General features: G+C 37.6%; 2 protein-coding genes and 1 non-coding gene across 11 annotated transcripts; 1 reads left to right on the top strand and 2 right to left on the bottom strand.

Annotated features, from left to right (window-relative positions):
* Window positions 1–19,966: 19,966 nt before the first annotated feature.
* Window positions 19,967–75,436, bottom strand: TTC8 (tetratricopeptide repeat domain 8). 3 transcript variants are annotated; one of them, XM_055361822.2, is made up of 15 exons: window positions 73,136–73,258; window positions 66,916–67,075; window positions 58,377–58,497; window positions 57,020–57,083; window positions 56,752–56,911; window positions 56,435–56,524; window positions 54,097–54,141; window positions 44,897–44,982; window positions 40,671–40,758; window positions 36,581–36,691; window positions 27,770–27,909; window positions 26,244–26,418; window positions 25,515–25,637; window positions 22,856–22,939; window positions 19,967–20,662 (listed from the first exon to the last, which is right to left on the bottom strand). In XM_055361822.2, the coding sequence occupies exons 3-15, from the start codon at window positions 58,459–58,461 to the stop codon at window positions 20,546–20,548; spliced, it is 1,368 nt and encodes a 455-aa protein (XP_055217797.1). In that variant the 5' UTR covers window positions 58,462–58,497; window positions 66,916–67,075; window positions 73,136–73,258; the 3' UTR covers window positions 19,967–20,545. The 3 variants fall into 3 exon arrangements, with proteins under 3 accessions (XP_055217797.1, XP_018865725.1, XP_004055604.3); XM_019010180.4 differs by lacking the exon at window positions 66,916–67,075 and having other exon boundaries at window positions 73,136–75,436; XM_004055556.5 differs by lacking the exons at window positions 66,916–67,075; window positions 73,136–73,258 and adding an exon at window positions 64,225–64,254.
* Window positions 75,437–77,523: 2,087 nt separating this feature from the next.
* LOC115930747 (U4 spliceosomal RNA) lies at window positions 77,524–77,659 on the bottom strand. Its single transcript, XR_004067347.1, has one exon. It is a non-coding gene; the product is annotated as a U4 spliceosomal RNA (small nuclear RNA).
* A 28,001-nt stretch (window positions 77,660–105,660) lies between these two features.
* On the top strand, window positions 105,661–286,543 carry EML5 (EMAP like 5). Of its 7 annotated transcripts, none has more exons than XM_031001613.3 (42): window positions 105,661–106,310; window positions 143,750–143,909; window positions 152,148–152,246; window positions 154,337–154,405; window positions 157,854–158,039; window positions 159,407–159,542; window positions 161,853–162,054; window positions 171,705–171,842; window positions 183,194–183,450; window positions 185,859–186,071; window positions 193,313–193,480; window positions 194,151–194,257; window positions 194,752–194,870; window positions 197,107–197,293; window positions 202,777–202,882; window positions 204,264–204,357; window positions 205,311–205,411; window positions 211,231–211,433; window positions 212,379–212,490; window positions 214,570–214,697; window positions 220,082–220,223; window positions 236,628–236,780; window positions 237,492–237,623; window positions 239,005–239,093; window positions 240,271–240,447; window positions 243,730–243,931; window positions 244,615–244,741; window positions 257,641–257,719; window positions 259,125–259,254; window positions 263,209–263,307; window positions 267,635–267,655; window positions 274,294–274,467; window positions 275,066–275,274; window positions 276,981–277,138; window positions 279,389–279,503; window positions 280,811–280,999; window positions 281,187–281,359; window positions 283,297–283,459; window positions 283,767–283,870; window positions 285,215–285,368; window positions 285,850–285,950; window positions 286,237–286,543. In XM_031001613.3, the coding sequence occupies exons 1-42, from the start codon at window positions 106,114–106,116 to the stop codon at window positions 286,271–286,273; spliced, it is 5,910 nt and encodes a 1,969-aa protein (XP_030857473.3). In that variant the 5' UTR covers window positions 105,661–106,113; the 3' UTR covers window positions 286,274–286,543. The 7 variants fall into 7 exon arrangements, with proteins under 7 accessions (XP_030857473.3, XP_055217791.2, XP_055217790.2 ...); XM_055361816.2 differs by having other exon boundaries at window positions 105,693–106,310; window positions 211,345–211,433; XM_055361815.2 differs by having other exon boundaries at window positions 105,693–106,310; window positions 281,190–281,359.
* Window positions 286,544–288,358: the final 1,815 nt, after the last annotated feature.

The raw sequence follows: 288,358 nt of genomic DNA, 5'->3' as shown, positions 1-288,358 counted from the left end.
CCCCGCTCTCTGTCTTGCTTCTGCTCCAGCCATGTAAGATGTGACTGCTTCCCCTTCTGCCATGATTGTAAGTTTCCTGAGGCCTCCCCAGGAGCCAAGCAGATGCCAGCGTCATGCTTCCGGTAAAGCCTGTGGAACCGTGAGCCAATTAAACCTCTTTTTTTAAATAAATTGCCCAGTCTCAGGTATTTCCTTATAGCCATGCTAGAACAAGCAAATACAGAAAATGGATTAGGTGGAGGGAGTTGTTTGAAATTATAGCAAAACAAACTGATAAGAGGACTTTAACCAAAAGGCATTTTTAAAGGAATAATCACAAGTGATTATTGCAGTCCACATTAAAACCAGTATTTCTATATTGACTGTTCTGTGTGGTTATTCTTTTCACTAGAATGACCACCCCAAGGTCCTAAAAGAGGCACATTTATCAAATAAGTATCTAACTACATATTCACTCTTCTACTCACTAATAGAATGAATTAATAATACATATTAGAAATGTCAGCTTTTAAAGGTGACATAATTTTCTTGTTCATTCTTCCTTAACTAGAAAATGCAATTCCCTTTCATTCTATTCTAAGAATTCTATTACTTGAAGTTTACCTTTGTTTTTTGTTTGTTTGTTTTTTGAGACAGGGTCTCACCCTGTTACCCAGGCTGGAGTGCAGTGGCATGACCATGTCTCACTGCAGCCTCAACCTCCCAGGATCAGGTGATCCTCCCACCCCAGTCTTCTGAATGGGAAGGGACTAAAGCCATGTGCCACCATGTCTGGCTAATCTTTGTATTTTTGGGGGTGGAGACAGAGTTTCGCCATGTTACCTAGGCTGGTCTCCAACTCCTGACCTCAGGTGATCCACCCGCCTCAGCCTCCCAAAGTGCTGAGATTACAGGAGTGAGCCACTGTGCCCAGCTTGAAGTTTTTCTTTTTTTTTTCTTTTTCTTTTTCTTTTTTTTTTTTTTTGAGACAGAGTCTCACTCTGTCACTCCAGACTGGAGTGCAATGGCACAATCTCGGCTCGCTGCAACCTCTTCCTCCTGGGTTCAAGCGAGTCTCATGCCTCACCCTCCCAAGTAGCTGTGATTACAGGTGCTTGCCACCATGCCTGGCTAAGTTTTGTATTTTTAGTAGAGACAGGGTTTTACCATGTTGGCCAGGCTGGTCTTGAACTCCTGACCTCAAGCAATCCACCCGCCTCAGCCTCCCAAAGTGCTGGGATTACGGGTGTCAGCCACCATGCCTGGCCTGAAATTTAACTTTTTGTTTATTTAGAAATGAACTCTTAGGATTCTTATTTTGGTTGTTTATACCACCTAGGGATTAGGACAAATGTCACCGCCTTGAAATTCTTTTAAATGCTCCTTTTACTTTACATGGCTCCTTCTCTTTTCATTGTCTTACTTGCTTCCCGATTCATTATCATGCTTCAGAACAATCCCAAACCAGGAGGTAAAAGGCCCTTCCAAAGGTACAAGGGGCTCAGGCCAGGCTGTAGCTGTTCCATCCCAGGATATGCCCAGTGGTGAGGGCACAGAAGTGGCAAAATGGCCTTGTAGAAAAGTATCAGACGTGGCTCAGAAAACCTGGTTCCCCTGGCCACCAGTGGTCTTGAGCCAGGCCTTTTGGTATTCTGGGCATTTTCCTCAGTTGAAAAATAAAGGGGAAAGATGAAACTTTCTGTGCAAGCTCTTCTGGTCCCAAAATATTATGACTTTCCAGTCAGCTGGTGCTTTGCTCATGTGGTCACCCCAAAAACATGGCCAAATGAATAGATTCTACCAGGTACCTAGGAAGAGAAAGAAACCCCCTGGCCTCTTTGAGCTTCCCTGGCCTTTTATCAAAGAAGACATTTTTGAGATGAGAGAAACATCCATGTTACCTAGCAACTTGTTCAGAAGCACAACTACTGAGATTAATGTGTAAAACTGTCTTAGTGGAAGATGTTTCAACTTTCGTCCTTTTATGAGTTGTTTTTTACATAAACCCAATAAGCAACACCTATTCCTGAATATCTGACAAAGCGTACTGTTTCTTTTCTCTTGATCTTTCCACAACACCTAATGTGACCCTGGCTGAGGAATCATCTTAGATTAGTAGATTTAACTACCATCTTTCCTAGACTTCATCCTGATCTTATCTGACTCTGAGCCTCACACAAACCCTGACATGTTCCATTTCACTCCAGGCACAATGCCTCGTTATTTCATATCAACTTCCCACGCTTTAGTTAACTCAGTGCTTAAAGCTTTGCTACGTTATCCTCACATGAGCTTACTCACATTTTTTGAGTAAATAACCATAAAATATTATGCCTATATATGATATATGAGTTATACTAAAGGAGAGATACACAGTCTAATACAGTGCCTGCCACACAGTGGGTAGGCCTTCAGTAAGTGTTTGTTGAATGAATAAATGTCACTTAAATATTCTTCCCAAGACAATCCCTTCTGCTGTGCCTGGTAACATCCCTTTGCTTGCCAGCCATCCCTGCCCCAGAACTTTGAGCCTGTATGTTCAACATAGACCAAGACAATAGGCCCCAACTCTACAATAATTCTGTCATATGTATAATAGCCCACAATTTAAAAACAACCCACAAAAGCCTCCCAGCAGGTTTTTGTTACTCCCATGTGGACTTCAGTGTAAACATAGTCCCTGGCTGGCAGCATATTCTTCCTTTGAGTCAGAGCTGTTTACCAAGAACATAAAAAAGAGGGTGAGGAGGAGGTTCATTTTTCCGGGCTCTGCAGGGTATACAGCCAGTACCTTTCCAATTTTCACAAACGAACTTCCGTCTCTTTTATTGAAATACTTTTTCCATCAAGGCTCACTATGCCCAAAGCCGCATTCTACACTACAACATCTGCTAAGATCTTTTGCTCCCAAAGTTTCCTTAAAACCCCCTTTCGGGAATTACTGACGTCATTAAAAGTGATGGGGAGTGACGGACTTCATTCAGACAATTAGACCACCACACCCCTGCACATATCACCCCCTGTGGTGGAATGAATAGTGTCCCCCAAATATTCATGTTTACCTGGAACCTCTGAATATAACTTTATGTGGAAATAGCACCTTTGCAGATATAATTACTTAAATCAAGATGAGACCATACTGCAGTAGAGTGGGCCCTAAATCCAATGACTGGTGTTCTTATGGTGGTGTGCACCTGTAGTCCCAGCTACTACAGGCAGGCTGAGGTGGGAGGATTGCTTGAGCCCAGGAGTTCAGGTTGCAGTGAGCTGTGATCACACCACTGCACTCCAGCCTGGGTGACAAAATGAGACCCTGTCTCTAAAAACAAAAACAAAAAAAAGAAGGAGGAGAAGAGAGGACACATACAGACACACAGGGGAGGGAGCCATCTGATGACAGAGGCAGAGACTGGAGTGATACAGCTATAAGCTAAGGAACACTAAGAATTGCCAGCAACCTGGGAAAAGGTGAAGAAAGATTCCCTTCTAGAGCCTTCAGAGGGAGGACAGCCTTGCTGATACCTTGATTTCAGACTGTGGGATCCCCCAAGTAAAACGGTATTAAGGTAAGAAAGTATTGCTCTGGATTTTGTACCATGACACTATAGAATGGGAGGTCATCAAAGGCTTGGGCCATTATGAGGGGAGAGAAGAGAGGATTAAGCACAAAAGCCCTGAGCTAAAGGTTTTACATGTACACACACATAATTTTATTTACTACTCAAATCAAAATGCTGTGAGATAGTGTATCAATAACGATGCTTTCGGAATCTGACAAATTTCATAGACAAAAAGGCAGTAAAGACACAAATACATTGAATAATAAAATAAATGAAATAGATAAAGCAACTTGTATGTTACAGAAAGAGAAAAGATTTGGTATCTGTCATATGGAAAACCTGCCTTTTTATTTGTCCATGGATCACATACCAAATGTAAGATAAATCTCCCTGAGAATTCATAATAAGATGTGATATAGTTTGGTTCTGTGTCCCCACTCAAATTTCACCTCTAACTGTAATAATCCACACATGTTGTGGGAGGGACCTGGTGGGAGGTAATTGAATCATGGGGGCGGGTTTTTGCCATGCTGATCTCATGATAGTGAATAAGTCTCACGAGATCTGATGGTTTTATAAAGGTGAGCTTCCCTGCACATGCCCTCTTGCTACCACCATGTAAGACATGACTTTGCTCCTCCTTTGTCTTCCACCATGATTGTGAGGCCTTCCCAGCCTGTGGATCTGTAAGTCAATTGAACCTGTTTCCTTTATAAATTACCCAGTCTCGGGTATGTCCTTATTAGCAGCCTGAGAACAGACTGATACAAGATGTGACTAGTCTCAAGAAGGAAGTGAACAAAGACATTGGTAATCATATAGGTAAATCTAAACAATCATTAGCAACAATAGTGACAAGTGACTGCTTTGAGGGATACAGAAACAAGGTGAAATTAAAGCCCTGGGCATGTAACAGTCAGCACCTACAATTGGAGGGTTTTGAATTATGCAGGAAGAAGATGGAAATATTAAATATAGATTTAAATTGAATATACCTCTTAAATATTAAGAAAAACTACTAAAAAGACACAGAAAGAGATTGTCAAACTTCCAAATCAGTAGAGAGATGCTAAAAGCAACGCTCTTCAACTCTTCTCCAGGCCGCCCTGACTCACCTCTGCCTTTCAGTTCTAGCACACACCATCATGCTGCAGAATCAGGTTAGTGCTGAGCGACGGTGAGACCCTGTCTTAAAAAAACTGAGAGAGAGAGAGAGAGAGGACACATACAGACACACAGGGGAGGAGGCCACCTGTGTGTCCGTGACAGATGCAGAGACTGGAGTGATGCAGCCGCAAGCTGAGGAATACCAAGGATTACCAGCAACCTGGGAAGAGGCAAGGAATGATTTGAATTTGCTACTCCTCGACAATGAATTTGCTACTCCTGGTCCCATTAGCTGTGGCTGGAGGGATAGCAGCAGGGACATGATGAAACAGTGTCTGTAGTTAGGAAACAGGTATTTCCAAGACAGTGCAGGGGCTCTGCTAGCACCACAAAAGTATGTCTATTCTATGTGGTAGATTGAGGCCTCATGATTATATTACTATATTAAAAGCAAATCAAAGATTTTTATTTCCCAAGTGTCATCTACATAGCAACTTTTCAGAATCTTTAGATTAACTTGCAAACAGACAAAAAAAAGAATATGATCTCCCTCTCCATACATACACCTACACGTGCTCGTGTGCACACACACGGATACACAAAGAAAGCACCCCACAGAACCCCAAAGGTATAATCTGTGTGGCACCATGTGGGCAGAAATGGATGCATGAGCAAAGCCAGAGCAGCAAGCGTCTCCAAACACTTACACATCCTCCCACTGTCTTCCAAGAACATTGTGTTGAGTTTACAGCTTTAAAAATGTAATTAACACTTTTACTCAAGGGAGAGTAGGTCCTGAGAGTTTTAACAGGACACAGTAGAAGCAGATTCAAACCTCAGTGAGCAATGGTTTTCTCAAAGGGTAAATCAAGTACTATAGCCATTCTTTTCTGGTCTCCTAGGAACCTGGAGACCAATATGAACTAGATCCACTTTTCTTAGAAGTCCACTATCATTGTTGTCATATCCCCCCCATCAGATTTGGAAATTAAACCCTATCCAGTACAGCTCTAAAAGCAGCCCTATGATGAAAGCCTGGAAAAGCAATTTGAATAAATAGGATCTAAAACTATGGCTTTCTGCCACGATAACGTCACCAAATGCTCCACTGACTTTGGAACTTGCAAGAGCAGTGTCCCTGCCGAGGCAGTTGGTGTCATGGGGTGAGTTGAGGGATGCCGCAAGGTTTGTCTTGCCTCAAAATATCTCACATATAATTCTGCCACATTGCCAGAAGCCCCATGTGAAAATACAAGTCTTTTACTTAGGAGGGAGAATTAGATGGTGATTTGGCATAATCATGAGGAGAGACAGAATTGACACATGTCGGTGAGAGGAGACGAGGCTCTGGAACAGGAGATGCTGCTCACAGGGTGGGGGAGCACCCTGAGCCCAGTGCAGGGAAAAGGAGGCTGGAGAAGTCACGGGGGCAGGTAAGGAGAGGAAGGCGCAAAACAAAGCAAGCTTCACCCACTTAATTCTTCCACCTAGAGCTGAGAAGAGACTAAGTGTGGGGACTATTGGAGAAACTACCAGCTAAAATACACACCTTTGTTCTGGAACAGCTGCTTTATGTGAAGATATCATGACCACATTATTTTTACATTAAAATAAATTCAGATTTGCTTTGCAAATTCACACGGCTGTTTTAAAGGGGGGATAAACAGAAGGCTATTACTTCAAATTTCATGCTAATAGTGGACCTCTTAAACAGTGTCCCAGACATCTCAGATTTTCTCAGCTCTGTCCCTTCACCTGCATCTGCTGGTGAATGTCACTGTGCACTGGGAAGAGCTGCTTGCATGAGCTTCAAGGATATAAAAGCAAGGAGCCTTGTTCTGGGGAATCAGTATCAAAAAGAGGACTGTAGTCCTAAGAACACGTGTTATTTTCAATCAAAGTCCTTGAGAAATTTTTTTGCAGTTGAAACCCTATTAGGGACTATAAAACCAAAATAAGCCTGCTGTAAGCTCAGACAGGTCAGAATACAGAGATATCAACGCAGCACATTTCCATCCTGCCAGTCAGGATCTTCTCCTGCTTCAACTGATGGACACCCTCAATGTGTCTAAGAGGTGTTCAGTGCTGTTGGAGGAGACTCTGTTTCCAATTAAAGGTCTCCCTTTACTGGCAAGTTTAATTAATTCAGCTTTGCCTTTCAGTTGGTCTCTATATTATTAACAGGCTGTGGTGTGGTTGGGAAAGTGGAAAGGTACTGGTATGGTTGGGAACAGAAGATCTGTATTTAAGTCCCCAGTCTGTCTCTTACCAGTTGTGTGACCGTGGGTGGATCATTTTATCTCTCTGATGTTTGTTTTTCTCATCTGTAAGATGGGGATTCAAATTGCTGGGCTGCTAGTCCCACAGGTTGCTGAAAGGATCAGAGAAGCTTGTGAAAGCACACTGTGGCCCATAGAACTTGGGGAGCTACCAGGACCCATTCTGATGGGAGACATTGGATCATTTGTGAACCATTTATTCCCTGTGACATCTCAATGTTTATCAGACATGTGGAGAGCTGCCACCTCATCTTCTGCTTTTACCATGGTTGATCTTTTCTCAATAGGCTGAAAGAAGACAGGACGCCAAGATGCTGAGATTCCCGCTATGCCTTTACCATCTCTGTAAATTAGGACAAGTTACATACCCTTTGTGAGGTTATCACCAGGAAAATTAGGATCATGATAGATAACTTGTGGAGTTGTGAAGATTACATGCAACAGGCATCTAATACATAATAATTTCTATTATGATGTTTTCTCTCTCTTCATCTGTTCACAAGTGTTTTATGGAAGTCCCAAAAGGTGGCCTGGATCATTTGGTTTAAAGCCCTCTTTAACGATCCTGGAGCACCTCCCATTGGAGCTGTATCAGATATCTCCCACTGGAGTATTAATAGGTAGATAATAGATATAGGGCTATTTAGGTTATCTGTTTCTTCTTGAGGAAGCTTCAATCATTTGCATCTTTTGAGGAATTTAGTGGGGAGAGTGCTCTTAGAAGCCATCTAGCAAAGTGGTTCTCAAACTGTAAGGTATGTCAGAATCACCGCAGCTCTAGACACTAATTCAAATGTTGTAACAAATATTACAATGGATAAAATTGTAACCTGAGGTAACTGTTACTTCCCCACAATTCCTGTTTGCTAAAATGTAAAACTGCCATATAACTAGTAGTCCTGCATTTATAAAAAGACAGCAACCTTGTTAAGAAAACTATTAGTTGCAAACTAATTAATGAAGCACCATCTGTGAGATTCAGTGTTCTTTGCATGAGCTGTGACTAGACATCTAGGCAAATTTTTATGCTTTTTAGCACAGATGGGAAAGAGAAAAGGGTGTAACCAAGCAAAGTGTGGTGTGAATTATCCTATTAGATGCATATGCTACACGGTTTAGAAAATTTTATTTATTATCTGGTATAAACATATTCATTTTCATACTCTTCCTGGAAAACCTGATTTAATCTATATCTAACTTTGTATTCTCCAACTGATCCCAAATATTGTCTCCAGATCAGTGTTTACAAAATACCTGCCTCCTTTTCAATCTTCAGTTAAAACTTAAACTCTTTAGCTTGGGATTCAAAACCTACACTCCAATCCTTCCCCGTCTCACCAAACTTAGCTCTCATGACCAACCTACTCTCACTGTTATTGCTTGACTCCCTTACAGCCAAATTCATATTCTAGTGGCTCCCAAATCTGTTCACCCATTAGCTTTGCGTGAAATGCCACTCTATGGCCTCTTCCTCCTCTCTGGTTGTCAAAATCCTACTTATTCTTCAAGGTAAGGCACTTCATCCAGTGATTTCTCCCATATGCTCTCAATGCTCATTCATTTAAAAAACACTTATGGCCGGTCATGGTAGCTCATGCCTATAATCCCAGCACTTTGGAAGGCCAAGGCGGGAGGATCACTTGAAGCCAGGAGTTCAAGACTAGCCCTGGCAACACAGTGAGACCCTGTCTCTATGAAAGATTTAAAAACATGTTTTCTTTAAATTAGCTGGGCATGATGGCATGCACGGGTAGTCCTAGCTACTCAGGAGGCTGAGGTTGGGGGATCACTTGAGCCCAGGAGTTTGAGGCTGCAGTGAGTTATGATTGTGCCACTGAACACCAGCCTGGGTGACAGACCCTGTCTCAAAAATTTTTTTAGTAACAGTTAACAATAATTTATTATATATTTCAAAATAGCTAGAAGAGAAGATTTGGAATGCTCCCAACACAAGGAAATGACAAATATTTGAGGCAATGAATATCCTAATAACCCAGATTTGATCATTATGCATTGCATGCTTGTATCAAAATATTACATGTGCCCCATAAATAGGTACAACTATTGTATATGCATAAAAATCAAAACATGTTTACAGAGCTCTTAAAATTTTATTGCAGTTACACAGTCTGTAAAAAATAACATGGCATTTTAGTTAACTGGAATGTTTCTATTTTAAAAATTAGTTCTATTGAGGTATAATCAACATAGAGTAAAACTCACTAAGGTGCAGAGTTCTATGAGTTATTTTTTTAAAAAACAGTTTTATTGAGGTGTAATGAATATACATGCATATATTTAAAGTGTAAAATGTGGTAAGATTGACATATGCATACATTGGTGAAGCCATTACCCTGTCCCCAGGCAACCGCTGATCTGCTTTCTGACAATATAGTTTACATTTTCTAAAATTTTCTATAAATGGAGTAATACAGTATGCATTTCTTTTTGCTTAGCTTCTTTTACTCACCATAATTATTTGGAGATTCATCTATATTGTTATGTATTATCAATAGTTCATTCCTTTTTATTCCCAAATAGTATTCCATTATGTGTACATACCACAGTTTATTTATCCATTTATCTGTGACAGACATGTGAATTGTTTCCAGTTAGGAACTTCACAAATAAAGTTGCTATGAACACTCATGTCCAAGTCTTTTCTTGATTATATGATTTCCAAGTTTCATTTGTTCCATGTGCTAACCAACTCGTGATATGGGCCATCTCTTTAATTGTAGACATCCTAATTTAATCTTAATTTACATTTTTAAATAACTAATGGTGTTAGATATCTTTTCATGTGCTAATTTGCCATTTATATAGCTTCTTTGAAATGTTCATTTAAATTATTTGCCCACTTTATAATTGCATTGTTTTCATATTGTTTTGAGAGTTGTTTACATATTCTGGATGCAAATCCTTTATCAGATATAATATTTGCAAATATTTTCTCACAGCTTGTGGCTTTTCTTTCCATTCTCTTAACAATGTCCATAGAAGCACAAAGTTTAATTTTCATGAAGTCAAATTTATCCATTTTTCTTTTATAAATTGTGCTTTTGGTGTAACTAGGAAATCTTTGTGTAACCCAAACTAACAAAGATTTTCTCTTATGTTTTATTCTTCTAAAAGTTTTATACTTATAGGTAAGTATAAAATTTAACTCATCCATTGTGAGTTAAATTTTTTATATGGTGCAGGCTACAAGCCAAAGTTGATTTTTTGCGTGTGATATCTAATTGTTTCATCACACTGAAAAAATTACCGTTTGTCTTTGCACCTTTGTCAAAAATCAGTTTTCCACACATGTGAGGCTCTATTTCTGACTCTTTAGATCTGTTCCATCAATCTATTTGTCTATGTTGAGAAGAAACCCACACTGTACTGATTATGGTAGCTTTAAAATAAGCCTTGAAATTAGATAGTGTTAGTCCCAAATTTGTTCTTTTTTAACAGTGTTTGGATTATTACTGGATCTTTGCATTTCTATATTAATTTTAGACCTAGCCTGTGAATTCCTACCAAAAACAAGCTAGGATTTGGATTGGGACTGTGTTGAATATGTAGATTAATCTGGGAGAAAATAACATCTTAACAGTATGGAGTCTTCCAACCCATTAACATAGTACAGCTCATCATTTATTTAAGACTTTAAAAATTTCTTTCAGTAATATTTTGTAGAAGTCTTGTATATATTTTGTCAAATTTATCCCCAAGTGTATATCATATTCTTCATATTGCTGTAAATGGTATTGATTTTATAATTTCAGTTTCCAACTCTTCACTGTGAATATGTGGAAATACAACTGACTTTTGTATATTGATACTCTATCCTGCAACCTTGCTAAACTCACTTTTTAGTCCTAGTATTTTTTGTAGACTACATGGGATTTTTCTACATAATCATGTCATCTATGAATAAAGGCCATTTTGTATCTTTCTTTCCAGCCTAAATGTATTTTTTTATTTATTGCTTTATCTCACTGGTTAGAACATCCAGTACAACATTAATTAATGTAGAGAAAGCCAGCAACCTTGCATTTTTCTTAATTATAGGGGAAAGTGTGTTCTTTTTCAGTCTCTCACCTTTGAGTACGACATTAGCTAGCTACAGGCTATTTGTAGGTGCCTTTACCAAATTGAGGAAGTTCTCTTCTATTCCTAGTTTGCTGAGTGTTATTTTTTTCAATCAAAAATGCGTGTGAAATTTTGTCAAATGCTTTTTCTCAGTTTATTGAGATGATCATATGACTTTTTCTTTCTTGTTAATATAGTGAATTATTTTAATTGACTACTGTATATTAAAATATTCTTGCATTCCTAGAATAAACTGTACTTGCTCAGGATGTATCACTGTTTTTTATACATTCTTAAATTTGATTTGCTGACCTTTTGTTAATAATTTTAAAAATGTGTGTTCTTAAGGGATATTGGTGTGTCTATAGTTGTATTTTTTGTATTATCTGTGTCTGGATTTTGGTACCAGGGTAATGCTGGCTTTATAGAATGAGTTGAAAAGTACTTGTCCTGTCCTTTTTCAATTTTTATGGAAGAGTTTGTGTAGAATTTATATTATTTATTTATTGAATGTTTAGTAGAATCAACCAGTAAAATTATCTGCGCCTGGGAAGGTTTTTGACTACAAATTCAATTTCTTTAATAGATATGGGACTATTTGGGTTATTCATTTCTTCTTGAAGAAGCTTTGACAGTTTGTGTCTTTCAAGGAATTTCTCCATTTTATCTAAATTGTTGAACATATTGCCATAAAGTTGTTTATAAATGTCTTTATTAGCCTTTTAATATTTGTAAAATTCTAGAGTAATATTTCTCTCATGCCTGATATTGGAAATTTGTGTGTTCTTTTTTCCTTATCATTCTGACTAGAGACTTATCAACTTTATTGATTTCTTCAAAGAATAAGCTTTTGATTTCACTAATGTTCTCTATTTCTTTTCTATTTCATAGATTTCCACTCTAATATTTGTTATTTCTTTTATTATGCTTATTTTGAGATTAATTTGGTCTTCTTTTTCTATGTTTTTATGGGCAACTTGTTGATTTGTGTATTTCTCTTTGCATTTCTACCCATTCTTGCTTCAGGTATTTTGAAGTTCTGCTATTAGGTACAGGAACATTTAGGATTCTTATGTCCTTTTGAGGAATTCACTCCCTTAATCATTGTTAAATGGCTTTTATTTATTTCTAGTAATATTGTTCGCTTTGAACTCTACTTGGCCATATATTAATATAGCATTCAGCTTTTCTTTTCTTTTAGTATAATATATCTTTTCCTATACTTTTACTTTAATCTAAATGACAGATAATAACAAATGCTCATGAGAATGTGGGGAAATTTAAACTCTCATACACTGATGGTGGGAATGAAAAATGATGCAGCCACTTTGGAACTCTGGCAGTTCCTCAAAAGGTTAAGTATATAGATACCATATGACCCAGTAATTCTACTTCTAGATATCTGTCCAAGAGAAAAACACATCCACAGAAAAACTTGTATGTAAATGTTTACAGGAGCAATACTAATAATAGCCATAAAGTAGAAACAATCTAAATATCCATCATCTAATGAGTGGATAGATAAAATGTGGTATATCCATATGATGTAATGTTATTTGTCAATAAAAAGGAAATAAATATTGGTACATGCTACAATGTGAATGAAATATGAAAACATTATGCTAAGGGAGAAAAGTCAGTCCCAAAAGACCTCATATTATATCATACAATTTATATGAAATATCCAGAATAGGTAGATGATATGGTTTGGCTCTGTGTCCCCACCCAAATCTCACCTTGAATTGTAATAACACCCACGTGTCAAGGGCAGCACCAGGTGGAGATAATTGAATCATGGGGGCAGTCTCCCCTATGCTGTTCTCCTGATAGTGAGTTCCCATGAGAGTTGATGGTTTTATAAGGGGCTTCCCCCTTCACTCAGCACTGATTCTCTCTGATGCCCTGTGATGAAGTTCCTCCTACCATGATTGTAAGTTTCCTGAGGCCTCCTCAGCCATGTGACACTGTGAGTCAATTAAACCTCATTTCTTTATAAATTACCCAGTCTCAGGTAGTTCTTCATGGCAGCGTGAGAATAGACTAATATAGTAAGTTGGTACCACAGACAGTGGAGTGCTCCTATAAAGATACCCAAAAATGTGGAAGAGACTTTGCAACTGGGTAACAGGCAGAGGTTGGAACAGTTTGGAGGGCTCAGAGGAAGATAGAAAAATGTGGGAATATTTGGAACTTCCTAGAGACTTGTTGAAAGGCTTTGACCTAAAAGCTGATAATGATATGGACAATGAAGTCCAGGCTAAGGTGGTCTTGGATGGAAATGAAGAACTTGTTGGGAACTGGAGCAAAGGTCACTCTTGCTATGCTTTAGCAAAGAGCCTGGCAGCATTCTACCCCTGCCCTAGAGACCTGTGGAACTTTGAACTTGAGAGAGGTGATTTAGGGTATCTGGTGGAAGAAATTTCTAAGCAGCAAAGCATTCAAGAGGAGGCAGAGCATAAAAGTTTAGAAAATTTGCAGCCTGACAATGTGATAGAAAACAAAAACCCATATTCTGAGGAGAAATTCAAGCCTGCTGCAGAAATTGGCATAAGTAACAAGGAACCAAATATTAATCACCAAGACAATGGGGAAAATGTCTCCAGGGCATGTCAGAGAACTTTGAGGCAGCCCCTCTCATCACAGACTTGGAGGCCCAGGAGGGAAAAATGGTTCCATGGGCTGGGTCCATGGTCCCTCTGCTGTGTGTAGCTCCAGACTTGGTGCCATGTGTCTCAGCCACTCCAGCCATGGCTAAAAGAGGCCAAGGTACAGCTTAGGCCATTGCTTCAGAGGGTGCAAGCCCCAATCCTTGGCAGCTTCCACATGGTGTTGGTTTGCAGGTGTGCAGAAGACAAAAATTGAGGTTTCGGAACCTCCACCTAGATTTCAGAGGATGTATGGAAAAGTGTGGCAGACTTGTAACAGTTACTACTTGAGAGCATCACTATGACCATTACTACTGTTACTACTTGAGACCGTCATTACAACCGTTATTACTGTTCCTACTTGAGACTGTCATTACAAGGCTGAATGAAGGGGGACAAACGCAGAAATGAAAATTTAAAACAAAAGAAACTGTTTTAAAGGAAGGGGCCAGGGGAAGAAGAAGAGAGCTCCCTGCTTCTAGTGAACAAAGGCAGCCGTCCTGAGCTTCTACAGCCCTTCATATTTATTGGGTAGAAAGAGCAGGGAGGAGGAAGTAATGATTGGTCAGCTGCTTGATTGATCACAGGTTCACATTATTGCTAACAGGCTTCAGATGTGCCTAATCACAAGAAACACTGTGCTTTGGGCGTGACTGCCCTCAGCATTCCTTCTGGGCAGCAGACGCAGTTTGTCAGTTTGCTAACAACCTGCTTTCATGAGAACAGTTTGCTATTTACTCATATAGCTGCCAGTGGTATACTGAGTTGATCAGGGGGCCCTCATAGAGAACCTCTGCTAGGGCAGCATGGAAGGGAAATGTGGGGTTGTAGCCCCCACACAGAGTCCCCACTGGGGCATTGCTTAGAAGAACTGTGAGAAGAGGGCCACCATGCTCCAGACCCCAGAATGGTAGATCCACCAGCTTGCATCGTGTGCCTGGAAAAGCCACAGACACTCAATGCCAGCCCATGAAAGCAGCTGGGAGGGGGGCTGTATCCTGCAAAGCCACAGGGGTGAAGCTGCTGCCCAAGGCCTTGGGAGCCCATCTCTTGTATCAGTGTGACCTGAATGTGAAACATGGAGTCAAAAAAGATTATTTAGGAGCTTTAAGCTTTAATTCCTGCCTTATTGGATTTTGGACTTACATGGGGACTGTGGCCCCTTTGTTTCGGCCAATTTCTCTCATCTGCAATGGGTGTATTTACCCAGTGCCTGTACCTCCATTGTATCTAGGAAGTAACTAACTTGGTTTTGATTTTACAGGCTCACAGGTGGAAGAGACTTGCTTTGTCTCAGGTAAGACTTTGGACTTGGATTTTTAGGTTCACGCTGGAATGAGGTAAGACTTTGGGGGACTGTTGGAAGATCATGATTATGTTTTGAAACATGAGGACATGAGATTTGGGAGGGGCCAGGGGCAGAATGATATGGCCTGGCTGTGTCTCCACTCAAATCTCACCTTGTGTCAAAGGCAGGACCAGGTGGAAATGATTGAATCCTGGGGGCAGTTTCCATCATGCTGTTCTCATGATAGTTCTCATGAGAGCTGATGGTTTTATAAGGGACTTTCCCCTTTGCTTGGCACTCATTCTCTCTCCTGACGCCCTGTGAAGAGGTGCCTTCCACTATAATTGTAAGTTTCCTGAGGCCTCCCCAGCCATGCTGAAGTCAATTAAACCTCTTTTCTTTATAAGTTACTAAGTCTTGGGTATTTCTTCATAGCAGTGTGAGAACGGACTAATACAGTATATTTATAGAGAAGCAAAGTAGATTAGTGGTTGCCCAGGGCTACAGTCAGGGATAGGGATGGGATTGTGGGGCTATGGAAAGTGACTATTAATGGGTATGAGATTCCTTTGGGGGATGATGAGAAAAAAATTTTTTGAGACGAGATCTTGCTCTGTAATCCATGCTGGAATGCAGTGGTGCGAACATTGCATTGTAGCCTTGACCTCCTGAGCTCAAGTGATCCTTCTACCTCAGACTCCTGAGTAGCTGGGACCACAGGCATGCACCACTGTGCCAGGCCAATTTTTTAATTTTTTGTATTAGCCTGTTCTCACACTACTAACAAAGACATACCTGAGACTGAATAATTTATAAAGTTAAGAGGCTTAATTCACTCACACTTCCATGTGGCCGGGGAGGCCTCACAATCACGGCAGAAGGTGAATGAGGAGCAAAGTCATGTCTTACATGGAAGCAGGCAAGAGAGAGCATGTGCAGAAACCATCAGATCTCATGAGACTTATTCACTACCATGAGAACAGCATGGGAAAGAACCACCCCCATGATTTGATTGCATCCCTCCCAAAACACAGGGGACTTATGGGAGCTACAATTTGAGATTTGGGTGGGGACACAGCTAAACCATATCAGATGGGGTCTCACTATGTTGCCCAGGCTGGTCTCAAACTCCTGGGCTCAAGTGATTCTCCTGCCTTGGCCTCCCAAAGTGTTGGGATTACAGGCATGAGACACTGTACCCAACCTGAAAGTGTCTTAAAATTGATTGTAGTGATGACTGCTTAACTGTGAATATATTAAAAACCATTGGGTATACTTTTTTAAAAAAGAGGAATCATATAGTACATGAACAATATCTCAAAAAAGTTACATTAAAAAAGCGACCTCTGGGTTGGGAGCTACTGGTGACCTCAGTGAAAGCAGTTTCTAGAGTGGTAGAAGTAGACTCCAGATTAAAGAGGTTGAGGAATGAATGAAAGATGAGGAAGTAGGTAACAAAAGTCATCTAGCCTTTCAAGACCTGTGACAAAGGAGATAGGGTGGTACTAGAAAAGGGGGCAGGTTTTATCAAGGATAGACTGGATAAAGAAAATGTGGTACGTATACACCATGGAATACTCCGCAGCCATAAAATGGAAAGAGATCATGTACTTTGCAGGGACATGGATGGAGCTGGAAGCCATTATCCTCAGTAAACTAATGCAGGAACAGAAAACCAAACATCACATGTTCTCACTTATAAGTGGGAGCTGAACAATGAGAACACATGGACACATGGTGGGGAACAACACACACTGGGGCCTGTTGTGGAGACAGTAGAGGTAGGGAGAACATCAGGAAGAATAGCTAATGGATGCTGGGCTTAATACCTAGGTGATGGGTTGATCTGTGCAGCAAACCACCATGGCACACATTTACCTATGTAACAAACCTGCACAGCCTGCACATACACCCTGGAACTTAAAAGTGGAAGAAAAAAAAACACACACAAGAGAAACGGAAGGAATTTAATAAAATTTGCCACACTACTCTCAAGATTGTAGTGATATATATGCCCATCAGTGAATTTTGACAGTACCTTCACCTCATATATAGTAAACATTTCAAATCTTTGTTCTCTGAAGAGGTTAAAAATGTATCTTTTTCTTGAATTAATTTCATTCTGTTATCAAATTTTTTTTGTTACATATGTTTATCAACCATTTTAATTTCTTTTATGAGTTTCCTTTTCAGGTTATTTTCTTTCTCTTCCTTTATTTTAATAAACAGTTATATTGTCTATTTTTAAAAAGGGAGGCAGGCTTAAAGGAAATGTGATTTTTAAAAAAGACATAATCCAGTAGAGAGAAATAAATTGAAGCTATTAGACCAGAAGAGGGGTGGGGTTTGGGGGCGGTGACAGTTGCAAGGTGCTGGAGTCCATAAAAACTCGAGTTTCAAATATTGGAAGAGGGTCTCTCTGATTTAAAAAGAAAACAAAATTCTTCCTAAAATCTGTTTAGGTCTAGCCTGTTCTCCAAGATAACATGGTTGCTTTCACCAAGAGTTCCTGTTGTTTTCACTTAACAATCCACTTTCCCTTATTAGTCAGAATTAGATTCAGGTAAAGAAAAGGATCACATTGCAAGAAACATAGTTCCCAAGGATTATAACAACATGTCTATTCTTTCATTTCAAGGACTGGCTTTGACATCAAAGAAGTGAAATAATAGTCTCTCTCAAAAATGTTGTTTTTATTTAGCTAAAAATAGGACGAATGCCATCTATATGGACAGATATGAAAGTGCAGTTATTTTCAAATTGCTAAATAAATGTTTCCCCCTCAAATCTGAGCCTAGATGACCATTTTGGAACTCTGCAAGGAACATAAACATGGAACATTCCAATTTCTCTATTTCCTAGAATACAAAATTATTTGGTGACGGCTTTTTTTCCTACACTTGATTTCTGGGTTATTTTCTAAGGTTTAGTCCTGCCGGCCTTTCTAAAATATTTGTTTTCTGAATGCTTAAATTCAATCCCAGCTGAAAGACCCTGACAGAAATCCCTCATTGTACTAAAGGGTTGGTGGTGGAAACTAAAAGTGTAGAGACGCTGGGTGCAGTGGCTCACACCTGTAATCTTAGCACTTTGGGAGGCCATGGCGGGTGGACCACTTGAGGCCAGGAGTTTGAGACCAGCCTGAGCAACATGGTGAAACCCCGTCTCTACTAAAAATACAAAAATTAGCTGGGTGTGGTGGCGCATGCCTGTAATCCCAGCTGCTTGGGAGGCTGAGGCACGAAAATTGCTTGAACCCGGGAGGCAGAGGTTGCAGTGAGCCAAGATCACGCCACTGCACTTCAGCCTGGGTGACCAAGCAAGACTCTGTCTTAATAATAATAATAATAATAATGATGATGATGATGTAGTGACACGTTACCTTTATTAATTTTCTTATCTGTAGGCCATAAATTGTATCCTGATAGATAATCTGAGCCTGGGAAAAAGCACTCAGAAATGCAATGGAAGAGTTATCACTATGGGGACCGGCTCAGCCATGACACATTTGTAAAAAAGGAAGAACTTCTAACCTCAGTAATGTTTCAGCGCAGGAAGCCTTCTTGCCAGATCTCATTTTCATCAGTTGGAAGTAAGCTCGATGATGTGAATTTTGGTTGAACAATTTGTATTTATGGATTGAGCACCTCTTTAGCCACAATGGAAAACTGGAAAACAATTATTAGTATTTTTTGTGTTCTTTCTACAGAAATGTTGGCACAGAAGCCAGAAGTTATGCAGTCCATACGAAATGTTGTTACAAAGACATCCTGAATGTCGCTTCTGATACAGTCATCCACGGTGCTATGTCATCATTCTGCCCTGAGCCACTGTGACTCATTCTTTGCCTTGGTGCTCACACTGAATTCACATAAATTCAAGACAAAATCCCTCCATATCACCTTAGGAAAATGGAATCATTTATTTTTTGCTGTGTTAATATTCCCTTATTATTCAATTTTCCTGATGCACACAATGTTCATTTTAAATGGTAGTAGATTTATTTACAGCAGAAACAGTGAGAGGTGATTTGACCTAGTGATTAAGAGCACACACTCAAGAGGCCACGCTGCCTAAACCTGAATCTTTGGCACTTACTACTAGTTCAATAAGCTTTTTACTATGCCTCAGTATTCTCATAAGTAAAATGGAATAACAGCCTGCATAGGACTACGGTGGGAATGAAATTAATTCATTCCCATAAAGAGCTCAGAACAGTGGGCATATTTAACATCCTCAGTAAATGTTCAGCCATTCTTATTAGCTCTTATTTTAAACTAAGAAAATGATTCACATTATACCATTTGAATCTAAATATTGACTACGATATTAGGAAATGTGATAGTACCTGAGGAAATTCTCAAGGGCTAAATAAACACTAACACATCACAGAGAACCAAGAAAGGTTCAAGTCTAAGGTGCAGGAACAAGACCTTGGGCTGCAGCTATGGATGTGACGCGGGGCCTTGCTTTCTTGTCTGTAGTGAATGCTAGCCTTGAGCAAGCTATCATTCCTTGAATTCAATTTTTTTGTTCTCTCAGCTGAGTATACAATTTATACAAATCTGAACAGAATAGAAGTATCTATCAAATAGTTTTCATGAAGTTAAAAAAAATGAAAAATAACATGGAGGTCCCAAAGTCCAAAGTATGAGTTTGAGTGGTCCTGTCCCATTAACACATTTCCTTGTGCGAACACTTTAATAAGAGTTCCACTAAATAAGGCAGAGAAAAGTTCAAGAGCCTTTCTAAGGCTGCTATGCCATGCATGGTACTGGAATATTGCTGACTTCCGTGCTGTGGCTGACCAGAAGTGGGACTCCTGGCCTGTGACTCTATTTCTAATCTGAATATTCTTATTATTAATAATGTGACATCCCATAAATCACTTTTTAGGAAAAAACAGAATTGGTGGTATATCATTTGAAATAAAATTAAAATAATGATGATTTCTAAGATTACTGGACTTCTGTAAAACCTGTTTCACCTGAGATGACTAAAATAAAAACTCATTAAAAAATAATGAAATGATGGTGTTTTACACAATGATTTATTTTAAAGCTTAATAGGAAATCACAAAGTATTTAATAAAAAATAGTTTAAAATACATTTTTAAAGTCTTAAGGAAAGTCTCTATTTATAATCCTCCCACCTCCACCTCCCAAGTAGCTGGGACTATAGGCACATGCTACCACACCTGGCTTAAAGGTGCAGTTTTAATGGCAGATTTCAGACTCCTTAAGCTACATGATGGCTAAGAGTCAGCTTAAGGACTTAAAAAATGTACATTTATAAAACATTGAGGAAATTCACCAAAATGTTTTGTAAACATTATAAACAAACATCTACTATATAATGTGAGAGAAAGTTTCAAGATCTATAGAAAGGTTTAAATCCTGTATTTTATAATATTATTTTATAAAGTTACTATTACTATGAAATTTGCATTACACATTTTCTGTCACCCTTATGTGTCACCTTAACTAATATCAAGGACAGGTTTGTTAAAATATACGTATTACACTATATACATACATACACAGACATAGTACTTTTTTCCCCTTGCATAATGCTGCTTCATAAGAACATATGTGGTCTAAGGAACAATCAGAGCATAGCAAAATGCTGCCTTAATTGTTTAATTAAATGTTGTGTGTCCACATGGTCTGGAAATGCTGCTTCAGACTTCTGCGCAGCAACATAGCTTCTCTGCAGATCTCCAATCTGCAAAAAATACAAGAATAAGACCGTAGAATGAGATCAGAAAAAAATGAGTAAGGAAGTAAAAAAGAAAATAAGACATAGTATCTGCATGCTGTAGAAATTCAAAGGGTTCTTTTCTTTTTTTTTTTTAGCAAACCCACAACTAACATCATAACTCAAAGGGTTCTTAAAGGCAAATTGCTTAATTATGCTACTTTGATTTTGGAATTTTAGATTATAATTCAATCTTGAAAAATATGTGAGAAAGATAAAATAACCAATTATATAAATAATTTCCAGCTGTCTGGTAATGAATTTAGAAACCTATGTTTTCTTTTCCTGTCACTGATGATAGTATTATAAACGTAAAATGATATTTACATGCTGAAACAGCCAGCTCTAGATAGCTCAGAAAACTTAGAGAAAACTATCTGTAAGGTACCACAAACAAAAATATATTTTGATTAGAGTTGTTACCTTTTAGAAAGAAAATTTAAGCAAAAACTGCTGTATTTAAGGCATAATAACATGTTTTGAGAGGTTTTAAGTGGTGCTGGCACAATAATGTTGGGAAAATATCTGGTTTTAAAAGTTTATAAAGGATGTCTCTGATTTTCAATGAACTTTATATTAATTCCCAAAGAAAAACACATACACTGTCTGAATGTATCCTTTTTATTGATACATAATAACATATTTATGAGGTACATGCAATATTTTGATACAAGCGTACAAGGTATAATGATCAAATCAGGGTAACTGGGGTATCCATCACCTCAAACATTTATAATTTCTTTGTGTTGGGAATATTTCAAATCTTCTAGCTATTTTGGGATATATAATAAATTATTAATTATAGTCTGAGTATATCTTGATTCATGGATACGTTCTAAAAAGGAAGAGGCTTTTTCATGTATACACTCAAAAAATCTAGATAAATTCTGGTAGATTTCTGGTAACAATACATACGTATTAAAACAGAAATTAAGTTTCCTTGTTTAAATCATAGCATTTCTTTTTAATATACTGCTTTCTGTTATGGAAGTGTGGCCTTTTGCTTAAAGAAGATATCTCATTTGAGTTATATATTATTAAAATGTGATGCTATTCCCGAAGGTAAGCCAGCCCTCTTGGGGGTTTAACTAACTAAGCAGTAGCACAGTACAGTGGGAAACACATGGACATCATTGCGATCTGGGTGTGAATCTGAAATCTGCCACTGCCAAGGGACACAGAAGTCTTTTAACCTCTTTAAGCCTTGGGTTCCATTAGAAATTAAGCTGCTTGAGGTACAGGTTTTTGTCTTTTACTCATCATTACATCCTCTGTGCCAAAAACAAGGCCTGGTATATAGCAAAGCCTCAATAAATAGAACATCAGTCATGAAAAAAATGAGTGAGGAAGGCGGGGTAGTTGGGAGAATTAGAGAAAGTATTTAAAGCACCTAGAACAGTGGCTGGTACTTACAGGTGCTCAATAATTACAACTCATGAATGACAGTTTATTTTATTTTCAATACAGAAATGACAGTGTAGATGACTTCATATTTATGCTATGAAGAATAACATCTTTATAAATATCTTATGGTCTATCAAGACCCTAATTTATATCACAAATATTTTTAGCCATTTCCTTATTCTCAAAACGACTCACCTTCCAAGTACAAGCTAGTTATTAGATGTCTTTTGCTTGTTTTTTTATTGTTAAAAATGGCACGTGGTTCCTTTTAGCTTTCGGATACTAACTGACTTGCAACACAGTATTAAGTTTTATTTCCCCCATATTCTTCATAGCTAAGATAGTTTTCACATTAGAATATCACTAATTTTACAGCAATTGTACCAGAAACTTGGTGGCAATATGATCTACAAATAATGCACAGGATTTTGTTGCTGTAAAAGCCAATAACTAAATACTTCCCAAACCAGGAGTTATTAAGTGAGTATTTCTTCAATGACTAAATGCCATATTTCAAAACATAAAATAATTCTATAATCTACAATGGAGTTTAGTTAATATTCAGCAATAAATTAAAAGTTTTAAAAGCTGTCCCTTGAAGTAAAGATGTATAAATAAATACAGTAATTAAGAGTTTTAAAAAGTCATTTCTTTCAGGAAGATGAGGTTAGAATTTCCTCATTTATTTGTACTTTTTTTAAAACAAAGAAAAAAAAAGAACAGATCAGATGACAAATTAATAAAGAAAGAGAATACCTTATCAGAGATTGTTGCAAAATTAAAATGCGGTTCATACATATGGGGTGCTAATGATGATGCAGTTTGTAATAGTGCCCTTGCCTGTGTATAAAAATAAAGAAAAGAAAAACCAAAGGCATATGAACATATATCAGCACTATATTTGTGATTTTTTTTTTTGGTAAAAGAATTCTTTACCTATGACAGGACTTTAATAACACCAGCCTGTGATAAATACAGACAACATTCCTCATGAAATACAATGACTTAATGAAATACAATTAACTACCGATACCTTGCCAAAATTATGTTAGTAATAAATGCTTCCTAAGACACAGAAAATAAGAGAACTGAAAATTCAGAGTACATTTAAAGTTATTTGGGAACCAATGTTCTCATAAAGGTTATATTTCAATATGACATACAATCTGAAATACAATCTTCTCAATACTACAACATTCTTCTTTATCTAGTTTTTACTGCTGTTGATTGACTAAGCAGGCTCTAATTACCTGTTCTTTAATGTAATAACAACCAAAAAAACCATTGTAAATTTCAAAGCCCAAAATTCTGTGCTGGATGACAGTGAGCAAGTATTTAATATAGTGCTGATCGGTTTTGTTAGTGACACAGCAATTGAATATGACAAGCTTTCTGTTCTCTAAGACACTCAAAATATAACATTCACATTTTTTTTGCGATCATAGGATCATACAATGCAGAGACCACTGAGCAGCATGAGATGCTTATACATTCATTAAGACCACAGATTCAACATTACAAACTGCTAACAACCCCTCAACTTGTAGCTACATCTAAAACTTCTATCCATGACCCTGAAGACAAATTTGTATACCTTTTTTAATGGAAAACAAAATGATATCAAGCTAATATAGAATGAAAGATATAATTTTTAATAAAATGAAGTTCATATTATGAAATCTTTCACCAAAACATTTCAAGTCAATTGCATGCTAGAGAAACTACAGTAAGTAAGAGGAAAAGAAAATCACCAATATGGGAACAGAGAAAAATCACAAAAATCACTTGTTTCATCATATGAATACAGGCAAAGTTCCTGACAAAACAAGTGTCCATTTTAGAACAGTCTGTAAACTACAAATCTATCTTCCTTACTTTGGGAGAATTTATGCAATAAAGGTAACATCCAATGACCTTTCTTTCCTTGTTGTTGTTAAAAGTTTATCACTGTGCTTAGAAGACCAGGCTAATGTACTGGCATGCTGTTCGCCATGTCTGTGACCTCGGGTAAAGTTACTCACCCTTCTCAAGCCTCTGTTTCTTTATCTCCAAAGTGGGGAATGTAATAATATTTGCCCTTGATGGCTGCTAACATTGTATGAACATATTTAGTATTTTAAACTTTTTCTTTTACATATATCATTATAATAACACAATTTATTAAGCATCTACCATGTGCTCCATACTATGCTTCTACTATGCCAAGTGCATTATCTAACACTCACAAACAATCCCTTCAAATCACTACTGTTACACTCTATTTTATGTATCATCCATTCGTTCCACAAATATTGACTGAGCATCTATCATACGGCAGGTACTGTTTCTGATGCTGGGAATATAACAGTTACATGACAGATATGGTCACTCTTTTCATACAGCTGACATTCTACATCCTACACATAAATATGAAAATATCTGATAAAGTGGTAAATACTGTGAAGAAAAAAAGTAAGAGATGTGATAACACCCAAGGGCTCTTTTAGACTGAGGGGGGAGATGACCTTTCTAAGGAGGTGGCATTTAATCTAAGACCTGAATGACAAGAAAGAAATTTGTCATTGCAAGATCTGAAGGAAGAACACTCCAAAGGCCCTAAAGGAAGACAGAGCACTGTCTGCCTGCAGAGCAGCAAGGCAGCGATGTGTCTGCAAGTCAGTGGGAAAGAAGGAGTGGCAAAAGATGTGGTCTGAGCAGGAGCCAGAGGCCAGGTCACGTGGGGCCTCAAAGGCCATAGTCACGGTTTCAAGTCCAGATTTTATTCCAAGTTGAAGGAGAAGGCACTAGAGGATTTTAAACAAAGTAGTATTAAACAGTCTTGGTTTTAAAAAAAATCTCTCAGGTTGTTCTGAGAAGAGTGTATCACAGAGTGCACTTACTTGCTGATGTAAGTGGAAACAAAAAGACCAGCTAGGAGGCTCTCATAGCAGTCCATGCAAGAGATGAGAGCAGTCTGAAGAAGGGTCGTGGGAATGGAGAAAGGTGGCCAGGCTCAGAATGTGATGGGACTCTGAGGTCAGAATGACAGGGCTTGCTGAATATGATGTCGGCGCAGGTGTGGCAGGGGGAAGCAATAAAAAAAGAGAGGTTTCAGGGGTGGCTCCAAGGATTTTGACTTAAGCAGTTATGTAGTAGACAGGGGATGGTGACTGGTAGAACACTTCACTAAGACAGGGTAGACTGGGGAGGCTCAGATTTGTCCTAATAAAATCAAACATTCTATTTTGGACTCAGAATGGTTAAGTAACTTGTCCCAAGGTCACACAGCTAATACACAACAGAGCTGGGATTCAAATCCACGCCTGTCAGATTCTAGAGCTCATTTTAAAATAACATACGCTGTAATGCTACCACACATGACAGCTTTTCCCTGAAGAAAGCAGACTGCCCAGCATGCCGCTGCCAGTTCACTGACCTGTTCAACGTGGCCCTTCCGCATCTCCAGCACAGCCAGGTTGTTGTAGGCCTCGGCGTGGTTGTTGTTGTTGACCAGAGCCAGCCTGAAGCACTGATGGGCCAAATTTGTATCTCCTATTCCCTACAAAAGAAAGCCTATGTTCACACCCATGGGTCCATTTACTTCCTCCTCCCTTCTTTCCTCATAGGTATCTCTTCTGCTACCAGACAAAAAGCATCAAGTACCATATAATTATAGAAGTCAGTGTGAACTCTACGTAAGTGGATTTAACCTAAGAATATAAAATGAGCCACGATGACTCCCAGAAACTTCTAAATTGCCCTGTAAGACTACTGCCAAACCTGGATTTAGGATAATTCCTGAAAATTTCTTCAAACTAACTTTTTTGTTTGTTTTGAGACAGGGTCTCACACTTTGTCACCCAGGCTGGAGTGCAGTGCTACGATCACAGCTCACTGCAGCCTTGACCTTCTAGGCCCAAGTGATCTTCCTGCCTCAGCCCTCAGAGTAGCTGGGACTACAGATGTGCACTACCACACCCAGCTAATTTTTAAATTTTTTGTAGAGACAGAGTCCCACTATGTTGCCCAGGGTGGTCTCAAACTCCTGGGCTCAAGCAATCCTCCTGCTTCAGCCTCCCAAAATGCTGGAATTATAGGCATGAGCCACTGTGTCTGGCTCAAACCAACTTTCTATAACAGAAATTATATCAGTAAGACAACATACCACAGCTACATGTCCCAAGTTGTACCAGACATCAGCTGCCTCTTCTTCATTTTCAGCCAAAGAAAGGGCACGTTCAAATGAGGTCAGAGTCATATCATACTGCTGGGCATAGAAGCAACACAGCCCCAGATTGTTAAAAAGCTGGCCGTTATAAATGCCCATCTGCAGCAGCCGCCTTTTCAAAAAAGAACACACAAATTTTGGCGTCAGACCAACTTTGTAAGTTTTAAGACATATATATATATATTTTACACAGTTAAAAATGAATTCATCTTGTGATTTTTGATACTCCTTAAGAATATAAATACGTGTTATAGTAAATGAAAAAATGTTTAAAGCAAATACAAACACCTCTCTTTCATAATGGTACTAGTCATGGGGAATGTGTCTAGAGACAAAGACAAACAACTGATCTAAGTTTTCTCCCCAAATGCTTTGTTAGAGAACCAAAATAAGAAATAGTCACAAAAAGTAAAGCCCACACACTTGAGCTTTATAAAGCTTTGCTGCCCATAGGGTAAATTCCTAAAACCTAATCTAATTTGAGGACTGCATTTAGCATTAACCTCTACGTTTTCAGCTGAGTTGGATCCCGTTTTTGGCTCGCTGTACTTTGTGCTTCAGCTGTGTCTACTGAACTCCAATGAGCTTCCACTGAGGAAGACAAGACCATCAGTGGATCCTTACATTATCCATTTAGCTTTCACACTGCAGCTCAAGAGCCCCATTTGCTTCTATGCGTGATTAATCCCATGGGACAAAGGACAAGCGAGTTCATATAAGCAAATGAAAATCCAGCCCAGCTGCCGTGAGAAACCCATGACCCACTTTGGGGGTTGGGGAGTAGAGTCAGCTGCAGGTGCACAGAATAGTGTTCTTATTATTACATTTTATGCCTCCAACACATATTTGGAAAGAACCCTTGTCAGCTGCCAGTCATCTCTTTCTATATTACCCAAGGGCTAAAGAGGAAATCATAATTTAAAAATTAATTTCAGAAGTCATATGTAGGATGAAATAAGTACTTAAAAGAGAATCAGTGAATATAATTTATTTAGACTGAAAAAATATTGGGACAAGAACCGACAATGCTGCACAAAACAGGTGATTCTGTTTCAGGTCCTCATCAAGGTTCAGAACATGAGGCCAAATGCTCTTTGCAAATCTTTTCACCTTTCAATTTCAGTGTCTTTATGTTTAATGGTATTAACGGAGGCAATGATGATGATAAGTTTTAAGTAACTATTCAACTTATTGGTTGATGACAAAATGGCTAACACATACAATGACAATGAGGTTTAAAACTCAGTCAGTTGTCCAGTGTGTTTCCGCAAGATGCCAGATACCTGCATGTTTCCAAATTATTGGATGTCACTTCAATGTTTATTATATATCTCAGTGTTGACATTTTAGTTTCATAAAGACATGGCCTATACCTTATTTCTCTATACTTTCATTCCATCTTTCTTATTATTTTATCAATATTTCACAGGAAAGTGGTTCTACGAATTGGATGTGAAGTGCACCTGTAAAACCGGAGAGCTATTTCTGGCTGATCAGAATAGAAGTGGTTGCTTCCAATGCATGCGATAGCTTCCACATGAGTATTGTCTTGTTTCAAAACTTCTTTGTAGTATTCGGCTGCTGATGACATATTGTTCATTTCCTATTCTCCATCAAGAGAGAAGAGCAATATTTTATTAATATTGGACAAGAAATTATTTTTTTCTGACTGATTTAAGTCCATTGATTCAATAAGTATTTATTGAGAGGCTACCATGTGCCAGACTCCATTCTAGACCCTGGGGATACAATATGAACAAAAAGAGAAAGTCACTGTCCTCAGGGAGGTGACATCTGGTATGAAAGGCAAACAAATATGTAATATAAGAGAAGGTTAAGTGCTGTGAAGAGAAACAGAGCAGGAGAGAGAGAGCAGGGAGAGTGTGCTTCAGAAGGGGTGGAGGAAGGGGCCACTTTGGAGGAGGTGCTATTTGAAAAGACCTGAGTGAAGTGAAGGATCAAGCCCTGAGCATATCTGGGGGAAGCTCACTCTGGGCAGAGGGAAGAGCAAATGTATGAGCCTGAGAGGGGAACGTGCTTGTCACATATGAAGAACCACACGAAGGTAAATGAGGCAGGGAAGAGGGAAAGTGGCACAAAAGGAGATGAGAGGCAGCCAGGGCCTTTGTAAGCCACGGTGAGAACTTCAGATTTTTTTTTTCTAGTTGAGAGAAATCCATTAGGAGAGGAATAACAATCATATTTGCATTTTGAAAGAATAACTTGACTGCTGCATGCTAGACATACCAAAATAGGAAAGAGTGGTAGCAGGAAGATCAAGAGTCCAGGAAAGAAAAGACAGCAACCAAGACCAAGCTTAGAAATACATACAAAGTGAAAAACTAAATAAACCTTCTACAGTTATTATATATTCTTTCTAAAATACTGATAATCATAAATGTATGCATCTAATGTTATCAATGAATGTTATATTTCCCAAGTCCACCTTCAAGGCCCTGTTCAGGCTCCACATCCTTCATGAAGATTTCCCTAATGCCTTCACTTCACATAGCTGTCTTCTACCTCTCAACTTACATGGTGTTTATTATGTGAACTTGTTCTCATTAGAGAAGGACTCATACTTTTCATTAAATTTTAATCATATCAAATATGAGACTCTACTGATTGTAAGAAGCACCATGCAGTGCTTTTTTTAAACAGAATTTTTATTTGATCCTCACTGATATTTAGACATACTCATACACAGATTGCATCACAGATCACTCTTTTGCATACTTTGTGGTGACAACATTTAAAATCCACTTTTAATATTTCTTAAAAGTGCTCCACTATTGTCTCCAAGATTTTCTTCCAACCTATGGACAGTCATTCTGCTATGCTGATACCTGTGTTTTCTTGATTTTCTTGATCTTACCAGCAGGTGTCAACAAAAGCTTTCAGGCAACAACCAGTAATAATTACCAGGTTCACCATGCTCCCAAGAGTAATTACCCAAGTTTCCATATAAACAGACTATGACAACTACATGGCAACTGCCACTTGGCCATAAAAAGATGCTATCCATTTTAAGATGTATCTCAGGTTCAGAGATGTTAAAATGTGAAAAAAATGTGTTTTTAGAGTCCATGAAATATGGTAAATTCCTTTAGAGCAAGATCGTATGTGCCATTTCTTAGCACAAAATTTAGTGTTCTAGAAACTGAAAAATTAATAAACAAGAATTAAACAACTTCAAAAAACGTTCTTAGCTTCCCATGTTTCCATTAGAACAGAGGTTCTCAAACGTTTTGGTCTAAGATTCCTTTTAAACTGTTAAAAATTGCTGAGAAGAAGTTTTGTTTATGTAAGTTATATAGATTAACATTAGAAATTGCAACTGAGCTATCTTTAAACATTTACTTATTAATTCATTCTAAATAACACACAATAAACCTATTACATGTTCACATACATAACATTTTTATGAAAAATAATAAGCTCTTCTGAGTGGAGAAAGTCTGTAGGTTGGTACAACTATGTTTGTGACAGGGTAGATTAGTCTGTTTAACCCAGAGCGAGAAGGTTGTTAAGTCCTTTTGAGCATAGGTCTAAAGCTAAAAGCTCCACTTCTGCTTTTATCTGTAATCAAGCTAATGGTTTGACCTCTATTTGTCGAAATCTTGTATCTCTCTCTCAGTTGGTTCTCAACATGGAGAACAGGGATGTAACTTATCAGTCCCGTAAAACCCTAACAAAACATTTACCAGTTGACCCAAATCTATGCTTTATATATATTTCTTCATGTGCTTTATGTTTGAAATTCTTTTTCAAAGCCAACAGCATCCCACAGTGCTAGGCTTCAGTGTTACAGCTTCCAAAGGTGGCAATGCCCAACGCAAAGAAGGCTCAAGCCTCAGTAAGCCAGTTGGTTCAAGACTTTGGGTTCTATAAAATTACTTTTGAATACTTGTATACTTAATTAATGGACACGGAAATTAATTTATGTAATCTCGAGGAATTTTAGACTGAAACACCTATTGTACTGACAACCTCGTATGTAGGTTTTCAATTAAGTTTTATAAACTTATAAAATACGTGCTTATACTAAATAAATGTAAACCTTACAAAACGGTACAAAATTAAAAGTAAATGCCCCATCCCCAAATTGCAGTAGGCAGAGGCTCTGTTAATAGCTTCTTGAGTATTGTTCAGGAAATTTTGTTCATACATAAGCATACATATGGGTGTGCATATTTTAACCATAAACAGAATCATTCTATACATTCTAATATACAGTTTATTTTTTCTCTCTCAGTGTCTTGACTCTTTCCATATCAAAACCAAAAGCTTTACTTCATATTTTTAAATAATACTTCTGCATAGTGTTCCATCAATACAGAGATGATAATTTATTAAACCAGTCCCTTTTTGTTCAAGCATATGTTTCCTTTTTTAACCAAAAAACATGCTATAAAAACATCTTTGTACAGATCTTTGTGCACTTGTATGAAAATATCCTTAAGGAAAATTCCTAGAAGTAATATGGCCAGGTCAAAGAGCATGCACATTTTAAAATATCATCAATAATTGCAAACAACTTCCAAATGTTCATACATGGAGCTTGTTTCTCTACACCCTTGGCAACCCTAGATAACATAGAACTTCTTCATCTTTGCTGATCTGATTGAGTGAAAAATGGCTTATCACTGTTGTTTTAGTTTTTTATATCTTTAATTATGACAGAGGTTAGGCATTTAACACATCAGATATTATTTATATTTCTCTTTCAGTGAACTGCCAATTCATATTTTTTGTCTGTTCTTCTATCCTATCCTATCTTTTGTCCCTCCACGATTGTGTGTATGGGAGTCTTGGGTGGAACACTGCCCTCCTGGACACAGGAGAGCTGGAGGCTGAGGTGTGGCTCAAGAATCCCTGGGCACTGACTGTGTTCTATTCCAGATGAAAAGAGCCCGTGTTGATGTTGACCATAGTTCAAAAACACAGGAAGGCTCGGTGTTTATAAACATTCTCTTCAGAGGAAAAGTATAGATGGCTTAATTAAGTTCTTCCAAATAGGTGTCACCAAGCCCTAAGTACAAAAGGGCGGCGGTATAGTCAATGCAGCTGGAACTTGGTTGTTGTCTCATCTCTGTGGTGATTTTACTTTCACGGAGAGGGTCAATGGCCACTGTGTAGGCTGAAAGGGAACAAGAGCCTCAGGAAAAGCCACACCATGACATGGAAATACCTCGTTTCCATGTTTACATTCTTGACTAAATAGATGAGAATTTGTGTGTGCGTGTGTGTGTGTGTGTGTGTTTAAATCTCCCATTTTCAGCAATTTTTAAGCAATGTGTAGTTTGAGGAAATCAAAAGCAGTCTTTTGTCTGTCCCAGGTATGCCAACTATTTTCCCTGTTTGATATTTTTATCTTTTGTTTTGTTGTATATGGGTTTGGTTTCTATTTTTTGTTTTTGCCATTTAGAAAATTTAACTTTTACATTCTCAAATTTATCAATCTTTGCTATTATGGCTTTCTGACTTTGTGTCATGATTAGAAAAATCTTCCTCATTCCAATTTATACAAATAATTCATCTGTGTTTTCTTCTGGAACTTTCAGGGTATCATTTTTTGAATTTTTAAATTTTTAAAGTTTTAAATCTGGCAGTAATTAATAGTATCAATCATTACTCATCCAGCTCTATTTTTAAACTATTTATTAAATAACCAAGTAATGCAATTGGCTTAATAGGCTATCTTTATCACATCTTAAATTTTCATATATATGAACACACATTGACTCTATTTTGTTTCTTTATTCCTTTATCAGATTTGTTTAAATTTTACTAGTTCTAGAATAGATGTTATTAATGTAGACTTAAAATTACATTTTCAAGTATATAAATGCCATTTCAAGTATATAATAAATTTGGTATCAAGTGATTTTTAGTGGTTATTTTTGATCCAATTCACAAAATGTAGACACAAAATCTATAATTAGATTTTTAAATTATTATTATTATTATTTTTATTTTTGAGATGGAGTTTCACTCTTGTTGCCCAGACTGGAGTGCAATGGCACGATCTTACCACAACCTCTGCCTCCTGGGTTCAAGCAATTCTCCTGCCTCAGCCTCCTGAGTAGCTAGGATTACAGGCATGTGCCACCAAGCCAGGCTAATTTTGTATTTTTAGTAGAGACAAGGTTTCTCCATATTGGTCAGGCTGGTCTCGAACTCCAGACCTCAGGTGATCTGCCCACCTCTGCATCCCAAAGTTCTGGGATTAAAATAAAATTAAATAACTGCAGAAAATGAATGCTGCAGTAGTTTTCAAATTTTGTTCTGCAACAGAATCAATCACCTAGTGGGCTTGCTAAAAATCCAGATGCCTGAGTCCCACCTTCCAGGACTTCTGATTCAGAGGAAGAGGATGGGTCATACTTCCCATCCACTCCCAAGGTAATTTCATACACAGTAAAGTTTGAAGACCCCTAGAATAACATTTCCAGGGTAAGGTTTTTAATTGCAAATGCCTTTCAACAAAGAATGGCTAAAATTAAGACCTGTCTTTGAAATGAATAAACAAAATACCTCAAGAAAAACTGAAACCACCAACAAAGAAATCTGGCAAGGATAAATCATTTTAAACAATGAACAATAAGCAGTTCAACATATTCATCCTAAAATAGACAATATTTAAAAGATATCTTCAATAATGAAAGATAAAAAAAAGAAGAGAACATAAAGGAATGGAATCCCTCCAGCCAGGGCCAAGCATGGTGTATGTAACAAAAACCCTAAAGGCACACACAGTGCAGGCTGCGGTGCTAAAACCAATTTACTGATTTACTGGACATCTATTGTCACATGAAGAGAAAAAGAATACACTGGAAATCTGACTTTGGTGTGGTAAACCATTACATAACGGAAATTAGCTATGCAAATTCAAGGCAAAAGACAGAAATACTGCCACCAACTATTTCAAGTCTGTGCTTAGTCCTTGATCACTCTATTTGTGCATGATTGTCCCTACAGCTAAGATGCTTTCCTCTCCACTCCTTTCTTCCTTCAAGTGTACAGTCAACTTAGAGCAGGGAAAGGTTGAGAAAAGGAATCCATTCCAGAGCTACTCCGTATCACAGCCACAGCAACAGTGACTGTAACAGAGGCTTGGAAGGAATTCTTCCCACCAGCAACCATGAAATAAAGATGTGATAGTTCTCTAGTTCTTTCTGCTAGCACTTCCTGTCTAAGAAGAGAAGGGCAAAAGGGCTGAAATGAGCAGAAGGCAAGGGCCTAAAGGTCAGAGCTCCAACTGCACTGGCATAGTTACCATCGGAACAAGCATGAATTCCACTGGTTAAGGTTGTTGGTCAAAGTTTTATTCATACTCAATTTAGAGTCCAGAATATTTTCATTGATTGATCAAAGGCTTCTATTTATACATTTATAAAAATTACATTTCAAAAGGAAATCACAGTTTTTCTAGACAATGTTAAAATACTTTTATTTTGAAAGTAATACATGTTTATTATAGAAAATCTAGAAAATATAGAAAGTATAAAAAAATTCATATACTATCACCTAGGTATAGAAGCTATTAATATATTCCATTCTTTTCTAACAAAATGATTTCAAAATATCATACCTAGCATTTTCAAGGAATTTCAAGAAAACAGAGATATGTGTCTGTTCAATATTATATTGGAAGCCCTAAGCAGTAAGACATATTTTCAAAAGTGGTAAAATAATTGAAAGGAAGAGATGAAACCATCTGTATTTGCAAATGATGATTGTTTTCTTTACTTAGAATACCCAAGAGGACCTATGAACAAGATCTTACAATTTAAAGAGTTGCTAGTATCAAAAAAAGTTTTAAAAAGTAATACATTCCTATCTGCCAGAAATAAATAGAAAATAGAAGAGAAAAAATTAAGGATTCCATTCATACTTATACGTAGGAATATACCTGCATAGAAAAAAGTTAACATAGCAGGCCTGAGACCACTATTCTTAGAAAGGCCTGTATCTGGGAATTTGGCTGGTTCTCTACATTGATATGAAATTTCCCCAAATGATAAGCGTAGCTTGCTACACCTAACCTGTTTGCGTAAACAGTGTGGTTTGTGCTGAATGCCTGTTTACTTCTGGGAGTCTTTGCTGTGTGATAAACAGTGTGTGATTATATGACCAGCACCCAATAGTAACCATGGATACAGAGTCTCTAATGAGTTTCCCTGGTAGACATCACTTCTCACGAGTTGTCACAACTTGCTGCTGGAAGAATTAAGTGTGTCCTGTGTGACTCCACTGGGAGGGAGCTCTTGGAAGCTTGTACCTGGTTTCCTCTGAACTTTGCCCCAAGAGCTGTTTCCTTTTACTAATTTTGCTTTGTATCCTTTTGCTGACATAAATCATAGCAGTGAGTACAACTGCCGGCTGAGTGCTATGAGTCCCAGTAAATCACTGAATCTCAGCGTGGTTTGGGGGACCCTCAACACACCATCTTTCTGGAGATAATTACAAAATATTTGCTGAAGAACAAAAAAAGACCTAGGTAAATGGAGAGTTATATCATGATGGAGAATGGGAAGAAAGGCGGCCCACCCACCCACTCCCCATCATTCACATACTCAATGTAATTCCAATCAATATGCTTCCAGGGATTTTTATGGCTCTTGATAGGCCAATCCTACAATCAATATGGAAGAGCAAAGGGCCAGGAAAACCAACTGTAAACAAGAAGAAAAAGGTGGTAGAATTTGCCCAACCTGATATCATGAATTATTGCAAAACTACAGTAATTAGACAATAGGGAAGATATTTCAATGGGACTTCTCATAGAATTTGACGACATGACTCTAAAATTTATAAGCATGATGCCAGAAGTTCCAGACCAGCCTGATCAACAAAGTAAGATCCCAATTCTGCAAAAAGCAAAAAAAGTTAGCTGGTCATGGGGGCACAAGCCTGTAGTCCCAGCTACCCAGGAGGCTGACGTAGGATCACTGGAGCCTAGGAATTTGGAGGCTGCAGTGAGTTATGATTACACCACTGCGATCCAGCCTGGGCAACAGAGTGAGAACCCATCTCTAAATATATATATATAGAGAGAGAGAGAGAGAGAGAGAGAGAGAGAATGTAATGTAATGTCAGTATCAATTTTTGTCCATTTGTGGAAGATACATTTTGGGGCTTTCTATTCTGTTCCACTGGATTGTTTGTCCATTCTTATACCAATGTTACAGCAATGCAAGAATCACCTAATACACCATCCAAGAAAGGATTAATTATCAGAATATAGAACTCAACTCAACAAGAAAACAAGCAATCCAATTTAAATATGGACAAAAGACTTGAATAGACATTTCTCAAAAGAAGACATACAAATGGCCAACAGGTATATGAACACATGCTCAACATTACTAATCATCAGGGAAATGTAAATCAAAACCACAGTGAAATATCATCTCACCCCAGTTAGAATGGCTATCATCAAAAAGACAAAAAAATAACAAATGCTGGCAAGGATGTGAAGGCAGGGTAATGAACGCTCATACACTGTTGATGGGAATGCAAAGTAGTATAGTTGTTATGGAAAACAGTATGGAGGTTCCACAGAAAAACTCAAAATAGACCTACCATATGATCCAGCAATCCCACTGCTGAATATATATCCAAAAGAAAGGAAATCTGTATATCAAAGAGATATCCCATGTTTATTGCGGCACTATTCACAATAGCCAAGATGTGGAATCAACCTGAGTGTCCATCAGTGGATGAATGGATAAAGAAAATGTGGTATATAGACACAATAAAGCAATATTGAGCCATAAAAAAGGATGAAATCCTGTCATTTGTAGGAACATGAATGGAATTGGAAGTCATTATGTTAAGTGAAATAAGCCAGGCACAGAAAGAAAAGTGCCGCATGTTCTCACTCATGCAGTAGCTAAAAAAGTGGATCTCACGGAGGTAAAAGGTAAAATTATGGTTACCAGAGGCTAGGAAGGGTGTGGGGAGACTGGAGGATGAAGAGAAGTTGGTTAAGGGGTACAAAAATATTTAGACAGAAAGAATAAGTTCTATTTGATAGTACAGTAGGGAAATTATGGTTAACAATAATTTATTGTATATTTCAAAATAGCTAGGAAAGAATTGTAATGTTCCCAAGAAAAAGAAAAGATAAATGTTTGAGGTGATAGATAACTCAATTACCCTGATTTGATCATTACACATTGTATACAGGAATTAAAATATCACATGTACCACAAAAATATGTACAACTATTGTGTATCAATAAAAAAAATAATAATAACATGAATTACCTCATAGATTCTTGCAATTCCACAGAGCAGGGTTACTTCTCCTGGAAACTTATCTAAGCCTTGTTTGAAAAGATTTAAAGCAGTCACAGGTTGATCCAATGAGACATAAACCTAAAAACAAGATACATTTCAATAAAAGTATAGGTTCTTAAAATAATAATATTTGTTATGACATTTATAATTATTGATTAGTAACAAATTATCTCCTAGATATTACAGTAAAGAATTTTCAGCCAGGTGTGGTGGCTCACACCTGTATTCCCAGCATTTTGGGAGGCTGAGGTGGGTGGACCGCTTGAGACCAGGAGTTTGAGACCAGCCTGGGCAACACGGTGAAACCCCATCTCTACAAAAAATACAAAAATTAGCTGGGCATGCTGGCATGTGCCTGTAGTCCCGGCTACTTGGGAGGCTGAGATGGGAGGATCACTAGAGCCTGGGAGGTCAAGGCCGCAGTGAGCTGTGATCGCACCGCACTCCAGCCTGGGCAACAGAGTGAAACCCTGTCTTCAAAAAAAAAAAAAAAAAGAAGAAGAAAGAATTTTCAAAAATGTGCAGGATTAATTTTCAATAATGACATTATAGTTTTATCTCCACGTTATACATAAAGCATTCATTCATTTATTCTCTAACAAATGCTTACTGTGAGCTTACTATTGCCAGAGACTGGCAATAGTAACTAGACAAGAAAGAATCAAGGGAAAATCTTTTTAGGATAGAACAGGTATGATTATGTCTACAGGCTGGCATTAAGAAACCTATTGGGAGACTGAGGTTAAAGATGCTGAATAAAGAGGAGATGACCCATGGAACAAGGCCTGAGAGAGATAGGCAGTGGACAGGCCTTTCCAAAACAAGAGAGGACACAGGTTTGTGAGGTCAGGGAGTAAAGCAAGTTAGCACTTAATTGCTTCCACTTCATTAACAATTAGAACATTAGCATGAGTAAACCATATACTTAATAGGAATTTCTAAAACAGTATTATTATTTTATGTATGGCAACATAAGATTATGACACTTTTTTTCCATGATTTTTGGATCCACTTTCTAAACAGTAAGGGTGTGCTTTGAGAAAAAACCCAAAGGGATACAATAGAAAACTAAAGTATTTATCATTAAAGTTTGAGATGAGAGAGAGAGGTATGGATAAAAACTTTGCAGTTTTTACCTTATACACTTTTGAACTGCACAAGTTCTATATTTTAAAAATATAACAAATAATATATAATTAGTATTTACATAATCTAAAAGGTTTAATTTTTAAACTAACAATTAAGAACTTTAAAAAGCAATGTTCCTAAAATCTGCTTGATCTCTTTCCTTTACACATATATAACATATGTAAATATATATTATATAAAAATATTTATATTATATTACTATATATAGTATACATTATAATAAACATGCTATATAGTTATTATATTTATATTATATTATATATTTATTATATAATATATATATTTATAATATAATATATATTTATATTATATGATTATATATTTATATTATTTATATATTTATAATTACATAATCTTATATATTTTTATATAAATTAAATATATATTGAATTTCATATATATATATTTTTTTAAGAGAGGAGTCTCACTATGTTGTCCAGGCTGGTCTCGAACTCCAGAACTCAAGCAATCCTCCAGCCTCAGCCTCCCAAAGTGCTGGGATTACAGGCATGAGCCACCAGGGTACAAATGCAGGTTTGTTATATAGGTAAACTCATATCATGGGGAGTTTGTTGTACAGATTATTTCATCACCCAGGAATTAAGCCTAATACCGATTAGTTATTTTTTCTGCTCCTCTCCCTCCTTACACCCTCTTGGAGGCCCCAGTGTCTGCTGCTCCCCTCTATGTGTCCATGTGTTCTCATCAGTTAGCTCCCACTTATAAGTGAGAACATGAGGTATTTGGTTTTCTGTTCCTGTGTTAGTTTGCTGAGGATAATGGCCTCCAGCTCCATCCATGTTCCTGCAAAGGACATGCTCTCATTCTTTTTTATGGCTGCATAGTATTCCATAGTGTATATGTACCACATTTTCGTTATCCGGTCTACCACTGATGGGCATTTAGGTTAATTCCATGTCATTGCTATTGTGAATAGTGCTGCAATGAACATATGCATGCATGTGTCATTGTGATAGAACAAAAATCTGTTTGATCTCTATTACATAATAACCATCCATTCATACATTAAAGAAAAACTGTATATTCTACCTCTATATAGTTGTGTAGGGAATAATAGATTTAAACAAATCAATTTATGGAAAAACAGGTGAAGCCATGTATTTAACAAGAGTTAAATAAAAAGCATATTTTTTCAACAACATAGTGATTATCAATTAAGATGATAGTCAAATAGTGTGACTTGAGCCTTAATTTCAAGCTCTTTCCAAAAAGTTTACTATGATGCACAGAAACTTCTTTAAGACTTTAAGTGTAAGCTGGGCATGATGGCTCACACCTGTAATCCTAGCACTTTGGTAGGCTGAGGCCAGAGGATCGCTTGAGGCCAGGAGTTTGAGACCAGCCTGTCAACACAGCAAGAATCCATCTCTACCAAAAAAAAAAAAAAAAAAAAAAAAAAATTATCCAGGCACGGTGGCCTGTGGTCCCAGCTACTCAGGAGGCTGAGAGGGGAGGATCGCCTGAGCCTGGGAAGTCAAGGCTGCAGTGAGCCGTGATAATGGCAGTGCACTCCAGCCTGGGTGACAGAGTGACACCCCTACTCAGAAAAAAAAAAATTGTTTAAGTTGAATATATCACATATAGAAGATACAGTTAGATACCAGATAGTTTCAAACATTTTTGAAAGTCATTAAAACATACTAAGACTAGCACAGTAAATTTATATAACTTTCATTTTGCTTCTTTTTCATATGTTAATTTTTATTCCCATATTTAGGAACTAGTAGCACTTCCTTTTATATCTCATCTTCTTTTGAATCTCCTTTACCACATTTTTTAATTTAAGAAACTCTAACAGATAAAGCAAAATCATGTCATCACCACCACTTGTGTTTTTCTTTCAAAGTAGCCTTGGTGAGGGTCAAGAAGTAACTTTACTCCAGTATTGAAAATTCTGGCCAGGCATGGTGGCTCCCACCTGTAACCCCAGCACTTTAAGGAGGCTGAGGCGGGCGGATCACTTGAGGCCGGCAGCTGAAGACTAGCCTGGCCAACATGGTGAAACCCCATCTCTACGAAAAATACAAAAATTAGCTAGGCATGGTGGTGTACATCTGTAATCCCAGCTACTTGGGAGGCTGAGACAGGAGAATCACTCGAATCTAGGAGGCAGAGGTTGTAGTGAGCTGAGATCATGCCACTGCACTCCAGCCTGGGCAACAGAGCAAGACTCCATCTCAAAAACAAAAAAAAAGTGAAAGAAAGAAAATTCTAGGTGGCCCCATCATTTCTGCTGTGGCTGCAGGTGGCACTGCAGCAGTGACTAGGTCTGGAGTCAGAAAGACCTGGATCTGAATGCTAACTCCTAACCACCAAGTGACCCTGAAAAACTTACCCCTCTTTAAATTTAATTTTCCTTAAGAGTATAAAGGAAATGATAAAACTCACCTTTGCAGGGTTATTGTGAGGGTTAAATTAAACTGTATATATAATGAACATGATAAAATGTTTTACACTGAGTAGGTGATCAATAAAGGCGAAGTATTATTTTTATTATTGTGCCTCAGCCGAGTAACTAGGAACCTAAGTAAACACAGTCCCTGTTCTCTACTACCTGCTCAAGTGGGATACAAATGTACTGTAGAAAATAAGGCCTCATTGGGGCCTGTTACCTATGTGAGTAGTGAGCCTATGGTATTTTCTCCTGTCCTAATGGGCAGTCTTTCAAATGGGTCTTCTTATTTTTCATGGCAATCAATTTCTTATGAGACAGTTACCCTCTATATGTTCTCATTTTTTCCCTTGCTGTAAAGAAAAACAAGTTAAATCTAAACATAGTAACTTGCCAAATATTCCTGAAGAAGCTGTTTACTCTCCCCATGCAATGGCCAGAATTTAAACATTTATTCTGAGAAGGCAGATTTCACTCAAATTAAGATTTACTTACTTTTGCCAAGTACAGAAATGTATCTACCATTTCCTGCTGCTTCAGGGCTGATTTAAACTGTTTTTCTGCTTCACGATACATTCCCAACCTACAAATAGCAATTTTAAGAATTAGACATTCAACTTAAAAATAAACACTACATCATACCCTGAGGATGAATAGAGACAAATTATAAGAGGAAGCACATACCAAGGAAGGTAATGTTGCACATACACATAAATTAACATTTTTATTTATACAGCTTAGCAATAAGTTGCCTATCTCCCATATTCACTGGCTTCTAACCCCCAAATGGTACGTAAAGAGTCTGTCTGAAGCCTAGTCACAGCAGGACTAAGATAATAGCTGCTAGTAGGCCAGGTCACATCAGTTCACCACCCAAAGAGCTTATGATCAGCTGGACATATGGCAAGTGACCTGAATAAATGCTTAGAGTCTCCATATTACTGGAAGAGCTGAAGGATGACATTTATTTGAAAACATCTTCTGCTCTGAGACAAAAGCACATTTTTAAAAGCTATCTTTAAAAGCTATTCTAATGTAAGTAATAATTAGCACTTGGGTAATATAGTTATACCATTTTATTATTCTAGAAATCTTGTTTTCCCTTATTAGATATCTGATACTGATTGTCCTAGTCTATGAATCTGAGATTTGCTCCTTGCCTAAATATGACTGTCCTGATGTAAGTAGTGCCTACCTCTTACACCCAGGAAAGAATCTGTTGCCACTAATTCAATCATTAAAACACACACAACTTTCAACAGGTCTATTCATTCATGTCCTTAATAGACCTGTTAGGCTTACTCATAACCACTCATTTTTTAGCTATCTGAGAGCTACTCAGATACGATAATGTTTTATTTTGTGAAGTCAAATCAAAATGATATACAGTATGCTCCATTGTGCTACTTTCACTTAAAGGCTTGAAAGAAGAGCTTTGATCATTTTTCATAACCTTAAACCTTAAGCATTGGTGTGGCTGATGCCCAAATAGCTATTGGAGGCCTTGGGATTAAAGTGGTTAAAGGCTAAAGTGAGAAGATGTGGGACATGGCAGAAGCCCCTACCTCTTCAAAGGTCCCACAGTTTCACAGGGAGTATTTATAAAATGTTATCAAAGAACTCTAAAGTTCTGAAAAACAACATATATATGTATATAACATCAACTGAACATGCAAATCTTTTTCTTTCTTTTGAGATAGAGTCTCTGTCGCCCAGGCTGGAGGGCAATGGTGGGATCACAGCTCACCGCAGCCTTGCCCTCTGGGGCTCAAGCAATCCTCTGTCTCAGCCTCCCAAGTAGCTGGGATTACTGACATGTACCACTATGCCCGGCTAACTTTTGTATTTTGTTTTGGTAAAGACAGGATCTCACCTTGTTGCCAAGGCTGGCTGCCAACTCCTGGGCTCAAGCTACCCTCCCACCTTGGCCTCCCAATGTGCTGAGATTACAGGCATGAGCCACCGCGCCTGGCCATGCATGCAAGTCTTAAACATGTGACTGAAATACAGTCACTAAATTCCATGAATTTAAATTATCCATGAGAGTCTGTGTATTTTTATCTAACTTGTTTCTTTCCAAAAATGATTTAAAAGGGATTACAATAAAAAGACACATATAAAACAAGAACATGAAAACAGAAATAGATTATTTTAAAAACAATGGAGATAGATAAATTTTAAAAATAAAAATATAATCAGAAATATTGCACTACATGAAAGCCAAAGAACCATGTTCTTTATTACTACAGCCTTAAGAGATAACTTAATCTAATACTATCAAAAACGAATCCACCACATGAATTCTTGTGCAAAGAAAATGGAGCATGCCATGTTCAAAGAAAGTCAAGGCATAAAACATCAGTCAAGTTTATAAACACCGGCCAATATCAAAGAGTCAGAGTCCAGCTGCCAACTTTTTCTCTCCAACTTAAATTTAACAAAACTGTAAAGTGTCAACTGCGTGCTTATTTCGTGATGGTAAGGAGATGAAAAATGAAGAAGGTAACCACCATGTCCTTAAAGCAATGATAATCAAAGAATGAAACAAAACATGTTCACAAATAAATTTAATCATATTATGGTCAATCAGGAAAAAAGTGCTTTGAGAGCACAGAGGAGGTTCAGGGAGATAGTAAACAGGCAAGATTTCAACAGCCAGATGTGGAGGGAAGAGCGACATTTCCAAAATAAAATTAAACCATGAACGTAAGTACATAGGCAGTAAAGTAAACAGCATGTTAGGGAATGCTGAATTTGGTTTCATTGAAAAGGACATAATAATGGGAGTATGGCAGGATTCAGTGGCTAATGCCTATAATCCCAGCACCTTAGGATGCCAAGGCGGGAGGATGGTGTGAGTCCAGGGGTTCAAGACCACCTTGGGCAACATAGCAAGAACCTGTCTCTATAAAAAAGAAAGCTTTAAAAAATTAGCCGGGCATGATGGCATGTGCCTGTAATCCCAGCTTGGGAGACTGAAGCAGGATGGCTTAAGCCCAGGAGATTGAGGCTGCAGTGAGCCACAATCACATAACTACACTCCAGCCTGGGTGAAAGAGCAAGATCCCATCTCTAAAAAATATAATAAAATAAAATATTATACAAAATTACCTTCAGGCTATGTGTATAAGGTTTATATGAAACATATATGAATTTCATCTGTAAACCTGGGTCCCATCCCCAAGATATCTCATTAAATATATTCAAATATTGCAAAATCTGAAACACTTCTGTTCCCAAGCATTTCAGATAAGAAATACTTAACCCGTAATTATTTACTGTCCTCTCTCCTCCATTCTATTGTAAACCATTTGAAAGAAGGGACAATCTAATCTTTTGTACTCCCAGTTCCTGGCAGAGTAGCTGCCCATTAAATATTTTACTGAGTGAATGAATGAATGTATAAATGAAAGAATACTGAATATGTCATAAAGATGGGCAGGTATTAAAGAACAGAAAAGAAGGATAATTTAATATGACAAGGTACACTCATTTAAATGCCATCATATATGGATGGCAAAAGGAATCAGAGTTTTGCTTTCCTTTAATTATCAAGCATTTCTGAAGGTTTTGCTTGGCAGCTCAAGATTTCAAGACTGTCTCCAGGAATTACATTCATAAGAGTTTAATGATATAATGGTCTAAAATTACCTTTTAGCAGAAAACACTTTCTCCATCTAGCAGCAGGAAAAAACACTTTAGAGTTTTATGTGAAATATCTAAATGGAAAGTAGTCTTAATTTCAACGGCAGAACAATAAACATGCTTTTTATCCCATTTATAGTCTTCTTTTTTCTCACAGTACTTGAATGACAACTGAAGCTTATAAATATTGAAGTGTGCTCATAGTAACTGAAGTCTACCCTATTTTAATAATAAAAGATATTTATACTTATAAAACAGAATTGTTCATTTGTTTCTATTTTTCCAAATGTTCTATATGCATTTCAATATCAGCAACAAGTTTCAGATCTTATTTACTAGTTGCTATATAAATATTCATAAAATTCATTACGACTCTTCTGATCTCTCAGTTAATTTGCTTTAAAATACATTGAAACATTAAGAGAATATAAAAATATTCAGGTCCTACAGAAACAATATGGAATTGTGGAAACAGCAAGAGAATTGGCGTCAGAAAGGGAGCTCAAATTCTTGTTCTGCCACTTACTGGTTACGTGAATTTGGACAAATCACTTTATCTTTGTGAGGCTCAATTTTTTTCATCTGGGAAAAGGACTAACAATAGCCACTACCTCCAAGGTTCTGAGACTTAAGTGAAATGGTATAATGTAGGAACAAAGTATCTCTTAACTATGAAGTGTTTTACAGATGTGAGGCATCAGTGTAAATGAAAAGATTTGATTACCAAGAGAACAGAACTAGAAATCAGCAGACTTGGTTCTAGTCCCTGGTCTGTTACTCACTAGCTCCTGATGCAAATTACAGCCACTGTCTTGGCCTCAGCTTCCTCATGTGAAAAGGGGAGTCGGGCCTGATGGTCTCAAAGCTTCCCTCTCCCAGCTCAAAAGTTTTATTATTCTAAAGGTATTAATTCTTATTGCTACCCTGTGATTGTTAAGTAAATGCTTTATCAAGTAAGTCAAAGACACAGTTCTCATTTCTTCATGGGAAAATCTGCCCCCCCACCAAAAAGTATCAGATTTGAGACCCTAAAATACGTGGCCACTTCTAAGCCCTTCACAAATAATGAAATTTACCTGTAGTAACATTTTCCAATCTGTACTTTCCACCACCAGTCCTTGTACTGAGAATGCTCTGTGGAGAGGGCAGCCAGATCCAAAGCCTTTGAAAACAATTCATTTTAGATTAGTATTTTCTTTTCTAACAATAAGCAGTCAGGAAAATAAATAATGAAATAGACCATATAATTAGCACCAATCAAAATGTGCATTAGAAATCAGACAGAAACTCAAGTTGCTCATGTTTCCAGATGGCCCCACCAATTTTCGCTAATCAGTTCCAGACCAGAGGGCTAATAGCAGATGAGATAAAAACACTCATCAAAGGGAAGCAGATGTATAATACATTTGAATATAATTTTAATATACAAGACACAAAATTGATATTAAAAAATGCCTAAGTTTTTACCCACTCCCCCTGATTTATCTACTGTATAATGATTCAAAATGCCTCCAAACTCCGTGGCAGTCAAGTCTTTGGTGTGTAAGCCAGATCCAGTGGCAGTGCCCACTTTCAAGACAGATGTAGAGAAATAAAGATTAAGTAAGCAGCTAGAGAAAAGGCTTGGAAAATGGGATCATGAAGAAGAGTGAAAGGAGCTGGAGTATTTGGATAACTGTTGTCTTCAACAACCATCATTTCACTTTTCTGACATCACCTTACGTCCCAGTAAATTCTAAGGAACAGACTGCCCTTTGCCGCAAACTGAAAAAGATCTTCTCTTCAATTGTTTTCATATTTTACATTCGTTTACCCCATATCTTTAATACCCTCGAGTTTGTTCCCTTTATTGTTTATTCAAGATTAGACAAGAGGTGACTAAAAAAGAATTAGAATTTTATATAGAAGAAGTGGAAACCATTTTTGACAAAGGGAAAGCAAATCAGTCTTTGTAGAAATTTGAAGCTCAGATAAAGATATGATTAACAGAAGCTGGGGCTACTAGTTAAGAGAGAATTCTGATTTTTTGTAATACGATTTTTCTCTCAAGGCTGAAAGTTTTTTATTCTTTAGCCAGTGTTAACATAATCATGATATCCAAGAGCTCAGTTAAAGTACCTCTTAGATTTTCAGTTCTATTATCTCAAAACACATCCCAGATTACTGTCCACTTCTTAATACCAACTCTTTTCTGAAATGAATGCGAGTTCCTTAATCTTACTGTATAATTAATTATTTTTCCTTGTGTTCCCCATCTTCTCTTGCTCCAGGGGAGATCTTTAAATATGCAAACTACTTATAAAGAAATGGTGACACCATGCTGAGCCTCTAATGGACTTGAAAAATCAGCATCACTACTTGAAAGCTATGAAAATTAAAAACAAGCCACACAGTACTTTCATATGCTTATTTTTCTCCCCCACCACCCTGCCCACAGCCAGAAATAAAAATGAAACCAAAAAAAATGAGGAGAAAAGTATAACTTCAATTAGCATTATTTTCAAATATACTAGAAAAATATATTTTCAGCCAGCTTAATTCAGGCATACATGGTAAATATCTAAACATTTTAAGTTGATCTTTATAAAGACCTTTTTCCAGCAGATGGACCATAGTCCTTCTCATGCTTTGTATAAACAGACCTTCTATTTTTTAGAAAAAGATGTCATGCAAAAATTTTTTATGTATTCTAACTTCCCAAGGTTAGATTTAGTGCTTCTTACAGGTTGCTGGTTTTGCTTGCATAGTTGGTCCTAAAACAACTCGTCCTATGGAGAACCCATATCTTTGTGCTAATCCAATTAAGGATATTAATATAAATTATTGATACAGAATAAAAATGGCAAAAAGAAATTATAATGATGAAGACTCAGGCTGCTAAGGACTGAACTCTGACCTTTTGTTCTCTTGCCCCAAATCCTTTCTAAGCAGACCCTACAAACCATAAAATCTCATTAAACAGTTTTCTAAACTAACCTGGTATAATGCAGCCTATTTTCCAATCTGACTCTAGTATAGCATCACATGAGAGATGGCAGACACCCCCTGATTTTAAACATCCTTATGTACTGACTTCAAGTCTTTAGACAAAGATTACCTTTCAACCAATTGCCAACTAAAGAATCCCTAAAACCCACCAATGACTTGTAAGCCATGGCTTCGAGATGTACAGAATTTTCAGGCCCAATCACTGTATACCTTCCATGTATTGATTTATGATTTTACCTGCAATTCCCATACTTTCCTGAAATGTACAAAGCCAAACTGTAACCCAGTTGCCTTGGGCACACTTTCTCAGGACCTTTTGAGACTGTGTATCCCCAGACTGAGGTCACGCATATTGACTCAGAATAAACCTCTTTAAATATTTTGACAGAATTTGGTTTTTCTGTCCTCACTGGCACTAAAGAAAAACATTTGTGACAATTTCTTTCCTTTCTTTTTTGATACAGTCTTGCTCTGTTGCCCAGGCTGGATGGAGTGCAGTGGCACAATCTCGACAACTCCACCTCCCAGGCTCAAGCAATCTTCATGCCTCAGCCTCCTGAGTAGCTGGGATTACAGGTATGTGCCACCCTGCCCAGCCAATTTTTTATGTTTTTAGTGGAGACACTGTTTCACCCCATGTTGGCCAGGCTAGTCTCGAACTCTTGACCTCAAGTTGATCCGCCTGCCTCAGCCTCCCAAAGTGCTGGGATGGCAGGTGTCAGCCACCATTCCTGGCACATCTGGGACAATTTTAAGTGGCTGGCAAGCTCCCTGAGGACAGATAATCCTCTTTTACATCTCTGCTGTTGTTCTGGAATATTGCTGTGCACAGAAGAGGTACTCAAGAACTATCTGTTGACTGAATTAATTATAATCTTTGTTTCTGACCTCTGTTGCCAACACCTTAAAAACCAAACAAAATTGTCATAGTAATAAGATTCATAATTAAAAGCTATTAACCTTAAAATTTTTAAGTAGTGACAGATCTATATTTCTTTAATCATTCCCCAATTTTTAAAATAAATAACTATAAGACTTTAATGATTTTTGGATGATTTAGTAAAACTAATATCTAGATGTTAATAAAAGCTCAGAATGCCATTTTTTTAAAGCAGTAAGTTTATAAAAGTCCAAAAGTAGGAGGAATTTTGACAGATCTAAGTTTAAAAAAAGTCATCCTTTCACTGTTGTTATAGTTGTAACAACTTCAGGCTGATGAAATTAAAGAGCATGTGGAAACAAAGATTGCAGAATCACCAACCCACATGCCACTTTAGTTTTGTGGATACCAACAATATTGTCCAAAAAGGGAAAGGTGGGGAAAGGGAGTTATTAAATACTCAAAGGCAGAAATAGTTTTCCATATATAACTTTACTTTTTCCTAACATTTAAATACCACTGCATGGCGTTCTCTGTCTCTACAGTATTCTTCCTATTTGTCTGTAGATAAACACAGAATCACCAGCCCACGTGTCACCTGAGTTTCGTTGATACTGCCCACCCCCACAACATGAGAAAAGCACTAAAAGCTCAAAGACAGAAAAACAGTTTTCCATGGACAATCAATTTTATACTTTCTTAATATTTAAACACCATTTCAAGGTATTTCTTATGTTTGTCTATAATATTCTCTGTATTTGTGTTAAATACTTTATTTAAAGAGAAATTTGGAGGCCACCCAAAGTATCTAAATATGAAAACACCTCTGATTTCTTAACATGTTAAAAAACAGAATTCCTGTTTTCTTTTTCCAGCTAAAGTTACAAAATATATGTAAGATATAAAAATACATGCTTTATACTCATTATCTAAATCCCTCTTCCATTCAGAAAATAACATTTCTGGTAAAAGCAAGAATGACATTTTAATGGAACAATCTGATCCACAACAGCACTATAATGTGGCAAGACCGTACCAGAGTGAGAAACAGAACAAGACATCTGTCCAACTCAGCACCCCTAGCACCCATCAAAGTACCAATATATACAACCCAATCATTATTATTTAAAGAATAAACTAATCAACGCATATATCAATATATGAATTAGTAAATAAAATGGAAAACAAAGGAACAATTTGTGTTTCTCACTAAATAAGAACAAAACAAATTGCTCCATTTTACGTTCTACAAAAAATGTATGTATATTGGGGGTAAGCAGATGAAAATAACAAGCAGAGTACAAATTGGCAGCATTTTAATATATTATTGCCCCTAATTTATAATTCATGTTACTATAACATTATTGTTGAAAAATTTTAAAACAAAGGTAAAGTTAGACTTAATCTCCGTTAGTACCATGAGGTACAACATAGGCATTCAACAAATATTTATGGAATGAATACATCTTAACCTCAAAATACTACCACTTTAATGTTTAAGTAATACCTTCTAGTATCTGTCATAAATGCATATTTTTAGAGTTATACTTCTATTTAACATACTAAATGGTATACTTTTGGCTTAACATTATAAAATAAACACTTTCCATGTTTCTGCCTAGTGTTTATAATTATGGTTTTTAATGGCTACATAAGATTCCATCATGCTATTTATTATAATTTACCAAACTCATGCCCTATTGTTAAACATTTAGGTTGTTTTCCCAGTAGTTTTGCCACTATACCTAAAGTTACAATGAACACCATTGCAAATACAGCACTTTAGTTTTTCCTGCAATCTCCTGAGAAGTGAAATTACAGAAACAAATTGAGGAACTATCTTTAAGGCTATCTGCTCTATATTATCATATTGTTTTCCAAATTGTGGTACCATGTGTAATATCACCTATAATGTATAACAACTAACTGTACTCTCCCTCAGGATTTTTTTTCTAATTTCATAAATATAAAACTCAAAGTCCAAAGCCTCTTTATTTTATATTTTTGTTGTTATTTAAAAAGTACACCTCTAATGTGCTTATTTACCGGCATTTTTTCTAATGTAAATTTTCTGTTTTGGGGTCATTTCTATTTTCATAAAAATTTTTCAAAAATAAAGATCAGCTTTTTTTTTTTTTTTTTTTTGAGAGTTTCGCTCTTGTCACCCAGGCTGAAATGCAGTGGCGCGATCTGGGCTCACGGCAACCTCTGCCTCCCGGGTTCAGGCGATTCTCCTGCCTCAGCCTCCTGAGTAGCTGGGATTACAGGCACCCGCCATTATGCCCGGCTAATTTTTGTATTTTTAGTAGAGACAGAGTTTCACCATGTTGTCCAGGCTTGTCTCAAACTCCTGACCTCAGGTGATCCACCCACCTTAGCCTCCCAAAGTGCTGGGATTACAGTTGTGAGCCACTGCACCCAGCCAAGATCAGCTTTTTTATACATGATAAATACCAATATTTCAAAATCATGCTTCATGTACATAATTCCCCCTTCTATTGCCCTTTTACTTCTGATTTTGTTTCTGTCCACTAGAGATTACACATACGCATCAGTAAGTCTTTTTCCTTTGTGATTGTTTCACAAATCCAACCAACTTTATGAAATACCCTAATGTTTGCTAGCTTCAATTTTTTTAATTCTTCATTGATTAAATATCTAAAATAAAGTCCCCAGACAAATTTTCTCAAGTGTCATTTAATGAATTTTAAAGATAAAAGAGTCAACAATTTTGTTCAATATTGCTTGTTTTTGGTGTTTTAAGAGAGTCACTGTTACCAAGAATAAAAATATATAATTTATAAATGGGGACTCCAGTTCTCAATAGTTTTTACTATCACCTCCATGTTAATGAGATATATTTGAGTCATGTTTGCTGTCTCTCTTCTCTTCATTTGCTGATTTCTTTCATTGAGACAGGTAACGCACCTCCTCTTGTTTTGTTTGCTATAGGGAGCTCTGGTTTTTGAGTTCTGCTAATATTCCCCAGGTCTATTTTACTACACAGGAACACCTGGCATTACACCCATCTATTAATCATTGGTTTTTAAACTACTATATTCTAAGGCAGTATTTTCCAATCCTGCCTGAAAATTAGCATTGCCTGCGGAGCTTTCATTAACAACAGATTCGCCACACCTACCCTTGAGGATTCTGACTCAAGAAGTCTAGCACAGATCCAGAAGTCCTTATTTAATAATTCCCCAGGTAATTTAGAAGCAGAGCCCAATATAGGAACTACCCAACAGCCCCAATATTTGAGGGGCAGAAGATCATGGGGTGGGACGAGCAAGGAGGAGGGCTGATGGATATGTTCTAAGTTTGCTAGCCCTGCTACAATTCAAGTAGCTCACCTTTTGTCTGTTTTACATATTAGGGTCTCAATAAGATTTCACTTGAAGAAAAGGATTTTGCTGCTTAAAATAAAAAGTTTAAATGTTACTACTCTATCTGTTTAAAATCAAAAATTTTTAAGTTCATATGCATGAAGAACTATGATACTAACATAATATGTAAAAATTACAGTCGGCTAACCCTTAGAATCTTTAGAATATTAAGTGCAGTAGTGCAGGGAATAAATCTTACATTTTTTTCAATGTGATTTTTATTCCTCAATAAGAATGGGTAAATTCCAAGATGTAGAACTACATCTTCAAGATGAATCTATTAATAAAAAACATTGTCACCATGACCTACAAATGGCTTATGATCTGTCTAGCTTCTAAACTCATCACCAACAACTCTTCCCCCTCACAGGCCTCACTCAGCCACACTGGCCTTCTTACTGTTCCTTAAACAACCCAAGGATGCTTCTACTCAGGACCTCTACAGTTAAAGCTCTTTGAAAATGCTCTTCCTACACATAATGATGTGGTTCCTGTCCCCCTTCATTGAGGTGTCTGTTAAAATGTTTTCTTTTCTTTTTTTTTTGAGACAGAGTCTCACCCTGTCACCCAAACTGGAGTGCAGTGGCATGATCATGGCTCACTGCAGCCTCGACCTCCCTGGGTTCAGGTGATCCTCCCAGAGTAGCTGGGACTACAGCTCTACCCCTCTAGAGTAGCTGGGACTACAAGCACGTGCCACCATGCCTGGCTAATTTTTGTATTTTTTGTAGAAACAGGGTTTCGCCACGTTGCCTAGGCTGGTCTCGAACCCCTGGGCTCCAGTGATACACCTGCCTCAGCCTCCCAAAGTGCTGGGATTCAGCCACTGAGCCACATATTTTCTGTTCAGAGAGAGACTTCAATGACCACTCCCCACTCCATCCAAAATAGCATCCTCCCCCACGTCATTATTTATTCCCTTATCTGCTTTCCTGCTTCTTTGTTGTTACAGTACTCATTAGCCCATAAGACTTCATACATTTTAAAGTTTGTTTCTATTCCTTGCCCAACCAGAATATTATCTCTAAAAGAGCAGAGACTTTGTCTCTCTGTTTCACTGTGTGATCTCAGGGCTGGAACTGTGGTTCAAACATACATTGGATGAAAGAATAGATGCCCCTGATATGCATTAATCTTCCAAATACAAGAGTATCACTTTATGATACTCTAGTAATTTGAGATTTACTAATTTATGAAATGGAATAGCATTCTAATGCTTTTTAATTACAGTTTGACCATATAATTTTATATATCATCATGCTGAAAGCCTCTCACCAGCTTTTTCTGAAGTTAAAATGGCTGACTTTTATTTACAGAAATGTGCATGGTTTCTCAGTTGTCCCAACCTTCATTTTTTCTTTTCCCTACATAACCACATCTATGAACACCACATTCTGTATATGTGGCCCAGGCTGTCCCCTACATTTCAACATCACATCTCCCAACACATGCAATGGTATCTCCACTTAGATAGCCTTTTGTCATTTCAAGCTCAAAACGCCTTCAAGTCACTTAGTCAGCTTCTTTACAAACTGACTTCCTTCCCTAATTATCCCATTTCTGCCAATAAAACTATCACTCTTCTCACAGCATCTCTAGGAGGCAAATTTGACCTGTCTGTCTTTCCTTTGTCCCTAGCATCAAATCTATCATCAAGTTCTGTCACTTCCTTCTTTAAAATGTCTCTGTGGAACTCCCATTTTCTAGGATACGGACGATTTAGTGATCATTCCATATCTCGTTCTTGTTTTTGCCCTTTCTTTACATTTCTTTTTCCTCCTTTCCATACATTCTACTTATTTCATGGATCTTTACTAATATCATCCCTTCTGAATTTTTCCCTTTCCTACTTGGTAACAACTTCACAGTTTGACAATTACCTCTTTAACTATTTCATTTATGTCCATTTTATTTCTTCAGCTAGATTACATGGCTTGTAGAGGCAGGAAAAAGTATCATATTTTTTATTAGTTCTCCTAGTGTATAGCTAGTGGTTGACACATAGAAAACACAATTAAGGGGATGGCTATGGTGGCTCACACCTGTAATCCCAGCACTTTGGGAGGCTGAGGCAGGAGGATCACTTAAGGCCAGGAATTCAAGACCAGCCTGGGAAACATAGGGAGAGCATGTCTGTACAGATAATTAAAAAAAAAAAAATCAGCTGGGCATGGTGGCACACGCCTATGGTCCCAGCTACTTGGGAGGCTGAGATGGGAGGATCGCCTGAGCCTGGGAAGTCAAGGCTGCAGTGAGCCGTGATAATGCCACTGCATTCCAGCCTGGGTGACAGAGTGAGACTCTGTCTCAAAAAAAAAAAGAAGAAAAAAAGAAAACACAATTAAGGAAAACATTTTTATTTTCCTAAATGCTTAATATATGGATATAAAGCCTTTTTCCTGGAACTAATAGGAAAATGAGAAAACATGCAATCAGACACTGTAGAATGAACTGCATTTGATTTGACCAAAGTTGTTCCATTATTGCTCATTTGCATATAAGTATGCAAAAATCAAAACAATTTGAGAAGTCATACACATATAACTTTAAAATTCTCTGTTAAGAGGCTATGAAGACGATTCCCTCTACTTTTGTATGTTTGAAATCTTTGATCATAAAACGTTAATGATGGGGAAAAGGACACACCACAAAAATAACAGAAATACACGTGTTAGTAAACCTATAATATACTATATGGACTAAGGAAATAAACAGATCAACAACACCATTAGCATAAAAACTATAACTTTAACACAAGCATGTTATGCAGTATTCTCAATTATCTGTATCTTCCCATTTATTGGAGATCTACATACTCTATGAACCACGCATAGTTGTTATCACTTGTATATTTATACACATTTTCCCACTGAAACTGAGGGTGGATTTTAAAGTATTAGTAATTCTCCAATCTTTAATAATTTCATCTGTTTATAAGGTCAGAAATAGAATATTTCAGAATCTAAACTTCCAAAGTCAGAAAAATTACAATAAAAGAAAATAGCATGAATTCAAAACTTACAGTCTTAACATCATTTTCATGATGAAAGATATACTCAAACAAAGCCTGTGAAGAAAAAAGTGTCAAAAATACATTAGATTTTTTTTTTTAATTTGCTGTTAACAAAAGTACTCTAAAGCCCTGGATTTATAGATAAAAGGGCCTATCCGTCTTTTGTTACAATCACTCATTTTAAAATATTACTATTTATAACTGATCCTGGTTTTAACAGAATACAAACTGGAATGCTCAAAGAATTAAACATTTTTTTCGTATTATATATTTTATTAGAAAGACAATTGAAAAATTTATTTCTTAAAGACCAACTTCAGAATTGTCGTAAAACAGATGCAGACAATTCTTTATATTCTCTACATATATTATACAGTGATTATGATATTAATAATGACAATTTAGACATAAAAAACTGGAAGTTTCTACTGAAACAAAGTAGAGTACAAGGGTAAAGCTGGGTGTTTTTTGCTTAATTTTTAAAGCTATTTCTCCTTATATGGTATTCATAGTAACTCTATGATTCAGAATATTCAGGTTTCTTTAGCAGGGTGCTACTCAGCCAAGCTGGACATTGGAATCACCTGGCGGTGGGGCACATATCAGACCACTTAAATTAAATCAGAGTTGGGGGGATGGCAAAGCCCTGACCTTATATTTTTTAAAGCCTTCAGATAACTCTCATGTACAGCCAGGGCTAAGAACAATTATTTCCAATATTTCACTCAACTCCTCTAAACAAATAAGCATTTACTCTTATTGGTACTACCTTTTTCCGTAATAACATCATGTTACACTTGCAAAGAGGCTAACAGCCCTGGAAAATATCAAGGTTACTAACAAAGAAGACTTGGAGGCAACCAATTTTTTAAAAAAATCAAGACAAGGCCTTTCTTTAAAAAAAAAAAAAACAAACCTATAACAATCCCTCTATTTGTTCTGTTATAAAGAAACAAAAGTTAAGAGTGCAATCGGCGCTACTACTGCCATGAAAATGACGTTACAGCATCAAAGACAGTGTCATAGAGTCACCCTAGACACCCCAAGCAATATGCCTTTATTAAAAATGACTCCTTTTGGGTCAAGGCAAGCTGGGGGCCAAAGACAGAAAAACCTGGCATTATTTCTACAACACACTAAAAAAGCACAAAATCTAGTTCAGGCTAAATCTAGTAACAGACCAGATCTGTCCTGGATGCATCTTAATTTAATTGAGAAAAATGCTTCCACTGACTGACTCTCTGGTCAAAAAATAGCAATGGTATCAACTAGCCAGACAGTCCCTTCAAGTAAGCGACCTTAAAGGGTAGGGAACCAGATATTCCATATGAGTTGCTTTCACTACTCCACTCTCATAAAAGAAAGGGAAGTAATGATAGCTTTACAATTTTACTAAATGAAGTCAACAGGATTGCTGCTGAACAAGAATTTCAGAAAAAAATCAGCAGCAATTATTACTGGCTAATTCCCTGTCTACCAAATGGCATCTTTTTTTTCAGACTTAAACTTAAGTCTGTACAGCTAGTGTCCATTTTAATTTTCTCTAGAGTGTTTGGTATTTAGTAAACACATACATTAAACACCATTAGAACTGAGATTAGGAATGAGCTCAGCACTTATGCTCAGAGATTTCAGCTAAAAACCTGAGCTAGGCTTAAATTAGTTTCTGGAAGATAAGTGCTCCTGTCTCTGAATTATTGCAAGCTCACCCTCAAGGTTTATATACTGAAAAGGTCATGGACACCTTCCTTTATTTTTCTTTTTCTCTTTTTCTCCCTCTGCCTCTCTTTCCCTTTCTCCCTCTCCTTCTGCCTCTCATTTTCTCTTTAATTTAAAGGAGCATTTAATCTTTGAGTAGTGATAATTACTAATGTGGTTGGCATGCCACTATGTGGTTTGAGTAATCCTTTTTGAGATGCCTGATAAATTACTAATTAGGAGTACATAATTTTTATCATCCTTTGACTGTCCTAAAAACCTACAAGGATAGAAAATTATTTGTCTGAGAATAGTCCAAGCTAAAAAGGAAAAAAAATGTACATATACAGATGACTTCTTAAGCTTCATTCTACAAAGATGATGCTGCATGCCTGCTTTCTTTGTTACAAATTACTACTCTTTATCAAGGGAAAAGAATTTCCTATAATAATGGTATATGTACTTTATTTCTGACTGACCTTCCTTAACTCAATTAACTCAAAGACTAAGAGTAATTTTACATATAAAACATTTCCACTTCAATAAAGACATGGCCTTTCCTTCACAAGTTTTTATTCATTTTCTAATGTGTCATTATCATCATACGTGTAATATTACTTCATAACTCAAAATCATTTTAAGTACATACCTTTGCCAACTTAGGTTTCTGGGAATACTTTGTTAAATTCAGCCTAGATAAATTTATAAATGGTCCCTCAGGACTTGTAAGCATGGAAGCCTACAGAGGAAAAACAATAGAACAAGAGATCTGAAACTTTCTCTTGAAACGTAAACAGTTTAATATGCATAAAAATATAAAGGCAACATAAATAAAAATAATCATCTTCAAAAATCTTCCATATAATTCTCCACTATAACAACAGGGGAAAATGATATACCATAATATAAAGCTACTTTGGTAATACCAAAGTAATACAAGGCTATGGGAAAGCTGATAGAATTTACCGTTCCCAGCCTGACAAATCTTCCGGAGGAGCTGGTGATAGGGCGGGCTGTGTAGGCGGTTCTGGGTGTTCTGATAGCCTGTTCCATAGTGCCTGGCCTTCCACTCTGTGTGCTGGGCCTGAGGAAACCTGTAATGGGTCTTCCAGCTTGTGTGATTGGCCTGTGAAGATTATAAATTGTTATAATACAAAGAAGATCATTTGAGGAAAGACTCTCATACAGTCCGATCAATATTTAGTGGCAGAGGATATGAAGCAGAAGTACATACCTAACGGCCTGACTAGGCCCTCCTGTCTGATTAGTTCCAGGGAGTTTCAAAGACGTTCCAGGGCCTAGGAGACAAGATGGCTAATTCAATTTATATATTATCTATTAATCTGTAAAAACTGTAAGCTAATACAATTTTCAGAATTGCGCTGGCCTGGTGAAAAAGACATTAATGGCAAGAAATGTATTTTAGGGAGATGTGTTTTAGACTAATATTTAATGAGTACCTATCATGTTACTTATGTCATCACATTTAATCATCACATTAAGTCTGTAAAGTAGGTAGTATTAACCCATTTAACAAAGGTTCACAGAATTAAGTAAACAGGTCAACCTATTAGTAGGGCTGGGATTTAAACTCAAGACTAACAGGCTCCAAAGTTCAAAATAATGGTTCTATCCTCATAGTTCAATTATTTCTCATACAAACTTTTCCCAATAAAAGATAATTTACCCACAATATCTAGAATTTAGATATTTTTAACTCTAAAAGAACAAAATAATGGTAAAGAAAGATATATTAACATAAAAATATGTATTTTTTTCTCAATTTCTATTTGAAGGTTTAAAATAGCTATTACCTTCCAAAAGATATAAATGACTGAGAACTATAATTACCAGGAAGACCACCATATGTCCTGGTTATAATTCAACACCATTTTTTTTTTTAAGGCTAGTCAAGTAAAGCAGTGGGAGTGGAGAAGGAACAAAGAAATCTGTAATGGGTTGTGATCAATTAGTTGTAAACACCACTCTCAGATCAGCCATTATCCAATACCATTTGTACCACCACATCTCCAAGCTGGGGACTGTGCCTCTGTGACAATCCCAACAGACACTCACAGCCCAGCATATCACCTCATTACCTCACATTATGACTTAGAGCAAATCATGTTCGATTATAAGAATAAAGTGATGTTTTCAAACGACCTTTTTTTAAAGTGCTCTTAGAACACCTCTGTTGTTTGGATACTTCCCAGATAAACAATATTCTGATATATTAGACAAGTAGTTCAAATAGAATGTACTTTTATAAATTTTTCCCATATCATCAGCAGTTGAACGTAGGTATAAATTATTTCTAAAATGCATAATATAGCTTGTATTAGAAAATTGTTATACATTGATCTCATACCTTAAGTTTAAGATAACTGAATTGTGGGGAAAAAGCCTTTGTACTGTAAGGCAGAACAGAAACCATTTACTTGAAGTAATGGTTTTTTCATCATTTTTGTTTCATGTCTATAATGTTTATATATATAAAGTGTAGAAATACATAGACATATATATTCCTCTTATACACAGTATTCTTCCTCTTAATGGTATTTCATTAACTTAACTGAAAACCCAATACTTACGTGGAACTTGAGCAATAGCATTTTCATCCAGCATCATTTCTGCAATTCCTTCCTGATCTACATCAGTTTCATCTATGTATACCATTTCTGTTAGTGCTCTTGCTTTTAAGATCCAAGCTGCCTAAAAACCATGGATAAATAAAACATATATTAAAATAGCATTAGAAATACTACACAGTTTATAGAAATAGCCATCCTTCATTGTTGTTATTTCATTTTATATTAAACATGTTTACTTCTTAACACATTATTTTAATTTAAAGGGCCATGTCAAAAACTAATACAAGAAGCCATCATTATTAATCAAGAAACAACCAATGTATCAATTACATAGTAAATAAAAGTGGGGTAATTACCTGGTAGTCTTCTAACACTCCTTTTTATAAATAAAAAGATAGATCTTTAGAGAAAATTTTACTAAAATAATAATTTGAAAACAAATGAATAAAGCTACAACCACATTGTTCTTTCTGCCTTCCTCCTTCAAGGTCAAGTCCTTTATTATAAAGCCTTCCCTGATTTTCCAGTTCTAAACCTATTACACACTCTTGTCTTTCTTACAGAGACTTCTCTTTATGCCTCTATTATTACACACTTAACCATATTTGAAAAACACTCTAGCCAGCTTTTATATCTTGTTCACTTTGGAATTTTCCATAATATCTATGGTTTTTGTAGATAGTAGGTATTCAAGAAATGTTGGTTGAACTGAACTAAGATCAATTTATCCGATTCCAATAACGAAACAACACTGGTTGCTTTGTGATCTAGTCAGTAGAAAACCTGCTAGATAATGAGAAAAAGGGAAAAGGTAATTAAGAAATCTAAACTGGAAAATATTTTATCAGCTTTGCTTTACCTTGAAAAATTCAATGTAAACATGTACACAATTAAATTTCTTATTAAACATATGAAATTGTTTTATCTGAAATTTCTACCTTTCCTTTACTACAGAATAGAGGCAGAAAACAATAAAGCTTGGTGTGCTGTGGAGGATTTGAAAAGAAGGCAACTCTTGAAGCTGCAGCATATTAGTGACTCTAGAGCCTAGAGGAAGTAGCGGCAAGGGAAATTTGGGGAGGGATTAGGCTCAGCATACTAGGAATATATGGCTGTGAAGCAGGCTCAATGAAGGCCAAGGGACTGCGAAAGGAACAGGTGAGAGCTACAGGAGGTCCAGAAAGTCCCCACATAAAGAACTCAAGATGCATTCAGTATACATATTCATTGAGCAACCCCTAATTAAATACCATCAGGCTAGGTTCTGATAAGGAAACATGAGAAGATTAAAACACGGATCCTAATTTCCCTGAACACATCACCTACTGGGTGAAATATGACAGGTGACAAGTGTGTGGTTTTATAGATGTTGGAAAGCAAAGATCCTTTTGTGAGCTCAAGTAATTGGAATGCATTCTATGAACATTTTTTTAAAAACAACAAAAAAAAGAATAACATCATGCGTTCATTTTAATGGGAATAAAGATGGCTGCCTCTACAATATATTTAGGTTCCCAAAGTGAAAATACATTTGGTTAGATGATTGGCTTTTGGCTTGCACTTTTCTGGTTGAGGTTTACTGGATTATTTAAAAATTTAGAACAAACTGTTTCGAATGTTATGTATGAATTTAACACAATTAGATGAGTAGAATATAGACTCAAAAAACTTATTTGTAAAAAAATTTAAAAAAAAACAATTCCTATTGGAACTCCAATTGGAACTGTGAGAGCCACCAAAGTATAGAAAAAAATCTCAGGTTTTCACTCATCAAAGATCAGGAACAATACCATATCTATACAACTGTTCCCAGGGATCGGGGAAGTCCTCAATGGCTTGAGCTAATGTTCTAATTTAACTTCAAAGATGGAAATAGGCAATACTGATTTATATTAAATCTCTACAGGTCATACTGCCCTGCAAGTATCTGACAGCTTTGATTTTTCAAAAGAGCATTCTTTGCTCAGCACTCTGGTGGACAGGAAGGACTACAGCATTTTCTGTTGGAACAGCAAAGCACAACATGGGCTCTGCTTGTTCATTCCCATATTACTAGGGGGCACCTACTGCATGCTACATCCTGAGTATACGAAGAGGAGTAAATCATAGTCCTAGTTCTAACTGGAAAGAATTTCCATGTAATGGGAAAAATGTAATAACAAAAATGAAAAACAAATAGAAGTGTGTGATAGAACAGAGGAAATGTGTCCAGCTACCTGGGAGTGGAAGGAAGGGTAGAAGTGAAGAATTGGGCCCAGTGGACAGGCAAAGTGGACAATAGGCAGGCTAGCTAGAGAGCCTATGGCATGTTTGGAAACTCTAGGAGAATTGAGTGTAGGTGAAGAATGAGGGAAGAGGTCGGAGAAAAAGTCAGGAGCCAGGTGATGGATCCTGTATGCCACAGTGAGGTATGTAAATTTTTATCCTGATGAGAAGCTAATGAGGCTTCAGAACTATGATTTGGAGTCCTACCTAAATCAAGTTTATGTATTTATTTATTCATTTACTTTTTGAGATGGAGTTTTGCTCTTGTTGCCCAAGCTGGAGTACAATGGTGTGATCTCAGCTCGCTGCAACCTCCGCTTCCTGGGTTCAAGCGATTCTCCTGCCTCAGCCTCCCAAGTAGCTGGGATTACAGGCACGTGCCACCACGCCCAGCTAATTTTCTGTATTTTTAGTAGAGACGGGGTTTCACCATGTTGGTTAGGCTTGTCTCGAACTCCTGACCTCAGGTGATCCACCCTCCTTGGCCTCCCAAAGTGCTGAGATTACAGGCGTGAGCCACCATGCCCGGCCTTAAGTTTTAAACATCAAGTTTTATCATTATAGTAGCATTTATATAGTTGGTTATTAATATATTTTACTTTTCACTATTTTCAAGTTCATACCGTTATTTCATAGTCCAATTCGTCATTATTCTTGACATCCAGCCCCCAACTGACCTCTTAAATATTAAAGAGTTACAAATTTTTTATATTAGGCTAAGCAAAATGTAGAAAAGAAAATCCATTCTTCCTTCCCTGCAATATGAATAAATACTTCCGAAGTCGAAGTCAAAAAGGAACTTTTTTTTTTTTTTTTTTTTTTAAGACAGGCTCTCACCCTCTCTCCCAGGCTGGAATGTAGTGGTGCAGCCTCAACCTCCAGAGTTCAGGTGATCCTTCCACCTCCCACCTCAGGTCTCAGGTTCCAGAGTAGCTAGGACTACAGGTGTGTACTACCACACCCAGCTTTGTTTGTTTGTTTGTTTGTTTGCAGAGATGGGATCTCGCTTTGTTGCCCTGGCTGGTCTTGAACTCCTGGCCTCAAGTGATCCTCCTGCTTTGGCCTCCTAAAGTGCTGAGTTTACAGGTGTGAGCCACTGCACCAAGGCTAGGAATATCTTTTTAAAATTTTTATTCCATAAGAATCCACTTTTTCAAAAAGATAGAAAAATATTAATTTCTAAAATATAATTCTTAAGAAACAATGGTATGAATTTTTGATATTTACAGCTCTAGAATAAAATCTACTCAGACTGTTATTCAATTTTAAATTTTATCAGTGTTTGAGAAAATTAATCTTCCTGAGTTCTCTTCTGTCCTAACAAAAATGACCTTGAAAATCACATATCACTGCTTGATTAAACATCAGACTGTTTTCAAAGAACTGCTCCTGGCAATGTGAACAATTCTTGAGATTTTAATGAAAACAGCAGAAGGAGCTTTGGCTTTAAAAAAATAATAATTTTTTTTTACTTTGGAAACAAGCCAAGTATGTTTTACAGCCCTAAAATCCTCTGCCTGTTTTAAAAAAACAAACCAAAAAAAAGTTTAAAACTGATCAGTGATTAAAATAAAATGAATAACAAAGCACACACAGTAATCCCAAACTACCCCTTAAAACTAAATAAAAATATAAATTTGCCTTATCAGATATGTTTACTTATTAACAAATGGGAGGGTCACACAGTTTAAAAATTAGTTTATGTAAATTTATTTAAATATTTATGTACTAGAAGTACCATAATATCAATAAAAATAAGAATTGATGCTTTTGGAACTTTGTTTTTTTAAGGGAAAAGCACAGATTCTCCCAAACCAAATGAATAATCGTATCAATTTTTCCCTTTTTATCTGTGAAACACAATCCCATCTCACTCACCAACTGAGTTAGTCTATAGGACATTACTCCTGAGGCAGATACTTGCCAGCAAACATCAGGAAAATATTGACTCACTCATTCCATCCACTGTGACACTAGTTCAGTTTAAGTTATAAAAATAAACATATGAAGGGGTTAAAACTCTGCTGACTGAGCAAAGCATGTTTAAATTATTCTGTTACTCTTAATACAGAATGCAAGGCCAGTAGTTTAAAGCATGTAAGAAACAATTTTAGGTTATTATTAGAATAAGGCTATGAAAGGAACAGTCTGTCTGACCTGATTTAGACATCATAAGACTCAGTAACTATGGACACTCTGCCTACTCTATGAAAATGAAAACTTAGGCACAAGATACTGAATTGTTATTGTATATAGCCTCATTCCTTTTGAAGTTGTAACAGTGTGCAAAAATAAGAAATTCCAAAAGTGGAAATAGCAAGGCCAAAAGAATCTAGTCAGCCTTGTTCCCTTTTGTATCATTATCCAGTGAATAATTAAGTCTATACAAACAGAACAGGAAAACAATGCCAAATACAGATTTTTCATGAGTCCTTGTGCTAGTTTAAAGCTCTTAAATGCCATTTATAGTTTTAAAAACATTTCTACAATGCAAATTATTGATGTTTTAAATTTTAATCAAAATCTTCCAAATTTCCTGAGAACAAAATCCACAGTATTTATAACTTTGATCCTTCTTGAATGACTTGTACCCATATTATGCAAAAATAAAGTTTTGCCCCATCTATCAGTTTGTAAATCAAGATTATGAACATTCAAAAGACAAATGTCAGTCTTTTAAAGAACACAGTGCCACATTTTAACCTATTTACAGTGTGTGTTTAATACTACACAAGCCTCCATAAGAGTACTTTGTAAATTGCTTTTTATTCTAAAAGGTTTGCTAATTACACATATGGACCCCTAATAAGGTTCAAGTCTTTTATTTACCTAAAAAAACCGCTGTTAACATTCCATCTCGCTTGGTAGGGCAAACACCTGGCAACATTTAAGCTCTCTGATTTGTAACTCTGCACAACTTCTCTCCTTAGTCCCAGACTCACTGGCAACTCTCCTGGACTAAAAGTATCACTGGCCAGGTGTCCCCCTCCTCTCTCCCAGGGTTTCCTCCCAATTCATTCTCTTGTGTTTTATGCAGTTAGCAAGGCTCTAGCTGCCTCCTATCCTTATCCAAATTGATTTGGTCGATGTGACTGTCTGGCCAGTGTTCCTTCCTTCCTCCCTCACTGTGGCAGCCTCCTCCCTCTTAGAGCCACCAGGTCAGTTAAAACCAAGACCTTCCCAAGCACAGTCCACTCTTGACTCAAGACATGCCATCCCATCCATCACGGTCTTTCAGACATTTGTCATTCCGCTGACTCTCCTGCTCCCTTTCTAAGCCCTTGGTTCCCCTCACCTCCTTCTTTATTTTTCATATCCTTCTAATCCATCTTGGTCATTTCCATTTAAGCTCCAAATCCCAATGAGTAGACTGCATTATTAGTTCTACAAGGCTATCAATATACACAAAAGTATTGAAATATAATCATTTATTTACATAAGAAGGCACAGAATGTCTGACAGATATGGCTAATTTTATAAACCCACAGGAGATATGCAGCAAATTTTCTAATCTATAGCAACAACTAAGCAATAGCATTAAAGAATTCTCTAAATTAAAGGTTGCAGCTAAACCTTTCTTTACCTGATGCACTGGCAATTCAGGATCTGGTTCCTGGAAAGCAGGAAGAAGGCAGTAAACAGTTTTAAGAAATACAGTTTCTAAAATAAAAAGTCTTAAGGACCAACCAAGTATTTGTAGGTTAACTCTAACTCATTCAATAAAAATCCAAAAAATTAACTTTAGTCTTCCTACAGAAGTGTTCTCAAGAGTTGTGTAAAATGAATATACATTGAAGAATGCTAAATTTTCAATAATCAGAAAATTCTAATTAATCTAACCTCATTCAAAGTGCAAAGAGAAGATAACTACTTGTTTAATGAACACACAATATATCAGAAATTGAGAATAATTCCATAACTATACCAAGGAAATATTTCCTTTTATTCAAAAATAAGTTCATGGTGGTTAAAACATTCAGACTTTAATCACTTAAGGAGAAGAAGGAAAATCCACATAATACAAACCCTTCAGATAAACTCAGCATCTGGGTTTTTCTGTACAAATTAAATAGAAACCCACTGGTTAAAAAAATCAGACTTAAATTTATTTATAAAACATCTACACTTACATGTCTGTCTAGTCAGCAATGTCTGTTGAGCACTCAATCTGTTTTACTGGGGAAAGTACTAAGAAACAGAAAAAGGGAAAAAGATCCTTGCTTTCTACAGCTCTAAATCCAAAAAGAACACCTCAAATATTTTTTAAGAATATATTCTTGGTACAAGCAATGTGCAAACCATATGGTCACCATGTAAGGACAGGCAATTTATTTAACATGACGCATGGTAGGAACATGAGAGGAAAAGGTTAAGTTAGGCTAGAAAATGAGGGCCCCAAAGGATGGAAGTTACAGAAGATGTGGCAATCAACTGAACCGAACACAAAACAGCAACTAGAGAACACATAGCAACTGGAGGTTTTCAACTCCAGTGCACCTACCAACGATGTGGAAAAAGTACAGATTTCCTAAATACAGTCCAAACTTAAGGAAACACACCAATCCAGGGAATGACATGCCAGATGAAAGAAGTAACACATTCTATTCTTTCTTTCTTCTGATTACTTGTATACATATCTCTATAGCCCATTATCTCATTTGAGTCTCATAACAACCATCTGAGGAAAGCAGGTAAGTATTATTATCTACTTTACAGATAAGGAAACAAATTCAGATATGTTAAGTAATTTGTTTAAGGTCACACAAACAGTTGAGGGAATCAAATGCTCCTTCTTGCCAGTGCCTCTTGGAGATTAAAAAAAAAAAGAGTTGGACATAGTAAGGCAGGAATGAAAGGTAAAGTTTAGGAGAGATACAAGATAAATCCAATATATTATAGAAAACTGGGGGACAAAGTTTACTAGAGGTGATTGTAGACAATGCTTGAAAAGGAAAAAACAGCTAAAGGAGACAGAAGCCGCTGATACTGGATGCTGTCTGTGATTTGCCAAGGGCAGGTAGATTCCTCCAGTGACACAAAATGAAACCACCAGTTCAGCCTCAGAGGATTTCTGCTCACTGAGGAAAGTCTCTGCGATCTCTCTGTCTTGTTCCTCTGCCCTTCAGGGATACATTTAGGGCTGATCATGTGGATGAAGAGTGTGTAGGGAAATTACGGGAAATCATCAATGTGCAGGTCAGAGGAGAAAATGAGAGGCCTAATGAGTAGGGAGGTGCAGAGACAGGTGAGGGATTGCATTGATGGAAAATGGAGACCACGCCTAAGTGGGTATGAGGCCAAGAACACATTAATTCCACAACATTCTAGAGGGGGAGGCACCTAAATTACAATACAATGTGTCAAATACTATACTCACATTGTGGTCAAATTATAGATGACTTAGGTGAACAAAAGAAAAGCAGAAGACATGGAAGATAAGAGAGTCAGAGAACAGGGAGATTATTCTGGAAATTATTGAGTGCCAATGATTTATGAACTATATTCAACATCCTTTCACCATCCATTTCACTGGACATCTTCCTCACAAATGCTTTCCAGATTCCCAGCAATCCTTTAAGAAAAATATAGATGATAGAATCCTGCATGCAAATATCTGTAGGTATACAGACAACAGCAGCTAACATTTTTTTATCACTTACCACATGTTCATGAGCCTTATAACAACCCTCTGAGTTATAGGTATACTATCATCACGATTTACAGATGAGAACACTCTGAGAGCAAGATGTTACAGGACCTGTGAGCCCCAAAATTGGGGCTTAGCCCAGGAGGGTTCTTGGCTCTGCCAAGGAAATAATTCCAGGGTGAGTCAGTGGTATTAGACAGCAATCCTTTATTGGCTGGTACTGCTCCTTGCAGAGGAGGGCTAACTCATAGGCAGTGTAGCCAGAATCAGCAACTATGGGCTCTTGGCAACTGTATTTATACTCATGAAAACCCACTTTCAATTACATGCAAATTAAGGGGTGGGCCAATGCAAATTAGGGAACAAGTTATTTAGAACTTTTTAGGAAAGGGGCAGTAACTTATAGGTTGTTGCCATGGAAAGAGGTGGTAACTTCTGGGTCATTGCCATGGCACTTTTAAACTGTCATGGCAGCTGGTGGGAGGGTGTTCTACTGATGAGCAGTGAGGGCAGCGAGGGGTCGCTTTCCTTGCCATCTGCTGGTTTCTTCACTTTATCCTGTCTAGACTAGATCCTGTTTTGGTCAGCCGTGTTGTGACCAGAAAACAAGTCCTGTTGGTCTCTTACCTCAAAGGTATAGAGGCAGTATTTGAACCTAGACACTCTGGGCCCAGAGCAGGACTCTGCTGAGTATGTGGGATGACAGCAAGGATGGAACACAGACTACTGTAGGATGTGGAGAGACCAAGGACAGGCACGGCTCTGTGGAGATCCATCAGGAGCAGGACTATGAAGGAAAAGAGTCGGAATGTTTTAATTAGGAGATAGGGGAAAACTCTTTTTTAAAAATCACTGAGCCTTTCCCCTTTGGGTTGCTCTCAGTTGTAGTTTTGTGATTTAAATTAATCCACCCATGCAGCTTCACTTAGTCTAGCAAACTATTTCTACAGGTATCAGCGCAGTTGAGCAGAAAGCTCCAGGCTTTGCCCTAGAGTCAGAAGACATGGGCTAGGCTTGATCCTCAGGGAGTCACTTAGCTGCATGACCTTGAACAAGTCATATAATCTACATTACCTTCTCAAATTAAAGCAATAGTACCTACCTCATAGGAGAATTGTAAGGACTAATAATAAAACCTTGCATTTTTAAGAAAACTTCACAACTTTTAGAGTTCTTTCACATATATTATCATACTTATTCAAGTATAAGCTTAACAGAAGCACCAAACCATCTATTACTCCCCCTTTCAGAACTCAGAACTGACTCCCAGTAATGGAAGATCAAATTAAAACTTCCTCTGAATCTCCCTCAAAGTGGGTAACAGGACATGGAAAGTAGAGTGCCACTTCCTAGAACCAGAAAATACCCATTAGCATCAACTTCAAGTCACATCTGTTTGCTTCCTTCCTTCCACCCTAGGGTTCAGCATTTTCTTAGCTTGTTTCTGTTACTTTAGGGAATTAAATCTCCAGATAATTCTGAATGCAACTTTCTAATTACCACACTACTTATGCTGGCTAATGAGTCTCCTCAGCTTAAACTGCCGAGTCATTATTCAAAATTTAGTAATAAAAGAAGGGGGAAAAAGTTTAAGAGAATAGAGGAATTGATGGATTTCAGAAGGTTAGAGAGTTCTAGTGACCACGCAGCCAAGTGGGAGTGTAATCTGTGTAATTCAGCAGGAATACAAATTCATAAAATGACCTGCCCCACAGCGTATAGAATCAAAGGATTAAGTCTGGCTAAGTCTCCATGGCCCCAAAGAGGAAACCAATTAGATAATTACACGATATGTTCTTTGGCTTGGATCACCAGATCACTGTCTCAACCAACTACTAACATACAGCTCACTGGGGAGCCCTGGTTTCATGTCTTTCATCTAAGCCAGTCATTTTCAGCCATTTCTCCTCCTTCAAACCATTTACAATAATAACTCCCTCCTCTCTGTAACATCTCTCATTATAAGCAGAGATTGGGGCAAAACGAGAATATAAGTTAGAAAAAAGTCTTTCTCCCATTCTGATACACAGCTAATGGGTCCCACCCTCAGAATCACCGATTTTAATAATCTGAAAATCTACCAGACACCTACCCCATTAATGAAAGCATATTGTCTTTTAAAAATCCCACTGCCTGAAAAACCTTCACGTTTTATTAACTGTTTAATTATAATGGAGCTAAAAATCAGGACTGGTTTTAAAGCCATGAATCTGACATATGGAACACAAAGAACAGTAAACAGATTAAGCAACTAATCAGGATGATCAACATGAGCTGCAGAAGCAAACATTCTCTCTAGGTCACAGTGCTGTACGGAGAGGACTGTTTTGCATTTCCTTTTTTTATATCTTACAACTTTTAACCACTTTTTCAGTCACGATTTAAAGAACACTTTGAAAAAGATAATGCTTCTCTATGAATTGGTTATTCCTATTATATTTAATCAAAAAAGGGAAATTATAATAAATTAATCAGTTATCCTTCTTTCTTTATTCTTAACAGATCTGAACTTTAATACTCTTCATGCTTACAGACCCCGGCTGGCCTCTGTCCCTCACCATTCTGTGTCTAGAAAAAGCAGTTGAGAACCCATATTCTTCAAGAACCCTTCCCCATTACCAAACACCATATTATTATATTTAATCTACCCTTCAGTTCTTTTGTAGCCAAATTAAAATGTATTACTCTAAAGAAACATGCTATTGCATCGTACATCATACCTCTCTGGCTAGCCTGACTATCAAAAATAAAATCCAGAAATCCTAATAGAAAATACAAGGCAATAATTAAAGACTTTTGGTGATTCTACACCAAAATAGTATCCCTTAAAGGCGAAATAAATGCATATAAATAGTCTTAGAGGTGGCCTTCATCTCAATAAGCTAATGTATCAGAACCAAAATGTTATCTTTTTGAAGCTCCCTGGACCAGCTTATAAAAAGATTAACAAATAACAAATCATTTTTGAGAGGTTTTTCTCATCTGGGAGAAAAATAAGCAAAACCAAAAGTGAAAAATGACATTATTAAAAACAAAAACTATCTTTTGTAATGGGGAGGGGAAAACGTAAGAGCAAAAATGAATCCATTTGGCACTCAGAAGAAATATTTTAATTTCTGGGCTCCTCTATGTGTCCAGGAGTTTCAAACTCACTCCATACTATAATCAGTTTGGTGGCACAGAACAGTAATTCAAATAGTTATAGAGGAAAAGTACTCTCAAATGTCAAAACCTCAGTAAATGCCCATGAGGCTAAAGGGGCATGAAGGTGAACCAGCTAACTGCAGAGCTCCTGCTCTGGTCACATTTCTGTTAGCTTTTCATAGATTGTGAATCTCTCCATCATTTAACTTCCTCCACCGAAACAATGAAAGCACTGTAAGAGACAGCAATGATGATCATTACTATTAGAAACACTCTCCTGGAGGAACCTAGGAAGAATTTTAAAGAATTTTAAAAATTGATTTTTAAAAACTGACCCTCAAAACAAGAATTAAGAATGCCCATAATGAAATTATATTTATTTGAAAAAGTAAGTGTACATTTAAGAACATATGGTGCTGAGAATTAAGGATGGGGCAGGGGAAGACAAAGATCATCAAGCAACTACGACGACCTTCATAGAGAGGAAGCTGACAAATATGAACAACTCCATCAAAACACACACATGAACATGATCGACCCACTCATTCAGCAAATACATATCAAAAGCCCCTGTGTGCCTGACTCTGCATCAGGTGCTTGGGATACCACACAGACCTGCCATCGTGGAGTCATGTTCTAAGGAAAGATAATTTTCAAGCTGTAATCAAAGGAACTTCCTTAAGCTTCCTTCCTAAAGCTCTTCTTTAATTGCATCAACACTCTAACATAAATATTAATTTTTTTAATGAAGAAAAAGGCAGGATTTCTTCAAGCTTGGGAAAAATCATTCTGGGAAATATTTCCAACATGAAATAACAACTGGGTGCAAAATACAGAAACTGGTGTTACGAAAAACATAGAGTAATAACAGCACAGTGTTCAAAGTTAGGTCAAAGAATGACTAACATGAGTAAGCCCTGTAAACTTTTCAATAGCCCTACCTAGTAACAAAACCTAACTCTGGTAAGATGACATCAAGTTAAACGTCTATTCCTGGTAAAATGCTACTCATTATTCTGGCAATATATACAGTTCAACCATAATAAACTACCTCGACAAAACAAAACAAATAAAACAAATAAAAATTATTAGAAAGGAAAAGAATATCAAATTTCCTCCAGATCTGGTACTGATTCTCTTAGACCTACCCTGATATATATTGGAGCTGAACATATCAACCCTTGCTCATAAAAATAAAACAATAACTTTTTTTGAAACTTCTATTCAGGTCTGGTCACAAGCTTTTCGGATAAGGGATACACAATCTGTAGTAAGCACTCAATGAAAGGTCACTGAGATGAATACATATCAAGTCCTGATATCTCAATTTATAGGTGCAATACTGAATGTCACTATGAACTCAAGATTAGAGGGTCTTAACTATTAATAAAAATACTGCTGCTTTGCCTACATTTCCCGATGTACCAACATCTTCCCAGGATAACAGTGAAGATATCTGACCCTTTCCCTGGGTCAAAAAAAAAAAAAAGGAATCCGGTGGTCAAATAAGTTTCAGAACTATTTAATTATTTGGATTAATCAAAAATAGGCAAAATTAGCTTCCTTTTCTTCAAAACTACTCAGAGCCTTTAGGGTGCATCCTGAATCTCCAAGAAGGAACATACATTTCCCAAATGTATTTAATGAGGAAACTTGTTCTCACTGAACAGCTCTTGGGACTACTGTTTCGTGGAACACAAAATGAAAACTACCGTAACTCAATGGAAAAATTAAAATGGCACATAAAGTTCCTGCAAACCATTGTGCCTAGAACAATGTCTGGCACATCAAAGGTTCTTTTTTTTTTTTTTTTTTTTTTGAGACAGAGTCTCTCTCTGTCGCCCAGGCTGGAGTGTGGAGTGCAGTGGTGCGATCTCCGCTCACTGCAAGCTCCGCCTTCCGGGTTCACGACATTCTCCTACCTCGGCCTCCCGAGTAACTGGGACTACAGGCGCCCGCCAACACGCCCGGCTAATTTTTTCTATTTTTAGTAGAGAGGGGGTTTCACCGCGTTAGCCAGGATGGTCTCAATCTCCTGACCTCGTGATCCGCCCGCCTCGGCCTCCCAAAGCGCTGGGTTTACAGGCGTAAGCCACCGTGCCCGGCCACATCAAAGGTTCTTAACAAGCTTCTGTTGTACCAACGTAAAGGGTCAATATTTTGTCACAATTCCCAAACATATTTGATTGTGTATTTTTTTAAGCAATATCTATGAGATTACTATGCCAAAAAACACATTTGGGGGCTGGGCGCGGTGGCTCATGCCTGTAATCCCAACACTTTGGGAGGCCGAGGCAGACAGATCACGAGGTCAGGAGTTCGAGACCACCCTGGCTAACACGGTGAAATCCCGTCTCTACTAAAAATACAAAAAAATTAGCCAGGCGTGGTGGCACGTAACTGTAGTCCCAGCTACTCGGGAGTCTGAGGCAGGAGAATCGCTTGAACCTGGGAGGCGGAGGTTGCAGAGAGCCGAGATCGCGCCGCGCCACTGCACTCCAGCCTGGGCGACAGAGCGAGACTCCGTCTCAAAAAAATTAAAAAAATAAAACAAATTTAAAAAAACCTTGGAAAAATGCTTGTCTACAGAAATATAGTCCTATTAATTAATGTGAACTAACAACAGAACCTAGCTTTGTATTACCACTAACGTAGGCTGTTCTAAGAGAGATGTACTATCTGAAAGACAAAATGTTCATCTCAGCAGGTTATCATCCATCATCCATTTGCTGGGAGCTAAGGCAGAGCCTAGTAACAGCATTCACACTCAGGCCTCCGCTTTTGTAACTCCCTTCAATTTTCCATTTTTTCTAACATCTCCAAGGCAACACCACTAGAGGAAAAGCTAGGGAACTAGAACTACGTAGGTATATTCCGCATTTACTAAAAGCACTGACAAACTGCCGCACCGCTACTTCTGTTCTCCCATTTTCTCCTTTTTTGCGTATTCCAGGAGCCACCTGCCCACCAGAATTGTACCGCTCACGTACATTGTATACCACCTTTTCCACTCGCTATATACATTACTCTAGTTTAAGTTCTCTTTTCATCAATGCCATCATTCCTTCTTGTAAGGAGCCTTTCTTTCCCATTTCTCCCTCCTAAAATTATAGCTTCCCTTGCCTAGGTAATTTTTAAAATAATGAATGTATCTTTCTCCCTCCTAGATTCTCATTCTTCTAATTTGCATATTTGCCTCAAGCTAAACTCATGGCCTCCTTCACTCTTGGACAACAGTCTAAAGATGAGGTGGGAGGATCACATGTTCGATCCAAAAGGAAGAAGGCAGCTATGTTAACAGGAGGTGGAGAGTCACAGATCTTTGTTTATGCATATTTTTTAGAAATTAACGCACACGCTGAGAGCTTAAAGCCCATCAATATGCAAGTATAAACGAATTATAAAAGTTCCTCCTCAAGTAAAGTTCAGGGCTCTCACTCTGGGACACGTATAGGGAAGGGGAGGCTGAAGATTGTGAGGAGGGGGCGGTCATGGCACAGAACTTGCTATCCCCGTAGACGTGGCGGACAGCGGACCCGCTAGCCACAGCTCCACAAGGTCTCGCTCCGGGCGCCTCCGAGGGCCGAACGGTCAGCCCCGCCTCGGGCCTTCATCCCCGGCCTCCCCACCCGGAGCTGGGATATGCCCCAGACCCCGCAGCCTCAGCGTCAGGATGCACAGGCTGACGGGAGCTGGCCGGTACCTGGTCATAAGGGGACTTCTCCAGCATCTGCGTGCATAGATCGGCGCAGAGCTGGAACTTCCTGCGCCTAAAATAGCTCCAGGCCAGGAGCAGCGGCTCCATCTCCGAGCTCATGGCTGCCGGTGAGGCCAGCGAAGGCCCAGCGCTCCAGGAGAGCGGTGGGCGTGGAGTGAAGAGCTGGCGGCGTCCGACTCTGCCCGGCAACCCGCGACGGCTGGGGCCTTGTCCGAGAGGTGCCCGCAGCGCGCCTGAGAACAGGAAAAAGAAAAACAACCGCAAGCAGAACTCGGCTATAGGGCTTGCCTAAACTTGGTTGCAAAAAGATGTCTACTTTTAAAGGCTACAGGTTTCATTGATTTTGAAAAGAAGGCACCGCGGCTAAACAAAAAGGTAGTGAGTTAGACACCTGCCCCTGGGGTCCCCCACCCTCCCAGGAGGCGCAGCTGCCTAGCAACCGAATGCTCTGCCTGCCCTGCAGGTCCGGAAGAGTCCCTGGAGTTGATCTCTGTCTGGTGTCTGTCCTACTTCTTCCTTTCGTTCGTTTCCATCCCTTTCGCTTTACCTTCCGATTCTAGAAACACAAACAAGTAAACAGCTTCCACAGTACCATCCACCCATCAAGACCTAAAGCCCTAAATCCTGAAATTGTCCGCTGTTTCTCGAGGTCCTTCCCACCGAATCTCAACATCTGAACTGCAAGTGGCTTGCTTTTACACATTTTACAGATGAGAAACTGAGATAGACTCAGAGAAGATAAATTGTTAAAATTGCATTGAGTTAGGGAGCTGGAACTGCAATCTGGTTGACTACAAGTTGCTAATACATTTGTTAATTCGACTCACATGGTGATTCCGGATTGTAAATTGGTGACAGTTTTACCAAACTAGATAATGTGTGCAAAAAAAAAAATAATAATAATAATAATTTTTAAAAGCTTTGTGAAACATCGTCTCCTGGCACTTGCTGTTTGGCAAGGGTTTACTTGTGCAGAGTGATTTCTTCAAACATAATTCTGACTTTTCTCTAGAAATTTGCACAGATGACAAATATGCTTAAAATGGCAATGGTTATGAAAAGAGAGGTGTGACCGGCTAAATCCAGGTAGGCTTTTCTCAAACCACTGGGGTCTGAGAAAACATTAGACATTCTATTTAATCCACATATTTATATTTTTCATAGGTATTAAAATGAAACTTATGCTTCTAAACTAAGAAATTTATTGTTACCTTTTATTCTCTACTAAGCAGTCTTTATCGAATTGTTGTATTTTGGAAGTCAGTAATTATCAGGATTGTCATTGTTACAGTTAAGTGTATTGTCATTAGTCTATTTGTGTTCTCCTGGAACTGCCGGTAGAAATGTAATCTCCCTAAAGGTCCTAATGAAGCAGCCCGTGGTTTCTGAGTGTCAAATTTTTAAGAACGCACATGCCCACAATTGACAGTTGGGCTCAATATTTCACAGCGTCTTTTTGTTTTCTGGTACACTGTAAGCAGATTACTATGTAAGTGATTTTCAACCCTACTAGAGAAAGTGAAGCACAGAGAAACCCTTTAAAAGGGTCAGTTTCACAAATGATGCTAGATCTCAGTTCATAGATCCTTATCTTTTACTCTCTAGCATATAGTCAGATGTTCTAAATAAACTTTTTTAAAGAATAGTTTTCGATTTACAGAAAAGTCACAAAAATAGTAGACAGTTCCCATATACCCAGTTTCTCTATTGTGTGAGATGTTGACATTTGTTTTAGTGTAAGATGATACATTTGTTACAACTAAGGAATCAACAATGGTACATTACTATTAAATAAACTCCACAGTTTATTTGGATTTCAGTAGTTTTCCCTTAATATTATTTCTCTATTCCAGGATCTCACTTAGGGTACCACATAACATTTAGTTATCATGTCTCCTTTACCTCCTCTGACACTGTGGCAGTTTTTTAGACATTCCTTGTTTATGATGACCTTGACAGCGTTGAAAAGTGCTGGTCAAGTATTTTGTAGAATATCTGAGAAGTTCTTAAAAATAGAGTTGTCCCAATTCCAGCCCTAGAAATATTGACTTAAATTGTTTGAGGTAGGACTGGGGCATCGGTTTTGTTTTTTTAAGTGTCTCAGGTGATTCTGATGGGTAGCCAGGATTAATAACCCACTACATTGAGTTCTAGTCATGTATCTATTGAGATTATTGCCAACTTCCTACAGAGAAACACTATTTACATAAGTGGGGAAATAAACATGCCAATAAACATATAAATAAATGTGGAACAAATGAGGCATTAAAATATTTTACTAGCGTATAATGTATGTTAACTTCTTTCAGAAGGCTATTTTTTTCCTCTCACAAAAGTCAAATGAATGAGGAAAATTGTAGGATATTTAGCAAATTACAGGATGTTAAACATGTCCAAATGTAGCATAAAATGTGTCTTTAAAGGGATATAAAAATATGTTATTTTTAATATCATGTAAATATGTTTATGGTTCATTGATTTTATGAATTTATAGACAGATTTACATTTTTTAATAATATCTAACTGATAAAGCAGAAACCATTTTTTTTAAAGATATGCTAGTAAGAGGAAGAATAGACAATGTAACAATTCCTGGTGAAGGGAATAGATAAGAGTTACTAGGACCATTTTCCTCCTAGAGAAAGTGAAGCACAGAGAAACAAGCCCTTTAAAAGCGTTAGTTTCACAATCGATGCTAGATCTCAGTTCATAGATCCTTATCTTTTACTCTGTAGCAACTAGATATTTCTTTAGGTTAATCAGTCTTAAATCAAATACCTAAGGTAATTTAACTTTAAATGCCAAAGTTTAAATTTTCTTAAATGTTAAATTGGAATTATTCTGCACATTTAACCCAAAAGAAAAACAAAAGGCATAAAATGAGATATTTTCTTGGTCAACAAGTATTTGCCCAGGCTCTGTGCTTGGTGGTAAGAATGCAGAGATCAACAAGACAGATCTCCTGGCCGGAGAGTACTTATACACAAAGAGTTAGCACGAAGAGCACTGGACTTAAGGTTAGATTTAGCAGCTGTGTTTTCTCAGGCAAATTAGGAATCAGTGTAGGATGGTGATTAAGAAGTGGGCTCTGAGGCCGGGCATGGTGGCTCAGGCCTATAATCTCAGCACTTTGGGAGGCCAAAGGCAAGGAGGATCACTTGAGCCTTGAGCCCAGGAAGTCAAAGCTGCAGTGAGCCATGAGCATGCCATTGCACTCCAGCCTGGCAGCAGAGCAAGACCCTGTCACTAAAAAAAAAAAAAAAAAAAAAAAAAAATTGGGCTCTGGGGCCAGATGTTTTGTATTTGAAACCTGACTTTTTCATGCCCTTGGCAAAGTTGTGGGGACTTTGTGGAAGGGACTTACTGGCCTGTGCCTCAGATTTTTTATCCATAATGTAACATGCATTTGCTGTATTATTTAAGAATTTTCAATTCTGCCCTAAAGAATAGGAAAAACAAATGGGATAGATGAAACTTATCTGTAAGTATATGTTACATCAATTCATATGTTAAGTACAGATAATAAGTAAATCATTAACCCATGAAACATGTTAAACATAGAATAGACATTTACTTCTTAGACATACGTTAAAAGGACAAAACAAACAAGAGTGTTACTTGTAAACAGAGATGGAAAGCAAAATAAACCTTAAATATTCATAAAGCATGGATCAGTCTTGTTGCCTCAAATTGACCACCCATTGGTATCATCCATTCTAACCCACTTGTTTTGTGCTTCAAATGTATACTGCTGCTCATCAGGTCATTGCTGAGCTATAGGTGTAGCTCATACTTACCTCTATCTTTTTGTTATTTTTATTGTTTGGGGACAGGATCTTGCTCTGTCGTCCAGGCTGGAGTGCAGTGGCACAATCATGACTCATTGCCTGCTCACTGCAACCTCTACCTCCAGGTCTCAGGTGATCCTCCCACCTCATCTTCCCGGGTAGTTGGGACTACAGGCACGCACCATCATGCCCAGCTAATTTTTTTTAAAATTTTTTGTAGAGACGTGGTCTCACCATGTTGCCCAGGCTGTTCTTGAACTCCTGGGCTCAAGTACTCTGCCTGCTTCAATCTTCCAAAGTGTTGGAATTACAGGTGTGAGCCACAGCACTCAGCAACCTCGGTCTTTTTGATAGAGCAAACATAGACTGGCACCATGAACTTTCCATCTTTGAACATTCTTACCTACACTCTGGTTCTTGTAACCATGCCATCTTTGGAGAAGGCAGATGAGGCAGAGAGAGAGGCAGAACATGTGAACATTGAGTGACCCACAGTAGTGTGGTCCTTTCACCTGCCTGATCTAAATGTGTTCACCTACTCAATCTCTTTCCCCTTGCTTCCCACTTTTTTCTAAAACAATTCAGTCTCCATAGTGACTGTCAAAAATTGCCAGTGCTGACTATCTTGCAAGTTGTCATGGCAGGGTATTGGAAAAAGTTTTCAATTAGCAATAACCTAGGATAAACCTCATTGGCTACCATATTTCCACTGTACAAAGCTAAGACTGTGTGTTTTAAATTGGTTTAACAAACTAATTTATTTGACCATCTTAATCTGGCCTTTGAGCCAGATTATAATGATAGTGATAATGATAGTGAATATTTTATGGGATGACTGTGGAGATCACATCAATTTAATTCAAGTAAGGCACAATTACATTGTCTTTCAAAGAACATAGAAACACGTTGGCGGGGAATCAGTAATGTATGCAACCAGGTAGCTCCTCTATTTTCAGTCAGACTGAAATAGGAATTAAAAGAAATTAAAGAATGTGTAAGCAAAAACTCAGTTGTATGTAAGAAAACCCAATTCCCCCTGAAGAAGAGAAAGAGCTGGAGTCCTTTAAAATTAACTGCCTGTTTTTCTGTGGCTAGTGGACCTTATCTCTCCCTTTCCCAGGCATTGTGAAGACTCTGTTTCTCTAGCTGTGCAGCTGCAAGGTCACTAGACAGATAATGTCAAGTCGTAAAACATGTTGTTCCTTGAAAAGTAAGAAATAATGTAATGCATGTCTTAATTGAATAACTGTCTTTGTTTCTCGCTTCTGTAACATGCTTCCCCCTGCATAGATCTCCCCCTGCCCCAAAAAATGCTTAAAAGGTAGCTTGACTCTCTGTTCGAGGCTCAGTCCTTTTGATGTTAATCCGACTGGGTTGGTGCACCTAAATAATTAAATAATTCCTCCTTAACCCCTCGATCTCTCTGATTCCTTAATTACCCCACAGCAAGACAATGTTTATTACATGCTAGAGATAGAACAGTTTGAGGAATTACCAAAGAGATAGGAAGTTGTTCTCATTTTCCCAGTTCCTTGAGGAAGTTCTTGGAGGAAGTTTCTTGAGGAATTCCTTAAGAAAGTGCTTGATGTATATCTATTGATACTGATATTTATGCCAAAAATTCTTTTAAATACTATGAGATGCCAGAGAAATAGGGTGAAATGTGCATATAAACAAATAAGTTAAATAAAGGGTGATAGGAGCCATGATGGAAACCTGTGAGAGAATGCGGTTATGGACGTAGGCACAGGACTGAGTGATTCTACCTGTGTGTGGGGTTCATAAACAGCTCTGCAGTCAGCCGCTGAGGAAAAGTTTCCCAACAGCATGCAATCCTGTGGACAGAAAAGGAGGGGTGGGAAAAAAAAGAAGACACAAAGATTCACTGAAGCCAGATCGTCAAGAATATGGAACACCATGCAGGGAAGTTTGGGTTTTAGCCCATAATCAGTGAAAAGCCACCAGAGAAGTTTTACCAGTGAAACGAAACAACTTGATTGACTAAAAGTGAAGGCAAGGAGACTGGCTAGGATACTATTGCAATAGTCATGATGTGAGTTGCTGGGAGTAATGGGGATGGACAGAAGAGGCCAAAACATGTTCAAGAAATAGAATCAACAGGACTTGGACACCGATTGAATATGGGGAGGGCATTTGGCTAAGGAAAGAAAAGAAGCCAGGATAACTCCCAGCTCTCTGGGTTGTGCATGTATGGATAGGGGAGCCAGTCACCAAGATGAGAGTGAAGGAGACAGAAAAGGTTGGAAAAAAACAGAGATTAAATTCATTTTGGGATATAATGATTTTAAGTGTCTCTGGGACAGCCAGATGGAGATATTCTGTTAGTAACTAGAGTTAGAAGCCAGTCAGAAACAATGGAGCAAGGTCAGGGATGGAGATTAAATTTGAGACTCATATTATTATACACCTGCTCATGGAAAGCAATAAAGAGGATGAAATCATCCCACAGAGAATTTGTAGAATGAGAAGAGAGCCAAAGACAGAAACCCTGCAGATTCCCAACACTGAGGGGCAGGTAATGAAAAGAGGAAAAATCAAATCTACTGAGAAAGAGTGGCCAGAGATGTAAGAGGAAAACCAAGTGGGTGTGGCATCATGAAGCCAAAGTACAGACAGAATTTCAAAAAGAAGAGGCAGTTCAACCATGTTCACTTCTGAGAATTAATGGAAAGGAAAAGCTTAAAAAAAGTCACTGATTTGGCCATTAGGTATCTATTTGCAATATTTGTCAGAGTCATTTCAGGGAGTCAAGAGTGAATAGGAACAGAAACCTGAGTGCAACTGAGACAGAAACAGACCTAAAGAAAGAGACATGCAAATGCAGCTTATTCTTTCAAGGGACAATTACTCATGCAAATGATTTTAAAATACTTGCAAAGCCACATGCATGTGCTTGAATTCATAGAAATTTTCTACTTTTTGGACATTTTACCATGTAATAGATGCTCTCTGTAAAGCTTTTTAAGATTATCAAGTTCTATAACAGGCAGTTACATAAACCACTGATTCTGGGGTAGAGATTATTCCCCAAAGTGAATGTAGTCTGAAGTAACTCGTTTACCGTATTTTTGGTCAGGAAGAAGTGACACTTTTATACTCTTGGGCTCCATATGAAAAAGTGAACTCATTATTACATGAAAGTCCTCAGAATCAAAATGTTGTCATTTGTGTTAAAAACGAACAAAATCGGCCAGGCGCGGTGGCTCACGCCTGTAATCCCAGCACTTTGGGAGGCCGAGGCGGGCGGATCACGAGGTCAGGAGATCGAGACCATCCTGGCTAACACGGTGAAACCCCGTCTCTACTAAAAATGCAAAAAAAATTAGCCAGGTGTGGTGGAGGGCGCCTGTAGTCCCAGCTACTCGGGAGGCTGAGGCAGGAGAATGGCTTGAACCCGGGAGGCAGAGCTTGCAGTGAGCCGAGATCGCACCACTGCACTCCAGCCTGGGTAACAGAGCGAGACTCCGTCTCAAAAAAAAAAAAAAAGAACAAAATCCTGACAAATAGAACTGAGGAAGGCTATGAAGAGAGGGTTCTCCTGCGTGAGTGTTTTGTAACAAAAACTATCACAAAAGACTACAAAAAGCACAACATTGCACAAAGATCATCACAACCTTACACAAAAAATACTTCTGTGAGGACATCTGCCAGCCAACCTTGACTGATGCCATGCTTGTTACAGATCCTTGTTATGATCCTTTGAAGGAGAATCACTTCAAAACAATTCTGTAATCCTCTTTATTTTTCCTTTTAAAACCTTTATCTTCCTTTACCTCCCTTAATATGCATATAGTTTACTATGGCACACATATTCCCATTGCAATGTCCTATTCCTGAATAAATATCATTTTCTTTTAGAGAACATCTAAAAGAGGTTGGCAACACTCACTTGTCATTTAAAAAGCCATAGAATGGCCAGGTGCGTGCCTGTAGTCCCAGATATTTGGGAGGCTGAGGTGGGAGGATTGCTTGAGCCCAGGAATTTGAGGCCAGTCTCAGCAACATAGTAAGACTCTGTCTCCAAAAAATAATAATAAATAATAAATTAAATTTAAAAACTAAAAGAATTTTAAGGCCATGGAATGAAAAATTCTCAGAAATATATAGCCAAATGTTTTTTGATATTACTTACATGAAGTAGTAATAAATAATATAAAAATGGCTACCATTTATTTATTTATTTATTTTAATTTTTATTTATTTATTTTGAGACAGTCTTGCTCTGTTGTCCAGTCTGGAGTGCAATGGCGTGATCTCAGCTCACTGCAACCTCTACCTCCGAGGTTCAAGCTATTCTTCTGTCTCAGCCTCCCAAGTAGCTGGGATTACAGGCACCTGCTACCACACCCGGTTAATTTTTGTATTTTTAGTAGAGACGAGGTTTCACCATGTTGGCCATGCTGGTTTCGAACTCCTGACCTCAGGTGATCCACCCGCCTCAGCCTCCCAAAGTGCTGGGATTACAGGAAGAAACCACCGTGTCTGGCCCATTTATTTAGCTCTTAGTCTGGGTAGGTTAGACACAATACTAGGTTCCACACGTGCTCTTAAATCTTCCTATTAACTCTGCAAGCTAGGTATTATTACTATCCCCATTTTACAGATGAAAGGACAGCAACTTAGGTTTAGTTACTTGCAAAAAGTCCTCCAGCTAGTGAGTAGCGCAACCAGAATTTGAACTCATGTTTAGTCAAAATCCTGCACCCTCAACCAGCTGTACACTTCTAACCACACTTGACTTCTCCCTACTCCATCTGAACTTCATATAGTGTCTTCCCATGTGCTGTCTAACATCTGCAGTGTCCTTATCTCCTCTCCACATGCTTTTTTTTCTTATTGGTGTAGATAGATTCAGGCCAAATTCCCACTCTACTGTGAACCTTAATGGATGCTCCAAGGGCCTGTCTGCAAGATATCATTAATACTCTTATTATAAAACTAGGCCAGGAGCGGTGGCTCACATCTTTGGGCGTAATCCCAGCACTTTGGGAGGCTGAGGCAGGCAGATCACTTGAGCTCAGGAGTTCGAGACCAGCCTGGCCAATATGGCAAAACCCTATCTCCACAAAAAGTATAAAAATTAGCCGGGTTTGGTGGCACACGCCTGTAGTCCTAGCTACTCAGGAGGCTGAGGCAGGAGCATCTCTTGAACCCTGGAGTTAGAGGTTGCAGTGAGCTGAGATCATGCCACTGCATTCCAGCCCAGGCAACAGAGCAAGACTCCATCTCAAATAAATAAATAAATAAATAAATAAATAAATAAATAAATAAAAATTAAAAAAAAACTTATTGTGCTACATTGTAATATCTGATTCTCCAAGTAGACTTTAATGTATTCATTCAGCAAATGGCATGTGACAATAATCATTTTATAGACGTTTGTTGAATGAATAGTTGAATGAAGTTCAATACATACTATACTTTTATACTAAGTGCAAAATTGACAGTTATATTTTAATAAATGTTGTAATGTTTGAATGTGTAATTTGGCATCTATTTAAATGCATACGGAACCAATTTTAACCATTTAAAAACATGGTGCTGTATAACATTTTTTATTAAAATGCCAAAGCCTTTGAAGATTAGTCCTTGTAAGTGTAGTTAACCTTAAAAATTATGAAAATTCCTTTTTTTTTTTTCAAACAGGGTCTCAGTCTGTTGCCCAGGCTGGAGTGCAATGGCACAATCTCTGCTCACTGCAATCTCTGCCTCCCAGGCTCAAGTGATCCTCCCACCTCAGCCTCCCAAATAGCTGGGACTACAGGCACCAGACCACCATGCCCGGCTAATTTTTGTAGAGATGAGGTTTTGCCATGTTGCCCAGGCTGGTCTCGAACTCCTGGGCTCAGGTGATCTACCCACCATGGCCTCCTAAACTGCTGGGATTACAAGCATGAGTCACTGCGCCCAGCCAGATAGTTTTCTTTCTAGAAAATTTTGTTATATAGGAAATCTCTTGTTTTTAAAAATATTTATTTTGTATTCTGTAATTTATTGGACACTTTGATTCAGTAACTTAGAATACTACCTTCATCCTCTACTAATTCTAGTATATACTGAATCCTATTTCTGCCTTGTCTCTTCAGTGCCATTGGTATAAAGGTTAATATTTATAACCATACAACACAATTTTAATTTCTGTAGCTTTGTTTTCAAATCTTCACTTTTTTTAAGGCTTAAGCCTATGTGAGCCTTTATTCATAGAAAAACTATTTTATGCCATAAAGTAGTCACAATCCAATATTACTGGCATTTCAAATACTTGAACAAAAACTTTTATTTATGTGGTGAGAAATACACACTTAATAATACTCTGCTGCTACTATAGTAACCTCCAAATCAAAAAAGCACTATAAAACTAGCAATCTCCCTGAAAATATATAAAATGCTTCTCAATTTTTGTTCATGATTTGCATTACATTAATCTCAAATTACTGACCAATTGCCAAGATCTATTTTCTGCTAGAGCTCTTCAGTGATGTCATTACCTGTTATTTTGGCAAAGGTCTTAAGAAAATGAAAATAAAATTATTAAACATCTCCTTTGATTCTAAATTTTCTTGTTTCACAGAAAACTTCACAGCCAGAATTTCACAGGCAATTACACATTCACTAAGGTAATCTATCCAGGTGTTTTTAGGAATATTTATCAATTCCCTCTGATTCATATCATATAAGACAGGCTAAAGAGTTTTAAACTAAGCATATAAAGAGAGCTGATTACACTGAATTGCTTTTTCTATCAAGCTTCTTGTACTCTGAAAATCAGGTTTAGAAGTCTGAAAATAAATTAATTTTCAACAATTGAAGTAGGCTGAGAACTCCGTTGGTATAAATTCTATTTATGTGACAGCCACCTCTGGCGCCGTTTTATCCTGATGTGATTGAACATGATATGAAAGAGTGCCTTATTCCTATTCGGTGGCAAAGAGCCGTGGCTGATTCTTTTAAAATACTTTTTAAAAAGAAAAGTAGACCTAGACTTTCTTTAGCTGAAACAATGACATTTTAATCAAAATAAAATCTACTTCCCATGTAGCATTTATATGTAAAACAGTTAAAGACCTTTAACTTTTATTTTTATTTTTGATTTCTTTTCGAGACAGGGTCTTACTCTGTCACCTAGGCTGGAGTACAGTGGTGAGATTATGGCTCACTGTGGCCTCTACCTCCCAGGCTCAATTAATCCACCTGCCTTAAGTAGCTGGGGATACAGGCATGTACTACCATGCCCAGCTAATTTTTCTATTTTTTTTTTTTAATAGATAGGGTCTTACTCTGGTGCCCAGGCTGGTCTTGTATTCCTGGGCTCAAGCAGTTCTACCACCTCGGCCTCCTAATGTGCTGGGATTGTAGGTGTCAGCCACCACGCCCAGCCAACCTTTAACTTTTATTGGGAATCCTGATATAAGTATTTTAAAATATAAAACTTCTTATTTGAAAAGATGTAATATAGAGGCCGGGTGCGGTGGCTCACATCTGTAATCCTAGCACTTTGGGAGGCTGAGTCAGGTGGATCACTTGAGGTCAGGAGTTTGAAACCAGCCTGGCCAATATGGTGAAACCCTGTCTCTACTAAAAATACAAAAATTAGCCAGGCTTGGTGGCGCGTGCCTGTAATCCCACCTACTTGGGAGGCTGAATCAGGAGAATCACTTGAACCTGGGAGGCAGAGTTTGCAATGAGCCGAGGTTGCACCACTGCACTCCAGCCTGGGCAACAGAGCGAGACACTGTCTCAAAAAGAGAAAAGAAAAGGAAAATGCAATATACAATATATTCTTACATCCCTGCCTTTTACTCTGATCTGCCACAAAGACATTTATTTACATATGTAAGAGGAGGACAATGAGTTAGAAAATTTCTTTGATTTGGCTACAGTACTGCTCTTTTTTAGAAAAATTAAGTTCCAAAATGCTTTACCAACACCATCCAAACTCCCTACCAAGCTATCTAAAGGTCCTACATTTGTAGCTACTGGCTACTTCACCAACCATATCTTACCTCCTCAGCCTTGCTCATTCCACTTAAGTGACACTGCCTTCTTGCTGGTCCTTGAGTGGGTTTAGCAGGGTATTCACATTTACTATTCGCTGACAGCTACACTCTTCCCCCAGGTATGCACCTGCCTCACTCTGCCAGTTCATAAAGGTCCCCACTGAAGTGTGTCACTTCATTAAAGAGGTCCTCCCTCCAAACCATCTCCATCTCATTTCCTTCCATATCTTTTCATCAAAGCACCTACTACCCCAGACAAAGATTGTGTCCTTGACCAAACTGTAATCAGGCTCCTTTGAGTCCTTTTCTAGATTTGGCCTCAAACTTGGGCTTCTGTGTCCAATTCTTGCAGAGCCCGGTTTTACTGAGAGTTATGCTATGTCAGTCAAGAGGAATCCTTCACCCTCAGTAGCTGATCACCCTTGATATCTGATCAAATTCCTCATCTCCCACTGTCCCCCAGGGGATGGCTGATCACCCTAGTCTGTTAAGTCAGTTCAGCAAGAGTTCCTCCTCCCTTGATGTCTCCTCTTAGTGATTCCTGTCCAGCGACCACTCACCTCCCAACCCCCTGCAACCTGTTTCCTTGGCTATAAATCTCCACTTGCTCTTGCTGTATTTGGAGTTGAGCCCAGTTTTATACTGTCTCTTTTCCCCGATTGTAATAGCTCCTGAATGAAAATGAATTTTGCTCTTTTAACTACTGTCAGGCTCTGGTTCTCTTTAATATCACCAGACATATTTTAGAAGTATGATTTTATAGTGGGCCTTCCATAACTGTGAGTTCCACATCTGTAGCTTCAAGCAACCATAGATTGAAAATATTTAAGGCCGTTCACAGTGGCTCATGCCTGTAATCCTAGCACTTTGGGAGGCTGAGGCAGGTGAATTGCTTGAGCCCAGGAGTTTGACACCACCCTAGACAACATAGAGAAACCCCATCTTCTACAAAAAAAATACAAAAAATTAGCTAGGCATGGTGGTGTGCACCTGTAGTCCCAAGCTAGGAGAGATACAGAGCAAGACCTTGTCAAGAAAGAGAGAGAGAGAGAAAGAGTGAAAGAGGGAAAGAGAGAGGGAGGGAGGGAGAGAGGAAGGAAGGAAGGGAGGAAGGAAGGAAGGAAGGGGAGAAAGAAAGAGAGAGAAAGAAAAAAAAAGAAAGAAGACAAGAGAAGAGAAAAGAAAAGAAAAGAAAGGAAAAGAAAAGAAAAGAAAGGTGCAGTGGCTCACGCCTGTAATCCCAGCACTTTGGGAGGCCAAGGCGGCCGGATCACGAGGTCAGGAGATCGAGACCATCCTGGCCAACACAGTGAAACCCCGTCTCTACTAAAAATACAAAAAATTAGTCAGGTGCAATGGCAGGCGCTTATAATCCCAGCTCTGCCTCAGGAGACTGAGGCAGGAGAATCACTTGAATCCTGGTGGCAGAGGTTGCAGTAAGCTGAGATCGCGCCATTGCACTCCAGCCTGGGTGACAGGATGAGACTCCATCTCAAAAAAAAAAAAAAAGAAAGAAAAAAGAAAAGAAAAGAGAAAGGAAGGAAGAGAGAGAGAGAGGAAGGAAGGAAGGATGGAAGGAAGGAAGGAAGGAAGGAAGGAAATAAATATTGGGGAAAAAAGGATTGTTACATCTGTACTGAACATGTACAGACTTTTTCCTCATCATTGTTCTTTAAATAATAGAGTATAAAAACTATTTACCTAACATTTACATTGTATTTGTTATTATAAGTAATCTAGAGGTGATTTAAATTATACGGGAGGATATATGTAGGTTATCTGCAAATAGTATGCTGTTTTATATAAGAAGCTTGAGCATCAATGGATTTAGGTATCTTTGTAGGGTCCTGGAACCAATTCTCCATGGAAACCAAGGGACAATTGTACATATTATTGTCGATTTCTGCCCTCAACTTCCTTTTTCCCACAACATAAGCACCAAGAGTAGGGTCTTTGCTGTATCTTTAGTGCCTACAATAGTACTTGGCACATAATGTGTGCACAAAAGATATTTGTTGAATAAATGGCTTTCTTTCCAATAATATTATACTCAATACAAGTTATGAATCACTTTCAGCTTAAAGATCCAAATACTATTAGCATTTTGATAAATATTAACACTTGATAGTAATAGATTATTTAATTGAACACAACATCTATACTTTCTCATAAAACCCTACAAAAAACTGTCATCTCAGGAACACACACTATATACATATACATGTACAAGTATGTACCAATACAAATATAGAAACAAGGAGCATTATGTCTACAACTTATAAATGAATGTGTGTGTGTGTGCATATGGAAGGGGAGGGAAGGAGAGGGAGAGGAAGAATGGTAAAGGAAATGCAATAAATGTTAATTTCAAGGAATCAAGAAATATGGATTAAAATTAAAGTATACAGGGATTCTCTTTATCATTTATCTCAGCCTGAAATTATTTCTAAGTTAAAAAGTTAGAAGAAAACAAAAAACTTTTTGTCAAAATAAACTAACCACTGTATCTATAATACGATCCAGCCCAAAACAATCTTTTAGCTTGTGCTGAAGAGCATACAATTGTCTTTCTACATGTGAAAAATTATTACTTTCACAGGCTTCTCATGATCTAAAGGACAGATTGAGAAATACTGCCCTAACTCACTTGTTATTATCAGCCAAATTAGAGTGACCAAAACTTTCACAGAGCCTTCAAAGGAATGATGCCTCTGTGGCGTTGACTATTTGCTTGCAAATTGCTCTTGATGCTGTTGCTAATCGAAGATGTTTAACAAACTGTTTTTGAATTACAACACCATTAATAAATTTCATTTACTTTTCATATACTGACTGTGGATATGTGACCTTTCTGAAATTACTCTTTAAGGATCTTTCAGATCTTGTTTCCTCTGCATGTAATCTTTTTCTTCAAAATTTTATCTTTAATCTTTGGTTTTGAGTTGTTTGACCATGATATGTCCAGGGTTGCTTGTGTGTATGTTTTATATATATCCTTCTTGAGATTTTCTAAACTTCTCAGATCTGTGGTTGTTACCTTTAATTAATTTTAGAAAATTATCAGCTATTATATCCTCAAAGATGTCTTTATGCCTGTTCACTCTCTTTTTTCCTTGTAGGACTCCAATTACATGTGTGTTAGATTATTTGATGTCTCAGCTCTTGAGTGCTGTTTTCTTTTTTCCACTTTATCTTTTGATTTGGACAATGCTCTAATTTAAAAATCACTAATTCTTTCCACAGCAGTGTCAGTCAGTATATTGATGAATCTGTTGAAGGAATTCTTTATCTCTGATATTATATCTTATATTTTTAGAGTTCCCATTTGACTATTTTTTATAGTTTCTGTCTCTGCTGAAATTCCCATTGCTCATGCATATTGTCCACCTTTTCCCCAAGATTCTGTAACATACTAGTCATAGTAATTTTAAAGTCTCTGTAATAGTCAGCACTCTTCAGAGACTCAGAACCAATAGGATGTATGTAGGTATATATTAAGAGATTTATTATGAGGGATTGACCAGTGTGATTATGGAGGCCGAGAATTCCCATGATCTGCCATCTGCAAGCTGGAGGCCCAGGAAAGCAGTGCAGCTCCAGCCCAAACCTAAACGCCTGAGATCCAGGGGAACTGATGATATAAGTCCCAGTCTGAGTCCAAACGCCCCAAACCAGTAGCATCCATGTCCAAGTGCAGAAGAAAATAGGTGTTCTGGCTCAAGTAGAAAGCAAATTTTCCCTTCCTTTGCCTTTTTGTTCTATTTAGTCCCTTAACAGATTGGATGATGCCCTTCTTTATTGGTGAAAGTGATAGAGACAGGAGACAGCCAAGGGTCCCTGGTGAAATCCCATCTTCAAGCCTAAAGCAGCCTGAAGGCTGAAAAATGGGACTGCTGGTGCCAGATGAAGCCCATCCCTTCCCAATTGATTCTCTCTGAATAATGCCCATCTGCACACTGGGAGGACAGGGTGGAGCCTCAGGAAGTTTGTGCCATTTGCAGGGGGTAGGAGCCTGGCCTCTTCAGTTCCTGGGTAATGACCTGGGATTCAATCTGTGAGGCAGGAGACCTGCTAGCAGAACTTTCTCTTGCTTTGCTGAGAGTTCCTCTTTCCTTTTTTATTTTAATCCAATAAACCCTGCCCTACTCACCCTACAGTGTGTCTGTGGGCCTAAATTTTCCTGGTTATGTGACAAGAATCTGGTTGTTTTCTACAACAAAAGCAATCTTCTTTATTTAGTGTACCGATTCAAATGCTTATCTCTTCTGGAAACACCCTTACAGACAGAAGTTGTTGGAATAATCAAATAGGGACTGTGATGATTAATTTTATATGTCAGCTTGACTGGACTATGGGATGCCCAGATAACTGTAGAGCAAAAATAGTGTTTTACACTAGTGTTTTACAAAATAGTGTTTTACAAAATCGTGTTTACCAAAACAAAAAATAGTGTTTTACAGTTATCTGGGCATCCCTTAGCCCAGTCAAGTTGACATATAAAATTAACCATCACAGTCCCTATTTGATTATTCCAACAACTAGCCATCTCTGAACCTGGTTCTATTGATTGCTTTATCTCTTCACAATATCCCTCCCACCACTGTCTTGCTTTCTTTGTGTCTTATAATTTTTTAGTATATACTAGAACACTGTAGGTAGAAGAATAGCAGAGGATGAGGAACATAGCGCTGTTTATACCTGGAAATGGGTATGCCTCTTCTCTTTCAAGCTGTTATTATGGGAGCTGCAGTTAATCTGGTCAGGAGTTGAACTAGCTTTGGGCTTTATTGTTGCTATTGTTACCTTCAGTGTACCACAAGCTTCATATTCCTCCAAAAGTGAGCTGTTGTTACTTTGTGCATGTATTATGTCTGGGGTGCAGCAGGATTATTCCCAGTGCTTCTGCTCCACCCTCCTCTTTCATTAGTCTCTGCAGGGACTGTGCCACAGTAGGGAGGGAGAGGTTTTCTCTATGTTCCTGCCCTTCCCCAAGAGCAGACTCTTGGTTCTTGTTACTCATGCTAAGATTGTGGTGGGAGCAGGAGGGTGTTTTTGGTTCTTTTGGTCCAGCCTGTCAGGCTTAGGCAGAACTTGAACCTGGGCCTGGGGACAGGGCTTTCTTGGTGTTCCTGCCATCTCCCCATGATAGTCAAATGCTACCTTGTATCTCTGTTCGATCTTGTTTGGGAGAGTGTTTCTGCTTCTGTCCTAGCAATAAACAGACCTCTTCTTTGTATTGGTGCAGATTCCTGGGTCCCAGAGGATATTTTCCCCTCTCTAGGGACTGATTGGTTTTTATTCTACCCCTTCCCTACAAGCAGGGGATATTTGCCTGGGGCAGGCTTTACCAGAAGAGTCCAGGAAAGTAGGTGGAGATTAGCATCTGTCCCCCAGTGGCAGTTGATCGCCAATCAGCATGTATGCTTGTTCCACTAAGGGGCGCTCTCTCCATTTTCCTGCTCTGTCCCTAATCTTTCTGATGAAAGCCCTCAAGGAACTTACAGCTGGTGGGCAACACTGACATTAATGAATTATACAAGCAAATATAAAGCTATAATTTTGATCAATATTCAGCAAGAGGAACCTGTTGTTATGAGATTGTGAGAGGGGAATGTGACCTTTTCAGGAAGGTCAGGGAAGACTTTGCTGTCCAGTGATAACTGACTCAGGTATGTAGGCTGGGTACAAGTCAACTAGTTGAAGTGTCCTGAATGAGGGGAGGATTTCCAGCTGCTGAGGATCAGCAGGTAAAAAGTCCCCGTCGGGCTGGGCACTGTGGCTCACGCCTGTAATCTCAACACTTTGTGAAGCCAAGGCAGGAGGATCGCTTGAGCCCAGGAGTTTCAGGCTGCAGTAAGTTACTATGGTGCCACTGTCTGGGTGACAGAGCAAGACCCTGTCAAAAAAAAAAAAAAAAAAAAAAGTCCCTATGACAGGGTAATATGGCAAGTACTAGGAAGTGAAAGAAAGTAAGAAGTCCTAGGATAAGAAGACCCAGTGAGTACGAAAAGGGTGTAAATTGAGGGTAAAGAGACATGAGCAAGACCATCGTGGACATTTTGGTCTTGTTAAGAATTTTGGTCTTTATCTTAAATAGTGGGAAGCCATTGGAGAATTTCAAATTGAGGTTGATGGGGAAAGGGATGTAATTGCAATTAGATTTGAAAAAATAATATTTAAGCAACATATAATTCAGATCTCCCAGTGTTTGTATTTTATACATGAATGCATTTGAATGATGTAAATGTTGTCATATTTTTAAAGAAAAATTTTTGAAGATAACCTAGGGTATACTAGAATGGATCACAAATAAGGGAGTAAGATTTGAACTGCTCGGTGATATTCCAATATTTTATATTGGCAGGTGACCGCCCCATACTTGTAATAATGTAAGTTATAATTTAGAAGAAATTTTAAATGAATTTATCTGGTCCCATCCAATTACACTGTATTATATTACAGATTAAATTATGAGCAAGTCTATATTCAGAAACATTTATTACAAGTATACTTACTTTTAAATGGTGGCAAAATATGTAAATCAAGTATTATTGAATGCTCATAGGGGTACGCAGAATAAAATAAAAATATTGCAAAATGTAAAGCTATCATTTAGAGATAATGTTTCAATTGTTGACTAATAAAAGGATGGTTTTATTTCCCAGTAAAGTCTGTGACTTTAAAATATATGTGACATTTCACTACCATCATTGTCTTTTTTTTTGAGACAGAGTCTCACTCTGTCACCAGGCTGGAGTGCAGTGGCGCAATATTGGCTCTCTGCAACCTCTGCCTCCTGGGTTCAAGCAATTCTCCTGCCTCAGCCTCCCGAGTAGCTGGGACTACAGGCATGTGCCACCATGCCCAGCTAATTTTTGTATTTTTAGTAGAGACAGGGTTTCACCATGTTGGCCAGGATGGTCTCGATCTCTTTCCCTTGCGATCTGCCCGCCTCAGCCTCCCAAAGTGCTGGGATTACAGGTGTGTGCCACCACACCCAGCCTACTATCCTTGTCTTTTATGCATCCTGACTTTATCTTCTTTTATCACCAATTATCACATCTCCTCTTTCTAGAAAGGTACTATCTAGAATTAAACTGTATTTGCCTCTCCAGGAAATATCCTCCTACATCAAAATTAGCTTTTTCTCTCTCCATACATATTTTGCAATTAAGTTTCTTTTTTTTCACAACCTATGGTAAATCTACTTTTATTTGCTATCTTTCCTAGATCCATTTTTTAAAAAAATACAGTAACTTTTAATGATGAGTAGAATTCAGAAATGTATCTTTTAATAAGAGCATATTTACTCTATAATTCTTTTGTAATTTTCAAATATGGTGTTTACTTGAATTAAAAAATATATATGTAGTTATATATATTTCATTTGTTTATATATTTTTTTCACTTGTTTTTAAAGATACTTATGTCTTTATCTCATTTTCATCTTTGGAACATAAATTTCTCAAAACACAGACTGTGCATTCATTTTTTTAGTTATTCCCCCATAATACCAAGCCCAATGATTCACATGTGGGCACTCAATTTATGTTTAAAAATGACTATGGTGGTGATTCCTTACCTTTTACTTTCTGTGACATGCTTTCAAATAGTAGAATTGTTGGCAATGTACTTGAAAGAATTAGAAACATGAAGGAACTTGAAACTAGTCAGCAGTAATTACAGAATAATCACCACTGCAATATATAATAATGTCTTTTAGTATCTTTGCAAGCGTCCACAGTTACTATATCCTCAAATATTGCATAACTGTTTGAGTAGAATCTTTTATGTCCCTGAAGGTGTTATGTTAATTTATTGAGCAAAGATTTCTCATGTTTTCCTTTATTAGATTGATGTCAAGATAAATTTCTTACTGGTAGTTCAGCTGTACTATGGCTATCTACTATGTTGCATTACCTGCCTAAGTCAATATTCTCAGTTGCCGCAAAAATAAATTTTACATATTGATCATAACTTAGTAGGATTTCCAGTCAGGAAATAAACACTTGGCTGCAGTGTGTTGGATCTGTGTTAGGACAGTGTTCTGTAGGTCTCTCACCTTTCTCATATCTTGCAAGCACAGGCACTGGCTGCCTTGGTTCCAGACTGTCTTTCAAGGATATTTGTGCAGTGAACAATGATGGAAGATAGAGATAGTGTGATCCTCCTCTTGAACAGGGACAGATTTGTTTATTGTCCCTATAATAAAGATGACATCTCCTTCAGGGCAAAGGTCAGACAGGTTTACTGCCCGTTATAAAAGACTTAGGTTCCCTAAGCTTCGTTGGAATTCCTGCCCTGTAATGCTACTCACTGTGTGTGTAGGTATCACCTGGCCCTCTGCATGTTGCCCTGTAAGAATTGGGGTTCAGGGGTCCAGTGGCCCAGAAACCACAGAAGAAGCTGAACAATGAAACCTGGAAGTGTGGCTATTAATTCTAACTCCTAGAGAGATGAACTTTAACCAATGGGAAAGAGGAAACAAGAGGAAGCTGGATGGATAAATTCCCATCCTCCTTCCCAAGGATTACTCCATGGCATGATTTGTCCTTGCAGCACATTGAGGGACATCCTGTGTGCCAAGTGGATGTGCCTGCCTGGTGACCTGCTCTGTCTCTTCTGGCTTCTGATAAGATGGTAGCCAGGGAGTAACATCACTTTATGTCACTTCGCATTGCTTCACAGTTTTCCTTGACTCATTTCCTTTTCCTTAACCTCACTGCCCTAGGCTTGCCCTTCCCAATTAAAACATCAGTGCCTTAATCATTGCCTCAGGCTCTGTTTTCTTGAGACTCCAGGCTAAGGTAGTAGCTAAGTAGAGAAGGAGAACTACAGATTCTAAAAGAGTAAGTGGCAAACACATGCTCTTGAGAACACATATCCTGGAAGCATAATTTCCTAAAATCCTATAAGCGCTGCTATAAAGGTATGTATGATTGTATAAAATGTATTAGGGACTGGCTGGGTGCAGTGGCTCATGCCTGTAATCCCAGCACTTTGGGAGGCCGAGGTGGGTAGATCACCTGAGGTCAGGGGTTCAAGACCAGCCTGGCCAACATGGTGAAACCCCTTCTCTACTAAAAAATACAAAAAATTAGCCAGCCGTGGTGGGTCCCTGTAATCCCAGCTATTCGGGAGGCTGAGGGAGGAGAATCACTTGAATCCAGAAGGTGGAGGTTGCAGTGAGCCGGGATAGCATTACTGCACTCCAGCCTGGGCAACAGACTGAGACTCCATCTCAAAAAAATGAAATGTACTAGGGACTTAAATGAACACTGGTTAATTCTGTAGGTTGTGTATGGGGATGTCACAGCAAACTATAGAAGAGAGGTGTGTATTTGATTTCTAGGGCTACTGTAATTAAGTACCACAAACTGACTGGCTTCAACAATAGAGATTTCTCGTCTCACATTTCTGGAGGCCGGAAGTCCAAGATCAAAGTGTTGGCAGCGTTAGTTCCTTCCGAGGGTTGTAGGGGAGAATCAGTTTTATTCCCTTCTCCTAGCTTCTGGTGGTTGTGCCAGTCCTTGGCAGTCCTTGACTTGCAAATCTCTGCCTTCATCTTTACATAGAGTTTGTCTTGTGTGGGTGTCTGTATCCCAATTACCCATTTGTCACATTGAATTGGGGCCCACCTTACTCCAGTATGAATTTCATCTTAATTTAAGGAATTATAATCTGCAATGAAATATTTTCCAAATCAGGTCACATTCTAAGGCAGCAGTCCCCAACCTTTTTGGCAACAGGGACTGGTTTTGTGGAAGACAATTTTTCCACGGATGGGGTGGGTCAGGATAATTCAAGTGCATTACACTTGTGGTGCACTTTATTTCTTTTATTATTACATTGTAATATTTAATGAAATAATTATACAACTCACCATAATGTAGAATCAGTGGGAGCCCTGAGCTTGTTTTCCTGCAACTAGACAGTCCCATCTGGGGTTGATGGGAGACAGCGACAGGTCATCAGGCTTTAGATTCTCATAAGGACCGTGCAACCTAGATCCCTCTTGCGTGTGCAATCTATTCACAATAGGGGTTGTGCTCCCATGAGAATCTAATGCCCCTGTTGATCTGAGAGGAGACAGAGCTCAGGCGGTAATGAAAGCAATGGGGAGTGGCTGTAAATACAGATGAAGCTTCGCTCGCTTGCCTGCTGCTCACCTCCTGCTGTGCAGCCTAGTTCCTAACAGGCCACAGATGGGTAGCAGTCCGTGGCCGGCAGATTGAAGAACCCTGTTCTAAGGTACTAGGGGTTAGGATTTCAACCTATGAATTTGGGAGGAACACAATCCAACTCATAATAAGGCAATTCATTTGGGCTGGACATCAAAGATTCTGTAGGAGTTTAACAGGCTGACAGTGGATGGTTGAGGGTAAGGCACAACATGGAGGCTGCAAATGTATACGCAGTTCTTAAAAGGTTAGGAATTACCAGCAATCTAGAATGTCTACACAGAAGAGCTAGTTCAGAGCAGGGAGGAACTGGCTGGAGGTGAGTCTGTTAAAAGAGATGGGAGGCATTGTGTGTCACATGAGGAGTTTGTACTTTATACGGCAATTAGATTCTACCCAATGTTGTTTAAAATTACTTTTGTTACTTTTCCCTAATAATAAAAGCAATGGGTGTGTGTAACTGAGATGTCAGTTTCGACTTCACTACCGCTTGGAGAGTTTAACGTGGCTTGAACTCCAAGTTTACCAGTTAGAATCCAGGACTTCCCTGCCTGCTCCCCACCGACTTTATTCTTCTCTTCTTGTGGCATTGCTTCCTGCTACATCAACTCACATGAGAAGCCCATTTCTCCAGTTTCCATTTTAAGAAAGAACCCACCTAACATTTCATGAGTTTAGAAATGTTATGTAAGATTTGAAAGGTTTTGGAGAGAGCGACATGGCAGGACTTGCAATTTTGCCATCTCTCTTACTTTCATTCCTCTTTCATCTTCCTGGAGCAACAAATTCTTCCTCATTCTCCCTGCAGAACAGTATTGTCCACATTCAGTTCCTTTAAGATCTAATTTTCTATGCCAAGCACACATATGGTAATTAGAATTACCATATAAATGACCCAGTCATTCCACTTCTGGGTATTTATTGAAAAAAACTGAAATCAGGATCTTAAAGAGATATTTTCACTCCCTCGTTCGTTGTAGCATTACTCATAATAGCCAAGGTGTGGAAATAATCTAAACATCTGTCAGTGGAGGTATTTTGTTTTTTCTATACAAACATAATTCTTTTCCCATGCAGAATGCTGAAAAACAAAATTATCTCATCTTAGTGTGTGTGTGTGTGTGTGTGTGTGTATTTTGAGATAGCGTCTGTGTGTGTCTGTCTGTCTGTCTGTTTGTGCGTATTTTGAGATAGAGTCTCACTCTGTCGCCCAGGCTGGAGTGCAGTGGCACAACTGGCTCACTGCAGCCTTGAACTCCTAGGCTCAAAGGATCATTCTTGCCTCAACCTCTCTAGTAGCTGGGATTATAGGCGTGTGCCACTACACCCAGCTGCTTTTTAAATTTTTTTGTAGAGACAGGGTCTCACTATGTTGCCCAGGCTGGTCTTGAACTCTTGGGATCAAGTGACCCATCTGCCACAGCCTCCTAAATCATTGGGATTATAGGCATGAGCCACTGTACCCAGCCACAAACACACACACACACACACACACACGAACACATATATAATTTTTTTTGAGACGGAGTCTCGCTTTGTTACCCAGGCTGGAGTGCAGTGGTACAATCTCGGCTCCCTGCAACCTCTGCCTCCCAGGTTCAAGCAATTCTCCTGCCTTGGCTTCCAGCGTAGCTGGGATTACAGGCATGCACCACTACTCCTGGCTAATTTTGTATTTTTCGTAGAGATGGGGTTTCTCCATGTTGTTCAGGCTGGTCTTGAACTCCCAACCTCAGGTGATCCACCTGCCTTGGCCTCCCAAAGTACTTGGATTACAGGCATGAGCCACCACACACAGCCAACAAGTATATTTAAAAAGAACTTAGAAAACATAGCAAAAATAGTTGAAAAATTACCCATAATGATTATAAAGATTTAAACATTAGACCTAAAACCATAAAACCCCTACAAGAAAACCTAGGCAATACCATTCAGGAGATAGGCAAGGGCAAAACCTTCGTGACTTAAACACCAAAAAAAATGACAACAAAAGCCAAAATAGACAAATGGGTCTAATTAAACTAAAGAGCTTCTGCGCAGCAAAAGAAACTATCATCAGAGTGAACAGGCAAGCTACAGAATGGGAGAAAATTTTTGCAATCTATCCATCTGACAAAGGGCTAATATCCAGAATCTACAAAGAACTTAAACAAATTTATAAGAGAAAAACAACTCCATCAAAAAGTGAAATGTTTCTTAAAAGAAAACATTTATGCAGCCAATAAACATGAAAAAAAGCTCATCATCACTGGTCATTAGAGAAATGCAAATCAAAACCACAATGAGATACCATCTCATGCCAGTTAGAATGGTGATCATTAAAAAGTCAGGAAACAACAGATGCTGGAGAAGATGTGGAGAAACAGCAATGCTTTTATGCTGTTGATGGGAGTGTAAATTAGTTCAACCATTGTGGAAGACAGTGTGGCGATTCCTCAAGGATCTAGAACTAGAAATACCATTTGACCCAGCAATCCCATTACTCGGTATATACCCAAAGGATTATAAATCATTCTACTATAAAGACACACGCACATGTATGTTTATTACAGCACTGTTCACAATAGCAAAGACTTGGAACCAACCCAAAGGCCCATCAATAATGATAGACTGGATAAAGAAAATGTGGCACATAAACACCATGGAATACTATGCAGCTATAAAAAAAGGATGAGTTCATGTCCTTTGCAGGGACATGGATGAAGCTGGAAACCATCATTCTCAGCAAACTAACACAAGAACAGAAAACCAAACATCGCATGTTCTCACTCATAAGCGGGAGTTGAACAATGAGAACACATGAACACAGGGAGGGGAACATCACACACCAGGGTCTGTCAGGGGTGGGGTGCTAGGGGAGGGATAGCATTAGGAGAAATACCTAATGTAGATGATGGGTTGATGGGTGCAGCAAACCACCATGACACATGTATACCTATGTAACAAACCTGCACATGTGCACCTGCACATGTACCCCAGAACTTAAGGTATAATAAAAAAATTGCCCATCATATTATAAAACTGTTCACATTTTGGTATCTTTTGATCTAGTCCTCATTATATTATATAAATGGGCTCATTCTATATATATGTTTTTGTATCCTGCTATAAAACATTTATATTCTATTATGGGAAATTTGCAACGTTGCCAAAATTTACCTGCAAAAAACCGCCTAATTTTTGATGGTTTATAATATTTTGTCATACTGGCTGAATCAATTTGCTTAAGGTTTTCTCTGTGGTTGGGCATTTAGGCTTCCATATTTTTTATTGTCCTAAGTTATGCTGTCATAATTTTTTTTTTTAAAGACAGGGTCTCACTCTGTCACTCAGGCTGGAGTGCAGTGACATGATCATGGTTCACTGCAACCTTGAACTCCTGGGCTCAAGCGATCTTCCTCCCTCAGCCACCTGAGTAGCTAGGACTGCAAGCATATGCCACAATGCCTGGTTAATTGTTTTTTTTCTTTTTGTAGCAATGGGGTCTCACTATGTTCCTGAACTGGAGCAATTCTCCCCCTTTGGCCTCCCACAGTACAGGGATTACTAGTGTGAGCTACTGTGCCCAGCCTTTTGATAAATATTTGAACATGAATTTCAACATGAATCCTGATTTACATTTTTTTGTTATTACCTTGTGGCAGGTATCCAGATGAGAAATCTGTGGGTCAAAGCATAAGAATATTTCAAGGCACAAGATACCTATTCCTAAGTTGCTTATAGCAAATGTTGTTAAAAGAGGGGAATTGGCATGATCAGATAAATGATTTTTTTACAGCTAACTCAGGTGGCAGAATCTAGGGAAAAGATAATTACAGCTTGAACTGAACTGTGGCAGTGGGGATTGGGAAAGCATTGATGTAGAGATGGGGATGCGTTTTAGTAATATTTCTAAAACAGAGCCAAAAGGACTTGGTAACTAAATATTGGAGGTGAGAAACAGTAAGGAACCAAAGGCAACTGCCTATCTTTCCAACCTGCCTCACTGGGGTAATACTGATATTAAAACAGAAAGAGAAGATGGCAAGGTGTGCAGATGTGTAGGACAAGATAATTTGATTAGAGATTTCTTTTATTTGAATTATATATGGTACCAGTTTTTAAAGGCTTTAGGTGGAATCTAATAGGTATTTGAAAATATAGTTAATAGTAGGGAACATCTGCTGGTTGTGCCTGCCTGGCATCTGGTACTAGCTTCAAGATTTTTTTTTTTTTTTTTTTCCTGAGGAGGATCTTTCGGTGGCAATCTTGTTAGAAAGAGTTCTGTGTTATAGTTGCATTTATTTACCAAACATCTGTTTTATGATTTAGATTGCAGGTGTATTTGGTTTGGTAAATGAAGACTGGGGAATGTTACAGCTCCCAAGTCAGCCCTGTGCAGCCCTGCTGGCCCCCATTCTTTCTTATTCCGGTAACACTATTTTGATTTTCTTTGAGAGGATCCCTCCACCCCTACTCCCCCTTCCTGTGGTTTTGGCGCACCTGGCACTACTCTGTGGATCCAAGGGCGGCATATAAGTCAGCCAATCAGAGTTAACCAGGCTAGTCTAACAGTTTCCAGGGGAACTGCTGAGAAAAGCTCTTTCCACAATGATTGCTAAGCAGGTGGGATATAGAATTGGAGTGGCTGGCAGCTATTTTGCTTGTCTGGCAATGGAGTCTACTCAAAGTAGAACTGAGTTAATTCTGATGACCTGTTTTTTTGTTTTCTTGTTGTTGTTTTGTTTGTTTTGTATTTTTTTTTGAGACAGAGTCTTGCTCTGTTGCCCAGGCTGGAGTGCAGTGGTGCAATCTCGGCTTACTGCAACCCCTGCCTCCCGGGGTCAAGCGATTCTCCTGCCTCAGCCTCTGGAGTAGCTGGGACTACAGGCATGCACCACCATGCCCGGCTAATTTTTTTGTATTTTTAGTAGAGGTGGGGTTTTACCATGTTGGTCAGGCTGGTCTCGAGCTCCTGACCTCAAATGATCCACCCGCCTCAGCCTCCCAAGATGTTGGGATTACAGGTGTGAGCCACTGTGCCCAGCCTGATGACCTGTTTCTGATGACATCACTTGATCCCTAGGATTCAAGTGCATTGATGCCAGTTCTAGAGCTTTTCAGTCTTATGAGGCACTAAAATTCCCTTTTTATCTTAAGCCATTTGAGTGGGTTTCTGTCACGTACAACCAAAGAAGTCCTGACTAACACAGTATTGGATATCAAATAAGGTTCAAGGCTGGACATAGTGGCTAACGCTGGCTCACACCTGTAATCCTAGCACTTTGGGAGGTTGAGGCAGGAGGATTGCTCAAGTCCAGGAGTTTGAGGCCAGACTGGGCAACATAGTGAGACCTCACCTCTACTAAAAAATAAAAAATTAGCTGAGTGCGGTGACACGTGCCTGCAGCCTCAGGTACTTGGGAGACTGAGGTAGGAGGATCAATTGAGCCTGAGAGGTCGAGGCTGCAGTGAAGTGTGATCACACCACTGTACTCCAGCCTGGGTGACAGAGCAAGACTCTGTCTCAAAAAAAAAAAAAAAAAAAAAGAAGGAAAGAAAGAAAACTTTCAAGTTTTCAAAGATTTCAAGTATTCAAGATAAAACTAAGAGGAATCCTATTGTGCACAACACAATATGATTGTGCACAACATTTTCTTTTCTAATTCATGGTTGATAAATATGTAGGGAACAGCTATTGTAGTACCAGGCACTGTGGTAGGCTCTGCATGTACAATAGGCTGATCAAAGGTAAGACTACACATATATATATTATATATATTATATACATATAATATATAATATATAATATATAATATATATTATATACATATAATATATATTATATGTATATAATATATATAATATATATTATTATATATATTATATATATTATATACATATAATATATTATATATATATAATATATTATATATTATATATTATATATATTATTTATATATATTATATATTATATAATATATATTATATACTATATATAATTATATTATGTTATATATATTATATATATTATATATATAATATATAATATATATTATGTATATGTATATATAATATATATACATATATTATGTATTATATATAATACATTATATAATATATATTATATTATGTATCATATATATGATATATATTATATTATGTATCATATATATGATATATATTATGTATCATATATATCATATATATATTATGTATCATATATATCATATATATGATACATAATATATATCATATATATGATACATAATATATATCATATATATGATACATAATATATATCATATATATGATACATAATATATATCATATATATGATACATAATATATATCATATATATGATACATAATATATATCATATATATGATACATAATATATATCATATATATGATACATAATATATATCATATATATGATACATAATATATATCATATATATGATACATAATATATATGATATATATGATACAATATATATATGATATATATGATACATATTACATATGATATATATGATACATATTACATATGATATATATGATACATATTATATATGATATATATGATACATATTATATATGATATATATGATACATAATATATGATATATATGATACATTATATATATGATATATATGATACATAATATATATGATATATATGATACATAATATATATATGATATATATGATACATAATATATATATGATATATATGATACATAATATATATGATATATATGATACATAATATATATGATATATATGATACATAATATATATGATATATATGATACATAATATATATATGATATATATGATACATAATATATATATGTCATATATGATACATAATATATATATGTCATATATGATACATAATATATATATGTCATATATGATACATAATATATATATGTCATATATGATACATAATATATATATGTCATATATGATACATAATATATATATGTCATATATGATACATAATATATATATGTCATATATGATACATAATATATATATGTCATATATGATACATAATATATATATGTCATATATGATACATAATATATATATGTCATATAATATATGATACATAATATATGTCATATAATATATGATACATAATATATGTCATATAATATATTATACATAATATATGTCATATAATATATTATACATAATATATGTCATATAATATATTATACATAATATATTATACATAATATATGTCATATAATATATATTATATATCATATATAATATATATACTTCTTTTATATATATATAAAAGAAAGTAATATATATACTTTCTTTTTTTTGAGACAGAGTTTCACTCTTTTTTGCCCAGGCTGGAGTGTGGTGGTGCGATCTCAGCTCACTGCAACCTCCACTTCCCGGATTCAAGCGATTCTCCTGTCTCAGCCTCCCGAGTAGCTGGGATTACAGGCGCCCGCCACCATGCCCGGCAAATTTTTGTGTTTTTACTAGACATGGAGTTTCACCATGTTGGCCAGGCTGGTCTCGAACTCCTGACCACCCACCTTGGCCTCCCAAAGTGCCGGGATTAGAGGTGTGAGCCACCATGCTAGCTAGAAGTAATTGCATGAATTTTTTTTTTTTTTCTGAGATGGTGGCCTGCACCACCACACCCGGCTACTTTTTTTGTATTTTTAGTAGAGATGGGGTTTTGCCATATTGGCCAGGCTGGGGAATTTTGGTTTTTATGTTTTCTACATTTTGCCTTAGATTTCTTTATAAACCTAAGGGTACCTAATCAGTAGCCAGCACATGATTTATTTGCCTGAATTTTAGAAATATTTCAAATATCTCAAATTCCATACTAGGAACTCAAGTTTCAGGAACTAGATTACCAAAGGGGGTGATATGGTTTGGCTGTATCTCACCCAAATATCACCTTGAATTGTAATAATCCCCACATGTCAAGGGTGGTGCCAGGTGGAGATAATTGAATCGTGGGGGTGGTTTCCCCCATACTGTTCTAGTGGTAGTGAATAAGTCTCATGAGATCTGATGGTTTTATAAATGGAGCTCCCCTGCGAAAATTCTTCTTGTCTGCTGCCATGTGCGACTTTGCTCCTCTTTGCCTTCCACCATGATTGTGAGGCCTCCTTAGCAACGCGGAACTGTGAGTCATTAAACCTCTTTTCTTTATAAATTACCCAGTCTCAGGTATGTCTTTATTAGCAGCATGAGCACGGACGAATACAGGGGGTATTGTAGCCTTCGTTTGGAATGCTTAACAAATGTCCATTTGTTGATGTGTATAATTTTTTGTTTCTTTCTCCCCCATCCTTATTTGCATTACTTTCACAGGATACAGATGATGGAATATCACCTAGCAATAAAAGCTTCATTAAGCTTTCTGATGTGACATTGGTAATACTGGATTATATAAAGTTGTGAGGGTAAGAACTGATCAGGTTTGTTTTTTTCTTCCTCTAGTATTCATGAATGGTTCATTTTCTAGCCACCTTTGTGCCTCGGCTGTCTGTTTTGGTCTTGAGTAGCCAGTTGAGGATGGTTTAATTAAGAATGTTTTTGCTTCGCACTCTATACTTGGGTCATTAAAATCGTAATGGAAAATATGATAATGGGAAAATAAATTACTTAAATCTCTTATTAATCTGAGTACTTAAGTGTGTATCATGGGATCCATAAGATATTGTGTTGAAAAATCCGAAACATAGAAAAAACTATATTCTTCCATCTCCTTGTCTCATAAAATTTACATGTAACCAGTAATTAATATATCACAAATGTATAGCAACAAATATTTAATGTTTTCTAAGTTCACTGGTTGAATTTAAATAATCAACAATTTTTCTTTTTCTCACCAGGGGATTTCAAGGAACTCACTAGTGAATTAGAACATATTCTTATTAAAAAACAGAAAACGCCCTCCTGGTGACAAAGAGAAACTGTGTGTGCTTTTGCCCAGGGTACCCTACATGGGCCTCAGAGCCACTTCTCAGGCCTGATTTCTTTGTTTCTTTGCAGCAGCTGCCAGAAAGCTATTCCTCTTTTTCAGATTCTGCCCAGAATGGAAACTCTTTCAGAGTTTACTTTTCATGACATCTATGTAAATTCCTTTCAGATGGCCTTTATTTCCTGCATGTAAACTGCTTGCAGATTAGAAGTCATAATCAAAGACGAAACGGTAATCCTGTCTCAAGTTAGTAACTGGCATCTTTGAGGAAGTAGACATTGGATAACATCTATTCCAATATATCTGTACCACACAGGAGTCAACCCCTTTTGGAGTCATATTTCTTGAAACGATGGTAGTTTATTTTAGCTTTTGTCAGATTTCTGTCTTGGTATTTCCTATGGAAATCAAACAGTAATTTTTAGACAATAAGGGTTCATATTGGTATATCCTGAATTAGTTATTTTTTTGTTGTAAATCTTGTGGCCATCCTGAACTTAACACTTTTTAAATTGTGGATTTCCAATTATTTTTAGAGGTATTGATAAATCTTGTTCATATTCCTGTGAGAAGAGGACACAACTGAGTAGGAGGGGAAATGACATAGTCAGGAATTGATTGCTCCCAATACTTTTATTACAGGAGTTTTCAACAGGATCACAATTGAATTTATTTAATTAAGAGTAACTGTTGGTGATGTCCCAGTCATTTAAAAAAAAATTGAAGTACAATTTTTTTTTTTTTTGCTATTCGGAAATCAGATCTCACATGTCAATTTACCATCTAAAGTCTACCTTCAGCTTTGCGGTCACTTAAGAAAACATACACTTAGGACCAAGCGCAGTGGCTCGGGCCTGTAATCCCAGCGCTCTGGGAGGCCTGAGGCAGAAGAACTGCTGAAAGTCAGGAGGTGGAGACCAGCCTGGGCAACACAGCAAGACCCCCGCCTCTACAAAATAAACTTAAAAACAAAACAAAACATTTGCCGGGCATAGTGGTACGCAACTGTACTCCTTACTACTCCGGAGACTGAGGCGGGAGGATCGCTGGAGCCCAGGAGTTGGAGGCTGCAGTGAGCTGAGACTGCGCCACTCCACTCCAGCCTGGGCGACAGAGCGAGGCTCTGTTTCTAAAAATAATAATTTGAAAGCACATTTAGGAAGCTCGGCATCATTCCAATGTCTGGGTCCGAGAGCACTATGAGGCAGCAAGACACACAAGGTATCAAGCGTAAAAAAGAGAATTTAGCATCCCGGTGTGGATTTTCCCAGGCAAAAACGTGGCCTTACGCTGGGTGCAGGGACCGTGCGGAACCGGCAGGTGCTTCCCGGTTGAGGACGCAAAGCAGCGGGAGCCCGGGGTCGCCGAGGGTCCGCCTGGGCTTGAGCAGCTCAACGAGGGAGGGCTCACCGGCCCGCGCGCGTGCAGAGACGCGGTCCCAGCGACTCCGCAACTGGACCGTGGCCCCGCGAGTTCCAGCCTCTTCTGGGCTCCGGGAGGGGCGGAGTGAGCGCGGGAGGGGGCGGGGCCACGCAAGGCCGCGCGCCCGCCGCTCGGCTCGGCTCGGCTCGGCTCGCTTGGTTCCGGGGTGCGCGGCGCGGGTCCGCCAGGCTGTGGCTAGAAAGCCGCGGCGGGGCGCGAGCGCCGCAGGTGACCGGGGCTGGGAGCTGCGTGCGCGGGCGGCGGCTGAGGAGCTGGAGGCGGGCCCTCGCTCTCGGCCCAGGCGCTACGGGCTGAGGAGACTAGGCGAGCCGAGGCGGGCGAAGGGCTCTGGGCATCCACTTGACAGCCGGCGGCGCTCGCGGCCCTCAGCATGTTCCGCGAGGCGAGGGTTTTCCTCCCGCCTGTGGGCTGAGGCGGCGGCGGCGGCCCCCGAAACGAGATGCACCTGACGGGCGCGGCTTAGAGGACGCGGCTGGCGGGAAGTCCCGGCAGCCAGCGGGAGGGCTTTCGTTGCCGGGCCGCCGCCGCCTCCCGTCGCCGCCGCGGGCCCGAGCGGGAGCGGCGGGTGGGCGCCCCGACATGGCGGCCCGGAGCGCCCCGAGCTGCCACCTGCGGCTCGAGTGGGTGTACGGCTACCGGGGCCACCAGTGCCGCAACAACCTCTACTACACTGCGGCCAAAGAGATCGTATACTTCGTGGCGGGGGTCGGCGTGGTGTACAGCCCGCGGGAGCACAGGCAGAAGTTCTACCGGGGCCACAGCGACGACATCATCAGGTACCGGGGAGCGGGGGCCGCCGCCGTCACCCTGCCAGCCGCTCCCGGAGTTTGCACCCGCGGGTCCCTCTGGACGCCGTGACCGCTCCTGCACGGAGCATCACCCCGAGGGGAATCCGCAGCTGTCTCTCTGGTCCCGAGTCCACCAGTTAACACCCTGCAAATGCCTTTCCCCTCTTCCTCGTCTAGGGACTGTCTCTCGGGTCCGTGCAGGAAGATCAGGTCCGCGGATCCACCGGGCACCCGGTTTGACGGCTTTGTCCCCTTTCCCACTCCATCAAAATTACGAAAACTGCGAAAAGGTTATTTTGGTGGCACTTTATTCCGTTGGATCCTGTGAGAAATTTCTTATTAAGCGCATTCTTAAAGCACCCGGGGTGGGGGGAAACCCTTTACCTAATAAAGGACTGATGGAAGCACAGCAAGCCGTGGGCTGCTCCCGGGGAGCGCGCCCACTGTGGCGTCCTGAAGGGCTCTCACCTCCTGGCCGTAATTATTAGTTCAGGTTTCACCGCCTGCTATTATCAGCAGAAACCCCGGGCAACCTCCAGGCAATTCACTGGATGTTAAAATGTGCACACCTGAAGGCAATTTAAGGTAGGTCTTATCTGAAGAGGCTGCTGAAAATAACTTCACTGATTTCCAGTTCTCTTCATCTTCATTAAAATACTCCTAAATAAGCTACTTTTATATTTTCTTAAAATTAAATCGCTATTGGGGGGCTATTTTTAGTCTTCCTTGGACAATAACTCAAAGTTGGTCCCAGTGCTTGTTGACATTTCTTTAGTGAGCGGTATATTTGAAATGTAATTTTCAATCAGTGTCTTAGTACAACTTTTATGGTAAAGTCAAGAGCTTCAGAAATCATTCTAGGCCACTGATTATTGCCTCAAGCACAGCATTTTTTGTCCTTTACAGAGGAAAATATATTAAAAGCAATTGAGAATGTGTTTGTGTGGTGCTCTCGGGGTTTTATCAAAGATTCTACGATTTGGGTTTGGTTACAAAATGTTATTCCCTCATGTGTGTTGCACAGGATTTAAATTGGGCATTTCAAATACGGTACCTTGGTTTGAAGTCTTGTAGGCAAGAAGCCCTGGTACGTAAATTCCACAAATAAAGTTGTTCTTCTGTTTTGCGTCTCTGTATATCTATAATATGTAAGAGGGAAAGGATGCCTAGGACAAACAGAGGTAGGGCAAGATGGAGTAAAGATAAGACAAGACAAAATTGAGATTGCAGAATAAGGAATGAGGTGGTGCTATGTATTCAGTTGTTTTTTGGACACCAGAGTGCTTTTTCAGATTGTATTTAATGTATTACTTTGAAAAGGTAACTGGTAAGTCATTTCATTTTTCTCAAGCTGGGACTCTATCGTGGTGATTAGGGTTACAGACCTATTATAATAGCCCAAATTGCTGATGGAAAAACAAAACTAAACTAAACCCGTAGTAATTATTTATCTTCTTATTTATCCCAAGAGTAGAGTTTACCCCAGTGTCTTGTCTTTTTCCCCAATCCTCTCAAGTCTCCCTTCTTTTCCGTATGTTAGGTCTCCCAAAGTACCGGGCATAGTAGCTTTACCTAGTTGGAGCAGCCTTAACTGAAGCCCTGCTCCAGATAATTTAGTCTGTTAGGTTGAATTCAGCTGGTGGAGTAAATGTGAAGGATTTTGAGGTCTTCTCGTGGTACACTTGTATTGTTTTTACCCCTTGGGGGTTATGAGAGCAGTATAGCACTAAGGTCTTCTGAAACTAGATATGATTTATTTGGTGAGGTAAATTACATCTTGTTCTTCTAGCAGTAATTAGAACCTGTGTTATATGTCACACCGCTTAAATTTCATAATTGTGTTTCAGTAAACTGTAAGGAAGGTAATGCTTTGACTTTCTTTTGGTATAGTTGCACAACTTATACAAAACAACAAACATACTCGAATTTCTCATAGTTGAATACATGCTTGTGATTTTATCCAAATGACACATCTTTAATGTATAACAATGAAAATAAGTTTCCTGAAAAGTTTCAATGAGGGAGTAAAATCTGAATCATACAGCATCTTGAAATAGAAATTGGTGGCACAAATTTAATATGATACTGAGAATATAATTTAGGAATCAGTGAAAGGGCTCTGGACATTTTATTTCAAATAGTAATGACAGATCATTCATGTTTGTGAAATATATTGAGCAAATATTAAAACCTCAGTATTTTTTCAATTCAGTGTTTGACTTGTGATATAGAAACAACTCTAGTAATTTTTAAATTATGCCACAGCAGAAGATGTGATATTCACAAATGTGATGCATAGTGAAAACCAATGTTGCTGTAACCTTAGCTTTAGTAATAAAAAGTCAGTGCTGTTTTCGTCATCTGTTTTGTTTCCACCTTTGTCTGAAACTTATGTAAAACTTATTGGTCAAATATTACTTAGTCTGAGGATAGAACTGTTCCAGAATGAGCAGATCATTGTCCTCAGGTTTTGAAAATGTGAGTGCAATGTTGGTGGTAAAGGCTGAATCGTGATTAGTCTATCATTTGCTTACTGGTTCTTTGACCATTTTATTATCACCTGGGATTGCCAGTGGTGGTGCCACATGACATTTCATCATTTTCTCAGTGTTGCTTGTAGTTCTCCATCTTCTTTTTGCTATCTACTTGTGTATACTTCTCTAGTCATTTATCTTTTAGTTATATTTATCTCAGTAACTGATTTATATAGCAATTAGTTTCAATGTTAGAAATAATATAGGGCTTTTGGGGTCACTTTTTTGTTCTTTTTCTCAAGTTATATTGATAAAATTCTCTAGTTATTCTATCAATATAAAATCTACAAATCTATAAAATCTGTATCTATAAAAATCTCTAGGTTTAAGACTAAGTTATAAAATAAGCTACTACCAGTTTTAGCATAAGATGCACAGCTATACCTTGGTCTATATTTTGAGACTTTTGCCAGTTGTTAAAAGAATGCGATAGCTTTTTTTTTTTTTTTTAACTGAGACAGGCCCTTGCTCTGCGTCACACAGGCTATAGTGCAATGGTGCAATCACTGCTCACTGTAGCTTTGAAATCTTGGGCTCAAGTGATCATCCCACCTCAGCCTCCCAAGTGGCCGAGACCACAGATGTGCGCCATGATGCTGGGCTATTTTTTTTTTTTTCGGTAAAGATGGGGTCTCTGTATGTTGCCCAGGCTGGTGCTGGACTCCTGGGCTCAAGTGATCCTCCCACTTCCACCTCCCAGAGTGTTGGGATTACATATGTGAGCCACCGTGTGCAGCCAGAGTGCAATATCTTTTCAAATTTATTATTCTAGGTACTTCCCCTAAGCAAAGTTTTGCAAGATTGTTCTTAAGGATATTATTGACAGTTTACAAATAATCTATACCAGTGAAGGCCATTGATGGAATATAATTAACTTGGGGCATTTTGTTGTTTGACTCTGCTTTCCTTATGGGAGTCAGAGCCCATTGTTTATGTATTATGTAGGTATAGAATTTAGAGTACTTTTTTTTTTTTTTAACATAGTGAAAGGGTCTCACCAGTAGGTGATGAGCTCAAATGACGATGCATCTGAAATATTTTGAAAAGTATACCACACTATATGGTTGCAGGTTAAAATAATAACTGTTCATTGCTTCTATGTATGGCTCTTTTGAAAGACAAAATGAAGGGTGTAGAAGCTATTTTCTTTATTTGTGGTAAATCGTGTTCTTAAGAAAAAATACTGACAAGCCTTATTGTAATTTAGTAAAAGTGGTTTTTGACAGCTCAGTATTTATGGTATAGAAACTTAATTTATTCAACGCAAGTCAAAATTGTAATTGGAAAAGCGATTCAGAATGACATTTGCATGGTAGATAGATTTTTTTGTGTGTTTTTTGGGTTCAGAGTAGCAACTTTTTAAGCTCTGGTAGGAATTACTGGAAACCTACTTGTAGTCTACTTAATGCTTCTAGATGCATGCTCATGATTTCCCAAACCTGGCTTATCTTCAAAATAGTTTGAAGAGCTTTTCACCAGTTTCTAGCCTTTTGCTCAAATGCACAAAGTCAGAATCTTCTAGGGTTGGAGCCCAGGAATCTATTTTTTAAAAAGTGCCTCAGATTATTCTGTTTGGGAAACACATTGCCCCCACCATGCCTAGAATTCTTAACACAAGCCGTTTCAGAAATGGGCACAAACCCTCTCCTCAAACCTGATACCAGAGTTTTCTTAAGCACTGTGCAATATGTAGACGTAGTGCTTCAAAAAGTATTAGAAAACATATTTAATAAAATGTCCCTGTGCTTAAGTAACTAGAATTAGATGGACTTAACATTTATTTATAGACCATGTAACAATTATATTTGGTAAGATTTCATTTTATGTGTTGCAATATCAAAATATTTATGGTTTTTTAAATATTGCATAATTTAAGGGATAAAATTAAGAGATGTTTTCCAGGAAAAGTAGGAATTAACTAGAATAATAGTTGAAATTGTAATAGATGTGTATTAAGTATATATTCTTTAGGGATAAGCCACATTATTAGATTTACATTTAATTATTTTCCTTTATTATTTTATAATGTCTTATGTGCAAATATGCAGGCAATTAATAAAACATGTTTTGGATATACATTAAGGAAAATGTGGAATAATGAATTATTAGAAGCTATTAAGAACTTTTATTTCAAAGTTTTCTCATCCAAGAAATATTTGTTGAGCTTCTGTTTTGTGCAAGAATCCCTGCCTTAAGATACTCAGAGTTTAGACACAATCAGATGCTCAATGAGCATATGTATACTAGGAATAGCACTAATGTACCTGTGATATGGTATGTACATGGGGATATAAAAAGTTCACAGTGTTTCTTATAGAATATAATACCTAAGCTAAGTCTTTGAGGACAATAGGGAGAAGGGTCATCAGAAGAAATGAAAGAAGGTATAGCATTCTGGGAAGAGGTAACATTGTGTGCAGTGGTTTTGTGTTATGAGAGAATATTTGAAAAATTTGCTTATACTATCTTCAGTTCCTTTTCTCCCATTTACTCTTGGCTTTGTTCTGTTTCACCATAGCAGTTCTTGTTGAGGTTACCAGTGACCTCTGCATTGCCAAATCCAGTGGTTATCAGTTCTATCTTATTTGATTTTTCATCATGATTTGACATAGTTGGTTCATTAGTCCGTTTTCACGCTGCTGATAAAGAGATACCTGAGACTGGGAAGAAAAAGAGGTTTAATTGGATTGACAGTTCCACATGGCTGGGGAGGCCTCAGAATCATGGTGGGAAGTGAAAGGCAGTTCTTACATGGCGGCAGCAAGAGAAAATGAGGAAGATGCAAAAGCCGAAACCCCTGATGAAACCATCAGATCTCGTGAGACTTACTACCATGAGAACAGTGTGGGGGAAACTGCCCCCATGATTCAAATTATCTCCCACTGGGTCCCTCCCACAACACATGGGAATTATGGGAGTACCATTCGAGATGAGATTTGGGTGGAGACACAGAGCCAAACCTTATCAGTTGGTTACTCACACCTTCTTAAGACCCTTTCTTAAGTGGCAGTTAGGACATATCTATTTCTTGGTTTACTTGTTCTTTCAGCAAATATTTACTGAACACCTATTATTTGCCAAAGACTATTCTTATCACTAGAGATATGGCAGTGAACCAAACAGATAAAATTGCCCACCCTTATGGAGCTTTTATCTACTGGGTGGGGAGACACAGAATAAAGAAGGTAAATTTTATATATGTGTGTAAATTTTTATATATGCATGTATGTATGTATAGTTTGTAAGAGCTAAGGAAAACAAGGTGAGAAAATGCGATAGAAACTATTGGGAAGAGTTTAGATAGGTATTTAGATAGGGTGGCCAGGAAGACCTCACTGTAAAGGTGACACTTAAGTAGAGACTAGGAGATGAGGTAATGTGTTGTGGATATCTGAGGAAAGGGACTATCAAATGCAAATGCCCTGAAGCAGAATGCCAGTATTTTTGAGGAATAGTAAGAATGTTAGTGTGGCTGGAGCAGAGTGAACTTCAAGGAAAGTAGTAAGAAATGAGGTCTGATGAGCTATGGTGGTGGGGGCAGATTTTATAGGCTATTGAGAGGATTTTCACTTTCCCATCTGAGAATGGAAGTTATTGGAACTATCTAATCAAAATAGTGACATAATTTGACTTACGGTTTAACAAAGTCACTCTGGCTCCTATGTTGAGAACAGACTGAAGAGAGGGAGGGGCAGGATGGAAGCAGGGAGACCACTTAGGAGACTGTTGCAGTAATCCAGTCAGGAAGTATTGGTGGCTTGGACTGGGGTGGTAACAGTGAAAGTAGTGACAAAAGAGCAAATTTTTATGTATTTTGAAGATAGAGGTAGCATGATTTACTAATGGATCACATATAAATTGTGAGAGAAAAGGTCAGTGATGATCACAGAATTTTTGGTCAGAACAATTGGAAGAATGGAGTTGCTGGCTACTGAATTGGGAAACAGTGTTGGAAGAGCAAGTTTTATATTTTGGACAGAAGGAAAGATCAACAGCTCTGTTTTATTTTACTAAATTTATTTTAAATTTTTGTGGGTACAGAGTGAGTATCTATTTATGGGGTACATGAGATGTTTTGATACAGGCAAGCAGTGTGAAATAATCACATCAAGAATTGGGTATCCTTCCCCTCAAGGCTTTATCCTTTGTATTACAAAGAATCCAGTTGCAACCTTTTAGTTATTCTAAAATGTACAATTAAATTATTACTGACTATAGTCACCCTGTTGTGCCATCAAATGGTCTTATTCATTCTAACTCTTTTTTTTGTACCCATTAACCATCCCCACTTCCCCCTGAGTCCTCCACTACCCTTTCCAGCTTCTGGTAACCATCCTTCTACTCTTTGTCCATTAGTTCAGTTGTTTTGATTTTTAGATCCCACAAATAAGTGGGAACATGCGATGTTTGTCTTTCTTTGCCTGGATTATTTCACTTAACAATCTCCAGTCCCATCCATGATGTTGCAAATGACAGGATCTCATTTTTTTATGGCTGACTAGTACTCCATTGTGTATATATATCACGTTTTCTTTATCCATTCATCTGTTGATAGACTCTTAGGTTGCTTCCGAATCTTAGCTATTGTGAACAGTGCTGCAGCAAACATTGGAGTATAGATATCTCCTTGATATCCTGATTTCCTTTCTTTTGGGTATATGCCCTGCAGTGGGATTGCTGGATCATATGGTAGCACTATTTTTAGTTTTTTGAGGAACCTCCAAACTGTTCTTCATACTGGTTGTACGAATTTACATTCTCCACATCCTTTCCAGCATTTGTTACTGCCTGTCTTTTGGATATAAGTCATTTTAACTGGGGTGAGATGGTATCTCATTGTAGTTTTGATTTGGAATTTTTATTATGGCTTTGATCTTGTTATTTGTTATTGGTCTGTTCAGGTTTTGGATTTCTTCCTGGTTCAATCTTGGTAGGTTGTATATGTCTAGGAATTTGTTCATTTCTTTTAGATTTTCAAATTTAGTGGCATAGAGTTGGTCATAGTAGCCACTAATGATCCTTTGAATTTCTGCAGTATCAGTTGTAATGTCTCCTTTTTCATTTCCAATTTTATTTGTATCTTCTTTTTTTTTTTCTTAATGTGGCTAAAGGTTTGTCAATCTTGTTTAACTTTTTAAAAAAAACCAACTTTTTGTTTCCTTGAAATTTTGTATTGGTTTTTTAAAATGTCAATGTCATTTATTTCTGCCCTGATCTTATTTCTTTCTACTAATTTTGGGTTTGGTTTGCTCTTGCTTTTCTGGTTCTTTAAGATGTATCATTAGATTGTTTATTTGAAGTTTTTCCTTTTTTTTTTTTTTGATGTAGGCACTTACAACTTTAAACTTCCCTTTGTACTGCTTTTGCAGTATCCCATAGGTTTTGTTATGTTGTGTTTCCACTTACGTTTGTTTCAAGAAATTTTTCAGTTTCCTTTTTAATTTCTTCATGGACCTACTGGTCATTCATGAGCATATTGTTTAATTTCCACGTATTTGTATTCCTCTTGTTATTAATTTCTAGTTTTATTCCATTGTGGTCAGAGAAGATGCTTGATATTATTTCAGTGTTTTTCAGCATTTTAAGACTTGTCTTATGACCCAACATACAGTCTATCCTTGAGAATAATCCATGTGCTGAGGGAAAAAATGTGCATTCTGTAGCCATTGGATGAAATATTCTGCAAATATCTATTAGATCCATTTGGTCTATAGTGTACATTAAGTCAGATGTTTCTTTGTTGATTTTTCTGTCTGGAATATCTGTCCAGTGTTGCAAATGGGTTGTTGAAATCTCCAGCTATTATATTGGGGCCTGTCTCTCTCTCTAGCTCTAATAATACTTGCTTTATATATCTAAGTGCTCTAGTGTTGGGTGCGTATATATTCAAAATTGTTATATCTTCTTGCTGAATTGACCCCTTTGTCATTATATGGTGACTTTGTCACTTGTAGTTTTTTTACTTCAAATCTATTTTTTCTGGTATAAATATAGCTACTCCTGCTCTTTTTTGGTTTCTATTGGCATGGAATATCTTTTTCCATCCTTTTATTTTCAGTCCATGTGTGTATTTATAGGTGAAGTGTGTTTCTTGGATCAGTGGAAGCTCCATTGATCTGTTCCATTGATCTGTTCCAGTGGATCTTCCATTGATCTGTTCATCCATTCACCTACTCTATTTCTTTTCATTGGAGATTTTAGTCCTTTACATTTACACCATCCTCCAGACTGTGGCTGTCTTTTCACAGCTCTACTAGGCAGTGCCCTAGTGAAGCTGTGTAGGGGATCCAACCCCACATTTCCTTTACGCACTTCCCTAGCAGAGGTTCTCCATGAGGGCTCCGCCCCTGCAACATACCTCTACCTGGACGTCCAGGCGTTTTCTTTTCTTTCTTTCTTCCTCTTTTTTTTCTTTTTTTTTGACATGGAGTCTCACTCTGTCTTGCCCAGGCAGGAGTGCAGTGGCGCAGTCTTGGCTCACTGCAACCTCCAGCTCTTGGGTTCAAGCGATTCTTCTGTTTCAGCCTCCTGAGTAGCTGGGACTACAGATATGTGCCACCACACCTGACTAATTCTGTATTTTTTGTAGAGACAGAATTTCACCATGTTGGCCCAGCTGATCTTGAACTCCTGACCTTAGGTGATCCACCCACCTCAGCCTCCCAAAGTGCTGGGATTACAGGTGTGAGCCACTGTGCCCCATCCAGGCATTTTCATACATTTTCTGATATCTAGGCAGAGGTTCTCAAACCTCAGTTCTTGTCTTCTGCACATTTGCAGGACCAACACCATGTGGAAGCTGCCAAGGCTTGGGGCTTGCACCCTCCAAAGCCATGGCCTGAGCTGTACCTTGGCCTCTTTTAGCCACAGCTGGAGTGGCGGGGACACAGGGCACCAAGTCTCTAGGCTGTATGTAGCAGAGGTGTCTTGGACCTGGCACAGGAAACCAGTTTTTCCTCTGAGGCCTCCGAGCCTGTGATGGGAGGGGCTGCCGCAAAAGTCTCTGACATGCCCTGGAGACGTTTTCCTCTTTGTCTAGGTGATTAGCCTTTGGCTCCTCTTTCTTATATAGATTTCTGTAGCGGGCTTGAATTTCTCCCCAGAAAATGGGTTTTCCTTTTCTACTGCATCATCAGGCTGAAAATTTTCCAAACTTTCATGCTCTGCTTCCTCTTGAATGCTTTGTCGCTTAGAAATTTCTTCCACCAGATACCCTGAATCATCTCTCTTAAGTTCAAAGTTCCACAGATCTCTAGGGCAGGGGCAAAATACTGCCAGTCTCTTTGCGTAGTAAGATTGATCTTTACTCCAGTCCCCAACAAGTTCCTCTTCTCCATCTGAGACCACCTCAGTGTGGACCTTATTGTCCATATCACTATCATCATTTTAGACAAAGCCATTCAACAAGTCTCTAGGAACTTACAGACTTTCCCATATCTTCCTGTCTTCTGAGCCCTCCAAGTCTTTAGGAAGTTCCAAACTTTCCCACATTTTTCTATCTTCTTCTGAGCCCTCCAAACTGTTCTAGCCTCTGCCTGTTACCCAGTTACAAAGTCACTTCCACATTTTTGGGTATCTTTACCAACTTACTGAATTAGTTCGTTCTGACACTGCTAATAAAAACATAATCAAGACTGGGTAATTTATAAAGGAAGGAGGTTTAATTGACTCACAGTTCTGCAGGGCTGGAGAAGCCTCAGGAAACTTACAATTATGGCAGAAGGGAAAGCAAACATGTCCTTCTTCACATGGTGGCAGCAAGGACAAGTGCAGAGTGAAGAGGGGGAAAAGCCCTTTATAAAATCATCAGCTCTCATGGGAACTCACTATCATGAGAACAGCATGAGAGTAATTGTCACCATGATTCAGTTACCTTGACCAGGTCCCTCCCATGTCTGGGGATTATGAGAACTACAAATCAAGGTGAGATTTGGGTGGGGACACAGCCAAACCATATCAATAAGAAATGCAAAGAGGGGATAAGGATATACAAAAGAAGTGACTATTTTTAGTAATTATAATTAGTGGTAGTATCATTGGTATTGTTATTCTGAGTCTGTGGTGTGTGCAAGGTGGGATAAAACAAATCAGTAATTTGGGGACATTCTGATTTATAAATCTATTACATTTGAGAACCAAAATTCTCAGGATGGAAGAAAAAAACTCAGATGTAACTGTGAAGAACTGTGAAAGTTCTGCAGTTTTACCCTACTGGAAAGTTACTAGGAGCCTATCACAATTTATTAGATGCTGACAGAACACACCAGCTTCTGGGTCAGAGACAAAAGGTTTTATCACTTTGTATATGCACAGAAAACAGCATGAGCATTGTATTTGTATCAGTCATCTTTGCCCGCCTAAACCCACAGGGTGATATAGAGGAGCCTAAATTGTGAGTTTACATCACAGCTAAGTAACCTGGAGTTTAGGGAGACTGAATCTTTTATAATAGACTGCAAACAAACCTGCTTGTGATGGTTAGTTTTCTGTGTCATCTTGGCTAGGTTATATAGTACCAGATGATTTAATCAAACATTAAGTGAGCTGTGAAGGTATTTTATAGATATGATTAACATCTTATCAGTTGGCTTTCAGGAAAGGAGATTATTCTTTATAAGGGGGCCCCACTCAGCCAGGTGCAGTGGCTCACACTTGTAATCCCAGCACTTTGGGAGGACAAGGCAGATGGATCACGAGGTCAAGAGATCGAGACCATCCTGGCCAAGATGATGAAACCCCGTCTCTACCAAAAATACAAAATTAGCTGGGCATGGTGGCGCGTGCCTGTAATCCCAGCTACTTGGGAGTCTGAGGCACAAGAATTGCCTGAATCTGGGAGGCGGAGGTTGCAGTGAGCCAAGATCGCGCCTGTGCACTCCAGCCTGGATGACAGAGTGAGACTCCATCTTAAAAGAAAAAAAAAAAAGATTTTTTTATAAACATCAACTGCTGGCCTGACCTGTGGATTTTAGACCTGTTGGTCCCCACAATCATGTGAGCCCTGTGGATTTTAGACCTGTTGGTCCCCACAATCATGTGAGCCAATTCCTTGAAATAAATCCATTTGTATGTATTCTATTCTGTTTCTCTGCACAACCCTGACTGATAAAGTGTCCTTTGTGCTGGAGAGAGATACATTTATTATACTGAACAGTAAACAAATCTACCCTTTGTGCAGAGGGAGATATTATCTTTATTTTTCTAGTCTGTTTGCTATACAAATATCCTCCAAAAAATAGCCTAGAACAAAGACAGTCAATACCTCTGCATTCAAAATTTTCAGAAACATGGGCTGGGTGTGGTGACTTATGCCTATAATCTCAGCACTTTGGGAGGCTGAGGCAGGTGGATCACTTAGAGGTCAGGAGTTCAAGACCAGCCTGGCCAACATGGTGAAACCCCATCTGTACTAAAAATACAAAAATTAGCTGGATGTGGTGGTGTGCTTCTGTAATCCCAGCTACTTGAGATGCTGAGGCAGGAGAATCTCTTGAACCTGGGAGGTGGAGGTTGCAGAGTGAGCCGAGATCGCACCACTGTACTCCATCCTGGGCAACAGAGCAAGACTCCGTTTCAAAAAAAAATTTTTTTTTTCAGAAACATGAGAGACCCATAGAGAATTATTTCCTCACAGTAACATAGAAGTAAAAATTTTGTAGTTCTGGATTTGAATTGGAAATGTCCATATGAACTCACAATGTATCATATATGCATTTTTTTTTTTTTACCTAGTTCTATCCACTGAAAGTTTACAAAACTGTGACAAAGCCAGTATAGATAGCAAGTCCCAGACTCTGGTCTTAAAATTCATTCCTCAAGATAAAAACTAAGGATTCGTGGAGAAACAGCTGATCCTGGTTTGCTCCTAGAATATCTTGACATCAGAGAGCAGAGGACGTATAAAAGACTAGTAGGGTGACAAACAAAGTTCCAAGGAGCCAATATGAAGTGACTTCTACATGGGACAATTTGAGCTTTTTAATTAGGGTAAGAATTGCAGTAAATTCAAGTTCAAGGTAATTGGTCACCTTCTAAAGATGACAGAGAACCAACTCATTTTCTTGGGAATGATGTAAATAAAAGGAAAGACGTGCCATTATCCCTTGTTAGCCTTTATTATATAAACTGTTGATACTATTGGACATTAAGTAATTAGCCATAGGTCTCATAACTTATCAGTGGCAGAAGGCAGGATCTGGTTCAGTTCCCTTTCTGTTGAGTAAATCTATATTTCTGTGCTATATTTAAACTTATGATACTCATAGTTTTGCTTTTTCTTTATGGCTTCAGGAAAAAAGATATTAGAAGAAGGCTTTAATCAGTCAAGATAGACTAAATTTTGGTATGGTAACAAATATCCCCAAAACCTGGATTGCTTAATAACGAAGGTATATTTTTCATACCCATCATTAATTAGTTTCCCTAAGGGTTCTGTTCTTTGTGGTTACTCTTGAACACAGACTAATGGAGCAGTGATTACCTTGAACATTGATGGTTGCTTGCGCCAGAAGAGAAGAGAGCTCCAAAAATTCTCACATATACAATCTACAATCTAAATGCTTTAGCATGGAAGTTTCATCACATAGGCTCCTAACTCATTTGAAAGAAACCCCAAAAACTAATAACATTGTTCCAACCAACCACAAAGAAGCCCAAAAATGAAATCCTGTTATATGCTTAAAAGGGAGAAAACCAAAATATCTTTGATAAACTGCATTATTGATCCCTGAAATATTTAACTTACCACTTTTTTTGTTTTGTTTTGTTTTTGAGATGGAGTCTTGCTGTGTTGCCAGGCTGGAGTGCAGTGGCGCATTCGGCTCACTGCAACCTCCGCTTCCCTGGTTTAAGTGATTCCTCTGCCTCAGCCTCCTGAGTAGCTGGGACTACAGGCGTGTGCCACATTGCCCAGCTAATTTTTTGTATTTTAGTAGAGACAGGGTTTCACCATGTTTGCCAGGATGGCCTGGATCTCCTGACCTCCTGATCCACCCGCCTCGGCCTCCCAAAGTGCTAGGATTACCGGCGTGAGCCACCACACCCAGCCACTTACCACTTCTTAACCTTCCACAGTTCTATGTCCAGAAACAGAAAATAACAGAATTGTCAATATAATATATACTTAACAGGGGAGACCACAGTGGCTTCTGAGAAAAGTCATACACTCAAAATTGAAGTTTTTAACTCTTGTGTACCTGAAGAGAGCCCCAAACTTGCAGGAATCCATACAATATTAAACAAATCTTTATTGTTATTGATAAGTAAGAACTTACTCTTGCTGTTTTGTTATTTGCTTTCTTGTTGTTTCATTGTCTTTTTTTCCTTCTTTCGTTCAGGTCTTATTTTAGTTAAGGTGATGTTCTCTGGTGATATGATTTAGTTTTCTGCTTTTTATTTTTTGTGTATCCATTTTATGTCTTTTGGTTTGAGGTTACCATGAGACTTGCAAATACTATCTTATCCATTATTTTAAGCTGATAACAACTTAACACTGTTTGTATAAACAAAGAGAAAACAAAAACTCTATGCCCTAACTTGGTCCCCTCATTTTTAAAAATTTGCTGTATTTTTTGAGACAGGATGTCACTCTTTTGCCCAGGCAGGAGTAGAGTGGCACAGTCTTGACTCACTGCAGCCTTGACTTCCCAGGCTTAGGTGACCCTCTCACCTCAGCCTCCTGAGTAGCTGGGACTACAGGTGTGTGCCACCATGTCCAGCTAATTTTTGTAGTTTTTGTAGAGATGGATTTTGCCATGCTGCCCAGGCTGGTCTTGAGCTCCTGGGCTCAAGCAATCTGCCTGCCTCAGCTCCCAAAGTGGTGGGATTACAGGCATGAGCCACTGTGCCTGGCCCATCCTCCTGCTTTTTAACTTTTTGTTATTTCTATCTTATTGTACTGCGTATGTCTTAAAAAGTTGTTGTAGTTATTATTTTTATTGGTTCATTTAGTCTTTCTACTTAGTATAAGAGTAGTTTACGTACCACAGTTGCAGTGTTATAATATTCTGTGTTTTTCTGTGTACTTACTATTACCAGTGAGTTTTGTACCTTCAAAACTCACTTGGGATTAGTTATTGCTCATTAATGTCCGATTGAAGTACTTCCTTTAGCATTTCTTGTAGGACAGGTCTGGTGTTGAAATCCCTCAGCTTTTTTTGGGAAAGTCTTTGTTTCTCCTTCATGTTGAGGGATAATTTCACTGGATATACTATTCCAGGGTAAATTTTTTTTTACTTCAGAACTTTAAATATGTTATGCCACTGTCTCCAGGCTTGTAAGGTTTCCACTGTAAAGTCTTCTGCCAGATGTATTGGAGCTCTGTTGTGTGTTGTTTCTTTTCTCTTGCTTCCTTTAGGACCCTTTCTTTATCCTTGATCTTTGGGAGTTCGACTATTAAATGCCTTGAAGTAGTCTTTTTTGGGTTAAATCTGCTTGGTGTTCTATATCCTTCTTGTACTTGGATACTGATATCTTTCTCTAGGTTTGGGGATATCTTTTTCTGTTGTTATCACTTTGAATAAACTTTCTACTCTTGTCTCTTTATCTAACTCCTCTTTAAGGCCAGTAACTCCTTTATTTGACGTTTTGAGACTATTTTCTAGATCTTGTAGGGGTGCTTCATTGTTTTGGTTGTTGTTTCTGTTTTTTCATTTTTGAGACAGGGTCTTGCTCTGTCACCCATGCTGGAGTGCAGCAGTATAATCTCAGCTCACTGCAACCTCTGCCTCCCAGACTTAAGTGAGCCTCTCACCTTAGCCTTCTGAGTAGCTGGGACTACAGTCATGTGCCACTATGCCCAGCCAATTTTTTTTTTTTTGGTAGAGACAGGGTTTTGCCATGTTACGCACGTTGGTCTTGAACTACTGGGCTCAAGCAATTCACCTGCTTCGACCTCCCAAAGTGCTGGGATTACAGGTGTGAGCCACCATGGCCGACCCACTTCATTGTTTTTTATTTTTTCTTTTGTCTTCTCTGATTAAAATAACCTGTCTTCAGACTCACTAATTCTTTCTTCTGCTTGATCAATTCTGCTATTAAAGGACTCGGATGCATTCTTCAGTATGTCAATTGTATTTTTTCAGCTCCAGGATTTCTGTTTGGTTCTTGTAAATTATTTCAGTCTCTGTTAAATTTATCTGACAGAATTGTGATTTCCTTCTCTGTGTTATCTTCAATTTCTTTGAGTTTCTTCAACACAGCTATATTTTGAAGTCTCTTTCTGAAAGGCCACATCTCTCTGTTTCTCCAGGATTGGTCCCTGGTAGCTTATCTAGTTCGTTGGTTAGGTCATGTTTTCTTGGATGGTGTTGATGCTAGTAGATATTCTTTGGTGTCTGGGCATTGAAGAGTTAGGTATTGTTGTCTTCACTGTCTGAGCTTGTTTGTACCTGTCCTAGGGAAAGCCTTTCCAATATCTGAAAGAACTTGGGTGTTGTGATCTAAGCTGTATCTGCTTTAGGGGGCACCCCAAGCCCAGTAATGCTATAGTTCTTGCAGACTCATAGAGGTGCCACCTTGATGATCTTGGACAAGATCCAGGAGAATTCTCTGGATTACCAGGCAGGCACACTATTACTCATTTCTCTTGCTTTCTCCCAAACAAATGGAGTCTCTCTCTCTCTCTCTCTCTCTCTCTCTCTCTCTCTCTCTCTCCTCTCTCTCTATCTCTCTCTCTCTCTCTCTCTGTCTCTGTCTCTCTCTCTCTCTTCTGAGCCACCTAAAGCTGGGGGTGGAATGACATAATCACCCTTGGGCCACCACCACTATGATGGTGCTGTGTCAGACCTGAAGACAGCACAGCACTTTGTCTTGCCCAAGGCTTGCTGTAATTAGTCCCTGGTTACTGCCTATGTTTGCTCAAGGCCCTGGGGTTCTACACTCAGGTGGTAAAGCCAGCCACGCCAGTGTGCTTCCCTTCAGCGCTGTGAGTTCCCCCAGGCTTGGGTGGGTCCAGAGGTACCATCCATGAGTCAGGGACTAGAGTCAAAAACCTTAGAAGTCTACCTGGTGTTCTGTTGTACTGTGGATGCGCTGGCACTCAAACCACAAGGCTCAGTCCTTCCCACTCTTCTCTCTAAAGACGGAGGAACCTCTCCCTATAGCCACTGCCTGCCACCACAGGCCATGGAGAGCACTACCAGACTACTGCCAATGTTCCCTTAAGGCCCAAGGGCTCATAAGTCAGCTTGTGGTGAATGCTGCCTGGTCTGGGACTCACTTTTCAGAGCAATGGGCTCCCTTCTGCCCCAGGGCAGGTCCAGAAATGCCATCCAAGAGTCAGGTTCTGGAATTGGGGACCCAAAGATCCCACTTGGTGATCTACCAACCCCTACGGCCATGCTGGTACCTAAGGTACAAGACAAAGTATTTACTTTTCACTCCGCTTTTCTCAAGCAAAAGGAGTTTCGCCCCATGGCCACCACAGCTGATAATGTGCTGTATCCTACCTGAAGCCAGCAAGCCTCAGAGGCTCACTTAAGGCCCCTTGACATAGTACCCAGGTATTGCTACTGGTTATTCAGGGCCCAAGGGCTATTCAGTTAGCAGGTGGTGAATGCTGCCAGGAGTAGGTCCTTCCCTTCAAGGCAGCAGTTTCCCTTCTGTCCCAGGGAATAAAAATGTCGTCTGGTAGCTAGGGCCTGAAACAGGGGCCTCATGACTTTGACCAAGCAACTCTGTTTTAGAAGTGTTCTGTTTGAGATTATCTGATAGACAACCAAGTGGGGTTTTAAATTAGGCTGTTGAACATACATGTCTATAATTCAGGGAAGCAATCTGAGCTGGTATAGATTTGAATGTTATCAGCATATAGACAGTATTTAAAGCCATGAACCTAGATGAGACCGCTGAAGGAGTGAGTTTAGATAAAGGAGCTAATAAATGGATTCCTGTGGCACTCCAACATTTTAATGTAGGAGAGATGAAGAACTGACAAAAATGTGGCCAGAGAAACACGAGAAAAACCAAGAGTATAAGATCATGGAAGTCAAGTGAAGAGAGTATTTCAGGGAGAAAGGAATAATCAGCTGTGTCAAATAAGATGAGGACTGCTTCACCTTAGCGAAGTTTTGCCATAATTATATTGTAATCATAAGACTCCCCAAATGACTGTGTATGCCCAGGGGAAAAGGAAGAGCAGGAAGAAGATGAGAAAATGAGTCACGTCATTATTGGTACACAAAACTAGCCTCTTTCAAGATTCGTTCCAATGTATAACTATTATGTATTCATAACATTTCTTAAAAACAGATTTGTTCCAGCAGTTTCTACTTTACTTGGTTATTAGAAAAATGACACATAGCTGGCAGCCCTGGATCGTTGCTTCTGAAAAGTGTGGTCTTCAGACTAGCAACGGCATCACCTGGAAAGTTATTAAAAAATACGAATTATCTGGGCTCACTCCAGATCTACCAAATTAGAAACTCTAGTTGTGGAGCCCAGTAATCAGTTGTGTGGTTTTGTTTTTTGTTTTCTGTTTTTTGCTTTTTTGAGACAGAGTCTCGCTCTCGTCACCCAGGCTGGAGTGCAGTGGCATGAACTCGGCTCTCTGCAACCTTCGCCTCCTGGGTTTGAGCGATTATCTTGCCTCAGCCTCTCAAGTAGCTGGGACTACAGGCACCTGCCACCACGCCAAGCTAATTTTTGTATTTTTAGTAGAGATGGGGTTTTACCATGTTGGCCAGGCTGGTCTTGAACTCCTGACCTCTGGTGATCTGCCTGCCTTGGCTTCCCAAAATGCCAGGATTACGGGGATGAGCCACTATGCCCGGCCCCAGTAATAAGTTTTTATCGCCTCCAGGTGATGTTAATATAATCTAAAGTTTGAGAACACTGCTCCAGATTCCTGATTCTCAACCCTGGCTGCTTAATAGAAAGTTAAAAGAAAACAAACAAAATAAAACCACCAATGGCCAAGCCTTACCCAAAGAAATTGTGATTTAATTTGTTTAGGTTGGGGTCCAGGTATTGTTTGTTGTTTGCTTCTGTTTTTAATTTTTAAGCTTCCCAAATGATTGTAATATGCAGGCAGGGTTGAAAACCACAGCTCTGGATTTAATAGTAATCCATGTTCAGGTGCTGGGCTAGGAGTCAACCTGAAAAAACCTCAGGACCTAGCCAAATCCATTCATTTACTATTATGCGTTATATGACAATGTGGGTAAGTACTGGGACATCCTTAAATACTTTGGGCTTCTTGCCTAAGGCCCTCCCACGCTGGATATTCCCTGTTTGGAGATTTATTACCAAGCAAAGTTTTTGTTTTCTATTGGTGGATCTGTTCAGTGTCATCATGAGCTGAAAACACTGAAAGACAGATATCCTGCATTATCAGTCCAGAAAAATGCTCACTCGCAGGGAACCTGGAAGGTCATAATTATGTGCATCCTGTATGATATCAAGTGAGGTGTACTGTGACCCAGTGCCTCAGGTGATGATTTCAGCAGACTTGTGGAGTAGCTGCAGTGGGTTTGGCTGAATTTAAAGGTAAACTGGATTGTTAAAAGATCAAGTAAAACATAGTGCCCACCTTGTAACACTGGCATGCAGATACCTCCGAAGGAGTAAGCATGAAGGGAAACATGAAATAATTAGAGTAATGGACAGAATATGTTGGGATGACTAGGAGTAGTTAGGGAAAGCTTCTCTGAGCAAGTTATATTTGCCCCAAAGCATGAATAATATGAATGCGGCAAAGATTTGGGAGGTCATTCCAGACAAAGACTTTGATAGCATGATGAGCTTGGCCATTTTAAGGGTCAAAAAGGCCAGTGTAGCTGGAGTGTAGTGAACAAAAGGAAAAATGGTAGGAGTTAAGGTTTGAGAAGTAGGTGAGGGTATACCTTTTTTCTGAGATGGAGTCTTGCCCTGTCGCCCAGGCTGGAGTGCAGTGGCACGATCTCAGCTCATTGCAACCTCCGCCTCCCAGGTTCAAGTGATTCTTCTGCCTCAGCCTCCCCAGTAGCTGGGATTACAGGCACACACCACCACGCCTGGCTAATTTTTTGTGTCTGTAGTAGAGACGGGTTTCACCACGTTGGCCAGTCTGGTCTTGAACTCCTGACCTCGTGATCTGCCTGCCTCAACCTCCCAAAGTGCTGTTACAGGCATGAGCCACCATGTCCGGCCAAAGGTATATCTTACAAAGGCTTGAAAGTGCCATCTTAGATAGTTCAGGTTTCATTCTAATTCAGTAGGAAGCTATTGGGTTTTTACCGAGGTAAATGATGAGATCAGATTTATGTTGTTTTTAAAGATCACCTGGCTATGTTGAGAAAGCTCTAAAGGGAAGCAATAGAGGAATAATGGTAGGTAGACAGAAGGCTACCGAAGTAGTTGTGATGTAAGATGAATGCTGGTTCAGATTAAGATTGTAGCAGAAATGACAGTGATGATAGAGCCAGTAGGACAGGCTAATAGAATGCATGAGATGAATGAGGAAAAGATAAGTAGTGAGGATGAAATTTAGCTTCTTGGTCTGAGCAATTGAATGGATGGTGATATCATTTACTAAGGCAAGGAGTAGCAGATTGGAAAGGTAAGGAGGAAATCAGATTCTCTTTAGGATGAGTTAAATTTGAGGAATGTATCCATTGTGCTGACCTAGAGATACAGGGTTGGGAGTTATCGCAGTCTATATGCATTTAAAGCTGTGGGATTGGATGAAATCACCTGGGAAAGGAAGGGAAAACAGCCAAGACAAAGCCCTCATACACTTGAACATTCAGAGGTGGGGTGCAGGAGATAGTGCCTACCAATGGAGACAGAGAAGGAAGGGCTGATAAACTGTGAAGTCAGGAAGCCTCGAGAGGAAAGTCCTTCAAAAACGTGGGTGGTCAGTTATGTCAAACACTACTGAAAAATGGAGGGGAATAAGGACATACAGTTTATCATTAGGTTTGGCAATGTCATACATGACCTGGAAAAAACTGTTTCAGTGAAGGAGAAGAGATGAATGCCTACCTGAAGTATGTTGACACAATAAAGGGAGTGAAAAAGATGAGACACCTCTTTTGAGAAGTTTTGCTTTGAATGAGAAGCAGAGAAATGGGATGATGGGTAATTGGTCAAGGGAATTGTTTTTTAATGGGTATATTTGAATGGTAATAGGAATGACTCAGTAGTGAGGAAGCAATAATTCCAGAAAGCATAGTTCTAGGAGTAAAGTACTTGAAACTAAGGAGAATGGGACCTAGCACACAAATGGAGAGTTCAAGGAGTATAGACATAAAGAGAAGTCAGAGTCTGCCAGTACAGTTAGATTAGTGAATTTCATGGGAATGAAGTATCTCCTTTAATTCCATCTGTGTTAATCGTTAAGTATAAGACAGGCTTATCTGCTGCAAGGCAGAGGTTGATGGGGGGAACTGTGCTCATGCGAGAGTTTGGAGGTTGAGAGAGGGATGCACATTTACCAGCTAAGTGTTTAATAGAGTTGTCTACTAGTGTACAGTGCTCATTTGAGATGTGTGAGATAAATGTAAAGGAACATTGATATATTTGCATGTAAGGATGGAGATTTATGAGGAAGATGATAGCTCACTTTATGTTTGTTTAACATGTTATTTCCTGATAGTTATGATAAATTTAGAGATTAAATACTTAAAGCAACTTAATATGTAATTGTGGGATTTGATGACAGTGCTTATATCTAATTAATTTCCATTACTCAGCAATATTAATAGGAAGAAGAACTTTAAAAAATCTGTTCTTTCCATATATTTCAGATGATAATGTCACAATATGGATGGGTAATAATCTTGTTAAATGTTTTAGAATGGGAATATACCTTCAGATGATTACATCTGTCATTTGTCTCCCAAATTAATCCATAAATGTTGAGTTTTTACTATATGTTCAGCAATATACTAGGCATTATGTGGATAAAACTTAACTGTAAGATATTAAGTTAACCTGAAGGATACCTGAACAACACTCATGCTTTCCTTCTCATCAAGAAAATTGGACCAATCGGAAGAGAATCTTCAGATTCCAACTGTCCAAAAGCAATACATTCAGCTCCTATCCAATATTAATCCTGCTGCTTGTGTACTAGATCCCACTCTTTTTTCCCTGTTTCAGAAACGTTCTTATCTTAACCTACATCAGCATTTTTTCTCTGTACTGAATGGTCTCTTGTCAACAAATAATGTGAAAAACAACTGAATATCTATTATGAGGAAAAAATGAACCCCAGCATATACCTCACCATATATAAAATTTAAAAGGTGAGAGGTAAAACTATAAAATTTCTAGAAAAAGCATAGGAAATAGAACACAAAAAGCATGAATTATAAAAAGTAAAATTATAAATTGAACCTCATTAAAATAACTTATCAGACCTCCAGGTAACTGAAGACAATGGCAGGTATGTAGTAAGTAACATCCCAAAATCTCTTCTCCAGACTTTCTGTGCAAACCATAGCCCCAGCATTACTTAAACAGAGAATACCAAAACTGCAAAATGACTGTAAGTAAAAAGAGAAAAAGAAACAAATTTCAGCGGCCGTTTCACAAGCGCTCTTTCCTCTCCTCTGCTGCTGAGCTTTGTTGCGAACAGTGAACCTAAATGACTGAAAAACAGTGTCTTAACAGTATCTTAACTGTAAGGATAAAGACCAAAAAAAAAAAAAAAACTGCACATAATGCTATCATCTAGTTAGTAAAATTGTCCTCCACAGGGCTACCAATTCTGAACTGTCTTTGTGTCTACTGAAGTAAATAGACCATAGATTATGAGAGCCTAGTTTCTCACTCTTGGAGTAAGAAGTTATAAATAAAGGGAGAAGTCTTAAATAAGCCCTGTGGTTTCGGATTAGAATCTGAAGTGTTGATACAAATTCATGATTTTCAAATATTTAGATACAGAATGTATCTATGTATCCAGACTATAGAATGTATGCATGGGTTAGTATACATAACTATATTTCCTAGTTGCGACAATCTGGCCTGTCACCTATTTTTTATAAATAAGGTTTTAATTGAATTCAGATATGACTATTTGTTACCTCAGTATTTTACAACTGCATTTCTATTACTGCCCCCTAAGGAGCCCTTTTAGATATTGTCTTTTCTCTAAACACCTGTATTAGTCCATTTTCACACTGCTATAAAGAAACACCTGAGACTGGATAATTTATAAAGAAAAGAGGTTTAGCTGGCTCACAGTTCTGTAGGTTGTATAGGAAGCATAGCAGTTTCTGCTTCTGGGGAGGCTCAGGAAGCTTCCAGTCGTGGCAGAAGGCAAAGGGGAGGCAAGGCACTTCACATGGCTAGAGTAGAAGGAAGCGAGGTGGGGAGATCTCGTGAGAACTCACTGTCATGAGAACAGCACCCAGAGGAAGGTGTAAACCATTCATGAGAAGCTACCCCATGATCCAGTTACCTCCTATCAGGCTCCACCTCCAGCACTGGGGATTACATTTCAACATGAGATTTGGTTGGGGACACAGATCCAACTATATCAACGCCCTCACCCACTACAAAATTTTAATAGCACAGATATGCTGTATATCAGTTCCTGTATTGAATGTATTTCTGTGCTTTATGCAATCAGACCTCTATGCATTTAAGAACTAATTTTTGCCCCTTCGGAGATGATATTGCTCCCAATGGGAATGCGTGGTTTACGTATTATCTGTGGCTGATTTAGTGTTATAATAGCCCAGTTGAGTAGTTGTGACAGAAACTGTATGGCCCACAGAGCGTAAAACATTTACTCTCTAGCCCTTTCCAGAAAAAGTTTGCTAACTTTTGAAAGAAAATATTCATGAGTTCAAGCTGATATAAATAGATGGGTTAAATAAATAAATAGAAAAGATAACTTCCTTGTAGTAGAATTCTAATTAATAAATGTTGAAGAAAAGAGGGAAAAAAGAGAATCACATTATAGGCCAGGTGCGATGTCTCACGCCTGTAATCCCAGCACTTTGGGAGGCCCAGGCGGGTGGGTCACCTGGGGTCAGGAGTTCGAGACCAGCCTGACCAACATGGTGGAACCCCGTCTCTACTAAAAATACAAAAAATGAGCCAGGTGTGGAGGCGGGCACCTGTAATTCCAGCTACTCAGGAGGCTGAGGCAGGAGAATCACTTGAACCCTGGAAGCAGAAGTTGCAGTGAACCAAGATTGCGCCGTTGCACTCCAGCCTGGGTGACAGAGCGAAACTCTGTCTCAAAAAAAAAAAGACACTCACATTACGGAAATATTTTAGTAGTAAATGTTACTGATAGAATCTGCCAATAGTTGCTAAAATTAGTGGGTGAAAGTTTGAGGAGAGAAATAGGATTTACATAGTCTCACAGTATCTCCCCTAGCATACTTAGTGACTGCAAAGAAAAACTTTGTAGTTTCTTTACAGTGGCATGTACTGTTTAACCAAGGGATCGAGGTAAACATCATCAGTAATACTGACACCCTAAACCTTCTGATACTATGTGCAAAGAAGGACAAATGTAATTTTTGTGGTATTTTTGCCCAAAATGCATAACCCCGCTTTAATCATGAGAAACCATGACAAATCCAAATTTGGAGATATTTTCTAAAATAACTGGTTAGTACTCTTCAAAAGTTTCCAGGTTATGAAAGGAAAGGAAAGTCTAAGAAAGTTTTATAGAGACTGGAAGTTGCTAAGGAGGAATAACAGTTAAAATGCAGCATGGGATCCTGGATAGGATCTTGGAACAGAAAAGAGACATTAGTGGAAAAAATGGTGAATTTTGAATAAGGTTTTTAGTTTAGCTAATTATATTGTACTAATGTTAATTTCCTTCTTCTTCCCGATTACTATATGGTTATGTAAAATGTTTATATTGTAATGAAGTGTGATGAGGGATACAAGAAAACTGTACTATTTTGTAACATTTTTATAAGTCTCAAATTAGTCCAAAATAAAACACTTCTTAAAAAAATTAAAATCTTTTGCTCTTTTAAATATACCATTAAGAAAATTAAAAGGCAGGCCACAAGCAGACACACATATGCAAAAAAATACAGTTGAGAAAAGAATTGTACCAAGAATATGTTAAGAACTCTTACAGTGTAACAATATTATGACAAATAACCAATTTAAAAATAGGAAAAATGCTTTTTGTCCAGAGGCAGGCCCAGCTGTGGGAAGTACATGATAGTATGCAGAGGCTAATATCCTAGACTCTTACCTCCAGTATAATGAAAAGGGACCTCTGGGAGCTGGAAATTATGGGGGAAATTGTAGGGGGTACGGAGCTCAAGAAGGGCATCTTCATAAGGGTATAGTTGACTCACTTCTGTGCTGCATGTGCAGGAACTGCCTGCATATCAGGCGCTTTGAGAGCTGACCTACAATCATCCAGGTTTCAGATTTGCCCCTTTGGTGTGTGTACATGTGGTAGCACTGCAAAGACTTTAAAACTGAACTAACATTGGGACCCCAGAAGGAGGGCTGGGATATGTACCTTGAACCTAATTGGATTGCTTGCCTGCTGAAATAAATAAAAATATCAGCATTCTCTGGAAAATGTTAAGAGGATTCAGAGTTTATAACTTAATATTAGAAGTGCTCAGGATATAACTGAAAATTAGCATATAAAAATTACTAAAATCTCAACAATTTATACAAGAAAAGACAACAGTTGTCAGCCCCAGGATGACCTACGTGTTGAATTTATGAAAGAATGTAAAACATTTGTTATAACTGTATGCTATCGGGGGAAACCAGCCCCTGATACTCAACGTGGGTCTTTTTCTATTTTCCGTAAGTGTCGGCCAGTCTGAGAAATAAAGGGAAAGAGTACAAAAGAGAGAAATTTTAAAGCTGGGTGTCTGGGGGAGACATCACATGTTGGCAGGTTCCATGATGCCCCTCAAGCTGCAAAACCAGCAAGTTTTTATTAGTGATTTTCAAAAGGGGAGGGAGTGTACGAATAGGGTGTGGGTCACAGAGATCACATACTTCACAAGGTAATAAAATATCAAGACAAATGGAGGCAGGGCGAGATCACAGGTCTGGGGCGAAATTAAAATTGCTAATGAAGTTTTGGGCATGCATTGTCATTGGTGACATCAGGAGACAGGGTTTGAGAGCAGACGACTGGTCTGACCAAAATTTATTAGGCGGGAATTTCCTCGTCCCAATAAGCCTGGGAGCGCTATGGGAGACTGGGGCTTATTTCATCCCTTATCTACAACTGTAAAAGACATTCCCAAAGCGGCCATTTTAGAGACCTCCCCTTGGGAACACATTCTCTTTCTCAGGGATGTTCTTTGCTGAGAAAAAGAATTCAGCAATATTTCTCCTATTTGCTTTTGAAAGAAGAGAAATATGGCTCTGTTCTGCCCAGCTCTCAGGCAGCCAGACCTAATGGTTATCTCCCTTGTTCCCTGAACATCGCTGTTATCCTGTTCTTTTTTCAAGGTGCCCAGATTTCATATTGTTTAAACAATTTGTGCAGTTAATGCAATAATCACAGGGTCCTGAGGCAACATACATCCTCAGCTTATGAAGATGACGAGATTAAGAGATTAAAGTAAAGACAGGCATAGGAAATCGCAAGAGTATTGATTGGGGAAGTGATAAATGTCCATTAAATCTTCACAATTTATGTTCAGAGATTGCAGTAAAGACAGGCATAAGAAATTATAAAAGTATTAATTTGGGGAACTAATAAATGTCCATGAAATCTTCACAATTTATGTTCTTCTGCCATGGCTTCAGCCGGTCCCTCCGTTTGGGGTCCCTGACTTCCCACAACAGTATGCCATGAAGTAACTGTTCTTAAAACAAATAGAATGTTGGAAGTTCTCAGCAAAGAAATAGAAGTTGTAGAAAAATGGAATACTTAGAACTGAAAATATAAAAATATAAATAATTCTCCAGTGGACTCAATTTCTGAGTCTGCATGGTAGCCAGACTGGCCCCAAAGATATCCATACTCTAATTCCTGGAACCTGTGAATTTTTTATGTTAAACATAGCACACATGACTTTGCAGATATAATTAAGGTAGGGATGTACCTTAAGATATTGAGAGTATCTTGAATTATCTAGATGGGCCCAGTCTAATTATGTGAGCCCTTGAAAGCAAATAATTTTCTTTAGCTGGAATGAGAAAACATGCAGCAGAAGTCAGAAAGATTCAAAGCTTGAGAAGAACTCAATGTGCCATTGCTGATTGGAAGATGGAGGTGGTAATATCATGAGGCATGCAGTTGGCCTTGAGGAGGTGAGCAGTTCCCCCTTGACAGCCAGCAGGGGAGTGAAAGCCTCAGTCCCTTTACCACAAGGAATTGAATTCAGCTAATGTTCTGAATGAACTTGGAAGCTGACTCATCCCCAGAGACTCTAGAAAGTAATTTAGTTGTGTTAACACCTTGACTTTTGGCCTTGTGAGACTATGCACAGGACTCAGCTGAGCCACACTGTAACCAGATTTCTGCCCTGCAGAACTGGGAGATAATAAGCTTGTATTGCTTTAAGATGCTAAATTTATGGTAATTTGTTACACCAGCATAGAAAACAAATATAATACCCTTGTTACAAACTAATATGTTACTTTTTTCTTTGGATGCTGGCAAAGATGTGAAATTCCTAGGTTAGAGACAAAGGACTTTATTATTCATGGCATAGAAAACAGCATGAGCTAGTCATGGCAGAATGCACATCCTTTTCAAGTGCCAAAACGTTTACCAAAATAGGCTATATATTATAAAACAAACCTTAACAAATTTAAAAGAATTGAAATCATATAGAGTATGTTCTCTGACCATAATGGAATCAAAATAAAAATCAGTAACACAGAACGGAAGGGAAAGTAGGAAATATTATGAAAATGAAAAGAAGAAGAAAATGAAAATACAACATATCAAAATTTGTGAAATTCAGCCAAAGCAGTGTTTCAAGGGAAATTTGGAGCATTAAATGCATATTTTTTAAAAGAAAAATAATCTCAGGTCAGTAATCTAGGAGTCTGACTTAAAATAGAAATGGAAGAGCAAACACAAAAACAAACAAAGTAGGAAATAATGAAGACAGTTAGTGCAAACAGTGAAACAATAGAGAAAAACCTAAAGTTGGTTCTTTGAAAAGGATCAGATTGATAAATTTCTAGCTAGGCTGACCAAGAATAAAAAAGAGAAGACAAAAATTACCAGTATTCATCAGGATATCACTACTGACCTAAAGATGTTAAAAGGAGAATAAGGGATTACTATAAACAACTTATACATTTGACAACTGAGATGAAATGAACTATTCCCTCGAAAGATATAAACTACCAAACTCACAAGAATAAATGATTCCAATTCCACACAATTGCTTATAGAAAATAGAAGAGGAAGTACTACTTCTCAACTGTGTTTATGAGGCTGGCATCACTCTAATACAAAATCCAGACAAACATTTGAAGAAAAGGAAACTACAGACAACTGTCCCTCATTAATATAGATGTAAAAATTCTCAACAAAATAAGCTAATAAGCAAATAAAATCCGTCAGTAGGATAATATATCATAACCAGGTAGGATTCATTCCAGGAATACAAGGCTGGTTCAACATTTGAAAATTAATCAGTGTAATTCGCTATATAATCGCTAAAGAAGAAAAGCCAGGTGACTATCTCAGTAGATACAGGAAAAGCATTTGACAGAATTTAATACTTATTCATATTTTTAAAATGCCTAGCAAACTAGAACTAGAAATCCACTTCTTTAACCCGGCTATAAAAGCATCTGTAAAAACCTACAGCTAAGTTTATTCCTGATGGTGAGAGACTGAATGTTTTCCTTGTAAAAGCAGGAAAAAGACCAGAGTGTCTATTCTTGTCACTTCTAATTAAACATCCTGCTATTTTATTGAGTATTTTTGCATCGATGTTCATCAGGGATACTGGCCTGAAATTTCCTTTTTTTGTTTTGTCTCTGCCATGTTTTGGTATCAGGATGATGCCGGCCTCATAAAATGAGTTAGGGAGAATTCCCTCTTTTTCTGTTGTTTGGAAGTGTTTTAGAAGGAATGGTACCAGCTCCTCTTTGTATCTTTGATAGAATTCGGCTGTGAATCTGTCTGGTCCTGGGCTTTTTTTTGGTTGGTAGGCTATTAATTACTGCCTCAATTTCAGAACTTGTTATTGGTCTATTCAGGGATTCGACTTCTTCCTGGTTTAGTCTTGGGAGGGTGTGTGTGTCTAGAAATTTATCCAGTTCTTCTAGATTTTCTAGTTTATTTGCATAGAGTTGTTTATGGTATTCTCTGATGGTAGTTTGTATTTCTGTGGGATCAGTGGTGATATCCTCTTTATCATTTTTTATTGTGTCTATTTGATTCTTCTCTCTTCTTTATTAGTCTGGCTAGCGGTCTATCTATTTTGTTATCTTTTCAGAAAAACAGGTCCTGATTCATTGATTTTTTGAAAGGGTTTTCTTCTCTGTCTCCTTCAATTCTGCTCTGATCTTAGTTATTTCTTGTCTTCTGCTAGCTTTTGAATTTGTTTGCTTTTGTTTCTCTAAGTCTTTTAATTCTGATGTTAGGGTGTCGATTTTAGATCTTTCCCACTTTCACCTGTGGGCATTTAGTGCTATAAATTTCTCTCTAAACACTTCTTTAGCTGTGTCCCAGAGAGTCTGGTGTGTTGTGTCTTTGTTCTCATTGGTTTCAAAGAACGTATTTCTGCCTTAATTTTGTTATTTACCCAGTAGTCACTCAGGAGCAGGTTGTTCAGTTTCCGTGTAGTTGTATGGTTTTTGAGTGAATTTCTTAATCCTGAGTTCTAACTTGATTGCACTGTGGTCTGAGAGACTGTTTGTTATGATTTGCATTCTTTTACATTTGCTGAGGAGTGTTTTACTTCCAATTATGTGGTTGATTATAGAATAAGTGCTATATGGTGCTAAGAAGAGTGTATATTCTGTTGATTTGGGGTGGAGAGTTCTGTCGATGTCTATTAGGTCTGCTTGGTCCAGAGCCGAGTTCAAGTCCTGAATATCCTTGTTAATTTTCTGTCTCATTGATCTAGTATTGACAGCGGGGTATTAAAGTCTCCCACTATTACTGTGTGGGAGTCTAAATCTCTTTGTAAGTTTCTTTTTTTTTTTTCCCCGAGATGGAGTTTCACTCTTGTTGCTTAGGCTGGAGTGCAATGGCATGATATCGGCTCACTGCAACCTCTGCCTCCCGGGTTCAAGTGATTCTCCTGCCTCAGCCTCCCGAGTAGCTGGGATTACAGGCATGTGCCACCACAACTGGCTAATTTTTTATTTTTATTAGAGACGGGGTTTCTCCGTGTTGGTCAGGCTGGTCTTGAACTCCAGACCTCAGGTGATCCACCTGCCTTGGCCTCCCAAAGTGCTGGGATTACAGGTGTGAGCCACTACGCACGGCCCGTCTCTTTGTAAGTTTCTTAGAACTTGCTTTATGAATTTGGGTGCTCCTGTATTGGGTGCATATACATTTATAAACTATCATCAGAGCGAACAGGCAAGCTACAGAATGGGAGAAAATTTTTGCAATCTATCCATCTGACAAAGGGCTAATATCCAGAATCTACAAGGAACTTAAACAAATTTACAAGAAAAAAACAACCCTATCAAAAAGGGGGCTAAGGATATGAACTGACACTTCTCAAAAGAAGACATTTACGCAGACAACAGGCATATGAAAAAAAGCTCATCACTGGTCATTAGAGAAACACAAGTCAAAACCACAGTATGATATCATCTCACACCAGTTAGAATGGCGATCATTAAAAAGCCAGGAAACAACAGATGCTGGAGAGGATGTGGAGAAATAGGGACACTTTTACACTGGTGGGAGTGTAAATTCGTTCAACCATTGTGGAAGACAGTGTGGTGATTCCTCAAGGATCTAGGAACAGAAATACCGTTTGACCCAAGAATCCTATTACTGGGTATACACCCAAAGGATTATAAATCATTCTACTATAAAGACACATGCACATGTATGTTTATTACAGCACTGTTCACAATAGTAAAGACTTGGAACCAACCCAAATGCCCATCAATGATAGACTGGATAAAGAAAATGTGGTACATACACACCATGGAATGCTATGCAGCCATAAAAAAGGATGAGTTCATGTCCTTTGCAGGGACATGGATAAAGCTGGAAACCATCATTCTCAGCAAACTAACATAGGAACAGAAAACCAAACACCGCATGTTCTCACTCGTAAGTGGGAGTTGAACAATGAGAACATATGGGCACAGGGAGAAGAATGTCACATACCAGGGCCTGTTGGGGCTGGGGGGCAAGGGGAGGGATAGCATTAGGAGAAATACGTAATGTAGATGACAGGTTGATGAGTGCAGCAAACCACCATGACACATGTATACCTATGCAACAAACCTGCACATTCTGCACATGTATCTCAGAACTTAAAGAATAATAATAATTTAAAAAAAATCCTGCTAGAAGTTCAAGCCAGTGTAATCAGACAAGAAATAAAAAGGCTTATAGAAAGAAAAGGAAGAAATAAATTGTCCCTCTTCTTAGACAACATGATTGCCTACATAGAAAATTCCAAATAATTTATTTTTTTAAAACTCACACAAAAAACACTACTCCTAAAACTCAGTGAATTTATCAGGGTCACAGGATACCAGGTCAACATACATAAATCAGTTATATTTCTACCTACTAGCAGTGAACAATTGGAAACTGAAATTTTACAGCAATACTGTCTACAAAAGCTCAAAAATATCTATATAAATTTTACAAAATCTATGCAAGGGCTATGTTATATACTGAAAACTATAAAATGAGACAGAAAACAAAGAATACCTGAAAAATGGAGGGCGGGCATACTATGTTTATGGATTGGAAGACTCAATATCATTAAGATGTCACTTCTCTTCAAAGTTCTTTATAGATATAATACAATTCTAATCATAATCCCAACAAGATATATAGGATATACAGCTGATTCTAAACTTTATAGGAAAGGTGAAGTAATTAGAATAGCCAAAGCAATTTGGAAAAAGAACAAAGGTAGAGGACTCACAGTATTCAATTTTAAGGCTTATAATAAAGCTATACTCATGAAGGCAGTGTGGTATTGGTGAAAGGATAGATACATAGGTTAATGGTGTAAAATACAGGGTGCAATTTGTGGAAAAGTAATATAGATATGGTCAATTGATTTTTGACAAAAGTGCTTGGGGAACTCAATGGAGAAAAGATAGTCTTTTCAATACATGGTGCTGGAAAGTTAGGAATCTTACATAAAGACAGAAAAAAACAAAAAACAAACAACTATAACCTACATTACACTTTATACAAAAATTAACTCAAAATAGATTGTAGCTTTAAATGTAAGACAAACTATAAAAGTTTTAGAAAATATCAGAGGAAATCTTTATTACCTTTGGTTAAGCAAAAGCATGGTCCATAAAACAAAAGTCAATGAAGTAGACTTCATAAAAATTAAAAAATGTTTGCTCTGTGAGAGAAACAGAGAATGCAAAGAAAAGCTACAGTCTGGGAGAAAATATTTGCAAGTCCCACGTTGGACAAAGGGACTTGTATTGAGAATATATGAAATACTTTGAAAACTCCAAAATATAAAGGCAACATAATGAAAATGGCTAGAAGACTTGAACAGATCATTATAAGACCAATTAGTCCATGTGAATAGTCATCAGGGAAATTCAAATTAAAAACACTGACAACACCAAATATTAGTAGGAATGTAGAGCAACTGGAACTTTCTTACATTGCTGGTGAGAGTGTAACATGGTACAACTACTGTGGAAAACTGACAGTTTCTTATAAATCTAAACATGGACCCACCCTATCCTTTTTCTCTAACTTGACTTTGAATACCTCTGTTCTATTGTATGCAGATTTTGTAGTTAAACTATGAGGACCTGCATAGTTTTTCTCCCCAGTTTTTTTTTTTTTAAGAGATGGTGACTTGCCCTGTCACTCAGACTGGAGTACAGTGGCATGATCACAGCTCACTGCAGCCTTGAACTCCTGGCCTCAGGTGATCTTCATGCCTCAGCCTTCTGAATAACTGGGACTATGGGCATGTACCATCACACCTGGCTAGTTGTTTTATTTTTTGTAGAGGTGGGGTCTTGCTGTGTTGCCCAGGCTGGTGTTGAACTCCTAGCCTGAAGTGATCCTCCTGCCTCAGCCTCCCAAAGCACTGGGTTTACAGGCACAAGCCACCACACAGCCTTCCTCCCCAGTTTTCAAGCTTGGGGAAATTTCCCTCATATTACTTGTAGTAAATATATGCCCTTTTTGAAGGTGAGAAAACAAGATGAAGATAAAGAATTTGCTAAGAAGCCTGTGAAGAGCAGAGCCAGAATTTTGAACCCATGTCTGTCTAACTTCAAAGGTTTTCTTTGCATAAATCCTTATACTAAAAATATGTATACAGACGGTAATGTCGGTATTTTTTTTTCACTTTTTAAAAACTGAGATATGATTCACATAACATAAAATTTACACTTTAAGTGCACAATTCAGTGATTTTTAGTATAGTCAAAGTTTTTCAACCATCACTTCTATCTAATTTCAGAATATTTATCACCCCTAAAAAATTCCCAAGCTCATTAGCAGTCCTTATCCATTCTCCTCTCCTTCCAGCACCTGGCAATCACTAATCTACTTTCTTTATGGATTTGCATATTCTGGACATTTCATAATGTATTAATATGATATGTGGCCCTTATATATCTGTTTTCCTTCACTTAGCGTAATGTTTTCAAGGTTCATCCATGTTGTAGCATGTATTAATGCTTTATTCCTTTTGTCATTTTTGTTGTATGGATACCACATTTTATTCGTGATTCAGTCAAACATTTGGATTGTTTCTACTTTTTGGCCATTTGTGAATAATGCTGCTGTGAACATTTGTGTACAAGTTTTGTGTGGACATATGTTTTCATTCCTTTTGGAATACATCTAGGAATAGAATTGCTGGATCATACAGTAACTTTGTTTAGCCTTTTGAATAGCTACCAAGCGGTTTTCCAAAGAGGCTACATCATTTTACAATCCCATAATCAATGTTTAAGGGTTACGCTTTTTCCACATCCTTGCCAATACTTCATATTTTCTGTCTTTTAAAATATAGAAGTGGGCCAGGTGCGGTGGCTCATGCCTGTAATCCCAGCATTTTGGGAGGCCAAGGCAGGTGGATCACCTGAGGTCAGGAGTTCGAGACCATCCTGGTCAACATGGTGAAACCTCGTCTTTACTAAAAATACAAAAAAATTAGCTGGGCGTGGTGGTGCATGCCTGTAATCCCAGCTACTTGGGAGACTGAGGCAGGAGAATTGCTTGAACCTGGGAGGCGGAAGTTGCAGTAAGCCAAGATTGCATCATTGCACTTCAGCCTGGGCAATGAGAGCGAAACTCTGTGTCAAAAAAAAATAAATACACATATATATGTATATATATGTATATTTATAGAAGTGGACTGGGAGCAGTGGCTCATGCCTGTAATCCTAGCATTTTGAGAGCCTGAGGTGGGAGGATCTCTTAAGCCCAAAAGTTTGAGACCAGTCTGGGCAACATAGGGAGACCCCATCTTACCAAAAAAAAAAAAAAATTAGACAGGTGTGGTGGCACCCACCTGTAGTCTCAGCTACTTGAGAGGCCAAAGCAGGAGGATGAGTCTTAAGTATGGGAGGTCGAGGCTGCAGTGAGTGGTGATTGTGTCACTGTACTCCAGCCTGGGTGACAGAGTGAGACCCTGTCTGAAATAAATAAATAGAAAGAAAGGAGAGAGAGAAAGGAAAAAAGCAAGAAAAGGAAGGAAGGAAAGAGGGAAAGAAAGAGAAAGAAAAAAAGAAATGGTATATTATTGTGATTTTTGATTTGTATTTCCCTACTGACTATTGATGTTGAGCATCTTTTTATGCACCTTTTGTATATCTTCCTTGGGGGAATGTCTGTTAAAATCCTTTATTTGTTTGAAAAATTGGATTATTTATAGTTTTATTGTTGATTTGTAGGAATTCTTTATATATTCTTAATACAAGTCCCTTATCAGATATATGCTCTGCAAATATTTTCTCCCATTCTCTGGGTTGCATTACTATGTTCTTGATGGTTGTCCTTAGAGGCATAAAAGTTTTTAATTTTGATTAAGTCCATTTTATTTGCTTTTTTTGTCACTAATGCTTTGTGTTATATCTGAGAAACCACTGCTTCATTCAAGATCAGTAAGATTTATGCCTATATTTTCTTCCAAGAGTTTTAACAATTATTTTAGCTTCTGATCCATTTTGAGTTGACATTTGTATATGGTTTGAGGTATGTGTCCAAATTTATTTTTTTGTATGTGGATATATATTCAGGTGTCCCAGTACTATTTGTTGAAATGACCATTTTATCCCCCATTGAATTGTCTTGGCACCACCCTTGTTGAAATCAATTGACCACAAATGTATGGGTTTACTTTTGGACTCTCGATTCTGTTTGATTGATCTGCATATCCTTATGCCAGTACCACACTGTCTTGATTACTGTAGTTTTGTAGTAAGTTTGTAAGTTTAGAAATTGGAAAGTGTGATTTTTCCAACTTTGTTCTTGTTTTTCAGGATAGTTTTGGTTATTTTGAGTCTTTCTGAATTTTAGAATCAGCTTGTCAGTTTCTTCAAGAAAGACAACTAGTATTTTGACAAGGATTATGTTGACTCTGTAGATCAATTTGAGAAGTATTGCCATCTTACAAATATTACATTCCTCTAAGCCCAGAAATGAGATGTCTTTCCATTTATTTAGATCTTTTAAAATGTCCTTCAGTGGGTTTTTGTAGTTTTCAGTGTACAAATCTTGTACTTTGTTTAATTTATTCCTGAATGTTTTATTCCTCTTGATGCTACTGTAAGTGGGATTATTTTCTTTAATTTTTTTATTGTTCATTGCTAGTGTATAGAAATACAATAGATTTTTTATGTTGATCGTATATCCTGCAACCTTGCTGAATTCATAATAGCTCTTCATTTTTTGGTTGTTTCTTTGTGGATTCCTTAGGGTTTTCTATATATATGATCATATCATCTGCCAATAGAGATCTTTACTTCTACTTTTTGTTCCTTTTCCTGGCCTATTTTTCTTGACTAGAATATCTAATACCAAGTTAAATGAGTGTCAAGAACTGACATCCTTGTTTTTTCCCTTTACTTAGTGGGATTGCTTTCAGGCTTTCATCATTAAATATGTTATTAGCTTTGGGTTTATGTAGATGTCCTTTGTCAGTTTGAGGAAGTTTCTTTCAGTTTCTAGTTTATGTGTTTTTATCATGAAGGGATTGGGTTTTGTCAAATAATTTTTCTGTGTCTATTGAGATAAACATATATGGGAGTTTTTTTGACCTTTCTTCTGTTAATATGCCATATTTGTTGATTTCATATGTTGAACCAGCCTGGTATTCCCACTCATCTTCTCTCCCATTGATTACCCCTTTAGTATTCCCTGACTTGATGAATACCACCCCAAACCATTCAAATACCCAAGCCAGAAACCCGAGAGTCATCTTAGACCCCTCTCTTCCCCTTGTCCCCTGCATCCAATCTGTTAATTTTATCTTCTTTATTTACTTTAGAGACAGGATCTGGCCCAGAAGCCCAGGCGGAATGCAGTGGTGCAGTCATAGCTCATTGCAGCCTTGAACTCCTGGGTTCCTTGAACTCCTGGGTTCAAGCGATCTTCTCACCTCAGCCCCCCAAGTAGCTGGGAATAGAGGTGTATGCTGCTATGTCTGGCTCATTTAAATTTTTTTTTTTTTTGTAGAGACAATGGTTTGCTGTGTTTCCCAGGGTGATCTTGAACTCCTGACCTCAGGTGATCCTCCAGCCTTGGCCTCTCAAAGCACTGATATTATAGGCATGAGCCACTACACCCAGCCTTGATTCTGTTTTAATATCCTCCTAATTTTCCCCTTTTAGTGATTCTCCACCCTGATGCCAGGTGTGATTTTCTTGTTCATCTCAAGGGCAAATCTGATATTCTAAATTGACATGTATAAAAAATTATCAAATAGACATTTATATTTTCCCCACCTTCTGCTGATGTACATAAACTATTACCAACTGCTAGGTCTTTGTCTTGTTTTTAGAGACTCACAGATTCTTTTTTGCTAATTATGGGTGACCTTTCTGTTTCTTAAAATGGAATTTATAATTTAAGAATTAGTGTTATAGTAGGAGTGCTACTAAATGCTGTATTCAGACATTAAGATTTGGTCTAACTTTATCCAATGAAAGGAATAGTGAAATGGGAAAGAAGGCTTGGAAACAGGTGAATACTAAATGAGGAAAAGGCTACCAATTTGTTGCTGTGATCCAGTTGCTCTCTTGTGAGAGTTCTTTTCTTGAGAAGTTTACACACAATATATTGCAGGGATTATGAAGGGTATAATTAGCTTATCATTAACTGTTTATCACATATTCTATGAAGTAGTAACTGTTAGCATGGATTTTTGTAGAAGCTATTTATTTTAAATCCAAATTACCTGCTGGGCTTGGTGGCTCACACCATAATCCCAGCACTTTGGGAAGCTGAGGCGGGCGGATCACTTGAGGTCAGGAGTTCAAGACTAACCTGGCCAATGTGGCGAAACCCCGTCTCTACTAAAAATACAAAAATTAGCTGGGCGTGGTGGCGGGTGCCTGTAATCCCAGCTACTCAGGAGGCTGAGACACAAGAATTGCTTGAACTTGGCGGGATGGAGGTTGCAGTGAGCTGAGATCACACCACTGCACTCCAGCCTAGCTGACAGAACGAGACTCTGTCTCAACAAAAATAATTTTTAAAAAATCCAAATTGTCTAAAGTGGATAAAGTCTAATGTTCACACTGGTATATGTGTTTTACATCTACCAAATACTATAAAATCTGTATAAGCAATTTTTAATAATACTACTTATTTATTTCCTTATTTTACAGCCTTGCATTGCACCCTGAACGAGTGTTGGTAGCAACAGGACAAGTTGGGAAAGAGCCTTATATTTGTATTTGGGATTCATACACTGTGCAGACCATATCAGTTTTAAAGGATGTTCATACACATGGTATAGCTTGCTTGGCGTTTGACTTAGATGGACAGGTATGTGACAGTTTTTCATTTTTTTCTAAATTGTATGTTAAGGTATATTATAGAAAATGATTATAAATCTATAAATATTAAATTGTACACTTGATGAAAATTATTTGTCCAAAGGTGGAGGTGGGTAGGTGGGGTGGGTGGTTGATATATAACAATGGGGTTTTTATTTCATCATGTCAAGAACTTTCTCAATTGAGTTAATTATTACCTTGAAAGCCAAAGTGATTTTGATTCAGTGGAATATTACATGGTTATTATACAGATTTTTCTATATAACTCTTTTCCAGATAGGGTATTTTGATAGGACAGTTGGATGATATCTTAGGAAAATTGTTTCTCAGAAAGCTGTATATGTTTTATTTTAATTTTATTTTTTTATTTTTAGAGACAGGGTCACACTCTGCTGCCCAGGCTGGAGTGCAGTGACATGATCATAACTCATACTCTTGGGCTCAAGCAATGCTCTTGCCTCACCTTCCTGAACAACTAGGACTACAGGCATATACCATCATGCCTGGCTAATTTTTTTTTTTTTTTTTTGGTAGAGATGGGATCTCATTGTGGTGCCCAAGCTGGTCTCAAACTTCTGGCCTTAAGCTATCCTCCAGTGTTGTTGACCTCCCAGAGTGCTGGAATTACAGGCTTGAGCCACTGCACCCAGCCTGTATTTCAATTTTCAGTTACCTTAAAGGTTGTCTATTAAAATTATATTTTTATTGAATATAATGGAGCAATTCCTATGAGTTATTTTTTATACAAAATCAAAGTTCACAACAAAGGATATAATTATCATTCAACTGACTAATCAGTTTCTAAATTATCATCTACTTCTAGTCAATGATTTTAAAAAGTTAAACAAGCCAAGGGCTTTTTTTGTGTTGCTTTTATGGAAATTGTTATACCTAAAAATCCTTTAAAGTTACCAGTGAAAAGTTGGATCTTGCAGGTTGTTCATTTATAATCTTTAAAAGTTTTATGTTTTAATTAGACTTTAGAATCATTTTAAATTTTAGAACAATTTTAGTTATCTGCTTTTTAATTCATAAAATTAGTTTTATAGACTTCAATTTTACAGAAACAAATTACAGTGTGTTCTATCCCCTTGAACATGATAGCCAGTAGATGTTTTTATATATTACTCTGAGGAATAGCTTCTTTGAGTAGCATAGGTTAATGTGATTTTCTGGTAATGAGATGAGAGAGTTCCCTTGACCCCTTTGCAGGACTTGTAACAAGGGTGTAGCTCGTTTAGTTGGCTGCCCAGCTCAAACCGCTTGTGGGAGTGGGGCATGCGGGTGAGAGGTTGCAGGAGAGCTGGGGTGAGTGCCTTTGGGTGCTGGCTTGCCTGTGGCAGCATCTAAGGGTTACCCACAACCTCTGGAGCCCCAGAGGGTGTGTGTTACAAACAATACTCTTTAACACCAGCAGCTTAAGTGTCGAACAACTCAGTGAAGAGTCAGTGTGACAGCGTTTTTGGGTTCCTGCACCCAGTGCATCCTGGATTGTCCAGCATCCAGGAAGAACCAGGTTACATGAACAGATTGAAGGGTGGTATATATGGAGGATTTTATTGAGCAATGGAAGTGGCTCTAAGTGGTATGGGGAACTGGAGAGGGGATGGAGTGGGAAGATAATCTTCTCCTGACCATCCCCGGCCAAACTCCTCTTGATATGCAGACACTTCTCTTCTCTCCTTCTCTGCAGTGCTGTTTTGCTCCTCTGCCAGTGGAGTTTGGGGATTTTATGGGTACAGGGTTGGGGTTGTGGGCCAGAGTGATTTTGGCAAAGGCAACATTTGGGCAGGAAAACAGGAGTGCCTGTTCTCATTGAGGGCCAGGGGTCCAGGCTTGAGGGTGGAACCCTTGCCAGGGACCCCACCTTCTTCTACCCAGTATTTCCCTGCATCCTGTTCATATTAGTAAGAGATGACTTTCTGGTAATGGATCTATAAATACTTAATTGGAATCTCTTATTTGGAAAAAAAATGTGCTTCTAGGTTTATATCACCCTATAGCAGTGTTTGGCAATTACACAAACTTAATTCATGTCCCATTTTTGCTATTATTTTTCAAGTCTTAATGTTCTGTCAGAATTTCATTTTCTTTTTTAAAGGTAATAATACCTATTTCATAGCATAAAATGTTATAAAACAAACCTACAAAGTTATTTTTAAAAACCACTTATTTAAGGTGTTATGAAATTCAAGCCATTTTAATTATAAGCATCTATAACATTAAATATAGATATTTTCTTCTTAGCTTTAAATTTGCCCTTTCTAAATGTAATATATTGCATTGCTGAGGAATTTCTTTTATATATCCAAGGAGAAATCATGCCCATAGCTTTTACTAGTTGAAAGTGTTTAATTTCACTTACTTTGAGCAACTTATAAGAAAAGTCTTGGGTACATGTATTTCATTATCAGAGATCTTCATGAGAACATATTACTTAAAATTTTAAGTTCATAAAAACATAATAGCTAAAGGTGTTGAGCATATACCAAGTGCCAGGCATTATGCTAAGCCTGCATTATCTCATTTAATCCTCCCAACAACCCTTTGGAATAGATGCTATTATTATCTCTTTCTTATTCAAATATTTGGTGTGCTAAAATTTTTTATGGATACTTCCAATTCAGTTAATGGACACAAATAAGATTTTGTCTGGGAATAGGATCAGGTAGGAATTTGGGAAGATGGATAGAGGCTTCTTTATCTGGTTTTCTTTCTCCCTCTCTGATTATTTTTATCTTTAAAGGAGTCTTTCCTTGTCTGCTTCTTAAATATCAGTGTTCTTCAGGAGTCTGTAGCCTTTTCTTTTCACTTTACTTACATTCTCTGGGTGAGTATATAGGCCCATGACTTTAACTTCCATATCAGCTAACAGTGGCTCTGGCTTCTCAACTCTAAATATCACACTTGAATGTTCTGTAGATATTCCATTTTCTACATTTAAAACTGAATTCTCTCTTTATTCGAACTCTATCAAAAAAAAACCAACAAACAAACAAAAAAAACTCTTCTTCTTGACTTCTGCCCTACCTCTCCAGCCTTGTCTCTTGCCGCTTTCCAGTTAGCACTCCTTCCCTCCCCTGGATTGAATTACTGGCACTCTCTTGAAAGCACCATGATCTCTCTAATCTTGAGGTCCTTTGTTCTGAAATGTACTATTACTTTTCTACAAACTGTCTCTGACTCTCTTCCAATTAATGGATTAAGCATTACTTTTGCTTGAAAACTTTCTTTATTCTCTTTCTCACCTACCAAGTCTGGGTTAAAAGAAATGATAAAGTAAAAAATGATAAAAAGCTAGAAGAGGAGGTAGTATTTGCTGTGTCATTTCTACCTTGTCCTGTCTGTTGTTGCGTAACCTATGCATAGGGATGTTGGTTTGGGTCATGATATGTTTATCAAGCCTACAGAGAAAGTACTCTCAAGTCTAGTTTGTTATTGCCTGTAGATGTAGAACTAGATGTATTGAGGCTCTATTTGGATACATGGAATTTTAAAGTTTTTGGCCAATTGTGTTTTGCTGTGTGTATTTGATGAGCTGTACCAGACAGAGGAGACATTAGTAGAGAGAACAGCAGTGCCCCTCTGGCTATTCCTCACTTAATATACTTGTCTTGTGAAATTTTAACCTCTACATAGTATTCTGATAGCAAGAGGTAGATACCTTTGTTCTAGGTAGATTTTTGCTGATGCCCTTTGGTTCCCAAATAGTAAATACTCTCGGGAGGTACAAATCATCTCCTCTTGTTCTCTGGGCTTTCTGCTAGCTTGATTTGATGGAGAGTCATAACAAACTATATTCTGTATCTTTTTATATAAATTATTCATTCTACCAATTTTGGAGTTTAAATAGTAAAACTTTCTTTTCAGAATTGTAACTGGGTACTAGATGGCATTTCTCATTTGGACAGTTAGAGGGCGTAGGTTCTTAAAGCTAATTAAGGTTATGGTAAACTAATAGTAATAATAATAATATGATGCAAACATTTATGTAACATCAGTCATATACCAGGCACTCTAACTCCATTAAGTAGTACATATGTCAATTTTCACAGTAACCCCTGTGAGGTATTTTTATTTGTCCCCATTTAACTATGGTTATGGTAAACTAATAGCAATAATAATAATGATATGAAGCAAACATTAAATAACATTAACCATATATCAGGCACTCTAACTCCTTTAAATAGTATATATGTTGATTCTCATAGTGACCCCTGTGAAGTACTTTTATATCCCCATTTAATAGGTGAAGAAAGTAAGGTACAGGGAAGCTAAATAATTGTCCAAGGTCACCCTGCTAGTAAGAGATGATGTTCAAACCTAGGCAATCTGCTACCAGAATCTGTGCTCCAAACCACCATTTGATAAGCTGTCTATAATAAGTGAAATAGTAAATATTTTAAACTTTGTGGGCCATTTGGTCTTTGCTATAACTACTCAGCTCTGCATTGCAGTGCAGTGTGAAAGCAGTCATGGACAATGCATGAAGGAATGAGTGTGGCTATATTCCAGTAAAACTTTATTTATAAAAACATAGGTACAGACAGGATTTGGCTTGAGAGTTGTACTTTGCTGACCCCTGCTCTAAACCAGTACTTTTCACAGTATGTGTTGTGGGTTTTTCCTCACATTTTTCTTGTTATTTCTTCTTTGACCTTTCAGTTACTTAGAAGTATGTTGTTAATTTCCAAATATTTGGGAGATTTTATGGATAACATTCTGTTACTCTAATTCTGTTTTTGTCAGAGAACATACTCTGTATTTTAATTTTTAAAAATTTATTGACACTTTGTAATCCAAATTTTTGTGATCTTCATGATATTTCATGTATATTTGGAAAGAATATGAAAAAGTATATTCTGCTGTTTCTTCTGTTTATGGTGCTATTGTCATTTATTTATTAATACTTCTACATATTTTGAAAACCCCATAATAACTGTTATTTTGCCTTAAATAGTTGTTAAAATTTTTTTAATGAGAAAAATCTTAATTTAACCACTTGGACACTCTCATATGTGTAAATTGTTTCTATTTGGTATCATTTTACTTCTGCATGAGAAAACTTTCATGATCATATCTTGTAGTGCAGGTTTACTGATGATTCATTTTCTCAGCTTTTGTTTGCTTGAAAAAGACTTTGTTTTGACTCAATTTTCAAAGGATATTTTTGCTTAGTATACAATTCTGTGCTGACTTTTTTCTGCCTCAGCACTTTAAACTGTTTGTCCATTGTCTTCTAACTTACATCACTTTGGATGAGCAGTCTAGGATAATTTTTAAATCTTTGTTCCTCCATACAGCAGTTGTCCTTTTTTGTCTGGCTGCTGTTTAGAATTTGCCCTTTAGTAATGGCTTCAGCAATTTGTTTGCCATGTGTCTTGTGTGTTTTTTCTGTGTGAATGATTATCCTGCTTGGGATTTGTTGAACGTCTTAAATTTGTGGATTTATGGTTTCATCAATTTAGGAAACTTTTTACTATTATTTCTTCAGTTTTTTTTTTCTTTTCCTCTGTCTTTTCTCTCCTTCTAGAGCCATGATTACCTGTATGTTAGACCACTTGATATTTTCCTACAGGTCATTGAAGCTCTGTCAATTCTTTTTTTCTTTTTCTTTCTGTACTTTATTTTGGATGGGTTCTATTGCTGTGTCTTCAAGTTTATTTATCTTTTCATCATTGTCTGAGCTGCTGTTAATCCTTTGTAGTAAATTTTCGTTTTAGATAATGCAACAGTTTTCTGTGTTGTTCTTTTATATCTTTTTTTATTCTTGGTATGTTTGAGATAATTCTTGAGTGTCTTGAAAATGTTAATTTTAACAGCAAATGTCTCCTAATTTTAATTATCTCTGGGTTTCCTGAGTCTATTTCTATTGAGTGATTTTCCCCAGGTTATTAGTCACATTTTCCTGTTTCTTCACATACCTGTAATTTTATTATATCCTTTTAAAGTATATGGACACTGTTCTGGCAAATAGTCAAGTTCGTCATGAATCAGTTTCATCTTTGTGAAAAGCTTGCTTTCAGACTTTTATGAGGCAGCACTAGAGTAGCTTTTGCTCTAGAATTACTGGTATAATTCCACTATTAAGGTATGACACTCTCCTCCTGACCTCAGGATTCCTAATGACTGCCCAGCGAGTTCAAAGAGGTATCTTCATTCTGGTTATTGAGAATTTGAGTGATTCTGGACCCTTTGTGATCTCTGAGAATTTTTTGCTTTTAGCTCTCTAGTAATTGTTCTTTTTCTAGAATTTCTTCTTTGCATGACCTCATAGAGTTCATCCTATGCATGCAGAGATTAATATTCTCAAATCTTACTATAGATAGTTTTACTGGAGCTCTTTTCTTGCTCTGCAAATTCTAGGCATCTTGTCCTCTCTGAACTCCAGGCTCTGTTTGTCCAAATTAGTAAGTCTACCAGGATCTATTTGGATTCCACCTTTCTGTGCCATAGTCTAGAAATTGCCTCCTAGATGGAAGCTGGGGTGATTATAGGACTTAATTTATTTGTTTTCCCCTCTTTCAGGGTTCACAGTGCTTTACTTCCAGTTGCAAATGTCTGAAAACATTTGTTTCATGTATTCTGTACAGTTTCTAGCTGTTTATGGCAGGGGCGGGTGGGGGAGGGTAAGTTTAGACCTTGATACTCCTTCATGGCTAGAAGTCCATCTTTTATGTTTTTAAACCTCTCTCATACTTTCGATCTCACTGTCCACTTCTGTTTTCAACTTTGTCTTTTCATCTCCTGCTAATCTTGTATTTAACTCTTCCATTGAATTTTTAACTTATTTTATTTTTTGTTTCTGGAAGTTCCATTTGCTTCTTCAAGTCTCCTTGGATACTTTTTATAGTCTCATATTCTTTGCTCCTATACAGATATTTTGAATCCTTAATTTTATTTCTCACATTAAGCTTATTTCTCACGTTAAGCTTATGTTATTTAACTAATAATGCCATATCTGATGTTTTTTGCAAGGCCGACTTTGCTGTTTGTTGTGACTTGCCCATTCTCACTCATGGTTTCTTATTTTGTGGTGTTTGTGTGTGTGGGTGGGGTGATTTGTTTATTTTTTCAGCTTATTATTATTATTTTTTGAGACAGTGTCTCGCTCTGTCTCCCAGGCTAGAGTGCAGTGGAGCGACCTCAGCTCTCTGCAACCTCTACGTCCTGGGTTCAAGTGATTCCCCTGCCTCAGCCTCCCGAGTAGATGGAATTACAGGCGTGAGTCACCACGCCTGGCTAATTTTTGTAATTTTAGTAGAGACGGGGTTTCAACGTGTTGCCCAGGCTGGTCTCAATCTCCTGGCCTCAAGCAATCCACCTGCCTTGGCCTTCCAAAGTGCTGGGATTACATTGTGAGCCACTGCACCTGGCCTTTTTTTTTTTTTTTTTTTTTTTTAGCTGATTTTGATTGAATTGCTACCTGTAGGAATTCTTTGAGGGATGGATCAAAGTTGCGGTACTTCATTTAGGATTTATATTTGCTTGGGCCACATTATTGAAGTTGCTTGAAGACACAGCCAACCCTGAAGACTACTTTGAATTAAATTTCCTAGTTGAAGGATTCATGTTTAATGAGAATTTAGGCCAGCAACCATGTGAAGGATGCTTGTGGTTACAAATGTTCAGGGAGGTGTTTCTCCCTCTTCATGAGTTGCCTCCGCTTCTTTAGGAAGGGGTTATTCGTTGTTTCCAAGAGGTTTACTGCTTTAATCAGAGGCGGTCTGCAATTCAAATCCCCACCTTAGGTAGGCCCTAGACTTTGTCTCCTATTCTTCCTCAGCCCACAGCACAGAAATCAGGGGTACAAGTATTCACCCGATGCCTTTAGAGTCCAGTAGGTGTAGGTGTTTTCTCACCCTCCAGGTTTCCCACTGGAAAATTTCTTAATTTTTTGACAGCTCAGCAGTCCATTTAAAAACATGATTTTATATTTTATCTAGTATTTTTAGTTTTTGGTAGGAGGTATATTTAGGATATTTTGTCAATCCTACTGTTAGAAATGGAAGTCTCTCTTCTGTTTCATAATGGGAAGATCTATACATATGTGGAAATACTAACAAGGTGAAATACATTCAGCCTTTTTGAGGTCTATAAAATATAGGCATATATGTTTTATGTTTATAAAAACCCATGAGTATAATTTATTTGCTATTTATAATTCAGTTTCTCTTTGATTTGTTCGCCTTTTTATTCCTTCCTGGACTTCTTGGACATAAATCAGCGCTTGGTTTCAGTTGGACTTGATTCAAAGAATGCAGTTTGTGTTTGGGACTGGAAAAGGGGAAAAATGTTGTCTATGGCTCCTGGTCATACAGATAGAGTAAGTATTCTCTTTTGAGATTTCTAATGAGTACTGGAAGGGAAAGACCAGAAGAGAGTTCAGGGGATTTTATTCTTCTGTATTTTGTTATTGCCAGATAGGTCGTAAGTAATTAAAATTTTACAATTGGTAAATAATTGTACAGATGTAAAAAGTCTTAAAGTGTTAGAGTACATATGTATTGTAGGACTTGGAAACATGATTTGATACGTATAGCATTGGGATAAGACTTTTTTTCTTTTTTTTAATTATACTTTTAAGTTCTGGGGTACATGTGCAGAACATGCAGGTTTGTTACATGGGTATACACGTGCCATGGAGGTTTGCTGCACCCATCAACCCATCATCTACATTAGGTATAAGACTTTTAACCTGATGTTTGCTTCAGTAAAAACAATGTATTTTCTTTACATTTTTAAAAACAGTTTTATTGAAATATAATTGATATACATAGGGATGCACATATTCAAGGTGTGAAGTTTGATGGGTTTGACATATGCAGACACCCATTATTCAAATCTCAATTTAAAAATTGAATGGTTTGAGCCTAGGGTCTGTTTAGTTTGGTTTACCACTAATTTGTTACATATGTATTATGGTTAAGGTGAAAAATGATGTTGCTTGTGTGGATTTAAAATTACGTATTACTATTACATTTTTTAGAGACCTAACGTTTTTAACTGACAACTTTTTAGAATATGTTCCTCATTCCAAATTGTATATAAACAATACATCATAGCCAGCTTTTAATAAAATATTATACTATTTTTATGGATGTAGATCGAAAAAGTTGTAAACTCCTAAAAGTGTCTAATTTGTGTGTATGTATATGTAGTAAAATCCTAACCTGAACCAGCACAGAGGCATGGCCAGTGACTGTATTTGGTGGGAATTTATCACTCTAAAAGTTGGGTAGAAAATTTTGTGTATATTCGCATTTTGGAGAATACATTTGGTTTTTAGTAGCTGCACAGAGAGGCCTATTACACACACACACACACACACACACAAACACACAATTTAGACCATTATTAAAATGTTGGATATATTTTATTAGACAGCTGGCATGTTCTTACCTGCTTAGATCAAAGCATTTTGCACATGACTACTTGGAATTTAATAAATAGATCCGTTACAAAATATGACACTGTCAATGGAGTTTTTGAAAGTATTATTGTGGTTGAATATTTCAAAGTTGCATTGATATGTTTTTCATATAATCTGTATTATGGTGAGTTGTTAAATATTAACTGTAATATGTATTCTTTCTTCATTATCACTAAAGAGCATCACTTTGTAAATTTTTGGAGTATACCAAAATGTGAAGTGTACATTTTAGTATACCAAAAATGTAAACCTTTTAGAGGTAGGTTAATAAGGTGTCGAAGAAACATGACGACTACCAGAAAGCAGAATAAATGAATTATTTTTTAAATGTTAGTTTTTCTTTCATCATTTTTTTAATTATGTTTCTTATTCATATTTTATTTCACCTGGGTTTTTGCTTGTTTGCTTTTGTAACAAAATGTTTTGCATGTATTTAGAATTTATGGAATTTTAGAAAATAATGAAGCCTGGAGAATCCCCAAAATTTAAGTATAAGTTAACTTTGACCTTTAAACAGTGAAAAAAATTATGTGAAATCAGTGTTTGGATTCTTTATGTAAACAGTTCCGAGTGAGAGAAAGCTATAAAGGTGTTTCTTATTTCTAGGCTGTATAAGTGTCATGTTCCATTCTGAATCTCTTTTCTGTAGAAATTATGCAAGCACCTCCCTTCGTGTCCTAATTGTGTTCAACCATTCTTGTTATTTATGGACCAAATTTTTTTAAAAATTAAAAATAAACAGAGGTGTTACATTTTACTCCAGTAGTGTTTGAAGTTCATAGAAACAAAGAAATGCTTTTTATTTCTTACCATTTTCAAATTTACTTTATTTCTCATAAGATTTTGAAGTGTGGGATTCTGATTATTATTTATTGAGGAATATTATTTTATGATTAGGAGTTTGGGCCATTTGGTGTTTTGGACAGGATTTTTAAATGATTCTGGAAATAAGTATTTTAATCATGAATCTGATTTGTTTACAGATATTTGATATTTCTTGGGATTTGTACCAGCCAAATAAACTTGTCAGCTGTGGTGTAAAACATATCAAGGTACTAGAAGGGTCTTGTTTTATAATAGTCACGTTTAGTTCTCTGCTGCTAAGTATATATTGCACTGTTAACAATTTAGCCTTTCAGAATTTTGATAGTACTTATTTTTAAAATGGCAATGTTTTTATTGTTCTTATGTTCAGTCAAACAAATATATATATTATTTGCTTTGAACTATTGTAAGGGATATAGGTATGAATAGGAAATTAATAAGCCACATTCCATAAAGAAATCTGTAGTCTAGTGAGGTACGATTTACTGTGTCCATCCTGTTTCTTCATGTTTCACTTACAAAGTAAAATCTTGAGAATAGGAAACAAATGAAGAGTTTTTCATTTACATAGATAGAATGGTGTGGGAGAAGCAACATGAGTAGACCTGGCTTTGCCATTTATTAGCTGTTTAACCTGGTATGAGTTATTTAACCTCTTTGAGCTTTTTTTTTCACATTTTAAAACTGTGACTGCTGTTACCATCCTCAAAGAATTGATGATTAAATAAGGCGGCAGTATATATTCAAGTGCTTGTCATAGTGCCTAACACATGGTCTGCTTTCTGAAAGTGTTGCTTTTCCTTTTTCTATATTTGCTCCCTGATTTGACCTCAGCCTTTAAATTTTTTTTTATTTGACAAATAATAATAGTACATATTCATGGGTACATAGTGATGTTTTGATACATAAAAATGTATGGTGATCAGATTAGGGTAATTAGCTATCATCCCAAACATTTGCTATTTCTTTGTTTTAGGACCATTCAATATCCTCCTTCTAGCTATTTGAAACTGTGTATTCGTATTACCTATACTCATTCTACAGTGGTATAGAGTGGTAGAACTTATTCCTCCTATCTAGTTATAATTTTGTATCCTTTAACAAATCTCTCCGTGTCCCTCTCTCAGCCTTGATAGCCACTATTTACTTTGCTTATGAAAGCTCCGGGTTTTGTTTTATAATTACAGCTCAGATTTTGAAGCCTGTGAAGTCAGTGGTGATATTCATTATTATGTTTATAGTTACTTTTAAATCATTGGAACAAATTGGAATTAACTTGCTTTACTTCCACTGTCTGATGTAACAGTTCCTGGTAACAGTTAATTCCTAGTGAATTAATTAAGGTTCTGTGTTCACATTCTTTATTTCAATATGCCTAACTCCATCCACATTTTCTCCAGTGCATCTTTCACTGCTGCTGCAATTCTTGATTTGTTATTCTGGTATTGATTTGATTGATGGATAGTAGTAAATATTTATTTTTTGACAAATATTTAATACCAAAAAGGCTGTATGCTGGGCTTTAAGGCACATGATATAAGCACTGTGAAGGTAGAGATTTTTGTCTTGTTCATCTTTGATGGACAGTGTGTTTGATATGGTACTTGATATATATTAAGTGCTTAATAAGTGATTGGCAAATTAATTATGAATAAGGAGATCTTACTATTTTATATTATAAGTAAAGCTAAAGGCTCCATTTTCAGGTTTTTATAAAAAGCTCATCTCAAACTAAATAAACTATATTTTTATAATGAGTTACATTTCTTTCCCTTTGCTAGAAGAAATGAATAGTAACATAGTTCTCTTTGCAGGCAATACGTGTGAGGAAATTAATTCCCAGAGATGATCTAGAACTGCACTGTCCAACCATACATAGCTATTTAAACACAAATTAGTTAAATGAAATTTAAAATTCATTTCCTCAGTCACACTAGCAGTACATTTCATATGCTTATGTATCTAGTAGTGGTTACTGTATTGGAAAGCGTGTGTGTGTGTGTAATATTTTCATCATCACTGAAATTTCTATTAGTCAATATTGATTTGGATTCTAGAACAATAGTTCTTAACCCTTGCTGAGCATCAAAATAATTTGGATACCTGGGCTTCATGCTTCAGAGATTCTGTCTCAGTTCATCTCAATTGGGAGTCCAGGCATCCCATTTTATAATTTCCCAGGTGATTCTAATGTGAAGCTAACATTGGGAATCACTGATCTAGAAGAAAATAATGGATTCAAATTAGGACATGCTGAAAGAAAGAAAACAAGCCACTTATGTACACAGAAATTATGGAGATTTTAAGTTTAAAAATTACAAAGTTTAATTAAAGTACTCATTAGATCTTTGAATAGATAATGATCATAATTTTTAGTTCTTTGAGGCTTCAAATTTTAAAATAAGAATATATGATGATAAATTATTTTAAATGTTAATTACTTATTACAAAGTTGAATTTTTTCTTTGGGCCTAATTTCTTTATGCAGAACTATTTAATGTATATATCTCTGCCCTGTCCCATTTTTTTGGTTTATTTTTTAGAGATGGGATCCTACCATGTGGCCCATGCTGGAGTGCAGTAGCTATTCACAGGTGTGATTTATAGCTCACAGTAGCCTCAAACTCGTGGCCTCAAACCATCCTCCCACCTCAGCCTCCCAAGTTGCTGAGACTACAGGCATTTGCCACTGTGTCCACTTCCCCCCAACTCCTTTTTCTTTAAATTTCTCTCCGTGAACTATAAAAATTTACCTAATTCCACCTAATAGAACAAAAGCCCTGGTAATGAAGATTCATGTTTAACTTATTTTCTCCCAAGAATGAACAAATCATTCCACATGGACATCTATCTTATTTTTTTAAGCTTTACAAGCAAAGCAATTGCTCAGCTTTGAAAATATCAAATATTATAGTTACAGTGAGCTGTAGTTACCGTGAGCTGTAGCATACTCCTTTTTTCCTATCTTTAATGTTTCTATCAGAGAGAGTATGTTAGATTTGGTCCTTTTTCTTCTTCTTAGTCTATGATGACTTACCTTTATTTTCATTGCTAACCGATTCCCAACTTTTTAACCTAAAATTTTTTTTTTTTCTTGAGACGGAGTCTCACTCTGTGCCCAGGCTGGAGTGCAGTGGTGCACTCTTGGCTCGCTGCAACCTCTGCCTCCTGATATCAAGCGATTCTCGTGCCTCAGCCTCCCGAGTAGCTGGGATTACAGGCATGTGCCACCATACCTGGCTAATTTTTGTATTTTTAGTAGAGATGGGACTTCGCCATATTGGCCAGGCTGGTCTTGAACTCCTGACCTCAGGTGATATGCCTACCTTGCCCTCCCAAAGTGCTGGGATTACAGGCATGAGCCACTGTGCCTGGCTTAATCTAAGTTTTATGTAGATTTCTTTTCAGAAACCTAAGGAAAGCATAGCATATTTTAAAAATAATCTGATTCAAACCCCTTATTCTTACAGATAAGAATTGAAACCAGTGACTATATAGCTATGCTATAACGTAGCACTAGGATGAGAATCTGAACATTGAATGCTATTTTATCATAAGGCAATTTATTAGTTAATTTTTAGCTCACTGCTCTAATATAGCATCAAAGTATTGGGAATGTTTTACTTTATTTTATAAGAATTCTTTGGTAATTTGATTATACTATATACCTTTTAGTTCTGGAGTTTATGTGGAAATGCTCTGACCCCAAAACGAGGTGTCTTTGGTAAGACGGGTGACCTTCAGACAATACTGTGCCTAGCCTGTGCAAGGGATGAATTAACATATTCTGGTGCACTCAATGGGGATATATATGTTTGGAAAGGAATCAATCTTATACGAACAATACAAGGAGCCCATGCTGTAAGTACATTTAAGTATTTTAAACACTTTCATGTGTATTACTTAACCTTGTCTTAGAATGACAGACTGCGTAATATAGTATATTGTTTCTAGTCAGTTTGGTTGCTTGAAAATGCTTTTCTAACTGAATTATCTATTTGTTTTCAAGATTTCAATGAAGAAATCAATTAGACTCATTGATATTTATTACATTAGTATAATTAGTATCTTGTTAAAGCTATTGCTTTAGTATGGTGTCTTTCTGAAGAGTAGTGTTGAAAAAAAGCTTGTTGACTTCAATCTAAAAGTATTCTAGATTAACCACACCAGAATAAAGCTAGTGCTCTTGAGGCTAATTTACCAGAGGCAATTAAATTTTCGTGTAAATAACTTACTAAACTTAAAAAGAAATCTGCTGTTTAAATTCTTAGCGTTTTTTGGTTTGAGCTTTTTAGCAGTTGGGTCCCCCTTACAAAGTAAAGGGAGCTAGATAGCACAAAGCTGCCACGTTGTTAACAGCAAGATCTTCGTGTAGAAAAGTCCTCAGAGCATTACATTTCCATTAATTGGGTTTTCCTACCCTTTCCTTTTTTACTTTTTAAATGGTTTGTGGTTGTTGAATTGGTTTTCTTTCCTTTATTCATTTGAATATTAGGGTTATTAATCTTTTGACACTCATACATGTTGCAAATATTTCTCCAATCTGTTTGTCTTTGCTTATTACATCTTTTCTCATATGAACAAATTTAAAACTTGTGGGTCATCTGCCATGCCTAGAAAAGTCTCTCACAGCCCAAAGTTACCTAAATGTTATTCTGAATTTTTCTAATATTCTTGTTTTATTTTTTATATTTAGTTATAAATAGTTATTAAGTTCGTCTATAATTCACTTTTACATGTGGTATAGGGTTTAAATTTATTTTCTTTTATGTTCTATCCATATAATTAAATACCACCTTGGTTATATATAGTCATGCCTTGATATTTTGGGGGGATTGGCTCCAGGACCACGGATACCAAAATCTGCACATACTCAAGTGCAGTATGGGAAACCTGCATATGTAAAGCGCTCCCTATCTATGGGTTTTGCATCCCACAAAGATTGTATTTTGATCTGGGTTTCATTGCTGATGTGGAACTGTGGATACACAGCTGACTGTATTTATTGAAAAAATCCATATAAGTGAGCCAGTGAAGTTCAAATCCTCAAGGGGCAACTGTATTAAGTTCTTATGGACTTACTTCTAGATTTTCTTTTGTGTTTTCTGATGTATTTGTTTATTCTTATATCCTACCAAAATATTGTTAAATTGGTTTAAAAGGGTTTCTACCTTCATATAGTAGATGTTCTTAAAAAATATTTGTTGTTATTTTATTTCCTCTTCTAGGCAGGAATTTTTAGCATGAATGCTTGTGAAGAAGGCTTTGCTACTGGTGGCAGAGATGGTTGTATTCGTCTTTGGGATTTAACTTTTAAACCAATTACTGTGATTGATCTCAGGGAAACAGACCAGGGATACAAAGGTAATAACAAAACAAATGGCTTAGTACTAGGCAAACTCTAAACTTCCCAAAGATTATCTCTTTCTTTCAGTGAGTATAAATGTAAGTTTTGTAAATATAAATAAGACTTATATTTGCCTCTTCACCCTGTATGCATTTGATTGAAATTCTTCTATTAAGGAGAAATTTTGCCTGTAAAGAGTTTAGGTTCATTGTTAGGAGAAAGATTCTTTCATAAGTCTAATGTCTATTATAATGGGACCTATAGAGAGATGTGAGAGGTACTCACTTAGGTATCTTTGGATTTTGAAAGTATTTTACTATTAGAATGCTAAATATAACTATTTAACAAACTATTCTAAATAAACAGTTGGGGGTAAATATTGAGGGTTGGGAAACTTTTGTTCAGGATAATTTAAATGTGGATAGGTGTATTTTTCCTTCACCCAAATTTGTCAGCAGTTGGGGGATTTTTTTTCTCTTGGGGATTAAAAAAAATTGATGTAATAAAACAGGACCTTTTACTATAAAAGCTACCCACAGGTTTGTGTTTAAACCATATTGCAGTCACCTACAAGTTGTGTGACCTTGGGCTGGTAATTTACCCTCATTGTAAATAAGGAGAATAAGAATAAATATATTATTTAGGATATAGGATCCTATATATGAATTGATATTTCTCAAATGTTTATAAGGATAGCACATAATAAGCGTGTAAATGTTGTTATTCTATTTTCATTAGTTTTGCTAAACATTATTGTGCTTTAAAGCTTACAAAATAATTTGAGACTTTTTCTTATCTGATCCTCACAAGAACGTTGTGAGGTACACGGTGTCTTTATATTGGCCACGTAACACACATGAGAAAACTGAAAAACCCGGTAGCTTTCCTAAGATTACAAAAGACATTCAGGAGTAGGAAGAAAAAGTAAAATTCTCTCTTTTTAATGGAATTATAAGTATATTGAAGAAATATAGACAAGTAAAAAGATTATTAAAAGGAAAAGAATACAATTCTATAAAGGTAATTTACTAATTGAGTACTTATTGAACAATGCAGACTGAAGTGTTATAAGACTGGCTGAGCAAGTAGACATGGCTAGAGTTGTCTACAAGGGAGAAGGAAGAAGAGTACATGTCTTGAAGGATGGGTAGGAACTAGGTACATAAAAAGACAAATATTTCATGCAGAAAACAACATGGACAATTGAAGAAAATGTGAGTATAGATCAAGGACTTACATATTTCTTCTGTCTCACATCTAAGATATAAAAGGTACAAAATTAACTTCACTTTAGGAAGATTGGAATTATTGACACAGGATATTTTGGATGCTACCTTGCCAGCTGGAGACCTCCATGGCGGGCAATGCCCCTGTCCAGGGCTTCACTGGGCTCCAGGCTCGCCAGGAGGTACCCTGCCCACTTGGTCTGGCAGGCTGCGCTTGGCTTACACTCTGGCTGGATCCCACACTTGCTGCAGGATCCATGCTCAGCCTGTGGCTGGGCCGGGTGTGCTGTGACCTGCTTCTGCCTTGGGCGTTGGTGTCTGGTTGAAGGGAATGTGGTGGCACCTAAAAAACTTGGGGACTCCAGCGACCCTGAAGCCCCAAAGGGGGTGTTACAGCATGTTAATAGCTCTTTCAGTCCTGCCCAATAAATGGGGGCATGTGGTGCCCAGCGGCTCCCTCTCCTGTTGCTTGGTGAGTAGGAGGGGAGTGCTACAGGGTTACAGCTCTGTCTGTACTCACTGTTTGGTGAGTTCCAAGTTTTTGTCCCACATCCAAGAAGAAAGAAGTTATACTGACAGCTGGCAGGTGAGCAAGGCAAAGAGTTTTACTGAGTGACATAACAGCTCTCAGTGGAGAGGGTACCCGAGATGGGCTGAAGTCAGGTAGTCTCCCCCACCCCCAAACCCCCACCCAAAGGTGGGCAGTCCCCAAATATGGCTGAGTCTTGAGCTTTTATGGGCTCAGAATGGGGGATTGCATGCTGATGGGTTTGTGAGTATGCAAAAAAGGCTTCTTAAAAAAGGCACCACTCAAAGATGGGCACAAAACTATAAAAAAAAAATTAGGGAAGGGTAAATATGTGTAAAGTAAGTGAAAGGTGGGGATCAATCAGAGGAAAGTGCACCAAATGGGAAGAGATGTTCTCAGTTGGTCCGTGGATTTATCTGAGACTTGTAGCTTGGCTTTCAGGCTTTAAGTTGTCTTAGGTTTGAAGGTTGGCTTTCACCAGGACTTGCCCCTATCTGCTTAGGGATTTGTCTGCCTCCTGCTGCTATCATTATTACAGCATTATATATTAAATACAATTTACTTTTTACTAGGTTTGTCTGTAAGGAGTGTGTGTTGGCGAGGTGACCACATTCTAGTTGGAACACAGGACAGTGAAATTTTTGAAATTGTGGTGCAAGAAAGAAATAAACCTTTTCTAATTATGCAAGGGCATTGTGAAGGTGAACTTTGGGCACTTGCTGTCCATCCTACTAAACCTTTGGCTGTGACTGGAAGTGATGATCGTTCGGTCAGGTAAGCAAATTATAAACTAATTCCATAGGCTGGAATGTATCCTTAGATAAACATAAAGAAAACATGGCCAGGCACTGTGGCTCACGCCCGTAATCCCAGCACTTTGGGAGGCCAAGGTGGGCGGATCACAAGGTCAAGAGATTGAGACCATCCTGGCCAACACAGTGAAACCCCGTCTCTACTAAAAATACAAAAATTAGCTGGGCATGGTGGTGGGCACCTGTAATCCCAGCTACTTGGGAGGCTGAGGCAGGAGAATCGCTTGAACCCAGGAGGCGAAGGTTGCAGTGCGCCAAGATCATGGCACTGCATTCCAGCCTGGCAACAGAGTGAGACTCCATCTCAAAAAAAAAAAAAAAGAAAAAAAGAAAAAATACTCCGATTAAAACTTTATTAGCTCATGGTATAACAAATGAACGTAAGTAATAAATACTGAAAATTAATAGAATTATTAGTAATATTTTTTCTCTTACAAATATATGATATGGAGTTTGTTCCATATCAGAATGTACAGAACTACCTCCTCCTTTTTAACAGGAATATAATATTTCACTGCATGGATATACTGTAATTTATTCAACTAATCCATTACTGATGGAAGATTAGTTTCCTCCAGTTTTGTGTATTTTAGAAATACAGGGCTTGCAGTGAATATTGTTATACATTTGTCATTTTGTACATGTATGAATATCTCTGATAAATGTTTAGCAGTAGTCAAAGGATGTGTGCATTTTAAATTTTGATAGATAAGGCCTTACATAGAGGCAGCAACAATTTATACACCTATTGTGAATATATTACCAGTGCCTGTTTTCTCACACCCTTAACAGAACTAATTATAATCCCAAAAGGTGAAAAATGATACCTTGTTATATTTTGAAAATATGTATTTCTCTTATATTGAGGGTTGTTATGTTTTTATATGTTTAGAGGACATTTTTTTCTTTGACCTGTTCAAGCTCTTTGCCTATGTTCTGTTAGTTCATAGGTCTTTTTCTCTAGTTGATTTTAAATAAGATCTAATGATACCTGTTTATATATTAAAGAAATTAGAAACCTTGTCTGTGATAGTGGTTCTCAAAGTGTGGTTCCTAGACGAGCAACATCAGCATTACCTAAGAATGTGTAAGAAATGCAAATTCTCAGGCCTTTTACAGGACCTAATACCAGAAATTGAGCAATTTGTGATTTCGGAAGCCTTCCAAGTGACTACGATATACTCAAAAGTTTGAGAACCACTGATCAATTTTAGGAATTGAGATTTGTTTCCCCCAGTTTGTCTTTTTTTCCCCTGATTTCATCTGTAAATATTTCTGTTTGTATCTTTAAAAGATATGTCAAACATCACCACAATACTGTTATCACACAGTGTTCTGTATCTAGCTAGTATAGAAATTCCTGATTGTCTCATAAAATATTTTTATGATTTCTTAAAATCAGGACCCAAATGAGCTTCATATATTGCGTTTGCTGATATGTCTTTTCAGTCTCTTTTATTCTACAGCTTTCTTCCTTCCCTTTTTGTTCTTCTTACAGTTTATTCAGCGTTTCCCACATTCTGGATTTGGCTAATTGCATACCCATAGTGTATTTTAACATAGTCTGTGTTCCCTGTATCCTGTAAATTGGTAGTTAGATTTAGAGGTTTGATGAGATACAGTTATGAATTTTGAGGATATTTCCTAGGTGGTGATGTACTCTTGCTTGATGATATGTAATGTGTAGTCTCCGTTTTTTCTAGTAGCAGCCATTGATGATTATTGTCTAGATTAGTATTTCCCAACCTTTTTTCATTGTCACTTTCTTACATTTTTTTTCTTGATCACACCCTCTCTTTGAAATTTTAAGACCACAGACAACTGTGTATCTCTTTTTGTATTGTGGCCCCTTAAGAGAACGCAAACCATTGTAATATTTAAGATATTTTACCCCTAAGAATTCATTTTTACCCCCTTTCAGGAAATATTGCCCCCGTTGAGAATGCATGGCCTAAATCTATCATTTTAATAAGAGTTTCAAATGGTGGCATTCTAATACTTATATTTACCACTCATTATTCATTTGTTAGCTGTAATATTTCTATAAAGAGAATTTCTTCTCATCAATTATTTGTTTATCCTGGTTATAATAAAGGCAGAAAGGTGCTTAATTCTTTCCCTATATTTACCAATTTTAAAAGTTAGGTGGTTCCCTAGAATCCTTTCTGTAAACTTTCCACATTTCTTGCCATTTTTTCTGTAGGGTTGTTGATCTTTTTCTCCTTTACTTTTAGCAGCTCTTTATATATTATGGATGTTAACTCTTTGCCTATAATGTAAATTGCAAGTAATTTCAATAGTTTGTTACTTGCTTTTTTTTTACTTCGTGTAGGTTGTTTTAGGTAAGCAAAAATTCTTGTTGTTGTTGTTGTTATTTTTCATATAGCTGAATTTATCAGTATTTTCTTTCATGACTTCTAGGATTGTATCATAGAGAAATCTTCCCCAAAATTATTTTTAAAAAATTTTCAGTATATTCTTCCAGTACATTAGTGGTTATATTTTTATGTTTAACTCCCAATCTATGTAAAGCTTCCTTTAGTGTAAGGAGTAAGATGGGGACTCAACCTAATTGTTTCCAGATAATTATTGATGTTTTTTATGGTATGCTAATCAGTCATGCCATTTACTGTCATTGTGCCAGTCTATTTTTGGGGGATGGGAGATGGCATAGGTCATATGTCTGTAAACTTACTGTGGGGGCTACACCTCACTCTGTGCTCTGCTAGGAGCTATTCATAATCCTTTCATTGTAGAACTGCTATTACCAAGTGCCACCTAGCAGCTGCCAATAGGACAATTGTTTCTTTAAAAAGTAATTGTTCAGACTACTGTTTCTGTTATTGGTGGGCAATTTATTTGGAATAAAACAACTTCCAATGAAAACAACTAAAGATATTAGTTAAAATGTCAATCACCTTAAAAGCTTCAAAGAACTGACAAGATAGTGAGGAGCTATCCAGCCAATTTGTGAAAGAAAATGGGCATTTAGGGGCATTGTGCCAAAGCCGCTTTTTGCCCTGAAGGCATTTTTCCTTTGGGTAAACTTGACCTTTGTTTATGGCTTTGTCTTGGAGCACAAGGGACAGACAAGACCCAGCATTTGCCAAAGGAGGATAGTCCAACGTATGGTGCTAAAGCTATAAATTAAGCTCCAAAAAATATCTGCTGCAGATTTGTGTGGGAATGGAGACCTCACTTCTTGTTTTAAGTTTTGATAGCACAGAAGTGTATAAAGCAGCTTGATATTGTTATTCAAATAGCATTAATTGTTCAAATGACTTTACCACAATGTAAGTTTCACATTACATTGTGCTGCTTTTGCCTTATAATTTTAGATTGAATTCATTAGGTGACAGTATTGAGTCTTCAGTAGAAGCTAATTTCCAAATCCATTCAGTGTTTAATAATATCGCTAGAACCTGGGAGGCAGAAGTTGCAATAAGCTGAGATCGCGCCACTGCACTCCAGCCTGGGAAACAGCCAGACTCCGTCCGTCTCAAAAGAAAGAGAGAGATCAATTCTTCATAATTCAGAAAAATTTCAATCTTGGTTCTGAGATCAGAAAATCACAACAAAACCACTGCTAAGCCATTTAACTGCTGTGTTAGCGCAAGTCAGGATTTTCTGCTTCTGTATCTGGCAAAAATTCACAGAACTGAAAATGGCCATACTGCCCAAGGTAATTTATAGATTCAATGCCATCCCCATCAAGCTACCAATGACTTTCTTCACAGAAGTGGAAAAAACTAAAGTTCATATGGAAACAAAAAAGGGCCCATGTTGCCAAGACAATCCTAAGCCAAAAGAACAACACTGAAGGCATCACGCTACGTGACTTCAAACTATACTACAAGGCTATAGTAACCAAAACAGCATGGTACTGGTACCAAAACAGAGATATAGATCAATGGAACAGAACAGAGCCCTCAGAAATAATACACATCTACAACCATCTGATCTTTGACAAACCTGACAAAAACAAGAAATGGGGAAACGGTTCCCTATTTAATAAATGGTGCTGGGAAAACTGGCTAGCCATATGTAGAAAGCTGAAACTGGATCCCTTCCTTACACTTTATACAAAAATTAATTCAAGATGGATTAAAGACTTACATGTTAGACCTAAAACCATAAAAACCCTAGAATAAAACCTAGGCAATACCATTCAGGACATAGGCATGGGCAAGGACTTCACGTCTAAAACACCAAAAGCAATGGCAACAAAAGCCAAAATTGACAAATGGGATCTAATTAAACTAAAGAGCTTCTGCACAGCAAAAGAAACTACCATCAGAGTGAACAGGCAACATACAGAATGGGAGAAAAATTTTGCACTCTACTCATCTGACAAAGGGCTGATATCCAGAATTTACAAAGAACTCAAACAAATTTACGAGAAAAAAACAACCCCATCAAGAAGTGGGCAAAGGATATGAACAGACACTTCTCAAAAGAAGACATTTATGCAGCCAACAGACACATGAAAAAATGCTCATCATCACTGGCCATCAGAGAAATGCAAATCAAAACCACAGTGAGGTACCATCTCACACCAGTTAGAATGGTGATCATTAAAAAGTCAGGAAACAACAGGTGCTGGAGAGGATGTGGAGAAATAGGAACACTTTTACACTGTTGGTGGAACTGTAAACTGGTTCAACCATTGTGGAAGACGGTGTGGCAGTTCCTCAAGGATCTAGAACTAGAAATACCATTCTACCCAGCCATCCCATTACTGGATATATACCCAAAGGGTTATAAGTCATGCTGCTATAAAGACACATACACACGTATGTTTATTGTGGCACTATTCACAATAGCAAAGACTTGGAACCAACCCAAATGTCCATCAATGATAGACTGGATTAAGCAAATGTGGCACATATACACCATGGAATACTATGCAGCCATAAAAAAGGATGAGTTCATGTCCTTTGTAGGGACATGGATGAGGCTGGAAACCATCATTCTCAGCAAACTATCGCAAGGACAAAAAACCAAACACTGCATGTTCTCACTCATAGGTGGGAATTGAACAATGAGAACACTTGGACACAGGAAGGGGAACATCACACACCGGGGCCTGTCATGGGGTGTGGGAGGGGGGAGGGATAACATTAGGAGATATACCTAATGTAAATGACGAGTTAATGGGTGCAGCACACCAACATGGCGCATGTATACATATGTGACAAACCTGCACATTGTACACATGTACCCTAGAACTTCAAAGCATAATAATATAAAAAAGACATTAAAGCAGCTGTTATAACTACAAAAAATAAATTCACAGAACTGAAAAGTGGTTAGTTAAATCCACAGGAGCAAATGAAGTTCACCATTAATGCTATTGGTTAAAAAAAAACGAGAGAGTCTTTTTTTTTTCTTCGCTAAGTACGTGCTAAAGAATAATACAATGAATAAGCACGGGCTTTAAACCCCTTACGTTTTCATAATCTGTGTAAATTTCTTTAAGCCATTTTTTCTATACATACTTTTTTCCCACAGTCAGTTAGTTATAATTCATCTTAGCAGATTCCAATTTAGGTTGCATTGAATTAGTGTTTTCTCAATGATTTTGAATATATTCTTGTCTGTAGTTGTTTCATGCAGACTATTCATAAAAGCAAATTCTTGTCACTTCACACTTTGCATTGACTCCCCAAATAAACAATTGAGTAGTATCTGTAACATCTGTTAACCCAAGAAGAATCAAGGAAAACCACTCAAAATTATTTGTCGTGTTTTTAAATTAATTATTGGTAGTGTTCCCAATATTCTCAACTTTTGGAGCAACTGTTCTCACAGAAAGGCTAACAGTCTTAAACAAGTCTGTTTTCTCTGGACATATTTCTTAAGCTGCTGCAATTCAAAATGATTTAAGTAATTCATTACCAATAAGTAGCTTTCCTTGCTTGGCTAACAAATCAACCACTCAGAAACTTACTTCTCTTGCAACCTCATTGTATTTTTAAATTTGTGAATAACTTCTGTGATGAGATATTCTGTTTTAAATTTTCTAATTTTTCTGAGCTTTCCTGTGAGTTGGAAAAGTTGTGATGAGTGCTTAGTCTGGTAATGTATATTTGTATCCTTTTAGCACAGCTACAGTGTCATTGCATAATAAACCTAATGCTTTGCCATCTAATTCAATAACAGTATAGTCCATGCTCCATTGTGCCTTAAAAATGTAACATTCTAAGTCCAGTATGAATATATACATTGGTAAACAAAAATAACAAAATGTCACTATATGGTAATACAGATAGCCCTCAAAATTCTGTCAAGTTGTAACTGTGTCACTGAAAATTGTAATGTACTAAGGAACAGTCCAAAGTGATGAGAGTGTATCATCTCTTTCCCAGTATCTCAACTCTGCCTCTGTAGTGTGATACAAAGACAGTATGTAAGCCATAGACAATACATTAAAAAAAAAAAAAACCAAGACCGAGTGTGGTGGCTTATGCCTGTAATCCCAGTACTTTGGGAGACTGAGGCAGGTGGATCACATGAGGCCAAGAGTTCAAGACCAGCCTGGCCAACATGGCAAAACCCTGTCTCTACTAAAAATACAAAAATAAGCCGGGCATGGTGGCAAATGCTTGTAATCCCAGCTACTCAGGAGGGTGAGGCACAAGCATCGCTTGAACCTGGGAGGCGGAGGTTGCAGTGAACTAAGATTGCGCCAGCACTGCAGCCTGGGTGACAAAGTGAGACTCTGTCTCAAAAAAAAAAAAAAAAAACACCAAATAAGTATATGCCTATACTTCCATAAAACTTTATTTACAGATACAGAAAGTAGAATTTCAAATAATTTTCTTGTGTTTCAAAATTTTATTAAAACATTTTTTTCAACCATTTAAAAATGTAAAAATTATTCCTGGCTTTCAGACTGTACAAAAATAGGCAGCAGGCCTGGTTTGGCCCACAGGACATGGTTTGCTGTCCCTTGTGGTAAGAGCATAGAATGTCACCAGCAAATATCATATTTAATGTTGAAGTATTGAAGATTTTCCTTTGAAATCAGAAAAAAGACAGTTATGCTATTTTCACCATTCTGTTCAGCTATAGACTAGAAGTCTTGGTCAATATAGTAAGGCCAAATGTATATGTGTATAGCATATATATGTATGTGTATATATATGTACACGTACACACACACAGATTGGAAAGGAAAAAATAACTGCCATTCTCAGTTGGTTATATATATATATATATATATATGATGTGTTTATATATATAGAAAAATCCAAAGATGAATTACTGGAATTGAAAAGAGAATTTAGCAAATTTTCTGGATATGAAAACAATATACAAAAATCATTTTTCCTATAAACTAGTAACAATTTTAAAAATACTATAAAAGCATTTAGAAAATCTTAGTTTTGCTGATCTTTTTCTAATGTCTTGGGGGTAGATGCGTATTTATTAAATTGTAGCCTTTGTTTATTTATAATGTAGTTATTCCTTGCTATTTTTGGGGGAGATTACTTCCAAGACCCCCTGCAGATACCATAATCTGTGGATGTTCAAGTTCATTATATAAAATGATATATAATTTGAACATCCTCCAAAATACAGTTACTCTTTGAGCAACACAGGTTTGAACTGCATGGGTCCACTTATAGGTGGATTTTCTTCCACCTCTGCCACCCCTGAGATCGTAAGACAAGCCTCTCCTCTTCCTCCTCCTCAGCCTACACAAAGTGAAGATGATGAGGATGTAGACTTTTATGATGATCCACTTCTACTTAATGAATAACAATTATATTTTCTCTTCCTTATGATTTTCTTAATTATGTTTTCTCTAGCTTACTTTATTGTAGGTATACAGTATTAGTACATATAATGCACAAAGTGTATGTTAAACAACTGTTTGTGTTATTGATAAGACTTCCAGTCAACAGTAGGCTACTAGTAGTTAAGTTTTTGGAGAGTTAAACATTAGACGTGGCTTTATGATGGCATGGGAATTGGTGCTTCTAACCGGTGCATTATTCAAAGGTCAACTGTACTTTAAATCTCTAGATTACTTATAATACCTAATACAGTGTAAGTGCCATGTAAATAGTTGTTATACTATATTGTTTAGGGAATAATGACAAAAAAGTCTGTACATGTTCAGTACAGATGCAACCATCATAGGCCTAACTACATTTTCCTTCTATGGTTGGTTGAATCTGTAGCTGCAGAACCCGTGGATACAGAGGGCCAACTGTATATGCATTTAAAGCTCCCAAAAGTTCCTCCTAAGTACTGTTTCAGCTATATTTCACAAGTTTTGATTTTAAGCAGTTTTATAACTTACTTAAAAATAGTAACAAATCATTAAGAGTTCATCTTTGTCTTTGTCTTTTAGATTATGTGGAAGTATAATTCTTAATTTTCAAACAATGGATATCTTCTAGTTATCTTTTTTGTTGATTTCTAGCATTGTGGTCTGGAACAGATTCTGAATTTGGATAGTTTTAAACACTAGACTGTATGTACGTAAGGATATATACATATGTGTGTCTACACACACACTCTCTCCCTTTGGTCAGGGTAGAAATAACCTATCTAAAAGTGAAAGAATCAATGTACTGCATTGTTTAAAAATGCATTGTATTGGCTGGGTGCAGTGGCTCACACCTGTAATCCCAGCACTTTGGGAGGCCAAGGCGGGTGGATCACCAGAGGTTGGGAGTTTGAGACCAGCCTGACCAACATGGAGAAACCCCATCTCTACTAAAAATACAAAATTAGCCAGGCGTGGTGGTGCATGCCTGTAATCCCAACTACTTGGGAGGCTGAGGCAGGAGAATTGCTTGAACCCGGGAGGCGGAGGTTGCAGTGAGCCAAGATCACACCATTGCACTCCGGCCTGGACGACAGGAATGAAACTCCGTCTCAAAAAAAAAAAAAAAATGCAGTGTATCACACTACAGATACAGAGTTGAGATGTTGGGAAAGAGATGGTATACTCACATCCCTTTGCACTGCTCCTCAGCTCATTACAAATTTCGGTGACACAGTTACAACTTGACAGAATTTTGACCGCTATATGGTGACATTATTATTTATCACCAGTGCATACTCATCATGTTGACATAAGAGGAAAAAGATAAAATTGGACTTAGAGTGTTACATTTTTAAGGCACAGTGGAGCATGGACTTTACTGTTATTCAATTAGATGGCAAAACATTGTGTTTATTATGCAGTGACACTATAACTGTGCTAAAAGGATACCAAAACAACAACAACAACAAAACATAGCCAGGTTGGGTGGCACATTCCTGTAGTCCCAGCTTCTCATGAGGCTGAGGCTAGAGGATTGCTTGAGCCCACAGGGTCAAGGTTATAGTAAGCTATGATCACGCCACTGCACTCCAACCTGAGTGACAGAGTGACGTGATTTTGCCAAAAAAATTAAAAGCAAAAGATTCTATCAACTTCTGTCATTTAAGCATGAACAATTCCCATTTTCATAGAGAAGAATTTCTTGCCACACAACAGATAGTTAAGATATCTAGATTTATCTTAATTAAGATGAGATTATTTTAACCAAAATATTTTTATTAAAGTATGCATTAGCTAACCTTTTTTATTTTTTAAATTAAATTTTACAGGATATGGAGCCTAGTAGATCATGCATTAATAGCAAGGTGTAATATGGAAGAACCAATTCGTTGTGCAGCTGTCAATGCAGATGGAATCCATCTTGCCCTTGGAATGAAGGATGGCTCATTCACTGTACTTAGAGTAAGGTATGGTATTAGGGTAGAAACACATAATAATTTTATCTTCAGTGATACAGAATATAAGTAATTTTCTCTTCAGCGATACAGGATATATAATACTTGTTGTTTTTACTTATTTATCCTTTTCTCTTCCCCTTCTTATTAATATATTTATTTCAGATGTTAATTTCATCAAGTATAAAAATATATTTATAAAAATAGCTTTGTCCGAAAAATAAATTCAGAAGCCTTGGTTTGGGGGGTTAAGAATGCTTAATAGATTAATGGCTAAAATTTTGAGCTATAAAGTTTGGGTCCCAACTACCTTTTCCTGTTAGTATAGATTTTCAGTAATGATCCCTCTCCGTTTAACAAGCTGAGGCTGTTAAAATGGGGTTGTTGTTGTTGTTGTTGTTGTTATTTACAGCTTTATGCTTTAAAAAATGCTTCCATCTCTTCTTTTGTTTGAGTAATTAGAAAAATTTAAAGAATTTGGTAAAGCGGTTAATATTTTGTGTTGAATTATAGATAGATAAATTCAATTGAATTCTATGCAGCCAGTAAGAAATTTGCTGTAGATCCACAGGATAAGTACTTACGAAGTCTTTCTTCTCTACCTCAGTGAACGGTAAGATCCTTCGCTCAGTTGCTCAATTCAGAAACTATTAACACAGTTCTCTCTTTTGCCTCCCCTATGTAGTTAATTAAAGAGTTCTGGAGAGTCTACTTCTGAGATAGCTCTCATATTAATCTCCTTCCTTGTATTCTCACCATTGTACTGTTGTGTAGGCTTCTGTCATCTACTAACTGGATTGGTGGAATAGCCTCTTAGCTGATCTTCTTACCTCCTGTTTTGTTTCCCTCAAGACCTTTCTTCACTCCACAGTGATGGTGATTCCTTTCAAAACACATTGTGTGCTTTCTTCTTATTTCTAAAGTATGATAAAGGCTTTGTACTGTCCTTAGGATGAAGCTCATAATCCTTCACGTGGTATGTAGTGCCCATCTTTCCAGCCTATTTCTCAGTACCCCAGTTTCTTTCATCTATAGGAAACTCCTTTCCTGTATCACCATGCCATACAGTATATGTTCAGAACTTATTCACTCATTCTAACTGAAACTTTGTACTCTTTAACTAACATCTCACCATTATGAACAGATACATTATGTTTTCTTGTACTTCTGAGCCTCTACACGTGCTGACTCCCCTTTCCGAGACCGGTTTTTAAGTTAACATTTTTTATTGTGGTAAAATATATAATATATAAACTTCACATTTCAACCATTTTTAAATGTAAAATTCAGTGCCATTAAGTACATTCACATTGTTGTGCAACCATCACCACCCTCTAGCTTCAGAACTTTTTCATCTTCCCAAATGGAAACTCTATACCCTGTAAAAAATAATCCCATTCTTCCATCTCCTAAGTCCATGATAACCATCATTCTACTTTCTGGGTCTCTATGAAAGACGTAATTTGACTACTCTAGGTACCTCATATTTTAAAAAAATGAATATAACATTTGAATATAAATTAAAGCTTTTTCCACAGAGCTCTATAAATATGTCATATTACTTTATTTTGTCATGCTGAAACAGCTTCTTAAAGAGAGATGAAAGACTACGAAACCTCCCTGTTGGGCTATCCATACTGTTATAATTTGGGCACTGATTTGATCTATTGATTCTAGAATCTCTGTAACTATCATCATCTAAGATTAAACATCCGTTCTTTTTCTCATTGGTTGTTTAATTTCTTTGGAGGCTGCTCTTCAGTTTTGCAGGTTAGAAATAATAAATAGAAACACCTGGTCATTACTTATGAATAATAATTAATATTCATGATCAGCTTCATTTTTTCTTGTCTGTAAGAAAAAGTATTGGAAGTACTGGAATTGGAGTGCTCACTTATAGAGGTTTTACAAGAATTTAAGATGCATGTAAAATACCTAAGAATTCCTATCATATCCGATACGCATTCAAAAGTAGTAATTTTTTTTAGTTATACATTTACTTGCCCTTTCAGTTACTGAATGCAGTAGATCGGATGAAAAAGTTTTTATTCCTAATAAGACTGTATTTTAGCACCTGAATCTAACATTGCTAATAGTATTGAAAGGGTTATTCTGATTATTAAATGCCTTTAAAAGTGAACCACAAAATTCTAACTCACAAAATGGTCTTCTTAATCCATCTGAATTTAACTGGTTACTATTTCTTCTTGATTTGCTTTGTATTCTCCATATGGTAAAGCAGGATTCATTACTGAACATAACTTTTTTTTTTTTTTTTTTTTTTTTTTTTTGGGATGGAGTCTTGCTCTGTCGCAAGGCTGGAGTACAGTGACGCAATCTCGGCTCACTGCAGCCTCCGCCTCCCAGGTTCAAGCGATTCTCCTGCCTCAGCCTCCCGAGTAGCTGGGACTATAGGTGTGTGCCACCACGCCAAGCTGGTTTTTTTTTTTTTTTTTGTATTTTTAGTAGAGATGGGGTTTCACCATGTTGTCCAGGATGGTCTTGATCTCCTGACCCCGTGATCTGCCCGCCTCGGCCTCCCAGAGTGCTGGGATTACAGGCGTGAGCTACTGTGCCCGGCTCATAACATATTAAAGTACCTGCACCAGGAGTGGAGGTTATGTTAGAGCTGGAAGAAAATAGAATGAATTAGAATCTCACATCATGATTCTTAAATTAGTATATAAGGTGGTATGCCAGGGTAAAGCCACAATATCTTCTTAAAACTTATCTTTTCTTCGTAATAAAAACTGTTAACAATTTTAAAATTATTTTGTAACCAGTCTGCCTTTTTAAAAATTTATTTTTATGTCCCCCCAGCTTCATTAAGGCATGATTGACACATAAAAACTGTATATATTAACGACGTACAACATGAGATTTTGGTTATACATATACTTTGTGAAATGATTACATCAAGCTAGTTAACGTATCCATCACCTCACATACTTAACCACTTTAGGGGGTGAGAACATTTAAGATGTGTCTTAGCAATTTTCAAATATATTCTACATTATTATTAACTCTAATCACTGTGCCATACAGTATATCTTCAGAACTTACTCACTCGTTCTAACTGAAACTTTGTACTCTTTAACCAACATCTCCCCATTTCCCACCTGTACTCTTAATCCCTGTTAACCACCAATCTACTCTCTGCTATGTTTGACTTTTTTAGATTCCACATATAAGCAAGATCATGCAGTATCTGTCTTTCTCTGCCTGGCTTATTTCACTAAGCATAATGTGCACCAGGTTCATCCATGTTGTAGCAAATGACAGGATTTTCTTCCTTTTCTAAAATTAGTTTTTAAAATTTTTGTAGAGCCTGGGCCTCACTATGTTGCCCAGGCTTGTCTCAAACTCCTGGCCTCAAGCAATCCTCCTGCCTCAGCTGCTGAAAGTGCTGGGATTACAGGCATGAGCCCCTGTGCCCAGCTGATTTTCTTCCTTTTTAAGAATGAATAGTATATCTCTTTTTTATTCATGTGTACATTGATGGACACTTAGGTTGGCTTGAGGGAAGGGGTGACATGAGTAATGTAAAACTGTCCTTCCCTCCTCCTTCAAATATGTCTTTCCTTATTGTTGTGTTACATACAGATTCTGTAATCTCTCACCATGTTTTCTTAGCTCTTACGAACATATTTTTTTTTAATTTTTATTTTAAGTTACAAGGTACATGTGCAGGATGTGCAGGTTTGTTATGTAGGTAAACATGTGCCACGGTGGTTTGCTGCACCTATCAACCCATCACCTAGGTATTAACCCATTTATGCCGGGGGTTGCAAATTTTTTTTTGTGAAAAATCAGACCTTGGCAATGACCTTGAGCAGTAAGATATAAATAATTCCCACAAGCTTAGCGTTCCAGTAATGGAGCACTAGGCATAAATGGTTTGAGCTCAGTATGCATTAGCTATTTTTCCTAATGCTCCCCCTCCCCTCACCCCACCCCCAAAAGGCCTCAGTGTGTGTTTTTCCTCTCCCTGTGTCCATAGTTCTCATTGTTCAGCTCCCACTTATAAACGAGAATATGTGGTGTTTGCTTTTCTGTTCCTGCATTAGTTTGCTGAGGATAATGGCTTCTTGCTCCATCCATGTCCCTGCAAAGGACATGATCTCCTTCCTTTTTATGGCTGCATAGTATTCCAAGGTATACATGTACCACATTTTCTTTATCCAGTCTATCATTGATGGGCATTTGGGTGGATTCCATGTCTTTGTTATTGTGAATAGTGCTGCAGTGAACATACACATGCATGCATCTTTGTAATAGAATGATTTATATTTCTTTGTGTGTATACCCAGTAATGGGATTGCTGGGACAAATGGTATTTCTGGTTCTAGATCTTTGAGGAATCGCCACACCATCTTCCACAATGGTTGAACTAATTCACATTCCCACCAACAGTGTAAAAGCATTCCTATTTCTCTTCAACCTCACCAGCATCTGTTGTTTATTGACTTTTTAATAATTGTCATTCTGACTGACGTGAGATGGTACCTCAATGTGGTTTTGATTTGCATTTTTCTAATGATCAGTGATGTTGAGCTTTTTTTCATATGTTTGTTGGCCACATAAATGTTGTCTTTCAAAAAGTGTCCGCTCATGTCCTTTGCCCACTTTTTAATGGGGTTGTTTTTTTCTTGTAAATTTGTTTAAGTTCCTTGTTGACTCTGGATATCAGACCTTTGTCAGATGGATAGATTGCAAAAATTTTTTCCCACTCTGTAGGTTGCCTCTTTGCCCTGATGATAGTTTCTTTTATTGTGCCAAAGCTCTTTAGTTTAATTAGATCCCATTTGTCAATTTTTGCTTTTGTTGCAGCTGCTTTTAGCAATTTCTTCATGAAATCTTTGCCCATGCCCATGACCTGAATGGCATTGCCTAGATTTTCTTCTAGGGTTTTTTATAATTTTGTGTTTTACATTTAAGTCTTTAATCCCTCTTGAGTTAATTTTTGTATAAGGTGTAAGGAAGGGGTCCAGTTTCAGTTTTCTGCATATAGCTGGCCAGTTTTCCCAGCACCATTTATTGAATAGGAGATCCTTTCCCCCTTGCTTGTTTTTGTCAGGTTTGTTGAAGATCAGATGGTTGTAGATGTGTGGTCTTATTTCTGAATTCTCTGTTCTGTTCCATTGGTCTACCCATCTGTTTTTATACCAGCATCATGCTGTTTTGGTTACTGTAGCCTTGTAATATAGTTTGAGGTTCAGTAGCGTGATGCTTCCTGCCTTGTTCTTTTTGCTTAGGATTGACTTGGCTGTACGGGCTCTATTTTGGTTCCATATGATTTCTTAAGTAGTTTTTTTCTAATTCTTTGGAGAATATCAGTGGTAGTTTAATGGGAATAGCATTGAATCTATAAATTACTTTGGGCAGGATGGCAATTTTCATGATACTCATTCTTCCTATCCAGGAGCATGGAATATTTTCATTTGTGTTCTCTTTTATTTCCTTGTGCAGTGGTTTGTAGTTCTCCTTGAAGAGGTCTTTCACTTCTCTTATTAGCTGTATTCCTAGGTATTTTATTTGTAGCAATTGTGAATGGGAGTTCATTCATAATTTGGCTCTCTGCTTGCCTGTTGTTGGTGTATAGGAATTCTTGTGACTTTTACACATTGATTTTATATCCCGAGACTTTGCTGGAGTTGCTTATCAGCTTAAGAAGCTTTTGGGCTGAGACAATGGAGTTTTCTAGATATAGGATCATGTCATCTGCAAATAAAGACAATCTGAATTCCTCTCTTCCTATTTGAATATGCTTTATTTCTTTTTCTTGTCTCATTTCCCTGGCCAGAACTTCAATACTGTGTTAAATAGGAGTGGTGAAGAGAGGACATCCTTGTCTTGTGCCAGTTTTCAAGGGCAATGTTTCCAGCTTTTGCACATTCAGTATGATATTGGCTGTGGGTTTGTCATAAACAGCTTATTATTTTGGGGGATGTTCCTTCAATATCTAGTTTATTGAGAGGTTTCAACATGAAAGGATGCTGAATTTTATCAAAGGCGTTTTCTGCACCTATTAAGATAATCATATGGTCTTTGTTTTTAGATCTTATGTGATGAATTACGTTTATTGATTTGCATTGGTTGAACCAGCCTTGCATCTCGGGGATGAAGCCTCCTTGATTGTGGTGGATAAGCTTTTTGATGTGCTGCTGGATTCAGTTTGCCAGTATTTTACTGAGGATTTTTGCATTGATATTCATCAGGGATACTGGCCTGAAGTTTTTTGTTGGTTCTCTGCCAGGTTTTGGTATCAAGATGTTGCTGGCCTCATAAAATGAGTTAGGGAGGAGTCCCTCCTTATCAATTGTTGGGCTATTTCAGAAGAAAGCGTATCTGCTCCTCTTTGTATTTCTGGTAGAATTCAGCTATAAATTCATCTGGTCAAGAGCCTTTTTTGGTTGGTAGGCTATTTATTACTGCCTCAATTTTAGAACTTGTTATTGGTCTATTTAGGGATTTAGCTTCTTCCTGGTTCAGTCTTTGGAGGGTGTATGTGTCTAGGAATTTATCCATTTCTTTTAGATTTCCTGGTTTATATGCATAAAAGTGTTTATGGTATTCTCTGATGGTGGTTTGTATTTCTGTGGGGTCAATGGTGATATCCCCTTTATCATTTGTTATTATGTCTATTTGATTCTTCCCTCTTTTCTCCTTCATTAGTCTAGCTAGCAGTCTATTTATTTTATTAATTTTTTCAAAAAACCAGCTCCTGGATTAATTAATTTTTTGGAGGGATTTTCATGTGTCTATCTCCTTTGTGAAGGTATTTTTATGCATGGATGATTCAAATTGGTATTTCTGCAAGGGGACTAGCATTGGAAAGTCCTTTTCTACCATTTTGCTGTCCTCACTTCCCACCATTTTCTGTTTAAAAAAAAAAAGCTCATATCATAGAGTCATATGAAAACTTGCAAATATTTTAAAGTAGAAAATTATACATACACATATGGAACTTTGACTTACAGTAAGCTACACTGTGTTATCAACAGCAAACTCCTCAGAGGCACCCATTCCTTCTCATGAATAGTGAGAGAGACTTCATAATAGTGGAAGAGCTTGATAAGCAAGGCTAATGAATTATGCTGAAGATGGAGTAAGGTTTCCCACAGGGTATGGGATAGACTATTAATAGTTGTAAATATATAAAATTGTCATTTTATTTATTGATTGAGACAAGGTCTCGCTCTGTTGCCCAGGCTGGAGTACAGTAGCACAATCACAGCTCACTGCAGCCTCCAACTCCTGGGCTCAAGCGATCCTCCCATCTCAGTCTTCCAAGTAGCTGTGACTATCTGGAAGTAGCCACCATGCCTAGCTAATGTTTTAATTTTTTGGAGAAATGTGGTCTTGTCATTTTGCCCAGTTGATCTCGAACTCCTGAACTCAAGCAGTCTTCCTGCCTTGGCCTCTGAAAGTGCTGGGATTACAGGCACGAGCCACCATGCCTAGTCAAATTGTCATTTTAGATTCTACCAATGGCTAGCCACTTGTCTCTCTCTGACAGTGTTACTACCACATTTTATCAACTTTAAAAGGGATCGTGACAGTTTTTGCTAAAGAAATCATACATTCATTTAAAATTTTTCTTCAAATTATTTATATTTTTTCTGCTCTGTGTCTTGGGAGTAGTAAGTTCCAAAAGTTGTCTCCTGGCTTTAAAAAAGTAACTCTTTGTGTACGTCCATTATTTTTTCACATGAAATGGTTGGTTGCACCCCCACCAAAGAGCCCTATTAGAACATGCTCAATGTGTCCCATCTTAAGTTTCATGCCTCAAACCAAAGTCTCTCTCTGTTACATCACATTTCTACTTTCCTCCCTTTCACAGGAGTATTTCTCATAAAACTGTCTAACTTTATTTTCTCTTTTCTTCTAATTATCAACCTCTATCATCATTCCTATATGCCTTCTGCTTTCAGCTTTATGTTGAAAAACACTAATTGTACCCTATGTCCCTAAAACTAGGAGACATTTTTCACTTCTCATTTAGCTTGAATTTCCAGCAGTATTTGATTCTCTTAACCACTTGCTGCTTCTCAAAATGCTTTCTCCCTTGGCTTTTAGGTGTTTCTTCTCTTTCTGTTTTCAGCTTACCTCTCTAGCCCCATTTTCTTCATAGGCTAATTATCTTTTGCCCAGCAAGTAAATATTAGAGTTCCTCAAAACTCAGGCCTAGACTTTCTCTTCTTTTTACTCTATGTTTTCTCCCTAGATAGTCTCATTTTGCCTCTGCTGTCAGTTACCACGCATAGCCTAATGACCCTGGATGCACAGCTCCAGCTGTTATCTCAAAACTCGAGCTATGCATATCCAGTTACTTATTTAACATCACTTGGATGTCTCAAAGGCGCCTGCAACTGAGCATTTCCAAAACTGAACTCATGATATCCCTCCCAAACTGATCATCTGTCTATGGGCCGTATCCTAGTTAATGGCACCATTATCCATGTTCCTAAGCAAAAACCTAGGTGTTTTCCTTGATACCTCTTTCTCCTGAACCCACCATCTGTAATCCATCAGCACCACATCCTGTTGATTTTGCTTTCCTAATTAATTTTCTAGGAACATTTTAATTAAGGTTTGTGAATAAGATTAGAATTATATCTTTAACCTATAGTACGTATTACGTCCTATAATAGTATGGAGTATAATACTACATTGTATTTTAAAGAAGCTCACTTTTTTCTGAAGTCTGAGAAAACATCATCTGCAGTAACCTTTTAATTGGTTTTGGTCCTATTACTATGCTCCTTTAATTTGTTTTGTTGTTGTTGTTTTGAGACGGAGTCTCGCCCTGTCGCCCAGGCTGGAGTGCAGTGGCAGGATCTCAGCTCACTGCAACCTCTGCCTCCCGAGTTCAAGTGATTTTCCTGCCTCAGCCTCCTGAGTAGCTGGGATTACAGGAGGATGCCACCACACCTGGCTAATTTTTTGTATTTTTAGTAGAGATGGAGTTTCACCGTGTTAGCCAGGATGGTCTCTCTCTGATCTTGTGATCTGCCCGCCTCAGCCTCCCAAACTGCTGGGATTACAGGCGTGAGCCACCACACCCAGCCTTATTTGTTTTTTACGTTGGAACCAAATCAGTGATTTGACTGGTACATCTTATCCTAGCTTAACCTCACAAATTTAGGCCAAAAATCTTAATAAGATATATGAGGCCCCCACTTCATGATTCTCCCTCAGCAGACTGAGTTCACACCAAAGTCCCCTTGTTTGTGTCCATTCAACTACAGTGGCTGTCACAAGCTGAACTTGAATACTTTCTCTTGCCATCAGCTCTTTCACATACTGTTGTCTCTGCTGAAACAGGTCCTTTACCTCCATTTCCTATCTTCTGCTGAGCTAAATCTCATTCATTCCTCAGAACAAAATGGAGACATCATAGCTATCTACTCCACTTCCTTTGATATGTCTCCCCAGAATCACTCAGCTAGAAATGATTCTTCTGTTGTATGCTCTGATCAACTCTGTACTTTTACTTTGTGATGTATTATGAACTGTTCATGTATGAGTATTCCCAGGCTTTTGCCTCCTTCTGCTTCTTAAAAGAAACCATAGTGATCATATATTAGTCTCCCAGAGACTTAATTCAGAATGTTTTAAAAAATTAACAAATTTTCATCTAATAGTTGTCGTCTTTGCTTTAAATTTGTCAGAGAAACTCTTCATGTGAGAGAGTGGTCATATAATTCATAATATTGACAGAGCAATATTATACTAAAAAACCAATCAGTCAACCACAATCTCTCTCTGTTACCTTCTACCGTGTGTGTGTGTGTGTGTGTGTGTGTGTGTGTGTGTGTGTGTGTGTGTTGGTGAGCAGGGGACATGTTAACAGAAAACCTTGGACATAAGACGTTCTTCTTTTCTTAATTGGAAGCAATTAAGTCTCTAAACAAAAATGCTATAAAAAATACCAAAATACTTCTGAGGAATTTTCCAGAAGCATTTTAATGAAGGTCATGAAGATTATAATTATAAAATTTTAAATAAAGGAGGCATAAAAAGTAAAAGCTGCCAAATAGTGCCTTAGACTTTTCTTAAAAATCTTACTCTATATAGGGAGGGAGGAATGGATGGATGGATGATGGATATGGAGCAAAGGGCAATACGGTATATGGATTTAATGTTAACTTGAAGGAGTCCCTGGGAAATGCAGAGGCAGCTGTATGAGTCTATGCATAGGAAGAGGACCTTGCAAGTTGCAGAGGCAAAAGTGATGTTGACCAGGGAAACTTTAAAGTACAGAAGCTTCAAATAATACAATCTTGGATTTATCTTGGGGCTCATTTTTCTATTTCTGTTTCTAATACTACGTTGGTTAGCGTAATCAGTAAGTACTGTAATTAGCAGGCCCACAGCTGTATAGTGACTCAAATACAACTGAAGATTAATTCTTGCACATGTAACAGAAGTCAATGAAGGCAAAATTTTTCTGGAGAAAAGTCTCTGACACTGATTGAAAATAAGAATTTTTACTTCCTCCTGCCTTTTCTCCCTCCCTCTGCTTCTCCTCCTCCTGCCCACAAACTCCACAACTTTGGAAACTCCGTGGTGTTTTACTACATATTTATCCATCTTTTGGTTGTTACTAATATCTGCATTATTTTGGATACTCAATAAGAAGTCATCATTGAAAAAAAGTTCCACTTCACTGGTCAACATGGTTCCTAAGGGAGGAATGTGTGTTCTATTTAAAAACGTCAAAAAAATTAGCCGGGTATGGTGGTGTGCACCTGTAATCCCAGCTACTCGGGAGGCTGAGGTATGAGGTGAGAATCGCTTGAACCCCAGAGGTGGAGGTTGCAGTGAGCCGAGATCATGCCACTGGACTCCAGCCTAAGCAACAGAGCGAGACTCTGTCTCAAAAAAAAAAAAAAAAGTATTAGTGAAGTAATATAGATGAATTCATCCTTTATTATTTCCTAAATGTAATTTTGCACATTTAGCTCCTTACAAAAAAAATTGTTTGAAAATTATAGTGTTTAAATTAAACATTTTTCATAAACTCCATATTTACAAAGAACTTCTTTTACCATAAAAATCTATTAGTTTATTTCCTTTATTCTTTATTAACTCCAGAAATTTAGTATGGATCTCTGAAGTACTTAAAGTAATTTAGAAACTGAAATTCAGCATTTTCCTGTACGTCTGGCATATATTGTTTCCATGTATTTCTGTTCAGCAACGTATTGTTGCTGAATTAATACTACTTGTGTTATTTATGTTTACTTTATAGTTTATAAACACTTGATACAGCTTCACGGTCATTTTAGACATGTTTGAAACGGCATTAATTCTGTTGTGACTTCTGTTCATGTAGTCTCATTTTTTCTTTTTAACAGAGATATGACGGAAGTTGTACATATTAAAGATAGGAAGGAGGCAATTCATGAGTTAAAATATTCACCAGATGGAACTTACCTTGCTGTTGGATGCAATGACAGCTCGGTTGATATTTATGGAGTTGCTCAGCGTTATAAAAAAGTTGGCGAGTGTTTGGGATCCCTTAGTTTCATCACTCATCTGGACTGGTCTTCAGACAGTAGATATTTGCAGACAAATGATGGAAATGGGAAAAGACTTTTTTATAGAATGCCAGGTAACAATTTCTAGCAAATTATAGATTCGTAGTGCCTATACAATATTTTAGAGTTTTACTGGAAGCAGAGCGTAAGTTACATTTGATCATAGGAAATCAAAGAAGATCTGAGCTAATATTTCACGCATTGTAGACTTTTCTGTAAGGCTGCCTTATTATATTGAAATCCTTTTGGGTTTTTTCTCAACTCTATTGAGGTATAATTGACATTAAAAATTGTATATATTGAAAATTTACAATGTAATGTTTTGATAGATACATTGTGAAACCATTTCCACAATCAAGCTAAATGATGTATCTGTCACTTCACAGTTACCATTTTTGTGTGTGTGTGGTGAGAACATTTAAGTTCCACTCTCTTAGCAAATTTCGGGTATATCATACAGTAACAGCATTATTAACTGTACTCAAACTGTACTCAACAAGCTGTATATTAGATCTTCTGAATTTATTCATCCTGTATAACTGAAACTTATATCTCCTTATATCCACCCCGGCCCCCACCAACCTCTACCTCTTCCAGTCCCTGGCAACTACTACTATAAATCCTTTGGTTCTTAATTAAAACTGCTTTGGCTGGAGGATCTAAAACAGATTCTCTTTTTGTTGAATACCATACCATGAGCATAGTGTATGGTAAAGTACCACTGTATCTTAGTCAAAAATGCCATTTTTATGGGTGGAACTAATTAAGTGAATATAATTACTAGAAATGTGTGACCAATACATTTTTTTGTGTTTATCTCAAATAAACTTTGCAGGCTGGGCATAGTGGCTCACGCCTGTAATCCCAGCACTTTGGGAGGCCACAGTGGACCGATAGCTTGAGCCCAGGAGTTTGAGACCAGCCTGGGCAACATGGCGAAACCCTGCCTTTACTAAAAATACAAAAACTAGCCAGGCGTGGTGGTATGCACCTGTGGTCCCAGCTATTCGGGAGGTTGGGATGGGAGGGTCATTTGAGCTTGGGAGGATAAGGCTGCAGTGAGCCATTATGTTGCCACTGTATTCCAACTAGGCCACAGATTAAGAGGCTGTCTCAGAAACACAAACAAGTAAACTTTGCAAGTATTAATAATATAACTAACTAACTTTGAAAAACAGAATTGCAACCAAAGATTTTAAAAGAGAGGAATAGGCTATGTGCAGTGCCTCACACCTGTAATCCCAGCACTTTGGGAGGCTGAAGTGGAAGGATCTCTTGAGCCCAGGAGTTTGAGAACAGCCAGGGAACATGGTGAAACCACATGTCTACCAAAGAAAAAAAAAAAGAGCAGGGTGTGGTGGCATGCACCTGCAGTGGGAGGATCATTTGAGCTGGGAGTTCAAGGCTGCTGGGAGCCAAGATCGTGCCAGTGAACTCCAGCCTGGGTGAAAGAGCAAGACCGTGGCTCTAACTAAACAAATAAGTAAATAAATTAGCAAGTGAGTGAGTGCATGAATGGATGGAATAAAAGCAGAATCATCAAAATATTACCTATTAGTATTTTTTTTTTTTTTGAGATGGAGTTTCGCTCTGTTGCCCAGGTTGGAGTGTAGTGGCATGTTCTTAGCTCACTACAGCCTCTGCCTCCCGGGTTCAGGTGATTCTCCTACCTCAGCCTCCCGAGTAGCTGAGATTACAGGTGCCCACCACCATGCCCAGCTAATTTTTGTATTTTTAGTAGAGATGGAGTTTTACCATATTGGCCAGGCTGGTCTTGAACTCCTGACCTTCAGTGATCTGCCTGTCTTGGCCTCCCAAAGTGCTGGGATTACAGGTGTGAGCCACTGCACCCAGCCACTGCATAGTACTGTATTTGTTGTGACGCTTAGGGAATTAGTCACTATCTTCCAATAACCTATTATATAAAATTAACTGCATAATTCAATTAATGCATCTCCCCAAAAGTTTTTCATTAACAGTCTATATGTAATGAAGACTGACTGGGTCCTAAAGTCCTCTTACCTAATGTAAATATATTATCCTACACTCATCCTTTCTTCTTGGTCTTTTCCAGTTCTCTCTTTTTCCTCAACTATGTATCTTAGGCTTCTTTTTTAATACCTGGTTTGCCACTTTCTCATAGCTTTTACCTTTTTTATAACTTACCCTGTTATGACTAATCTGTATCATTTTTTAAATAAGATTCAGTTTTATTCTCCACATAATTGAACCTGCTAAGCTAATCATTCAAGGCAATGTGTGTCTCTGAATCAGTATAATTTCTGTAGTAGCTTTTTATAAATTTCTTGCATTTTGTTTTCTTTTCTCTTAACCCAAACTTACCTACCTGTTTATGTATTTTCCTCTAAGTGGGGTGGGAAGATACATTAAATTTTGGAATTTACTATGTTCTCAGTACAGTTTAGGCTTGAGAAAATCAAATGAAATAACTTCTTAAATTAAGACTCTGATTTATTTTTAGGAGGAAAGGAAGTGACAAGTACAGAAGAAATAAAAGGTGTTCATTGGGCTTCATGGACATGTGTTTCAGGCCTTGAAGTAAATGGAATTTGGCCCAAGTATTCAGATATCAACGATATAAATTCAGTAGATGGAAATTACATTGGCCAAGTTTTAGTTACAGCTGATGACTATGGAATTATAAAATTATTCCGATATCCATGTTTAAGAAAAGGTACCTTTTCTTTCAAAATATTAAGTAACCTCTCTCTCACAGAAGACTTTTGTGTTCTTGCAGAAAATTAGTCTTGAGATAAATTAAAGGATTTCATATTTTTTAAAATTACACTGATTGGTGAAGGGTTTCATTTTGCTAATTCAAAAATTATTGTCATATGCTGCATTTATTTTGGTCATGAAGTTTTATTAGAAAATTCTTTTTGAATTCATATGTTGTTATGAATGCACTATATCTCTTTTCAAAGAAACATTTTTCTTTTCACTTCGTGAATTCTTTCATAGAGTCAGACTGTACAATGATGGTTGTATTTTTTTTTTTTTTTTGAGACAGGGTCTCACTCTGTTGCCCAGGCTGGAGTGCAGTGGTGATCTCTGCTCACTGCAGCCTCCACCTCTTGGGTTCCATCAACCCTCCTGCCTCAGCTTCCCAGGTAACTGGGATTACAGGCATGCGCCACCATTCCCAGCTAATTTTTGTATTTTTAGTAGAGACAGGGTTTCACCATGTTGGCCAGGCTGTGTCTTAAAGTCCTCACCTCAGGTGATCTCCCCACGTCAGCCTCCCGAAGTACTAGGATTACAGGCATGAGCAGGGTCTGATATGGTTTAGCTTTGTGTCCCCAGCCAAATCTCATTTTGAATTGTAATCTCCAGGTGTTAAGGGAGGAACCTGGTGAGAAGTGATTGGATTATGGGGGCAGTTTCCTCTGTGCTGCTGTTGTGATAGTGAGTGAATTCTCACGAGATCCAATGGTTTTATAAATGGTAGTTTTTCCTGTGATCTCATGCACTTCTCCTTCATGCCACCCTGTGAAGAGGGTGCCTTGCTTCCCCTTCACCTTCTGCCATGATTGTAAGTTTCCTGAGGCCTCCCCAGCTGTGCTGAACTGTGAGTCAGTTAAATCTCTTTCCTTTATAAATTACTCAGCCTTGGGCAGTTCTTTATAGCAGTTTGAAAATGGACTAATACATAGTCTTATCATTTGGTTATTTTCTATGTATTTTATATATCGCCTCTTTTTCTTGGATATCTTCTAAAATGATATGAATCATTCTGTTCATAGACCTGGGATAATTAAGTAAAATGTTAGGTATCATTTATTTATTCCATGCCTATTTCATAAAGTATTTGAGTCAGCTCATAACAAGTCCATAAGTACTAAAGTAACTATACAAATAGAGAATCAGTATCAGGGGAAATATAAATAGAAATACCATATTCAAACTAGGTAAAGAAAATGACAGTAGTCCAACATCAAATTTGATTCTGAGCTTCGTGGAAACCAAAAATAAAGCAGTGCACAAAATAGTTTTCATTGTACATTTAAAAAAAAAGCAACTTACTCCTCTAGCAAATCAAAGTTTCTTTGGAAAATTTTCGAGGAACTTTCCTGAGGTATGGGACTTTATGTTAGATGTAGTGAATGTGTATTCCTAGAGCATCAACACCTATAACAGATGCAGTGGTGATTTTCACCTGGCTTGTTGATACAAGGTGTTGGGCAAACATTAAAAATGTAGCTTAGTAAAGGTGATTTTTGGAAACAGCTAAAATAGTTTGATTCAAATATATAATCTGCTGATGTCAAACTTAAGGGCTCAATTTTTCCAGAAGCCCAGGCTGGTATTTCTGTTGTGCCTCTAAGGTAAAGTGATGAGTTTAAGATCTTGCCAGCTTGGCCAGGCGCGGTGGCTCACACCTATAATCCCAGCACTTTAGGAGGCTGAGGCAGGCGGATCACAAGGTCAGAAGATTGAGACCATCCTGGCTAACACTGAAACCCTGTCTCTACTAAAAAATAGAAAAAATTTAGCTGGGCGTGGTGGCGGGCGCCTGTAGTCCCAGCTACTCAGGAGGCTGAGGCAGGAGAATGGCGTGAACCTGGGAGGCAGAGAGCTTGCAGTGAGCCGAGATCGCACTGCTGCACTCCAGCCTGGGGGACAGAGCGAGACTACGTCTCAAAAAAAAAAAAAAAAAAAAAAAAAGATCTTGCTGGCTTGCCATGTTATTGATTCCTGCCTGTGAGATGTCAGCTTCCTAGGTACATGTGAAGATATTTCACTAGGTATGTTAATAAAGGTGTGTTAGTCTGTTTTCACACTGCTATAAAGAACTTCCTGACACTGGGTAATTTATTTTTTAAAAATGAGGTTTAATTGACTCACAGTTCCTCATGGCTGGGGAGGCCTCAGGTAACTTACAGTCTTGGCAGAAGGTGAAGGGGAAGCAAGGCACAACTTAAACGGCAGCAGGAGAGAGAGTGGGAACGATGGAGGGAACTGCTGAACACTTTTAAACCATCAGATCTCGTGAGAACTCACTCACTGTCACGAAAACAGCATGGGGGAAACTGCCCCCATGATTCGATCACCTCCCACCCGGTCTCTCCTTCAACACATAAGGATTACAATTCGAGATGAAATTTAGGTGGGGACACAGAGCCAAACCATATCAAAAGACTGGCTAAATATCTAACAATTAAAGTACCCTATTTCTGAGTCCCACCACATAGCCAGGACATGAGAGTCACCATGCACAACAAACTTTAAGATGATACTTGCCTGGTTATGAAGTGTGAGATTCAGTAGTAGTCATGATGATCTTCCTCTTAGACGTTGCTCCTACTTATTGTTTCACATACTGACCTCTATGCAAAAACAAAAATGCTTTAATCTTCTTAGTTTTCTTAGTCAAATGAATAGGATTTATTGATTATTTTTATCATTTGCAAGAGAGAAGTCGATATTATTGCACAATAATTTTATTTCATTTATAAAATGTGTCGTAGTTCTTTGAACTGCTGTGTGAATATTTTACCAAAGCCTAAGAAAATTAGTCTTGTCTAAGATTATTCACTCCTTCAAAGACATAAGTATAAATTGCTTCTCTTTTTTGTTTCCCTTTTGTTAGATTTTTTGTTAGTAATTTATTTTCTAGTAAGGATGATTTCTATTTCTAGGCACTTGTGAGTCAGCTTGAGATTGTAGCTAGGTAAGTGGGAAAGACAGAATACGACTACTGCATTTTTAATGGATTAATATAAGTATTTTAAGATTTTATGTTTTGCAGACCACTTGGGCCAAAAAAGATTATGTATTAATTGAATTCACATAATTACATACCTTGAAGTTGACAGTATTACTAGAAATATACTCTTTCTTTTAGATTAATTATTAAGTTGCATTGCTAGTCCAACTTAGAAAAATGTAGCTGGTGTATTAATATATTTTAGATATCCACTCAGGTAATATTCATTAGGTGACTTCTTAGAAGTGCAGCATTTACAAAATGTGGACTTTAAATAATAGAAGTAGTTTATGTTATAGAATCATTGTAATTGAAATAAAAAATATACGAAGTTAGTTCAAAGAGAGAATGATCGTATGAACCACATATACCCTACATACTGCACTTTAATTTCAGCCCAAAGCATTCCACCCCTCTTCATATTTTTTTCTTCATTATCATCCTCTTTTTCTCTAGTTTCACCTGCTCTTGACCATAATCTCTCTGAAAGAATCCAGGACTCTTCCTAGGCAGCAGCATAGGGGCTGTGGTGGACAGTGAGCAGGTCAGGGTCAGGGAGAATGGAGAGGTGAGGGCAGAGTTACGTTAGCCTATCACCTCCATCACTGTTAATAATGGCCAAGACCCCCTCTGTACTTCTTGTTGACAAATGAAAATTTATATTTGGAGAAAATATCATTTAGATTCCAGGAAATTCATAGGAAAAACCAAATATCTAACAAAGAAAAATTTATAACGGGGACTGATTCAGTGCTGTTTTCCATATTGTTGCATGTAGCTTTAATGCCTTTTTTTTCACTGCTGCAAAATATTGTGTTGTAAGTATATGCTGCAATTTATGCATTTATTCTCCTGTCATTGGACATTTGGGTCATTTCCCATCTTTTGATATTAAATGCAGGTTTCTCAAAGGAGTGAAATAACTAGGAGTGAAATTTCTGGGTCATGGAGAATGTGAACGTTATAAGAAAATACCTAAATATTTTCCAAAGTGGTTATCCAGTTTTACAAAGCCTGTTGATTCAGCACTTCATATTGCTATACTTTCTAACTTTTGCAAACCCAGTTGATGTAAATGATGTCACATTGAGGTCTTAATTTCCATTTGTCTGACTACAAATGAGGTTAACCATCTTTTAAAGTATGTTTTAGTCTTCTGTGTTTTCTCCTCTGTCAAACATGGGTTCATATCTCTTTCCTATTTTCTGTTGGATTATTTCTTTTATTGATCTTTAAGAATTACTTTATATACTCTAATAATACAAATGCTTTGTAATTTTTATAGTTTGCAAATATCTTTTCCCAGTTTTTGGCTTGCCTTTTTATTTTCTTAATGATGTGTTTTCTTGGCCAGTTCTTAATTTCAGTGTAGTCAAGTCTATTTCTCTTTCTTTTCTTATAGGTAGTGTAGTTTTGTATATTAAGAAATTCTTACTTTTACTAGGGTCAGAAAGATATTTTCATATATTTATATATTCCCATATCTAGAAGTTTAATATCATTAAAACATAGTTAAATGGAAAAAAATCTTTTGTCATATTGATACAATATATTGAAAATATTTAGTTCATATTACCCTTGTGTGAAAATACACATTAAAACACATTAGAAAAGAAATGGAGTCATTGAAACACAAATATTTTAGTATATTTCTTTATCCTTACCAAGAATTTTCATCCTCTTTTAAATTAGGAAGCTTCTATGATCATTATAGTTTGTCTTGATAAATTTTTTCTCTGAGATATTTGTACTAATTGATGATACACTGTTTAGGCCTTAACTATTCTTATTACTGAATCATTTTTTATCATAGTTTTCATAATCAAAAGGTACCTTGTGAGCATATAATCCAATTTACATTTAAAAATGAGAAAATGGAGTCCAAAAGAGGTTTGGTGGAATGCTCAGACTTCTGTGCTATTAAATGATGCTCAAGCACTAGTCTTTTGATTTCAATTCTAATATTCTTTAAGGCACATCAAACTTTTGCCCTCTTCTGTGCATTATAGGGGTTGGAATCATGTTCATGCCCTCTCAGTTTCCTTTACTACTCTTTCCTACATTACAGTCTAGTATTCCAACTCAAAAGACCAAGCAGAGCAAAAGGAAATATAATCTTTGCTTTTCCTTTCTTTTTCTCTTCAAATATCTAATGAGTGTTTGCTATATACCAGGCACCAGAGATATATATTAAACAAGACACCACTGCTGTCTTTAAAGAGCTTATAGTTTTATTGGAGGAGTTAACAAGTAAATAGACTATTACATTTCAGTGTTATATAAATATAATCACAAGGGGTAATCACAGAGAATTCTGGAAGCATGTAACTTGGTCTTGAGTCAAGGTCACTTCATGAAAGATATGATATCTAGGTTCACTTTTAAGATACCCATTTATCAGAACAAGTTATTAAAAATTAAACTGGTTATTAAAAAATTAATACAGTCCCATTGACTAAAAATACTGGTTTCTCTTAGACTTATTTTACAACTTTCTTGTTTAGCTGCCTTGGTTTATCCAAGAGGGTCTTTGAAAAGTCTCAAAGAAAAGTTTGGAAGGGACTTACAGGATTATTTGTGCCTCTCTCTATCACTCAGTATAGGCAGATCAGATGCTGAGATAACTCTTTAATTGTCCTAACATAACAAATTAGTAGATCTTAGAACTTGGAATTTTATTTGTTAGAATTTCTGGCTTTAACTTTTCGGACTCTCTGATGTCTAAGAGTGCTTAAGGGTTGCATCAAAGGTAGTAGTACTAGCCAAAGCCCTCTTGACAGGCAAGTAATGCATTCCTATATAAGAGCCCTTACCTCATAGGACTTTGCTGGGCTGAACTATGCGAAGTTAAATTAGTGACTTATATTAAGCTACATAAAAAATTTATTCCTAAAATAACAGTATTACTATTAAGCAGCAGTAAATTATAACTTTAGATGAGTTTTAATTCTATCTTATGCATTAATTATGATAGTTATCTTAAATTAATGACTAAAATGAAAGTTTTTCTCCAGAATTTCATTGATGGGGCTTTGACATCCTGATATACAAGTCTTCTATAACTTAATATAAAGTGTTTAAAACAATATCAAAATGAAGCTAAGCATCATTGTATCCTGTGTATTTTAATAAGAATATCTGTATAATGTGACATACCAGGAGGAGGAGATAGAGAATATATTCTAAAAATATATTCCTGTCAGATGTAGTGGCTCATGCCTGTAATCCTGACACTTTGGGAGGCCAAGGCAGGAGGATTGCTTGAGCCCAGGAGTTCGAGACCAGCCTGGGCAACATAGCAAGACCCTGTCTCTGCCATAAATAAATAAATAAATAAATAAATAAATAAATAAATAAATAAAATATATTCCCTATTATCACATGGATTTTTAAGAAAATTAACCACAAAGTTAAATGATTCCTTTATTATTGGAGAAATTGGGTGTATACCACCATAGCCAAATGATGCAGCTTAACATCTCTAATGATAGAACTGACCATATCCCCTGAAATGACATATCCAAAAGGATACAACATTGCGCTTACCCAAAACACATCACCTGAATCTAATCATGAGGAGGCATTAGACAAAACCCAAATTGAAAGATATTTTTTAAAATATCTGGATTTTTAAAATGATTATAAAGGACATTGTTGGAACAACTGGGCATATTTGACTTTGATTAATATGATGCATTACATTGATTGACTTTTTAATGTCGAACCAAACTTGCATTCCTGGCATAAATCTCATTTGATTATGTTGTGTAATCCTTTTTATATGTTGCTGAATTCATTTTGCTAATATTTTCTTGATGACTTAAGTCTTAAAAGGATCCTCTCGCTGCTTGGGTTGAGAATAATGGGGGTAAGGTCTAGTTGATTAGTCCTTTGAATTTCACTTAAGCCCAAAGGCCTCAGGCCAAAACATTCAAATGTTTTAATATAAAAACAGTTGATCCCCAGGTTTTTCTCAAAGTGGTAAGATAATGCCTCACAGCCTTTGTGGTTCCTTGTGAATCAGCAGAGGAGATATTTGCATTCCTTGATACAGATTCATTCATTTGTTCAATTTTTGAGTCAGCATTTTTCCCATTTGTTTATAATTCAGATAGAAGGATGATACAGTGGTTCATATATAAAAATTGTTTGAAATGGTATTTTGTTTAGCATTTGTTTATCAATTTAAAGATATATTTTTATTATAGGGGCCAAGTTTAGAAAATATATTGGCCATTCAGCTCACGTAACTAATGTCAGATGGTCACATGATTATCAGTGGGTTATTTCTATTGGTGGAGCAGATCACTCTGTCTTTCAGTGGAAATTTATTCCTGAAAGAAAACTGAAAGATGCTGTTCACATAGCACCCCAAGGTGAGTAGTATGCATTACCTAAACAGTTTCCCTGTCAAATAATTCTTTAGTAACCCCCAAATAACAATTTTATATTAAAGTGTAATCTGGCCTCATAAGTTAACAGTGTAGTTTGTTATTAGTATAAATTTCAAGTTAAAATATTAGTTCTGTATGTTTAAAGTTAGATGTCACAGAGTGTGAAATACAAAGTAATTTTGATTGCGTTTTAATCTATCAAATAATGAGTGAAGATACAGTTATATTAATAGCAAAACAAACATTTAATATATCCTCTGAGAGATGGGTATCTAGATTTTGTAAATGCTTTTATTGACAAAAGTTATCTAATGTCAATTCATCTGTTGCATATAGTATTTTTAGCTATTTTTCATGTTAATTATAGGTTATATTCACTTATATTTGCACAGACATTTAAATTTGATGTAGCGGTCATTGGGGAGCCAGTGAAGGGATTTAAAGGAGCTATTGAGTTTGCAGTGAGTGGAGAGGAAGATAATCTGTAGTACAGTTTACTGACATCTGTGTCACTTGAATAGGTAATTTCATTTGATTGTTTTATGGCTTGTCTCCATGTCAACTGACATAGCTCTTAATCATTAATTTTCCAGTGCTGTTTTGAAAATGAATCTTCTTTAAACAAGTAACATTTCATTTTTAAAAATTACAGAAAGTCTGGCTGACTCTCATAGTGATGAATCAGATTCAGATCTGTCTGATGTTCCAGAACTGGATTCTGAAATTGAACAAGAGACACAGCTCACCTACCGTCGACAGGTAATTTTCCATATCACATGGTTTTTCTCTAAAAAGTCTAATTTCTTGCTCCCCGTTAGTCATCTGTTGTTATCTTTTGTGGCTTTAATTTCCCAAGCAATGTATGACTATATTAGTTTTCCCACTGTCAGTGTTAGAGTACACTTGTGTAAAATTTTTTTTATATTAAATGCTTGGTATATTAAGTATGCTTGCCTTCTATTTGCCTATAGGATTTTGTCATAGTATACTCACATTTATTCCTTTAACAATATTCTTTTATGAAGTATAAAAATTTCCTGGAACACTATGTATCTATTTGTCAGTGCGATATGTAGAAAATGTGAATTTGTTTGTTCTTTCCGAGGGAGTAAATTTTGTGAATTACCTTTTCATTTAAGACTATTATTAAAGCTGTTGTTTTCAGACAATGTCTGAAAGTTATATTGGGAGTATATGAACACCTTTATTAGTATATATTCTAAGAATATTTCTACTTGTATACATTTTTAAAGGTTTACAAAGAAGATCTACCTCAGCTTAAAGAACAATGCAAAGAGAAACAAAAAAGTGCTACTTCTAAAAGAAGAGAGCGGGCTCCAGGAAATAGTATTCGATTACACTTTGTTCACGGGTATAAAACAACTATCTTTCATTTATTTGTTTGAATTTTGGTTCACACTTACTAGCTTAACATCTCTAATGATAGAACTGACTGTATCCCCTGAAATGACATATCCGAAAGGATACAACATTGCCCATGGGGAAAACATATCACCTGAATCTAATCATGAGGAGACATTAGACAAAACCAAATTGAAAGATATTTTTTAAAATATCTGGATTTTTAAGATGATTATAAAGGACATTGTTGGGACAACTGGGCATATTTGACTTAGATTAATATATTACATTGTGTGTAATATATCATATTAATGATGTGTGTGCTTTGTGACTTTAAACAAGTCACTTAACCTCTCTGTGTCTCTTTTTTTCTGTCTGTAAAATGGAGATAATAGTACTGTGTTAGTCCATTTCACATTGCTATAAAGGAATACCTGAAGCTGGATAATTTATAAGGAAAAGAGGTTTATTTGGCTCAGTGTTCTGCAGGCTGTACAAGCAGGGCACCAGCATCTGCTCAGCTTCTGGTGAAGCCTCAAGAAGCTTTTACTCATGGCAGAACGCAAAGGGGGAGTAGGTGTGTTACATAGCAAGAGAGAGAGCAAGAAAAAAGGGATCGAAAGGGAAGGGAGTTTCTGGACTCTTTAAGCAATCAGATCTTGTATGAACTAATCAAGAGAGAACTCACTCATCACCAAGGGGATGGCACCAAGCCATTCATGAGGGATCAGCCCCCATGACCCAAACACTTCCCACCAGGCCTAATATCCCACACAGGGGATCACATTTCAGCATGGGATTTGGACAGCACAAATATCCGAATCATATCAAGTACCTACCTTACAAGGTTCTGATGAGGAGTGAATAAGGCAATGCTAGTGGTGACTTACAACATTATGTGGCACATAATAAGCACTATGTAAGTGTTTATTAAATAAAAAATAAATTTGTCTTATGAAAGTTTCATATGTATGGAAATGGGCCTCTTTAAACAATTAAGTAAAATGTAAGAGATAATCATCTCCCCTCAATATCTCTAATTTGGAATGATATTGTGACTTCTTCTTGCATGAGCATTTTTGCCTAAATGTTTTAATTTCACCAAAATACAGGTTCTGGATTCTCTTAGAACATCTGGCAATACGGGTCTCACATTTCAGCTTGGCAGAAACAGATTTTCCAATCTGACTCTTTTCTACCATTCACCCAGCATTCATTTTTTTACCTGACTGATAATACTTATCAAGAATTTGAAAAAGGATTTATTTAGTACAAGTATTTTTTCTCTAGTGTTAAAATGGCAGTAGTTTCTATGCAGTTGTATTTTATGAATTGGGTTTCTTTGAAGTGCAAACCAAGGTTGCTATAAATAGACTTATATTGACCATTTTAAGATTTGACTACTTTGTCTTGGATGAGGATAATATTTTAAAATTGTAGTTTAAACTTATTTTTGGACTATATGTTGAATTCTCATGGTCCAACAATGTGTATAAAAGGGTACAGTTTGAAAATCTTTCTCCCACCTCTGCCCTCCCAGCCATCATTTCCCCTCTCTGCAGATAGTTATTGTTACTTAGTTTCAGAAATACTTATACAACAAATACAAATATATATTCTTTTCTATACCTTTTACTTATAAAAAGCAATTGTTTTTGTTTTATAGTATACAATTTTAATATTATACTTATGTAAATGGTAGTATACTATACATACTATTTTCTACCTTGTTTTTTTCACTCAGTATTATAGCTTAGATTTAGCTATTTGCAGTCCAATCAGTTCATAAAAGTTTATTGGATCTGAGATGGTGGTATTTTTTTAATTGTTCAGGCTGGGCATGGTGGCTTACACCTGTAATCCCAGCACTTTGGGAGGCCAAGGTGGGTAGAGCTCAGGAATTTGAGACCAGCCTGGGCAACATGGCAAAACCCCATCTCTACGAAAAATACAAAAATTAGCCAGGCATGGTGGCGCACAGCAGTAGTCCCAGCTACTTGGAGGGCTGAGGTGGGAGGATCGTTTGAGCCTAGGTGGTCAAAATTGCAGGGAACTGCAGTCACACCACTGCACTTCAGCCTGAGTGACAGAGCGAGACCCCATCTCTTGAAAAAAAATTGTTTAGTATCCTGTAAAACTGGAAATTGAATGATTCACCCAAAGGGTACCTACTTCTCCCCTGTATATTCTGTATTGATCAGATAAAAGGCCAAAATTAATTACATATGATTTGTTTTCTATATTAGTTACAGAGGTTATGACTGTCGAAGTAATCTGTTTTATACTCAAATTGGTGAAATTGTGTACCATGTGGCAGCAGTGGGTGTCATTTATAATCGACAGCAAAACACACAGCGTTTTTATCTGGGTCATGATGATGATATTCTCTGCCTAACTATTCATCCTTTGAAAGACTACGTGGCAACAGGCCAGGTAGGTTTGAAAGACTGACAATAAGCCAGATAAGCTACACCTTTGTTTGAGTTTAAATAAATTAATCACATATCTCTTTTATGTTCTAGGATATGAAGAGTAAAGAATTCTTTAGAATGAGTTTTATTTTCAGATTATAAATAAAATTTACCCCAAACTTTTTTCCTACAGTTTTAGAGTTTTTATTATTTTAATTCATATTATTTTAATTTAAATTTGGAACTCATAGCTCTGGCTTGTTTTATTTCTGTCATATTAATTTTTTAAATTAGTAAAATTAGAGAAAACATAAAGACTAGAAATCTGGTGTCTTTAGGTTGAGTTACCTAAAACAAATGTAAATTATTTAACAAATGTCCTGTGACAAACCAAAGGACTATGTCTCTTTATTTTACAACCATGATAGTAATCTATTCAGGTTTACCAAAGTAGAAAGCACAGTTATTGAAATTAAAAACCCTGAGAAAATCTTAACTGATACCTCTCTATATGGATATTCTTAGAGAAGGAAGGGAAGGAATGATGTTTATAGATTCTTCCTTTGTGTAAGTACTTTACTAGTTTATTAATATATATTTATTTTATTCTCACCTCAACCATGTGAGAGTAAAATTATTTCCTTCAGTCTACAAATGACGAGGTTTAGGTTTGGAGAAATTAAATAATTTGCTTAAGATCAATCAGTTAATAGGTAGTAAAGCCTAAAGCCTTCAGTCTGTCTGGCTTTAAACACTGTGTAAATATACCTTCTAGCTAGGATATGTGGAAAAGGGATCAACTTGCATCCTCCTATATAGCTTTCCTGAAAGGAGAGAAAACTCCTCCCTTTTTTCTTTCTCCCATTCTTCTTCCTTTTTCTTCCTTTCTTTGTGCCTCTCCTTACTTGCTCTTTCTCTCCTTCCTTTCCCTCTCCTTCCTTTCTTTCATTCACTCAAAAACATTCATCAAGCACCTTCTATGTACCAAGAAATGTGCTAGGAATGTAAAGATAAATAAGACAACTTCTTGCCATGGTGAAAACTCATATTCTGAGTTGTGATACAGTGTCCTAAGTATAGAGCAGAGAAGCTTCTCTGATCTATATTTATGACAATACCTTAGCACTATTGATGTTTTGGGGCAGGTAATTATTTGTTGTGGGAGGCTGACCTATGCATTGTAGGATATTTAGCAGCATCCCTGGTCTCAACCCATTAGATGCCAGTAACACCCACTTCCCTGAGTTGTGGCAACCTAAAATGTCTCCAGACAGTGCCCAGATGTCCCTTGGAAGGCAAAATCACCCTGTTTTTAAATGTAGAAATATGTACAAAGCCTGGTAGCAATGTAATGAAGAACTAATGATTAATTTTGCCCAGTAGAATCGAAGAAACCCTCATAGAGACGATGACATTTGAGCTGAGTTGTTTATCTGGCAGAGGGGAAGTTGGGGGAAAGCATTCTAAGTGTATTACAGCATCTGTAAAAGTAGGGCAAAAAAAAAAAAAACCCAGCTTATTTAAAGAACTGTGAGTAACTCACAGTGTTCAAATCTTAGAATGCATTATGGACATTAGTTGAGGAACTAATCAGGAGGGTAGGTAGAGGTTAAAACTACCTGATTATCCTGTATATTAACACAAACTGGGTCTTGGATGCACAGTTGTATTTAATGGTTTACGATCTAACCTTTCCGGTACAGGCACTTTCTGAGAAACGTTTGTCCTCATTTGGGACATTTTGTTGTCAGGTTTTTGTGTTTGTTTTTGTGGGTATTTGCCTCATTCCACCTCTGAGTTTTCAGGTAGACAGATGTGATTAAAAACTCTGTTCTAAGGTGCTTGTTGTAGTGGAGTAATGGGTTTGCAGTAATAAGTCATGCTTTTCCACTGAAGGGGAGGGCTTGGGAATCCCTGAGACTAGATAAAGTTAAGTCGTTGGAAGAATTCCTTGATTGGAAATTTTTCCTTTGTGTTTTGGTGCTTTGTTTCCTGAAAATAACTCAGGGATGCTCCTGGTTTGTCCATCTACTGTTTTGATTCCTTGGATCCCACCCATTCTTTCACTTTAAGAAAAAAAAACAATTGTTGCAGAGGTCTCTGTATTTTGCAGCTTCCCTTTTGTAAGAAGCACTTTTCCCAAATAAAACAATTAAAAAAAATAAATTTAGATGAAAAATCTAGAGAGTTTTGTCTTTTGGAGAATTAAATACAAAGAATAACCCCTTGTCAGGAACTGTGATCTTAAGTGGAAATGAAAGAATGTGAAAGAAACTTACCTGGAAAGTCGAATAACATGATTAATTGTACTATAATTTGGAAATTTTGTTTAATTCAGCAAATACTTGTTGAGTGCTTCCTATTCAAAAGCATTAAATGTTGTGGGGAAACACAGAGATAACTCAGACTGGCTGCCACTATTGGGAGCTCACAATGTAGTACAAGAATTGGACAAATTATTCTGTGTGTATATGTATATGTGTGTATATATATGTGTGTGTGTATATATAGATATAATTCACTAAAAATACACTGATTTAGATGTCTTGTGGGCAACTCAGATTCAACATATCTAAAATGGAGATAAATAGGATTAATCTTCCCTTCCAAACCTGTTCATCGTTTCGTGTTTCCTTCTTAGAACATAGCACTGTATTAACTTGGTTGCCTAAGCCTGGAAGTTAATCTTGTTCTTCACCCCTAAAGCTAGTCAGTCCTCAAGTAGCACCCATTCTTTCACCTGAATATATATTTATTCTTTATCTTCAATATTCTTTTCATCTTTAATTTTTCCATATCTCTACTGACAATCAATGCTTCACAATTTCTGAAACATTACTATAGCCATGGGTCTCCTGCTTAAGTTTTTTCCTCTATCCATTTTCCCCATTCACTAGTAATCTTTCTAAAAGTCTTAAAATTCTTTCATATTTATTAGTGTTAATAGCCTGTAGGCTGTCTAAACAGCTGTCTAAATAGCCACAAGCTGTAAATGATAAGAGATAAAAAGGGGAGGTTGGAGAGTCAGACTTGGTTAAATGCAATTCAAGGCATAACATTAATGCAGAGTTGGAAGTTGACTCCCAATGCAATTCAAGGCATTTAACCAAGTCTGACTCTCCAACTCCCCTTTTTATGTCTTACTATTTGCCTCTTTGTAAACTATTTTTTTGCCTTCTGAGATATATAGAATTTGTCCAACACGTATAATGCTATTTCACATCTTTTACTTAGTTCCTTCGTCTTGGAAAACTCTTCCCCTCCACTTGTAGTCAACCTTCCAGCTTTATCTAATTTCTGCTCCTTTTAAGACAGGCTAAGCCTATCTGAGAACTCTCCCAACCTCTCCCTTCTCCCCTTCATCCCTGAGTGAGATGCCCTAAGTGTACTTTAATAGTACTCAATATTATACTAAATACTGTCTATACCTCATGGAATGTGATATTGAAATCCAAGCTTTTCCACTTATTCGCTACTGGCAAATTACCTAACCTCTCTTTACCTTTGTTTCTTCATCCTTTAAAATAAGGATGTTATCTGTTCCCATCTCGTAGAGTTGTTGTGATTGGTACATGAGTCAATGTTCATAAGGTGCTTAGAACAGTTTCTGGCACATAAATTACTTCTCAGTGAGTGTTAGTCATCATCATAATTTCCAGGTGAGTTGTCCAGTAGACAATTGAAAATGTAAGTCTTGGATTCAGAGGAAAAGTAACTGCTCCAGAGAAGGACTTGGGAGGTATTTATTGATTTAACCACTGAAACTATAGAAGTGAGATACCTCAGGGCAAAAATGAAGAATGAGAAGACTGGAGAATTAAAGACCACCTTGGGAGAGGTTTGTATTTAAGTAACAGGTGAGGAAATTGAGAAGGAAACTCAGTAGTAGGAGTCAAGGAAGCCGGGCGCCGTGGCTCATGCCTGTAATCCTAGCACTTTTGAAAACTGAGGCGGCAGATCACTTGAGCCCAGGAGTTCAAGACCAGCCTGGACACGTAGTGAAACCCCATCTTTACAAAAAATACAAAAATTAGCCGGGCATGGTGGTGCATGCCTCTAGTCCCAGCTACTTGGGAAGTTGAGACAGGAGGATCACTTCAGCCTGGGAGGCGGAGGTCGCAGTGAGCCAACATCATGCCGTTTCACTTCAGCAGGGCAACAGGAGTGAAACCTTGTCTCAAAAAAAAAAAAAAAAAGGAAACTGGAGAACCAGAAGAGAGTAGTACAGTAAAATTATCAAAAGCATCAAATTCTGTAGAAGTTTTTATATAAAAAGAAAACTTAAAAGTTACTGGTACTACTGTGTACCCACAAAAAATGTTTAAAATTTTCTAAGAAGTTACTGGTAATGTTTGGCTGAATAACTTAGTGAAATATTGGCTGATTGCAGTGTTATTTGTTATATCTTTTTATAAAATCAATCTCGGCCGGGTGCGGTAGCTCACACCTGTAATCCCAGCACTTTGGGAGGCCGAGGCAGGCAGATCACCTTAGGTCGGGAGTTCGAGACCAGCCTGACCAACATGGAGAAACCCTGTGTCTACTAAAAATACAAAAAATTAGCCGGGTGTGGTGGCACATGCCTGTAATCCCAGCTACTTGGGAGGCTGAGGTAAGAATCGCCTGAACCCAGGAGGTGGAGGTTGCGGTGAGCCGAGATAGCGCCATTGCACTCCAGCCTGGGCAACAAGAGTGAAACTCCATCTCAAAAAAAATAAAAAATAAATAAATCCGTCTCAAAATTAACTATAATTGACAGCTCTATTAATTATTTCAGGAGTTGTCTCTATATACAAAGATATTATATCTCTTTATGCTTATGGTTAAATAAAGTGATTACTTGAGTCTAGAGGAATAATTAAGAATTGATAGTTTACCTGTGCATTAGTGAACATCATAAACCAAGTTAAAAAATAAGTGACAGAGTGCTGCAGTAGATTTGCCTTTTCAGGTCTATAGACATGCTTGGTACTTTAGCCCCCTCTGAATATTTGTTTACCCCATTATTTTAGTCTAGAATTCTTTATATTCAAGTTCTGTGCTTTCTGAAGGCCCACCTCCAGTACCTTCTCTTCTATGGACTCATTCTGCACAGCCTTTCATGTTCATTAAGCATCTATTAAGAGGTGTTTGTCTTTCATTGATAATGTCCTGTTTTTCCAGTGAGTTTGCAAAAGTTACCTGAATGTCTTATTGCTCGTTGTATCTAGCATACAAACAATAGATATTCAGTAAGCATTTATCATCTTTATTGATGAAATATGTGATAAAAGTCACATAGTTTTAGTTACATCATTCCTGGAAACACTGAGCCTAGCCTCATTAGCTTTTGAACAAGCATAAGAAAAAAAATCAGTCACTTATATAGTTTGCTTTAAATTTTTATTTCATAAATTTCTGTGGTAAATAAGTCAAGCTGTAAAAATCTCTTGTTTTATTTCCTTTTAGTAGATATGGAAATAAATAATTTAATTGTATTTAATAGCTTCTATAATTCTATTTTAGGTTGGTAGAGATCCCTCAATTCATATATGGGATACAGAGACCATTAAACCATTGTCCATATTAAAGGGCCACCACCAATATGGTGTTAGTGCCGTTGATTTCTCAGGTAAGGCTGTTTGCTGTCTCAGTAAGAATGAACAAAATGCAGAGGCAACACATAGCATTTTAATCTAAGTCAGTGTTACCTAAGCTTGTCATTTAGCTGTGACATTCACAGTTTTTATCAAATGTGTATACTGTTATCCTTATCAAATACTATGAAAGTGTGGATTTGCTAGCTAGTTTATAATTATAACTTAATGAGTGTAGTTTTAATACCTGTTAAAATTTACATGTTTCTGTTAACATAAAAATGTTTATCTACGTAACAACCTAAATTCATCTCAGTTACCACAGGTGGTTTGCATCTCCCACGCTGGGAGGGCACTGATCTCACCGTTTTATAGCCAGAGTAAACTTTGAAAATGTTTAGGGTAAAAGGCTAGCAAAGAAAGAGTTGAGAATTGAAATGCTTATTTTAGACATATTTATACAGTGACAATTTTAAACTGTCTTGTAAAAATAATTTCAGATCATATTAGCGCTTTTCTGTTTGTTTAAAAGTTTGACCACTACAGATAGATCTACGGTGAAAGCTAGGGTGTGAATTGGGAAGAGGGAGGAAATACATTAATAGAGAATTCTATATTAAGAAACAGTGAATTAATGCTTTTGCTGCTCTGACTGAAGTGATAAATTATCCATAGTAGAGTTCAGAGGGAAATATATATATATATATTCAAAGAGTTGCTAACAGTTAAGAAACTAGAAAATGAATTGCAAACTAAGTGAGTCACCACGAAAAATACCACTGGAGCAGTGAGGAACTAATTGAACCTTGCAAAGTGTGGTAAAATGGAAAATATTTTCTTGTGGTCTGAGCCTTTACAGCCTGTAAACATGCACACCCATAGGATATTCACTGATCATTTGTCGCAGTGATTTGTCTAATATATTCATTATGTATTGCTTGAATGATTGACCTTTACTAAAAGTAGTCATATTAGTGGCAGCATGTTGTTGTAACTTACGTGTTTTTCATTTGATTAACTTTTCATAATTACTCAAAGTTCTTATATTACAGTAAATTTCTTATGATGAATTTAATTAAATATTTTCTTCATCCCTTTGTTAGTTTTCCCTTTCCTTCTATTTTTTAAATCTCTTTTTTCCATTTTTCTTATCTCCCTCCTCCCATCCCAGCCTGATGGATAGATAAGGAAAAGGAGATCAGGTGCGATGAGAGCAGATACATTTAGAGGATTTGAGAAACTTTTATTCTCCCTCCCTTATAAATTCTGGTTCTTTTTATAGGTGTATGCATGCCTAACATTTAACATTATTTTATCAAATTTTAAATATAGGATGTGGGTTTAGAATATATACTGAATGTTTTCTCTCTTCTGAATGTTAATAGTCAGTTTATCTCTCTCATTAATCTTCCACAGCGGATGGGAAACGTTTGGCATCAGTTGGCATAGATGATAGCCATACTGTTGTGCTGTGGGACTGGAAGAAAGGAGAGAAACTTTCAATAGCAAGGTAGGAAAAAAACTTGATATCACATTTGCAAAATACTAGAATTACTTTGGACTGAAAAAAATTTTTAATTAAAACAATTTTGAAATCAAGCAAATATGTAAATTTTTATTGCTTCCATGTTTATTACCATTGAATAAATAATATAATCATAGTAAGTGATTTCAGAATTTCTTTGTAGATTTATCCCTTGTGAACCCACTTTTAAATATAACTATAATATGGCATTGGATATAACTATCTAAAATCTCCATGTACAGTTAGAATGTGTTCTACTGTATGATAGGCTATTATATAGCTGTTGGAGACCATGATCAAATGCTTATATTATATATTAAAGTGAAAAAAGATATATATGCATATATGTCACAAAGAAGTTATAGGTTTTTATTTTCTTACATTTTTCTTCATTTTCTAAGTTTTCTACAGTGAGCATGTATTTTTTATAGTAATATTAACAATGCTTTAAAGGAGGAACTAGTCAACAGTGTCAGAGATTTTAACCTGCTATTTATTAAAGCGATGTTAAAGCACTTTAAATATATAGATAAATGCTTTTTATGGAGCATATAGATAATGCCCAAATTAACAATAGTTTAAGAGGAATTTTGTAGTTGGAAAGGCTATCTTAAGCTATAACAAAGTATTGTTTTAAAATTGACTTTAACCCATTCATGCCACAAATAGCATTCCCTATGGCACAGTACTATAGTAGGTATTATAGATGCTGTCCAAAAGGAGTTCAGTTTTGACCATTTCTGTCTCTTGAGATTCTCTTGAGCAGAGTTACCATATTAAAATGATGACAAAAGAACAAATACACCGCCCAAACCTGAGAGATAAGTGGGAGTAAAATATTCGTAAATAGAGTAATCAAGATAGGATATGGATTAGGCAAGAGATTAATACAGGAATGATGAATCTTCAGAGCTAAAACATTTCGGTGTTTATTTCAGAGGAAGTAAAGATAAGATTTTTGTTGTAAAGATGAACCCCTATGTGCCTGATAAACTAATTACAGCTGGAATTAAACACATGAAATTTTGGCGTAAAGCAGGTAAGAAAGTGCTTCTTTTTTACTCCATAGAATTTTAAGAAATTATTGCTTTTGAAAGTAATTTAGCTAAGTGCAGTGTGTACCCTAGACTGCATCCTGGAATAGAGCAGGAACACTAGGAGAAAAACTGATGAAATCTGAATGAAGTCTTGAGTTCATTTAATAATAATATATCAAATATGTTGGTTTCTTAGTTTCAACAAATGGTCTATGGTAATATAAGATGTTAACATTGGCTGGGCACAGTGACTCATGCCTATAATCCCAGCACTTTGGGAGGCCAAGGTGGGAGGATCACTTGAGCCTAGGTGTTCAAGAGCAGCCTGGGCAGCATAGTGAGACCCTGTCTCTACAAAAAAAAAAAAAAAATTAGCTGGGCATGGTGGTGTGTACCTGTGGTCCCAGCTTCTTGGGATGATAAGGTGGGAGGATCACTTGAGCCCAGGAGGTTAAGGCTGCAGTGAGCTGTGATCTCCCACTGCACTCCAGCCTGGGCAACAGAGCAAGAACTTGTCTCCAAAAAAAAAAAAAAAAAAAAAAAGATGTCAACATTAGTAGAAACTGACGTGTATAAGAGAATACTCTGTAATACTTTTGCATCTTTTCTGGAAATCTAAAATTATCTAAAATTATTTTATTTTTTAAAAGTAATTTACTGTTGTATTGATGCATTTTAAACAAATACAAGATTTATTGCCATTTATTGGCTGCATTTATGTAGTTGATATGGTTTGGCTGTGTCCCCACCCAAATCTCACCTTCACTTGTAATAATCCCTACGTGTCAAGGGCAGGGCCAGGTAGAGATAATTGAATCACATGGGGGTGGTTCGCCATACTGTTCTTGTGGAAGTGAATACGTCTCATGAGATCTGAGGGTTTTATAAGTGGGAGTTCCCCTGCATAAGCAATTTTGCCTGTCACCATGTAAGACGTGACTTTGCTCCTCATTCACCTTCAGCCATGATTGTGAGGCTCCCCAGCCATGTGGAACTGTGAGTCAATTAAACCTCGTTCCTTATAGATTACCCAGTCTTGGGTATGTCTTTATGAACAGTGTGAGAACAGACTAATACAGTAGTATTCATACTTGCAAAAGAATTCAATATATGAGATTAATCAAATTATGTCCAGACTTTTTCTTCTGTTAAAGACATGTTCTATAGTCTAAACTGAAAATGAAAATTAAAAAAAAATTACTCATATGCTATTAAATGATACAAAAGTGGAATGTTATATTACTTTAGTCATTTGTAACTATAAAATAAAAAATGTCTGTTTTCTAAATAGTATACTTATAAATTCCAGCAATGTGACATCAAAATCTCAATAAATTGAAACTGTTCAGAGAAAATATGTAAATATAGGAAGAAGTAAAACATTATTAGAAAAGAATAAACTTAGTGAAGACATTTCCCAAGTTCAAGTAACTTTCAAGTTGTAAATTACATGGGACATGAATTAATTTTCAGTCTTGGATTTAACACTTTATCAAAAACTCATCAGATAACAGCATATGCATTTACAAAGTAAAAAGAGGTATTTTTACATTTGTAATTTTGTTTCCACATGCTTAAACAAACTTCATTTGGGCACCTTAGTCACTTGTAATTGCAAATTTGCAGCAAATAATACAGTTGTACCTCATGGCATCAGAAAATATCAGGGATTGGTTCCAGGATTCCCCAAGGATACCCAAATCCATGCTGCACAAGTCCCTTCTATAAAATGGTATAGTATTTGCATATAATTTATGCACATCCTCCTGTATATTTTCAGTCATTTCTAGACTACCGATAATACCTAATATAATGTAAATGCTATGTAAATAGTTTGTTGTGCTGTTGTTTAGGGAATAATAACAAGGAAAAAAAGTCTGTATGTATTCAGTACAGAGCAACCATCCTTTTTTTCTTTTTGAAACAGAGTCTCGCTCTGTTGCCCAGGCTGGAGTGCAATGGTGTGATCTCGGCTCACTACAACCTCTGCCTCCCGGGTTCAAGTGATTCTCCTGCCTCAGCCTCCTAACTGGGATTACAGGTGCCTGCCACCACACCCAGCTGATTTTTGTATTTTTTAGTAGAGATGGGGTTTCACCATGTTGGCCAGGCTGGTCTCGAACTCCTGACTCCAGGTGATCAACCCGCCTTGGCCTCCCAAAGTGCTGGGATTACAGACATGAGCCACCGTGCCTAGCCCATCCTTTTTAAAAGGAATATTTTCAATCCACATTTTATTAAATCCACAGATGCAAAACCTGAGAACATGGAAGGCCGATTGTACTCAGTATTTCTGTCTTGGAAAAGAACTGTGAATTTGTTTGAAATAAGATTTCAAGAAAGCAAATATTCTTGCAATGAAAATACTTCCAAATGAATAACTTTCTTTCTTAAGTTTGATTAGACGTATAGTAGACCTGAAAGTGAAGCATAAAAGGATGAATGTTAAGGCTTTGGTGAGCATTTCAACCTTCCTTACTTTTGGGGTTCTGATCCACAGAGTTCATTAACCACTTGGGAAATAAGTATCCACTTACTTAACCTAACTATTGTTTAACCCTCTAAATGCATAGTTTTAGGTAAACTAGGTTGAAGGAGATGACTTAGGCTTGAGGTTAACATGGGGCTTCTTGCCTCCCATTCCAGATCTAGGCTTTGAGAATTTCAAGTTATGATTTCTTAGTCTCTCCCCTAAGGAATTTGAACTCTATTCATTGTAGGGACAGAGGGATGGGGAGCCTCTGAAAGTTTTTGATGCAATAATAATGTGAGCTGATTATATGACCTCATGTAACAGGAACGTGTTATGCTGTGTGTATCATCAAGAAAACCCAGCTGTCAATGCTCTAAACCAAAGGTGGCAAACTTTTTCCATAAATGGCCAGATAGTAAATATTTTAGGCTTTCTAGGCCAAAGGACAAAATCAAGGGTATTATGTAGGTAATTATAGAACAAGAGAGAAAACTGTCCTGCCCTGCTTACCCTGTTTGCACCCAGTTGCCATTAGACATTCTGTCTGCCAGGGAATGGGTCTGGCAGGTTTTGGTTGGGAGTGAAACTGTAGTGAGCTTCACTACCCCAGTGACACATAGATCCTAGTGTGTCCTTCTGTTCCTGGAGAGCCCAACCTTCTGGATCTGGGCAGCTGACCAGAAATGGGGCAACTACTAGACTGAGATTCCACTGCCAGATACCCAGCAGTTGCCATTAGCAGAGTCTCTAGCTTGTAGGTGGGGACCAGCCCAGACTCTGGGCAGATGCTAGTTACAGCCACAAACCAGGGAGGCAGACCCTGGGTGCAGAGAAGTAAACAGACTTGGTCTCTGCAGCTCAGAGTGCTAACCTGCTCTAGTGGACATTGTACAAAAACAGGTAGTGGCAGGATTTGGCATTCAGCCTGTTGTTTCCCCACCCTGCTCTAGAAGATAGTTTGCCCTCTAATAAAGGCCAGTTCTTCCATTTGTGCACTAGATTCTTTCTCTCATCTACTCAAGGACATCACTCTAACTCTTTTACCCTTTCTCTACTGTATCATCAATTTTCCTCTCTACTGACTTTCCCTTCAGCATAAAAGTGTGATGTGATTTTGCCATCTTAAATAAGTGACACAAAATCCTCTTTCAACTTTATTCTCCAGTTGCTGATCAATTTGTCATCTTCTATGCTAAACCACCTCTAAACAGTTGTTCCTACTTTCAGTTTGCAATTTATGTTCTCTTTCTCTTTAGAAAAGTCTAATCTAGTTTTTTTCACCTCACCACTCCACCCAGCTGCTCTTACAAGGTCACTAATGACTCTGTCTTCTATGTTGAGAAAAGACAGTCTTCTGAATACATTTGAAATCTAACCACTTTTCGTCATCTTCTATGATATCACTTTGGTCTGCCACATTTACCATTTGCCCAGATGATTGAAATAGCCTTCTAACTCCTTTCGTCCTTGACCTCCCTTGTATCTATTCTCAATCCAGAAGTCAGAATGAACCTCTTAATAAATCAATTGCCAGATCTTGTCATTTCACTATTCAAATGTTTTGCATCTCATGTAAAGCAAAAGTAGGCCGTCCTTACAATGGCCTGCAGTACTGCCTTAGACCTCTCCAACCCCATTTCCCATTACTGTCTCCCCTTCTTTGCTGCTCCATACTGGTCTCCCTGGATGTTACTTAGTGATTTCAGTCATGTTGTTGTATCGGGATCTTTGCACTTGCTGCTCCCTCTGCCTGGAACACTCTTCTAGCATGGCTTGCTCTTACTACCTCCTTCAAGTCTTCATTTAGATACACCTTCTTGATGAGGCTTACCTTAACCACCCTACTTAAAATGGACTCCTCCCACTTCCTGTCTCCTTTTTATGCTTCTGTTTTCTCCAAAGCACCCATCATCATCTAGCACAGTATATTTTACTTGTTACATTTATTGACTGTCTCTCACCATGAAGCTCTAGGGAATTTTGTTGTCTTGCGTGTTCTGTTCATAAGTCTATGCCTGGTACATTGAATAGTGCCTGGCATGTATATTTCTTTTTTCTTTCTTTCTTTCTCTCTCTCTCTTTTTGTTTGGAGACAGGGTTTTGCTCTGTCATGCAGGCTGGAGCATAGTGGCACAATCATGGCTCACTGCAACATCTGCCTCTCAGGCTCAAGCTAGCCTCCTGCCTCAGCCTCTCAAGTGGCTGGGACCACAGGCGTACATCACCATACCCAGCTAATATATTTCTTGAATGAATGAAGGAAGGAAGGAAGGAATTTGTGAGTCCAATTGGGAAAAATGGGCAAGAGATATCAATAGGTAATGATGGCCAGTAAAAATATGAAAATATGATCTAGCATAATATTCACAGAAATGCAAATTTAAACTGCAATAAAATTCAGTTGGTATTTCGTATTCCCCAGTGTGACAACACAAACTGTTCCCAAAGGTGAGAAACAAGGAATTCTTTTCACTGTTCGTAGGAGTGTACATTGGTATATAAACTTCGGAAAGCAGTTTGGCAAGAGCTGATACCTCTCTGATCTATATGATATGCCTTTTGCACATTACCCTATTACTACTCCCAGGCATTCCTAGAGAAACTCTTGCACTTGTATAGAAGAGGCCTTTACAAGAATGTTTAAAGCAGCATTGCTTTTAATAGCAAAAACTTGGAAGTAACTTAAATCTCCATTAATAGGAAAATGGATAAGCCGTGGTATAGTTATATAATGGAATGCTATGTGGTTATGAAAGTGAGTTTTCTAACATGTAAAAAACTCTATAACAAATCATTGGTGAATAAAGCAAGTTGCAAAGAATACATACAGGATGATATTTATAGAAAAATTTAAAACATGAAAAATGAGATTGCTTAAAAATTCACAATATTTATATGTAAAGGAATGCATGAGAATAATCAGTATCACATTCACAATAGTAAAGCGTGAAGAAGGGAGATGAGGTTGGCATGACATTTCAGTTACGTTGGGATCTTTTTGTAGGTCAGCGGATATATAGGCATTCATTGTATTGGGGTTTTTAAATGCCTTTTTGTATTCTTAAATATGTCATAATAAAGACTTTAAAAAACATCATCAAAAGTGCTAAGGGCTGATTAAAACAGACTTAGTCCAGGTCTTTGTTTATCTAAAAAGTTATGGTCTAAATGCAGCTATGCAAGGTGTTACCCACATCACTGATTGAGACACCTGTAGTTTTCAATTCTCCTTACTGTTGCATGCCTTACTATTCAAACAACAACAACAACAGTAGAAAAGAAACTTTGCTTCTTTATAATTGAGTACATTTTGAAAGTGGTACTTTCATAATATTTTTTGTGAACTAGGGGGAGGATTGATTGGAAGAAAAGGCTACATAGGCACAATGGGGAAAAATGACACAATGATGTGTGCAGTGTATGGATGGACTGAAGAGATGGCTTTTTCTGGAACATCCACAGGAGATGTGTGTATCTGGAGAGACATCTTTCTTGTAAAAACAGTGAAAGCGCATGATGGGCCAGTGTTCAGTATGCATGCATTGGAAAAAGTAAGTAACCTAAAGAGATTTTAAATTAAACAAAATTTGTCCTAGAGTGTAGAGCATTTTAAGAAGTAAAGGAACACTGCCTTTCTACTTGCCTGGACTATCCAGCAGTAGTCTGTGGGCTAGGGTCATCTTGACCTTTCTTTGTTTCTCTTTTCAAACTCCCGAACACAGAATGAAATAGGTCTGCAGTGTTTTGTTTTGAGATAGTGTCTCACTCTGTCACCCAAGCTGGAGCGCAGTGGTGTGGTCATAGCTCACTGCAGCCTCCAGCTCCTGGGCTCAAGAAATCCTCCTGCCTTAGCCTCTTGAGTAGCTGTGACTACAGGCAAGTGCCACCCACACCCATCTAATTTTTAAAAATTTTTTGGTAGAGATTATGTTGCCCAGGGTAGTCTCCAACTCCTGGGCTTAAGCTATTCTCCCACCTCAGCCATCAAAGTATTGTGTTACAGGCATGAGCCATGGTGCCAGCCAGGTCTGCTGCTGTTGTTGTGTTTTTTGTTTTTGTTTTTTTTTAAAGTTTAACTTCATGTTCTTAAGCTCATACTATGTGTCAAAAATCGGCTGTTTATATATAATCACCATATCCTATCAGGTAGTTACCATTTTTGTTTTCTCTTTTTAAGGATGAGGTTATTATGTAGACTCCAGGAGGATATATGTAACTTTCTGAGAGTGGTGATCTAACTTATAGTTACAGATTTTAGAAACTATGTTTCTAAAGCCCTATCTAAAAGTAAAATGTTTAGGGTCACTGTAAATATTGTTGCAGATTCCATGTAGACGGTTTAAAAACACAGTGGATTCTTAAGCTAATTCCTATTCTTTACAAGCTGTAACTTTTGACTATGTTCTTTTTTCTAGAAGTTTTCAATATAATGAAAAAGGTTACTATTTTAAAAAATATTTAGATCTTTATTAACTTGAACCTTTTTTTTTCCATAGGGGTTTGTAACTGGAGGAAAAGATGGTATAGTAGCTCTTTGGGATGACTCTTTTGAAAGATGTCTCAAGACCTATGCTATAAAAAGAGCTGCATTGGCCCCGGGATCTAAAGGTGATTTGAGACTTAGTGGGGTTTTTTAATACGAAAAAGAGATTAATTGCTCATTAATGGGCGTGATCACTGAGGTGCAACACATGGCATGTATTTTTCCGTCTTGTTGGGCATCAGCATTAAGTGGAAGAAATCACTTAACTGGATACCAGAATCATTGCCATCTTTTCAAAAGTCTATTTTCTATGATACACATGGTAAAATATTAGTGAAATACAAGATTATGAATCCTAATTTTAACATTAATTTTCCAAAGAAAATTTCCATGTGAACATCACATTTATCACCAGTCAGGAACTTGTGTGCAACTTTGATATTTTGTTTCACCTTGGCATTTTGTTGACCCTGCTTCTGTAGCCTCACAGGCCTTTTTTCCCTTTGCCATTTGTTTGTTGATTGGTTGATTTATTTAAGAGACAGGGTCCTGCTGTGCTTCCCAGGCTGGAGTGCAGTGGTGCGATCATAACTCACTGAAACCTTGAACCCCTAGACTCAAGCGGTCCTCCTGCCTCAGCCTCCTGAGTAGTTGGGACTAAAGGCGCCTGCCACCATACTCAGCAAATTTTCAAATTTTTGTACAGCCAGGGTCCCTCTATGTTGTCCAGGCTGGTCTCAAACTCAAATGATCCTCTAAACTTGGCCTCCCGAAGCACTGAAATTACAGGCATGAGCCACTGTGCTTGGCCTACCTTTTTTTTTGAAGAGGAGGAAGGGTGCAAGGGCAGCATCAGGCCCAACTCCCTGTCCGCCGACCATCCTCCGGGCTGTGGGCCCAGAGGGTGCATTTTCTTTATTATTATTATTATTGTTATTATTATTATTATACCTTGAGTTCTAGGGTACATGTGCACAATGTGCAGGTTTGTTACATATGTATACATGTGCCATGTTGGTGTGCTGCACCCGTTAACTCGTCTTTGAGTGCATTTCTTCCTTTAAGGCATAGCACCACACTCTCTCTGACTTCTGGGCCTTTCTACCTGTTTTTACTTTTTCCTAAAACATGTCCTTCCTCTTCCTTCCTGCCCCCTCCAGTTACTTGACAACATACTCATTTTTCAAATATCAAACCTGATTTTTTCTAGGATGATTTCCCCCACCCTCATCTCCTCTCAAAAAAGTTAGATTCCACTGCTATGTGCTCCTATTTCAATATGCCCCTAACACAGGGTCTGTTTTCCTCACTGTATGCTCTGTAAGGGTATGAGTTCAGTCTATCATCTTTACTAATATGTTGCTGAAGCCTCCCTAGGACAAGTAGACATAAATAAATATAGTTGGCCCTCTGTATCTGTGGGTTCCATATCCTCAGATTCAACCAACTGCAAATAGAAAATATGCTAGAGAAAAATAAAAAGTAACAATAGAACAATAAAAATAATATAAATTAAAACTACAGTATAACAGCTATTTACATAGCATTTACATTCTACTAGATATAAGCAATCTAAAAGTTATTTAAAGCATATGGGGGTCGGGTGTGGTGGCCCACATCTGTAATTCCAACACTTTGGGAGGCCCAGGTGGGTGGAACTCCTGAGCCCAGGAGTTTGAGATCAGTCTGGGCAAAATGGCACAACCCCACCCTATTGGAAAAAAAAAAATATGGAATGATGTATGTGGGTTATATGCAAATACTACACCATTTTATATGAGGGACTTGAGCATCCATGGACTTTGGTATCTGTGGTTGTCCTGGAATCAATCCCCCAAGGATACTGAGGGCTGACTGTATATCTTGAATTGAATTAAAATTACTAATAAGAATATTGTAAATAAGAGGGGCAGGAGACGGATAAGGAAGGGCTAATATAAGAAGAGGTAAACAAATAGCTGTTGGAATGGTAGGAGGGAATCTGAGAATAGAATCATAGACTTATAAGACATAGGTGGTACTTATTTAGAGATTACTAAATTGAATGATTGAGGTTAATATAGTACATTTATTAGAATACTTAAAATACAGGAGAAAACCTTGTAATGTGATTTTCACTGTCAAAATAGCTTAATTGGCAATATATACACCATTGTATTATAGTAACTGTATGTCTAAAAGAACATCTTCATTTAACATTTCAGGTCTTCTCTTGGAAGATAATCCATCTATACGTGCCATATCATTAGGACATGGTCATATTTTAGTTGGCACAAAGAATGGTGAAATACTAGAAGTGGATAAAAGTGGCCCAATAACACTTCTGGTTCAGGTAATTTTAAATGCTAATTTGTTTTTTTTCTTTACATACATTTGATTATTTCAACATATAAGAGCCAAAAGTTGACAGTGATGAAAAATAATGTTAAATTAGGGAAATATTTGTTAATGTATACAGAAAAAAAATTTAATGTATACAGAAAAAAATTTTAATGTATACCGAAAAAATTAATGTATACAGAAAAAATTTGTTTTTTTCTGTTAATGTATACAGAAAAAATTTTAATTTGGTTATAATGAAATGATTGGGTATCAGTAAATATACATATTCTTCTATGGAATAATTGCCAATATTTTGAGTAATTTCTTATCAGAAAATAAGGGACCAATGAAAAGAAAAACCAGCTGTAATTAATTTAACCCAGTCTGTTTTTAATTTTATTTATATAAGGTATATTTGTTGAGCCTAAGGCAATTATTTTTCTCTGAAACTCTTCATTAGGCCATTCTTAAGTTTCTAAGAAAAAATAAAAATGAATGTATGCTAAAATTTTATTACTGAAAATTAAATATCAGTGAAAAGATGTAAATAATAAAACAAAAATCCAGAAATATAAAAATTATGTGATAGAGATGTAAAATTAAATAGCAGGATTAGGTGCTGGTTATATGATCCTTAACATTTCCATCAGGAATGGTGGATTCGATTTTTAGATTTATATTTCTTCTGTGTATTATATTTTTCTGGAAAATAGGGAAATAACACCATAAAACAGTAAATGAAACAGGATATATCCTGACCAAAAAATGTCCTTGTGCAACTCTATATAGTAACACCAAACTTTGGCTTGCCTTTTTACCCGGAAAAAGAATTTTCTTAATACAGACTTATTTCTCCTGCAACCCCCACTTCACTGTTATGACACCAGTGAGCACACATAGAGGAGAGTGTGCTTTAATGTTAAAATAACATTTTGATGGATCAAGGAAAATTTGTAAATGGATGACAAAATGTTATATACTAAATTAACTGGTGTCTTACTGTTTAATTTCACTTACATAATATGTCTTTGAAGTAAAAAGATGATGGGGTCATGGTGTTTAACATGTTTGTGATGTCTTGGAAAATATTAACACAAGTATGCTTTTACAGATGAATCCAAATATGAAATTATTAAAAACACAGTTTCTTAACTGTGAAAAAATATTTAGAAGTCACAAATAATGTCTGTTAAGAGAAAAACTGTAGAGAAAATAAATTTAACAGAGTTTACCTGCACATTAAAAGAGGGCCGGCATGGTGGCTCATGCCTGTAATCCCAGCACTTTGGGAGACTGAGGCAGGCAGATCACGTGAGCCCAGGAGTTTGGGAAGCTGAGGTGGGCAGATTGCTTGAGCCCAGTATGAGCAACATAGCAAAACCCTGTCTCAGAAAAAAAACAAAAACAAAAAACAAAAAACATGAATTAGGCAGCACTCAGCACTGGAAAAGGCTCAGAGAGATCTGCTGTAGCAGTGTGGGCAGTGAGATTTTATAGGCTGAGTGCGGAAGTAAGACAAAGAAACTATATTTAATTGGTTAGAGTGGAAAGACCTTACTTAGAGATTAGTTGCAGATTCTGATTGGCATAGTCTCTAGTTTCATTTCACTGTTTACATTGGGCTTTGGTTTGCTTACATAGGAACTTAAAGTGCCGAAGCTTTGGCCTCCCAGTTAAAAATTTTTAAAATGTCCCATTGTTTTTAGTATTTATTGTAGAGTTCAAGATTTCAAATGTCTTATTATCTTCTTGAGATCGCAAGCAAGACAAGGATACCAGATCACACCATTACTGTCCAACATTTTGTGTGAGGTCTTAGCCAATCTAGTAAAACAAAACAATAATTAAGATGTATGTGTTGGAAAGGAATGGACAACAGTGTTGGTATTTCTGGATATTATAGCCCTATACCTTGAATATCAAGGGAATAAACTGAAAAATTATTAGAACTAATTAAAGAGTTCTGTAAAGTGATTAGATGCAAAATCCACTTACAAAAATCAAGTGTTTCTATATACTAGCAATAGCTAGTTAGAAAATATGATATTAAAAATGCTACTTGCCGGACGGGTGCAGTGGCTCACACCTCTAATCCCAGCACTTTGGTAGGCTGGGGCAGGTGGATCATGAGGTCAGGAGTTTGAGACCGGCCTGGCCAATGTGGTGAAACTCCATCTCTACTAAAAATACAAAAATTAGTGGGACATGGTGGCAGGCACCTGTAATCCCAGCTACTCAGGGGACAGAGGCAGGAGAATTGGTTGAACCTGGGAGGCAGAGGTTGCAGTGAGCCAAGATTGCACCACTGTACTGCAGCCTGGGCAACAGAGCAAGATTCCCTCTCAAGAAATAAATAAATAAATAAAATGCTACTTGCACCAGGTGCAGTTGCTCATGCCTATAACCCCAGCTACTCAAGAGGCCGAGGTGGGACAATCACTTGAAGCTGAGGGTTCAAGATCAGCCTGGGCAACATAGTGAGCCCCCCGCCCCCACACCTCTAAATAAAATTAGCTGGGTTTTCTTGCACACATGTGTAGTCCCAGCTACTCAGGAGGCTAATGTAGGAGGATCACTTGAGCCCAGGAGTTCAAGGGTGCAGTAAACTATGATTGCACCACTGCATGGCAACCTGGGTGACAGAGGGAGATCTCATTTCTTTAAAAAAAAAAAAATACACAAAAAATATAATAACTGGGAATAAATATAGCTAAAAATATGCATGACCTGTGTTAAGAAAACTGTAAGATTTTACTAAAGAATAAAAGAAATAAGTTGTATAAATTTAATCACAATCAACATTTTAATTAGATTTTTCACAAATTCTGGAAAGATATTAAAAACCATATAGAAGAAAAAATATTCAAGAATAGTCAAGAAAGCTTTGAGAAACTCTCCATGCTAGAAATAAAAATATTATAAAATGATAGTAATTACAAGTATAGGAATGTGTATACCCTGCAGAAATGTTTACATATATTAACAACAACAACAACAACAAAAACTGTACAATGTTTGTAGCAGCACTATTCCATGATCAGTTTGGGGAGTAGTGCCATCCTACACATTAAGTCTTTCAGTCCATGAACATGGGATAGCTCCCTATTTAATTAGATCTTCTTTTAACTTTTTCTGAGTGTTCTGTAGTTTTCAGTGTACAGATCTTGCACTCATTTTGTTAAATTTATTTTTAACTCCCATTATTTTTGATGCTGTTATAAATACAACTGTTTTCTTAATTTTGATTGCATATTGTTCATTTCTAGTGTATCAAAATGCAGTAGATTTTGTACATTAACCTTATAACCTGTAAACTTGCTGTCCTCATTTATTAGTTCTGATAGTTTTATAATGGATTATTTAGGGTTTTCTGTGTATAACATTATGTCATCTGTAAATACACATAGTTTTACTTCTTCTTGTCCAATCTGGATGCCTGCTATTTCTTTTTCTTGTCCAGTAGTCTTGACTAGAACCACCAGTACATTGTTAAATGTAAGTGGTGAGAACAGAACATCCTTGTCTTGTTCCTGATCTTAGAGTGAAAGCATCTAGTCTTCCACCATCGAGTATAAGGTTAACTGTGGGTTTTTCGTAGATGCTCCTTACTAAGTTTAAGTTGAGGAGTTACTACCCTTTTATTCCAAATTTGTGGAGCATTTTCATCAAATGCTTTTTCTGTGTCTATTAAGCTGATCATGTGTTTTTCATTTTTAATTCTGTTGATATAGTGTATTACATTAGTTGATTTTTGATGTTATGTCAATCTTGCATTCCTGGGATAAATCCCACTTGGTTGTGATATCTAATGTTTTATGTGTATTGGATTTGGTTTGCCAGTATTTTGTTGAGGATTTTAGCATCAGTATTTATAAGAGATATTGGTCTTTAGTTTTCTTGTGATATCTTTGTCTGGCTTTGATATCAGGGTAATAATGGCTGTATAACATAATTCAGGAAGGGTTCCCTCATCTTTGTCTCTTTCCCTGACCACACCCAACTGTTAAACTCCTTTAATTGGTAGCATATTGCTCTATTGTTTTCAACATTTTCCTTGGGTATAAATTGTGCCACAGGCTAAACCAATCAAATTCAGGCTCCTTTAAAGGGATACTTCCCTAGATTAGTGTTTGAGGTTTGTTTCTGACTCCAGGCAGGCTCCTCCCAGCTATCTCTGAGAGTTTACTGGTTCTCTTGGACAAAGTAGCTGGCCTACGGTTTAGCCTATATTTCCAGTTAGCCTACCAGTCTCCTCCCAATTACTTTTTATTAGATTTTTTACAAATTCTGGAAAGATATTAAAAACCATATAGAAGAAAAAATATTCAAGAATAGTTAAGAAATTTTCAAAACAATTTTCACTGTTTTTGAGACGTACTTATGCATGAGCTTTTTCACACTCTGCTGTAAATGAAGTCAGTTCCTTTGAGAAGAGATTAGGAGCTATCTGGTTTTCTGAATTGCCTCTCCCTCCAGGCAGAATCTCTGAACCAGGGCTCCGGAGTTGAGAGTGAGGTCAATGGAATCCTTATCTTTGAGTATCTCAGGCTTTAGGCCCTGAGTACTTGGTAAGGGGAGAGGGGACAGTAGTCTCAGTTGTTCCTGGGTTACCCCAGGACCCCTTTATTCTCAGAGGCACCACATCCAAAGTAGAGCCTCCATCTGGAGGAGGGGCTGGGCAGAAGTTATCTCCCACCTGTCAGCTGAGCTCAACAAGAATTTAGCCTCAGCAATAGGAGGCTGAGGGCAGGGTGAGAAATGCTGACATCCTGCCCTACCTGGAAAGATAGTGCTGTGACCGCGAGCTAGGGGGAGAGAGAGCCTAGTGTTCTTGGTTGCATTAGTCTCGGAGTTTCCAACCAGATGAGGAGGGAGGAAGGGAGTGGATCTCAGTTTAAATACCATAGACTTTCACTGTTCTTAACAAATTTTAACAGATTTTCTTGAGTAAATGTTCCTTCCTTTGTTGCATCTCCTTGGAACTGTTTTCAGAGACTTTAAATGGTTGCGTTTTTTTTTAATTGATTGTTATTAGTTTCACTGGTGAGCAGGTCTGTGGAGCTCCTCACTCTCTCATGCAGGAAAGTACCTCCTGTGTGGCAATTATTAACATTGCAGAGCAGCCAATTCCTATTCTCTCCACCCAGAGAAAGTTTTAGGATTATAAGCTAACTTTAATTGTAGCTTGATTATATGGTAATTGTGGAGCTAAAGTTGTTACAGAGGTATTTTATTGTGTTTCCCAAAGATAAACAAAAGTTTTGATAGATTTACTCACTATTCGGTATCCTATTATCATATATTATTGAATGGTATCTTTAGCTTTATTCTAAATAAAACTGTGTATAAATACACACACACATACACTAAATTGATCCTATGTTTTCTTTATAGGGACACATGGAAGGAGAGGTGTGGGGTTTAGCTACACACCCTTATCTGCCCATCTGTGCTACTGTAAGCGATGATAAAACCTTAAGAATATGGGATCTCTCACCTAGTCATTGTATGTTGGCTGTCCGGAAGCTGAAAAAGGGTAAGAGGCTCTCAGACTTGAACGTAGATTAAGCTCTCACAGTTTTCTAACCTTTACAAATATAAGAAAGCAAAACTAGGCACATTTTTAAAAGGCTTTAAATATGTTGAAATATTTATTCAATGTCTACTTGCTCATGGTGCCACATAGAGAAACGTAATTGTACTCAGTCTTGGTTTTATGGGACCTCCTATCATCATGCCTAAAGTGAGCAAATTTCCAATAACTTGTTGAATAAAGAATATAGAAGGTAAACAGAAGCTAAGTTTTTCTCTCCTTTGTGACTATGGATTATACATAATTTAGAACCGGAAACTTTTCTAAGGCATAGTGGGGACTAAAAAAAATTGAAAAAAGAACTAAAAACTAAGGGTAGACAGTTGAGGAAGGATATTGTAAATAGAACCGAGCCCATTTGTAGGAGGCGGATGAAGCTGTCAGGGTAGAGAGACAGGGTTTCACCATCTTGGCCAGGCTGGTCTCAATCTCCTGACCTCATGATCTGCCCACCTCGGCCTGCCAAAGTGCTGGGATTACAGGCGTGAGCCACCGCCCCCGGCCAATTCCAAGTTTAAAATGAACTTTCTGTTTTTTAATTCTACACTATTAGTCCTTGTCTTGTTCATTTCATGTTTTCTGTCTGTCTCTATGTGGCGTCTGTGTGATTTTTTCAGATCTTTATTCTAGTTTTTAATTCTCTTTATAGCAGTTCATTCCCATCTGTTTTTTAAGCTACCCATTAGTTAATTTTGATAATTGTCATTTTTATAACTTCTATTTGTTTTCAAGTTTGCCTGAGATATTTTAACATCATACTTCTTGTTTATATTTTAGATTTACTCTTTTCTATCTTTAATCTTAACTACCCATTTCAGATAAAGAATATAAAATCTAATTGTCTCCAAGGATCTCATTATGCTGTGTTTTTCTTACCATTCTTTTGGATGTTTTCTTGTTTTTTGTTTTGGTTTTTGTTTTTTTCCTGCTGACTCTCTCCTAGTGGTCCATCTTCTTGTGCATTTTAAATTTGTGTTGTAAGTTCATGTTTGATTGGACTTTACCTGTGGGAATCCCATGATGTCTGGATCGAGGGTGTGGGAATCCCATGATGTCTGGATCGAGGACATTTTTTTGAAAAACAATATAACCCGTGTTTACTCTGGATGCTAATGATTCAGAGATCAGATTTTTTTAAAATTTGGAAATAATGGTATTAGATTATCACTATGAGTATTTTGGAACCTAAAATTAACATAAAAATTTGAAAGCTAGTACTATAATGAGTACAATTAATGTATGTCCCTTCATGAATTCCAGAGATTTTGTGTTTCTCTCTTCAGGTGTCTGGGGTGCTACCATCGAGAACCACTGAAAATTTATTTAACTGGGATTACATAAATCATGTAATTAGAATAAATTTGAATCTAAGGTTTATGAAAGCCACCCTGTGTTTGTGAATTCTCAAGTATGATTTTTCCTTCTCTGTGGAGAACCCAGGCCAGGATAGATAAGCTTGTTTCATAAAGTCTTTATTGCCAGACACATTTAAAAAAAAAGGTTTCTCTGTTTTTTCTCCTGAGATATGGTTGTAATACTAGAAGAAAATGACAATATGCTGTTTGGAGAGTTTTTGCCAAAAAAATTTGCATGTAATTAAATAACTATTTTATTTCTTAAGATATTCATGAGTCAAAAAAATTTAAAGTAAAAATTAGTGAAACTAAATATATAATTTAATGTTTAGTATATTGAAATACAAAAATACAAAATCATAATATAAGTATAGCTGTGCAGTATTTTAATTATTGGTAAATTATTAAAAGTAAATACTTCATAAAATGAAGAAAGTTTCAGCATAAAACCCTGAAATAAAATAATTGATGTTTCTTTTAAAGCAACCTTAAGGAGCAAAGTTTATTAATGATAGTATTATTGAGTTGAAAAGTAATTAATTTTGAGCAAATTTTTCCAATGGCCTAAAAGGCCCTTACTATACGCTACACTATACTATACACTATTCTATACACTAGTCTGAGTAATGATGAAAAGGTAAGTATAATCCAGTTCTAAATTTCCTGTGACTCTTGTATCATCAGACAATACTATCTCTTGTTTGGTGGCTTCAAGGACATTTTTTGGAAAAAGTTTTTTTTTTGTAGGGACTATAGCACCTTTATTTTTTTATTTTTTATTTTTATTTTTTGAGACAGTGTTGCTCTATCACCCAGGCTGGAGTGCAGTGTCATGATCTTGGCTCAATGCATCCTCCGCCTCCCGGGTTCAAGTGATTCTCCTGCCTCAGTCTCCCGAGTAACAGGGACTACAGGCGTGCGCCACCACGGCTGGCTTATTTTTGTATTTTTAGTAGAGATGGAGTTTCACCATGTTGGCCAGGCTGGTCTTGAACTCCTGACCTCAAGTGATCCGCCCACCTTGGCCTCCCAAAGTGCTAAGATTACAAGCATGAGCCACCATGCCTGGCTATAGCCCCTTTATTGATAGCAAGCTATAATATTTATTTTAAAGAAAGCATTTCCAGGTTACATTGTCTTTAAATTTATGATTTGTAGAAGGAAATTATAATTCATTACTATTGTATTTGTTGTGAGTTGAGTTGTGTCCCCCTGAAAAGATATGTTGAAGTTCTAACCCCCAAGTACTTGTGAATGTGTCCTCATTTAGAAATAGAGTATTAGCAGATATAATCAGTTTAAGACAAAGGCATACTAGATTTGGTTGGGCTCTAAATCCAGTGACTGATGTCCTTATAAGAAGGCCATGTGAAGATATAGGAACACAGACACACTGGGAGAATGCAGCGTGATGATGGAACCAGAGGATTGGAGTGATGTACCTATAAACCAAGGAGCACCAAGGATTGCTACAACCACCAGAAGCTAGAGAGAAACAAGGAAGGATTATTCCCAAGAACTTTCACAACGGAGCATAGCTCTGCCAACATCTTGATTTCAGATTTCTAGTCTCCAGAACTGTGAGAGAATGGATTTCTGTTGTTTTAGGACACACGTTTGTGGTCATTTGTTACAGCCTCTAGGAAACCAATACTGTGTTCATATTCCAGTGTTCAAAAAGTCTTCAAGCTAGAGTAAGAATTATTCTCACAGTATTAGTTTTGCTTAGTTGACCTTTATTATCTCTGTGAAACTTGAGGGAAGAAAATTTTTTTAAAAACAATATAACCCGTGTTTACTCTGGATGCTAATGATTCAGAGATCAGATTTTTTTAAAATTTTGAAATAATGGTATTAATCACTATGAGTATTTTGGAACCTAAAATTAACAAAAATTTGAAAGCTAGTACTATAATGAGTACAATTAATATATGTCCCTTCATGAATTCCAGTTTTGTCTAGGAGGTTCAGGTGCAAGACTAGTCTCCTATGCCGTTAGGGCAGATGTGGCTTTAAAATTTTTTTTTATTTTGTGTTATTTTAAGTTCCGGGATACATGTGCAGGATGTGCAGGTTTGTCACATAGGGAAACGTGTGCCATGATGGCTTGTTGCACCTGTCAACCCATCACCTAGATATTAAGCTCCATGTGAATTAGCTATTTATCCCAATGCTCTCCCTCCTCCCTGTCCCCCAACAGGCCCCAGTGCGTGTTCCTCTCCCTGTATCCTTAGTTCTCATTGTTCAGCTCCCACTTATAAGGGAGAACATGCAGTATTTGGTTTTCTGTTCCTGTGTTAGTTTGCTGAGGATAATAGCTTCCAGCTCCATCATGTCCCCACAAAGGACATGATCTTGTTACTTTTTATGGCTGCATAGTATCCCATGGTGTATATATACCACATTTTCTTTATCCAGTCTAACATCGATGGGCATTTGAGTTGATTCCATGTCTTTGTTATTGTGAATGCTGCTGCAGAGAACATATGTGTGCATGTATCTTTGTAACAGAATGATTTCTATTCCTTTGTGTATATACTCAGTAATTACATTGCTGGGTCAAATGGTGTTTCTGGTTCTAGGTCTTTGAAGAATTGCCACACCATCTTCCACAATGGTTGAGCTAATTTACATTCACACCAACAGAGTAAAAGTGTTCCTATTTCTCCACAGCCTTAGCACCATCTGTTGTTTCTTGACTGTTTAATAATCGCCATTCTGACAGGTGTGAGATGGTATCTCAATGTGGTTTTGATTTGCATTTCTCTAGTGATCAGTGATGTTGAGCTTTTTAAAATATGTTTCTCAGCTGCATAAATGTCTTCTTTTGAGAATTGTCTGCTTATGTCCTTTGCCCACCTTTTAATGGGGTTATTTCTTGTGAATTTGTTTAAGTTCCTTGTAGATTCTGGATATTAGACCTTTGTCAGATGGACAGATTGCAAAAAATTTTCTCCCATTCTGTAGGTTGCCTGATCATTCTGATGACAGTTTCTTTTGCTGTGAGGAAGCTCTTTAGTTTAATTAGATCCCATTTGTCAATTTTTGCCTTTTTGCAATTGCTTTTGACATTTTCATCATTAAATCTTTGCCTGTACCTGTGTCCTGAATGGTATTGCCTAGATTTTCTTCTAGGGTTTTTATAGTTTTGGGTTTTACATTTAAGTCTTTAATCCATCTTGAGTTAATTTTTGTATAAGGTGTAAGGAAGGGGTCCAGCTTCAATTTTCTGCATGTGGCTAGCCAGTTTTCCCAGCATCATTTATTAAATAGGGAATCTGGCCAGGTGTGGTGGCTCATTCCTGTAATCCTAGCACTTTGGGAGGCCAAGGTGGGCAGATTGTGTGAGCTCAGGAGTCCGAGACCAGTCTGGCCGATATGGTGAGACCCTGTATCTACTAAAAATACAAAAATTAACCAGGTGTGGTGGTGTGTGCCTGTAGTCCTAGCTACTTGGGAGGCTTAGGCAAGAGAATTGCTTGAACCCAGGAGGTGAAGGTTGCAGTGAGCCAAGATTGTGCCACTGCCCATCAGCCTGGGAGACAGAGCAACACTCTGTCTCAGAAAAAATACAAACAAACAAATAAATAAATAGGAAATCCTCTCCCCATTGCTTGTTTTTGTCAGGTTTGTCAAAGATCAAATGGACATAGATATGTGGTCTTATTTCTGAGATCTCTATTCTATGCCCTTGGTCTATGTGTCTGTTTTTGTACTAGTGGCCATGATGTTTTGGTTACTGTAGCCTTGTAGTATAGCTTGAAGTGGGATTAGCATGATGCCTCCAGCTTTGTTTTTATGGCTTAGCATTGTCTTGGCTATATGGGCTCTTTTTTGGTTCCATATGAATTCTAAAGTAGTTTTTTTCTAATTCTGTGAAGAATGTCAATGGTAGTTTATTGGGAATAGCATTGAATCTATAAATTACCTTGAGCAGTGATATAATTTGGCTGTGTCCCCACTCAGATCTCATCTTGAATTCCCACATGTTGTGGGAGGGACCTGGTGGGAGGTAATTGAATCATGGGGGCAGGTCTTTCCCGTGCTGTTCTCGTGATAGTGAGTCTAACGACTTCTGATGGTTTCGTGTGTCTGGCATTTCACCTACTTCCACTCACTCTATCCTGCCACCCTGTGAAGAAGGTGCCTGCTTCTCCTTTGGCTTCTGCCATGATTGTAAGTTTCCTGGGACTTCCTCAGCAATGTGGAACTGTGAGTCAGTTAAATCTCTTTCCTTTATAAATTGCCTAGTCTCAGGTATTTCTTCATAGCAGTGTGAGAACGGACTAATACAGTAAATTGGTACCAGTAGAGTGGGATGCTGTTGAAAAGATACCTGAAAATGTGGAAGCAACTTTGAAACTGGGTAACAGGCAGAGGTTGGAACAGTTTGGAGGGCTCAGAAGCAGACAGGAAAATGTAAGAAAGTTTGGAACTTCTTAGAGACTTGTAGAATGGCTTTGACCAAAATGCTGATGATGACACAGGCAATGAAATCCAGGCTGAGGTGGTCTCAGATGGAGATGAGGAACTTGTTGGGAACTGGAGCATAGGTGACTCTTCTTATGTTTTAGCAAAGAGACTGGTGGCATTTTCCCTCTGCCCTGGAGATTTGTGGAACTTTGAACTTGAGGGAGATGATTTAGGGTATCTGGTAGAAGAAATTTCTAAGCAATAAATTATTCACGAGGTGACTTTGGTGTTGTTTAAAGTATTCAGTTTTTAAAGGGAACCAGAGCATAAAAGTTCAGGAAATTTGCAGCCTGACTGTGACAGAAAAGAATATCTCATTTTCTGAGGCAAAATTCAAGCCAGCTGCAGAAGTTTGCATAAATAATGAGGAGCTGAATGTTAATTCCCAAAACAATGGGGAAGGTGTCTCCAGGGCGTGTCAGAAGTCTTCACGGCAGCCCCTCCCATCACAGGCCTGGAGGCCTAGGAGGAAAAGATGGTTTTGTGGGCCAGGCCATGGGCCCCTCTACTCTGTGCAGCCTAGGGACTTGGTACCCTGCATTCCAGCAGCTCCATCCGTAGCTAAAAGGGGCCAAAGTACAGCTTGGACTGTTGCTTCAGATCAGAAGCCTCAAGCCTTGGCAGCTTCCATGTGGTGTTGAGCCTGCAGGTGCACAGAAGTCAAGAATTGAGGTTTGGGAACCTCCACCTAGATTTCAGAGGATGTATGGAAATGCCTGGATGCCCAGGCAGAAGTTTGCTGCACAGGCAGGGACCTCATGAAGAACCTCTGCTAGGGCAGTGCGAAAGGGAAATGTGGGGTTGGAGCCCCCATACAGAGTCCCTACTGGGGCACCGCCTAGTGGAGGTATGAGAAGAGGGCAACCATCCTTCAGACCCCAGAATGGTAGAACAACTGACAGCTTGCACCATGTGCCTGGAAAAGCCACAGGCACAGAATGCCAGCCTGTGAAAGCAGCCAGGAAGGGGGCTATACTCTGCAAAGCCACAGGGGCAGAGCTGCCCAAGACCATGGGAACCCACCTCTTGCATCAGTGTGGTCTGGATGTGAGACATGGAGTCAAAGGAGATCACTGGAACTTTAAGATCTGACTGCCCTGCTGGATTTTGGACTTGAATGGGGCCTGTAACCCCTTGGTTTTGGCCAGTTTCCCCTATCTGGGACGGCTGTATTACCCAATGCCTGTACCCCCATTGTATCTAGGAAGTAAGTAACTTGCTTTTGATTTTACAAGCTCATAGGTGGAAGGGACTTGCCTTGTCCCAGATGAGATGTTAGACTGTGGACTTTTGAGTTAATGCTGAAATGAGTTAAGACTTTGGTGGACTGTTGGGAAGGCACAATTGGGTTTGAAATGTGAGGACATGAAATTTGGGAAGTGCCAGGGTCAGAATGATGTGGTTTAACTGTGTCTCCACCCAAATCACATCTTGAATTCACACGTGTTGTGGGAGGGACTTGGTGGGAGGTAATTGAATCATGGGGGTGGGTCTTTCCTGTGCTGTTCTCATGATAGTGAGTCTCACGACATCTGATGGTTTTATGTGTCTGGGATTTCACCTGTTTGTACTCACTCCATCCTGCTGCCCTGTGAAGAAGGTGCCTGCTTCTCCTTTGCCTTCTGCTGTGATTGTAAGTTTCATGAGGCCTCCTCAGAAATACAGAACTGTGAGTCAATTAAATCTCTTTCCTTTATAAATTACCAAGTCTCAGGGTTTTTATTGTTGTTGTTGTTGTTGTTGTTGTTGTTGTTGTTTTTGAGATGAAGTCTCACCCTTTTAGCCCAGCCTGAAGTGCAGTGGCACAATCTGAACTCACTGCAACCTCCACCTCCTGGGTTCAAGTGATTCTCCTGCCTTAGCCTCCTGAGTAGCTGAGATTACAGACATGCGCTACCATGCCTGGCTAATTTTTGTACTTTTAGTAGAGACAAGGTTTCACTGTGTTGGCCAGGCTGGTCTTGAACTCCTGATATCAAGTGATCCGCCCACCTCAGCCTTCCAAAATGCTGGGATTACAAGTGTCAGCCACCACACCCAGCCAGGTATTTCTTCATAGCAGTGTGAGAACAGATTAATACAGGCAGTATGGCCATTTCACAATATTTATTCTTCCTATGTATGAGCATGGAATTATTTCATTTGTTTCTGTCCTCTTTTATTTCCTTGAGCAGTGGTTTGTAGTTTTTGAAGAGGTCCTTCACTTCCCTTGTTAGCTATATTCCTAGGTATTTTATTCTCTTCATAGCAATTGTGAACAGGAATGTATTCATGATTTGGCTCTCTGTTTTCTGTTGTTGGTATATAGGAATGCTTGTAATTTTTGCACATTGATTTTGTATCCTTTGACTTTGCTGAAGTTGCGTATCAGCTTAAGAAGCTTTTGGGCTGAGATAATGGGGTTTTCTAGACATACTATCATATCATCTGCAAACAGAAAACAGTTTTACTTCCTCTCTTCCTATTGGAATACACTTAATTTCTTTCTCTTGTCTGATGGCCCTGGCCAGAACTTCCAATACTATGTTGAATAGGAGTGGTGAGAGAAGGCATCCTTGTCTTGTGCTGGTTTTCAAGGGGAATGCTTCCAGCTTTTGCCCATTCAGTATGATACTCACTGTGGGTTTATCATTATTATTTTGAGGTATTTTCCATCAATACCTAGTTTATTGAGAATTTTTAACATGATGGGATGTTGAATTTTATCAAAGGCCTTTTCTGCATATACTGAGATAATCATATGGTCTTTGTCTTTAGATCTGTTTATGTGATGAATTATGTTTATTGATTCATGTGTGTTGAACAAGCCTAGCATCCTGGGGATGAAGACAGCTTGATCGTGGTGGATAATCTTTGATGTGCTGCTGGATTCAGTTTGCCAGTATTTTATTGAGGACTTTTGCATCAATATTCTTCAGTCATATTGGCCTGGAGTTTTCTTTTTTTTGTTGCATCTCTGCCAGGTTTTGGTATCAAGATGATGCTGGCCTCAAAAAATGAGTTAGGGAGGAGTCCCTTTTTTTCAGCTGTTTGGAATAGTTTCAGAAGAAATGGTACCAGCTCCTCTTTGTACCTCTGGTAGAATTCAGCTGTAAATCTGTCTGGTCCTGGGCTCTTTTTGGTTGGTAGACTATTTATTACTGCCTAAATTTCAGAACTGTTATTGGTCTATTCAGGGATTCAACTTCTTTCTGGTTCCATCTTTGGAGAGTGTATGTGTCCAGGAATTTATCCATTTCTTCCAGATTTTCTATTTTATTTGCATAGAGGTGTTTATAGTATTCTCTGATGGTTGTTTGTATTTCTGTGGGATCAGTGGTGATGTCCCCTTTATCATTTTTTATTGTGTCGATTTGATTCTTCTTTCTTCTTGTCTAGCTAATGATCTGTTTTATTAATTTTTTTCAAAAACCGGCCCCTGGATTCATTAATATTTTTTGAAGCGCTTTTCGTGTCTCTATCTCCTTCAGTTCTGCTCTGATCTTGGTTATTTCTTGTCTTCTGCTAGCTTTGGGGTTTGTTTGCTCTTGGTTCTCTAGTTCTTTTAGTTGTGATATTAGGGTGTCAATTTGAGATCTTTCTAGCTTTTTGATGTGGGCATTTAGGGCTATACATTTCCCTCTTAAAACTGCTTTAGCTGTGTCCCAGAGATTCTGATATCTTGTCTCCATGTTCTTATTGGTTTCAAAGGACTTCTTGATCTCTGCCTTAATTTCATTATTTACCCAGGAGTCATTTAGGAGCAGGTTGTTCAATTTCTGTGTAGTTATGTGGTTTTAAATGATTTTCTTAATCTTGGGTTCTAATTTGATAGTGCTGTGGTCTGAGAGACTGTTATGATTTCAGTTCTTTTGTACTTGCTGAGGAGTGTTTTACTTTCAATTATGTGATCGATTTTAGGGTACGTGCTATGTGGTGCCAAGAAGAAAGTATATTCTATTGTTTTTGGTTGGAGAGTTCTGTAGATATCTATCAGGTCCGCTTGATCCGGAGCTGAGTTCAAGTCCTGAATATCTTTGTTAATTTTCTGTCTTGATGATCTAATGTTGACAGTAGGGTGTTAAAGTCTCCCACTATTATTATGTGGGAGTCTAAGTTGTCTCTTCGTAGGTCTCTAAGAACTTGTTTTATGAATCTGGGTGCTCCTGAACTGGGTGCATGTATATTTAGGATAGTTAGCTTTACTTGTTGAATTGATCCCATTTCCATTATACAATGCCCATCTTTGTCTTTTTTGATCTTTTTTGGTTTAAAATCTGTTTTGTTAGAAACTAGGATTGCACTCCCTGCTTTTTCCTGCTTTCCATTTGCTTGGTAAATTTTCCTCCATCCCTTTATTTTGAGCCTGTATGTGTCTTTACACATGAGATAGGTCTCTTCAATATAGCACACCAATGGGTTGTGACTCTTTATCAGCATGCCATTCTCTGTCTTTTAATTTGGGGCATTTAGCCAATTTACATTTAAGGTTAATATTGTTATGTGTGAATTTGATCCTGTCATCGTGATGCTAGCTGGTTATGTTGCACACTTAATGTAGTTGCTTCATAGTATTGATTTTCGTACTTCAGTGTGTTTTTGCAGTGGCTGGTAACACTTTTTCCTTTCCATATTTAGTGCTTCCTTCGGGAGCTCTTGCAAGGCAGGCCTGGTGGTGACCAATTCCCTCAGCATTTGCTTGTCTAAAAAGGAGTTTATTTCTCCTTCACTTATGAGGCTTAGTTTGGCTGGATATGAAATTCTGAGTTGGAAATTCTTTAAGAATGTTGAATATTGGCCCCTAGTGTCTCCTGACTTGTAGGGCTTCTGCTGAGAGGTCCGCTGTTAGTCTGATGGGCTCCCCTTTGTAGGTGACCTGACTTTATCTCTGACTGCCCTTAACATTTTTTTCCTTCATTTTGACCTTGGAGAATCTGATGATTATGTATCATGGGGTTGATCTTCTCATGGAGTATCTTACTGGGGTTCTCTGGATTTCCTGAATTTGAATTTTGGCCTGTCTTGTTAGGTTGGGGAAGTTCTCCTGGATGATATCCTGAAGTATGTTTTACAACTTTGTTCTGTTCAGGTACCCCAGTCAGTCATAGGTTCAGTCTTTCTACATAATCCCATAGTTCTCAGAGGTTTTGCTCATTCCTTTTCATCCTTTTTTTTTTTTTTCTCTAATCTTGTATGTGTATCTTATTTCAGCAAGATAGTCTTCAAGCTCTGAAATTCTTTCCTGTGCTTGGTCTATTCAGTTATTGATACTTGTGGTTGCATTGTAACATTCTTGGTTGTGTTTTTCAGCTCCTTCAGGTCATTTGTGTTCTTCTCTAAACTGGTTATTCTGGTTAACAGCTCCTGTAATGTTTTATCATGGCTCTTAGCTTCTTTGCATTGGGTTAGAACTTGTTCCTTTAGCTCAGCAAAATTCATTATTACCCACCTTCTGAAGCCTACTTCTGTCAATTCATCCATCTCAGCCTTTGCCCAGTTCTGTGCCCTTGCTGGAGAGGTGTTGTGTTAATTTGGAGAAGAGGCACTCTGGCTTTTTAGTTTGCAGCATTTTTTTCTTTGATTCTGTCTCATCTTTGTGAGTTTATCTAGCTTCAGTCTTTGAGGCTGCTGACCTTTGGATGGGGTTTTTGCAGGGACTTTTTTTGTTGATGCTCTTGGTGGTGGTGTTTGTTTGTTTTTCTTTTTTCTCCTTTTTTTTTCTTTTTTGAGATGGAGTCCTGCTCTATCACCCAGGCTGGAGTGCAGTGGCGTGATCTTGGCCCACTGCAACCTCCACTTCCTGGGTTCAAGCAATTCTCTGCCTCAGCCTCCCAAGTAGCTGGGATTACAGGCACCTGCTACCACACCCAGCTAATTTTTTTTTGTTTTTTTAGTAGAGATGGGGTTTCACCATCTTGGCCAGGCTGGTCTTGAACTCCTGACCACATGATCCACCTGCCTCGGCCTCCCAAAAGTGCTGGGATTACAGGCATGAGCCACTATGCCTGGCCTGTTTTTCTTCTAACAGTCAGGCCCCTCTTCCTCTTCCAGCTGAGGTTTGCTGGAGGTCCACTCCAGACCTTCTTTGCTTGGGTCCCTCCCACACCTCGAGGTATCACCAGTGGAGGCTGCAAAACAGTAAAGGTAACTGCCTGCTCCTTTCCCTGGGATCTCTGTCCCAGAGGGTCACTGAACTGATACCAGTGGAAACGCCCCTGTATAAGGTGTCTAGCAACCCCTGTTGGGGTGGTCTCACCCAGTCAGGAGGTACAGGATCCAGGACCCACTTAATGAAGCACTCTGACTACCCCTTGGCAGAGGGGGTGTATTACACTGGGGGAAATCCCACTTGTCCTGACTGCCCAGATTCCTCAGAGCTGGTAGAGGGAAAGACTAAGTCTGCTGATCTGTGGAGACCACGGATGCCCCTCCCTTCTCGGAGCTCAGTCCCTGGGAGATCAGAGTTCTGTCCACAAACCTCTGGCTGGAGTTGCTGAAATTCCTGCAGGGAGGCCCCGCGCAGTGAGGGGTTATGGTCAGGGTCCGACCTAAAGAGGCAGTCTGGCCACCATCTGCCACAGCCTCTGTGCTGCACTGTGGTGAATTCCTCCTGGGTCTAAACTGTCTGTTTTCCCAGGCACCGTCAGAGGAGAAATGGCAGACTGGAGCTGCAGTGATGTCTGCTGCCCCTCGCCCAGGGAGCTCAGTCATCTGAGGCAGCAGACAGCCAAAGTGATGACGGCCGTCCCTTCCCCCAGGAACTTGGTAGTCTTAGGCAGTCTGTAGCTAAGTGGCCACTGAGAATCTGTGCAGCTCTATGCTTGGGACTCAAGGAACTGGTGGCATGGGCTCACGGGGGGGATCTCCTGATCCACCAGTTGCACAGATCCATGGAAAAAGTGTGGTTTCCCTGGGCAGGATAGCACAATCACTCACTGCCTCTCTTGGCTGGGAGTGGGAGCTCCCCTTGTCCTGTGCAGCTCCCAGGTGGGCTGTCATGGCTCCCAGGTGGGCTGTCGCTCCACCCTGCTTTTCCTCACTCTCCATGGGTCATGCCAACCACCTTGTCAGTCCCAATGAGAGAATCTGGATACCTCAGTTGCTGGTGCAGGATTCACTTGCCGTTTTCGGTCTTCTTGGTGGGAGCCTCTGACCACAGCTGTTTCTAGTTGGCTTTCTTGGCCCCTCCCCTTCCAAATGTGGCTTTTTTGCTCTGGTTTTCTGCTCCCCTTTTAATTTTGATAACTAGAAAATGTTTCTAATTTTTCAATGATCTCAGCTATGAATTTTAAAGGATACTTACTATATTAATCTTCCCTTAAACTCAACTTTCTACCTGCTTTATGCCTGCACCCAAGCAGCAGAATAAGCATTGAGTAAAACAGGGAACTGTGATAATTGACCTCACTACTGTTCTGTTTCTCTTCCCTCTTTTGTAGCAGAACTCCTCAAAATAGTTGAGGCGCCCTTCTCTGTGTGTTCACGTGACAGTAGCTCCATAGCCCACTCCAATTAGGCTTTTTTCCCTATTTGTCCATTTAACCTGCTGCCAATCTGTTGATCACTTCCTGGTTCTCAGTGTATTCACCTCACAGCAGTTTTTGACACAATTTATCATTCCCTTTTTTTTTTTCTGAAATACTTTATTCACTTGTCTCTGGAACCCGTGCGTGTCTGTTTCTTCTCTCTACTTCACTGACTCCCTTTTTCTGTTTCCTTTGCTAGCGCTATCTCTTCTTCCTGCACTCTGCATTTAGGACTGCTCCAGCGCTTCTCCCCGGACTTTTCTTTTCATATGTACACTCACACTTTAGATTCAATCGGTCACTGTCCAGTCAGAAGATGAGACTGCAAGGCTTATTTGAACAGTGGGAATTTAATAAAAAGAATTGCTAACTAGCAAAAAGTGATTACCTACTGAAAAAGCCTTAGAGGTAGCCACCATAGAAAGCAACTACCAACCTTAGTACTAAGGGGGAGAGAACAAGTTAAAGGTGATTCAGACCTGTTTGGAAATGGTGTGGCTGCCACCAGAACATTCAGTGAGCTTGTGGCAAAAAAGCTTGCCAGAGGGTGCAGCCCTCAGTGGATCAGTGAGAGTAGTCACTTGGTGAAGGAGAAGCTTGCCAGAGGCAGCAGGCCAGAGCTGAATGGTCAGAACCACTGCTTGAAGAGCTTAACCTAGGGCAAAATCATTGAACTGTGAGGACTCCTGCCAGAGAATCTTACTGAAGTCCGCAAATTGCAGCTAAATCGTTAGAGCCATTACAGTGATGGTGGAGAAACTTGCTGAAAGAGGCAGTTGGGGCTGCCACTCTGGTGAATGCTATCAGGCCCCCTTCATGCCAGTGCCCTGGCTCTGTTAGTAAAACAGCACACTGGAGGAAGGTAGTCACTTCTGTTTTGGCCTTGTAGTGTCTCTCCAGCTCCCTCTACTGGCAAGCTAGCAAAAAAGTCTGTGAGGCCCAAAGTGGCAGATTTGGAACTGAGAGGCAATAAATTAATAACCAGCACAGTCTTCCCCTCTGGCTAGTCAGGATCCACATGAACCTTTATACACACATTTGAACTTCAGTACAATCACAGAACTAACCTTATGTTTCTACCCAAAGAGATGCAGCTACCCTTGGTACAAGTGAAGTAGTTCTCACCCCTAAAGAGAGAAGACCTACGCTATTCTCAAATTTAGTCACGGTCTTATATTCTTTTAACACAAAATTGTAAAGTTAACCTCCAACAAACTTGTATAAAATATGAAGGAGAAAAAGGAGAGAAAAGTCAAATAGTTAATATACACAAATAAAGATATAACAAACGTTATATGCAGCTCCTGAAAAGGATTCATATATTAAATTGTCTCCTTCATGTCTTCACTTGAACTTCTCATAGGCATCTTTAACTTAATTTGTACAGAACTAAGCACTGGTTCCTCCTCTAGTTTATCCCATCTCAGTAAATGGCATCACCACTCAAGAAAAACCATGCCCTTGACGCCTTTCACCCCACATCCAGTTGGTCAAAGTTCTGCCAGCTCTATCTTTGAAATATATCAAAATCCTTCCTCTTATCACCTCCACTGCTGCCACCCTGCTCCAGGTCATCATCATCTCTTGACTCTCAAATCTGAGAAATCACATCTTAGATTTCTTCATTTCCAATGTATGCTTGATAATTAAATGACTACTTGTTCTCAACTTATGCTATAACTTTTCATTCTGTATATACCCTGTCCTTTCCTCATCAGATTTCATACAAGATACCAAAATCCTTAGGGCTTTTGAATATGTTTGCTGCAACCCTTGCTGTTAGGGTAAGCCCTTTTTTGTGTTTATCAATGCAGCACTAACCCTTATTTTTACGAATGTTAACATCATTAATGACATTAATGAACGATATTTATCATTAATAAAAATATCATTTCATATATGGTTCTGAAACATATATATAGATGTATCTTCCTACCTTTAATAATAGCCTATTAGATTTTTAAAAATATTTTAGTTTCATAGGCCAGATGCTGTGGCTCACGCCTGTAATCCCAGCACTTTGAGAGTCTGAGGCAGGTGGTTCACCTGAGGTCAGGAGTTCAGGACCAGCCTGACCAACATGGTGAAACCCCATCTCTACTAAAAATACAAAAGTAGCCAGGCCTGGTGGCACATGCCTGTAATCCCAGCTACTTGGGAGGCTGAGGCAGGAGAATCACTTGAACCCAGGAGGCGGAGGTTGCAGTGAGCTGAGATCATGCCATTGCACTCCACCCTGGGCAACAAGAGGGAAATTCCATCTAAAAAAAAATTAGTTTTATAAAGATGACTTATTTCTTAAATTTCTGTTTTTTTGGAAAGAAGCTACAAAGGTAAAACCTACTCTGCAAAACTTCCACATATATCATTGGCTTTTTATGTTAATTAAAATCTCTCATTCTTTTTCATCAACTTAATTTCTTTTAAGGTAAATATCCGTACTTTTGTTGTATTCAGAAGTGAGTTTCATTCCTGCTTAGAATTCCATACCATTGACTTCTATAGAAAACTTAATCTGTATCTTGACTCCTTTTTAATATTGATTTGAAGCCATAATAAAGAGGCAACCTTTTTAGCAAATAATTTTTTTTTTTTTGAGGCAAGGTCTCACTCTGTAACCCAGGCTGGAGTGCAGTGGTGCAATCATAGCTCACTGCACCCTCAACCTCCTGGGCTCAAACAGTCCTCCCGCCTCAGCTTCCTAAGTAAATGGGACTACAGGTGTGTGCCACCATGCCAGTCTATTTATTTACTTACTTACCTGTCTTCCCTTCCCTCTTCTCTCTTCCCCCTCGCCCCTTCTCCTTTGCCCCTTGCCCCTTCCCCTACTCTGCCTACTGGCAGAGATGGGGTCTTGCTATGTTGCCCAGGCTGGTCTTAACCTCCTGGCCTCAGGCAGTCCTCCTGCCTCAGCTCCCCAGAGTGCTTGGATTATAGGCATGAGCCACCACACCTGGCCCATACTTTAAATTAGAAAAAAGGGAAAATTGCCTAATATACTCTTTCTCTTTCAGGTGGGAGGTGTTGCTGTTTTTCTCCTGATGGTAAAGCTTTAGCCGTAGGTCTCAATGATGGAAGCTTCTTAATGGCAAATGCGGATACTCTAGAGGATCTTGTGTCTTTTCATCACAGAAAAGATGTGATTTCAGATATTCGATTTTCACCTGGTAAGATCCATTGAAATTGTATTTGAGTATTAACTTGGGTCTGGCAGTGTATAAATGTATCAATGTATAATTTTTATTAACTGTTATATTATCTCAGAACTTAACTTTTTTACTAGAAGAGGCAGTGTAGCAAGAGGTAAAAGCCCTGTTGTTAGATTGGTGCAAATATCTGTCTTAGTGCCAATTCTGTTACTAAATTTTCTGTGTGACTTGAGCCAGGATGCTTCTCTGAGCTTTTGTTTCCTCATTTGTGATATAAAAGGGGTTGGAAAACTGTTTTCGTTATATTCTTAATGCTTTTGAAATTGCACTCATTTTACTCCATTAATTTCCATGTATTCATTATCTACTACAAACCTACTGTAATGTAGCAATTACTAATGTTAAGGCAAAATTTACTTATGTTGGTTTAGTTCCATTTTTTCTAAATTTAGAGGGAGTTTTGTTAAATACAAAGTATCAAAACTGCATCATACATAGCTTTTGACATTTGCTTCCCACTGAACTAATTTGTTACACTAAAAAATTATTTTGTTAGGTATAATGTACTTGAAAAATGTTATCATTTATCATTTAACACACCTGTTTTATTATAATTTATGAAACAACTAAGATTTCTCCATAAAGAAAAGGAAAATTAACTCTAGTTGCAGAGTGTAAAAAAGTATTTCCAAAGATAGAAAATGTCAAGCAAATATGTTTCTATTATAGGTTCTGGGAAATATCTTGCTGTAGCATCCCATGACAGCTTTATAGATATATACAATGTAATGAGTAGTAAACGAGTAGGAATATGCAAAGGAGCTACCAGTTACATAACCCATATTGATTGGGATATTAGAGGTAAGACTTTAAATAACTTAATATTTGATAAAAGTTTCATTTGATTTAGTATAGCTATATTAGAGAAACAGAAAAGTGATTCAACAGATGAGTTAAAAAGAATTGGGAAAAACAACCATTATTCTCAAAATTATTTTTTACTATTTTACATCTGAAGATGAATACTATTGAGTTGAGACTTTTCTTTTTCCTTTTTCTTTTTTCTTTTTTTTTTTTTTTGAGACAGGTCTCACTCTGTCACCCAGGCTGGAATGCTGTGGTACAATCACAGTTCACTACAACCTTAACCTCCTGGGCTTAAGTGATCCTCCCAACTCAGCCTCCTGAGTGCTGGGACTACAGGCATGCACCACCATGCCTGGCTAATTTTTAAATGTTTTGTACAGACAGGTTCTCACTATATTGCCCAGGCTGGTCCCGAACTCCTGGACTCAAGCAATCCTCCCACCTTGGCATCCCAAAGTGCTGTGATTATAAGCATGAGCCACTGCACCCAACCTACACTTTTCAGTACTTCACCTATTATCATTCAAATAATAGTACAGTAAGTGATTAGTTGTTTAATTTGTAAAGTGATTTAAATATTATGCAAAAAAGATTGTTGTAAAGATGTCTTGATCTTTGTCATATAAATTTGACATAAATAGAATATAGAAATGTTGGCCAGGTATGGTGGCTCATGCCTGTAATCTCAGTACTTTGGGAGGCCAAGGCTGGAGGACTGCTTGAGCCCAGGAGTTTGAGACCAGCCTGGGCAACAGAGTGAGACCCCATTCCTAAAAAAAAAAAAATGAAATACATTTTTAAAAAGAAATGTTAATGAAGATTTTAAAGTCATTTTTCTCATTGTTTGATATGAAATATATCTTTAAAAAGAGTCATAATCATATAACATAAAGAACTTAATGAGTATGTTTGTATTTTAGCAGAATGCATGGCATATGACTGAGTTTAATATGTTTGATAAATGTTAAGTATTTTAAATCCTCTCTTTTTAAGGACGTTATTGTTTCATGTATTCAACTATATTGTATTCAACTATATAAATTGAGCATCATAAAGTTTTTCTAAATATAGTTAAACAGATACTTACACTTTAAAAAATATTTTAACATTTGTTTCTAGGAATTTTTTACATATGCATAACCAAAGAAATCATTTTTATGTATATACGTATACAAAAATCAAACCACTTATGAATTTAGTTACTTAGTAATATGGAATTATAAAAATAAAATGTTCTTACTATAAGTTGACTGCAGCAGAAAATGGTTTTCATATTTAAGCTGATTTTTTCCCATAAAACTTAAACATCATACTGATGGTATATATATTTGTATGTATTTTATATGTGTAAATATTTTTAAAAATTTTTTTGAAGGAAAGCTTTTACAGGTCAACACTGGTGCTAAGGAACAATTATTCTTTGAAGCTCCCAGAGGGAAAAAACAAACCATCCCCAGCGTGGAGGTAGGACAACAGTGGTGCTTGCAGTGTTGTTCATGTGAATAAAAGTGGCTAGAAAACTGATACCTACTTTCTATCGTTTAGTTACACGTGAAGTCTGTTCTCAAATTATTAAAATATTGGATATTATTGAGTTTATTGAGTCAGAATACATGGGTGAAGGAAGAAACACTATATTAATAAAAGGAGTCAGCGGGCATGGTGGCTCACGCCTGTAATCCCAACACTTTGGAAGCCGAGGCAGGCAGATTGCTTGTGCTCAGGAGTTCAAGACCAGACTGGATAACATGTTGAAACCCCATCTCTACAAAAAAATACAAAAAATTAGCTGGGCATGGTGGCATGTGCCTATAGTCCCAGTTACTTGGGAGGCTGAGGTGGGAGGATTGCTTGAACCTAGGAGGCGGGGGCTGCAGTGAGCCATGTTCATGCCACTACACTCCAGCCTGGGTGACAAAGTGAGACCCTATATTTAAAAAAAAAAAAAAAAAGGAATAAATCACTTGCATGGCTAGCTGTGCTCCAGTTGCTTTCCTCAAAAGACAAGAAGCGTGAAATAGCAAATAGAAGACATGCCATCTAAGATGGGAGTATTGCATATCTGCCACGTCCTTAGGAATCCATATGCCTAAGAAGTTTGTTGGCAGATTACTGTTTTTGCTTCTTAAAAAAAAACAAGAAAAATTGTGTTGCATTTTGTGCCTGACAATATTAGCCTTTTTTTTTTATTTTTTATCTTGGCCTAGGAAGAGAGGCTTAACAAATTTTACATGAAAGTGGCTTAATGAAGGGAGAGACTATAAAGTAAAAGTTCTAAATTTCTAGTAAGGGTTAGTTGGAAAACATAATGCATTATTAGAAATTTAAACATGAACTGTAAGAATCTTACTTGATTATCCTAAAGTCAGAAATGGTTTTATTATTAACACTGCTTAGCATCTAGAACACACAGTGGATATATAATTATATTCTGAATAATACTATGTTAAAATTTTTCTGCAGCAACTAGTAGGCTCTGGGGAGTTACAAAACCAAGACAACTAATAATTTAACTATTTTTTCATTAAAACTTTCATTTTACTTGTGACGCACATAATTACAAAGAAAAATGTTTACATTTTGGTTGTTAATACTTTAGGTTTGGATAATCCAAACTTACAGCATTGTTTTTCGTTTTTAGGTAGAAAAAATTGCTTGGGCATCATGGACAAGTGTACTTGGTTTATGCTGTGAAGGAATTTGGCCAGTAATTGGAGAAGTTACAGATGTAACTGCTTCTTGCCTCACCAGTGACAAAATGGTTCTAGCTACCGGGGATGATTTGGGATTTGTGAAGTTATTTAGATATCCTACTAAAGTATGTGTTTTTCTTTAACTTTCCTAATGATCATAAATTATGAAATGGTTAAGGTAATGTCCTGTCATAGCACTTCATTATTATTAATTGTACATATGTAATATGTAATGTTGTAATATGAAAGGTTCAGAATTATGTTTCATATCTATAGCTTTTAAGTATTGTAATTTATAATCCCATACATTAAGTTATATATCATATCCTATAGTATTTTTCAATATTGACTAATATGAATATCCCTTTTACAAGAAACGTCTTGGCTGGGGACAGTGGCTCATGCCTATAATCCCAGTATAGTACTTTGGGAGCCTGAGGTGGGAGGATCACTTGAGGCCAGGCATTTCAGGCCAGCCTGGGCAGCATAGCAAGACTTCCTCTCTACAAAACAGAGAAAAAAATTAGCCAGGCATTGTGGTACATGCCTGTAGTCCTAGCTACTCAGGAGGCTGAGGTGGGAAGATTGCTTGAGCCCAGGAGTTGGAGGCTACAGTGAGTTGTGGTCATGTCATTGCACACCAGTCTGGGTGACAAAGCAAAACCCTGTGTCAGAGAGAGAGACACATTCCTTTTATCCCCAATATTAACTTCAATAATTTTTCTATTTTTAATTAAATATATACTATTAACAGTAAATATAAACTCTTTATAGTTACAGCTTCAAACTTGAAGTTGTTTTAACCAATTAAATAGAAAATACTTACACTTATAAAATTAAGCACCATTGATTTAATGTAATGAATGACTTTTTTTGAAACCAAATCATACAAATTCTTTTTTTCTGCTTTCGTAGCAGAATATGTGTGCATTTTAAATCATCAGCATCATTTGTTGATGATTTTCTGCTTAAAATTGGTATTTACTTCCTGCTTATGTATATTAAGTTTTTTTTTCTTTTTTCTTTTTTTTTTTTTTTTTTCCCGAGATGGAGTCTCACTCTGTCGCCAGGCTGGAGTGCAGTGGCACGATCTAGGTTCACTGCAACCTCCCCCTCCCAGGTTCAAGCTATTCTCCTGCCTCAGCCCCCTGAGTAGCTGGGATTACAGGCGCGCACCACCATGCCCAGCTAATTTTTTTGTATTTTTAGTAGAGGTAGGGTTTTACCATGTTGGTCAGGCTGGTCTCAAACTCCTGACCTCGTGATCCGCCCACTTCGACCTCCCAAAGTACTAGGATTACAGGCGTGAGCCACTGGGCCTAGCCAACAGATTCTTTGGCATTCTACGTACCTATGCTAATGTGTGCTGTGCAAGTACTTAATTCTTTTATCACTTCCCTCTGTTCGAACTACTGTAAAATATTAGGCTTTTCCTTAACACGGAAATAAAATTTATATATCAAGTCCAGATACAATGCATTCCTTTCTTTTTTTTTTTTTTTAAGACAGCATCTTTCTCTGTGACCCAGGCTGGAATGCAATGATGCAATCATGGCTCACTGCAGCGTCGAACTTCCAGACCCAAGTTATCCTCCCACCTCAGCCTCTTGAGTAACTGGGACCACAGGCACATGCCACCATGCCTGGCTAATGTAAAAAAAATTTTTTTTTTGTAGAGATGGGGTCTCCAGATGTTGCCTGTGCTGGTCTCAAACTCCTGAACCCAAGTGATCCTCCTGCCTTGGCATCCTAAAGTGGTGGGATTACAGGCGCGAGTCACTGTTATCTGGCAGCATTTATTTCTTAATTCACAAATTAAGTTATATATTATACTCTGGCACCAACATGAACATAAAGATAAATTTGAAATATGGCACTGAAATGATATTGTGGTATTCAGTTCCTGGTGATCTTGAGTAACTGCTCATATTAATATTTTTAGATCAGCATTGAAATGAAAACACAGGTTTAAAAATTCTCATTGAAAACTCAGACACCCAAGAAAATATTCCACCGATTCCTGTTTTAGATACATGTAGATGGTAGAGTCTTAGTTGTTAACAATGTGTTCCACTAAAATATTTGCCAGAAACCTCACTTCCAGCGTTCCAGATGGTGTAGATCCCTTAGGAATAGGTTCTGGAATATTGATCTGCAGATTATGTTTTCACCTTAGTGTAGCAAGAACCACACAGTCTTAGAGAAACTACCTTCTTGCCATGCTTTGATGACAGATCCCTCGCCCTGACTTAATTATTAAGAGTCATCATTCCTGCCGGGCGCAGTGGCTTACGCCTATAATCTCAGCACTTTGGGAGGCCGAGGCAGGTGGATCACCTGAGGTCAGGAGTTCGAGACCAGCCTAGTCAACATGGTGAAACCCCGTCTCTATTAAAAACACAAAAAATTAGCTGGGCACGGTGGCGGGTCCCTGTATTCCCAGCTGCTTGGGAGGCTGAGGTAGAAGAATCGCTTGAACCAGGAGGCGGAGGTTACAGTGGGCCGAGATCGTGCCACTGCACTCCAGTATCAAAAAAAAAAGAGAGTCGTCATTCCTAGGGAATTCACAAATTTTGGTATCACTGTGTTTTGTATAAGACATCTCTCATTTTAACACCTTTGAAAAGATGTTAACGGAAAACCTGCTTTATGATGCTTTGATCTGAAATTTATGTAACTTGGTAATGCTAGATTTTAAAGTTGCCAGTATTTATAACTTAAACTTTATTGTTATTTAAAAGGAAAATACATTTCTATGTGTATTGCTTACAAACAAAAGCACTAATGAATTGAGATGAAAGATATTTACATGGATATATAAATATATGTGTACCAAAGCAATCAATCGATAGTTACTTTTTGTTAACATACTCATGCTGTACATAGGCATGTGTATCCTTTCTCAATTATTGTATCTATTTCCAACAGTACATCTGCATAACCATTGTCTTTAATATATATACACTATTCCATATACATTGTAATTAACTATTACTTTGAACATTTAAGGTATTTAATTTTTTTCACTACTATAAGTAAATACCATGGTAAGTATTTTTTTACACAGATAGCATTTCTTAGCATAGATCCCTAAAAGGGAGATGGGTGAGTCAAATACAAGAACATTTTTATGCTTTTAATGCAGAATACCAAGTTGGTTTTTTAAAGAGTTTTGCCTGGGGTACCAGCATTTTGTGAAACTACTGGTTTTAGATCTTGTCCTTAACAGGTTTAGGAATTGGTATCTTTTATTCTGCTGAGTTTCAGTATTTTCTCATATTTTTTTAACACATTGCACTTGAAATGATTAATTTTTAATTATTAATAAAATTAATTCAAAATCATAATGGAAATATTTAAATAATGAAATTTCTCAGAAAGATTGTTTGAATTTTCTTCCTCTTTAGGGGAAATTTGGAAAGTTTAAGAGGTATGTGGCCCATAGTACACATGTCACAAATGTTCGCTGGACTTATGATGACAGCATGTTGGTTACCCTAGGCGGTACAGATATGTCTTTAATGGTGTGGACAAATGAGATGGAAGGCTATCGAGAAAAAAGGCCTTGTGATAGTGAAGAATCCGACATTGATTCTGAAGAAGACGGGGGTATGTCATTTTATAATACTTGAACAAAAATATAGGGAAAATTTAGCACAACTTATTTAAGCTGTAGAAGTTAAAGCAAGTAATAATAATGTTTGAATAATTGTAGTGGTACTGTTTTTAGTCTGTTTAACATCAAAATCCATTTTGTGACTCAAGAACAACAGGTTGCCATGAATTTATGACTTCGATATTATTTATCTACAAATGAAAAATATCTGAATTTTAAATAAGTACTGTTAAGGTAAATTTTATATTATTAAACCTCATATTTTAAAATAGTTTTGATTTTCTTCTAATATACCAGTAATATCAGCTCATTATAGAAAATGTATTTTGCCATAAAAATTAAACACAGCCTCCATAATTTGACCACACAGAGGTAAAACCTCTTCTAATATTTGGGGTATATCCTAAGATGTATGTAGCTAATATTTTTTAAGAAAAGTATGGTCATATTGAACTTATTTTTTAACCTGCCATTATTACTTAGTAATACTTTGAAAACATCATTACATATAATTAAATATTCTTCTACATCGTTTTTTCTGGTTGCATATTACTTCATAATTTGCTTATAACAACTTAATTTATTTCATATTGTTGAACATCTTTGTATCCAGTTTATAAGATCATAATTGATCTTGGTTATTGCTTAAAGAATAACTCGTATATTTTGATTGTAGGCTATGACAGTGATGTTACAAGGGAGAATGAAATCAGTTACACCATCAGAGCCTTATCAACAAATATTCGCCCAATGTTAGGAATCAAGCCTCATTTACAACAAAAAGAACCCTCAATTGATGAAAGGTAATAATTTAGTTTAGTATTAGATGAAGAAAAAGATATTGTCATTAAAAATGGAATTTATTGTTTAAGTGGCTTTTTTACACAAACTAAGTAACAGTGATATTCTTGCTTTAGACAATTCACAGCACCTCTTAGAAAGTATGTCTTTAAATACCTTTTGGTATCAGCCTGGGTGATGTAGTAAGACCTTGTCTCTATGGAAATATAAAAATAATCCAGTTTTAGTGGTGTGTGTTTGTAGCCCCAGCTACTTCAAAGGCTGAGGCAGGAGCATTGCTTGAGCCCAGGAAGTTGAGATTGCAGTGAGTTATGATTGGTGCCACTGCACTCCTACCTGAGTGTCAGAATGAGGCCCTGTCTCAAAAAAAAATACCCACAAAAACAAAACCCTATTGATGGTAACACTATGTGTTAACACTAGTGGTTTAGGGATTTATACATATTTATAAGGTTGATATGATTCATCTTATTTGCTAACTTTTATAAATGTGTGTGATGAGGTTGGAGGAGATAATAAAAATTGAATCCAATACCGAGTACTTTTTAAGAAGTATGTGAGCAGTATTGTGATTCAATTTGGAAAAGGCCTGCCTATCCATGTGCCTTTCTTTATTCAAGCATAGACAATCCTCATTTCAAAAATTTTCCAAAAAGGCAGGTTGTCTTTAATGGGAATTATTGGTCTTAGTCTAGAATCAGCAAATAAAAAAGTAAGGACATATGCAAGGCCATTTTCTGAGGAGAGATCACTTTTTTTTTTATTATACTTTAAGTTCTGGGATACATGTGCAGAACGTGCAGGTTTGTTACATAGGTATACATGTGCCATGGTGGTTTGCTGCATCCATCAGCCCATCATCTACATTAGGTATTTCTTCTAATGCTATCCCTTCCCTAGCTCCCCACTCCCTGACAGGCCCCAGTGTGTGATATTCCCCTCCCTGTGTCCATACGTTCTCATTGTTCAACTCCCACTTATGAGTGAGAACATGTGGTGTTTGGTTTTCTGTTCCTGTATTAGTTTGCTGAGAATGATGGTTTCCAGCTTCATCCATGTCCCTGCAAAGGACATGAACTCATCCTTTTTTATGGCTGCATAGTATTCCGTGGTGTTTATGTGCCACATTTTCTTTATCCAGTCTATTATTGATGGACATTTGAGTTGGTTCCAAGTCTTTGCTATTGTGAACAGTGCTATAATAAACATACATGTACATGTGTCTTTATAGTAGAATGATTTATAATCCTTTGGGTATATACCCAGTAATGGGATTCCTGGGTCAAATGGTATTTCTAGTTCTAGATCCTTGAGGAATTGCCACACTGTCTTCCACAATGGTTGAACTGATTTACACTCCCACCAACAGTGTAAAAGCATTGCTGTTTCTCCACATCTTCTCCAGCATCTGTTGTTTCCTGACTTTTTAATGATCACCATTCTAACTGATGTGAGATGGTATCTCATTGTGGTTTTGATTTGCATTTCTCTAATGACCAGTGATGATGAGCTTTTTTTCATGTTTGTTGGCCGCGTAAATGTCTTCTTTTGAGAAGTGTCTGTTCATATCCTTAGCTTTTTGATGGGGTTGTTTCTTTCTTGTAAATTCGTTTAAGTTCCTTGTAGATTCTGGATATTAGCCCTTTGTCAGATGGATAGATTGCAAAAATTTTCTCCCATTCTGTAGGTTGCCTGTTCACTCTGATGATGGTTTCTTTTGCTGTGCAGAAGCTCTTTAGTTTAATTAGATCCCATTTGTCAATTTTTGCTTTTGTTGCAATTGCTGTCAGTGTTTTAGTCATGAAGTGTTTGCCCATGCCAAGTCCGGAATGGTATTAGCTAGGTTTTCTTGTAGGGTTTTTATGGTTTTAGGTCTTATGTTTAAGTCTTTAATTCACCTTGAGTTAATTTTTGTATAAGGTATAAGGAAGGGGTCCAGTTTCAGTTTTCTACATACGGGTAGCTAGTTTCCCCAACACCATTTATTAAAGAGGGAATCCTTTCTCATTGCTTGTTTTTACCAGGTTTGTCAAAGATCAGATGGTTGTAGATATGTGGCATTATTCCTGAGGCCTCTGTTCTGTTCCATTGGTCTATATATCTGTTTTGGTACCAGTACCATGCTGTTTTGGTTACTGTAGCATTGTAGTATAGTTTGAAGTCAGGTAGCATGATGCCTCCAGCTTTGTTCTTTTTACTTAGGATTGTCTTGGCTATATGGGCTCTTTTTTAGTTTCATATGAAATTTACAGTAGTTCAATTCTGTGAAGAAAGTCATTGGTAGCTTGATGGGGATAGCATTGAATCTACTTTAAACCAACAAAGATCGAAAAAGACAAAGAAGGGCATTACATAATGGTAAAGGGATCAATGCAACAAGAAGACCTAACTTTCCTAAATATATATGCACCCAATACAGGAGCACCCAGATTCATAAACCAAGTTCTTAGAGACCTACAAAGAGACTTAGACTCCCACACAAAAATAGTGGGAGACTTTAACACCCCACTGTCAATATTAGATCAACGAGACAGAAAATTAACAAGGATAATCAGGAGTTGAACTCAGCTCTGGACAAACGGACCTAATAGACATCTACAGAACTGTCCACCCCAAATCAACAGAATATACATTCTTCTCAGCACCACATCACACTTATTCTAAATTTGACCACATAATTGGAAGTAAAACACTCCTCAGCAAATGCAAAAGAACAGAAATCATAACAAACAGTCTCTCAAACCATAGTGCAATTGAATTGGAACTGAGGATGGAGAGACTCACTCTGAACCACACAACTACATGGAAACTGAACAACCTGCTCCTGAATGACTACTGGGTAAATAACAAAATTAAGGCAGAAATAAATAAGTTCTTTGAAACCAATGAGAACAAAGAATACACCATATCAGAATCTCTGGGACACAGCTAAAGCAGTCTTTAGAGGGAAATGTATAGCACTAAATGCCCACAGGAGAAAGTGGGAAAGATCTAAAATCAACATCCTAACATCACAATTAAAAGAACTAGAGAAGCAAGAGCAAACAAATTCAAAAGCTAGTAGAAGACAAGAAATAAAGATCAGAGCACAACTGAAGGAGAGAGAGACACAAAAAACCCTTCAAAAAATCAATGAATCCAGGAGCTGGTTTTTTGAAAAGATTGACAAAATAGATAGACCGCTAGCCAGACTAATCAAGAAGAAAAGAGAGAAAAATCAAAAAGACACAATAAAAAATGTTAAAGAGGATATCACCACTGATTTCACAGAAATACAAACTACCATCAGAGAATACTATAAAGACCTCTACGCAAATAAACTAGAAAATCTAGAAGTGGATAAATTCCTGGACACATACACCCTCCCAAGACTAAACCAGAAGTGGAATCCCTGAATAGACCAATAACAAAGTCTGGAATTGAGGCAGTAATTAATAGCCTACCAACCAAAAAAAAAGCCCAGATGGATTCACATGCGAATTCTACCAGAAGTACAAAGAGGAGCTGGTACCATTCTTCTGGCTATTCCAAACAATAGAAAAAGAGAGACTCCTCCCTAACTCATTTTATGAGGTCTGCATCATCTTGATACCAAAACCTGGCAGAGACACAACAAAAAAAGAAAATTTCAGGCCAATATGCCTGGTAAACATCGATGTGAAAGTCCTCAGTAAAATACTGGCAAACCAAATCCAGCAGCACATCAAAAAGCTTATCCACCACAATCAAGTCGGCTTCATCCCTCGGATGCAAAGCTCATTCAACATACCAAAATCAATAAATGTAATCCATCACATGAACAGAACCAATGACAAAAACCACATGATTATCTCAATAGATGCAGAAAAGGCCTTTGATAAAATTCAGCCCCCCTTCATGCTAAAAACTCTCAATAAACTAGGTATTGATGGAACATATCTCAAAGTAATAAGAGCTATTTATGACAAACCCACAGCCAATATCATACTCAATGGGCAAAAACTGGGAGCATTCCCTTTGAAAACCATCACAAGACAAGGATGCTCTCTCTCACTACTTCGATTCAACATATTGTTGGAAGTTCTGGCCAGGGCAATTAGGCAAGAGAAAGAAATAAATGGTATTCAAATAGGAAAAGAGGAAGTCAAATTGTCTCTGTTTGCAGATGACATGATTTTATATTTAGAAAACTCCATTGTCTCAGCCCAAAATCTCCTTAAGCTGATAAGCAAGTTCAGCAAAGTCTCAGGATACAAGATGAATGTGCAAAAATCACAAGCATTCCTATACACCAATAATAGACAAACAGCCAAATCATGAGTGAACTCCCATTCACAACTGCTACACAGAGAATAAAATACCTAGGAATACAACTTACAAGGGATGTGAAGGACCTCTTCAAAGAGAGGTACAAACCACTGCTCAAGGAAATAGGAGAGGACACAAACAAATGGAAAAACATTCCATGCTCATGGATAGGAAAAAATCAATATCGTGAAAATGGCCATACTGCCCAAAGTAATTTAGAGATCACTTTTTAATAAAGTCTCTGAGCTAGATGACAGATTAAGAAATAAATTGTGAAACTAATGTTTCAAAATCAAAGGTGGTAAACAATAAAAAGGGATATGGAGCATTGAATGGCATGGACTTCAGAAGCAAAGAGGTTCAAAGAACAAAAAAGGAAAAGATCCAGAAACAGTAAGAAGGAACAGAGGGAGTGGGAGGTAGGAACAGAGGGAGTGGGAGGTGGGAACAGCAGTGGGAGGTGAGAACAAGGTTGTGGTGAGGAAAACTTTATTATGAGAAGTTAGTGGACAATTTGAGGGAGAAATTAAAAGGGAATTCATTCACAGTTGAACAGGATTTGTAGAAAATTCAAGCGAATTTGTGGCCATTTAGGATAGTGCTGAAGAGTTTTGGAACTCAGAGAGATAGAAATGACATTACAGGAAAGCTTCATCAGAGGGATTTGAGTTTGCACCTATGGATTTTATATTCGGGGAAAGGGATGAAGTTAAGGTGAAAAACACATTAGTAATGGGGAAGGGGAGAACTGAGAGATTTTGTAAATTGACTGACCCCAGCGTTGCCAGGGAAGCTCTAGATGGAGTGTTAAGGGCACAGTGCCTCCTCAGCTCCTTTTCCAGGTGTCGTTTGCTGATGGTATACCTCATGTACCTCAGATCATAGCAATGGGAGGTCACCTAAGGAAAGGGGATGGAGAGTGATCATCCGGTTTTTCATTATGTATAAAGAGGCAAAGTATTAAATTAGGGATATTTTTAAGAAAGCACAGTATACCATAATCTAAGTACTTGTACAGAATTCCATGTTTCAAGTAACTTGCTAGAATGCAGCATCGTATAGTGCAAAAGACATGAATTCTGGAGTCAGACAAATGGGTAAAATACTCATTTTTTTCATTACCAGTTGTGTGAGTTTGAAAAATTATTCATTCTTTCTGAACCTCAGTTTCCTCAGTGGCAAAATGAACATTATAATCCCTAACTTATGGTATATTTCAAGTTTTAAATGAAATAATGTAAATCAAGAATTTAGATAGTAGATCTTCACTAATGACACCTTATCCCTTGGAATGAAATGAAAGTTAACTGAGGAGATACCTGGTAAATACTTAAACATTATTTCTGAAATTAAATATTCACAAAGCAATAAGCACTACATATGTATTTATTACATAAATACAGATAAATATGAAAATGTAATATTATTTAAATATTCTAATTAGAATATTTGAAGTGTAGTGTTTAATATGACTTAAGGAAAATTATGTCTCCTAAGTAATGAAAAGTGAAAAGTGTTCTATGGGGAAGAAGGGGCTCTAGACATTCCCATAAATTTCTTTCATTTGTTATATTGATTTTTTAAAAAAATTATTTATTGGATAAATTTGGTATGTCAGAAAATGTGACCTAATTTTAATCTGTAGTCTGCTTCATTCACGGTAAAATACTTAAATGTAAATTTCCACCCATTGCTGAAGTGAGGCATGTTCTGACAGATGGAAATATTTTACTACTCATGAAGAATGATTAACACTGTCGTAACTGAAATCTTTGATGTTAGCTTGTATATTCTGCAGCTAACTTTTTCAAAATAATTTTTAAAATTGCTTTGCATTTTATTCTCAATTTACTTTACAATTTCAACCCTGCTAAATATTTTGAAAGTGACAAGGTGTGGGGAGGGAGAGAGGGGGTCTGTTGGCCCCCGTGGCAGAGTCCAAGCTCTACTCTTTGCCTTAAAAAAAGAAAAAAAAGAAAATGACAAGGCAGAAGTCATTAATGTGATTTCATTTTCACAAAATGAAAAAAAATCAAAGGAGATTACAAATGAGGAGGTTCATATCTCTTTTACCAACTTAGAATATTTGTGAGGAGATAATATGTTTCATGGTTTATTTAAATAATTGCTTTTTAGTAACATATATTACCATCATAAATATGAAATAAAACACTTTATATGGAAAACAGGCCAGGTGCTGTGCCTCATGCCTGCAATCTCAGTGCTTTGGGAGGCTGAAGTGGGAGGACTGCTTGAGACCAGGTGTTTAGCACCAGCCTGGGTAACACAGCAAGACCCCATTTCTACAAAAAATAGAAAAATTAGCCAAGAATGGTAGTACATGCCTGTACCAGGAGGTTCCTACTCAGGAGGCTGAGCAGGAGGATTGCTTCAGCCCAGGAGTTGGAGGCTGCAGTGAGCTATGATCGCACCCTTGCACTCCAGCTATGGCGGCAGAGTGGGATCCTGTCTCTGGGAAAATAAATAAATGAAAAAAAAATTAAAAACAAATACTTATCAAATATCCACTTAAAAGGAAAAATGCTTCTGATGACAATAACCATTCTATTTGGTTGATACTTTTGTGGATGTTTTTCCTAAGTGATAATTTTACCTTTTTCTTTTTTAATAAATGTTTTTGTTTTTATTTTTTTTTGTTTTGTTTTGTTCTTTTGAGACAGAGTCTTGCTGTGTCGCCCAGGCTGGAGTGCAGTGGCACGATCTTGGCTCACTACAACCTCCGACTCCTGGGTTCAAATGATTCTCCTGCCTCAGCCTCCTGAGTAACTGGGATTACAGGCACAGACCACCACACCCAGCTATTTTTTGTTATTTTTAGTAGAGACGGGGTTTCACCATGTTGGCTAGGCTGGTCTCGAACTCCTGACCTCAAGTGATTCACCCACCTCAGCCTCCCGAAGTGCTGGGATTACAGGCATGAGCCACCTTGCCTGGCCAATAAGTGTTTTTATAACAAATATGTATTTAAAGTAGTTAATTTTTGTCAAATTTCCAGTATTTGTGAATAAAAATATTTAAATCAATGTTTAAATCAATGTGACATAAGTTAGACATTTTTGTATTTCCTTAAAATTCTGTTGACATGTTGCCTTTCTTCTGTTTGCTAAAATGCTGTATTCTATTCATCATCAATTTTTATATGTTTTCCTACTTTTTTCCCCCTTGCTCCTTTTGAAGGCAGGGAGTAGTAAGGTAAGTGTTTTATGAAAGAAAATATTTTATTCAAAAATTTACCCTTTATTTTATTCTTTATAGTATTTTAAGGTATTTTTTCCCTATAAAACATTTAACTACATTTGTCAATGAAGCATTATAAAATGAAGTAGGACAAATTCTATAAAAGAGTTGCATTTTTAGATAGCATATATGGTTGTTATTATAAGGGTCTTCATTATGATAAATTGTTTTACATATGACTGTACAAACTACTACAATGCAAATGAATAGTTTTGGTTTTCTTTAAGTTTCAGAGGCTCGTAAAAACAAACCTAACCACACATATATTTAAGTGAAAGACTATTCAATTTTAAACCTGTTAACATGATTTAATGCATGTTTAATCCATTCATTTAAAAAGATGAAAAGAGGGTAACTATGGTATTTGTATGTTTAATAAAATGACATGTAGGTAAAGACTCTTTGGGTTACTTTTATATCTACCTTTGGTGATGTGAAAATGTCTTGAAATAGTTTCTGAAATGACAGTGTGGAAATGGCTAGTCTGTTTTATAAATTAAAAAAGGTATCATGGCTGGGCACGGTGGCTCAGGCCTGTAATTGTGGCTCAGGCCTGTAATCTCAGCACTTGGGAAGGCTGAAGTGAGAGGATTGCTAGAGCCTGGGAGTTCAAGACCAGCCTAGACAACATGATGAGACCCTGTCTCTACAAAAAATAAACGTAAAAATAAATTAGCTGGGTGTGGTGGCAGCCCTGTGGTCCCAGCTACTCAGGAGGCTGAGGTGAGAGGGTCTCTTGAGCCTGGGAGTTTGAGGCTGCAGTGAGCTGTGATGGCATCACTACACTCCAGCTTGGGCAACACAGCAAGACCCTGTTTCGGGGGTGGGGGGTGGCGGGGGGAAGGTATCACTAGGAAAATGCTGGGAGATAAGGATGAAAACAGTAGACTTGAGACCAGATTGTGCAGAAACTCAAATAATAGGCACCTGTTAATATTATATCTACAGCAGGAATCCATCATCTGTTTTAAGCAGAGTGGTGTGTACAAAGATAAGCTCAGAGTATGAAGCAACCTCTAAAATGGGCCATAAAATCTTATACTATTTTACCAGAAATAAAGCACCCGGATCTAGCCTCACATCTAGAATAGCTTACTCAGTACTGATCTCTACATTTTAAAGGAGACTTGGATAGTTGATAATGGGCTAGAAGAAAGCACAGGAGGAAGGAAGGTTGGGAGGCCACTTCATATAAAGAATAGTTAATTGACCGGGTGCAGTGGTTTATGCCTGTAATCCCAGCACTTTGGGATGTTAAGTTTGAAGGATCAGTTGAGGCCAGGAGTTAAAGATCAGCCTAGCCAATCTGATGAGGCACCGTCTCTACAAAAAAAATTTAAAAAATTAGCAGGGTGTGGTGGTGTGCACCTGTGGTCCCAGCTACGTGGGATGCTGTGGCAGGAAGATGTCTGGAGCGTGGGAGGTCAAAGCTCAAGTAAGCCATGATCACACCACTGCACTCTAGCTTGGGTGACAGAGCAAGACCCTGTCTCAAAAAAATATAATTATTATTATTCTGGGAATCTTGTTTCAAAACAAGAAAACTAAATGGAGATATCATTGTTATCTTGGATATGAATGGCTTTTTATGTAGAAGAGACCTGTCACAAGCAGTATTTATACAGAGTTTAGATGATCAGTTGTCATCAAAGCTGTACAATGATTGTTCTAGACGTGTAAAGAAGGTTCCTGGTCTCAGTGGGAAAATGGATGAAATGACTTTCATGATTCCTTCCAATTTTGTTTTGATCATTATGCTATTAAGAGAGAAAAAAACTTTTTAAAGATTACTTTTTTTTACTAGCAAAATTCTAAATTCAGCATAGTCCCGAGTGACTAATTCTGCCTGCTTGGATTCACTGACTGGGGAACCCTCTTAGGTCAGAACAGGTGGAACTTAGGCTCTTTAGACAATTTCCTTTGAAGTATCTCCAGTGCTACCAGCTTTTTAAATTAACATTTTAGTGCCAGTGCCCATTCTTAAAAACAAAAATAAGCTTAAATGTTTTGTTTAAAATTCAGATTACATTGCAGAAAAATAAGAATGGCAAGCTTTAAAGTTCACAACATGAAATATATTGAATTCTCATTTATTTGTTTTTTTCTTTTTTCACCTTTCTTGTGATTCCCTGTTATTAATGGAGTAACCCTTTTTTTTTTTTTTTTTTTTTTTTTTTGAGACGGTCTCACTCTGTTACCTAGGCTGAGTGCAGTGGTGTGATCACAGCTCACTGCAGCCTTGACCTTCCAGGTCAAGTGATTCTCCCACATCAGCCTCCCATGTAGCTGGGACTATAGGTGCATGCCACTAGGCCTGGCTAATTGTTGTGTTTTTTATAGAGATGGGGTCTCACAGTGTTGCCCAGGCTGGTCTCAAACTCCCAGGCTCAAGCAATCCTCTTGCTTTGGCCTCTCAAAGTGCTAGGATTACAGGTGTGAGCCACTGTGCCCAGCCTTATGCCTTTTCTTTATTCTTTTTTTCTTTCTTTTTTTTCTTTTTTTTGAGATGGAGTCGCGCTCTGTCGCCCAGGCTGCAGTGCAGTGGCGCACGCAGTCTTGGCTCACTGCAACCTCCATTTCCTCAGTTCAAGCAGGTCTTCTGCCTCAGCCTCCTGAGTAGATGGGATTACAGGTGCGTGCCACCGTGCCTGGCTAATGTTTTTTGTATTTTTAGTAGAGACGGGATTTCACCATGTTGGCCAGGCTGGTCTCGAACTCCTGACCTCGTGATCCTCCTGCCTCGGGCTCCCAAAGTGCTGGGATTATAAACTAAAAAACAACAGGCCTTTAATATTATGCAATATAGCTGTCTGCATTAAACTTGTTAAAATATTTTATTACAGGAGGTATTTCACTAGTGTTTTCAATTCAAATTTATGTTGTAATCTTTTTCCCTCTTTATCTGCTGCTGAAAAGAGGTTCCAGGTAATCCTCTCTTTGCTGTGTTTACAAAGCCTAACTTTGTATTTTTGTTATCTTCCATATTTAGCATTAATGGGATACTGTTACTTGGTGTTCTTTACCTCTCTTCACAGTTTTGCACATTTTTTTCCTTTGGAATTGGTATCACTGAAATGAATAGCATCTTAATTATTGGACTTACTCTGTATAAGTAACTGCTTTACTAAAACTTATCCGTTCAACTTGTATAATTTTATAAATTGTATAATTTTATTTTCAGCAATGATATACCTTATATAAATGATATTTATAAAAATTAAAATATGCTTAAATGATCTTTATAAAAATTAAAATGTGGTTAATTGTTACATAGGATTATATAGATAAAAATTACCTGTTTATTGTTTGGGTTACATTTAAAGCTGTCAGACAGTAACATAGAATAATATTCACCAACAAAATTGACTTGGGGAAAAAAGCAAGGCTTCTATCACTCTTTGAAATGGTCCTATCAGAAATATTTTTAAGTGTTAAATATGATAAATTCAGTTTTATTTTTCCTTGTGGGCATCCAAAAAAGTATATGAAGAAGGTTTGAAAACATTGTTTATATATTCTTGAAAAGGATGTTTACTTTTTATGACACCAGTCATGCTTATATATTTTACATGCTGCCTCATATTGCGTATCAACATCCCATTCATTTCTTATTGGATGTTTAAGATATAGCACATTTACTTTTATTGATGTATAACTTGACAACCATTTTGAAAATGCAAGTATATTTTATGCCTTTAATTTTATGAGACTTGTTCATAAATGTTGGAGTCTTTTACATGGGAAGGTTAATTTGTATTATTTCCTGATTTAGGTGTTACAAATTGAATATTAACTTAAAATTTGGAAAGGGATTGGTGCATGATTGATTTAAATTCAATGTTCTGGTTATTCAATATTTGAATAATGGTTGAGATAAAAATAATAAACTAAATTGCATTTTTTTAAAAAATTAAAGGTTCTAGAGAAGAGCTTCTACATTTAAATAATTCAAAATGTGAACTCAATATACCTGTTGGGACACGGCACATTATAAATAGATCCTGAACAGAGAAGAGGGGCTAGATTTGATATTTGACAGCTACTGTGTAGGTAAAGTTGATACATTTTTAGTAAATAGTGAGAATAAGGGAAGAGAAAGAGTTGGAAGCAATAATAATAGTTATTTCCTTTTATAGTGTGTTGTATGGTTTACAGTGCTTTGTAACTATAAAATGTCTTCCTTGAGTAACCATCTGATGGCAATGCCATTAACCAGTACTAGGGACTTCAGCAAGTAGAGAAGGTGAAGGGCATGGAGAAACAGATAAATACAAATTTGAACTCAGATGTGATTTATATTGCTAACAGTGTGGAACGTTCATAGAAATATTACGAAAATTCACTTTCAAGAAGGATGTATTCAGTACCTGCCATGTGAAGATACTCTGTTAGATACTTTAGAACAGTAATCCAGGCTTTGTTGTTAATGTACCCATCAAGAAATATTTGAGTATGTTAAATTAACATTTTCACATTTGTTTATAAACAGTCTACTCTTGTGCTGTTATTTACATTATGACACGTACACCAAAGAAATTAAAAGTAAGGCTGTGCACAGTGGCTCACTCCTCTAATCCCAGCACTTTGGGAGGCCGAGGTAGGCGGGTCACTTGAGGCCAGGAATTCCAGACCAGCCTGGTCAACATGGCGATACCCCATCTCTACTAAAAATACAAAAATTAGCTGAGTGTGGTGGTGCACGCTTGTTGTTCCAGTTACTGGGAAGGCTGAGGTACAAGAATTGCTTGAACCCGGGAGGTGGAGTTGCAGTGAGGCAAGAATGTGCCACGGCACTCCAGCCTGTGTGACAAAGTGAAACTTGGTCTAAAAAAGAAAGAAAGAAAGAAGAGAAAAGGCTGGGTGTGGTGGCTCACTCCTGATCCTGTAATCCCAGCACTCTGGGAGGCCGAGGCGGGCCGATCACCTGAGGTCAGGAGTTCAAGACCAGCCTGGCCAACATGGCGAAACCCCGTCTCTACTAAAAAAATACAAAAATTATCTGGGTGTGATGGCACACACCTGTAATCCCAGCTACTCGGGAGGCTGAGGCAGGAGAATCGCTTGAATCCAGGAGGCAGAGGTTGCAGTGAGCCAAGATTGCACCACTGCACTCCAGCATGGGCGACAGAGTGAGACTCCGTCTCAAAAAAAATAAAATGAATAAAAGTTGTAATATTTTCTTTCTACCTTCCTGCTTTAGAAGCTCTCAAGATGAAGAGGGCAGTCTAGTGGACCACAGAATGGGTCATCTTTGGGAAGGTGTGACAAGACACCTCTCTGGGAGGGATGGTGTGAGAGGCTCAGTGAAGGCACTGAGTGCTGCATGCCTTTCCTCCTCCCCACTTCTCTGTTGCAGGCCTCCAGTGAGCAGGGCCCCACCACAGCCAGAGAAACTCCAGACAAACAATGTAGGCAAGAAAAAGAGACCTATAGAGGTAAGGAAAACTCACTCTCCAGTGTTACTGAAATGTATCCAGAGTTCTTTTTTATAAAACACCCAAGTGTTGTCATTAGTTTTCACGAAAATCAGTGTATTGAGTACTGTTTTTTGTTTGACTTAATTCTTATGTAAGTCTGAGTTTTGGATGGATATTCTCTGTTTCTCTTAATTTTTTAAATTAGTCTTCCGTTTACTTTTCTGTGAATAATACCCTAATTGAACTGTATCTCAGAGGAGTCCTAAACCTAAGTATGTGTGAATGATCTTTTGCTTATAGAAGCACAGACACCTTGGCAGTATCTAAAATTTAGTGGCTTAAATTTGTAAATTAAAGAGTAAGTACTTATACCAAATAGGAATTTTGACCCTGTGCGATATATTCACTGTACAGGGTTCATGAAGCCTATTTCTCCTTCTGTCTCTGCTTCCAGCCAGAGTAACCTTACATAATAATTGAGGAAGAAAGAAGGCTCTTCAGGCATTTCATAATCCCGGTAGCAGCAGCAAACAACCAAACTCTGCTAAATCAAATGTAAACAAGGCGTAAAGCTGTGCGATGGTGATTGCTGTCGTTCCCTCCCCAACCTAGTCCTACAAAGTCAATGAAACGTACATTTTCAGTTGCAGAATTATCTGCCAGAACTTTAGCATGAATTGTCAGAGACGGTATATTTAGTTTTTGTCCACCGATGATGAATGTACTGTTTGAGTTCTTCGAAGTATGTGACTTGGACATAATTTATCCTGACTCTTGTATGTAGGTCAGATACTTTGATTAACAATGAATATAAAATTTCTTCTTTTGGACACAAAAAATACGGTCCCTCTATGTCCATGGGGGATAGATTCCCCCTGGGGATGCCAAAATCCACAGGTGCTCAAGTGCCTTATATAAAATGGCATAGTAATTTGCATATAACCTATGCACATTCTCCTGCATACTTTGAACCATCTGTAGATTACTTATGATACCTAATACAGTGTAAATGCTGTATACATATTTGTTATACTATATTGTGTTTTAAATGTTATTTTTTATTGTTTTTTTCCCCAATATTTTCTATCTGGAATTGGTTGAATTCTTGGATATGTAAGGCCAACTGTACCTCAGTGTTTACATGTGAAATCTTAAGAACTAAAGTTCTTGGAATCAGACTACCTTGTGATTCCATTTTCCTTTTCATAACTTTATATAGAAAAGTATAGAATGTATGTTTAAGCTGCCCAAAACAGGTTATATAAAGAAGTATGAGTAGCTTAATTTTGTATATTAAGTTTGTAAAACATAAAAAATGCATCCTCCATTTTGACTGCAGACACTAGTATTATGTATACAACAAAACAGTGGTGAACATTTAGACATGAGGAAGAATATAATGGTTTTATTATTATCATTATAGGACCTTGTGTTGGAGCTCATTTTTGGTTATCGAGGCAGAGACTGTAGGAATAATGTTCACTATTTAAATGATGGTGATGATATAATTTATCACACTGCATCTGTTGGAATTCTGCACAATGTTGCTACAGGTAGGAAACCCTGATTCTCCATCCCTCTATCACTTTTTTTAACTTAGAAATTTTGATCTAGCAGCTTAAAATGTTTGTTAAAGCTATAAATAGTAATTGAAATGTAGGAGAAACACTCCAGAATAAAAATATTTCATATTTCAGAACTTTCTAGTAATATTTCAAGTAAACAAATTTCAGTTTTAAGAGAGTATAATACAGCAGAAAAGGAATTCATAATGCAAAGTGCTCATAAGTCTCTATTAGAAGTAAAGGTTTTACTGTATGTTAAAACCATGTTTTATATTGAATCCATTTGTAACTTTAATTCTATTTTCCCATAACCTCATGATGAGAATAGATGGTTTGGATGGTGGTTTCTGATAGTGATTGAATGTAGCATGTTGGGTGGGTGATTGCTGGGGCTGGAAGTGTTCTTACTGAGGCCTTGGAAAGTCAAGGAAGAAAGGCTAAGAAAGCTGTTTATCTGTGGCTCTATGATGATACCTTGTTTGATCCAAGAAGGTGAGAAAATTATTTCTTGATGTTCATTTAACTGATTGGATTATTCAGTTGGATTATTCAAGAGCAAATAACGTTCTGTTAGCATCATTTGATGAACAATGTGATAATGCTACTAATAACATTAAGTATTTAATTTTGAATTGTTTTATTACAATTTAATGGCAAACTTCATGAAAGTCTGAAAGTTAGAAGTGAAAATAAAGGTTATCTATTTCATTCTGGTTTTCCTCTGATAGCTTCATCCTGAATGGGTAAAGAGTAGATTGATGATGTTAATTATAATCCACCACCTCTTGTCGGTATTAACCATCAATATGATCTTTCTATTTTGGTTTCATAAAGAAAAGGATTCACCAGGATCACACAGAAATCAGCGGCAATTTTCTATTTAATAATTTGGGCCATTTAAAACATACTGATTAGAGAGAAAAATCCTTCTTAATTGAGGTCTGTCTGTCCTTCAGAGAGAATGAGGAAGAGTAAGATAAACAAGAAAGGAATGTATGTGTAAACTCTCATGTTTATACTTATAATTTTATTTTTACTTTTCTGATTTGTAATTAATCACTTTTCTAGTGGTGGGGTGTCTAGAGAGAGGGCAGATGGAGACTAGGCCACCTGCTTTAGTTTTTATTATATTTGGTTTCTCACCAGTTTGAGGATACATTGTGCATAGTGTAGGAAGTGGGTTTGCCATAAATGCTTCATTATTTTGAGGTGTGTTCCTTCAATTCCTAGTTTGTTGAAGGTTTTTAACATGAAAGGGATGTTGGATTTTATCGAAAGCATTTTCCATATCTGTTGAGATAATCATATGGTTTTTGTTTTTAATTCTGTTTATATGGTAAATCACATTCGTTAATTTGCATATGTTGAACCAACCTTGCATGCCAGGAATGATGAAGCCTGCTTGATCATGGTGAATTAATTTTTTGATGTCCTGCTGGATTTTGTTTGCTAGTATTTTGTTGAGGCTTTTCACATCTATGTTCATCATAGGGATGATGTTTTGTAGTTTTCTATGGGAATACTGGCCTGTAGTTTTCTTTTTTCAAATGTCTTTGGCAGGTTTTGGTATGAGGGTGATGCTGGCTTCACAGAATGAGTTAGAGAGGAGTGCCCACTCCTCTATTTTTTAGAATAGTTTCAGTAGGATTGGCACCAGCTTTTCTTTGTATGTCTGGGAGAATTCAGCTCTGAATCCATCTGGTCCAGGGCTTTTTGATAGGTTTTTTATTACTGGTTCAATTTTGCAACTCATTATTGGTCTGTTTAGGATTTCAGTGTCTTCCTGATTCAATCTTGAGAGGTTGTGTGTTTCTAGGAATTTATCCATCTCCTCTAGATTTTTCATCATCTTCTTCTTTTTTTAGAGGCCCACAACTAACATCATAGCCTCTAGATCTTCTAGTTTGTGTATTTAGAGGTGTTCATAATAGTCTCTGAGGGCCTTTTGTGTTCTTGTGGGATTGGTTGTAATGTGATCTTTGTCATTTTTTATTGTGTTTATTGGGATCTTCTTTTTTTGTTAAGCTAACTACTAGTGGTCTATTGATCTTGTTTATCTTTTCAAAAAACCGATTTTTTTATTTTGTTGATTCTTTGTATAGATGTTTGGGTCTCAGTATTGTTCATTTCTGCTCTGATTTTGTTATTTATTTTCTTCTGCTAGCTTTGGGGTTACTTTGTTCTTGTATTTCTATTTCCTCCAGGTGTGATGTTAGATTGTTAATTTGAGATCTTTCTAACATTTTGAGATAGGCATTTAGCACTGTAAGCTTTCCTCTTAACACTTAACATGCTTTTGCTACATGCCAAAGATTTTCGTATGTTGTGTCTCTGTTTTAATCTACTTTGAAGATTTTTTTTAAATTTTTGCCTTAATTTCATTGTTTACCCAAAAGTCATTCAGGAGCAAGTTATTTAATTTTTACATAATTGTGTGGTTTTGGGAGATCTTCTTGGTATTGATTTCTGTTTTCCACTGTGGGTAGAGAGTATGGCAGAGATGATTTCAATTTTCTTGAATTTATTGAGACTTGCTTTATGGCTGAACATGTGGTCAATCTTGGAGTATGTTTCATGTGCAGATAAGAAGAATGTATATTCTATGGTTGATGGGCAGAGTGTTCTTTCTGTTATGTCCAATTGGTCAAGTATTGAATTCAAGTCCAGAATTTCTTTGTTAGTTTTTTACCTTGATGATCTAACACTATCAGTGGGTTGTTGAAGTGCCCCAGTTGTTTGATTTTTGTTTTGCTTTTTGGGGGGCCTAGTATTATTCATGGTTCTCTATCCTCTGGATCCAACCTACTGCTCTGAACTCATTTTCCACCTCTTCATTTTACTTCCACAAGTCTATCTTTTTTCCCTTCTGCATGGACTACTGTCATAGCCTTACAAGGTCTCTTCACTGTTACTACTACCAGATGAATCACATTATACTTATTTGATCAAAAAACTTCAATTCCTGCTGGGCACAGTGGCTCATGCCCGTAATCCCAGCATTTTGGGAGGCTAAGATGGGCGGATCACTTGAGGCCAGGAGTTTGAGACCAGCCTGGCCAACAGAGCAAAACCCCGTATCTACTAAAAATACAAAAAATATATAGCTGGGCATGATGGCACACACCTGTAATCCCAGCTACTTGGGAGGCTGAGGCATGAGAATTGCTTGAACCGGGGAAGTGGAGGTTGCAATGAGCCAAGATCACGCTATTGTACTCCACCCTGGGCAACAGAGTGAGACTGTCACAAAAAAACAAAAACAAAAACAGATTGCAGTTCTTCCCCCACTGACATAAGAACAAATATAAAATGTGACTCAATATGGCCCAAATTATTAAATGGAAAATTACTACTGGTTTCTGTGTGACTCTGGCAAATCCTTTTCTTTAAGAAACCAAAACAGAAGGATCATGGGCTGACACTCAAAATCCTCCCTAACTCTAGTCCCAAGCTGCCTTTCCAACCATGTTACTCATCTTTCTTCTTCATGACCCTACACTTCAGCCAAATGAGCCTGTTATATGGATACACAACACTTTCCTGCCTTTAGGCCTCTGCTTAAAGTGTTCCTCTGTCTAGAAGGCCCTTCCCCACTGACTTTTACATTTGTAAAATCTATCTGGGTCAGTCCAGGAGTACCATATTCCCATGATGAGATTAATCTTTTCTGCTCTGAATTCCCATAGCATTTTGATCCCAACTCTCTTGTGGCACTTGGAATCTTCAGCCTTGTACTGTATTGTTTATCCCTTTTACGGCTCTATCCCATTACATAATTCCGAATCATTTTTCTATCCTTACGATGCTGTATACATAGTAAGTGCTCAAAAACATGTTTTGAATAAGCAAATAAGTTAAAGAGTAGTTTATTGTTCTGGGTAAGTGCTTTTGGCTGTTACATCTTAAAATTTTCAAACTTAATTCTCAAATTCTTTTTTGTAGGTTCTCAGAGTTTTTATCAGGAACATAATGATGATATTCTGTGCCTCACAGTAAACCAGCACCCCAAATTTATCAACATAGTGGCAACTGGCCAAGTAGGTATGTTTCTGTATTTTAAAAAGAAGCAATTTAAAGCATTTGCTTTGTTCAAATAAATTCAATATCCAAGGAAAAAATCAAAATGTAATTTTATTGATTTATCGATTGTTCAAAATCTATGTATACATAAAGCCCTACCCAATTATACCATATTATTTGCTTCCAGGTACCTTTCTCTCACTCACTCTGGTTATCTGAGTTGGTCTTGACAATCCAAAATTTAAAGTAAACTATTGTATGGTAGTTGAAATAGTTGGATTTAGTCCTTTAGCAGGAATTTCTGGTCAGCAAAAAGGTTTAAGTCAATAGCATATAAAGCAGAAAAGAGGAGTTTGAAGAGGAAGTAGTAAACAAAGGGAAGCTAAGAAATAACTAGACTGGGCGGGGTAGAACCCTGCTTCCATGGGGGTTTAGGCTGGAAAGAAGAGAGGACCCAAGTCTGTTTGTTGTTGGTAAATCCCTTCTGCCTTTTTCTTTTCTTTGTCATTGACCTAATTCACCAACTGTTTTGAGCTGTTTTGAAATATACCTGTATTCTTTTACCTCTGTGAAAAACTGTTAAACAAAGGCCATAACTCTACAGTCAAACTGATGAGAGGATGGCAGGTCTGTTTAGGACATATCTGCCAACCTGTGATTACTAAATATGAATATGGCAGAAGTTTCATAAACTTCAATACGTTTGTAAAATTTATTGAAATCATTGAGTTTGTTGGAATTTATTGGGCCTTGATGGCTAAGCTAGCTTTCCAGGTCCCTTTTCTTCTTGACTAAGATAATTTATACTTTTAATATCTTTATTTTTCATGTGAGTACTAAGTTGATAGTCAGGAATTTGTTGTCTGGGTTGCCTGGTTCTGAAGCTATGCCACATAGACCCTTGTGTTTTTCCTTTTTGTACAGTTTTCTACTTTTAAAAGTAAATGGAATATTACCCATTATACAGAAAATATTCTAATCTTTGCATATAAATACATAGGTCTAGCTTCTGTTTGTGCTAAGATTTTGGAAAGTGAAGTCTTATTTTCACTGTGCACAAGGAACAAGGCCCATCTCCTTGAGGAATGAAGAAACTATGTTACCTAAGTACCTAGCTCAATGCCTCTTGGTACATAGTTACTGTTTAGTTAATTTTTATTGAGTAAATTCACTTACTCAACAAATTTACTGAACACCTGCCATGTGCGAGATATTGTTTTAGGTGCTGGGGATATGGGCTACTTACAAAAAGGCAAAATCCCTGTATTAATGGGATTTACGTTCTGCAAATAGAATTCTAGAAAGTATGGTTCTTTCATTTCCCACCTTGGCTTCTCCTTTTCTTTCCTTTGCTCTCCCTCTGTTAGGCAACTTATTTATCATTTTAATGATGTGGTTTTCTTTCTTAGTTAAGAAATGTCATGGTCACAAATTAATCTTTTAGGAATTTGGCCCTTTTCTCCCCTTTATTTTGAAAGACAACACTATAGAAAATATGAAATGGCTAATTATATCCCTCCTCTTTCTTTCCAAGTCAAACTCTGGGGAGTACAGAGGTAAATTTTAGATTATATATGTAGCTCCATTCCTTACACCATTTGTACCCTTCCAGAAGATAGATAACAAAAATTACTGGTGACTAATTAAGATAGACTCAAGGGAAGACTAAAGAATAAGAAAGGATTTTATTTTTCTCCTCACACATAAAGAGAATTGTTTTGTTACTTTGCTGTCAGGCTTGTTTAATACCCACAAAACACAAAACAGCATTTACAATGTTTATTGTTCCTTCTGTTAAAAATCATATAGATCATAGAGGAATTGAAATGTTTGATTTTGTACTATTTTAGCCAGTTACATTCAAACTTTTTTCCTGGCTAGAATCTTGGAATTTTAGGGCCAAGTATATCATTTTGTCCTCTCTGTTACAGTGTGTTTGAACCCCGCTGCCACTTAATACCTAATGAAGTAAACATTTCCCTGGGAAGCTTAGTTATAAAGTGGTTCTTCATATACAACAGAAATCTGTCTGTGATTGCTACTCTTTGGCCCTCATTCTTGGTGTATCTAGAACATCTAGTCACATTCCCATGGCATTATCTTCCAGTTTTGGAGACAGCTAGCATATTCTCCCTGAGTCTTATCTAGTTCTTATCTTTTATTTGTTTCTTTGTTTGTGACAGAGTCTCATTCTGTTGCCCAGGCTGTAGTGCAGTGGCACGATCTCGGCTCACTGCAGCCCCCACCTCCCGGGTTCACGCCATTCTTCTGTCTCAGCCTCCTGAGTAGCTGGGACTACAGGTGCACGCCACCACGCCTGGCTAATTTTTGTATTTTTAGTAGAGACGGGGTTTCACCATGTTGGCCAGGATGGTCTTGATCTCTTGACCTTGTTATCTGCCCGCCTTGGCTTCCCAAAGTGCTGGGATTACAGGCATGAGACACCGTGCCCAGCCTTTTGCTTCTCTTTTAAAAGGTCTCCTTTGGGCACCCTCCAACTACATTCCATGGAACAAGGTGTACATGAGAGCAAGGGGATTGCTTTCCATGGGGGAGCCTACTTCTCCACTGGACCATGTTTTGGGTATATGAAATCCCAGAATTCTCTACCAGATGGTCCTGAACCTACTAATGGCCCTGCATGAGCCTTTTCTCTGCGTGTGTCCTCCCAGTGACAGACTGTACAACCAATGTGTATACTCTTGAGGGGTGGCCAAGCTGTTCCTTGTGTAGGGGTGGATGGAGTTTTAATGCAGTAGCTAGGATAACCACATGTCTTAAGAAATTTGAGCTGCCATGACAGATACCACAGAATTTGTAGCTTAAACAACAGAAATGTTATTTTTCACAGCTCTGGAGGTTGGAAGTCCAAAATCAGGGTGCCAGCATGGTCAAGTTGTGGTGAGGGCCTTCTCTGTATTTGCAGATGGCTGTCTTCTCATTATATCCTCACATGGTGGAAAAAGATTATCTTTCTCCTGTCTCTTATAAGAACACTAATCTCATTGTGAGGGCTCCATCCTCATAACCTTCACACCTCCTAATACCATCACACTGGTGATTAGGGTTTCAGTATATGAATTTTGGGGGAAGACAGACATCCAGTTCATAGCACCACACATGAGCTTCCATGGTTCTTTGTGGTGTGGGATGGAAGAGAATGAGACAGGTTGTCTCATGCTGCCCAAACTCTAAGGAGTTCTAAATTGGTATCTGCCTTCCAGATCATTATAGGAGTGTACTCATCAAGGTAAGAGGCTAGAATATATTTTATTTAATACGTTTTATCTTGATGGATAGCTTTAAAATATTTAGGCCGATGACATTCAAGCCTTCATTTGTACTTCTGTCCCAGACCCTGTTAATATTCAGAGACAAACCTAGTCTCTCCAAACCAAACACTCCCAGTCTTTCACCCAGGCTTCAGGTGGCAAAGTTCCAAGCCCTCTCACCATTTGGTTGTTAATAGAGCATATTCATAACTGAAAATGATATTTCCTATGTGGTCTGCTCAGCAGAGTTAAGTACTTTATTCTGTTTTTCCTCATGTTCCAGGTCAAGGCACTATGGTCCTATGTTATCAATATGTTTTTTAAATCATTATTTCATATGGATATAAAGCTTTACCAAAGCAAAAAACAATCACCTGTCTTCAATGGATTCCTATATTTTTATTTTCTTTCTTGTTCTAAAGACTGCTATTTTGAAAAGTTTGGTTATTAGGTATTTCTACCACAAATATAATGAGCATGAGCTTTCACATTTTCTTTCTTGGCAAACTTGTACTCATATGGAAAATCTTTAGTTGAAAGAAAGAACTTTTTTCCTTTCTTGAGTTACACAGTAAGCTTTGCCATCATGTCTCTCAGCTCAGAAGGTTTAGATCTAATTCTTCCCTGGAGACAGAGATGCATTAAAAGATGCATATGGAAAATCTTCAGTTGAAAGAAAGAACTTGTTTCCTTTCTTGAGTTATATAGTAACCTTTGCTGTCATTAAAACTCCAGAGAGTCTATTATTAGCAGTACATTTTTATAAACCAAAATGAGGGTAATATAATTTTAAATCATATCAGTATCATTTTAAAAGTTATTATAATTAAAAGTTTATGTAACTCATTAAATGCAGAGAAAACAAAATTTTTATCCGAAGGAAGATTGAAAGATCATACATAGCATGTTAATAAGTATGTATGATTGAAATGAGTGCCTTCTCTTACAGTTTACTCAATCAAATGTAATAAAACCAATTTTGTATATAATAGTTTAAATTATAATTAATATGATATTTAGGTTTTTACAGATTTTACAGATTTATGTTATTTATAGATAATTATTTTCCATTATAGGTGATTCAGCAGACATGTCAGGTAAGGAAAACTAAACATTTTCTGCTTTATTTATATTGTTTGGTAATGATAGTGCATATTAAACTTAAGTTCAAGTATATTAGTCCGTTCTTGCATTACTATAAAGAACTGGGTAATTTACAAAGAAAATGTGTTTAATTGGCTCACAGCTCCACAGGCTGTACAGGAAATGGGGCTGGGGAGGCCTCAGGAAATTTACAATCATGGTGGAAGGCAAAGGGCTTGAGCAGGTATGTCCTGTATGGTGGAAGCAGGAGGAAGAGAGAGAAATGGGAGGTACTACACGTTTAAACAAGCAGATCTCATGAGAACTCACAATCTCAAGAACAGCAAGGGGGAAATCTGCCCCCATGATCCAATCACCTCCCACCAGGCCCGTTCTCCAACACTGGGGGTTACAATTCAATGTGCGATTTGGGCAGGGACATACATCCAAACCATATCATCAAGTATCTTGTTACTCTATAAAAAACTTGCGGATTTTTTTTAATGAAGAATGCATTATTTTAATGTCATGATTCTGAACTCAATCTGTGGTAATAGTAATGGTTTTTTTGGACAAGCATGGTAGCTCACACCTGTAATCCCAGTGCTTTGGAAGGCCAAGGTCTGAGGATCACTTGAGCCCAGGAGTTCAAGACCAGCCTGGGCAACATAGTGAGACCCTGTTCTCAGCACTGTTTTAAGCACTTTAATAAAAGTATAAGCATTTTAAATAAAAGTTTTATTTGACACGACCATGCTTATGAAGTTATATATGTTCTGTGGCAGCTTTTGTGCTACAATGGCAGAGGTGTGTAGTAGCTACAGAGGCTATAGATGACACTCATCTGTTTGCACTGCTTTTTGGTACCCTGCAAGTTCCAGTAACACAATTATAATTCACAGATTTTGAGCACTATCTGTTATCTCTTGTTATTTTATTTTGGTTTTTAACCAGTAAATCTCCATCATGTCAAGACAAGGGTACAAAAAACAAAAATAGTTTTTGAATATCACACTTTTAAGGCACAGTGAAGCATGGATTGTATTGTAATCAAATGAGATGACAGGCGGGGTATAGTGGCTCACACCTGTAATCCCAGCACTCTGGGAGGCTGAGACAGGAGTTCTACTTGAGGCCAGGAGTTCAAGTCCAGCCTGGGCAACAGCAAGACCCTGTCTCTACAAAAAAAAAAAAAAAAAAAGAAAAACTAAAAAACCTTGATGATTTGAGATGAGATGGCAAGAAATGTGTTAAAAACAATAAATGAGATGATGGCAATAAAACAAAGTATTTGTTTTTTCAGAGGTGGTAACATTCAGCTATGCCAGGAGTAGATAGCTGAGGCATGATCTGGGGGCTGCAGGCTCAGACCAGTTTCAGGGGTCCCAAGACTTCCCACACATTCAGCAGTTCACTAGGAGAAATCACAGGACTCAGAGGTACTTAAGGCTTTAGTTTATTACATTCAACAGAAAAGGGAAAAGACATATGAGGTGGAATCCGGAGCATCTAGTTACAGGGTTTCTATGTCTCTCCAACACCCTTGTGCCAGGGGTTACACAGAACCTGCTTCTTCCTCCAGCAGTCAAATCCAGCAACACACATGAGGTGTTTCTGCCTAGGCAAGCCTACTGAAGTCTCAGAGTCCAGAGTTTTTATTGGGGGTTGGTCACATAGGGATAAAGACCAGCCTTAACTACCAAAATACCAAATGCCCTGAAGAAAGCAAGTGTTCAGCGCCCCAGGTGGACAAAAGAGCTTTGTCAACATGGAGAACACTTCAGAAGTTCTTACACACTGGCCAAGAGCTAGCCCAGCAAGCAGGCCCTTCTGATGACAGTAACCTTGGGCCTTTGCACTGCTTTTTGGTACCCTGCAAGTACCCTGCTTATATTAAATCTTTCCTGCATAAACCCTGAGGCTGGATCAAGAAACTGGAAGGTCAGTGTGACTGGAGGAAGGCCTCTGAGATGAATGTAGAGAGGGATAGTGGTCATCTCATGCAGGATGCTGTAGCTCAGGGAGAAGAGTTTGGATTCATGCTAAGTGCAGAGGCTGTCACTGGAGAATTTTAGACAAGGGAGTGATATGACTGAATTTATACTTTGAGAAAATCACTCTCACTATATTATTGAGAATGTAGAGGGGGAAGAGAGAAAATTGGAAAATTAGGGGGCCGTTATAGTAGTCCAAGCAAAAAAACAGTTAAGCAGGGTGGCAGGAGTGAATGTGGAGAGAACGAAACAAATATGGGGTGTATTCTGGAGTAAAGCCAGTTATCCTTTCTGATTAATTGGGTATGGGCATATGACATAGTGAGGAATCAAGGCCAGTTGTTAACTTTTTGCTTGAACAGTGAGCTAAATGGGATGGGGAATACTTTGAGAGAAATCAGTTTGGCAGGAAGAAATTATCCACAGATATAAGGAGCGAAATTTATTGGACATTCTTTCTTGTACAAATATAAGAAGACTGGTAGATTTGGGGATGGAAAAATAAGGAAGTACTGTCTGATGACTTCCATTTTCCCTGTATCATCAACTGAGATTGAGGAGGTGGGGAATGGGTATTAGGTTGGAACAAGGATAAAGATTTTAAATTGTCACTTTGCAATGTGGGAGAATAAATACATTAGAAGAGATATGAGCTGGGCCCAGTAGCTCACACCTGTAATCATAGCACTTTGGGTTTTTCTGTTTTGTTTTTTTCTTTTTTTGAGATGGAGTTTCACTCTTGTTGCCCAGGCTGGAGTGCAATGGCACAATCTCAGCTCACTGCAACCTCTGCCTCCTGGGTTCAAGCAATTCTCCTGCCTCAGCCTCCCAAGTAGCTGGGATTACAGGCAACTGCCACCACGCCCAGCTAATTTTTTGTATTTTTAGTAGAGATGGGGTTTCACCATGTTGGCTAGGCTGGTCTCGAACTCCTGACCTCAGGTTATCCACCCGCCTCAGCTTCCCAAAGTGCTGGGATTACAGGCGTGAGCCACCGTGCCCGGCAGTCCTAGCACTTTGGGAGGCTGAAGTGGGTGGATTGCTTGAACTCAGGAGTTCAAGACCAGTGTGGGCAACATGGCAAACCCCATCTCTACAAAAATATACAAAACTTAGATGGGTGTGGTGGCATGTGCCTGTAGATCTAGCTACTCGGAAGGTTGAGGAAGGTAGATCAGTTGAGCCCAGGAATTCGAGGCTGCGGTGTATCATGATCACATCATGGCACTCCAGCCTGGATGACAGAGACCTTGTCTCAAAAAGAAAAAAGAAAAGTTACCATTGAATACATTAGATATGTTTTCAGTGGACACTATGGGAATATCTTTTGTCTCTGATAAAGTAATTTCAGCCCTCCTAAGACTGCACCTTAGAATTTGATATTTTTGATCCTTAAGGCAATTAAGCAGAGAAAACTCATTCTCTGTTAGTATTTGTAGTGACAGGCAGTTGCCCATCAAATAACTTCAGTGGGTGTCTGCATTTTACAGCAGAGGATAAGGAAATTCCTTAGCACACAAGAATGAAGAGGGAGGGTAGCCTCCGGAGTGTGCTGCTTCAGGAGTTTCATGATGTCATCCAGAACCCAGGGACTTTCCATCTCTTCTGCTCTGCTATCCACAGTGTTGGCTTCACCGATAAGGCTGGTTGCATTTGTGGTCATGAAAATGGCTGCAGTAGCAATTGGAGTTATGTGCTTCCTTGCTGTTATCCAGTGGGAAAGAAGCAAAAAAATCCTTTTCAGAGCCATGACCTAAAAATCCTTCCGTTTAGCCTGACTGAGTCATTTTAGCCTGACTTTGTGTGAGGACACAAAGCAAACTGCGAACTGAGAAGATACTAGGGGAATACCATGTGCTGATTGGTTTAAGTCTGGGTTATTAAACTAATCACTGAGGTCTGGGTTGGGAGTGGAGGCAGTATTATCACAGTGGGCTCAGACTTATTAGTTGAGCATGCAGTTTGTTTCCCCTGAATCACTTATGCTCTAGGAGGGAGTAGATTCCTGAATAAAACTGGAGCCTTGGCGGGAAGAAAGGATGTAATGGATGCTGAGTATGCAGTAAGGAGTTACTGACTACAGAGACTAAAGGGCAAAATACACTTGGCATACCTAATGGCCCATGTTAAAATTTTCTTTTAAAATACAGTTTTTATTAGGCCAGGCATGGTGGCTCATGCCTATAATCCTAGCACTTTGGGAGGCCAAGGCAGGCAGATCACCTGAGGCTGGGAGTTCGAGACCAGCCTGACCAACATGGAGAAACCCCATCTCTACTAAAAATACAGAATTAGCCAGGCGTGGTGGCAGGTGCCTGTAATCCCAGCTACTCAGGAGGCTGAGGCAGGATAATCACTTGAACCCCAGAGGCAGAGGTTGCAGTGAACGGAGATCATGCCATTGCACTCCAGCCTGGGCAACAAGAGCGAAACTCCATCTCAAAAAAAAAAAAAATACAGTTTTTATTATACTGCATCAAAGGCAAACTAGGGGATAAAGAATATCCTTTAAAACTTTGATTCTTGTAAGACCCAATTAAAAATTTAAAGAGACACTTATGGCATCTCTATACTGGAAACTAAGAGTGAAAAACGGTAGTGAAAAGTTACTGGGATTGATTTTCTGGAGGGAGCTACATATGGGGAAAAGAGCAAGAGTGGAACCTGGATACTGAGAACAGCATACCTGTGCTGCCTCTCCCAGCTCTGAGTTGTATTAGGGCAAGTCAGTTATCCTCTCTGAGGCTGAATTCAGGAAAAAACGTACCTACCTAGAAGGTAAGCATTAGAAAATATGCGATGTCCCCAGTAACATGCCTGCCATGATAGGTACTTAATACCTCATGGCCTCCTGGAACAGGTGGAGGAAGAATTGTTTATGTGTTACCCAAGCATCAGGAATGACCATTTCCAAATGATAGGAGAAAATATAATATACTTAATAAACATAGTTTCATCTTTAGTAACTTCGAGAGGTCCTGAAAATTTGCAGTAATTTTAGTTTTAAATACTGTTACTGATGTAAGTTTAGAACAGTCTAAGTGTGTGACAATTCCATTACCTTACGTACCTATACGTTTTAAAACATAAATTCTGGTTTCACCTTCTTGCCATCTCCTTTAATTTTTCATAAAAATATGAGAAGCTCAGTCATTGAATTTAAGATTACTTGCTATTTAAATTTAGATAAATAAAACTTTAAAACTTGTGGCATATTAAATTTGGAGGGAAAGTTAGTGATATTTCTTGAAAATCTATTGTCTACTTCATCATGATTTGGCAAATATAACATGTGAATTGCCTAGAGGTGCATTTTGTAAACATATAAAAATATTTATATAATATTTATCACTGGCAAAATGTATAGAGTGATCTGGTATATATTTACATTTTAAATTTAAGCCACCTAACATTCTTTATTGAGGTTAAGTTTACCTATGCCTTGGGGTACTTTGACTTTTAATGAATGAATAATATTTTAATTTTAGTTCAATACTTATATTATTGTCATAAATTTTACAAACATAAATAACCTATTTTATTATATGATAAACTTTTATGTATGTTTCCATGTAGTTTTGATATTTTACAGTTGCATAAATCTTTGAACAATTTCTACTTAATGATACTCTAAGTCTCTGGTTTAATATATTTTAACTGCTTTGAAGAACTGCCAGATTTAATTTATCATTGTGTATTACAAATAGCAGATGGTATAAAATATAATCTAAACTTATCAGAATATTTTCTTTAGAGACCGACATTTATTTCTGCATTGAATGATTTAAGGCAGCTTGTCTTAATGTTTCTCTATTTTTAAAACATTTATAACATTTATAATTTGAAGCAAATGCACTTTAGTATTTTTATTGCTTCATTAAAAGTACTTATGTTCTGAGATTGAATTAACTGCTGAATTGACCTATCCATTTTTATAGGGTGCAGTTCATAAAAAAGAAAATATAAAACTATAATTTTTTAAATTTAGAAAATATGGAGAACTGGGATAATTTTTTAAGCAGCAGAAACAAGCTACACAAGATTAATAATAACCACTTTTTTTAAAGATTAGCAGTTTTATTTTTCTCATGAAATCCTTTTTAAGTAAATGTCTTATAAAGTGATATGAACTTAGCTTTTTACCAGATGTCTATCTGTATGGTTGAAAATTTCTTCTGAGATCTATTCAGGTGGTTTCCTATCTACTGCCTTTCTCTATTTGTGTCTGCTTTTCACTTCTCTTTCAGGTAACATCAGTACTGAATGTATACTTGGTGTTTAATATTTATTGTTTAATATTTGTATAGTTCTCCATATAATTGTATAAAGATTAAAAGTATACATAAAACATGCATTTGTTTTGAATTGTTTAAAGTTGAGATTGCCTGATTTGCTTGTCTAAATGCTGTTTTTCCAAAAGTGCAATTTGGAATATAGCCTGAAGAAGTGTTCTATATTTTTTCCTTTTCTTTCCTCCCCACCCCCAAAACTCCTTTTCCTTTTTTAAATTTAGTCTTAGTTTTGAGCTGTTCTTTGTTAAGTACAGTTTTTGTTTGGTACACATTTGTCCATGTTTCAGAGATGAATATGCATCAGCTTTAGAAACAGAAATATTTATAACAGGTAGATTACAACTTTTTGATACTATCTTTATTTAGCTACAGCTCCTTCTATTCACATCTGGGATGCAATGAACAAGCAGACTTTATCTATCCTAAGATGCTACCATTCAAAGGGAGTATGTTCAGTCAGCTTCAGTGCTACTGGCAAACTATTGCTGTCTGTGGGACTAGACCCAGAACATACTATTACCATTTGGAGATGGCAGGAAGGTAGGATTCTTTTGTGTGTTTGATTTTTAAAAAAACAAGAATACAAAGGTAGTAGGAATTCTGTATTTAATATTTGTCTTAACGTTGGTGGTTGAAACAATCATTCAGTGTAGGCCTATGCAATATACTGTACACAGTGGTACTGTAGGTATATTTCACTTTAAAAGCCCAGTGGAACTGTAACCTTACAAAGCAGATAAATTAATGAAACCATTATTAGTATTATAAATGATTCACTGCTATTTTCTTCCAGCAAGAAACTATGTATTTATTATTAATGATTTGATTGGTTTTGGAGATTCTTAGAAAATTATGTATATTTCTAATGATAATAGCAGATCAGCAGGATAATATTACCTACCACACTTTAGACAAAACATTGAAGTTATATAAAGAAAAGTTAATGGAGCAAAGATAAGTGAAAAGGACTCAATACACAAATAATTGTAAATCATGTATTGCTAGGTAGTAGAGCAGGGGCCATTGGCCTCTCTTCTAAGCCTTTGTTTTTTGAACTATGTATTTTACATATTTGTTTGATGCTGTTGATTAGCTTGGTTCTTGTAATAACCTAGATAATTTTGTTGTATCTTGTCAGGTGCCAAAATTGCCAGCAGAGCTGGTCACAATCAACGTATTTTTGTGGCAGAATTCCGACCAGATTCAGATACCCAGTTTGTCTCAGTGGGAGTAAAACATGTGAAGTTCTGGACCCTGGCAGGAAGAGCTCTTCTTAGCAAAAAAGGGCTACTGAGCACACTGGAAGATGCCCGGATGCAGACCATGCTCGCTATTGCATTTGGTGCAGTATGTCTCTTAAAATGCACATAGTGTGACTTTGACTACTTTACATTCTCTTGCCTTAGATCATCAGCCACATGAATGTTGTTGAGATGATACTGTGATCTGCTAATCATTACATGCCCTGGTCAAGCATATATTTCATCTTTCAAAAATCTAGTTCTTTCAGAAATTAGGGAGTGAAAAGAATGTTAATGAGAGGGGGAAAAGGAATTTTTTTTTTTTTTGACACAATATCTCACTCTGTCGCCTGGGCTGGGGTGCAATGGTGCGATTATAGCTCACTGTAGCCTCCATCTCCCAGGTTCAAGTGATCCTCAGCCTCCTTAGTAGCTGGGACTACAGGGCAGGAACCACCATGCTAGGCTAATTTTTCTTTCATTTTTAGTAGAGACAGGGTTTCGCTCTGTTGCCTAGGTGGTCTCAAGCTCCTAAGCTATGTGATCCTCCCACCTTGACCTCCCAAAGTGCTGGGTTTACAGGCATAAGCCACCATAATAAGGATTATGACGAACATTTGATTCCTTGGACTACTGTTATACTCAAAAGCCTTCCTTAATCTTCTAATTGTCACCCTAAATATCCTAAAATTTCTGTCTTCCTAGTAGTTCTTCATAGTCCTAAAAATTTGTCAGAGAGAAAGGTAAATCAAGAAACATGATTTTCAAATGATTTAAGGTGGTACTAGGGTTTAGGATTTCCTTTGCTTTTTATCATTTAACACACTGCTTATCATACAGCTGGAAGTGCTCTGGGCCAGTGTCTCTACTTCGAGGGAAGAAGGAGGTAGTGAGACAGAAGGAAATAGCACAATTCCTGGCCCTGACAGAAGGGTGTTCAGGAGACCTGCTGTCCTCTCACTTTATTCCATCTCATCTGGACCTGTGGCTTCCAATCCACATCTCTTTCCTTTAATATCCTGCATTGGCTAGGCTGTATAAATCCTTTGGTGCATCGAAAAACTAAGTGCATTTTTTGTTTTTGTGATTATGCAATACTTACAGGAAAAGTTATAATTTTAGAATATTTAAGTACACTTACATTTTTGAGAAAAAGACCATTGAAATGTTTGTGCCATGTCAAATTTCAATTGAACATTTTGGGTATTCTTAATATAAGACCAGGCCAGGCACCGTGGCTCAGGCCGGGCACAGTGGCTCACCCCTGTAATCCCAGCACTTAGGGAGGCCAAGGCGGGAAGATCACCTGAAGTCAGGAGTTCAAGACCAGCCTGGCTAACAAGGTGAAACTCTCTACTAAAAATACAAAAATTAGCCAGGCGTGGTGGCTGGAGCTTGTAATCCCAGCTACTTGGGAGGCTGAGACAGGAGAATCGCTTGAACCTGGGAAGCAGAGGTTGTGGTGAGCTGAGATCGCACCATTGCACTCCAGCCTGGGCAACAAAGAGCGAAACTCCGTCTCAAAAAAATAAAAAATAAACCCTAGAATTATAGTATGTTAGAATTGGAAGGGAAGAATTGTCTAAGGTTATTCTAGCTAATAAGCAACAGACTTGGAAAGGAAAAGGTCCTGACAAAGCTAAGCCTCCCGTTCAGGTTTCCTGACTCGTGAATTCAGTGCTGCTGCCACTACACGATGCATGCTCTTTGTATCAAGGGTGAGACAGCATTACACATACATAGAAAATTATCTATTTGAACTCTATTTGAACTTTTGATGAGTTTGTCTCCCCCTCCCCCACTCCTTTTCAGAATAACTTGACGTTTACAGGTACCATCAGTGGTGATGTCTGTGTGTGGAAAGATCACATATTGTGTAGAATCGTGGCGAGAGCTCACAACGGGCCTGTGTTTGCCATGTACACCACCCTGCGAGATGGACTTATCGTGACTGGGGGAAAGGAAAGGCCGTGAGTCCTCTTTCTTTTCACAGAATATTTATGCATTTGTGACCTACCTGAGGTTTGCAGTTAATTATTCTAGTTGTTTCTAGGCTACACAGAGTGTCCTCTCCGACCTTCCTCCTCATATGCTTCTCCTTTGTTACCTTTTATGTGCCTTCTATTTGATTCTCATTTCTGGTCTTAATTCACTTCCAATTTTTTTCATGTTGGGGTGATACTTTTTCTGAGGTGTGGATAGGTAGTTGTCCTACAAGTTGAGTTACTTTTCTTAATGTCTGTATGCCTGTGTATGTATTTGCTGAGTAGGAGGCCCATGGGGGAATCTGGAGCCAGGGTTGTATTTTGACTGCCTGCTCTCTTTTTGTTCAGAATGGATTCTAAGGAGTAGAATGCACATTGTTGCTTTAGAAAAGGATGAGGGAACTAGAGAGAACTGCCTTGTTTCCTTTTGCTTGAGGCAAATTTAAACTGTTTTATACAAGACCTCAAAATCTGAGAAGAGGTCTCTTCTGAGTGATTTTCAAATCTCCCAACAGTAACCAGATACTTATGATTTGATTTGTCACCAACATAGTCATATGCATGTTGAAACATGACATGTAGGCCAGGCACAGTGGCTCACACCTGTAATCTTAGCACTTTGGGAGGCTGAGGCAGGTGGATCGCTTGAGCCCAGGAGTTCAAGACCAGCCTGGGCAACATGGTGAAACCCCATCGCTATAAAAAACAACAATTAGCTGGGTGTGGTGGCACATGCCTGTAGTCCCAGCTACTCAGGAGGCTGAGGTGGGAGGATCACTTGAGCCTGGGGAGGTCGAGGCTTTAGTGAGCTGTGATGGTGCCACTGCACTCCAGCCTGGGTGACAGAGTGAGACCCCATTTAAAAAACAAAAACAAAAACAAAAAAAATGTGACATATAGGTGACTAAGAAGTACATTTCAATACAGGATTGAAAGAACCCACATATGTTAATTAAACACAAGCGCAGAATTTGTGCCTTTTACATAAAGGAAGAATGCACATAGGCATGCTTTCAGACAAGCAATTCATCTAGCAGAAAAGGAAGGAATACATTTTTCAGCCCTTCCAGGAGAAAATCCATAAATGGGTTCTGTTTCGTCCTCCAACACTTGTATTTCCCACATCATTTACTCCTGCACACCCCCGCTCACTAGAAGCCTGCTAAACTGTTCCAGTGAGATATTTTAACACCTGGTAGGGAATAAATATGCTTCTGTTTTGGCCTTCAAAAATAAGCTCTGGGCCAGTTGCAGTGGCTCACGCCTGTAATCCCAACACTTTAGGAGGCCGAGATGGGCGGATCACGAGGTCAGGAGTTTGGGATCAGCCTGACCAATATGGTGAAACTCCATCTCTACTAAAAACACAAAAATTAGCCAGGCATGGTGGTGCATGCCTGTAATCCCAGCTACTTGGGAGGCTGAGGGAGAAGAATCGCTTGAACCTGGGAGGCACAGGTTGCAGTGAGCCGAGATCACACCACTGCACTCCAGGCCAGGTGACAGAGCAAGACTCTGTCTCAAAAAAAAAAAAAATAAATCAACTCTGTAGCATAGCATTTGTAATTCTATTATTTTGCCTTACATTTCCATTATCCTTTTAATAAAATTTTTTTTTACATCTTCCTAATCAAGAAGTATTATGAGGCCAGGCACAGTGGCTCATACCTGGAATCCCAGCACTTTGGGAGGCCGAGGCAGGCAGATCACCTGAGGTCAAGGTATTTGAGACCAGCCTGGCCAACATGGTGAAACCCCATCTCTACTAAAAATACAGAAATTAGCTGGGTGTGGTGGTGCACACCTGTAATGCTAGCTACTCGGGAGGCTGAGGTAGGAGAATCGCTTGAACCTGGGAGGCAGAGGTTGCAATAAGCCGAGATCATGCCACTGCACTCAAGCCTGGGAGACAGAGCGAGACTCCATCTTAAAAAAAAAAAAAAAAAAAAGTATTATGAGAGAGGATAATGTATTGTAGAGGCTAAATAAAATTATGCTCATGTCAGAAAAAAGAGTATTTCTCAAAATAAAATTCACTGAAACTGGATGTTTATTTTGACTGAGATATAGTATATCCTCAAATTGCCATAGAAAGTTTACAAGAATATTAGAAGTAAATTATAAATATCAGGGCCTTTTTTTTAAAAAGATTCTGCTTATAACTTGGTATTTGTTTATAATAAAAATTATAGTAGCCAATAATGAACACTTACTCTGGCTTGGTTATTTACTTAGGTCAAAAGAAGGAGGAGCGGTTAAACTGTGGGATCAGGAACTGAGGCGGTGCCGTGCCTTCAGGCTTGAGACAGGACAAGCCACAGATTGTGTTCGTTCTGTGTGCAGAGGCAAAGTAAGATGTTCCATGAGCTGATACAGTGCAGCAGAAAACAGAAAGTGGTTATTACTGTGATTCCCTCACCCTTTGCAGCCTAATGAACAATACTTAATAATGCATAACGATGGATTTGCTTGCCGACATTACTCTGTCTTTGCTGCTTTCTTTGCCAAAGTTAGCACCAGTGTGGTGCATAAGCTAGGAAGCTATTCTGTCTAAATACTGTATGTAAACCTCCAATATTTTCTAGAATCTGCCAATTCAACCACCCTAGTAGACATAATTGAAAACCCTTGCCAGTTGACTCATTTATATTAGGACAGCTGTCTCCCTTTTTTAAAAAAACACACATTCCCTAGATAAAACGTGCAGTAAACAAACAATGAAATACTACTCAGCCATAAAAAAATAATGAAATTCTGTCATTCTTGGTGGCAACATGGATGAGACTGGAGGACATGATGTGAAGTGAAATAAGCCAGGCACAGAAAGATAAATACATGTTCTCACTCCTGTGCAGAAGCTAAAAAAGTTGATCCCACAGAGGTGGAGAGTAGAATAGTGGTTACTGGAGGCGGAGAAGGGGGAGGGGGAGGGGGATAGGGAAGGACTGGTTAAAGGATACAAGTTTACACAGCCAGATAGGAGTAGTACGTTTTAGTATTCTGTAGTACTGTAGGATGACTATAGTTAAGAATCACGTATTTATGTATTTTCAGGTATTTATAAGAGAGGATTTTGAAAGTTTCCATCACAAAGAAATGATAAATGTCTGAGGTGATGGTTATGCGTATTACCCTATGCCCTATAGATATGTATAATTATGTGTCAATTTCAAAATAAAAATTCAAAACTACAACTCCTATGAAAATTTTTGAGCGTGTTTGTACTTATTAAGTGTATTTATAAATCATATGGATATTATCTTCAGTCTGCATATTAAATTGTAGTTAAGCTTTTACTTTTTAACTAAAAAATAAATTCTATTATTTTTTCCTATATCCCACTGCACTGACCCCAGTTTGGAAATCCTAAGATTATCAAATAAAAACTTTGATTATTGAAGAATCCAGGTGTACTGCCACAGAAAAGTTCTATTCTGTAGCATGGACTCTAATATGTAATCTAGCCCAGTGTGCTTACAGATAGATGTGTGCCTGTAGTCATAGAAAAATTTGCATGAGCTAATGACTGCCTTGCTACTAGATTAGCTCAAAGCAAAAAGTTCTCTGAAAGCAGGTCAATAGGGTCATTTTTATATTATGAAGAAGAAGAGCAGCTGTTGTATTACATTCACTGTATTGGTCCTGCTTGTGTTTCAGGGCAAGATCCTTGTTGGGACAAGGAATGCTGAAATAATCGAAGTTGGAGAGAAAAATGCAGCTTGTAATATTTTAGTTAACGGTCATGTGGATGGGCCAATCTGGGGACTAGCTACACATCCTTCCAGGGATTTTTTCCTTTCTGCTGCAGAAGATGGGACAGTGAGACTTTGGGATATTGCTGATAAAGTAAGTACAGATAATTTTTTTAAAAGAGGTTACAACTTCTAAAAAGAAAAGTTGGAAGTTCTAAATTGGTAGTACTTAAAGAACTATCAGAATTCTGTTGAGCATTTTGAGGGGAAACTGGTATAATTTAGAAGTACTTCACTTAATGTTGTTTCCTATGACTTTTTTTTTTTTTTTTTAAATGCAGAAGATGTTAAACAAAGTGAATTTGGGGCATGCTGCTCGTACTGTGTGTTATAGCCCTGAAGGGGACATGGTGGCTATTGGAATGAAAAATGGAGAATTTATCATTTTACTAGTGAGTTCTCTAAAAATATGGGGAAAGAAGAGAGACAGGAGATGTGCAATCCATGATATCAGGTTAGTGAACAAATGGAATAGAGTTTCTAGTATATACTTGATTTAACTTCCATTTGTAAAATTTTCCATAGCCTTGCCTTCAAAAAGAGGTCCCCAGGGCCTGTAGCATTTCCCATATTATAAATGGTATGCTAAAATATGGCTGTTTATATACTACTTAATTCTTCTTGCTAAATTATAAACCCACTGGGCACCAACTATAATAGCAAGTACTAGTAGGTAATGTTTGATGAATTCATGTTAACACTTAGCCATGTCTATTAAGTTCATCCCACCAAGAGGTATCTCCCACCGTAATACAAGAGAGCTATCTGCCCTTCAAAAGTTGTCACCCTGGAAAACTAAAGTTGTGATTCCAAACATATCTTCTCTTAGCAATCTCAGTTTGGGAATATGTAGTTCATTAATTTAATCAATACCTATTGATTAAATGTTCCAGAATCCAAATTAATTTAAATGTTTCTTAAACCTTTTTCAGTGCTTAAGCATTTTTCAACAGTGGCTACCATTTACGGAGTACTTCTATGTGATCAGTAGATAAGATTATTGAATCTAGGTCTGTCAAAAGCTTGTACGCTTTTCATCAGTAAAATCCTTTTACAAATGAAACCTTCCTCAGAACTTCAATATATAAAACAGTAACAGTGGCTTCCCTTAGCTTTTACATGTCTCTGTCGTACCTCAGTAAGACTCATGGGCCATGTCAAGAGACTGAATTGTCCCATATGACTCCAAAGATTGCTAGGCAAATAGCATTTCACTTTGTCTTTTAAATAAGTTCTTCAGGCCGGGCGCGGTGGCTCACGCCTGTAATCCCAGCACTTTGGGAGGCCGAGGCGGGCAGATCACCTGAAGTCAGGAGCACTCGACCAGCCTGGCCAACATAGTGAAACCCCATCTCAACTAAAAATACAAAAATCAGCCGGGCGTGGTGGCAGGCGCCTGTAATCCCAGCTACTCAGGGGGCTGAAACAGGAGAATCGCTTGAACCCGGGAGGCGGAGGTTGCGCCATCGCACTCCAGCCTGGGAGACAACAGCGAGACTCCGTCTCAAAAAAAAAAAAAAAAAAGTTCTTCCAAGATTCAAGTTGTGTCATTTCACCTTAATAACTGGAGATTAGTTAAGCTGGGCTGTGTTCTTTGCTTAATATTAAGACAACGTTTTTTCCAGATGAAAGAAAACTATCTTAATGAATTGTTAGCTTATTAATTATGTAATGCTAATGGCTTTTAAAAGCTGAGATGTTCTGACTGGGTGTGGTGGCTCACACCTGTAATCCCAGTACCTTGGGAGGCCAAGGGGGAAGGATTGCTTGAGGCCAGGAGTCTGGGACCATAGTGAGACCCCGCCTCTATTTAAAAAAATTAAATTTTGTTTTGTTTTGAGTTGGAGTTTTGCTCTTGTTGCCCATGCTGAAGTGCAATGGCGCAATCTCAGCTCACCACAACCTGTGCCTCCTGGGTTCAAGCGATTCTCCTGCTTCAGCCTCCCGAGTAGATGGGATTACAGGCGTGCACCACCACGCCTGGCTAATTTTGTATTTTTAGTAGAGACAGGGTTTCTCTATGTTGGTCAGGCTGGTCTCAAACTCTCGACCTCAGGTGATCTGCCCGCCTCCGCCTCCCAAAGTTCTGGGATTATAGGTGTGAGCTACCGGGCCTGTCCTAAGAAAGTTTTTTTAAACCATTAGATGTTTTTAAAGGAATTGGGAGATGACAATTGGGGAAATATTTAAAATTTAAGTAAAATATAAAGCTCCCTTATTTCATGTAACCCAGACAATCTCAGTATACATAATCAGTTGTGTCTGTCAGGTAAATCTATTTGAGGCCTTATCACACGTTACTTTTAAGAACTAGAAAGGAAAAGTCACTGATCTTAAGTATTTATAATACTTCATGTGGTCTAATACTTTTTACGTTTTGTTTTGATTCAGATTTAGTCCGGATTCCCGGTACCTGGCAGTAGGTTCTAGTGAGAACTCAGTGGATTTTTATGACCTAACGTTGGGCCCCACTCTTAACAGAATCAGCTACTGCAAAGACATTCCAAGCTTTGTCATTCAAATGGACTTCTCTGCAGATAGCAGTTATCTCCAGGTGCAGTACCAATACTGTATACCCAGGTGGCAAGTTCTTCTGCTTTTACATTTCGTGTTAGTGAATGCATTTAAAGTTCCTGAGCTCCAGCTTCTCAACTCCTCCCTTTGTACCTTCTGACCTACAGCTCCCCTTTCCTCCCCCACTTATCAGTGCTTTTCTCCTAAGTTTTTGTAGTGATCTTTTGCATACTTAATAATGTTAGACATGTAAATCAAGTAGCAATATGCTAGTATTCTGTAACCCCCCTGTGGATTTTGTCTCTCACCTAATGGAATTCTTGTCCCATTTTATAATCTGATGAAAGGTCTCTAGTGGCTGCTATAAACGGCATGTCTATGAAGTGCCTTCAGGAAAACATCTTATGGATCATGCCGCTATTGACAGAATTACTTGGGCTACATGGACTAGGTAAATACTTATATATTCACAAGGCAAGAACTGACTTTGAAGGCCAGTTAGAAAATCCTATTTCTGAACTGTTAGAGCCATTCCAATAAGGAATAGTAATTGAGTTTCAAGTTTTTGTTACCATATTTTGAAATGGTATGTTCATGTTGGGACCCCTTTTTATTGAATATATTTCCATGTTTTATCAGTTTCCATGATTTATCAAGTTGTTTTTTTGTTAAGGAAATCAAAGTTTTAACTTTAAAGATACCCTGATATTTTTCTTAACGCTAAATTTAATGACTGGCAAAAAGGTATTGGGTGCTGTTAAGCAACTGTTATTAATTCTCTATCTAAAGGAATGCTATCTTGAATCTATTAGAAGTCAAAGCTTCCAAATTTGTTCAAATTTTCTGGCTGTATGACAGGTAACCATGACTATCCATTTTTTTGGCCAATGAAAAATGCCATCAAATTCCTGTATCAGCCAGGCATATAGTGGCTCATGCCTGTAATCTCTGATGCAGCAGGCCGAGGTGGGAGGATCACTTGAGCCTAGAAGTTTTGATACCAGCCTGGGCAACACAGCGAGACCCCATCTCTGAAATTTTTTTAATTCCTATGTCATAAGTCATTTTTATTTTTGTAGAGATAGGGATCTCACAATATTGCCCAGGCTGGTCTCAAACTCTTGGCCTCAAGCAGTCCTCCTGCCTCAGCCTCCCAAAATGTTGGGATTACAGGTATGTGCTGCTGGACCCAGCCAAGTAGCACTTTTAATTTGAAAAATAGTTCTATCAGTTTTCAGCCAGGCGTGGTGGCTCAGCCTGTAATCCCAGCACTTTGGAAGGCCGAGCAGGGGTGATCGCCTGAGGTCGGGAGTTCGAGACTAGCCTGACCAACATGGAGAAACCCTGTCTCTACTAAAAATACAAAATAAGCCGGGCATGTTAGCACATGCCTGTAATCCCAGCTACTCGGGAGGCTGAGGCAGGAGAATTGCTTGAACCCAGGAGGCAGAGGTTGCGGTGAGCCGAGATCATGCCATTGCACTCCAGCCTGGGTAACAAGAGCGAAAACTCTGTCTCAAAAAAAAAAGAAAAAACAGTTCTATCAGTTTTCATAAAGTACTACTTTAATAAGATTAATCTAGAAACCCTTCAAATTATAAAATGTCATTTTTAAAAGGCAGGAGTTGATATCCTGATGAAATTCAGGTCTCCAAACAACTTAACTTACCATAATTTACTTCCTGTATTTTAAGTAACATGATAGGGTACTTAGAGATTAATTGCCAAGAAACTTTTTGAATATAGTCAACCTGCCCGCACTTGCCATGAGTTTTCTTTTGTTCCTTCCCTCTAGTATTCTAGGAGATGAGGTTTTGGGAATCTGGTCCAGACATGCTGAGAAAGCTGATGTCAACTGTGCCTGTGTATCTCATTCAGGAATCAGTCTTGTTACAGGAGATGACTTTGGCATGGTTAAGTTATTTGACTTCCCATGTCCAGAAAAATTTGTAAGTTTGTGTTTTGTTTACTATTATCAGTTTGCTCCTAATTTTGATGTCTTATCATCAGCATTTTCCCATATATTTAAAATGTTTTGTCCTAATTTCTAAATTTTTCCCCAAACTTTCTAAATCTATTTACTTTGAAATAAAAGCTATTAGAAACAAATCCTCTCCCTTGAGTAATACCATCTTTGGAACCATCCTACAAAAGCTGTAATTAGCTTTTCACCAAACCTATAATCAGTTATCAAATTTCAAATGCTTTTCCTTAGAGAAAAATGGTCAGAGTACCTGGAGACATCTGACTGCCCACACAGCCTGGTTTTGCAGATCCACTACTCACGCTGAAAAGCATTCTAATCACTGGCTGCGGTGCTAACTCCCTACTCTCTCCACAGCTCTTGTCATAGAGATTATAGTTCCTAATAAGAGCCTTTGACTTCTGTGTGCACCAAATGCCCTGAGCTTGTCTGTCATTGTTTTTTAGGCAAAACACAAAAGGTTCTTGGGTCATTCGCCCCATGTGACAAATATTCGATTTACCAGTGGTGATCGACATGTTGTTAGTGCTGGAGGTGATGACTGCAGGTTAGTAACTTTCTCAGCCCATGAAGAGCAGACTATGTTACTAGTTAAAGAGACTTATAACAACTCTCCTACAGCTTTGGTTTATGAAATCAGCTAGTCAACATTAGTAGAAGGTAGTATAACCAGATGGCTCTTCAGAATCTCATATCTATGCAAATACAGAATAAAAGGAGTTAAAGAGGAAAAATATTACACATGTAACCTGAAAGTGCAACTGAAAAATATTAAACTGTTATGAAAATCTAAAAACATAATTAACTCCCTGCAATTTTCTCTCTGATTGCAGCTTATTTGTCTGGAAATGTGTACATACACCTCACTGAGAGATGCTGAGATGACTACAGAAATTAACTTTGAGACCAGAATTACAGAGAAGAAAAACCAAAACCCAACCCTGCATGGTCAAGTGGTGCTAACCCAAGACTGTAACAGGGAGAAATGCCCAGAATCATCAAAATAGTGAAAGACTGATCTGTTCAAAGTATTTGCTATATGCACTGGGTATAATCCGTAATCCATACACTGCCAGATAATGCCATTTCAAGGAAGGATTGAATACTTGATGGTAAAGGCCAAGTTCCCCTGTATTGGGAAGTGTGCGATTTCGGCAGACCTGCTGGGAAAATTTAGGGTAGAGCACTCTTTACAGAAGAACTCAAAAACCAATTTGGATAATTTTCATTATCTTTTTAGCAAAATGGTTTCTTAATGTTTATATTTTATTTTCAAGGTTCATTGTTTAATGAAATATTTTATTCTTGCATTTCCATAAGGAAAGGGAAAGTCATGATCATCCTAAAGGATTGCAGTTTTTAAAAGGCAAACATTTTCCCTAAGGAAACAGACACAAGCTTTCCTAGAGAATATGATGTTTTTTAGGCATTAATAAGGTCCTTTTTTATAAAGGACACTTTTCTCCTAGTAGTTTTGAATTCAGGAACAGATCCAAAGTTAGCAGTATGTGGCTGCTACATTTCCATTTTCATTTTCGAGCCATCAGTTTATGTTCAGATGCCATCTCTGTAATCGCACATTTAAAACATAACTGTAGCCTCACGAATGGAAAAGTAGTATGATAAACAATCATTCCCAATGGTGTACAATGTAAGGGTTTTAGGGAGCAACAGTATTTAACTGGAAGAAAGAATTGCATATTTAATGTAGTCTAATATATACACATTTGTTTAACATGTAAACAAAAGTGTTAAATTCACATACACAACATTATACAATTTAATCACTCTTGGAATAAAATTTTTATAGCCTTTTTTCTATTGGGAAAATTTGTTTAGATGTGTGCCACTCCATAGGTTTATTTCCAAAATGAATGAGCCCAACTCCATTTGTGAAAACTTGTCAGTCAGAATTCCTTTTTTTAGTGGATTAGGGCTGAATTCTTAGATCCTTATTTCTTTTCACTTTAAATGCTGCCAAAGATCACTACTCATCATTCAGGAATTCGCTGTCTAGCCTATCTGTAGTTTCCTGAAGATTGAAAATTATGTAGACTGCTATTTAAAAATATATTTTTCTAAGTGTGAGGTTTAAGATGCTGTATTGACCCCATGAGTTTTTAATGTGTTAATTATCTTTATAGCATAATAGATCGCTTTAGGTTCCTGGAATCCCATTTGGTCTGACAGGATATATGAAGATTCTTAATACCTATTTTCTGTGTCTAATACTTGGTTAATACTAAAAATAGAAATGACTAAATTACATCACAGAAAGCATAACCAGTGATTGAACCTGGTAGTTTTAGAGCTCTAAATAGCTGTGGCTGAAGGACTGATTATGGGGCTAAGAAGCTTGAAACGTAAGTTGGTACTTGTTCATCAGTGGATTCTCCTAAATTAAGCCAAATTTTGAAATACATGACTATTAAGTTTCTACTCATGTATTTACAGTCAGTCAGTAAATTGAAGGGGGAAAAAAAAATCCCTCAACAACCTGCCCAGAAAAAGAAAAATACTCTACATTTGAGCCTGCTGCAGTTTTAAATTTTCCCTCTGGGTCAAGTTTGCCAGCTTTTGGCTACAGAGAAATTATATTTCCATTACAGTGCAGGTAGAAACTCTGTAACCTTAAGCATGTAAACTACATAGAATAAAACTGTTTCCACTGCATTTCTGTCCTTCAAAGTGGCCAACCTGATTAAGTCAGCCTTAATCACTGCTGCTGTCAGTTTCACCACTAAAGGTCATATTGACTAAGTAGTCATCAGCTGACCACCTCGCTGTATCAGCCAGCAACGAGGGGAAGGTGAAGAAACATGATAGGCCATATAGAATCTGCCCTATGTTTACTTTTTTAACCCAGAGAATTATTTTTGTGTGCAGTATCTAAGCTCCTGATTGTGTAACCTGGGACTTCTGGCACCTTTTGTTCCATTCATTTTATGTATAAAA

The sequence above is a fragment of the Gorilla gorilla genome, chromosome 15, assembly GCF_029281585.2.
Source record: "Gorilla gorilla gorilla isolate KB3781 chromosome 15, NHGRI_mGorGor1-v2.1_pri, whole genome shotgun sequence".
Classification (NCBI taxonomy): Eukaryota; Metazoa; Chordata; class Mammalia; order Primates; family Hominidae; genus Gorilla; species Gorilla gorilla.
Note: the sequence above shows the minus strand (reverse complement) of the source record. Positions and strands in the feature narration are given on the sequence as shown.

What these genes read in the sequence shown, in the direction of transcription:
- TTC8 (XM_019010180.4), bottom strand. Translation starts at nt 73,249, where the DNA reads ATGAGCTCGGAGATGGAGCCGCTGCTCCTGGCCTGGAGCTATTTTAGG. An exon ending in ACTTGGGACATGTAGCTGTG is followed by an intron (nt 25,638 to 26,243) that starts GTATGTTGTCTT and finishes TTTCTTTTGTAG; the next exon opens with GGAATAGGAGATACAAATTT. An exon ending in TTGCAACAATCTCTGATAAG is followed by an intron (nt 20,663 to 22,855) that starts GTATTCTCTTTC and finishes TATTTTTTGCAG; the next exon opens with ATTGGAGATCTGCAGAGAAG.
- EML5 (XM_031001613.3), top strand. Translation starts at nt 106,114, where the DNA reads ATGGCGGCCCGGAGCGCCCCGAGCTGCCACCTGCGGCTCGAGTGGGTG. An exon ending in TGTTCACATAGCACCCCAAG is followed by an intron (nt 193,481 to 194,150) that starts GTGAGTAGTATG and finishes TAAAAATTACAG; the next exon opens with AAAGTCTGGCTGACTCTCAT. An exon ending in AGATATTCGATTTTCACCTG is followed by an intron (nt 236,781 to 237,491) that starts GTAAGATCCATT and finishes TTTCTATTATAG; the next exon opens with GTTCTGGGAAATATCTTGCT.